The sequence below is a fragment of the Anomaloglossus baeobatrachus genome, chromosome 5 (assembly GCF_048569485.1).
Source record: "Anomaloglossus baeobatrachus isolate aAnoBae1 chromosome 5, aAnoBae1.hap1, whole genome shotgun sequence".
NCBI lineage: Eukaryota > Metazoa > Chordata > Amphibia > Anura > Aromobatidae > Anomaloglossus > Anomaloglossus baeobatrachus.
The window spans coordinates 549,081,125-549,369,482 of record NC_134357.1 but is presented as its reverse complement, the minus strand read 5'-3'; the positions used below and the strand labels follow the sequence as shown (position 1 = coordinate 549,369,482).

The 288,358-nt window shown below is 45.4% G+C and overlaps 5 protein-coding genes across 5 annotated transcripts in view; all 5 read left to right on the top strand.

The window, feature by feature from the left end:
• LOC142312966 (uncharacterized) overlaps positions 1–47,578 on the top strand; it is a 220,074-nt gene extending 172,496 nt beyond the window's left edge. The window contains exons 27-32 of the mRNA XM_075351955.1: positions 41,677–41,758; positions 41,888–42,067; positions 42,150–42,273; positions 42,357–42,454; positions 42,652–42,742; positions 46,340–47,578. Of these exons, the coding sequence (XP_075208070.1) occupies positions 41,677–41,758; positions 41,888–42,067; positions 42,150–42,273; positions 42,357–42,454; positions 42,652–42,742; positions 46,340–47,442 (1,678 nt within the window). The 3' untranslated portion in view covers positions 47,443–47,578. The remainder of the gene's footprint in view (positions 1–41,676; positions 41,759–41,887; positions 42,068–42,149; positions 42,274–42,356; positions 42,455–42,651; positions 42,743–46,339) is intronic.
• Positions 47,579–96,293: 48,715 nt separating this feature from the next.
• LOC142312252 (uncharacterized) lies at positions 96,294–128,468 on the top strand. The gene is made up of 7 exons (XM_075351181.1): positions 96,294–96,356; positions 106,421–106,567; positions 106,697–106,876; positions 106,958–107,081; positions 107,165–107,262; positions 107,752–107,842; positions 127,157–128,468. The coding sequence occupies exons 2-7, from the start codon at positions 106,490–106,492 to the stop codon at positions 128,257–128,259; spliced, it is 1,674 nt and encodes a 557-aa protein (XP_075207296.1). The 5' UTR covers positions 96,294–96,356; positions 106,421–106,489; the 3' UTR covers positions 128,260–128,468.
• On the top strand, positions 96,477–269,247 carry LOC142312279 (uncharacterized). Its single transcript, XM_075351213.1, has 9 exons — positions 96,477–96,538; positions 203,720–203,869; positions 203,999–204,178; positions 204,260–204,383; positions 204,467–204,564; positions 204,762–204,852; positions 209,502–210,347; positions 247,142–247,149; positions 268,265–269,247. The coding sequence occupies exons 2-9, from the start codon at positions 203,792–203,794 to the stop codon at positions 269,198–269,200; spliced, it is 2,361 nt and encodes a 786-aa protein (XP_075207328.1). The 5' UTR covers positions 96,477–96,538; positions 203,720–203,791; the 3' UTR covers positions 269,201–269,247.
• On the top strand, positions 169,630–183,722 carry LOC142312965 (uncharacterized). The gene is made up of 7 exons (XM_075351954.1): positions 169,630–169,672; positions 169,999–170,123; positions 170,338–170,517; positions 170,600–170,723; positions 170,807–170,904; positions 171,102–171,192; positions 182,577–183,722. The coding sequence occupies exons 1-7, from the start codon at positions 169,630–169,632 to the stop codon at positions 183,509–183,511; spliced, it is 1,596 nt and encodes a 531-aa protein (XP_075208069.1). The 3' UTR covers positions 183,512–183,722.
• Positions 249,833–254,941, top strand: LOC142312265 (oocyte zinc finger protein XlCOF7.1-like). The gene is made up of 7 exons (XM_075351197.1): positions 249,833–249,869; positions 253,218–253,296; positions 253,422–253,601; positions 253,684–253,807; positions 253,891–253,988; positions 254,186–254,276; positions 254,758–254,941. The coding sequence occupies exons 2-7, from the start codon at positions 253,219–253,221 to the stop codon at positions 254,829–254,831; spliced, it is 645 nt and encodes a 214-aa protein (XP_075207312.1). The 5' UTR covers positions 249,833–249,869; position 253,218; the 3' UTR covers positions 254,832–254,941.
• Positions 269,248–288,358: the final 19,111 nt, after the last annotated feature.

The following is a 288,358-nucleotide window of genomic DNA, read 5'->3' as shown; positions in this document are numbered from 1 at the left end:
ATGTACTATAGATTTGAGTACCTACAAATTATGTTCTCCTCCTTGGCTAAAAATATTTCTTTAAATTGCTAAGAGGACTATTGTTACTCCCTATGTAAAATATGTAGTGTGACCACTGTTTCATAGCCCGTCCTATGAAACACTGGTGGCACCAGCTTCATACCATCAGCGAAAAGCAACTTGTGTCCCTTTAAAAAAAAAAAAAAAAAAAAAAAAAAAGAAGGTTTTGCCCCATTTAACCTAATCAGGCGGTATGAGAAAAAAAAATTACAGGCAGTGGCTGATCGTCCCCTTACCCTGACTTTGGTCACAGTGGGGGTGCTCTTGGGAACAGTTGACCCAGTTCTCACTCTGGCAAACCACTACCCCTTGGTGCCTGTGTTGGTGCTACATATGAATCTTCCTATGTGTTGCTGTGCTGGCTATGCATGTCAACAGTCCAGGTCTGATCAGTGGACTCCTCATCGACCACCTCATCCTCCTTCCCACTTGAGATTGTAGGCTGACCTGATGGCAACTGTGTCTCATCATCATCAGTCTCCACCTCTGGAGAAAATAAGTCATGTTCATCAAACTGTTTTTTTTTTCTGGACGTAGCTTCTCAATTACTTGCGCATCAACACATGCCACCTCCTCACGTCCCTCTTCCATGCTGCACACTGAGAGGCCAGAGCCAACCAAAGGATACGTACAAAATAGATTCTTACAGTGGCCAAGCTTGAGGTCATATGTCTCCTGTGACTGCTGAAGGGGGGAGGAAGGAGGACCAGGTTGAGGATTGGATGGGCCAGCCTTCTGTGTATCCATAGTAGACTGTGTGGTCGTGGAAGATTGGTTGCTGTTTGAAAAATGCGAAGAGGCCTTGTATTCCATGCAAGACAGAATCTGCTCTGGCTCTTCTGGCTTCCACGCACTTTACGTTTCAAACCAGGAAATTTAGCAAAGAACATAGTGGATACATCAAGCTTCTTCTAACCTGACACGGACTCAGTGCCGTGTCGCCCACCACTGACAACACCACGCCCACATCCCTGTCCCTTAACAACTGCTTTTTTGTAATTTTGGGTTTTGCTGACATATTTGCAGATGTTGATAGCCCAAGCCAAGCAAACTTTGACCCCAAAAATATTGTGGAGAAAGTACAAGTGAGTACTTTGTACCAGGCAGCACGAAATGGCAAAGTTCTGCTTTGTATTTGCAAAGGCCACTAACAACGTATGAATGTGGCTGATGAGTCGACCATCAGGGTTTTCGATAGGGGGGTGCTCTGGTGCCGGGACTACGGATACTTTACTCACGATGGGGTTATCACAGGTGGTCGGTCCCGGCTTCGTGCTCTGGACGCTCACTCTGCGGCTGTGGAATGGGGTACAGGGATGATTTTGGGGATATATGTGACGCCACCTGTGGTGTCTGGTAAGCGGGATACACCAGCGCTGCCCGCGGCCGACCTCTGAGGCGATGGTGAAGGCAGCTTAAGATCTCTCAGCTCCCCACAGGTGGAGCTATTTTACCTCAGGGCGGCGGGTCGCTGACCAGGAGGGAGGCGACCGAGCGGTGATGGCTGCCTTCTTCTCTGACGTCGCAGGGTCGTGTCGAACGGCGGAGAGACGACACACCGAGTCCACATCAGCTTAAACAAGTCCTTTTTACTGGCATCTGGTTTGTTTTGCACAGTACACAGCAGAAACAGTTCGGTTACCAGAAGGCCAATGGTCACAGGTTTCGGAGGAGATTTAGTGACAGAGTCTCTGTCTGAGGTAACCTTTCTATGTCTCTTTCTCGGTCCCTGCTCTGAGGGCTCTGTGACTCCCTCTTTAACCCACTCGTTAGTCTCATCACTGCTTTTCCCAGGGGTCTGATGCTGCACGGTTTCTTTATCTATCCCGCAACAGCGTCGTGAACTCAGCTTGGGGTTAGTAGTCAGACTCTTGATGGGTACTGGGATTCCTCTTTAAGATCCCAGGTTAATGGTCAATGGTTTGGGGATAAACCTGACAAACCTCCTCGGTTCCGTTATACCGGTGTCGACCTGAACTCTTCAGCCGCCTCTCGCCAGACCTAAAGCATCCCCTTTCTGTCTGGGTTACCCCTTTTCCTGTGTCTTTCTTTTCTTTTGGGGTACCCTCGCTCAGGACGTCGGGCCTATGTTATTTCTAGCCCTTCTTTCAGTCATCAATTTACTCTCGTCTCTTCTCGTCACTCCTTACTGACTGACTGTTAACTGACTAACTTTCACTCAGTCGTCCTGTCAATCACGTCGCGTCTCACGCTCAGCTAGGCTCCACCCCCTTATGGACCTACTATATAAACAGTCCGAGGAATATGAAGGTAGGGGCTGCTGAGTCAATGTTACTCAATCTAATATAAGACTCTGCATTTCTTCTCTCTTTCACCTGTAACCAAAGAGCACTGCACCTTGCTGTTAAGGTGCTGTATTCCCCTGTAGTGCCTAACCACAGGGGCGCCACACAGACAGCACAAGTCAGGCTGTGAAACCCTAAATATTGTGGAAACAGGAATGGTGCGTTTACTGTATCAAGCAGCACAAAATGGTAGAGTCCTGCTTTGTAATTATTTGCAAAAGCCACTAGCAACGTATTAATGTGGGTGATCCGGATGCCACAAGGCAGGCTGTGAACCCCTAAATATTGTGGAAACAGGTCCCGATTCCCTACCTAATCCACAATCCCACCTCCCTGCTGTGACTTTTTTCAGTGCTATTAGCTCTTAAAAGAGCTATTGTATTCTGGTTTCTGGACGGTACAATGGAGGTAGTGACACACACTTCTTTAAACACTCTCCCTACTCGGAAATCTGTCCCTATGAATGCTACACTGACCTATGCTGCAGGCAGCTCTGAAAAGGGGCTTTTTGTGTTAAGAGGCCTACACTCTGCCTAGCAGCTGCTCGCTCTATTCCTATGCTGATACAAAGCAGGCTCCGGATGCAATATGCGCCAAATGACGGCGGAAGGTCATTTATAGACACTAGGGTGACCGCAAAAAATCGGTCGGAATTTTGTCCGTCTGGACCCCACAAAACGATTCCCCTTTCCAGATATTGAGATAGCCAAAATTTGAGCTCGATCAAACGACGATAACCCGTGCCGCTCGTCGCTCAAAGTTTGAAAAAAATCCAAATTTTTGGCCAAAAAGCTGACATTTGGAGCCATAACTCCAGAACGGTAAATAATAAAAACACGCTTAATATCTCAAAAGAAAGCTAATGTTGTTCTTCAAAATTTATATTTTATACATAATTGTTGTTATTTTAAGTCAAACTGAGTTACAACAGCTTTTAGCCCCAAGAACGTGACCTGGTACCACTAGGAGCATACTTCGTATATTTTGTTATTAAGTGATACATTTTGTTTTTTTTGGTATATTTTTGAGTTTAAAGTAGAAATATAACAAAAAAACAAGTAATACTGATAAGTCTAATGACATTTTTTATTTTAAAATATAAAAATGAGGTATATAATACATACAAAACAGACACAGAAAAGATACAGACGTAGTACCTACATGAGTTGATAATTTTACATAGTTATCTAATCTATTCTAGAGCTTTTGTTAAAGTAGTTTTTGAAACGTCAGAATATAATGCTCGGCAATTGCTTACAACTTGCAGGACATATTGCTTTTGTTCATCTTTTGTCAGAAGGTCGTTAAAGTCGGTTATTAATTTAACACCACGCTCAGCCATATCATTAACTACTTTTAATGTTTTGACAATTTTCTTTTTTTTTTTCCAATTTAAAATTTTATTGATTTTCAAAGGAATACAAAATTAAGACACTTATCCATGTTATATCAATGATGCAAATCAATAGTCAATACAACACCAAGCCTTCATGGGTTTGGGAATAATCCATGGATAGTAAAAATGGTACAAAGATAATCATTTAAGACCTTAAATAATGGTAAAACAACAAAAGGAGGTAAAGGCATAGGATCCAGAGAAGAAGGATTAGGTCAGAAAAGGAGAAGAAGAGACAAAAAGGAGAATGAGAGTAGGGTGAGGCGACCGGGACTGATACCATGCTTATAGAACTAAGATTTGTTGAAAGTGTGACATAAGCTGATCGACAAGTAAGAAACCAGAGTGTCCCCGATTCGGAGGTTAGATCAGGTCCAGAAATTTTTTACTAGATAGGAAAGTTTCCCACTGGAACCACTTGGTGGCTGTCTCAACTGTTTGCCCACGTGACTGGGCCATCACCCTTTCCATGCGGTGGATCACATTTACCTCAGTTACCCATTCGTCGAACGTCGGAGGGTTAGAGTCTTTCCAACGCCGAGGAATCACTGTCTTAGCGGCCTGAAGGAGGTGACCCAAGATAGATTTCTTAAAAACCTTTTCCGCTATATTACAAATATACAATAAAACTGCCTCCGGGCGGCTGGGGACTACGATCCCCGTGGCCTCTCGTATAGCTGCCAGTACTTTGTTCCAAAAGGCCGACAGGCCCGAGCAATGCCACCAGATGTGGGACATGGTGCCACCTTGGGCTCCACATCGCCAGCAAGTGTCAGGTATTTCGGGGCACCATGCATGGAGGGTCGCCGGCACCCTGTACCACCTGGAGAGTATTTTATAGCTGGTTTCTTGCATCCTGGTGGCAACCACGGACCTGTGGGTCAGGCGGAAACAACGCTTCCATTGACTCTCAGAGATCATTTGATTAAGCTCTGACTCCCATGCTTTACAAAAGCGAGGAGGTGACGCCTCTGCTGCATTCGTCATAATCCTATATACTTTTGAAATTGCATGGCGCGTAACAGAGGGGCCAATGCACAGGTCCTCAAAGGGCGTTTGGGGTAATGGATGAGCTACGACAGTATCTTGTGAGGTCAAGAAGTGTTTGAGTTGGGCATATTCGAAATGGAATCGCAGTTTGAAATTAAGGCTCTCTGTCAACTCTCGTAGTGGGAGGAGGGACCCCCTTGGGGCCACCCGATTTAGTCTCAAAGGATTCAGTTTCGTGCTGCCCAGAAAATTGTTTGATGATGCTCCCGGCAAAAACTCCGGGTTATCGGTCAGTGGCATAAGGGGCCCTCTAGGCCGGATCAGGAGACTGTGTAATGACACAGAGTGGACCGTTTTCAATGTTTGTTTAGTACTATATGACATCTCAATCTTATGCTTGGTGAGGGACGGCCAGGTCCATGGCAACGTCAGTAATGATAAGGGGCACAGACTCTGTGCCAGGCTAACCCAAAGCTTCGAACCGGAGTTATGCAAAAAGTCAAGGACCCTGGCGTGGGCGGCTGCCAGGTAGTACCTTCTGCAGTCGGGTAATCCTGTTCCCCCCGCTCCCTTAGTCCTAGTCAGGATGCCACCCCCTATACGGGCACGCTTTCCCGACCAGACAAAGCGACCGAGTAAGCGTTGCATCCTGGCCCAGTAGGTCGCCGGAACATAGACCGGGACCGTCTGTATCAAATATAACAGTCTTGGCAGAGCCGTCATTCTAAGTGCACTAATCCTGCCAAACCATGAGAGGGTGCCCCTATGCCACAGAGCGAAATCCCCCTCGAGCCGTGCCAGGAAACTTTGGTAGTTTAGTTGAAAGAGTTTAGACAAGTCAGAGGGGATTTTGATGCCTAAATATCCAATACTACCATGAGGTGGCCATCTGAAAGGAAAGTTTGGCTTTATAACATTCACAGTTGATTGGGGTAAGGATATATTTAGGGCCTCTGATTTATCAAAATTGATTTTAAAATTGGACCATTTGCTAAAACGGTCCAACACCTTCATTAAAGACGGGAGGGATGTAGTGGGGTTACACAGGTATAAGAGAAGATCGTCAGCGAAGGCAGCGCACTTATGCTCCCGGCCGGCGATCTTGATGCCCTGTATGTCCGGGTCCGCCCGGATGGCCGACAACAAATGCTCCATAACTAGAACATATAGTAGCGGTGACAGGGGACATCCCTGCCGTGTCCCGTTTCGAATGGAGAAGGGTCTCGACAGAGTGCCATTAATCTTAAGGTGGGCAGTCGGAGAATTATATAAAGACATAATTTTAGACGAAAAAACCGGTCCCAGGCCTATATGTTCTAGGGTCTGAGAAAGTGACTGCCAGGAGACTCTGTCGAAAGCCTTCTCAGCATCCAAAGACAGCAACATCAAGGGGAGTTTTTTAGTGTGTGCGTGATGAATTAAATCCAGAGTTTTTATGGTGTTGTCCCTTGCCTCTCTTCCAGGGACAAACCCGACCTGCTCCAGGTGGATCAGATCAGGGAGTAGGGGGCCGAGTCTATTTGCCAAAAGCTTGGCATAGATTTTTAAATCTACATTAAGGAGCGATATCGGTCTAAAGCTACTACACGCCATGGGGTCTTTACCGGCTTTACGGAGCAATGAAATATGAGCCGTGGTGGACTGGGGCGGAAAGGGGACAGATTCCGAGATTGAGTTAAAGGAAAGGAGCATTAAGGGCGCTAATTGTTCTGCAAAGGATTTATAGAATTTAGCAGGGAGCCCGTCAGGGCCAGGGCTTTTGTTGCCAGGAGTGTCACGAATCACCGCCAATAAATCCTCCAGTAGAAACGGGCTCTCCAAGTTATTGATCACAGAACTATCGAGACATCTAAAAGGTGAGGGCATTGAAGGACACCCATTCCCTGACTCAGAGGGTTCAGCAGGTATATTATATAACTTGGAATAATATTTGTGAAATGTGTTTGAGATGTCTGGGGTGGCGTAGAGAAGTTCGTCGCGTGAATTCTTAATGCAGGGGATGAGGGTATGTGCTCTCTCCTCCCTCAGCGCGTTTGCCAACAGTTTACCGGGTTTATCCCCAAACTCATAAAACCTCCCCCTTCCCACCTGCATTAGACGTTGATACGAGGAATCAAGCAATTTCTTAACCTCGAACCTGGCTTGTAAGAGGGCTTGTAAATTTGTGGCCGATAAGGCTCGCTTGTGGATGAGCTCTAGTTCAGAGACCCTATGTAGGGCTTTTACTATATCCTGGGCCTTCCCTTTCTTGATTCGGGACCCATGCTTAATAAAAATACCTCGTAGGACACATTTCAATGCTTCCCACTTATAAGTGGGGGCTGTGTCATCCGCCGAGTGGTCTTTCATGAACCCCACAATAGAGGTCTGGACATCAGAAACACAAAGCTCATCCAGTAGCAACGACTCATTCAGCCGCCATGACCCCCTAGGGGTCGAAAGAGAGGGGATCTCGATCGTGCAATAAACCGGTGCATGATCTGACCACAATATGTTATCCATTATTGTGTGTCGGACCCAGGGGAGCGCGTTGTGCTGTATTAGTATGTAATCAAGACGACTATAGGAATCCTGGATGTGGGAATAGAAACTATAGTCTCTATCCGATGGGTGCTGTATTCTCCAGGTGTCGAACAATTGAATGCGCAATAACGCTTTTTTAATACGCTTAATGGTAGTGTATGCAATGCTAGATTTCCCCTTTGAGTTATCTAAGGTAGGATCTAGGGTGACATTAAGGTCACCGCACAAAATCACCGTGCCCTGTATCAGGGGAATTGCGACGTCGATTAAACGGGAAATAAAAGTGTCCTGTCTTTGATTTGGGGCGTATGCATTAATTATTGTGAAGATATGGGTCCCCACCCTCAGCGAGAGGATTATGTATCTTCCCAGACTATCTGTCGTGCACTTTAGGATCTGATGTGGGAGGGATTTATGGATGGCTATCGCCACCCCTTTAGAGCGGGATTCAGGGTTGTCCGAGGACACCCACGTCCGGTAATATTTATTTTTAAGGGCAGGGGCATGCCCTTGTTTGAAGTGTGTCTCCTGGAGACACGCTATTCTCACCTTCCTTTTATGAAGATGATACAGTATCTGTGACCTTTTCTCCGGGACATTGAGGCCTCTGGTGTTGAAAGAAGCGATGGTTAGGTCTGCCATCTATATAAAAAAAATAAGATATTAGAAATATATAAGAAAGAGAGTCGCGCATGATCGTCCCAGCCGCAGAAGTTAGAGGGAAAAAAAGATTCAGGGGATACACAATGTAACAGGTAAGGAAGGAAGAGGACAAGAAGAACAACAGGCAAAAAAAGCCTATCACAACAGACTAAATCTGAACAACCGTTCCTAGGGAACATATCCGCCTCATCTAGGCAGGACAGGGGATCCCAACCTATTTGGGGATAAAGGATGTCAGACATAACCGAGCTAAGCTCCATATAAACTCAAATACATTAGAGATAACCATAAGCACCGGTAGAAGTGACAAATGCTTGTGTAATATGGGCTATGAATCGACTGGAATGTAACATGCGGAAGTCCAGTAACCAAAAATACTGTAAAAAGTAGGTCATATGGACGTATCCAGCTATTGGTTTCCAGCTATTAGTTTCCTCCACATTGGTTACCGCAAACGGCCACCCCTGCGGCCCCTTTCTCCTCTTGGAGGTAGCCCCCTGTTGGACTCGAAAGGGGGAGAAGGTCTGGAAGAGACCAATCGTTCCCTGGGCACCCAAGGCTGGAGTAGGGTGGTTGGCCATGCTGCAATAGAGATTGTAGGCAAATTCAGACTGTCAGTAAAAGCCGGGAGGTCTTCTGGGGAACGTAGGACCATCCATCGGGAGTCCTTCTGCACCGAGAGGGAAAATGGGAATCCCCACCGGAACGGTAGACCCCTCTCCTTCAGGACATCAAGAAGGGGTTTAAGAGTCGCACGTTGGGCTAGAGTGTGTCGTGAGAGGTCAGGCATTATGCGGATGGTATAGCCATTGTAGAACAGATTCTTCTTCCTCCTGGCTGCTTGTAGAATGGCCTCTTTGATAGCGAAAAAATGAACTCTGCATACAATGTCTCTCGGGCGGGAGTCATTTGGATCTGGTGGGCGTAAAGCCCTGTGGGCTCTATCAAGTTCAAGGGTAGCTCCCGGTGGTCTCTTCAGCAGGTCGTTAAAAATGACACGGAGAGCAGCGGGAATATCAGGGGCAGCAATAGATTCCGGGAGCCCTCTAACTCGCAAATTATTACGTCTATTTCTGTTTTCTAGGTCATCCACATGTTGTTGAAGGGTAAATAATTGCTTGGCTTGGTTTTCTACAGTCTCTTGAATAGATTGAATAGACATCTGAGAGTTTGATTGTTGCTCCTCCAGGGTGTCAACTCTGTTAGTAAGTGATGAGAGATCCTGCCGCAGCTGGATAAATTCCTGCTTACACTCCGCCACTACTTGATTGGCTAGTGCTGCGATGTCTTTCTTGGTGGGGATTGCTTGCAACAAAGCCCTCAGATCTGCCAGGGTTGCCGGGCGGTCCTCGTCTCTTGAGGTAGTAGCGTGAGGAATAGTGGGGTATGTATAAAAAGAATCTTGCAAGGCTGGATCATAAGTTAGCGTTTGTGGGTTTTGGGGATTCTTTATATTGTCCCAAACTTGTGGCAGAGATGTATGACAAATTGGTGGCGACCCCCGCACCCTGGGGCCCCCAGTCACGGGGAGCAAAGGGCCCCCATCCAGGTCCCTGCCTGCGGCAGGTGGGCTCTCTGCCCAGGAGGATCCGGTGGACCACCGATCCGGGGATGGAGGGGGTATTTCCCTCTGGGGTATCCCCCAGGACTCATTGGCAGCTACACACAGGTCATGGGTTCCTCCTCTATCTCCAGGTCCTCCTGGGGGACGTGTGGCTCCCAAGAAGAGGCTGTTGTCGCTGCCCCCCCCTCTGGCTCTGGCCCCACTTCCCAACTCTCCCTGGAGCCCCCGCACCTGGACCTTGCAGGACAACAGGTCACCAGCACCTGCTCCCATTCTCCTCTCACCTCCGATCGCTGTGTCTGTGTGTGGGAACGGGCCTGCTGGTGCCTGCGGTACAGTTTCTCCCTGCTGCGCCTGTGTCTTCTGTGCTAGGGCTCGCAGCGGTGACTCATCTTCTGAGCCTGAGGACACGTGCGCCTCGCACGCCGCTCTTCCTCCGGCTCCATCGGTGTCAGCCACAGGCAGGATGGCAGGGCTTCTTGGCTCCATCAGTAGCGTCTTGGCGGGCGAGGTAAGTGAAGCTGCGCTCGCGGTCGGCCCGGCCTCCAGCCCTGCTAGCGTCTCCTGGTCGCGGCCGCCATCTTGGCATGGCGCCGCCGGCGGCACCGCATCGGCCGTTGTGGGGGATCCACCCGCTCCCGCCGCCTTCATGATTCCCTTGGGGGGTCTTCCCGGGTCGTGGGTGGCCTCTGCCGTTTCCTTTCTCACCTGGTACTCCTGGCTCGTCGCCCCTCCGAGCACCGGGGTGGCGTTGCCTTCCAGTCCTGCAGGCCGCAGTTCCCTTCCCGGCTGTGACAGGGTCCCAGGCTCCGTAGCACGGGTGAGATAGGCCCCTATTTTGCCCTGGGATGCAGGGGGTTGCCCTGAGGTGTTGGGCTTTTTCTTCTTTGGGGCAGATTTGCCCATTATAGATAAAATACCGGTGGTATGGAGAATTGTTTTGAGGAGCTCCAGCAAAAAGCGTCCTCACTCGGCCATGTCTAGCTCCGCCCCCCGTTTTGACAATTTTCAATCCTTCTTGGAAGTCATTATTTTGAGGCCAGGTGTTTGGATTTTGTCTTAGGAAATCTGTTTTTATATTAAATTGGTCAAAGAATGTAAATGTTTCTTTGGTAAGTAAATTTACCAATCCTCCATCAACTACCTCTTTTAATTTTTCTTTCCTAACTTTTGGATTTACAACCCTAGTGTGCTCTGATGGTTCATCTGTGCTACTGAGCAATTTATTAGCCATTAACAACTTTTCATCGTCTGTAATGTTGGGATCAAAAAACGATAATCCCACCAACCCTGCATTCAAATACCACAAATGGTTCGAAAATTTGGTCAGGGCTTTTTCTGCAATGTCGTTGTCACATTCTTTATAGTCTAACAGACTATGCAAAATACCAAAATCTTGCTTTGGCGCAAGATGAGTTTTTGGAGCATTGAACCAAGCTTTACAATAAATTTTAACTAGGAAAACAGAAATGGCACGCACAGAACTTTCTTCTTCTTTAGACATCTTAAATTGACGACGAAAAATGAACATTTTTAAGCAGTAAATAGCTTTTGCCATCCACCTAGCGTGATGAATAGCTCCTGGAGTTCTAAAACCCACAACATTGCCGTCTAGTGATCCAACAAATACGAGAACCAACTGCAACAGCTCCTTGTAGTCATCTCTGGGGTGGCTCTCAGTTAATTTGGTCTTGAATTCAGCAGTAACATTTGCAATTACTTCTGGAGTTAGCTGCTTTTGTATTAGATTGTCACTGATACCTGTGTCGTATTTTCCTTTGTCTATCTTGGGCCACGCAGTGATTAATCTTTTGAAAATGTCTGGATGAGGTCCATTGGTTGATCCCATTTTTGTGTCGAATACGCCTCTTAACACAATTTCCAAGATATGGTGACGGCAAGCTAGGTGTAGCAATTCTCTTCCTAACATTTGCTCCAATAGGACGCATGTTCCTTTGAGTCTTCTTGTGTTCGATGCTGCAGTGTCGAAGCACATCGCCTTGACGGTGTTGGGAAGACCCCATTCCTGTAGGCATTCATATACGGCTACAGCTTGCTCCTCTCCAGAGCTGCTTGCTGTTACAGGAACTCCCAGCAGCTGTTCCTTTTCGCCATATGAAATAGCAATAGCTATTCGCTCACATTGCTCATGTTTTAAAACACCCGGTAAAAGTTTACCGTCCCAATGGACAACCACGGGCTCTTTTTCAGGAATGTTTACTTTATCTAAAAAATTTTTAGTATATTGTTCTCTGAAGATTTGCCTTCTAGAATGTAATAAAGTTTTTGAGACTTTGTACTCAAGAGGGTCAAGGTTTAGTGCTTCTAGAGTAGCTATTAAAATTCTCGTGGCATTTCTGTCGGATACCTTACATTGATCTAACACAATGGATAATTTCATGTTTAAAATCTCTTTAACGCCCCTTGCAAATGAAACTTTCATCCTCTTGCTCTCAGATGGTCCTGTATCTTCTGCAGCTTCTTCAGGGATGTCCATTTCCTCCAAGCTCTCAAGTTCCTGGTAGATGCTGTCCTCTTCAGTATCTTCTTCTTTTCCTTCTTCGAGCTTGTCTTCATCACCCGTCTCTAAGAAGCAACAAAAGAAAGAGAAAAAAAAAGACGATAAAAACTTGTCGTTTTAGCAGAATAGTAATAATACATAGGTACTAAATTACCTACTTGTAATTATCAATAGTTATTATGTTAAGAATATAAACTCAATCATAAAGATGCCAAATGATGCTCTTGTGTACAATTTTCTTTCAATTATAATGAAACTATTTACTTATTTCTTTATCTACTTTTTAGAATAATAATAATAAAATAAACTCACCAATATCAAAAGTTTCTTCTTGGATTTGTCGGTTCATTTTTGCAAGTTCCTTTTGCGCCTTGATTTCTTCAGCTCAAGACAACTTGAGATCCACTCCAGCCATGGAACCTGGGCGGCCCTTCTGCCTCTGTTTCACGAGAAACGCCTTATCTTCTTCCGATTTCATCAGAGCCAAGGCATCTTGTTGAGCAATATCAAAGAGATCATTCAACTTTTCATTGTTTAAATTTGTTCTTGGCCGTTTCTGATGTTTTCTTCCGGTCTTTTTGAAGACTTCTCCACTCGGCGTGAAGTTTTTCCAGCTTAGTTATTGCATCTTGCTCATGTTTAGTCGGGATTCGAGCTTTCCCCCAAAAAATGAACACTTCTCGTATGGTCAGTTTTGCTGATTCTCTTACAGTTAATTTCACAGTACGTAAATTATAAAATAAAGCACATAAGACTTGACGATTTGAGGGTAGTTTACAACCGGTGATCTGGTGAATGGGATAGCCCACAAGAAATATTTTATCCTTGTTCCGGCTTTGTACACCTGATGTGAATGCCATTTCAGAGTCCAATAGGTAAATAACAGTTAACTAGAAAAAACGAAACAAAATATATTACAAACTTTAAATTCAATAAAATATTTTCAAATATGTTTTAAAATAATACTATAATAGCTATAAAAACAAAAACACACACACTTGGAAAATTAAAAAAAAAAACGTTAAAATATCTTCACTGAATAATTGTTCGATCTAACGAGCTCAAAGGCACTTTAGAAACTAAACTGAATAAATAAAAGGTCGGTTGTACGCTGAAGTAAAATCACCATCCCTAAAATAGAAATTACATGCACCCTGTGTGTAACATATAAATTTTGAAGAACAACATTAGCTTTCTTTTGAGATATTAAGCGTGTTTTTATTATTTACCGTTCTGGAGTTATGGCTCCATATGTCAGCTTTTTGGCCAAAAATTTGGATTTTTTTCAAACTTTGAGCAACGAGCGGCATGGGTTAACGTCGTTTGATCGAGCTCAAATTTTGGCTATTTCAATATCTGGAAAGGGGAATCGTTTTGTGGGGTCCAGATGAACAAGATTCCGATATTTCCCCCCCCCCCTATGAGATCCGGTCACCCTAATAGACACTATAACGCTGAGCGTCCAACCAATCACAATAACGCCACAACTGAGCTGGCTGTGGCATTAGTGTGATTGGTTAAGAAGCCTTGCATGTTTATTGGCTGCAAATCAGGTGCCAAAACGGCTGGGATGGACATCCGGATATAGCGAGACGAATACACTATTACTCGCCCAAGTACCGTACTATTCTGCGAATAGTAACGAATACCCTCGCTGATCACTATTCAATACGCCCTCTGTACTATGCATGATGTGGCACCCATTTTTTTTTTAATCTATACACTGGAGATCAAAATTAGGGAACAATATAGTTGTGATAACTGTGTAATAGTTTAATTTCCTTAGGGATTTGTGTGTCTGTTTGTCTGTGATATTGTGAATTAAGAAAAAAAAAAAGTGTGTCTTGTGATTTAATTGTTACTAGTAGCCACACCTGTTTCTAGATTCTTCTGGAACTACATATCCCAGTAGGTAAGTGAGAGTTACTGAGCTTGCGGGCTTGCAGAGAAGTCCAGGTTTGCAGGTAAGTCCATAGTTTAAGCACAATATCATAGTTTGACACAAGATCATAGTTTGAAGTTGTCCTTACAAGTTTCCCATTGTTTTTTTTTTTTTGTTTTTTTTTTTTTACTTTTATCTGTACTCTTTATCTCCATTTAATAGGTGCTCCATGGACAATGCTACCAAGAGTGTGTCTTGTCAGATGTATGCATGCCTTGAATAGCCGTTTGAGGATGAATATGTCTGCACTCGACACAAGCATATTACATATTTGGAAGCCCAGGTAACTGTCTAAATATGCATGTTGGACACTCAGGAGCATTGCAAACCTGTAGAGGGAGTTTTGAGCTCACTGAGCATGCTCTGGCTGGAGCCAGTGCTATGGAAGAGGGTGGAGGTGGGGAAGGTCAGAACACAGATAGGTAGCTGGATAACAGTAGAAGAGGTAGGGGGAAAAGTGTCAGAGAGCCTAGTCCTGATCTGGCACAACCTAGTAAATATGCTATGACTGTTTGTCTGATATTAGGAATGCAGGCCCAGGACTAGGATCACTACAGCAGGACATTGCTCCTAGCAACCAGGAAAATGACTGCTGTAGGAAGGAGGGAAATAGAAGTACAGCAAAGGCCAGACAGATGTTGGTGGTAGGGGACTCTATAATTAGGCGGACAGTCATCTGTCGCCGAGACCGTGAATACCAAACAGTGTGTTGTCTGTCAAGTGCTCGGGTTCGGCATATTGCGGATCGGATAAACAGATTGCTGGATGGGGCTGGGGAAAACCCAGCGGTCATGGTACACATTGGTACTAATGACAAAGAGGCAGGTGGAAGGTCCTTAAAAATGATTACAGGGAACTAGGAGAGAAGCTGAAGTCCAGGACCTCCAAGGTGATGTTTTCAGAAATACTACAGGTGCCACGAGCGTCACGAGAAAGACAGAGGGAGCTTAGGGAGATAAATATGTGGCTTAGAAATTGTTGCAGGAGGAAGGGTTTGGGTTCATGGGGAACTGGGCTGACTTCTCAGTCGGCTACAGGTTCTACGGTAGGGACAGGCTGCACCTCAATGGGGAGGGTGCAGCTGTGCTAGGGGAGAAAATGGTCAGATGGATGGAAGAGCTCGTAAACTAGGACCTGGGGGGAGGGAGGGTAGTGGAGCAAATAATGGGATAGAGCAGATAGAGACAGTGAGACAATAGGGGTCAATGAAGGTTCAGGGGGGGCCGGGACATGCAAGGAACGTAGGGAGGCTAGGAGTAAGGAATGCATTAATAGTATTAAATGTCTGACAAATGCAAGAACTCCTGCAAACAAAATTAATGATTTGGAGAGACTTACGTCAACCATTAATTATGATGTGGTGGGCATTACGGAAACCTGGGTGGATGAAAGCCATGACTGGGGGACAAATTTAGAGGGTTATATTACATTCAGGAAGGACAGGAAAGACAAAAAAGTGGTGGGGTGTGTATATATATATCAAATCTAACCTACGACTTGTGTTCAATGGTGACATTAGGGGGAACTGCAACAATGTAGAGTCAGTATGGGTAAATGTACATGGGGAGTGGAAGAATGGAAAAATGCTAATTGGAGTTTGCTATAAGCCTCCTAACATACCTGAATAGGTAGAGGGTTAAATGCTGCAACAAATTGAAAAGGCAGCTAATAATAATAATAATAATAATCGGGTTCTTATTATGGGGGATTTTAACTATCCAGACATTCAGTGGGACATAGAATCTTCTGGTTGTGCTAAAAGCTGTAAGTTCTTATCCACAATTCAAGAAAATTTCCTCTCTCAGATGGTAGATGAACCGACCAGGGGAGATAATTTACTAGATCTGGTCCTGTCAAATAGACCGGATACAATTTCAGATCTACAAGTCTGGGAGCTCTTGGGCACCAGCGATCATAATATGGTAAGCTTCAAAGTAATATTCAATAGGACATTTGAAAGGGGAAATCCTAAATCCTGGAGTTTTAGGAAAGCTGATTTCAACAAATTAAGGGAAAATCTTAATTGTGTAGATTGGAACAAAGTCATGGTAACTGGGGATACTGAACATAAATGGGGTAAGTTTAAGGATATACTGCTAGAGTCCTGTAAAAAAAAACCTTATACCCTCTGGTAATAAAATGTCCAGGAATAAAAATAAACCATTGGGATAAATAAGAGTGTCAGGCGTCTCCCCGAGATACCTTCCATGATTAATCTGTAAATTACAGTAAATAAACACACACACCCGAAAAAATCCTTTATTAGAAATAAATAACACAAACATATACCCTGGTTCACCACTTTAATAAGCACGAAAAAGCCCTCCATGTCTGGCGTAATCCACGGACCTCCAGCGTCGCTTCCAGCTCTGCTGCATGAAGGTGACAGGAGCTGCTGAAGACACCGCCGCTCCTGTCAGCTCCACACAGCTAATGAAGGGAATAGCGCAATCAGCTGAGCTGTCACTGAGGTTACCCGCTGTCACTGGATACAGCGGTTGCCGCGGGTAACCTCAGTGACAGCTCAGCTGATCGCGCTACTCACCTCATTTGTTGCGTGGAGCTGACAGGAGTGGCGGTGTCTTCTGCAGATCCTGTCACCTTCATGCAGCAGAGCTGGATGCAACGCTGGAGGTCCGTGGATTACGCCAGACATGGAGGGCTTTTTCGTGCTTATTAAAGTGGTGAACCAGGGTATATGTTTGTGTTTTTTATTTCTAATAAAGGATTTTTTCGGGTGTGTGTGTTTATTTACTGTAATTTACAGATTAATCATGGAAGGTATCTCGGGGAGACGCCTGACATGATTAATCTAGGATTTAGTGGCAGCTATGGGCTGCCATTAACTCCTTATTACCCCGATTTGCCAACGCACCAGGGCAAATCGGGAAGAGCCGGGTACAGTCCCAGAACTGTCACATCTAATGTATGCGGCAATTCTGGGCGGCTGCTGGCTGATATTGTTAGGCTGGGGGGCTCCCCATAACGTGGAGCTCCCCATCCTGAGAATACCAGCCTTCAGCCATATGACTTTATCTAGCTGGTTTTAAAATTGGGGGGGACCGCACGCCGGTTTTTTTAATTATTTAATTATTTATTTCACTGCACAGTATAGACACGCCCACCGGCTGCTGTGATTGGGTGCAGTGAGACACCTGTCACTCAGCGTGGGGGCGTGTCTCACTGCAACCAATCATAGGCGCCGGTGGGCGGGGAAAGCAGGGAATACGAGATTGTTTAATGAGCGGCCGGCTTTTTCAAAATAGTAAAAGCCGCCGGAGCAGTGTGAATGCCGTACAGCGCCGCATCGGGGATCGGTAAGCATATGAGAGAGGGCTGCTCAATTCAGTTACTCAGGGGATTAGCGGTCACCGGTGAGTCCTTCACTGGTGACCGCTAATCAGGACGCGGCACAGACAGAGCCGCAGCATGACAATGAAGTCGGGTGAAGTTAACCCGAGTTCATTCTGATCGTGCGGCTCTTTCTGTGTCTGCTGTCATCTGCCATTCAGCTCTGCTACATGGCTGTCTGTGTCTGCTGTTAGCGGCCATGTAGCAGAGCTGAATGGCAGATGACATAGTAAAAACACATCCCTACACATTACACACGCTTGGCAAGTCAATAAATAAAAAAAAAAAAAAAAGGGTGCCCAATGCATACGTCACAGAACACATGATCTAAAGGATCGCACACAAAATTGATCAATTTAACATAGACTACTAACGCACGTGTGACAGCAAATGAACGACCTACGTGCAATCTCATTCAATCGCATATGCGACCTGGGCGTGTCACATCGCATACGAGATCGCACACCTAATTGTAAGGTGTAAAGCTGGCTTTATACTAAAGCTCCAGAAGCAAGGACTAGGGGAAACTATATGCAACTGGGTAAGAAATGGGCTAAAAGATAGGAAACAAAGAGTTATTATAAATGGTACATTCTCTAAATGGGCTATAGTCAGCAGTGGGGTGCCGCAGGGATCTTTGCTAGGACTGATTCTTTTTAATTTCTTTATTAATGACCTTGTGGATGGGATTGAAAGTAAAGTGTCAGTCTTTGCTGTTGACACCAAACTATCTAGGATATTAAAAACTGACCTTGATAGTACAATATCACAAAACAATCTGGATAAGATGTCACTTATGTCCCTTCACAACCCATGACGGATATACTGTACCCGTCATGGATCATGTGAGGTTAATCCCCGCCCCCTGTCATGGGCAGCCCGTGGTGATCCGCACACATATCAGCTGATTTCAACAGCTTACATGTATGCCTGCAAGTTACGAGTGGAATCACTTTCCACCCGAAACTTTTAACCCCTACATCTCACTGCCAAAATCTGGCAGCGAGGTGTATATACGCGCGGCCATTTATTTTACTTACTGCCGCCCCCACCGGAAGTCTTGTGCATGATCACGCGACTTCCAGTGGTTGCCATGGTAGCAGAGAGTCATGTGATGACGCCTGTGGCTAACATGAGTCACTTTCTCTCAATGCCGGCATAGTGCCAGCACTGAGAGTAAAGCAGCATATTTGCAGGTCTCGGCTCTGTAGCGGAGATCTACAGATATTGCAGAATGATCGGATTGTTGATCCATATAGCCCCCTAGGGGGACTAGTAAAATTAAAAAAAAAGTTTTAAAAAATAAAAAAAACCTAAAAGTTCAAATCACCCCCTTTTCGCCCCATTGAAAATTAAAGGGTTAAAAAAATAAAAAATATACATATTTGGCATCGCCGTGTTCAGAAATGCCCAATCTATCAAAATATAAAATCAATTAATCTGATTGTTAAACAGCGTAGCAGCAAAAAATTCCAAATGCCAAAATTATATTTTTTGGTCTCCGTAAGTGTTGCGCAAAATGCAATAACAGGCGATCAAAACGTAGCATCTGCGCAAAAATTGTATCATTAAAAACATCAGCTCGAGGCGCAAAAAATAAGCAGTCACTCATCCATAGGTCCCGAATAATAAGACCGCTACGGGTTTCGGAATATGGCACAAAACGTGCACCACTTTTTTTTGGACACATTTTTTTTACCCCTTAGATACAAGTAAACCTATACATGTTTGGTGTCTACAAACTCGCACCGACCTCAGGCATCACAACGGCACATCAGTTTTACCATATAGTGAACATGGTGAATAAAATATCCCAAAAACTATTGTGCGATCACACTTTTTTTGCAGTTTTTCCACACTTCGAATTCTTTTGCTGTTTTGCAGAACAGTACATGGTAAAACTTTTGGTTTCAATTAAAAGTACAACTCGTCCCGCAAAAGCCCTCACATGGCAAGATTGACAGAAAAATAAAGTTCCGGCTCTCGGAAGAAGGGGAGCAAAAAACAAAACAAAACGGAAAACGCCTTGGGGCTGAATGGGTTAAATGGAAGTAAATGCGGGACTACAGAACAGGAGAAGGACTTGGGTATTCTCATTACAAATAAGCTGAGCAGCAGCACTCAATGTCAAGCAGCAGCTGCAAAAGCAAACAAGATTTTAGGGTGTATAAAAAGAGAGATTATATCCTGTGATCCCAACGTATTGTTACCCCTCTATAAATCACTTGTAAGGCCACATCTGGAATACGGGATCCAGTTTTGGGCTCCACATTTTAAAAAGGACATTCAGAAGATAGTCAGTTGAAAGGTGGGCGACTAGACTATTACAAGGAATGGAAGGCCTCCCATATGATGACAGGTTGGAAAAGTTAGATATGTTTAGCTTAGAAAAAAGACGTCTCAGAGGAGATCTCATTTATATGTATAAATACATGTGTGGTCAATATAAAGGACTGGCACATGTCTTATTTCTTCCAAAGACAATACTAAGGACAAGGGGGCACTCGCTGCGAGTGGAAGGTAAAGCGATTCCTACAGCTAAATAGGAAAGGGTTCTTTACAGTTAGAGCAGTCAGACTGTGGAATGCCCTACCACAAGAGGTAGTAATGGCAGATACTATAACAGCTTTTAAAAAAGGGCTGGATTATTTCCTCAGTACACACAACATTGTTGGTTATAAATGACTTAATGACAAAATGTATAATTGGTGGAGGAAGGTTGAACTAGATGGACCAGGGGCTTTTTTCAACCTATGTAACTATGTGTGATCACCTGCTTTTTTTTTCAGAAATAATGTAATCTACATTGATGAACATTTGAAGGTTTTTTGTAAGGGGTGCACCATGCCACTAGAACAGTGTTTTACAAAAGATCCAAAGTTTATCGCCATAAACCCTTTATTTTGTCCAAAACGTGATGATCATAATTAGAGAACAGCAATGTCTGTAACACAGAGAAAGATAACTACATTTTCTGAAGGTCACAACAGTCACCAATCAGTAGGACGTGTACAGGTCTTTGGTTTGAATTACTTCAGCACATCTGCAGCCACAGACATCACTGGTCTCTCACACTGCTCTGGTGTGATTTTGGACCCCTCTTCTTCCACTCTTCTTCCTGTCTCTTCCACTGTTGTGGGTTTTTTGGCCATAACTTTGTCACCGAGGATTTTCCAGAGGTTTTCTGTTGGGTTTAGATCAGGACTCTGGGCAGCTATTTCATTGTTCCAATGTTTTCTGTTTCCAGGAACTGCTGTACCAGTTTTGTTGTGTGACAGGGGGCATTGTCCTGCATGAGAATTGCTGGCTGAGTAATGAACGCAAGTAACGAACCACATGTTGTTGAAGAAGGTTCTGATACACACTTGCATTCACTCTACCATGTAACTGCATGAGAGGTCCAGCTCCTGCTGCAAAAAAGATCCCCAAACCATGTTACGTTACTTACTTTTTAAACACACTTTGGGTTCAGTTTTTCCCCATTCTGTCGACAAAAATAATGTTTACCCGTCAGACCCAAATAAATTAAATTTGCCTTCATCAGTAAAATGAACTGTGGACCATTTCTCCTCTGTCCACACAACATGCTCCTCACCAAAGGTGAGTCTAACCTTTTGATTCTTTCTTCTAATGAGACGTTTGCTCACTGCAGAGTGGGCTTTCAGTCGAAATGCTGATAAACTGTATGACGATAAAAACAACAGGAACCATAGTATACGGCCAAAATCAATCAATTTATTAACAGACTTTTTTTTATTTATTCAATTGGTGGCCTTTGAATCTTTGAATAGATTGCCACCCCTCTGACCAAGGCATACCTGATCGATGGCAATGATGGAAAGTTTACTGGCATCACAATTGTGCCAGAGTTTAAAATGCCTAGCCAGGGTTTTCAATTGCTCACCAAATTTGGATTTCTTTGCTTTTTCAATATCGCGCACATGTTCCCTCACGCGAAACTTGAGCTCCCTTGTGGTCATACCAATATAAACCTTTTTACAGGGACAAGTCGCGTGGTATATAACACCTTTGGATGAGCAAGTTAGCTGATGAAGAATCTTATAGGTCCGAGTTTGATCGCCATTAAGGAATTCCTTACTTTTCTTTAGATTCAGACAAGCCCTGCATGTACCACAGGGAAAAAATCCCCTAATATCTTCAGACTGATCTATACTTCTAGACTGGTAATGGCTTCTCACTAGTAAATCCCTAAGATTAGCACTACGACGAGCGGTAATCTTAGGCTCTGATTGGAGAACATTTTTCAAAATCGGATCAGTAAACAACACTCCCCAATGTGTTTTAATGATTTCTTTCAAATGTGTCCATTGACTGTTGAATTTAGTGATAAGTCTTACCTCACTATTAGAGGACACCAGACTGGATGAAGGTTTGTAAAGAAGTTCATTGCGGGAAACTTGTGTTGCTCTCTTAAGGCCATTGCGTATATTCCGATGGCTATATCCTCTCTCACGGAAACGGCTGTAGAGATCCCTTGATTGTTTATGGAAATTGTCATCCGTGGAACAAATTCTTCTTGCTCTTAAAAATTGTCCAATAGGAATACCTCTGATGGTACCTTTAGGATGTGATGATTGTGCATGGAGAAATGCATTCGTAGAAGTAGATTTCCTGAAGATGTCAGTCTCAAGAAATCCATCCGTGGTAGTTTTGATGTCAACGTCCAAAAAGCTCAACCTAAGGCCATATTGGAAAGTAAGTTTAATGTTGAGCAAATTATCATTTAATCTCGACATCATATTCTCCAATTGCTTGGGAGACCCCTCCCATATAAACCATATATCATCAATATACCGTATCCAGTGATGGATACGGTCAACCTGGTCAATGGGATTGCTTAAAAAGATCTCCCTCTCCCACGCTCCAAGGAACAGATTTGCATATGAGGGCGCACAAGACGCCCCCATTGCAGTTCCCTGGAGCTGGAGATATATATAAGAATAAGGCTGCACATCAAACTTAGATAATGGTATAATGCCTCAAGCATATGGAAAAATATTGGAATATACAATGAAAAATGCTACTTGCTAATTTGAACATGTGAATAATGAATTGCATACCTGCTATGAATATTAGGAAAGGAGATATTTAGCAATCGCATTGATCAATGTAACTGAGCCCCAAAACCTCGTCAAGGTATATCTCTATATTGGGGTCCCTAGCTCTGTGACCCTAACTGTGTGTCATCTCATTGCAATTAAAAACTGCTATGGGTGGAGAGGGGTAATTCAGTTATATGTAGTTTTTTGTTTTTTTTCTGAATGTGAACACAGCTCCGCCCCTTTCGGCCATGTTTTTTCCATCTCCTATATAAGAAAGTCCTTAGTTACCCCTCTCCACCCATAGCAGTTTTTAATTGCAATGAGATGACACACAGTTAGGGTCACAGAGCTAGGGACCCCAATATAGAGATATACCTTGACGAGGTTTTGGGGCTCAGTTACATTGATCAATGCGATTGCTAAATATCTCCTTTCCTAATATTCATAGCAGGTATGCAATTCATTATTCACATGTTCAAATTAGCAAGTAGCATTTTTCATTGTATATTCCAATATTTTTCCATATGCTTGAGGCATTATACCATTATCTAAGTTTGATGTGCAGCCTTATTCTTATATATAGTATGTATTTTTGGCTTGCACTCATATATATATATTAGTGCTCACTTCAGTTATCCTATTCAGTTATATGTAGTTTTTTTTTTTTTTTTCTGAATGTGAACACAGCTCCGCCCCTTTCGGCCATGTTTTTTCCATCTCCTATATAAGAAAGTCCTTAGTTACCCCTCTCCACCCATAGCAGTTTTTAATTGCAATGAGATGACACACAGTTAGGGTCACAGAGCTAGGGACCCCAATATAGAGATATACCTTGACGAGGTTTTGGGGCTCAGTTACATTGATCAATGCGATTGCTAAATATCTCCTTTCCTAATATTCATAGCAGGTATGCAATTCATTATTCACATGTTCAAATTAGCAAGTAGCATTTTTCATTGTATATTCCAATATTTTTCCATATGCTTGAGGCATTATACCATTATCTAAGTTTGATGTGCAGCCTTATTCTTATATACAGTATGTATTTTTGGCTTGCACTCATATATATATATATTAGTGCTCACTTCAGTTATCCTATTCAGTTATATGTAGTTTGTTTTTTTTTCTGAATGTGAACACAGCTCCGCCCCTTTCGGCCATGTTTTTTCCATCTCCTATATAAGAAAGTCCTTAGTTACCCCTCTCCACCCATAGCAGTTTTTAATTGCAATGAGATGACACACAGTTAGGGTCACAGAGCTAGGGACCCCAATATAGAGATATACCTTGACGAGGTTTTGGGGCTCAGTTACATTGATCAATGCGATTGCTAAATATCTCCTTTCCTAATATTCATAGCAGGTATGCAATTCATTATTCACATGTTCAAATTAGCAAGTAGCATTTTTCATTGTATATTCCAATATTTTTCCATATGCTTGAGGCATTATACCATTATCTAAGTTTGATGTGCAGCCTTATTCTTATATATAGTATGTATTTTTGGCTTGCACTCATATATATATATTAGTGCTCACTTCAGTTATCCTATTCAGTTATATGTAGTTTTTTTTTTTTCTGAATGTGAACACAGCTCCGCCCCTTTCGGCCATGTTTTTTCCATCTCCTATATAAGAAAGTCCTTAGTTACCCCTCTCCACCCATAGCAGTTTTTAATTGCAATGAGATGACACACAGTTAGGGTCACAGAGCTAGGGACCCCAATATAGAGATATACCTTGACGAGGTTTTGGGGCTCAGTTACATTGATCAATGCGATTGCTAAATATCTCCTTTCCTAATATTCATAGCAGGTATGCAATTCATTATTCACATGTTCAAATTAGCAAGTAGCATTTTTCATTGTATATTCCAATATTTTTCCATATGCTTGAGGCATTATACCATTATCTAAGTTTGATGTGCAGCCTTATTCTTATATATAGTATGTATTTTTGGCTTGCACTCATATATATATATTAGTGCTCACTTCAGTTATCCTATTCAGTTATATGGAGCTGGAGATAGACCTGGTCTTTGAACAAGAAGCAATTATGCTTCAAAATGAAGTCCAATAGTACCAACAGCAGTTCAATTAACTGTGGTTGAATATTACTATTTTTCAAAAACCAGGATACTGCTTTTAGCCCGTCCTTATGCTTAATCGAAGTATAAAGACTTTCTACATCCGCCGTTACCATCACCATATTTTCTTGTAGCTGCAGATTGTCAAAATGACTTAATGCCGAGGTAGTATCCCTCACATATGATGGTAGGGTTTGAACTAATGGTTTTAAGTAGAAATCAATCACCTGACAAACCACTTCACAAAGGCCACCATTTCCAGAAACTATCGGTCTTCCAGGTGGGTTTATCTACAACTACAGTGTTCAATATTCTCTGTCCTCCCAATACCTGTTGGCATTCTATGTGTTAAATGTTATGTTAATAAATAAAAAAAAGTCTGTTAATAAATTGATTGATTTTGGCCGTATACTATGGTTCCTGTTGTTTATATCATACTAGTTTTTTGGCCGTTATTTATATAAAAAGGTACAGTGTGGTTATTAAACTGTATGACGAGACAGATTCTTAGGGGTGCTTTACACGCTGCGACATCGCTAGCGATCTCATAAGCGAGTTGACATGCCAGATCGCAGATAAGATTTGCTGAGATCGCACATAGGTCATTTTGGTAGCGCCGGTCACATGTGCGATCTCGGCAAATAGTATGTGCGATCTGGCATGTTACATCGCTAACGAGATCGCTAGCGATTTTGCAGCGTGTAAAGCACCCTTTACCCTGTTCGGTGCTGAACTGGCGAGCAATACCAGCTGCAGTGTTGAAACGATTACCCATGGAGAGTCTGCACATTATCCTGTCCTCTCTTGTATTTGTCTTTTGAGGGCAACCAGCCTTCTTGGGGCCTTGAAAGAGTTTGAAGTTGTAAAGATGCAATATTTTCGAAATCACAGACTTGGAACGGTCAACTTCTCTTGATAGGGTCACCCTTTTGGCCTTCATCTGGACAACCTGCTTCTGGAGGGTTTCAGTCGCTTTGGAATGGCACACCATTTTTGCAAAGTCAGTGTAAAGTGGAAAGTTAGGAGCCAGTTGCATAGTATTTGTCAGATAATTAAGGAAATTCGCAGCAGGTGCCAGAGTAACACCAATAACTTGCAGGTATCTGACAAGTGTTCTCTAATTTCGATCCGTGTTCTTTTACATTTATTTCATTTACGTTTTTATTATGTGATTTACAATAAATTCAATTTCTAAAATAAACTCAAAATACTGCAAATTTCCTCATGTTAGGATATAATCACATAGGACTACACAATGACCGCAACATTTAGGGAATTGTGTGTTGTTCTCTAATTTTAATCTCCAGTGTACATTACTAAATATCTATGAAATTCAATTTTCAGACCCATCCAGATGTGAGAATCCAGGTGGGGTCCGGCTGCTCCACACGTGTGGAAACTTCATAATTGTGAGCCAGAATTTACTGCACTCTTCCAGGGCAGATCCCTCTCTCATATTCGCCTTTTTCTGCATATCTTTTCTTATTTGTGTGTGTTTTTAAAATCCACAATGTCGGTTCCTTTTACAGCTACACCAATTTTTATGTGCAGATATTCCTCATAGAAATACATTAAAAACATGTAATTCCCACACGACTGTATCAGAAAAGTATTATTACATCCAAATACCAGTAAACAACAAAAGAAAGCAGATTATTCCCTTGTATGTTGGGAAACGAGTCTGTGACTTTTCTCTGTATTAATCTGTGACTTTTCATCATCAAATTACAAGGAGTAAATTCTGTCTGTTCCTAATGATCCGTGTCCTCAGTGTGATGTATGGAGAAGTGAGGAGTCACTGAAGGTGGAAGAGTGCGAGCTCCTGAGCCAAACCTGAGTGGGAGATGTGTAATGGGGGTTTGTAGTCACTATAGACAGAGTAGGTGTCTTGTAGTGGTTATCCCCGGGCACACCAGCTCCAGTGAGTGTGATAGTGACACACATTCCACACACTGCTCCACTGCACACACTCTGTACACACCCGACTCCGCTCCGCACACACTCCATAAACATACAGCTCCGTTCCGAACACACACGGCTACGCTCCACACACGTCGTACATATGCAGATCCGCTCCACACACTCTACTCACACAGCTCCGCTCTGCACACTCTGTCCATACACACGCGGCTCCACACTCTGTAAGCACACGGCTCCCCTCCGCACACGGCTCCCCTCCGCACACTCCCTACGCGCACGGCTCCCCTCCACACATGGCTCCCCTTCGCTTTCTCCGTACACGCACGGCTCCCCTCCGCACACTCCGTACGCGCACGGCTCCCCTCCGCACACTCTGTAAGCGCACGGCTCCCCTCCGCACACTCTGTAAGCGCACGGCTCCCCTCCGCACACTCCATCCGTATGCACACGACTGCTCACTATGTACACACACGGCTCTGCTCCTCACACTCCGTACGTACACGGCTCTGCTTTGCACATGGTTCCACTCCGCACACACACGGCTCTGCTCCACACACATCATACACAAGCGGCTCTGCTCTGTACACCTCGTACACACACGGCTCTGCTCCATCCACACTGTAAACCCCTCCTGACCCCACACATAACCTTCCCCTCATCCAGCACCATGACACCCAGCACAGCAGAGTCCTGCATACACTGAGGAGCTGATCATGTGACCCCTGACTCCTCCCCTCCATGTGACGTCATCACAGGTCCTGGAAGCACAGAGCAGCCATATATCTAGTGTGCGGCTCTGCAGGAGGAGGTGAGTGGAGATTCCCCATTACTGGGGCAGGGGGCATTAACCCCCTCAGTTCTGAGACTTTCTTGGTGTTTTTCTCGCTGATTTCTGTGAATCGTGAGGTTTTTGTTCCTTTTCCTCTGATAGTTACAGACGCCCCAATTACTGTGTTTCCCTGAAAATAAGACACTGTCTTATATTATTTTTTTTTGCTCGAAAAATGCTGTACGGCTTATTTACGGGGTGGGGTTTATTCTTGGGGAAACTGTTAAGGATACAAAAGCAGACCCCCCCTCTCACCCCACTTCCAAGGAGACTCATACTTACCAGACCCCTGGCGTCTGCGTCGCTCCCAGGTCCTCCTGCGATCTTCGGTGGGCACTTCTTGCAGGTATGCTCCTTGCGGTCCTTCTCTGCTTCTGTCCAACACTCACACACATCAGATCGCACACACTCACAACGTCTGGCGATACCGATTGCTTCCGTCCAGCAGGGGAATCCAGGACACAGTGCAGTATTGTGTGAGGACCTGGGGTGGATCATATCAGTATCATCAAATATGGTCAGTATGTGTGCGCGATCTGATGTATGCGAGTGTGTGTCTGGGTGTGCGTTCCACTGCATGTCCTCCCACTCGTCGTCTGGTATGATTAGGGATCTTCTGTCTTCTCTCTTCTGGGGGTGTCTGCTTTCTATAATGAAGTGTCCTGCAGTATTTAACTTTTTTATTTTTTTTCTAATTTAAAGTTTTATTGAATTTTCAAAAATAACATACATGAGAAGAACACAAAACCATGCTGCATCAAATAGTATTCATCGATAGTCTGAACGATAACAAACTATCATGGGCTTCATAATGGAATATGGATGATTACAAGAATACATGGATAATCATTTTTAAACCATAGAAAATAGTGAAACAAAGAAGAGAGCTTAAGAAAAGAGGCAGTCATGAAGAGTAGAGAGGAAAGAGCGGGTCAGAGAAAGAAGTGGAAGGGAAGGAAGTAGGGCACGGCGACCAGGACTGATACATTGTCTGTTGGACCAGAACTTGTCAAAAGGGTAGTATATTATCTGAAGAATAAGGGGGCCTGGGTACCTGTCCTCCGGAGGTTAGATTAGTTCCAGAAATTTTTTTACCCGACAGAAATGATTCCCACTAAAACCATTTGGTGGCTGTCTCTACCGTCTGCCCACGTGACTGGGCCATCACCATTTCCATTCGGTGAATCACATTCACCTCCATTACCCACTCATCCAGCATAGGGGGGGTAGGATCCTTCCAACGTCGTGGGATCACTGTCTTGGCAGCCTGGAGGAGGTGACCTAGGATAGATTTTTTATAGACCTTTTCGGATATGTTAAAGATGTACAACAAAACTGCTTCTGGGCGGCTGGGAACCACAATTCCGGTGACCTCTTGAATGGCCACCAATACTTTGTTCCAAAAGATCGACAAGCTCGGGCAGTACCACCAGATGTGTGACATGGTGCCCTCCTGCGCTCTACAGCGCCAGCACGTATCAGGAACTTCGGGACACCACGCATGGAGAGATGCTGGGACCCTGTACCACCTAGAAAGAATTTTATAGCTGGTTTCTTGCATCCTGGTGGCCACCACTGACCTGTGGGTCAGACGGAAACAACGCTCCCATTGTTTCCTAGGGAACGTCTGATTGAGCTCTGTTTCCCATGCCGCACAAAAGCGAGGGGGGGATGTCTCTGCCGTGCCCGTCATAAACTTGTACACCCTTGATATTGCATGGCGCGTATCAGAAGACCCACTACAAAGGTTTTCAAAAGGTGTTTGGGGCGGACAGTGGGCCATGACAGTATCTGGGGAGGTTATAAAGTGTTTGAGTTGGGCATATTCGAAATGGAACTGCAGTTTGAAGTTGCGATTCTCTACAATCTCCCGGAGCGGAAGGAGGGAACCCCCCGGGGCCACCTGTTTTAATCTCAGGGGGTTTAGTTTCGTGCTGCCCAGAAAATTGTTGGACGATGCTCCCGGAAGGAACTCTGGATTGTCAGTTAGTGGCATAAGGGGTCCTCTAGGCTGGATCATGAGGTTGCGTGATGACATAGAAAGTATCGTTTTCAATGTTTGTTTGGTGCTGTAGGACATTTCAATTTTATGTTTGGTGAGGAGAGGCCAGGTCCACGGCAGGGTCGGTATTGACAGAGGGCACAAATCCTGCGCCAGACCAACCCAGAGCTTAGATCCAGAGCAGTGCAGAAGGTCCAGAACCCTGGCGTAAGCGGCTGCCATGTAGTACCGCCTACAATCGGGCAGACCCGCTCCTCCTGCGTTCTTGGTCCTAGTTAAGACGCTACATCTCAAGCGAGCGCGCTTTTTGGACCAAACAAATTGATTAAATAGGCGTTGTGCCTTGGCCCAGTATGCTGCCGGGATGTAGACCGGGACCGTCTGTATTAAGTACAACAGTCGTGGCAAGGCCGTCATCCTGAGAGCACTAATCCTGCCAAACCACGATAGAGTACCTTTTTGCCATGAGGCCAAATCTCCCTCGAGCCTTGACAGAAAAGTTTGATAATCTAATTGAAAGAGCCTGGCTGGGTCAGCGGGGATCTTTATACTCAAGTATCCAATATTGCCGTGGGCCGGCCATCGAAAGGGAAAATTTGGTTTGAGCATTTGCCGTTGTTGGGGCAGAGAGACATTTAGGGCCTCTGATTTATTAAAATTGATTTTGAAGTTGGACCATTTGCTGAAGCGGTTTAGCTCCAGCAGTAGAGATGGGAGGGATGTGAGAGGGTTACATAGATAAATAAGGAGATCATCGGCAAACGCGGCACATTTATGCTCCCGGTTGGCGATCCGAATACCCTGTATATCCGGGTTATTCCTGATGGCCGATAACAGATGCTCCATTACTAGAACATAAAGTAAAGGTGACAAGGGACATCCCTGTCGGGTCCCGTTCCGGATGGGGAAGGGTCTCGACAGAGTGCCATTAATCTTAAGATATGCAGTCGGGGAATGATATAAGGCCATAATCTTGGATGAGAAAACAGGTCCCAGGCCTATATGCTCCAGTGTCTGTGAAAGTGACTGCCATGAGACTCTGTCGAAAGCCCTCTCGGCATCCAGAGATGTATTTAACTTTTTTAGCTGCATGGACACTTCATTATTGAACGATGACTAGAGCTTATTTTCGTGGTAGGGCTTATATTTAAGCCTTACATTGAAAATTCAGAAAATTTGTGGTAGGGTTTATTTTCAGGGGTAGGGATTATTTTCAGGGAAATATTGTATGGGAGGCAGGAAGAGGGAAAACCCGTCTGCCCTCGATCCTCAGCCCCTTTCTTGCCCCCACACAGTATAATGTTCTACAGCTGTGATAGGACACATCTGTTTTAGAATACAATTGTTCTGGCCCGGCTGTCATGGTGATACATATTTGGATTTGTTGATGGAGTACAGAGGTCTCCCCATCTCTGTGCCTCAGATACAATGGAAGAGGCTCGCTCCCCGTATATCTCTCTCTCTCTCTCTCTCACTCCCTGGTTCTCTCTTTCGCTCCCTGGTGTTCTCTCCATCTCTCTCTCCCTCATCCTCCCCCCTCTCTGACTTTCCCTCCTCTGTTTTGGTCAGGAGACCACAATAGATCTTGCAAAAATCCCATAAAAAATGTTAGAAGATCATATGCAAGAGTAGTTGGAAACTTAGCTGGCTGCAATCCACTCACTACACAACCACAACTAGAAGTAGCGGTGGAGCATTTCTAACAAACCTAGACGCCTCGTCACCGCCGGAGAGCTAACTACCCTCAAAGATGGAATGAGGAATCCTGACTTCCCTCAGAGCAGCCCCAAAGAAAAGTCAAAGCCCCCAACATATAAGGACGATGATGTAAGAAAAAACAAACACACAGATGGTAGATAGAGAATTAAGCAAAGTGAGGCCCTGCTAGCTAGATACAAAAGTATATGATATATTGCTGGTTGCAGCCAGTAAAAACCCTGAATAATACCAACACCTGGTAATCAAAAATTCCCTAAAAGATCACATGATCTTCCTCTCTCTATATCAGGAACTTTTGTGCAAATACATTTAAATTGAAAAATGCAAATATTATAGAAATGATCTTTACAAAAACATGAGATACAAAAATACAAAACTCCTTATTAAACATGGTGTAAAACTCCCTTTTTTTGCTGGGAATAAATAGTCCTCCAAAAATAGTGCAGGAAGAGCACTTATTGACTTGCAAGAAACAAAAAGGGAATATTCTCAAACACAGATTTAGAAAAAGACATAGGTTAAGCAGAAACACCCTTCAGTGCAAATTCAGCCTTTAACTAAGCCCAAACTAAGAAAACAAAATACTTATCAGGCATAGCTGCAGACTCAGGATGACATGGAAACAAAACCGATGCAAAGGAACGAAAAACCGCTGTGGAAATCATTCCTGGAATATCCAAAAAGGCGCAGAAAAAAGGCAAAACAAAACCTACAGGGAAAAGCAAAATCCTTAAGGCTAGAGGACAAATTGAAAATGCTTCCTGAAACAGCAATTATCTCCAACAGCTGTCTGAGCGACAGATGCAGAATCAGACTCACTACCAGCACTAGCCACCAGAGGAAGCCCAGAAACACTCTCGGAAACAGCACAATCTCTGATGATATTCACAAGACTAACCCCTCTCTTGCTCTCCCTCCCCCCTCTCTCGCTCTCCCCCTCTCTCCCCACCTTTTCTCCCACCCCCCTCTCTCGCTCGCCCCTCTCTCTCACTCGCTCCCCCTCTCTCTTTCACTCTCCCCCCCTCGCTCCCCCCTCTCTCACTCTCCCTCCGCCACTTTCTCTCTCCCTCTCGTTCCCCCCCCTCACTCCCATCCCCCTCGCTCCCCCCTCTACCACTCTCCTCCTCTTGCCCCCCCCCTCTCAGTCTCGCACTCCCCCCTCCACGCTTCCCCCTCTCTCCAGAGAGATTTCCTGAGTAAAAAAAAACAAACCATAAAACACTGGCGTTAAAAAAACAAAACAAAAAAAACACCTGTCTGCATTGTTCTTGCAAACAATCTTTTATAAATACATCAAACATCTGTGTGTGAATTCGACACCAGATCTAATATGATAAAATATTACATCCTGGGGTAGATGATAAACCTTCATATAGGCGACTGGTGGTGATGGAGTCAGTGACGGACTGCGGCCAAATATGTTTATAGATCCGTAGTAGAAAATGAAGACGTCGCTCTCATCATGGAGTCGTTATTTCTCCTGTCACGTGTAATGAATATCTCCTGCAGTTTTGCTGATGCCAATTCCAGTGTCGGTAAATGAGAGGAGAATTAGTGATATGGAAGATGAGTCTATGAGAAACGGATTCAGCTGCCGACTCCAAGGAGGAAACTGGTTGTTGTGTGTGTGGCCTGAATATATGATTTATTAGTAGATGTTGTGACGACGTGGGCCCCGAGCGTATGGGGGACCACACGTCAGATAGCAGGATTAACCCCTTCACGACCGGCCGATTTTTCGATTTCCGTTTTTTTCTGCCATTCTTCTTCTGAGAGACGTAACTTTTTTATTTTTCAGTCAGTATGGTCATGTGAGGGTTCATTTTTGGCGGAACGAGCTGTACTTTTAAATGAAACCATAAGTATTACCATATAGTGTACTGGAAAACAGCAAAAAAATTCCAAATGCAGACAAATTGCAAAAAAAGTGCGATAGCACTATTGTTTTTGAAATATCTTATTCACTGTGTTCACTATATGGTAAAACTGATTTGTCGGTGTGATGCCTCAGGTCAGTGCGAGTTCGTAGACACCAAACATGTATAGATTTACTTTTATATAAAGGGTTAAAAAAAATCGGAACTTTGTCCGACAAAAGTGGCGCACGTTTTACGCCATATTCCGTGACCAGTAGTGTTCTCATTTTTCGGAATCTATGGCTCAGTAAAGGCTTATTTTTTTGCGTCTCGAGCTGACATTTTTAACTGTACCATTTTTGCGCAGATGCTATGTTTTGAACGTCTGTTATTGCATTTTGCGCAAAAGTTGTGGTGACAAAGTCATTTTGGTGTTTGGAATTTTTTTTTTTAACCCTTTAATTTTCAATGAGGCGAAAGGGGGATCATTTGAACTTTTAGGTTTTTTTGAAAACTTTTTTTTTTATTTTACTAGTCCCCCTAGGGGGCTATATCAATCAGCAATCCGATCTCTCTGCCATATCTGCTGATCACAGCTACACAGCTGTAAACAGCAGATACGCTCACTTTCTGCTTCACTCGGCTTCAGGCAAAGTGAAACTGAAAGTAATTCATGTGTAGTACAGGAGTCATCACATAACCCTGTGCTACCATGACAACCACCGGAAGTCACGTGATCATGACTCGCCCACCCCAGGGCTATGGGACACCCGGTGCCGGGCTGGACTAGTCCGGTGGTAGTCAGTGGTGGCTGGGCCCGGCTCCGTGGCCCTGGTAGGTGTCAGTAGAATATGTGGATTGCTTGTTAATGGTTGTGTTTGTGACGCCACCTGTGGTCTGCGGCTATTGAGCCGCCGCTGCTGTGTAAGGCCTCCGGGGTGATGAAGTGGCAGCAATGGTGGTACTGCTCCCCACAGGTGGAGCGGTGCCCCGGGACACAGTTGGTGCTCGTGGAAGTCTATGGTGTTGTGTGACTAACACGGTGCAGGGCCGACAAGCAATGAAAGAAACAGGCACAAACGGTAGTCTCTTTACCTTCTCCTCTTTTACTCGGCAGAAGTTTAGTCCAGGGAGACCGTCACAGATGGTACAGATGATCCGGCCGGCCTGGAGGTGCCTGGGGTGATCTTTGGCCAGTTGAGTATGAGGCCTACTCCTTAATCTTTCTTTGTTGTTTTAGGACACTGCACTTTGGGTTTGCAATTGCCCTCCTGCTGCTGGGACTGGTGGTTCGTCCCTTTTTTCTGTGGGGTAGACTGCGCAGGCCCTCTCTGGTGCTTCTCTGCTGGAGTCCACACCGGGCCCTTGGGATGCAGCTGTACCCTCAGTTTACTTTCTGGGCCAGGGGGCTTGCAGCTCTCCTGCCCTCCGGATTCAGCTACCAGGGATGGATTTTATGCCCTGGCAACTACAGACTCCGATGTCCGAGTCTCTGCTGTGCCTCGCTGCTCCCCTTGCTTCACTGGGCCAAGCTATCCCAGCTCTAGGCCCCAGTTTCACAAGGCAGCACTACTCTGCGTCTGTCCTCTTTCACTCCTGTCCCCAGACTAACTACCACTTCCTCCCTTCAGCCAGACTTAAGGAATGCTCCCTGAAGTTCCAGGTTCAGAGCTCCCTCTGCTGGCCGGAGGGAGAACTGTGTTGGGTGTTAACTTACTGGCCAATAGATCTCCCAATTACCTCCAGGCTCAGCATTAACCCTTTGGGAGGGCAATGCTGTTGTGGCGACCAGGTCCTGGGGCGCCACACTCCCCCTTAGTTAAATTCAGTACTCCCGGACTGTAGAAACAAACATGACATGTTAGAACATTTCATCCCATTATGGGAGGCGCAAATACTTTAACGTTACAAACTTAAACATTACTATAAGAGTCCAGTGTGGCTCCCTGCCGGGTGTCCATTACACTGCTCCATGGGGGACCCGCCGCGATCAAACCCCCAACGTAGGCTCTGGGCGTGCGTCAGAGCATTGATGACCCCACTCTATGCACGCCGGACGGGTTTTTCTTCAGGGGTGTTGAGCACACTGGTGCTAACTATGAACAATTTAGGTGTTGGCCACCCATAGTCCAGTGGCCCAATTGTCCATTTTCGCAATTAAAGGAAAAGAAAAACATTTTGTACTCAACATTACAGACATTTTGCATAACTATGTACATTCTAATAAGTACTCCTTAGCTTGGCCAATATCTGGGTTACTGTCCCTTTATCTGTATCAGGCCAGGACTTCACTTCACGCTGGGCTGCGCCGGCTAGCTGTCCCATTAATATGCCCACCTTCTGGCTCTCAGTCAGAGGATACACCCGGAACAAGCTGTGCAGGCTTTCCCTGAAGTCACTCAAGGTATGGGACTCCCCGGAGTACTGCGGTAGCCATTCTGCTCCCGGGATGTACGGCATTGTGATCGGCATTACCGGCGCTGCAGCGGGGGCTGGGGCGACGGCGACTGGGATTGCTTCGGCTGGTGCTGCGGCGTCTCGGGCTATGGCAGCCACCTGCTCTCCCTCTGAGTCGGACATCTTCTTCCCCCTTAGTGAACCTTACCAGGCTCCGTTCACGTTTCAAATTTCCTTCTGGGTCGCGCGGGGTTAACAGCGCTCTGCTCTGATGGCGCGCTCCCTTCGCGCTCTTTGTCAGGCACGCCCCCCTTCTTCCTGCGCTCAGCGAGGCTAATGGCGGCCGCAGTTTTCAAACAATGAAACACGTAGTAACACAGTCCTTTAAGTGCAATTCTTCAGGCGCACAGTACCCGGTGGGACCGGGCACGAAATCCTGTTCGTGACGCCAAAGTTGACTCGCCCACCCCAGGGCTATGGGACACCCGGTGCCGGGCTGGACTAGTCCGGTGGTAGTCAGTGGTGGCTGGGCCCGGCTCCGTGGCCCTGGTGGGTGTCAGTAGAATATGTGGCTTGCTTGTTAATGGTTGTGTTTGTGACGCCACCTGTGGTCTGCGGCTATTGAGCCGCCGCTGCTGTGTAAGGCCTCCGGGGTGATGAAGTGGCAGCAATGGTGGTACTGCTCCCCACAGGTGGAGCGGTGCCCCGGGACACAGTTGGTGCTCGTGGAAGTCTATGGTGTTGTGTGACTAACACGGTGCAGGGCCGACAAGCAATGAAAGAAACAGGCACAAACGGTAGTCTCTTTACCTTCTCCTCTTTTACTCGGCAGAAGTTTAGTCCAGGGAGACCGTCACAGATGGTACAGATGATCCGGCCGGCCTGGAGGTGCCTGGGGTGATCTTTGGCCAGTTGAGTATGAGGCCTACTCCTTAATCTTTCTTTGTTGTTTTAGGACACTGCACTTTGGGTTTGCAATTGCCCTCCTGCTGCTGGGACTGGTGGTTCGTCCCTTTTTTCTGTGGGGTAGACTGCGCAGGCCCTCTCTGGTGCTTCTCTGCTGGAGTCCACACCGGGCCCTTGGGATGCAGCTGTACCCTCAGTTTACTTTCTGGGCCAGGGGGCTTGCAGCTCTCCTGCCCTCCGGATTCAGCTACCAGGGATGGATTTTATGCCCTGGCAACTACAGACTCCGATGTCCGAGTCTCTTCTGTGCCTCGCTGCTCCCCTTGCTTCACTGGGCCAAGCTATCCCAGCTCTAGGCCCCAGTTTCACAAGGCAGCACTACTCTGCGTCTGTCCTCTTTCACTCCTGTCCCCAGACTAACTACCACTTCCTCCCTTCAGCCAGACTTAAGGAATGCTCCCTGAAGTTCCAGGTTCAGAGCTCCCTCTGCTGGCCGGAGGGAGAACTGTGTTGGGTGTTAACTTACTGGCCAATAGATCTCCCAATTACCTCCAGGCTCAGCATTAACCCTTTGGGAGGGCAATGCTGTTGTGGCGACCAGGTCCTGGGGCGCCACAATCACGTCACGTGACTTCCAGTATGGGCAGGTAAGTAAACGTTTATCGCCGATTCCGTTATAATGTCGCTGTCACATATTGACAGCGCCATTTAAGGGGTTAAACGGCGCGAGCAGATAACGATTCTGCTCGTGCCTAGCAGGCACACATCTCAGCTGTGAAAATCAGCTGAGATGTGCAGCGATCACGGCATGCTGCCGGCGGCAGACCGCGGGCAGTAACACTATGACCGCTAGGACGTAATATTACTGCCCGCGGTCGTTAAGGGGTTAAAGCACGCCGGAGCAATTTGTCACTTTAACAGCCCATATGGTTTATTATTAGCTCCATAAACCATACTAGGTCACATAACACAAAGTCAAAACACTGTTGTAGTTCCCACACAGGTATCCCTGACCTTTGTCAGTATTCAGACACTGGTTTCTGTCCCGGGTTACCTTTCTGTGAAGGTGGCTAGTGTCCTTAAAGGGAACCTTGCAGCAGAAATTTTGCACTAAACATAAAAGATTCCCCCTCTGCAGCTCCTGGGCTGCATTCTAGCAATGTTCCTGTTGTTTATGTGCCCCCTTTCTGACCAAAATAAAGACTTTATAAAATGGTACCTTTTTGTATGCAGATACTGTAAATGGGACACGGGGGCGGGCTGCCGATCAGGATTAGACACAGGATTGTCCTGCTCCGCGCTCCTCCCATCTATTTCCTGCGTCAGGGCAAGATGGGAAAGAGGTAACGTTGGGTCAGCAGGCCCGCGCTTGCGCAGAACGAAGGAGGCAGAGGGGGAAAGCGCGGTCACGCGATTATGGGCGCTTCCTTGGTAATGAAAATCAAAGCGCCGCCCATAATCTAAAGTTTGCGCACACGTCATCAGCGGTGACACTGGGCACAGTGCTCATCCACGAGAGATAGGCACTGGGCATGCGCAGGGACCTCTGGAGCACTGGGCGGTGTCCACAGCTATGGAAATGAGCGATGGGGACGGCCTAAAGCGGCAGGAGGCAGAATAACGGACACCAGGCAGCCCGCCCCCGTGTCCCATTTACAGTATCTGCATACAAAAAGGTACCACTTTATAAAGTCTTTATTTTGGTCAGAAAGGGGGCACAAGAACAACAGGAACATTGCTAGAATGCAGCCCAGGAGCTGCAGAGGGGGGAATCTTTTATGTTTAGTGCAAAATTTCTGCTGACAGGTTCCCTTTAACAGGTCCCCCCTGGCTCCAGCCAGGCTTTACACATTGGCTTTCCAGCCCATAACTTCTCCAGAAGGTCTCCTTAGCAGAGCAAACACACTGCTTCTGCTCTCAGACTCTGCAGAACACACACTCTGCCCCTTACTCAGAAACACAGGATTGTTTTAACCCTTGGGGCCACACCCACAGGTGGTAAGGAGTATTTAAACGGAACCTGTCACCACTTTTTTTTGGCTATAAGCTGTGGCCACCACCACTGGGCTCTTATATACAGCATTCTAACATGCTGTATATAAGATTCCAGGCCGGGGTTATAACATAAAAAACACTTTATAATACTTACCTAACGGTCGTGTGGTGGGCCTTATGGGAGTCTCCGTTGTCCGGTGCCGGATCCTCCTCTTTTGGCCATCTTTGTGTTCCTTCTTCTCTAGCCGCGGTGCATGACGGGTCCGACGTCATTCATACTCGCCGGCATTCAGGTCCTGAGCAGGCACAATCAAAGTATTGTAGTGCGCCTGCGTAGGACCGGCGAGTGTGTATGATGTAGCCGCACCATGCACCCAGGCTTCAGAAAGAGGACAAAGATGGCCGAAAGAGGAGGCGCCGACCCTGGAGAACGGACACGCCCTTCGCGCGACCGTTAAGTAAGTATTAGGGCTGCTTCTCACTTGCGAGTTTCTCGCAGTAGAGCAATGCGAGAAAATCTCGCATTGGAATCGGACACATGTTAGTGAATGATTCAGCTCTCATCTGCGATTTTTTTCTCAGTCCAAATCGGACTGAGAAAAAAAATCGCAGCATGCTGCTTTTTTGCGAGTTTCTACTGCGAGTTTCTCCAATGCAAGTCTATGGGAGCGTGTAAAAAATCGGATGTCACGGAACGGCACTCACACCATCCTAGTGACATCCGATTTTCTAAATACATTTCTCGCATGTTTCCTAAAACACTGGAAACGAGCGATGTCTCCCAATGTCTGTCAATCACTATTCTCTGTCAGTCGGTCTCTCCCTCTCGGTCTCTATTCTCTCTCTGTCGGTCCGTCACTATCTCTGTCCCTCTTTCACAGTCTGTCGGTCATTTTCCCCTCCTCTCTCATACTCACCGTTCCCCGATCCGCGGCGCTGCACGGCTTTCTCACTGCTGCGGCGGCTTTTACTATTTTGAAAAAGCCGGCCGCTCATTAAACAATCTCGTATTCCCTGCTTTCCCCGCCCACAGGCGCCTATGATTGGTTGCAGTGAGACACGCCCCCACGCTGAGTGACAGGTGTCTTACTGCACCCAATCACAGCAGCCGGTGGGCGGGTCTATACTGTGCAGTGAACTAAATAAATAAATAATTAAAAAAAATGGCGTGCGGTCCCCCCCAATTTTAATACCAGCCAGATAAAGCCATACGGCTGAAGGCTGGTATTCTCAGGATGGGGAGCTCCACGTTATGGGGAGCCCCCCAGCCTAACAATATCAGTCAGCAGCCGCCCAGAATTGCCGCATACATTATATGCGACAGTTCTGGCACTGTACCCGGCTCTTCCCGATTTGCCCTGGTGCGTTGGCAAATCGGGGTAATAAGGAGTTATTGGCAGCCCATAGCTGCCAATAAGTCCTAGATTAATCATGTCAGGCGTCTATGAGACACCCTCCATGATTAATCTGTAAGTGACAGTAAATAAACACACACACACATGAAAAAATCCTTTATTAGAAATAAAAAACACAAACACATTCCCTCATTACCAATTTAATAAGCCCCAAAAAGCCCTCCATATCCGGCGTACTCCACGGACCTCCAGCGTCGCTTCCAGCATGAAGGTGACAGGAGCTGCAGAAGACACCGCCGCTCCGGTCACCTCCAAGCAGCAACTGAGGTGAGTAGCGCGATCGGCTGAGCTGTCACTGAGGTTACCCGCTGTCACTGTTGGAGGATCCAGCGGTGGCCGCGATTAACCTCAGTGACAGCTCAGCCGATCGCGCTACTCACCTCAGTTGCTGCTTGGAGGTGACCGGAGCGGCGGTGTCTTCTGCAGCTCCTGTCACCTTCATGCTGGAAGCGACGCTGGAGGTCCGTGGAGTACGCCGGATATGGAGGGCTTTTTGGGGCTTATTAAATTGGTAATGAGGGAATGTGTTTGTGTTTTTTATTTCTAATAAAGGATTTTTTCATGTGTGTGTGTGTTTATTTACTGTCACTTACAGATTAATAATGGAGGGTGTCTCATAGACGCCTGACATGATTAATCTAGGACTTATTGGCAGCTATGGGCTGCCAATAACTCCTTATTACCCCGATTTGCCAACGCACCAGGGCAAATCGGGAAGAGCCGGGTACAGTCCCAGAACTGTCGCATATAATGTATGCGGCAATTCTGGGCGGCTGCTGACTGATATTGTTAGGCTGGGGGCTCCCCATAACGTGGAGCTCCCCATCCTGAGAATACCAGCCTTCAGCCGTATGGCTTTATCTGGCTGGTATTAAAATTGGGGGGGACCGCACGCCGTTTTTTTTAATTATTTATTTATTTATTTCACTGCACAGTATAGACACGCCCACCGGCTGCTGTGATTGGGTGCAGTAAGACACCTGTCACTCAGCGTGGGGGCGTGTCTCACTGCAACCAATCATAGGCGCCTGTGGGCGGGGAAAGCAGGGAATACGAGATTGTTTAATGAGCGGCCGGCTTTTTCAAAATAGTAAAAGCCGCCGCAGCAGTGTGAACGCCGTGCAGCGCCGCGCCGGGGATCGGTGAGTATGAGAGAGGGCTGCTAACTTCAGTCACTCGGGGGATTAGTGGTCACCGGTGAACCCTTCACTGGTGACCGCTAATCAGGACGCGGCACAGACAGAGCCGCAGCATGACAATGAAGTCGGGTGAAGTTCACCCGAGTTCATTCTGATTGTGCGGCTCTGTCTGTGTCTGCTGTCATCTGCCATTCAGCTCTGCTGCATGGCTGTCTGTGTCTGCTGTCAGCGGCCATGTAGCAGCGCTGAATGGCAGATGACATAGTAAAAAATACGCATTACACACGCTAGTAAAATCATTAATTTATTCAGAAATAGCATCGCACTTGCGTTGCACTCGCACCTAACGTGAACTAAAATCAGCCGAGTTTTTTTCAGCCCAGTCGGACCGATTTTACTCGCATAGATGTGTTTCCAGCCTTATAAAGTGTTTTTTATGTTATACCCCCGGCCTGGGCTCTTATATACAGCATGTTAGAATGCTGTATATAAGAGCTCGGTGGTGGTGGCCGCAGCTTATAGGCGAAAAAAGTGGTGACAGGTTCCCTTTAATCAGCCTCCCACCCTTCCCAGCACACAACCAGGACTCTGCATGTAATGCAATCCGTGGAACCACAGGTCCCAGCCAACTTCACATTGCAGAGCACCAACACTTCTGCAAAACGTACCGGCCATTTACAATGCAGCCGGTTGATGCCTCACAATGTAGAGAAAAAAACCTGAATGTTGTAAAATAATACAAATAGTAACACATTAATGATTCTCCATTGTATTTCCTGGTCAGTTCCAACAGACTTATGGACCCTACAGCCAATCAGTTGCCAAAGCAGTGACCAACATAACGAGACAAGAGAGAATTAATCTCCTCCATTTATCTCCTGATTTGTTTCCCGTTATTATCTCCAGTACTTGTATTATTACACCGGATTCTTTATGATGTTACATCGTCATCTTCTCCCCATTCAGGTCCCTACAATATCGGATCCTCTCAGTGGAGATCTTCTATAGAAGAGAATTCTCCTGATTGCCCCGTGAATGATGAATATGGATAAAGACAAGATGGCGGAGAGGATATTACACCTCACCCTAGAGATCCTCTTCCGGCTTACTGGTGAGGTGAGAGATTCTGATGACGTCACATTACATCATTCTTATCTATGGGAATAACAGATGGACAGAACTGGAGAGGTGAGGACTCTGGAAATGTCTGGAGTGAGCTTTATTACTGTGTCTCTCCATAACCAGGATTACACAGTAGTGAAGAAGACCTCTAGTGAGCGCTGTCAGGACCCTGTGTCTGAGGGATGGGGAAGACCCCTGAGCCCAATCACGGGGCCTCCACCTCACCCCCCGATACATGAGGACATCAATGACCAGAAGATCCTAGAACTCACCTACAAGATGATTGAGCTGCTGACTGGAGAGGTGACACTGCTGGGAATGCTGGGACATTATACAGTAACGCTATGAAGGGATCGGGGGGTGACGGTATCATTGTATGTGTCAGGTTCCTATAAGGTGTCAGGATGTCACGGTCTATTTCTCCATGGAGGAGTGGGAGTATTTAGAAGGACACAAATATCTGTACAAGGACATCATGATGGAGGTTCCCCGGCCCCTCACATCACCAGGTAATAGACAGGACTAAATACACACGGCCTATAATTATCTGTATGTAAGGAATGAATTCAGTCCCTGTATGTGTCTCCTCCAGGTCTATCCAGTAAGAGGACAACACCAGAGAGATGTCCTCGTCCTCTTCTCCCACAGGACTGTAAACAAGAAGATCCCGATGTTCCTCAGGATCATCAGGTAGATGGAGAGAAGGTGCCATGAAATCTCCCTATGATGTGTAGACGGCTGTGAAGGTCTTGTGCTCAGTCTTGTTTTATCCTCCAGTATTATATGTTTTATACTTGTGTAATGAGAGCGGTGGAGATGGCAGGATTAGAGCTGATCATAGATGTGACTTCTCCATCTGTCTGTGACTTTTACAATATTTGTTTCAGGGTGAAGATCTGACCCATATTAATACTACAGAGACATATGTGAGGGGTGATGAGCGGAGTAAAGAGGAGATTCCTACCTATGGCTACCCAGGTGAGTAGTGACCACTAAATTTACAGAAGTGTCACACGGTGTCTGGCTCAAATCTCACAGAGTGTCAGGACAACTTTTGACACTGTTCACACAGAAGACTCAGACACTTAGATCCTTAAAAACAATGTTGGCTCCTTCTGACCGGTTAACAAATTTCCTCAAATAGGGTGATATGCGTACTGCTGGAATGTGTGTGTATGTATATGTGTGTGCATGTGTGTGTGTGTGTGTGTGTGTATATATATATATATATATATATATATGTGTATATATATAATGTCATAATGATGCTGGGTAAGCTATACTATGGAGAATATATTGGGAAATAATATGCACTTTGAGACCCATATTGAAATGAGATGTGGACTGCGGGTGCATTGTTTATTATGTTATTTGTGTGGTTTTTCTTATTGACTAAAGGTTTTTCCCCTTTCTGTGATATTTCTATGGGTGGAATTTATTTTATGTGTTGTATAATTTTGCTGTTAAATAAAAATGAACCTGATTTAAAAAAAAAAAACAATGTTGGCTGGCATATAGGTACAAGATTTCATACAAAAATCTTGTAACTACAGTGGGGGAAAATAAGTATTTGATACACTGCTGATTTTGCAAGTTTTCCCATCTACAAAGAATTGAGAGGTCTGTAATTGTAATCATAGATACACCTCAACTGTGACAGACAGTCTCAAAAAATCATTGTATGACTTTTAATTAATTTGCATTTTATTGCATGAAATTAATATTTGATCACCTATCAACCAGCAAGAATTCTGGCTTTCACAGACCTGTTTTTTTTTTTCTTTAATAGGCTCCTACTCTGCACTCATTACTTGAATTAATTGCACCTGTTTGAACTCATTACCTATATAAAACACAATTGTCCATACAATCAATCAAACTTCTACCTCTCCACCATGGCCAAGACCACCCAATGACAAAATTATAGACCTGCACATGGCTGGAATGGGTTACAGGACAATAGGCAAGCAGCTTGGTGAGAAGGCAACAACTGTTGGGGCAATTATTAGAGAATGGAAGAAACACAAGATGACTGTTAATCTTACTCGGTCTGGGCTCTATGCAAAATCTTGCCTCGTAAGGGTAAGGATGATTCTCACAAAGGTCAGGAATCTGCGCAGAGCTACACGGGAGAACATGGTCAATGACCCAAAGAGAGCTGGAACCTTAGTCTCAAAGATTACAGTTAGTAACACACTACACTGTCATGGATTAAAATCCTACAGGGCACACAAGGTCCCATGCTCACACCAGCACATGTCCAGGCCTGTTTGAAGTTCACCAATGACCATCTATCTGGGTGATCCAGAGGAGGCATGGGAGAAAGTCATGTGGTCAGATGAGATCAAAATAGAACTTTTTGATGTAAAATTCCTCTTACTGTGTTAGGAGGAACAAGAATGCATACAACACCAAGAATACTGTCCCAACCATGAAGCATGGTTGGGGGGGACAGGGTTTTCTTTCTGCAAAGGAGACAGGATGGCTGCACTTTATTGAAGGGAGGATGGATGGGGTCATGTATAGCGAGATTGTGGCTAACAACCTCCTTCCCTCAGTAAACGCATTGAAGATGGGTCATGGCTGGTTCTTCAAGCATGACAATTGCCCTAAACACACTGCCAGGGCAACTAAGGAGTGGCTCTGTAAGAAGCATTTCAAGGTCCTGAAGTGGCCTAGTCAGTCTCCAGACCTAAACCCAATAAAAAAATCTTTGGAGGGAGCTGAAACTCAATGTTGCCCAGCGACAGCCCTGAAACCTGAAAGATCTGAAGAAGAGCTGTATGGAGTAGTTGCCAAAATCACTTCTGCAGTGTGTGCAAACCTGGTCAAGAATTACCAGAATCGTCTGACCTCTGTAACTGCAAACAAAATGTATCTACCAAATATTACCATATTTTTTCGGACTATAAGACACACTTTTTTCCCCCAAATGTTGGGGGAAAGTGGGGGGTGCGTCTTATGGTCTGAATGTAGGGCTGCGGGGAATGAGAGTGCTGCGGTGGAGTGGGTCATCGGCGGCACGAGCAGGCTGTAGCAGTGCCTGCCGTGACCACGTGGACTCGCTCATTTAATATGCACCCCCATCATCCCGCCCATCATCTCTCAACGCTATGATAGGTGGGCAGGGTGATGGGCGGGGGATGCGCGCATATTAAACAGCCAGCCCGCATGATCACCCCTGGCAACTACAGCCTGCAGTGATCATGTGCAGCTGTATTCACTGCGCCTCGCGCATCATCAGCGCGGGGTGCAGTGAATCAGTACACTCACCGGCCACGATCCCTGCAGCACCGCGATGTCCTCCTGTCTGTGCCGGCGGCGGAAGAATGGAGACTAGTGGTGCACACATCGATGACGTCATCGCTGTGCGCACGTGTCCACACGCAGCCGCTGCCAGCACACAGGAGGACATCGCGATGCTGCAGGGATCATGGCCGGCTCCACACAGGTAAGCGGCGCTGCTGCCGGCACAGACGGCAGGAGGAGCGATGCTGCGTGGAGCGAGGAAAGATGAGTATGAACGTTTATTTTTTTTTTATGTGCCACAGGATGCGGGCCGTATACCAGGATGGGGGTATATAGCAGGATGGCGGTGTATAGCAGGATGGGGGTATATTATGAGCAGGATGGGGGTATATTATGAGCAGGATGGGGGTATATTATGAGCAAGATGGGGGTATATTATGAGCAGGATGGGGTTATATGAGCAGGATGGGAGTATATAGCAGGATGGGAGTATATGAGCAGGATGGGGGTATATGAGCAGGATGTGGGTATATAGCAGGATGGGAGTATATGAGCAGGATGGGGGTATATTATAAGCAGGATGGGGGTATATTATGAGCAGGATGGGGGTATATTATGAGCAGGATGGGAGTATATAGCAGGATGGGAGTATATAGCAGGATGGGGGTATATAGCAGGATGGGAGTATATGAGCAGGATGGGGGTATATTATGAGCAGGATGGGGGTATATTATGAGCAGGATGGGGGTATATTATGAGCAGGATGGGGGTATATGAGCAGGATGGGGGTATATAGCAGGATGGAGGTATGTAGCAGGATGGGGCCATATGCCAGGATGCGTTATATAGCAGGATGGGGCCATATGCCTGGATGGGGTATATAGCAGGGTGTGGCCATATGCCAGTATATAGCACGATGCGGCCATATGCCAGGATGACGGTATTTAGCAGGATGGGGGCTATACCAGGATGAGGGACATATACTGTATATACAAGGCAGGAGGATCATTACCAGGATGGGGTACCTTAGTAGAGAATTTGGGGACATTACCCCCATAACAGTGTCAGCAGCAGATCCTTGCCCCATAAAAGTGTGTCGTGACCACATTTTTTGCTTCAAATTTTATTTTCCTATTTTCCTCCTCTAAAACTAGGGTTCATTCTATGACATCTTCTATTAGACCGAACTGTCATTGTCTTAGGAAATATTTCTATTTTACCACATAATTGCTATTGCAATTTATATTTTAAGTAAAAATGTTCAAACATATAAATTTAAAGAATATTTTATTCAATAATAATAATAACGCATTTTATTCTTGGCAGATTACTGTACCAGGAAATCAGAAGGACAACTGATATCTTCAATTAATAAAACAGAGGAACTTGAATTCACAAAGGATACAATTGAAGTGAATGTCATTAATCCGGATATCCCATCATCTCTTCACCGCAAAGATATATCATCTAATCCTATGAAGCAGGTCCTGTCTTCTGAATCATTACAGACTGCTATGAAAAATGAAAGTCAGAAAATTGGCATTAAAATGCAACATGATCTTAAAGCAAAGGATCTATTTTCATATTTAGAATATGGAAATGGTTTTCCCCTCAAAACATCATTTGTTAAACATCAAAAAATTCTCACACAGGAAAAGAGATTTTCTTGTTCAGAGTGTGGGAAATATTTTATCCATAAATCAGATCTTCTTAGGCATGAGAAAATTCATACTGGGGAGAAGCCATATTCATGTCTAGAATGTGGGAAATGTTTTCTACAGAAATCAATACTTGTTAGACACCAGAGTAGTCACACAGGAGAGAAGCCTTTCCCATGTTCAGAATGTGGAAAATCATTTGTACGCAAATCAGTTCTTGTTACACACCAGAAAATTCACACAGGAAATAATCCATATTCATGTTCAGAATGTGGGAAATGTTTTCCAGAAAAATCACTTCTTATCGCTCATCACAGAATTCATACAGGGGAGAAGCCTTTTTCATGTTCAGAATGTGGAAAATGTTTTCACCGGAAACCGGATCTTAATAGACACCAGAGAAATCACACAGGAGAGAAGCCTTTTTCATGTTCAGAATGTGGGAAATGTTTTAAACGGAAATCACATCTTATTACACATCAGACAACTCACACAGGGGAGAAACCTTTTTCATGTTCAGAATGTGGGAAAGATTTTAACAAGAAATCAAGCTTCATTACACATCAGAGAACTCACACAGGGGAGAAAATATATTCATGTTCAGAATGTGGGAAAGATTTTAACCAGAAATCAAACCTAATTATACATCAGAGAACTCACACAGGGGAGAAGCCGTTTTTATGTTCAGAATGTGGGAAATGTTTTACGCAAAAATGTTCCCTTCTTAAACATCAACAATCCCACACAGAAAAAAGCCTTTGTCATACCTAGAATGTAAAAAATGACTAACACGGGGAGAAATTACATATTTTATTGTACAAAAATCAAATAGAGTTGTATAATTAAATGAGAAAGGGAAATTACTTTAGAACTTATTGTAATTTTTGGTCTATAAGACGCGCTTTTACACCCCCCAAAAATCTTGCTAATAAGTGAATGCCTCTTATAGTCAGGAGACAGCTTCCTGTTATTTTGCTCCTCCTACCCCACATGATCATTGTGATCAGCGCAGAGCAGGAGAGGAAGTTACTTGCACCTGCTCCGAGGCTGCACGTCCTGAGTGAGCTGCTGAATGACCTTCTACCTGACTAGCTGCAGGACCTTTCAGGTCATGTTATCAGTCATAGAGCCTTGAAGGAACTTCAAAATGGTGTAATGTGTACACAGTGTGTGTGTGTGTGTGTGTGTGTGTGTGTGTGTGTGTATATATATAATATATATGTAGCAGAACTTTATGTATGTGTAAATATGCTTATGTACCAAAGCTGAGATGCCTAGATAGTAGTTGCTGCACTGAGGTTCAGGATTTCTGTCTATTAGGGCTCATTCAGATATCTGTTCACATTGGTCCAATCTCAAATCACAATACACGGACTGGCTGCGTGTCTTCCACCTTGAGCCTGAATGCTTCATATATTTGTATGAGACTGTCACGCTCGGGTTCGGAAATTCTTGGTCAGTCCATGCATTGCGTTCCAAGATTGTACTGATGTGCATAGTTGTATATTCACAGGAATCTGTAAGTTGGAGAAACCAAACAGAAAAATGAATCACAGAAAAGAAATGTATTCCTAAAATACTTATTAAAGTACAAAATTAAAAGATAAACAAATGAAACAAAACCTCCAAATAGCAAACAATGGGGAGAGAACGCCCACTATCCAAAAAGGAGAGGGGTATGATGAAGAAACCAGCTGGTTGGAAGTGAACCAGTAGGTGATATACCTGTATAAGGATAATTATTTCACAATACTGGTTAACTTATGCTAATATCTCAATATCCAAGGTAAACACAAGTTACCACCACCAGATAATCACCCTCAAAGCTATTCAAACCAGTTGATATTACAATAATCGGACATGGACACTGTTGTCCCAGTTCTGTCAGGCGGTCAGTTCAGTCTATGATACATAGTCATCAATCCAATTGAGTCCAATATCTGAATTAAACATCCGAAAGAAATGGGGATCAAGAAAATAACCCAACCCGTTTCACCTCTCAAAAGAGGTTCATCAGGAGTATATATATATATATATATATATAATAAAATATATTCGTTCTCTCATAAAAACAACGGTTCTAGAATATGGGACCGCCGAAAAGGTAATCTGAAGGATCCAGAACTGCTGGATTAGGAAGCCTCTTTTATAGGAACAGTTGTAGACACAGACCACTTGAACCACTCACCACAGTGGAAGTCAGCCTGATTTAGTTCCTCCAGATAAGAATCATCGGTCCCAGCAAGGTTCACGGCAGCCAGCCATATATAGACAAGAAGCAAGCAGGGGATGGATCCAGCTCAAACACCAAGGATTTGAATAAAAGGCATTTCTTTATTTTAACTTTGTTAAAAAGAATATATCCAAACAGGTATAATGACACCGGCTGATAACACTGACAGATGGTAGATGATGAAAAAAACTACGCGTTTCGGCGGTACGCCTTCATCAGGTCATATTCACCATAGCACTAAAAAAGGATATATATAGCCATTTTCTCCTGGGCAAAAGGACCCTCCCAAATGTTCACAATTAATTAATCAACTAAGGGAATATACGTTGCTCAGAAAAAAATAACTTAATAAAAACACCTAAAAACATCATAGTATGACCATGAATAATCATCTAACCCAGTTTATCCAGATAGATAGAAATTACATGACACTAAAATAGCAATAAATACATCAGTATAAATATACAAATATATGCAAGAAATGTATTCCAAAAAAATACAAAAAAATTATACGTACAAAATACTGCACAGCTTACTCCATTGGAAATACATTAGACATATAAATGACCCAAGATTTATTAAAGAAACTGACTAGCCACATATTAATAGAGTTGTACATTGATGATTAAAAAAAAAATCCTAGTCATATCAGTAACACATAATCAAATCATGTCTACTACCATATTTTTCGGACTATAAGACGCACTCCCCCACCCCCCCCCAAAATATTGGGGGAAAGTGGGGGGTGCATCTTATAGCCTGAATGTGGCTGCGGGGAATGAGGGTGCTGCGGTGGAGCGGGTCATCTGTGGCATGAGCAGGCTGTAGCAGACTGCCGTGACCACGTGGGCCCGCTCATCTCATATGCACGGTCATCCTCCCGCCCATCATCCCTCAGCGCTGAAGCCGGCGCTGACAGGTGGGCGGGATGATGGGTGGGAGGTGCGCGCATAGTAAACAGCCGACCCGCGTGATCACCCCTGGCAACTACAGCCTGGAGTCATCATGTGCGGCTGTATTCACTGCTTCCCGTGCATCATCATCCTCGCGGGGGCAGTGAATAAGTATACTCTCTCGTCACCGTTCCCCTGCAGCATCGCAATTTCCTCCTGTCTGCCGGCCAGCTGATCTGTGTAGAAGCGGTGAGCACAGCAATGACGTCATCCCTGTGCGCACCGCTAGTCTCCACACAGGTCAGCTGACAGGCAGACAGGAGGACGAGCGATGCTGCAGGGGAACGGGGACGGCTCCACACTCCAGCGGTGCTGCTGCCAATACTGACAGGAGGAGGAGCGATGCTGCATGGAGCGAGGAAAGGTGAGTATAAACGTTTATTTTTTTATTTTTTTTTTGTGTGCCACATGTAGCGGATCATATAGCAGGATGAGGATATATAGCAGGATGGATGGGGGTATATAGCAGGATGGATGGGGGTATATAGCAGGATGGGAGTATATAGCAGGATGGGGGCATATAGCAGTATGGCAGTATATAGCAGGATGGGGGTATATAGCATGATGTGGGCTTATACCAGGATGTGGGTATATAGCAGGATGGCGGTATATAGCAGGATGGTAGTATATAGTAGGATAGCATTATATAGCAGGATAAGGGCATATACCAAAATGGCGCTATGTAGCAGGATGGGGGCTATACCATGATGGCGGTATATAGCAGGATGGGAATATATACCAGGATGAGGGACATATATACAAGGATGGGGATGATATACAAGGCAGGAGGATCATTAGCAGGCTGGGGTACCATAGTAGAGAATTTCGGGACATCACCCCTATAACAGTGTCAGCAGCAGATCCTCGCCCCATAAGTGTGTCATGACCACATTTTTTGCTTAAAATTCTATTCTATTTTCCTCCTCTAAAACCAGGGTGCGTCTTATAGTCCTAAAAATACGGTATTTAACCCTTTAGGGGGGGACGTGTATCCAGCATAAAAATCCATCTACTTTCGTGATTTAATAGTTTTCTCCTATAATCTCCTCCTCGTATTGGTCTAGAAACATTTTTAATACCAATAAATTTAAATGCAGTTTTAAATGCAGTCAAATCGCCCTTATGGACTGTTGAAAAATGCTTAGATACTGCAGAAATACCCACAGCATTGGTGTTTAATGAATCAGACATATGCTTCCGAATGCGTTTTTTTAGAGTACCAACTGTGCAACCTACATACTGAATGTGGCACTGTTCACATTCTATCAGATAAACTACATGATTTTTTTTTTTTTATTCATCAATGTACAACTCTGTTAATATGTGGGTAGTCAGTTTCTTTAATAAATCTTGGGTGATTTATATGTCTAATGTATTTCCAATGGAGTACCGTATTTTTCGGACTATAAGACGCACTTCTCCCCCCCAAATGTTGGGGTAAAGTGGGGGGGTGCGTCTTATAGTCTGACTGTAGGGCTGCGGGGAATGAGGGTGCTGCGGTGGAGCGGGTCATCGGCGGCATGCACAGGCTGTAGCAGCCTGCCGTGACCACGTGGACCCGCTTATTTAATATGCACGCCCATCATCCCGCCCATCATCCCTCAGCGCTGAAGCCGCTGCTGACAGGTGGGCGGGATGATGGGCGAGGGATAAACAGCCGGCCCACGTGATCACCCCTGGCAACTACAGCCTGGAGTGATCATGTGCGTCTGCATTCACTGTCCCCCGCGCATCATCATCAGCACAGGGCGCAGTGAATCAGTATACTCACTAGCCACGATCCCTGTAGCATCGCGATGTCCTCCTGTCTATGCCGGCAGCGGCTGTGTGGAGACGTGCGCACGGCGATGACGTCATCGCTGTGCGCACGTGTCCACACGCAGCCACCGCTGGCACAGACAGGAGGACATCGCGATGCTGCAGGGATCGTGGCCGGCTCCACTCAGCGGAGGAGGGAGTGAGGTAGGTGAGTATGAACGTTTATTTTTTTTTATGTGCCACAGGATGCGGGCCGTATACCAGGATGGGGGTATATAGCAGGATGGGGGTATATAGCAGAATGGGGGTGTATAACAGGATGGGGGTGTATAGCAGGATGAGGGCATATAGCAGGATGGGGGTATATTATGAGCAGGATGGGGGTATATAGCAGGATGGGGGTATATTATGAGCAGTATGGGGTATATGAGCAGGATGGGGGTATATAGCAGGATGGGAGTATATGAGCAGGATGGGGGTATATTATGAGCAGGATGGGGTATATAAGCAGGATGACGGTATATAGCAGGATGTGGGCTATACCAGGATCAGGGACATATACTATATATCCAAGGCAGGACGATTATTACCAGGATGGGGTACCTTTAGTAGAGAATTTGGGGACATTACCCCCATAACATAACCCCCATTTGGGAACATAACACCTATCTTTCCTCCATCTCACCTACACTCTCCACCTGATCTATCTATTACAATAAATAACACCATATTCTCGCCAGTACCCAAAGTTCGCTGCCTCAGAGTGACCTTTGACTCTGCCTTGTCCTTCATACCACACATCCAATCCCTCACCACCTCCTGCCATCTTCAACTCAAAAATATTTCCTTTCCTCAATTCACAATCTACAAAACTGCTAGTGCATGCCCTCATAATCTCCCGCCTCGATTACTGTAACATCCTCCTCTGTGGCCTCCCTGCTAACACGCTCACCCCTCTCCAGTCCATCCTTAACTCTCCTGCCCGACTGATCCACCTCTCTCCTCAATACCACCCTGCTTTTCCTCTCTGCAAGTCCCTCCACTGGCTCCCAATCTTCCACCGTATCCAATTCAAACTACTAACACTGACCTACAAAGCTGTTTATAATCTGTCTCCTCCGTATCTCTCTGAACTAATCTCCCGCTACACTCCAACACGCCACCTCCGGTCCTCCCAAGATCTCCTCTCCTCCTCTCTCATTCCCTCCTCATGTAACCGACTCCAAGACTTCTCCCGAGCATCCCCAGTCTCCTGGAACTCGCTGCCTCAACACGTCAGACTATCTGCTACCCTTGCAAGCTTGAAACGGAACCTGAAAACTCATTTTTTCAGAAATGCCTATAATCTACAATGACCTCACTGCTTCACCACCGTGCGGAGCTGCCGTCTGACCACCATGCGGAGCTGCCGTCCGACCACCGTGCGGAGCTGCCACCCGACCACCGTGAGGAGCTGCCGCCTGACCACCGCGCAGAGCTGCCGCCCGACCACCGTGCGGAGATACTGCCCAATCTACACCCTACCTACTGTCTCCTCCCCAAAATCCTATAGAATGTAAGCCCGCAAGGGTAGGGCCCTCTTCCCTCTGTACTAGTTTGTCTACTGTAACTTGTATATGTATTCTGTATGTAACCGCTTCTCATGTACAGCACCATGGAATTATGGTGCTCTAGAAATAAATAATAATAATAATAATAATAACAGTGCCAGCAGCAGATCCTCGCCCCATAACAGTGTGTCATGACCACATTTTTTGTTTAAAATTTTATTTTCCTATTTTCCTCCTCTAAAACCAGGGTGTGTCTTATGGTCCGGTGAGTCTTATAGTCCGAAAAATACGGTAAGCTGTGCAGTTTTTTGTACATATAATTTTTTTGTATTTTTTTGTATACATTTCTTTGCATATATTTGTATATTTACACTGATGTATTTATTGCTATTTTAGTGTTATGAAATTTCTATCTATCTATCTGGATGAGATTTTGTGAACTGGGTTAGATGATTATTCATGGTCATACTATGATGTTTTTAGGTGTTTTTATTAAGTTACTTTGTCCTGAGCAAAGTATATTCCCTTAGTTGATTAATTAATTGTGAACATTTGGGAGGGTCCTTTTGCCCAGGAGAAAATGGCTATATACAGTACAGACCAAAAGTTTGGACACACCTTCTCATTCAAAGAGTTTTCTTTATTTTCATGACTGAAAATTGTATATTCACATTGAAGGCATCAAAGCTATGAATCATCACATGTGGAATGAAATACTTAACAAAAAAAGTGTGAAACAACTGAAAATATGTCTTATATTCTAGGTTCTTCAAAGTAGCCACCTTTTGCTATGATTTCTGCTTTGCACACTCTTGGCATTCTCTTGATGAGCTTCAAGAGGTAGTCACCGGAAACGGTTTTCACTTCACAGGTGTGCCCTGTCATGTTTAATAAGTGGGATTAAATAAATAAATAAATAATTGGACCTTATAAATGGGGTTGGGACCATCAGTTGTGTTGTGCAGAAGTCTGGTGGATACACAGCTGATAGTCCTACTGAATAGACTAATAGAATTTTTGTATTATGGCAAGAAAAAAGCAGCTAAGTAAAGAAAAACAAGTGGCCATCATTACTTTAAGAGATGAAGGTCAGTCAGTCCGAAAAATTGGGAAAACTTTGAAAGTGTCCCTAAGTGCAGTGGCAAAACCCATCAAACGCTACAAAGAAACTGGCTCACATGAGGACCGCCCCAGGAAAGGAAGACCAAGAGTCACCTCTGCTGCGGAGGATAAGTTTATCGAATCACCAGCCTCAAAAATCGCAGGTTAACAGCAGCTCAGATTAGAGACCAGGTCAATGCCACACAGAGTTCTAGCAGCAGACACATTTCTAGAACAACTGTTAAGAGGAGACTTTGTGCAGCAGGCTTCATGGTAAAATAGCTCCTAGGAAACCACTGCTAAGGACAGGCAACAAGCAGAAGAGACTCGTTTGGGCTAAAGAACACAAGGAATCGACATTAGACCAGTGGAAATCTGTGCTTTGGTCTGATGAGTCCAAATTTGAGATTGTCTGATCCAACCACCGCGTCTTTCTGCAACGCAGAAATGTCAACGGATGGACTCTGCATGCCTGGTTCCCACCATGAAGCATGGAGGAGGAGGTGTAATCGTGTGGTAGTGCTTTGCTGGTGACACTGTTGGGCATTTATTTAAAATTGAAGGCATACTGAACCAGCATGGCTACCACAGCATCTTGCAGCGGTATGGTATTCCATCCAGTTTGTGTTTAGCTGGACCATCATTTATTTTTTCAACAGGACAATGACCCCAAACACACCTCCAGGCTGTGTAAGGGTTATATGACTAAGAAGGAGAGTGATGGGGTGCTACGCCAGATGACCTGGCCTCCACAGTCACCAGACCTGAACCCAATCAAGATGGTTTGGGGTGAGCTGGACTGTTGGAAGACCATTTCCGGTGACTACCTTTTGAAGCTCATCAAGAAAATGCTAAGAGTGTGCAAAAAATCTCACAAAAAACTGTTGAAAGGAAAGCTAAAACCGACTCACAGACCAAAAACTCCTTAATTTTATAAAAATTAGTTTTATTAACGGAAGCAATTACCGTATTTTTCGCTTTGTAAGACGCATCGGATTATAAGACGCACCCCAAACTTAGACATAAAAAAGGTAAAAAAAAGAAAAATGGGGTCCGTCTTATAATCCGGTGTTCTCTTACCGGAAGGGGGCAGCAGTGGTGGTGAAGCGGGGTCACAGGAGGCAGAGGTTGTGCTGGCAGGCATGGCAGGTCAGTGGCAGCGGGGTCCGTGGTGGCAGGTGCCGTCCGTGGTGGCAGGTGCTGTGGCGTCCGGGGTGGCAGGAGCCGGGGGGCCCGTGGTGGTGACAGCGGCAGCAGCAGCGTCGGCGGGTGAGTCATTCAGCAGGCCGGTGCAGTGAGTGTCCCAGTGTCCGCGGTCCCGGTTCAAATAATGGCGTCTGGAGCGCATGCGCAGATGGAGCTCTCATCCAAGAGCTCCATCTGCGCACGCGCCCGCTCCCGGCGCCATCATTTGAAACTTGGACCGCGGAGAAACTGGGTAATTTGCTGCACAGCCGCCCGCACAGAGTGGCAGCCAGCAGGCTGCCCGCCCACCCTGCGTGCAAGCGGCTGGATACCTGTGCTTGCGTGCGGGCGGCAGCCATCTGCCGCCCGCACACAGGCACACCGGCCGCCACTCGCCGCCCGCACACAGCACCCGGCCGCCGCTTGCCGCCCGCACACAGCACCCGGCCGCCGCTCGCCGCCCCGCACACAGCACCCGGCCGCCGCTCGCCGCCCGCACACAGCACCCGGCCGCCGCTCGTAGACAGCACCCGGCCGCCGCCCGCACACAGCACCCGGCCGCTGCTCGCCGCCCGCACACAGCACCCGGCCGCCGCTCGCTGCCCCGCACACAGCACCCAGCCGCCGCTCGCCGCCCACACACAGCACCCGGCCGCCGCTCGTAGACAGCACCTGGCCGCCGCCCGCACACAGCACCCAGCCGCCGCTCGCCGCCCGCACACAGCACCCGGCCGCCGCTCGCCGCCCGCACACAGCACCCGGCCGCCGCTCGCCGCCCGCACACAGCACCCGGCCGCCGCTCGTACACAGCACCTGGCCGCCGCCCGCACACAGCACCCGGCCGCCGCTCGCCGCCCGCACACAGCACCCGGCCGCCGCTCGTACACAGCACCCGGCCGCCGCACGCATGCAGCACCCGGCCGCCGCCCGCACGCAGCACCCGGCCGCCGTACGCACGCAGCACCCGGCCGCCCGATCACCGTAAGGACAGGACCCCCAGGTACCGCTATATTCGCTTTTTTAAGACGCACCCCCCATTTTCCTCCCAAATTTTTGGGAAGAAAAGTGTGTCTTATAAAGCGAAAAATACGGTAGATGCAAAATACTTCCACAATATATACCAAACAATCTACTTAGTGTCAACTAATCAATAGAAACATGTATCCCCCCTCCAATAATATCTCTATATATTCCCCCTATTTAGGAGCAAAAAGAATTCTTTTTCTCAATTCCCTTATAAGAAAGGGTTTATAATCCCAACAATCCCAGAATTATACCCAATGTGGAATCAAAAGTTAGGGTGAAGTGTTGCCTTTAGAGATCTTGACTGTAGGACTCTTAACTACTGGACTGTTCTGGGACATTTCTGTTATGCCTAATTGACATTTGAGTTTCACTAGGGTCCCCCAGGACTTATTATGCACTTACAGCAATGATTAGAAACCCTTTCTTACAAGGGAATTGAGAAAAAGAATTCTTTTTGCTCCTAAATAGGGGGAATATATAGAGATATTATTGGAGGGGGGATACATGTTTCTATTAATTAGTTGGCACTAAGTAGATTATTTGGTATATATTGTGGAAGTATTTTGTATCTAATTGCTTCTGTTAATAAAACTAATTTTTATAAAATGAAGGAGTTTTTGGTCTGTAAGAGTGTGTAAAGCAGTAATCAAAGTAAAAGGTGGCTATTTTGAAGAACCTAGAATATAAGACATATTTTCAGTTGTTTCACAATTTTTTGTTAAGTATTTCATTCCACATGTGTTAATTCATAGTTTTGATGCCTTCAATGTCAATCTACAATTTTCAGAGTCATGAAAATAAAGAAATACGTAATTACTTCCCGGTAATGTGTTTTTTCTGAACCCATGACGGCACCACAAGAGAGGGGATCCGCCCTTCAAGGACAGGAAACCTCCAGAAAAAAAAGGAGCGGCACCTCTCTCCGCATCAGTTGATTACTGAGCATGACAGGACCTCCAAAAAAGGGAACATCGTTAAGACATACCCCGCCACCGTAACTGCCCAGTGAAGAGGAGCGAAAAAGGAAGTAAAACTATCAACACCTAAGTGCAGGGAGGAAATGTAAGGGTGCCGTCATGGGTTCAGAAAAAAACACATTACCGGTAAGTAATTACGTATTTTTCCAGCACCCATGACGGCAATACGAGAGAATTACATAGATGAAGACCTAGGGAGGGACAATAGTCTGCAGAACCCGTCTCCCAAAGGTGATGTCGGTGAATGACAAATCAAGGCGATAGCGATTAAAAAAGGTGGGCGGAGAAGACCAGGTTGCCGCCTTACAGATCTGCTCGATGGAGACCTCTGATCTCTCCGCCCAGGAAGATGCCATCGCTCGCGTGGAGTGCGCCTTCAGACCAGGAGGCACATCTTCACCCCTGGCTGTGTAAGCAATGAAGATGGCATCCCTGATCCACCTGGCCAAGGTGGACTTAGAAGCCTTAAGCCCCTTCCTACAACCCTGGAAGACTACAAACAGAGACTTATCCCTCTTCCATTCTGAAGTGACCAACAGATACTGCTGAAGACATCGCCTAACATCCAGGCAGTCCCATCCTATCTCCTCCGGAGTAGAAGGGTTGTTATAAAAAGAGGGGAGCACTATCTCTTGTGACCTATGGAAGTGAGAATGTACCTTCGGTAATTCGGCGTGCTCAGTTCTTAAAACCACTTTGTCGTCAAAAAACTGGGTATACGGAGGAGAAATGGATAAGGCCTGAAGGTCACTAACCCTACTGGCTGAAGTGAGGGCGACCAGGAGAATTGTTTTGAGGGACATATGTTTGAGTGAGATGGAATCTAAGCGCTCAAATTGGGGCTGTGTTAAGGCTGAGAGGACTAAGTTAAGGTCCCAGGACGGCAGGGGCATGCTGCACCGAGGTCTAGACCTAGCACAGGCTCTAATGAAACTAGACACCCAGTGATCTCCGGCCAGGGCATGGTTATACAAGGCACTCAACGCTGAAACTTGCACTTTAAGGGTACTAACCGACAGACTCAATTCCAAACCCCTTTGGAGGAATTCTAAGATAACTGTCACAGGGGCCAGCTTAGTAGGATCTGCACCCGTGGAGGCTAAGAATTTGTTCCAAATGCGCCTATAGATACGTGTAGTGACAGGTTTCCGACACTGCATCAAGGTAGAGATTAGACCTGGAGAAAACCCCTTGCCACCTAACAGTGACCTCTCAAGTTACACGCCGTCAGATGTAACCTGGTGTGCTGTGGGTGGAAAGCTGGACACTGAGACAGGAGATCTGGTAGTTCCGGAAGAACCCATGGATCGGTTATGGACAGATTGGTCAGCCAATAAAACCAAGGTCTCTTTGGCCAAAAGGGGGCTATGAGAATCACTGCCACTTGATCCTCCCATATCTTCCTGAGCACCGCAGGGAGGAGGATGATCGGAGTGAAGGCACATGCGAGGTGGAAGTCCCATCTGAGCAATAGGGCATTTACTGAGTGGGGACGATCCCTCAGATCCAGGGAACAGAATTGGGGAACCTTCCTGTTGTGTCTGGTCGCAAATAGGTCTATCTCAGGTACCCCCCACCTCTCCGTTATCCTGTTGAAAACGGACTGATTTAAAGACCATTCTCCTTGGTGAAACTGGTTGCGACTGAGAAAGTCCGCCATAATGTTCTCCTTCCCTCTGATGTGTACTGCCGATAGGGATTCTAGGTGAGCCTCTGCCAGAGTCATGATCCTGCTTGCGATGGACATAAGATGCCTGGAGTGAGTACCCCCCTGGTGGTTGAGATATGCCACTGTCGCCTGGTTGTCTGATAGAACTTTGACATGGCGACCCGACAATGAAGGTAGGAAATACATGTACATGTGAAAAAACACATTACCGGTAAGTAATTACGTATTTTTCCCTCACCCTATGACGGCACCACGAGAGAATTACAGCGAAAAAAGAGAGTTAGGGAGGGACCACAGCCTGTAGAACACGCCTCCCAAAGGTGAGGTCGGAGAAAGAAAGATCCAACCTATAGTGCTTATAAAAGGTCGATAGAAAGGGCCTGAATGTCACTGATCCTACGGGCCAAGGTCAGAGCCACTAGCAGGATTGTCTTAAGGGAGAGACATTTAACAGAGATGGAGTCAATGGGTTCAAATGGAGGACCTGTCAGGGCCGCTAAGACCAGGTTAAGGTCCCATGGAGGAAGGGAGATGATAAGTTTGGACGCTGACGAGAACTGGCCCTGATAAATCTAGTCACCCAAGGGCTCCCCGCGACATCATAATTGTAGAGAGCCGCTAATGCGGAGACTTGGACCTTGAGTGTACTAACCGCCAACCCTTTGTCCAACCCACTCTGTAGAAATTCCAAGATGGGACCTATTGGAACCTCCCCTGTGACACTAGCCCCTGATGAAGACAAAAACTTTCTCCAAGTCCTACAGTAGATCTTGGTGGTCACAGGTTTTCTACAACACAACAGCGTGGAAACTAAATTGTGGGAAAACCCCTTACTGATCAGTAATGCCCTCTCAAATTCCATGCCGTCATGTGCAATTTGACAGTGGGAGGATGGGACACTGGTCCCTGGGACAGGAGATCCGGAATCTCCAGGAGGACCCACGGGTCGGTAAGGGACATCTGAATTAGCCAAAAAAAACATGGTCGCTTTGGCCAGAAAGGAGCAATCAGAATGACTCTCGCCTTGTTGTCTCTGATTTTTTTCAGGACAGAGGGGAGAAGAACCAGCGGGGGGAATTCATATGCCAGGGCAAAGTCCCACTTGGTCGACAGGGCGTTCACTGCGTACAGGTGCTCCTTGGGATTTAGAGAACAGAATTGAGGAACCTTCCTGTTCTGTTTGGTGGAAAAAAGGATGATGACCGGAGTCCCCCACCTGGCTATGATGAGGTCGAAGACTGACTGGTTGAGTGCCCACCCCCCCTGGTGCAGTCGAGTGCGGCTCAGGAAATCCGCCGTGCGGTTGTCTTTCCCCCTGATGTGGACGGCTGTCAGGGATAGAAGGTGAGTTTTGTTGGCTATAGTCATAAGGGACCTGGATCTTGTGCCCCCCTGATGGTTCAGATAAGCTACCGTCACCTGATTGTCTGACAACACCCGAGTATGGTGACTTGTCAGTGAAGGGAGAAAACCAGTCAGCGCCCGTTCCACCGCCAGCAGCACTCTGATATTGGAGGAGGAAGCTGCCTCCTGGGGTGACCAGAGACCCTGGATCGGATGGTCCAGTAGGTGAGCCCCCCATCCGGACACACTGGCATCCGTGGTCACAATTCAGGACACCGGGACAGACCATAGGACTCCCCTTGTGAGATTTGCGGGAACCAGCCACCAATGAAGGGAGGTGACAGTGCTTGAGCGCAGAGTTATCTGACTGTTCAGCCTCTCCCCCAGAATCGTCTGATTTTGTAAAATGTCCCACTGGAGGGCCCTGGTATGCCCCTGTTGCCATAGGACTGCGGGGAGAGTGGACGTCAGCAAGCCCAGTAGAGACATAGCCCTTCGCAGGGACATGCGCCGAACTGATACCGCATGTTGCACCAGAGTGCGAATCTTCTCCACTTTGGAAGGTGGGAGACGACACTCTTGTAGGAGAGAGTCCAAAGTAAGTCCCAAAAAAACCTGCACCGTGGCTGGATGCAACCTCGACTTCTCCGAGTTCAAAATCCAGCCTAGATGTTCCAGTTTGGAGCAAACAGTCTGAAGGACAGCAGTACAATGGCTGGCCGAGTTCCCTACCACGAGGAAGTTGTCGACATATGGAATAATGAGAATCTTGTCTTCTCGTAGGTGAGCTGTGATTTCCAGGACGAGCTTCGTGAAGACTCTGGGTGCAATCACCAGGCCGAATGGTAAAGCCCTGTACTGCAGATGTCACACCGACCCTTCTACAAGCCCCGCCACCCTGAGATATTTCTGGAAACGAGGAGCAATGGGGACGTGATAATACGCGTCCTTGAGATCCAGGACAGCCATATGACAACCCGGGAAGAGAGACTTTATCGTGGACTTCATTGATTCCATCTTGAAGGATAAGACCTGCAGGTGGCTGTTCAGTCCTTTTAGGTTTATGATGACACGAAAGGTGCCGTCCGGTTTCTGGACAAAAAAAGAGGGGAGTAAAAACTTTCTCCTATTTCTGCCACCGGGACTTCCGTCAGGACCGCCTTGTGCAACAGGGCCTTCACTTCCCGCTCCAAAGCTTGTTATTCGCTCGAAGAAGCACTCGGGGACGTCAGACGAAAACGCCTGGGTGGAAGACTATGGAATGGGAACGTGAGACCTGATTGGATGATGTTGAGAATCCACGGATTTGAGGAAATGCGTTCCCAGGCTGGAAGAAAGTAGGTCAATCTCTCCCCAACCTGGGGAAGGGAGTCATTGGGAAGACTTCTTGGATTGGGAAGGGCCCTTGAACATGAAACCTTTTATCTTCCTTTTTCCGATCTGACCAGGTATGCCTACTCCTGGGTGAAAACTTACGGGTGTATTGCTTTTTACGAAAGGACCATTTGAAGGAGGGAAAGGACGGGGCCGGAAAGTTCTTTCTTATGTCCCCAGCCTTCTCAAGAACATCATCCAGAACAGACCCTGACAGGGAATGGAACACAGCTTAGATTTAACCTGTAGATCCCCTGGGCAACATTCTAACCATAAGGTCTGACGTGCTGCATTAGAGAGGGCTGCTGTTTTGGCCGCTAGTCTAGTGGAATCCGCAGACGCATCCGAGATGAAAGCTGCAGCCCCTTGCAGCCTGGGCAGAGAAGAAATAATATGCTCACGTGGAACCTTGTTCCTCAGCTTATCTTCCAACTCAGACAACCATACCGCCAGAGACCTTGCAGTACATGTAGCTGCCATGGCAGGACGGAGAGCACCCGCTGAGGACTCCCATGCAGTTTTAAGGAAGAGATCTGCCATCCGATCCATAGGGTCCTTTAAAGATCCCATGTCCTTGAAGGGAATAGAAAACTTTTTAGCAAATAATATGTATAAATCCAGCGCAGTCTTGTATTCAGTAAAAAAGTATTTCTTCTTTATTAGAATAAATTGATATATATATATAAAATCCAGGGACATACAAAATCAATTCTAGCCCCAAGTCAGAGCGACGCGTTTCAACAAGTTGTCTTTATCATGGTCTGAACCATAACTGAACAGATCCTTCTTAAAGAAGGCAGTCCACCCACTACTAATTGCTCACCTGAAGGTTCTGCAATTGGTGGGTAACATACAAATGCATTTAAAAACATACATAACAAGGTATAAAACTCATGATAATATATTGTTACAAAAACATAGTTGATAAGATATAGAAATCATCATGGAATCAAGTTGGGTTATTTGCTATTATTATACGTATCATTATAAGCATAGTTTTTCATTTCTACTCATACAATAGTGAACTAGAACGATTTAGAAAGAATTTAGCGTATAATTATAAGATTGTACATGCATACATCTATTATTAATTATTTCAGTAGTATGAGAGAGTTTTTTTCTTTCTTTCTTACTAATGGTACTCCTTTAAATCCCCATTCAAATCCTATAATTATTCTATTATTGTTATATATCAGACTATTTTATCTTATACAGGGGCTTGCTATAATATTAATTTTTATTATTAGAGATATTAGATGATATAGGGTTAGATCCTGCCTATTATTTATTTTATTAAGAGCATTGAAAATGTAAAATCTTGTAAGGGGGCTTATTATAATATTTAATTTTATCAGAAGTATTGGATGATATGGGGTTAAATCCTGTCTGCTATTTATTTTATTAAGAGCATTTAGTAGTGCAAAATCAGATCTTGTCTGCTATTTTGTCCGTGGGGATATCTGCTTTCCAGGGTGAAGATCTAGAAGGTTTCTCGGTTGAGAAGTTTCCTCCTGTGGTCTCCACCCCGTAGCGGTTTTACAACCTTTTCAATCCCCATTACCTGAATACCATTCAAACTGCCTTTGTGAACATCACTGAAGTGTTTAGAAACAGCAGATGCCAATAATGCAGAAGGGTTCCCAGCATCCAGCAGGTGTCTCCGTATCCTGACCTTTAATGGGCCGGATGTACAGCCTATATACTGAACATCGCATATAGTACATGTTATTAGATAAATTACATATTCTGTGCTACAATTAATGTAACTTTTAATTTGATGTTCTTTATTATGACTAGATCTAAAAATCTTATCTATTTTAACATATTTACACGTCTTACAGCGGTTTGCACCACACTTATAAGAGCCGTTCACATTTAAACAGGTTGTTCTGTCTTTATTAACCCCTTCTCCGATATATAAACTAGGTGACACTAGGTTGGCTAGTGTAGGTGCCCTTTTAGCAATACAGCTTATACCCTTATTAATAATTGGTTTAAGTTTAGAGTCTTCATTCAATATGGGCAAATATTTCCTTATTATTTCAGCTATTTTATTAAATTGAGAACTATAATTAGTTGTGAAAGCAATACCATTTATTTTATTGTAGTCATTGTTCTCACTATTAATTTTACTTTTATTTTTATTATTATTAATTTTGTCCACATTGAATAAAAGTTGATGCAAAGCTCAAGCTCTCGCTCAAGCCCATAGGGGACATTGTGCCCAGTCTTACAATCCAATGTGTCTCTCGTTGGGCAAGTATCTTTTTAACATCCCCCCCACGAATCCCCATGTGGATGACATCGATTCCTATGAATTTCAGGGATCGTGGGTCGCAATTATGGAATCGCTTGAAATAAGCCGGCAAAGTTTTTAATTTGGTAATATCTTTTTCTACCTTAGACGCCTCAATATCTCTAATATGTTCCCATATCCGGGTGCGGAACTCCCGGGATGTCAGTCCAATATATATCTTGTTACAGGCACATGTTGCATGATAAATTACATTTTTTGTGCCACAAGATATATAGTGATCCACCGCAAATTCCTTTTCGTCTCTCGCACCCCTAAATACCCCTGACCTGCGTACATTAGAACATGCCATACAATGGCCGCAGGAGTAACATCCCTTAATGGGACGAGTAGCTTCAAAGGGATTTTTACAAACGGGAGCATAATGGCTCTGTATCAGGATGTCTTTAAGATTTCTTGATCTCCTCGGTGTCATAGCCGGTTCCCCCATGATGCACTTGCCAAGGACAGGTCAGAGCGCAAAATGGACCAATGTCTTCTCATTATTGACCTCATAATGTCCCATTGGTCATTAAATGTCCCGATAAACCGAATAATATTCGGATCCTCCCTTCTACTCTCCTTATTGTACAATAATTGTTGTCTTTCAACATTTTTAGCCCTATTATACCCGCGTCTCACACAACGACAGCTGTAACCTCTCTCGAGAAGCCTAGATTGTAACTCACTGGCTTGCTTCTCAAATGTCTCTGAAGTAGAGCAAATACGGCGCATCCGTAAGTATTGTCCTATCGGGACGGCCCTTATCGTGCTGTGATGGTGAGAAGAGGATGCATGTAGGAGCGCATTTACAGACGTGTCTTTCCTGAAGACGTCCGTCTGCAAATGCCGCTCCCTATCCACTACTAAAGAGATGTCCAAAAAGTCCATCTTCTCGGCATCACACTTAAAGGTGAGCCTGATATTAAGTGGATTGTGGTTAAGCGCATCCATAAAAGATTTGAGTTGGTCCACTGTACCTTGCCACAACATAAGGATATCATCGATGTACCTCATCCAGCACTGCACATGGGAGGCGGCCCCCGCGCCCTCGTCGCCAAACGGTGTAGATGGTGACGCGTCCCCTCCCACTCCCCACGTGATATCCTGGCCAGGTTGAGATGCAGAAGGACTCGTGCAGGCAGCAACTGCACATGTGCAAGCATTCACATTTTCATTGGCTGAAAGCATACTATGTGATTGTGTGGGTTGTACACAAAAGGTCCTGTTCTTGTATCATTGCTGCCACTCTTACCTCGCCTGGTTGATAAAGCTACCCGCAAAACGTGCGTTCCTTAGGCTTGGTGTGCATCTCCTCCACCTCTGGGTACTGGTATACATATGACTGTTACTTGATTTGTTATATATGTGCTGCTAAAACTCTTGTCTGATTCACTAGGATATGCATACATAGGACTGTGTGCAATGTTTATGTAATCCCCCTGTTTCTGTGGTAATAGTAATTGTATTGCACATGACACTTTATTCCCTGTATCCTTTGTGGACATGTAATTCCTTGTAGCAATAATGTGATTTAATTAACTATATACTGAATACCTGGATACCCTTTTTGACCCCTGCTCTCCATATGCAAATTATGAGTGTTATCTTATGGTATTTGCCAGCTAATAAAATATTTATTGTTATCCCTTAAACCACAATTCTCCGGGGTTTTTTTTGTTGGATACAGTCCTTGCAGAGCCTCTTGGACCAGGACTGAGCCAGTCCCCGGTTACAGAGGGTGCATTCCCTGTTATTCGACTTGGAAGCAGACTTCCTTGGCTTTTTCACCTAGGCAGGACAGGGACAGGGGGTAGACACAACACCAGGAGAATAATGAACCAACAGGTACACATGTCCAAACATCCCTCACCCACAAGAAGAAGAAGGGCCAGTACCGGTTCTGGGGAAGGAGCTTTCAAAGACTTCCCACTGGAGGCGACCTTGCCATCTGCCATATCTCGGGTTCTGCTTACTGGACCAGGCGCCACGCTTGCTGGACAGACTGGCATCCGAGCCAGAGTCGCTCCTGCAACACTGAGGCTGCTTTTCCACCTTTTTGCTGGCAGGGGGGTATGAGGACTCCCGCACTGAGCGTTGTTCCTCATCACGGTGCCCATCTTTGTCCATGTCTGCATGCATGCAGGGGAGGACAGGAGTACCGCCACCGTTCAGAGGTTCAGTCTTATCTGAGCGCGGCTCTCCTAGCTCCCCCCGCGCCTCCTGACCCACTTCCGGGTATGACATCACAGCCGACGTCAGTGCAGGTTACTGCGGGCACCGCGCATGCGCAACACCCACACGCCATGACACGCCCCAAACAAGATGGCGCCGGCGTACAGCACACGCGACCGCAAGTAGCTCCACCGCCATGGAAGGACCGGTAAGCTGCTGTCACTTACCTGCCGCTTGGTGCATCCTGCTCCTGCTCATGGTCGCAACCCCCGTGGGTCCGCCATGGTGCCTCCAGGAACCCGAGCAGAGCTAGGCAGGACCCGTGCCGCCACCAGAACCACCCGCCGGGACCGGGTAAGGAACTTGACAGAGGAAAATCCACATCCCTCCAGTGCCAAATCCTGAGGTACCCGTCAAGGACAGGAGACCAACTGAGGCGAAGAGAGGACCACCCTTTTTTATCCTGTAGGTTTCCTGTGCTTGATGGGCGGATCCTCTCTCGTGGTTCCGTCATAGGATGAGGGAAAAACGACCTAACGCCCTTTCCACTGCCAGCAACTCCCTTGTATTGGAGGAACTTTGAGCTTCTCCTCCAGACCATCGACCCTGAATGAAATGAGTGTCCAAATGTGCTCCCCAACCGTAGAAGCTGGCGTCGATGGTCACCACCACTGGCTCTGGTACCATCCTAAGCACCCCCCTTTCTAAATTGACTGGATCTAGTCACCAATAGAGGGACTGCAGCGTGTGAGGGCTGAGAACAATGAGACTGTTCAGGCGATCTCCTTGAGCGTTCTGATGCTGCAAGACATTCCACTGCAGGATCATGGTGTGTGACTGAGCCCATCGGACAGCCGGGATTGCCGAAGTCAGGGAGCCCAGAAGGGACATCGCACCCTTGAGAGATATGCGCTTGCTCCACAGATTCCGGTCTATCTGGATCTGGAGGGCTTCCACCTTGGAATGTGATAGATGACACATTTGAGAGTTTGAGTCCCAAGAGAGTCCCAGAAACAGCTGAGCCTTGGATGGGATTAATCTGGACTTCTCTTGGTTGATCAACCAGCCCAACTCCCACAGGGAAGCTTGTACCTGCTGTAGAAGGGCTGCACAATGGTGAGCTGAGGTGCCTACAATTAAGAAGTCGTCCAGATAAGGAATTAGAAGGACTTCCCTCTGTCGCAGATATGCAGTCACTTTCGCTATCAGCTTTGTAAAAATTCTCGGGGCTATTGCTAGACCGAAGGGGAGGGCTTTGTATTGAAAATGGCAGACCTGACTGCCCATGTGTAGGGCTACTCTGAGGAAGCGTTGGAAGAGAGAGTGGATCGGGACATGATAGTATGCATCGCGTAAGTCTATGACTGCCATGTGACATTGGGGATATAGATATTTCACTATGGACCTCATGGACTCTATCTTTTTTTTTTTTAATCCAATCAATTTTTATTGTAGGAAGTTACATTACAAAAAAAGGAGAAATTCAGGTATCATTGGCAATAATACACAAAGAAAACAACGCTGTAACATGTGGTAGTATCACCTTTGATTATGATTCACATTTCCTGTCACACCACCACCAATCATGTCTGATGCAAGTTGCAACTTTTTTAGGTTAATCAATACCCAATACGTATAGAGTCAACCTACCAATTTACTCTTTAATCCTCAAAATGAGGGATCCAAACAACCAGAACCAGAGAGTAAGAAAGGAAGATAAGAAAAGGGAGGGGAGAGAGAGGTGGGGGAGAGGGGGAGAACCATGGATGGTTGCAAGGAAGCAACCAGGGAGGGGGAGGGGGGAGGGAGGGAATTGGATGGCGTTTTGGGGTAGCCCGAGCAGTAACAACAACAGAGATTTAAACACCTTGACTATTGACATGTGGTATGGGTGAACTCCCTGCGTAACACACACTTTGAGCCTATTTGACCCGTTTTTAATTATCAACAGTTTGCCCTGGAAACAGATGCCTGACAGGGGATGCATATACAGAGTTTAACCACGTGTCCCAAATCTGAAGTATTTTGTTTTTGGCGCGGATGGAGTGAGCCAGACAGAACTCGTATTGGCATTGGAGATTAATTCGGTTATATAGTTCAACTAATGTAGGCGTCTTTGGGGATTTCCAGTGCAAACTTATGCAATATCTGGCAGCTACTAGAATGTGAACTAATAAACCCCTGGATTCCCAAGAGAACTCCTCTATACCCACGTTTAGCACTGCCAGAGCCGGATTCGGATTAATACGATTGCCTGTCAGCTCACCCATCAGGCCAAACACCTCCAACCAGAACGAGAAAACCTTGGGACAAGCCCACCAGCAGTGACCAAGAGTACCCCTTTGGAGGCAGCCCTTCCAACAATGTGGCGAATAATTTGGGAGGAACTGTGCTAAGTTGGCTGGGGACCGATACCATCGCAGGTGTACTTTTTTCAGTTGCTCCAGATGATTTATACACTTGGAATATTTTTGGATATTTGCTGATGCCGAGTGCCAGTTTGAAGGAGAGGTAGAGACACTCAACTCCACGTCCCATTTATTCATATAAGGAGATTTTTTCTCTTCGGGGGGGTTATTGAGCCATTTGTATGTCGAGGAGATACCTTTGGATTTAATTATCTTTTTAAATACCAAAGCTTTTGTTGTAGGTAACAGAGGCTTTGACTTTGGAGGAAATTTAGAGGCCAGAAAATGACTAATTTGGATGTGTTGATAGAAACAGCCCTTTAAAGAGGGGTGTTCCCGTACTATTTCATTAAAGGGGTTAACACCCAAATCAGAGTATAGATCCGCCAGCACTGTAATGCCCGATCCCTCCCACCTGGCCAGATTCAAAAAGGGGATTTGAGATTCCAACGACTTGAGGGAAATCTCTGAAAGAGGAATCTGAATCTTATGAATCAAGTCATTTCGCCAGACCTCCAGGGAGGCTGACATGGTGGGAACACACGGGGAGAACCGTGAACGGCTCAAATATTCTGCTTCCATCATTCTTCTGACCGAGCCCTGGCGGGACAGGAAATTTTCAATCTGAGCCCATCTATGTGAATTACCTGGACGCCACCATTCCTTTAGTGATTCAATTAGTAAGGCTTTATAATATGCCGTTATGTTTGGGGTGCCCAATCCCCCTAAGTCATATGGGGGGTATAACACTTTACCTGCGACCCTAGCCCTTTTATTACCCCAGACAAATTTGTTAGTCAACGATTGAAGTTTCATCAGGGTTTTGTGAGAAATTTTGATGGGAAGGCATCTGAGCACATACAATATTTTGGGTAAGAAAACCATTTTAAAGGACTGTATCCTGGCCATCCAGGACAATGATATTTTTTCATATCTTCCCAATTCCTTTTCTAAATTTTGGATCAGAGGTTCCAAATTTTCTTTAATTAACATCTGCGATGGTGTCAGCTTAATACCCAAATAAGGTATCCCCCTCTCGCACCATTTGAATTGAAAGGCCCCCTCCAGCGCACTCCTGGCCTCCGCCGGTACATTAAACGGCAGTATCAAAGACTTTGCCGCATTAAGCTTATAATACGACACTTTAGAAAAGTTTGATAATGTGTTCACCACTGCTGGAATTGACACTGCAAGGTTAGAACAGGAAATTATCACATCGTCTGCGTATAAACCAAGTTTATGTTCAAATTCCCCAACTCTTATACCAGAAATGGCTATGTTTTTTCGTATAGCTTCCGCCAGAGGTTCTACCACTAAAGCAAAAATAGCGGGAGACAATGGACACCCCTGGCGGGTGCCATTACTTATTTGAAATTTAGATGACAGAAACCCCGATGCCAACACTGACGCATTTGGGTAAGAGTAGAGGGCTAGAATGGATGACTTGATGTTCCCCAAGAACCCGAATTTTGTTAGAACTCTCTCCAGGTATCCCCAGTGCACCCTGTCAAAGGCTTTTTCAGCATCAAGAGACAGGAATGCACTGGGTTCACCCGATATCTCCACCAGTCCAATCAAGTCAAGCATCCGTCTGGTGCCATCCTTAGATTGCCTGCCTGTCACAAACCCAACTTGGTCTGGAGCCACTAAGGTCGGGATCACTTTATGAAGTCTATCTGCCACTAGTTTGGCATAAATTTTAACATCACAATTTAGGAGTGAAATGGGCCTAAAATTACCCGGGGTGTCTGCAGGTTTCCCTGGCTTTGGTAGCGTGATAATTATCGCTTCTAAGTTGTCTGGGGAAATTGACCCTTTATTTTGCCAAAAATTGAAGGTTTTTGACATAAAGGGGGACAGAGTGGATGTAAATTGTTTGTAATATTCGTATGGCAGCCCATCGGGGCCCGGGGCAGAGTTAGACTTAGTCATTTTAATGGCACCTAGGATTTCATGTGTAGTAAAGGGAAGATTAAGTTCCTCTAATTGCTCATCTGAGACCCGGGGAAGATCCAGGGTGTCTAGGAAACCCTGTATATCCACTTGAGTCGGCTGTGACGTATTGGAATCATATTTTAGATTATACAGGGCCTCATAGTATTTCGCAAATGCTTCTGCTATTTCAATGGGATGTCTAGTGATTGTTCCGTTCGGGTCCCTCAGGAATTCTATTTTAGATTGGATCTCACGTTTTTTCGTCCTTCTTGCCAATAAGGACCCCGCTCTATCCCCCATAGCATAAAATGTCGATCTATTTTTTTTAAGATTATGTTCGTATTTTTGCAGGAGTAGGGATCTTAGTTGGAATCTATGGGTTACAATTTCTTTAGTCAAGTTAGGGGATGCTTTGGCTTTATTCAGGGATTCAAGGTGATGAATACGGGTTAATATATATTTAATATCTGCGTCTTTTTTCCGTTTTTGGATGGAGGCTATTTTTATGAGCTGCCCTCTGACACCGGCTTTATGAGCAGCCCACAGGGTCTCGTCAGAAATTTCCCCATTATTATTAAGTTTAAAATATTCTGTTAACACTGACTCTACTTCATCATGTACCTTCTGCCTACCAAGCAAGCTGGTATTCAGTCTCCACCTAGGGGAATTTTGAACATTAAAGCTACCCTGAACAAACAAAGAGATCGGCGCATGATCTGTCCAAGTAATTAAACCAATATCAGCTGCCACACAATTACTTATAGATTTGCTGTCGACCAAAAAAAAATCAATTCTACTGTATGAGCGATGCCTGGAAGAGAAGAACGTATAGTCTCTTTCTGATGCGTGCAAATATCTCCAGATGTCATGAAAATGGAATTCATTGATGAGATGCTTAAGTTCCTTAGCATGTGGGATGCTGGTGTTGGAGCAATCCATGGAGCGTATTACAGGTATATTAAAGTCTCCACAGATGATTTCCGCCCCTGTGGCAGTATCTTTGAATGCTTGGAAAAATTTTCTAGCAAAGGTCAATTGTGATGAATTTGGGGAGTAGACCATTGCCAAGGTATAAGGGACGCTGTTGATATAACAAGACAAAATAATATATCTTCCATCCGCTCCATAACTGACATTTATCAATTTAAAGGCCACTGAGTTCTTTATTAAAATGGCCACTCCTCCTCTTTTTTTTGAGTCATTAGCAAAAAAGGTTCAAATTGTCTCTCCAGTAAAGGAGACAAACTCTAGCACAGCGCCACCTATTGGAAGTAGCGATCCTAAAAGTCACAAGTGGATTTTCAACAATCCTTTGAAATATGACTCAGGATATATAAGCCAGATCAGAATCCCAATTTGCAGACACGGTGTTTCGGGGTGCTTGCCCCTCGTCAGTGCAAAGTATGGGGGTGTCTGATCTGGCTCATGAGAAAGCTATGTGGGGACCACGGGGGAACACTATTCTCCTTAAGGAGACTTTGCAAGCCAGTCTGGCTGCCAGGTAAGGGGACTTATAGCTGCAATGCCCCTCTGGGAAATATTCAAATTGTCTCTCCAGTAAAGGAGACAAACTCTAGCACAGCGCCACCTATTGGAAGTAGCGATCCTAAAAGTCACAAGTGGATTTTCAACAATCCTTTGAAATATGACTCAGGATATATAAGCCAGATCAGAATCCCAATTTGCAGACACGGTGTTTCGGGGTGCTTGCCCCTCGTCAGTGCAAAGTATGGGGGTGTCTGATCTGGCTCATGAGAAAGCTATGTGGGGACCACGGGGGAACACTATTCTCCTTAAGGAGACTTTGCAAGCCAGTCTGGCTGCCAGGTAAGGGGACTTATAGCTGCAATGCCCCTCTGGGAAATATTCAAATTGTCTCTCCAGTAAAGGAGACAAACTCTAGCACAGCGCCACCTATTGGAAGTAGCGATCCTAAAAGTCACAAGTGGATTTTCAACAATCCTTTGAAATATGACTCAGGATATATAAGCCAGATCAGAATCCCAATTTGCAGACACGGTGTTTCGGGGTGCTTGCCCCTCGTCAGTGCAAAGTATGGGGGTGTCTGATCTGGCTCATGAGAAAGCTATGTGGGGACCACGGGGGAACACTATTCTCCTTAAGGAGACTTTGCAAGCCAGTCTGGCTGCCAGGTAAGGGGACTTATAGCTGCAATGCCCCTCTGGGAAATATTCAAATTGTCTCTCCAGTAAAGGAGACAAACTCTAGCACAGCGCCACCTATTGGAAGTAGCGATCCTAAAAGTCACAAGTGGATTTTCAACAATCCTTTGAAATATGACTCAGGATATATAAGCCAGATCAGAATCCCAATTTGCAGACACGGTGTTTCGGGGTGCTTGCCCCTCGTCAGTGCAAAGTATGGGGGTGTCTGATCTGGCTCATGAGAAAGCTATGTGGGGACCACGGGGGAACACTATTCTCCTTAAGGAGACTTTGCAAGCCAGTCTGGCTGCCAGGTAAGGGGACTTATAGCTGCAATGCCCCTCTGGGAAATATTCAAATTGTCTCTCCAGTAAAGGAGACAAACTCTAGCACAGCGCCACCTATTGGAAGTAGCGATCCTAAAAGTCACAAGTGGATTTTCAACAATCCTTTGAAATATGACTCAGGATATATAAGCCAGATCAGAATCCCAATTTGCAGACACGGTGTTTCGGGGTGCTTGCCCCTCGTCAGTGCAAAGTATGGGGGTGTCTGATCTGGCTCATGAGAAAGCTATGTGGGGACCACGGGGGAACACTATTCTCCTTAAGGAGACTTTGCAAGCCAGTCTGGCTGCCAGGTAAGGGGACTTATAGCTGCAATGCCCCTCTGGGAAATATTCAAATTGTCTCTCCAGTAAAGGAGACAAACTCTAGCACAGCGCCACCTATTGGAAGTAGCGATCCTAAAAGTCACAAGTGGATTTTCAACAATCCTTTGAAATATGACTCAGGATATATAAGCCAGATCAGAATCCCAATTTGCAGACACGGTGTTTCGGGGTGCTTGCCCCTCGTCAGTGCAAAGTATGGGGGTGTCTGATCTGGCTCATGAGAAAGCTATGTGGGGACCACGGGGGAACACTATTCTCCTTAAGGAGACTTTGCAAGCCAGTCTGGCTGCCAGGTAAGGGGACTTATAGCTGCAATGCCCCTCTGGGAAATATTCAAATTGTCTCTCCAGTAAAGGAGACAAACTCTAGCACAGCGCCACCTATTGGAAGTAGCGATCCTAAAAGTCACAAGTGGATTTTCAACAATCCTTTGAAATATGACTCAGGATATATAAGCCAGATCAGAATCCCAATTTGCAGACACGGTGTTTCGGGGTGCTTGCCCCTCGTCAGTGCAAAGTATGGGGGTGTCTGATCTGGCTCATGAGAAAGCTATGTGGGGACCACGGGGGAACACTATTCTCCTTAAGGAGACTTTGCAAGCCAGTCTGGCTGCCAGGTAAGGGGACTTATAGCTGCAATGCCCCTCTGGGAAATATTCAAATTGTCTCTCCAGTAAAGGAGACAAACTCTAGCACAGCGCCACCTATTGGAAGTAGCGATCCTAAAAGTCACAAGTGGATTTTCAACAATCCTTTGAAATATGACTCAGGATATATAAGCCAGATCAGAATCCCAATTTGCAGACACGGTGTTTCGGGGTGCTTGCCCCTCGTCAGTGCAAAGTATGGGGGTGTCTGATCTGGCTCATGAGAAAGCTATGTGGGGACCACGGGGGAACACTATTCTCCTTAAGGAGACTTTGCAAGCCAGTCTGGCTGCCAGGTAAGGGGACTTATAGCTGCAATGCCCCTCTGGGAAATATTCAAATTGTCTCTCCAGTAAAGGAGACAAACTCTAGCACAGCGCCACCTATTGGAAGTAGCGATCCTAAAAGTCACAAGTGGATTTTCAACAATCCTTTGAAATATGACTCAGGATATATAAGCCAGATCAGAATCCCAATTTGCAGACACGGTGTTTCGGGGTGCTTGCCCCTCGTCAGTGCAAAGTATGGGGGTGTCTGATCTGGCTCATGAGAAAGCTATGTGGGGACCACGGGGGAACACTATTCTCCTTAAGGAGACTTTGCAAGCCAGTCTGGCTGCCAGGTAAGGGGACTTATAGCTGCAATGCCCCTCTGGGAAATATTCAAATTGTCTCTCCAGTAAAGGAGACAAACTCTAGCACAGCGCCACCTATTGGAAGTAGCGATCCTAAAAGTCACAAGTGGATTTTCAACAATCCTTTGAAATATGACTCAGGATATATAAGCCAGATCAGAATCCCAATTTGCAGACACGGTGTTTCGGGGTGCTTGCCCCTCGTCAGTGCAAAGTATGGGGGTGTCTGATCTGGCTCATGAGAAAGCTATGTGGGGACCACGGGGGAACACTATTCTCCTTAAGGAGACTTTGCAAGCCAGTCTGGCTGCCAGGTAAGGGGACTTATAGCTGCAATGCCCCTCTGGGAAATATTCAAATTGTCTCTCCAGTAAAGGAGACAAACTCTAGCACAGCGCCACCTATTGGAAGTAGCGATCCTAAAAGTCACAAGTGGATTTTCAACAATCCTTTGAAATATGACTCAGGATATATAAGCCAGATCAGAATCCCAATTTGCAGACACGGTGTTTCGGGGTGCTTGCCCCTCGTCAGTGCAAAGTATGGGGGTGTCTGATCTGGCTCATGAGAAAGCTATGTGGGGACCACGGGGGAACACTATTCTCCTTAAGGAGACTTTGCAAAAAAGGTGTGTTGGAAGCTTGGATGAAGTAGCCGTTTATTATCTGTGGAAAGAAGGTGGGTCTCCTGAATGCACGCTATATCACAGTTAGATGCCTTCACCTCTCTCCACATCATTGACCTTTTTGCTGGGGAGTTGAGTCCGTTCACATTAATAGACAATATCTTAATTCTCATATTGGAGCCGCAGGGGGGGTTGAATTCCCAGGAACGCCATCAGGGATGAGAGGGGCTAGACCAGCAAGGAATTGAGAGAAATTTCCAGAAAAAATTAAGGAACATTTGTGAGAAGAGGAACAAAAACAAAAAAATTCCAACAACACCGGTTTGCCCCGAGTAGGGTGCCCGGTGTATAACCGCTCGCCATAGGCGAGAACATCAGGGGGGCTACGTGACATCCCGTGTCACAGGAGCAGGGACAGCAGGTGCCATAAGCAGGAAGGAGTCCCAGCTAAGCTACTGACCATTCAGGGTTAATCCTGTCTGGAGGGCCTCTATGATTCTCCTGCCCACCAGGGTTTGGTGGGTGTGCTATTCCCCAGTCATCCAGCAATTTGCCCAGCTGAGAAGGAGTATGACATATGTGAGTGCCTCCATCTTTGAAAATTATCATCTTCACCGGAAAACCCCACTTGTACTTGATGTCTTGATCTCTAAGGAGTTTAGAAAGGTGGGCAAATTCTCTTCTTTTATTAAGAGTTGCAGCAGAAAGATCTGGGAAGATTTTTAGTCCCATGAAAGTGTCTGGCAGGGCTGGATTTCCCCTCAGTGTGTGAAGCACAGCTTCTTTTGTTTTATAGAAATGAAGTCTAGCCAGGACATCTTTAGGCAGAGCTGGATCTATGCCTTTGGCTTTAGGGACTCTATGAATCCTGTCCACTATCAGGTCTCTGGTGTCCCATCCAGGGAGTATAAGCTGCAGAAACTTGTGGAAGTATTCCTGGAGGTCTTTATCTGCTACTGATGAGGGAATCCCTCTGATTTTTAGGTTATTTCTTCGGGATCTGTCCTCTATATCACTGATTTTAAGTTTTAGTGCCTCCACCTCCTTTTCCAAAGCTGTGTTAGCATCTATCAGATTGTTATGTGATGTTGCAAATTCAGCCATCTTAGTTTCTACATGCTCTGTGCCCTAGAGACCTGATCTCTTCCTTCAACTCTCTTACTATTTCTCTGAGATCAGCCTGCAAGGAAGACCTCAGCGTTTTCAGCAGAGCTTGCATTGTTTCCTCTGTCAGAGGAATGGCTGTGCAGCCTCTTAAACAGCCTGTTTCTCCCTGTGAGGAGTGGGAAGAAGCTGAGTGTGAAGCCATCTTGCTTGGTGAGGAGAGATCCCTATCCAGGGGGTAGAAGTCTGTCAGTTTGGCTGGAGTTCCAGTCTTTTTAGGTCTCCCCTTAGGCATAGCTGGGGGCTGGGGTTACTCACACCTCCTGTAGCTGGTAATCCTGTTATCTGTGAGCTGATAAGAGCCGGTTTATCCTGCTGTCAGCACAGAGCTCTCCTTCAAGCAGCCATCGCCATCAGCGTGCAGGCCACGCCCCCCCTCACGGACTCTATCTTGAAGCTGTCGATCTGAAGGAACTGGTTGAGGGCTTTCAGGTTTATTATGGTTCGATAGGAACCATCGGGCTTCCTCACCAGAAAGAGGGTGGAGTAGAATCTGTCCCCTTGTTCTTGTGCGGGAACCTCCATCAGGACCCCCTTGAAGAGGAGTTGTTGGATCTCTGCTTCCAAAGCCAGCTGTTCCGCAGGAGAACGTCGTAGAGGGGTAACCAGGAATTGGTGAGGAGGAGGGTGATGGAAGGGGAGCCGGAGGCCTGATCTTATTAGGCCCAGGATCCATGAACTTGACGAAAACCTTTCCCAAGCCGGAAGGAACTGAGAGAGCCTCCCTCCGACCTGCGAAAGTGAGTCACTTGGATGACTTATGCTCATCTTTTGAGGGTCCCTTGAACATGAACCCCTTTCCCCGTCTCTTTCTATCGGACCAGGTATTCCGATCCCTTGGCTGGGTGTTCCGGCAAACTGGCTTCTTCCGAAAGGACTGCCTTGAAGATGGAAAGGACGGAAAGGGAAAGCCACTTTTCTTGTCGCTAGCCTTTTCTAGGATGTCATCCAGGACCGGCCCAAACAGATATTCTCCTTGACAAGGGATATTACAAAGTTTAGATTTAGTTTGCATATCCCCGGCCAACATTTTAACCAAAGAGCTCTTCTAGCCGCATTAGAGAGGGATGCTGACTTTGCAGCCAACTTAGTGGAGTACGCTGAGGCGTCCGCAAGGAAGGCCGCCGCTCCCCGCAATTTGGAGAGGGATGAATCAATCTCCTCTTTAGGTGCCCTTGATCTAAACTGGTCTTATAATTCATCTATCCAAATAGTCAGAGATCTAGCCGTACACGTAGCAGCAATGGCGGGTCTCAGTCCTCCGGCAGAAGCCTCCCAGGTATTCTTCAGGAAGTGATCCGCTTTTTTATCTAACGGGTCTATCAATGAACCCATGTCCTCAAATGGCAAGGCAAACTTTCTAGATACCTTGGCGACCGCAACATCTGATTTTGGAGCCTTATCCCAGGTGGAGCAGGAGGCCTCCTCAAACGGATACTTCCTCTTAAAGGCACCTGGAAGGGAACACTTCTTATCAGGTTTCTTCCATTCCCTGGTAATTAAAGCTTGTACTCTATCCACCACCGAGAAGGAGCGCTGTTTTTTCTGCTCTATGCCCCCGAACATCCGATCCTGGATAGATTTTTCAGGTTTCTCATCTAGGATGCCCATAGTGGACCGTACAGCCTTAACTAATTTCCTCATATTTTCGATTGGGAAGCACTGGCGACCTCCTGAGTCGCTATCTGAAGAGGAGCGGGAAGTAGAGCCAGAGGAATCACATTCCCCATCAGACCTATCAGAGTCCTAAGGCGAAGGGTGTTTAGATGCCCCAGAGCTTTGAGCCCCAGACAGGGATCAGAGGGAGTCCCTGACCTCTTCCCTTATGATGGAACGGAGATCAGAGGTAAATCCCGACTGTTCCTCTGACAAAGTCTGCTGAATGCAGCCCCTGCACAGCCTCTTAGTCCAGGAACCAGATAGTTCCTTAATGCACAAGGCACATTCTTTATGTCTGGACTTGGATAAACATTTCTTAGGCCTACTCCGATCCTAGGAAAAACACAGACAAGACAACTGCCGTTTAGAAGCAGGAATCATGAGCCATCACTCACCCACAGATGCAAGAGGCTATACCGGGTCAGTAGGGACATCATCTGACTTCCCTCCTTTAGAGGGCCTTTTACTGTCAGGGGTGCCAGGGTCCTTCCGCTTGCAGGACCGGTCATCATTCGTTCCCCGCTTGGTTCCAGAGCCAGTCTGCTATCCTGGCTACCTCTCCGCTGCCGCTTCTGGGAAGCAGTATCCGGATGAGAGTGAGTCTTTGGGGAGGAAGGAGGCGAAGGAGACACAGCCGACCGCTTGTCAGCCATGTTCACTGAACACAAACACCACTGTGAAGATTGCCGCTCATTTTTTGAAAAAGCTGGCAACTCCTCCCATCTATTTCCGGGAGATGACGTCCCAACCGCGCGTCCAATAGGAAGGAATGCGCTGCGCATGCGCACTGCCCGGACACTCCCGCCTGCCACACACAGCATGCGCTCCGTTACCACCCGGAAGCGCCACAGTGTCTGCAGCTGCGAGGACGCCACCGCAACCAAGCGCAGCAGCAGCCACCTCCATCCCGGCCCCTGGCACCCAGTTCCACGTGGTAAGGAGGGGGAGGGAGGTTTGAGAGCCCACGCGCAGACGGGACCCCCGTGGGTCTGCTGCGGCCCTTACCTGGTCCTCGCAGGCTCCACACCACGTCCCCGCGCCTGGAATCCGTACATGGCGTCACCGGAGGAGGGTGTGCCCGGCGTTATCATGGCTGGGAATGAAAATTGGGGGGGACCACACGTCATTATTTTTTTTAATTATTTAAATTTAAAAAAAAAAAAAAAAAAAAACAACGCATGCGGTTTATCTTAGGCAGCAGTCACAGCGTGGGACTCCCACAAGTGTGACATCGCAGCACAGATTTGACAGAAACGTGCATGTGTTTCTAGGTACATGCACGCTCATGTTCACACAGTGGCAGGCGGTGCCGTGGATGTCAGACCTGCACGAGTCTGACATTGCATCACCCGCACATGTCTGAGGGCTCTTGTACACTTGCGTACCGCTTCCGATGCGACAGCATCGGAAGCGATATGCAAATGACCCTCTGCTGCGGGTGTCAGCCGAGGGTCATGCGACTGTGATGCGATCTTGCAATCGCATCACAGGAGCGGAGAAGATAGAGAAATCACTTTCTCCCCATCTCCTCCACTGTCTCCGCGTGCATCGGTGCGATCCCATCGCATGACACACGGCTCACGCTGGCAGTACAGCAGAGCCGAGTGTCATGCGAGTGTCCGTCCCTGCCACTGAAATCAGTGAGCGCGGACCTCTGTTGCGGCCGGCACTGAGGAGGGGAGGGGCTGGAGCTGCGGAGGAGACAATGTCACAGCCCAGCCTGTCACAGCCGCTCAGTCAGTGTCTACACTCAGAGCGGGCAGCCGTACTTTACGCCGGATGTGTCGCCGTGGGATGTGTGGATTACGCCGGAGGGTGTTGGGGTAATAAAATGGTGAACGAGCCTGCGTTTGTACTTTATTATAAATAAAGGATTTCTCTGTGTGTTTATTTACATTCATTTGCAGGTTTGTGATGCGGGTGTCTCATAGACGCCTGTGCGATCACAAACCTATTACCCTGACTGGCACCGCATCACGCTGCCTGGAAGAGCCGGTAATGTACCGGTATAGCCGCATGTAATACATGTGGCTATACTGGGCGGCTCCGGGCTGAAATACCAGCCCCCGGCCGGCATTACCATGGCTGGGGATGAAAATTAGGGGGGACTGCACGTCAGGTTTTTTAATTATTTATTTAATTATCATTAAAAAAAAAAAAAAAAGCCGGAGTCACACTTGCGACGGACACACTGCTTTCCCCGCCCACTGGCCATCCTGCCGCCTGTGATTGGTTGCAGTTAGCTGCCACGCAGCCACTCAGGGTGGGGGCGTGTCTAGCTGCAACCAACACGCGCCGGTGGGCGGGGAAAACAATAAATATTGAATTGTCGGCTCCGGAAGGTAACAGCGTGACCCCGAAGGAGTGTGCTGCCATGACAGCGCCTCGGTGAGTATGCCGCGCTCGCTCCTAGCCCCCTAGCCCCTCCACAAAAGCTTTTACCCTCCGGATTCCGATCCCCATTGACTTATATGGGCACCGGATTCCGGAGCGGATCGGATTCTTTTTTAAATCTGTTAGTGATCCGCCAGCCCCGGATTATTGGCCGTTCGATCAGCTCTAATTATCTCCATTAAGTAGAGTTCAAAATATCATAAATCCATGGTAGCAGCCAAACGGTGGTCTTTTATTTCCCATAGGGCTTGTGACCTGAAAAGACAAATGATATTTATGGATCTCCCAAAGGAGTAATAGATAAAGTGAACATGTAGGGATATCCGGAGGTTTACTCACATATAAATGTATTCAATGGAAGCTGACAGCACAGCTAACAATGTGTGTACATCATAAGTCCTGTAAAAAAGAAACCAATGTGGTCCAATTACATTTCCAGACTTCTTGGCCAAAGATAGATGGAAATCCAACCACCATTTAAGATCTTATAGAGATCAGCCAGACCTGGTGAACCACAGATCCCATACCGTGCGAGATGAATAGTAATAAAATAAAAAAGACACAGTATGTGAGAAAAAAAAATAAAAAAAAATTAAATTTATATATATATATATATATATATATATCTCAATATCTGCTGTATATCAGATCGGATAACAAAAGTATACAGATTACAGATGTTCTACATGTCCAGTGAGACTCAGCTGTAAATAAAAACCTCCATCAGAACAGGATAATCCTCCTAGCTCCAAACAGTAACATATAAGAAGCACATACCATGAACTGCTGTACCTGTGACGCCCTGGCAAAACCAGGTAGTCATAGAAGTAGTCCACCCTCCTTGATACCACCAAAAACCCACACCCAGGTACAACACACAGCCGGTAAAGCCTAGCCACCCCCTCATGAAAATAAGGACACACCAGTTGGCGGGATCAGGCGGATGAGAATGCCCACCTAGGGGTCCTGAGGTGTCAGGAGAGGGAACGAGTCAGTTGAGTTGAGTTGAGTTGGAGTTGGAGTTGAGTCGAGTGGAGTTGACAGTTAACTGTGGAGGAGTGAGGTAGTGCAGTGAAGTCAGGAGTAGGGGCCCCTGGACGACCTGTTTAGGTGGCAGACAGTGAACAGGGCCACAGGCGACGGAGATCCGATCGCGGGAGACCTTAAGTGGACTGGGGCAGGGTTGTAGCCCGCCGGTGCCGACAGTGGGAATCTGGTCCGAAGGTCGTGCACAGATGGGGTGCCTGGACCCTAGGACGAGGAAGGTTGCATGCCGCTTGTTAATCAACCAGCAGCGGACAAGGTTTCAGGCAGCGGCAGGATGTCTCAGCGGTCCGGCAACCAGCGTGTGGAGGGCCCCATTACCGGGACCGCCGACTGGATTGAGGAGCAGACAGAGAAATTGTGTTGAAAAATCCAGGCCCAAGTCCACTTCATCTTGACAAGGTGGACGACCAAGATGAAGGGCCTGGCTGCAGCTGTCCGGGCGCGCGAGATGGAGATGGCCTTGGAGGAGCGGGTAAGCAGTGACACTCGCCCCTATGTTCCCCAGGAATCAGCCATCCCGGCTGAGGGGTCCGGCCTGCCCCCGTCCGCCACGTCGCCTCCCTTGGAGGAGGACCCAACAGCAGGGACCTCGGGCCTCACTTGTACCACCGATCCGGCATCCGTCCTGCCCCCGAGACAGGCCGCAACCCAGATGACGTCTTCCCTGGCCCCGAGTCTGGCCGCAACGGTGATGACGACGGCTCCGGCAGTCCGCCTGTCCGCAACGGTGATGACGACGGCTCCGGCAGTCCGCCCGGCTGCAACGGTGATGATGTCGGCTCCGGCAGTCCGCCTGGCCGCAATGGAACTGACCTGGAGTCTACCCCAGCTGCGATGCCAGACGCTCCCCAGTACCCCGTCCCGGCTGTGGAGCAGCCAGGGTGTACCTGCAGAGAGGAGGAGCAGGCCACTGGTCGATGGGGCCCATGGCATAGTGAGAGGCCGGTCGTCGCCGGCGCCGAGGGCATCCGAGTGGGCCTGGCTCCCGAGCAGGAGGCGGAGCACGGAACCCGTGCCCCGTACTGGGAGTGGCAGCAACAGCAGCTGCGCAGGGAAATCGCTGCCAGAGGAAAGTGTAAAGCGGATGTGCTTGCCCGCACTTATAAAGAGAAAGATAACCTGCGGCAGGCTACCTTCCGGGTGACATATAGAGGACAAGTCCAATATTTTGACCCCCCCAGAAAGGATGGGGCTTTTTTTTACGAGCCGGTATTGGAGTCTGAAATTTTTGTATCCCGGAGGGATGTGGCCCCTCACTTGCCAACCGGCCACCCAGGCCGTAATCTGGAACCCGGGGATATGGTGAGCTATACCCGGCATTGTGGAGAGCGAGGGTGGTTTGCCCTGGACATCAAAAAGTGGGTCGTGGTTGACGAAAAGCCATGCCTCGCCTCCCACCGTCACTTATGTGATAAAGAAAAGGAGTAGGTAGCGGATCCCGGCTACCCTTCTTAGTTTACCTGTTTCCCCGTTTGAAGTTAAAAATGGACCATGGCTTTAGGACTGGCGAAGCCACCCCAAAAACTTTCTTGAGCCCTGTAAATAACCCCCATCTACCTTCTTGTTACCCCACCACCAGGACTGCAATACCTCTAGAGAGGTTGGTTGGAGGAAGGGCCTGCGGTAGAGTCGGCCGAGGCCCCTGTCACTAGCAAAACCGGTGGCTAACCTCCAGGCCAAGGGTTCCGACCATGGAACTCTTGGGGTGGACTTTTACCCAGACATTCTGGACACCCACAGGAATTCGGGACTGTGTGACACCTGTGACTAACGGTGGCACTGAGGGTGGGTTCAAGTGTTTTGGGTGGCGGTTGAAAGGGAAGAAGGAGGTGATCTTCATCTGTTTATTGTAACGTTTAAGTGATGTTCCTCCCTGTAAGGGAAGAAATGTTTTACTGTTTATGTATTTTACCGTTTTTACCGTTTATAGTTGCAGAAAAATAAACGTCAGTGGCCGGACAGCCCGAGGACAGGCTGTATTCAACCAAGGGAAGTGTGACCAAAAACCCACACCCAGGTACAACACACAGCCGGTAAAGCCTTTTCACCCCCTCATGATAATAAGGACACACCAGTGGTCGGGATCAGGTGGATGAGAACACCCACCTAGGGGGCCTGAGGTGTCAGGGGAGGGAACAAGTCAGTTGAGTTGAGTTGAGTTGGAGTTGAGTCGAGTGGAGTTGGCAGTTAACTGTGGAGGAGTGAGGTAGTGAACTGAAGTCAGGCATAGGGGCCCCTGGATGACCTGGTTAGGTGGCAGACAGTGAACAGGGCCACAGGCGACGAAGATCCGGTCGCGGGAGACTTTAAGAGGACCGGACAGGGTTGTAGCCCGCCGGTGCCGACAGCGGGAATCCAGTCCGGAGGCCGTGCACAAACGGGGTGCCTGGACCCTAGGATGAGGAAGGTTGCATGCCCCTTGTTAATCAACCAGCAGAGGACAAGGTTTCGGGCCTTGTTCTCTAGAAGCCCAGAGCGAAATGGAAGCCCAGCGCGGGGGATAGGGTGTCTGTCAGAACCCACTGATATCCCAAGGGTCAGATTTCGTGGCCCACAGCTCCCAACACACACACAGTACTGGGAGTGGACTTCTCCATTCCATACAGTGTCGTCCCGGAGAAGACAAACACAGAGTGCAGGAGGAAGGGACCCCTGTTCACTACACCGGGTGTGGGACTTGAATACACCCGCCAAGGGTGACCGGTCACAGGCAACTTGGTTACTACTGGACTTGTGTGAGATTCTTGAACCGTGAGTACACCATCGATCCCCGGTCCGACCCCGCGCGCCACCTCCAGCAGCCATTATTCCCATGTACCAAAAAGGGCCCCGAGACTACACCTCCCCTACCCGTGGCGTCACCGACACATCCATTCCCTGTAACTATCCCCTTCCGACAGTTGTGAGAACGGACGGCCGTGTGAGCCCAGGTCCGGTCACCACTCGAGCCGCAGCAGCGTACCCGCATCTGAGCGGGCCTCTTTCTTTTTTTTTTTTCTTTTTTTTTTGTACATTTGAACAGGTAGATGATTCCACTGATCTTACAGTCCATAAGGGTATGACCCCTCTGAGGGGTCGCCCTATAGTATCAGAGATCAATTCTCTAACACAAAACTGCAGTGTATATCTCGATAAAATCCTGAGAAAATTTGTTACAGCATTACCTTTGTATCTAAAGGATACGATGGATCTTCTATGCAAACTGGATGGGATTGTTCTAGAAGATGGTGTCTGCCTGGCCTCTATTGATGTAGAAGCCTTGTACAGCAGCATTCCCCATTCTTCAGGCTTGGAGGCAGTCGGCTATTATCTGGTCAGTAGAGACATCCATTGTCAAAACACAATGAATTTATAATTCAATTATTAAAATTCATATTAACACATAACTATTTTTCATTTAACGGAAAGTTCTACCATCAGCTCAGGGGCACAGCAATGGAGAGTGCGGTGGCCCCAACTTATGCTAATTTGCTCCTGTGGGAGGACACAGTTATTTTCAGCACGGAGGAGGATGAGTCATGGTGGAGCCCCCACATTATTTTTTGGAGGCGATACATAGACGACATCCTCCTCCTATGGTCAGGTGATCAGAACCTCTTTGATCAGTTCATGAATGATATCAACCATAATAACCTAGGCCTAAAATTCACCTCAGAATTCCAAAAATCCGAGATCAATTTTCTGGATGTCCCTGTCAAGAGAAATAGTGGAGGGCAACTGACCACAACCACTTATTGCAAGCCAAATGCCACAAACAGTCTCCTACATTGGAGAAGCCTCCATCCCACCAGTTCAAAAACTGGCATCCCTAAGGGACAATATCTTAGGGTAAGGCGTAACTGTTCTACGGACGCGACATTCTTTCAGCAAGCAGGGAACTTAAGGAGTCGCTTTTTGAATAGGGGTTACTCTCCAAAAGCTCTGAGCGATGCATTTAACAATGCTATTGGGACCCCCAGAAATAGCCTTCTCACTCCAAGAAATAAAGAAGGGTCTTCGGAAGTCCGTATAATTGGGAGATATGACAGCCATGCATTTGCAGTACGTGAGATCTTGAACAGACACTGGAGGATACTCAGAGCTGATCCAGATTTGAGGGACCTTATGCCAGTGTCACCTAAAATTACCTATCGGAGAGGTAGAAACATAAGGGACCAATTGGTACATAGTGAATATCGGGCCCCCAAACCAATGGGTACCTGGCTGGATAAGAGGAGCAATGGAACTTTTCGTTGCGGTAATTGTAATTTCGGCAAATATGTGCAGATCTCCAAAACTTTTTTCAGTGAGGTCACACATAAAATGTATACTATGCAGCACTTTAAGTTCAGCTAAGTACCCAGCTCAAAAATTACGCCTAAAAATTAACTTTTAATAAATATTATTTAAAATATCACCAAACAACATAAACAAACCATGCGCAGCACGTGCCACATGTAATGTGGTGTAATACCATTTGGTTACCTTATAAATATTGTAAGGCAACAGCACACCAGTATTAGAAAGGCAGCAATAATAGTATAGATCAATATCCTCTGTCAAAACAAAAATGAACCATCTCACTAGTCTTCTGTAGACATAATATCATGTCCCTTTTTATCGCTGTCAGACAGAACCTAACATTTACCAGATCTCCCGGTCCTCCCAGGTATTGCGTAAGGATCTGATATATCTGTCAGCTGAAAACATCATGTCTGGGCCCCACTCTCGACGCGTTTCCTCATCTTCAGGAGAGCGATAAACGATGTGTCTGAACAGACTTTTACTGTCCCAAACAGGACCGACACATGCCGCTGTAGATTGTAAAAAGCATTTTTTACCAACAATGTCTAAAGAAGTTAGCCGTGGTCAGTATCACTATAGGCAGTTTACTCACTATGATCCCGACATCAGGCCCGCATGATGCTGCACAGCCGTGCCACCATTATTCACTGCTTTTTAATGCTTCTCTTTGGTGATATTTTAAATAATTTTTATTAAAAGTTAATTTTTAGGCATAATTTTTAAACTGGGTAAATAGCTAAACTTATATTTGACCTGTATACCAGATTCAGTAGCTGTTTTCTTTGCTATATACTGGGATATGCCTGGCTTTTTAGCAACAGAAATTGACACTAGCGTATGGGCATCATGTTGGGGGAGACCTCCGGGTCTCTCTCAGGGTCACGGAGTTGGTTTTCAAATCAGAACTGCACAGATGTATATGAATCAGGAAAATGACCACACAGAGAAACTTGTCTCTATTTGGGAGAAGTGGAGGTCTTCTGCCCGTGTAAAAATATAACATTTTATACAGCTTTTTGGACAGTCCTGTAAAACAGCATTTCTTTAAGTCATTCAGGTGTGTCTGGGAACAGATGAGATTCTACTCAAGAACATTGCTTATTCATTCATATTAGTCTAACCGATTTTCAAAGAACCTGTTCTATTGAAGAATGTCAGTTTACTTATTTATGAGACTACAAACTCATTACTTATCCCTAAGCATAGTTTGTTTACATATACAATCCTTGCAACATTTCAGTCAGGTATATGTAGAAAGCAATACATAAAACATTCAAAATACAGATTAATCTTATTATAATATAATATCATACTGGAGAAACGATTCATAGCCTAGGCCTTCACAATCAGAGGCAAAGGAGGTCTTCTCTGAGGGCAATTTCGTACAGAAAAAATACACACCATCAATTAATGGTGCATTTAGAGAACTAACAATCTATAAAAACAGAATCACCTCGTGGTGGGAAATCCAATCTTTGGAGTGTTATTTGATAGAAGAGATTGTGCCTAGAAATTTGAGGATCTCTTTATCTACAAATTTCCGGTACAAAAATCCTGACTTAATTTCTAATTGGCAACAAGAAGTGACAGAATGTTCCCTTAAATTAATGGTATTATTATTGGAAGAAGAAAAAAAAGAATCTAGCAAATCTTGATATCCTACTAAAAGAACAAACGGAAATTACAAAAAAATTCTCAGGTGAGACAGAATTTGCATCAAAAGAGACAGCATTGCAAAATATAATTGAAAAACACCAGTACCACTTAAAGGAGAAAAAACATAAATTTTATGTAAGGGATGTACAGGACTTTAGGGAGAATAAAGCCTATGTTATTTCCGGTGAACAGATTCAATAAACCAAGCGACACAGAGGGTACATCCACAGATACTGAGTTCTCAGACACAGAGGGGGTTGAAAAGAATCGTAAAAACAAACAGAAGGGTAGGGGAAGATTCCAAAACAGAGGTGCCCAAAATTCTGGACATTTTTTAGAACCGGGTCATTTCCTATGGAGCAAAAAGAATCCAGTAGGTGGAAACTCTCAAACAGATCTACCCAGATCATAAACCTATCTAAACAAGTTCTAACAGCCCCTGAAATGGCGGTACTCAGTAAAGGTCTTACATTCGTACCCACATCAGATTTTAATTTGTTTGAAGCAATAAAAGACTTGAATCTGTTCACCAGAAAACAAGTGGAAAAAATATTTTTGTAATGAGAATAAAAAAATTTGTAAGGAACAAGGGATACCGGAGGATATGCTAGAAGACGTGAGACTTCTATTTAACCTGGGGGATCAGAACTCTAATGATAAAGGAAAATGTCCCTTTATAGAATTGAAGCTAAAAAGCCAAAAAATGCCACCCAATACTAACGAGGTAACATCAATTGACATTTTCTGTAACCTAGTTACTAGGGACCTAGAGTCATTAAAAGATAAACACAGAAAGAAATTTAACCTGACCAAATCTGAGATGGATTGCCTGGTTAATTTGGAAAAAAATAATGAGATCGTAATCAAGCAATCCAACAAAGGGGAAAACGTCGTACTAATGGATACTAATAAATACAAGGAAATGTGTCTTAAAATCCTGAATGATGTAGATAGCTATGAAAGATTAAAAGGTAACCCCATTGTTTGTAGACTATCGTTCGAGACTCAATGACATCCTATTAGATTCACGGAAAAGGAACCTCATTGACAGGACAGAGTTTGACTTGTTGTTTCCAGCATTTCCCATTGTCCCTACGTTCTACTGCCTCTCTAACATACATAAGGGGTGGAACTGCTACTTGGAAGACCAATAGTATCTGGGATTGGCAGCCTCACCCAGAATACAGGGTTATATATTGATAAGATCTTGAGACCTTTTGTATTGGCTTTGGATTCATACCTTAGGGACACCACTGACTTGTTGAAAAAACTGAAGGGAGTGACAATTGAAAATGATACCTTACTTGTTAGCATAGATCTCTTTATTCATCAATTGAACATGATGTTGGTTTAAAAGCAGTCGAATACTATCTGAAAAGAGGAAGACAGTTTAACTGCCATAACCGGTTCATTCTGGAACGTCTTGATTTTGGCTTGAAATGTAACACATTTATGTTTAACGGACACTTCTTCCACCAGCTCAGGGGAACCGCGATGGGGAGTCCTAGTGCCCCATCATATGCAAATTTGACCCTGGGTTGGTAGGAGGAGACTGTTGTCTTTGGTGAGGAGTCACTTGTCCCGACAGAGAAAATGATCTTGTGGTGTCGTTACATCGATGATGTATTTATGCTGTGGAGAGGCTCGGAGATGGAGCTTTCAGAGATGGTGGCAGTCCTGAATGCTAATTTACTAGGTCTAAAATTTCCGTATGAGGTCAATGAGACGAGGCTGCCTTTGCTGGATGTACTTATTGAAAAAAATGAGGCGGGTGAGATTATTACCAGCACATATCGAAAGCCCACTGCTACTAATTCATTATTGAGGTGGGAGAGTGGCCACCCGACCAGACTGAAGAAGGGGATGCCCAAGGGACAATTCCTTAGATTAAAAAGGAATTGTTCAAAGGATGGACTCTTCTTGAGACAAGCTGAGGATCTGAACGGTCGTCTAAAGCATAGGGGTTACCCAGAGGGGGTGATCAATCAGGCTATTGTAGGGGTTAAATAAAAAAACAGGACGACGCTTCTAAATGCTCCTTTACAGGCGGCAAAAAAAGAGGAGACTGTACGATTTATCACTACATTTAATAATGGTGCAGAGGAGGTTCACAGGATACTAGGGAGACACTGGTCCATTCTAAGAAAGGACGAGGATATTGCCCCATCATTATCAGAACTATCTGCCATCACCTACAAGAAGGCACGTTCCCTAAAAGAAAGACTGGTGCACATTCACTTCACGTCCTCTAACAAAACATGGCTTTCCAGTGATGTTAGAGGTTGTTTTAGGTGTAGTGGATGCATAGCCTGTGGATCCATCAAAATAGGAAAACACTTCACCTCTAATGTCACAAATAAACACTACGAGATAAAGGCGTTTGTTAATTGTAGAACAAAAGGGGTCATCTATAAAGCCACATGTGCGTGCCAAAAGGAGTATGTTGGAAAATCAAAAAGAGAATTCAGGAGAAGAGTGGGAGAACACCTTTGGGACTTCAGATTAAAAATAGATACTCCACTAGCACGACACATTAATAAGAGACATGGACGGGACCCGAATGCAATCTTTTTCCAGGGTATTGATGTAGTATCACCACCCGTGAGAGGAGGAGACTGGGATAGGAGTATATTGAGAAAGGAAACAAGATGGATATTTTGGCTTAAAACTGTAAACCCTTGGGCCTAAATGAAACACTCTCTTTTGCACCCTTTGTGTAGGCTGGAGTTAGATTTGGATATGAGGGATATCCGACGGCCGAGTGGGGGCACCATACACCGTTCTTATAGGGTGCCGACCCCCACATGATAGGTAGGGTTAGTTTTGAGTGATAGTTGTTAGGATATAAGATAGTGATGGTTTTTCTATTTTAGGCTCCCTGTATGTATCCATGTTGTTTCCTGTAAGAAAAAAAGAGAAAAAGAATTTTTTTTTTTTTCTAAAAGTATCTAGTCAATCTAATATAAAATTGTGATTGCTGTTCTGTGTTTTTCATTGATTCTGTCGGGATTTGTTTTTTTTGGGGGAACCCCCCTTCGTTCTACGTATGCCTATTACATTTGAATGGTTCCTGTTCTAAGAAATGTACCTACATAATCCCATCTGAATTATTGCTTATGTTTGCAGATTTCTGCACATTTGCAATATTTTTATGGGGTGAGATATGGGGAGTTCTCTCCTGGATCATGTTCATCATGTAGTATTACCACTCTTCCATTTTTTTTTACCTGTACGTTGTGGTCCTGATGTATATGGGAACGCTGTTATGACTCTGCATTTGCGCAGAGTGGTGCATTCCACAGTGCCCCTGTATGACATGTGCGCCTCATCGTTGGGCGTTCCTGGAAGAGGGGCGTGATACCGATGGGCGGACATGACGTCACATGCCATCGCGGCGCTTTCAAACATTAAAAAGCAGTGAATAATGGTGGCACGGCTGTGCAGCATCATGCGCGCCTGATGTTGGGATCATAGTGAGTAAACTGCCTATAGTGATACTGATCGCGGCTAACTTCTTTAGACATTGTTGGTAAAAAATGCTTTTTAATATCTACAGCGGCATGTGTCGGTCCTGTTTGGGACAGTAAAGGTCTGTTCAGACACATCGTTTATCGCTCTCCTGAAGATGAGGAAACGCGTCGAGAGTGGGGCCCAGACGTGATTTTTTCAGCCGACAGATGTATCAGATCCTTAAGCAATACCTGGGAGGACCGGGGGATCTGGTAAATGTTAGGTTCTGTCTGACAGCAATAAAAATGGACACAATATCATGTCTACAGAAGACTGGTGAGACGGTTCCTTTTTGTTTTGACATAGAGGATATTGATCTATACTATTATTGCTGCCTTTCTAATAGTGGTGTGCTGTTACCTTACAATATTTATAAGGTAACCACATGGTATTACACCACATTACATGTGGCACGTGCTTCGCATGGTTTGTTTATGTTGTTTGGTGATATTTTAAATAATATTTATTAAAAGTTAATTTTTAGGCGTAATTTTTGAGCTGGGTACTTAGCTAAACTTATATTTGACCTGTATACCAGATCCAGTAGCTGTTTTCTATACAATGCGGCACTTTGCAAACTGTAAGACCAGTGGAATCATCTACCTGTTCAAATGTAGATGTAAACTCGAGTACATAGGGAAATCAAAAAGGGAGTTTAAAAGGCAAATTGGGGACTATGGAGGGGATATTCACAATGAAAGAGACACTCCCATTGCTCAACACGTCAAAATGATACACGGGGGTAGCAAGGATACACTTGCATTCACTCTGTCATGTATGAGAGGTCCAACTCCTGCTGCTGAAAACATTCCCCAAACCATGACACTTCACCAACTTGAACACCGTCCACTCACAGCTCTGCAGTATTCAAAGCACTGCTCAGGATGTCTTCAATGTTCTGCTCCTAGCTCCTTCTTCTCAGGCAACCATTCACTTGGTTGCTCAGGGTCCCGGATGCTTGGCCTAGTCAGTGTCCGCTCTCTCCAGCATCAATCACCAACCTCAAGCTCACAGTTCCTCACAAACTTGCAGGAAGTCCAGTTCTGCCTTTTCCCGCTCTTCTCTCTTTTTCTCAGCACAGATACTGTACTGTACTCCCTCACCAGCAGGCCCCCATCTTTGTTAGGGGGAGTTCTCTAGATCTTTCTCCTCTCAAAGTCCTCTCCACACACAATGAATCACACACAGGAATGTCAGCGTATTCAGCACTTTGCAGCCTGTTACAGCTTTGTGACAGGGGGCATTGTCTTGCATGAAAAATGCTGGCTGAGTGACAAATGCAAGTAAGGAACCACGTGTTGTTGAAGAAGGTTCTGATCCACATCTACTCTGCCATGTAGTTGTATGAGAGGTCCAATTCCTGCTGCAGAAAACATTCTCCAAACGATGACACTGCCTCCACTACCTTTCACTGACGTCTTAACACACTTTGGGTTCAGTCTTTCCCCAGTTCGTTGACAAACATAATGTTTCTTATCAGACCCAAACAAATTAAATTTGCTTTCATCACTAAAATGAACAGTGAACCACTTCTCCTCTGTCCACACAACATGCTCCTCACTAAAGGTGATTCTAGCCTTTTGATTCTTTCTGCTAATGAGAGGTTTGCTCACTACAGAGTGGGCTTTCAGTCCAAATGCTCTTAAACGTTGGGACACTGTATGACGAGACAGATTCTTACCCTGTGCAGTGCTGAATCGGAGAGCAATTCCAGCTGCAGTGTTGAAATCATTACCCATTGAGATTCTCTGCTTCATCCTGTCCTCTCTTGTATTTGTCTTTTGAGGGTAACCAGCCTTCTTGGGGGACTTGAAAGAGTTTGTGATGTTGTAAAGACGTAATATACGAAATCACAGAAATAGAAGAACCAACCTCTCTTGCTATGGCTGATAGGGTCACCCCTTTGGCCTTCATCTGGACAACCTGCTGACGGAGGGTTTCAGTCACTTTGGAACAGCACACCATTTTTGCAAAGTCTGTGCAAACTGCAAAGTTATGCCCGCTTTACCCCCTACAATATATCTTACGATGTGTCGGCGGGGTCGTAAGGTACATTGTAGTATGTGACAGGTACGTGCGATTGCGATTGAACGTTAAAACGTTCATCGCACGCACGTCGTTCAATTCCTAAAAATTGAACGTCAGATTGTTCATCGTACACGGGGTAGCACACATCGCAGTGTGTGACACCCCGGGAATGATGAACAGATATTACCTGCATCCTGCGGCCCAACGGCCAGCACTGCGGAAGGAAGGAGGTGGGCGGGATGTTTACGTCCCGCTCATCTCTGCCCCTCTGCTTCTATTGGCCGGCTGCCGCGTGACGTCGATGTGACGCCGAACATCCCTCCCACTCCAGTACGTGTGACTGGGGTTAATCGTTCGTGCGGCACATTCAACAAATTGAACATGCCGCACATACGATGGGGGCGGTTACGATCGCATACGATATCGTATGCGAAATCGTAACATGTAAAGCTGGCTTTATGCTGCCAGTTAAATACCGTAGTATTTGTCAGATAATTAAGGAAATTAGCACCAGGTGCCAGATTAACACCAATAACTTGCAGGTATCAGAAACTGTTCTCTAATATTGATCCTTGTTCTTTTCCATTTATCTAATTTACATTTTTATTATGTGCTAATAAATTCAATTTATGAAATAAACTCAAAATACTGCTAGTTTCCTCATGTTAGGATATAATCACATAGGACTACACAATGACCGCAACATTTAGGAAATTGTGTGTTGTTCTCTAATTTTAATCTCCAGTGTACATGACATAAGGCCCATTTACACACAGCGACATCGCCAACGATGTCGCTGCCGATCGCACCCGCCCCCGTCGTTTGTGCGTCACAGGCAAATCGCTGCCCGTGGCGCACAAGATCGTTAGTCCCCATCACACATACTTACCTGCTTAGTGACGTCGCACTGTGGCCGGCGAACTGCCTCTTGTCTAAGGGGGCGGTTCGTGCGGCGTCACAGCGACGTCACACGGCAGGCGGCCAATAAAAGTGGAGGGGCGGATAGCAGCTGAAGGAAAGACACGCCCACCTCGTTGCCGGAGGACGCAGGTACGGTGTTGTTCGTCGTTCCTGGGGTGTCACACGTAGCGATGTGTGCTGCCTCAGGAACAACGAACAACCTGTGTCCTGCAACAGCAACGATATTTGGGATTAGAACGATGTGTCAACGATCAAGTGAGTAATTTTGAACGTTAGCGGTCGTTCGTACGTTTCACACGCAACGACGTCGCTAACGAGGCCGGATGTGCTCCACGAATTCCGTAACCTCCAACAACATCTCGTTAGCGATGTCGTTGCATGTAAATGGGCATTTAGTCTCGATGAAATCCAATTTTAAGACCAATCTAGATGTGAGAATCCAGGTGGGATCCGGCTGCTCCACACGTGTGGAAACTTCATAATTGTGAGCCAGCACTCTTCTCCAACAGGGCAGATCCCTCTCTCATATTCGCCTTTTTCTGCATATCTTCTCTTATTTGTGTGCAGTTTTAAAATCCACAATGTCGGTTCCTTTTACAGCTACACCAATTTTTATATGCAGATTTTCCTCATAGAAATACATTAATAACATGTGTAATCCGCACACGACTGTATCAGAAAAGTATTATTAAATCCAAATACCAGTAAACAACAAAAAGAAAGCAGATTATTCTCTTGTATGTTGGGAAACGAGTCTGTAACTTTTCATCATCAAATTACAATGAGTAAATTCTGTCTGTTGTTAATGATCCGTGTCCTCAGTGTGATGTATGGAGAAGTGAGGAGTCACTGAAGGTGGAAGAGTGCGAGCTCCTGAGCCAAACCTGAGTGGGAGATGTGTAATGGGGGTTTGTAGTCACTATAGACAGAGTAGGTGTCTTGTAGTGGTTATCCCCGGGCACACCAGCTCCAGTGAGGGTGATAGTGACACACATTCCACATGCGGATCCGCTCCGCACATGTCATACACACACGGCTCCGCTCCGCACACCTCGTATACACACACGGCTCCGCTCCGTACACCTCGTACACACACGGCTCCGCTCCGCACACCTCGTATACACACACGGCTCCGCTCCGCACACCTAGTATACACACACGGCTCCGCTCCGTACACCTCGTACACACACGGCTCCGCTCCGTACACCTCGTACACACACGGCTCCGCTCCGTACACCTCGAACACACACGGCTCCGCTCCGTACACGTCGTACACTCACGGCTCCGCTCCATACACGTCGTACACATGCGGATCTACTCTACCCACTTTGTACACACAGCTCTGCACACACATCATGTACACACACATCTTCGATCCCTACACGTTGTACACACACGGCTCTGCTCCACACATTCCAGACGTACAAGGCTCCGATCCGCACACTACGTACACACACGGCTGCGCTCCGTACACATGCTACACACACGGCTCCGCTCCGTACACATGCTACACACACGGCTCCGCTCCGTACACATGCTACACACACGGCTCCGCTCCGTACACCTCGTACACACACGGCTCTGCTCCGTACACCTCGTACACACACGGCTCCGCTCCGTACACCTCGTACACACACAACTCCGCTCCGTACACATCGTACACACACGGCTCCGCTCCGTACACATCGTACACACACGGCTCCGCTCCGTACACATCGTACACACACGGCTCCGCTCCGTACACCTCGTACACACACGGCTCCGCTCCGTACACCTCGTACACACACGGCTCCGCTCCGTACACCTCGTACACACACGGCTCCGCTCCGTACACCTCGTACACACTCGGCTCCGCTTCCTACACCTCGTACACACACGGCTCCGCTCCGTACACCTCGTACACACACGGCTCCGCTCCGTACACCTCGTACACACACGGCTCCGCTCCGTACACCTCATACACACACGGCTCCGCTCCGTACACCTCGTACACACACGGCTTCGCTCCGTACACCTCGTACACACACGGCTCCGCTCCGTACACCTCGTACACACTCGGCTCCGCTCCGTACACCTCGTACACACAGGGCTCTGCCCCATCCACACTGTAAACCCCTCCTGACCCCACACATAACCTTCCCCTCATCCAGCACCATGACACCCAGCACAGCAGAGTCCTGCATACACTGAGGAGCTGACCATGTGACCCCTGACTCCTCCCCTCCATGTGACATCATCACAGGTCCTGGAAGCACAGAGCAGCCATATATCTGCTGTGCGGCTCTGCAGGAGGAGGTATGTGGAGATTCCCCATTACTGGGGCAGGGGGCATTAACCCCTTCAGCTCTGACACTTTCTTGGGGTTTTTCTCTCTCTGATTTCTATGAATCGTGAGGTTTTTGTTCCTTTCCCTCTGATAGATACAGACGACCAAATTACCTTGTCCTCCTGTGATCTTCAGCTGGCGTTCCCAGCAGGTATGCTCCATGTGGTCCTCCCCGGCTTCTGGCTGTCACAATCACACATTAGATCACACACACTCACCACATTTGGCGATACCGATTGTTTCCGTTCGGCAGAGGAATCTGGGACACAGTGCAGTGGAGAGAGAGAACCTGGGGTGGAACATATCTGTATCACCAAATGTGGTGAGTATGTGTGTGCAATCTGATGTATGTGTGTGTGTTTTTGTGTGTGCGCGTGATCTGATGTTACATAGTTACTTAGGTTGAAAAAAAGACCTAGGTCCATCTAGTTCAACCTTCTAGTTCCACCAGTTCTACACCTGGTCACTAAGTCATTTATAGCCAACAATGTTGTGTACTGAGGAATCATCCAGCCCTTTTTTAAAAGCTGTTATAGTATCTGCCATTACTACCTCTTGTGGTAGGGTATTCCACAGTCTGACTGCTCTAACTGTAAAGAACCCTTTCCTATTTAGCTGTCGGAATCGCTTTTCTTCCATTCGCAGTTTATCCCCCCTGGTCCTTAGTATTGCCTTTGGAAGGAATAAGTCATGTGCCAGTCCTTTATATTGACCACACATGTATTTATACATATAAATGAGATCTCCTCTGAGACGTCTTTTTTCTAAGCTAAACATAGCTAACTTTTTCAACCTGTCATCATATGTGAGGCCTCCATTCCTTGTAGTAGTCTAGTTACCCACCTTTGAACGGACTCTAACTTCTAAATGTTGTTTTTTTTTTTTTTAAAATGTGGAGCCCAAAACTGGATCCCATATTCTAGATGTGTGTGTGCGTGCGCAATCTGGTGTGTGTGTGTGTGTGTGTGTGTGTGTGTGCGCACGTGCACAAGAGAGATCTGATGTGTGTGAGATCTGATGTGTGTGTGCGTGAGATCTGATGTGTGCGCCTGTGCGAGATCTGATGTATGTGTGCAATCTGATGTGCACAATCTGATGTAGAACAAGAAGAGGAAAGACACTGCACATGGAAACAAACAAATTACATACAAAACACACCCAAAAGCGAACCATTCCCCAAATGGTTACATTAAATGCGCATATATATACAGTGTATATGTGTATGTGTGTGTAATATATATATATATATATATATATATATATATATATATATATATATATATATATATATACCACATGCATGTAAGGAAATTGTACAGTATCAGGCATATAATATAATAGTGCAAAGAGCGCCAGTAATGATGAAAATAACCAGGATCAACCGCACAAGAGGTAAACAAATACTACCCAACACTGTAATGGTGTGGACAGTATACGGTATATGCTGGAAGGCATTGACCATAAAAAGAACAGGAGGTACCAGCCTATAAATTCTCAATGGAACATATCACGTACCTATCATGTTATCATGTAGTACGATTCAGAACAAGGATCACAAATGATCGAATGAATACATATGCACATGTAATCAACATCAGCATATAATCAGAATGACCCACAGGGAGAGGATTATGGATATCTATCAGGTGAGTGAATATCTGTAGTACAAAAAACTGCAAAAGTGACATGAATGATGTGCAGATGGAGTCAGGATGTAAATACACCAATATCTATATTTCTACCAGGTTGAATATATGATATAGAAACCACAATGACCCACAAGACAACAAGTGGTTCCCTGCACTTATGATGGTATCATGCCAAAAGAGCATGTAGCGCAGGTAACAGTTATTAGATAAGTCTCACGTCATACAGAGCTATTAAGCACCAACATGTACCTAAATTAGTCAACAGGAAAAGAATAGACATACTGTATATCAGGTGAATATATGTTCATAATACATGAGGCTACAGGAGTTAGGGCTCGTGCGCACGTTGCGTTTTTTTTGCGTTTCTGCAGCGTTTTGAGCAGCAGCATCACATTGTCAAAATTGATGCGTTCTGCTTCCCCAGCAAAGTCTGACAATCATGCAAAATCTGTGCGCACAATGCTTTTTTTAAACGCAGCATTTTGATTGTCAAAAATTTGACAAAATCTCTGCGTTTTAAAAAGCAGCATGTCAATTCTTTTGTCAGTTTTGGCAGCGTTCTACAACCATTGAAATCAATGAGTTGTTGAAAAACGCTACCAAAATGCTAAGCAGTGCATTTGCACTGCATTGTTGCGATCCGCATGTTTTTTTGACATAACAAAGGCAGTTCTTTCATCTTTCTTTCTCTGTCGCTCTCTCTCTCTCTCTCTCTCTCTCTCTCTCTGTGTGTCGATCTCTCCCTCCCATCCCCTCTCTCATACTCACCGATCACCGACGCGGCGCTGCACAGCTGTCACACTGCTCTGGCGGCTTCTCTTTTGAAAATGCCAGCCACCCATTATTCCATCTCGTATTCCCTGCTTCACCCGCCCACCTGCACCTATGATTTGTTGCAGTCAGACACGCCCCCACGCTGAGTGACAGCTTTCTCACTGCAACCAATCACAGCCGCCGGTGGGCGGTCTATATCGAGCAGTAAAATAAATAATTAAAAAAAAAACGTAAGGTCCCCCCCTAGTTTTGATACCTGCCAGGGTAAAGCCACACGGCTGAAGGCTGGTATTCTCAGGATGGGGAGCCCCACGTTATGGGGAGCCCCCCAGCCTAACAATATCAGCCAGCAGCTGCCTGGAATTGCTGCATCCATTAGATGCGACACTCCCGGGACTCTACCCGGCTCATCCCGAATTGCCCTGGTGCAGTGGCAATCGGGGTAATAAGGAGTTAATGGCAGCAGCCCATAGCTGCCACTAAGTCCTAGGTTAATCATTGCAGGCGTCTCCGCGAGATACCTTACCTGTAAGTTAAAGAAAATAAACACACACTTACAAAAAATCCTTTATTTGGAATAAAAGACAAAAAAACCCCTCTTTTACCATTTTATTAATCCCCAAAATACACCTCCAGGTCCGACATAATCCACATGAGGTCCCACGACGCTTTCAGCTCTGCTACATGAAGCTGACAGGAGCGGCTGTAGAACACCGCTGCTCACTGTCAGCTCCACGCAGCAACTGAAGTGAGCCGCGCGATCAGCGATGACATCACTCAGGTGATCCGCGGCCACAGCTCTCAGGTGGAAGACTCCAGCTTGCCGCGGGTCACCTGAGGGACGGCACCGCTGATTGCGCGGCTCACTTCAGTCGCTCATGGGATTTGCAGTCACAGGTGAGTTCTTTACGTGTGACGGCAAATCAGGCTGCGTACGAGCCCCCCACTGAGCTGCTTCTCCTTCACATGCCCAGGCTGCGCCGATGCTGTTTTCTTAGGAGCCCCCGCCGCTGCTTCTCTCCATATGGGCCCCCGCCGCTGCAGCTTCTTCTCCTGCCGGGCGGGAAGTTTTCAAATGACAGGCACGCGCTGTACTAACGATATCGGGGCGCGCGTGTGTCACAGAGAAAAGTGTCGGGCAAGGAACAGAGGAGAGATTCCTGCGTTTCGCTGACTGCAGTGACTGTGCGGAGCTGCAGGATCTGTCCTCTGTTCCCTGTTCGGCACGCAGCGTGTGATGAGGGCAATCTGACCACGCGCCTCCCGGAGCCTGGAGCTCCGGACAACAGGTCAGATTGCCCTCATCAGTGACCGGCCAGCAAGGACGCCCTGAACCAAGCGGGCCGGTCACAGAGAGTAGGCGGGCTGGATGTGGCCCGCGGGCCGCCCCTTGCCCAGGTCTGCTGTAGACAGACTATAGTGGGAAAATGATCCCTGACAAAATCCATAACCGCCGCCCTCTTTGTGGGATCACCCAAACCACAGACATTCCACGTTAACATGTTAATCTTCCCCGCCATACCAGACAAGAAAAAACATTTTGCAGTTCCAACAATCCCCCAATGACATCATATGCTCTTGGTCCTCCACCTGTAGGACCTTAGAGGACGTTGGTGCCAATTTTATTTTGTAACATTTTCACACTTCTCATATTTTTCTGTAATATAGAGTAGGCGAAGGTGGAAATGACAGAAATTAATAATATCCAGAGGGAAAAAAAACCAAACCATACAACACTGGCATTAAAAAAAAAAATCAAATAAATGCATCAAAACTTGTGTAGAGATGAGCGAACTGGTCCCGGTTCGGCTCGAGGCGGTTCGCCGAACGGAGGTCCCGTTCGAGTTCAGTTCGTCGAACGTTCGACGAACCGAACTCGAACGTATAGGCTATAATGGGAGGCAATAACAAACACATAAAAATGCATGATAAATGTACACAAACAGTTAATAAACATTGCCATAACACTTACCGGTCCCCGCGATCCCTTCTGCACTCTGTCTCCTGCCGCTATTCCATCCGATGATCGCTGAATCCTCCCGGCGACCGGCACTGCCAGCAGAGATGCAGGACCTATCGTGACGTCAAAATAGCCATGTGACCAGTCACGTGGCTATTATCTCATTGGCTACAGACTGGTCACATGACTATGACACGTCATGTAGGACCTGCGAGTGCATCTCTCCGGTACACGGTGCACATATGTGTATCGCCGTGTACCGGCGACATGCTCTACCACACGGTCGACTCCCCGTTCCGTTAGGGACCGGCTGACACAGCCGGTCATTAACGGAGATCACCGTTGCCATAGCAACGCAGTTAGCGGTGACGTCACCGCTAACCGCGGCTCCGAGAGCACCATTGCTATGGTAACGCGTCTGTCAGCGGTACCGCTGTTACCGCTGACAGCCAGCACTGTTCACTCACGGAGTGAAGGCTGCACGATTGTAGTGAGCATTGTAGTGAGGATGAGGTTCCCCAGCCCCAAGTGATGAGCTGGTGAACCTCATCCTTCCTCACTACAATCGTCACTACTACTACACTAGAAAGAAGACAGAAGAGCAGGATCGTGGAGGGCTGACAGGGGGTAATAAAGATGGCGTCTCTAAGTGTGTCTGTGTATTTATTTCTATTAAAGTATTTTTTCTCTGTGTGGTGTTTTTTTTTAACCCTTTATTGGAGATTCTTAATGGCCGGGTCAAACGTGCCTGACATTAAGAATCTCTGGCTTAATACTGGCTAGTAAAACAAAGCCAGTATTAACTCATGATTACCCAACAAGCCACCCGGCTCCAGGGCTGTTGGAAGAGTTGGATACAGCGCCAGATGATGGCGCTTCTATGAGAGCGCCATTTTCTGGGACGGCTGCGGACTGAAATCCGCAGCAGAGGCGCCCAGAAACCTCGGGTTAGCCTGTGCTGCGGATTCCAATCCCCAGCTGCCTAGTTGTACCCGGCTGGACACAAAAATGGGGCGAAGCCCACGTCATTTGTTTTTTAATTATTTCATGAAATAAGTGAAATAATTAAAAATAAACGGGTTTCCCTATATTTTTGGTTCCCAGCCGGGTACAAATAGGCAACTGGGGGTTGGAGGCAGCCCGTGGCTGCCTGCTGTACCTGGCTAGCATACAAAAATATGGCGAAGCCCACGTCATTTTTTTGGTGGGCAAAAAAATTCTGCATACAGTCCTGGATGGAGTATGCTGAGCCTTGTAGTTCTGCAGCTGCTGTCTGCTCTTCTCCAGACAGACAGCAGCTGCAGAACTACAAGGCTCAGCGTACTCCATCCAGGACTGTATGCAGAAGTTTTTTGCCCCCTGAAAAAATTATGTGGGCTTCGCCATATTTTTGTATGCTAGCCAGGTACAGCAGGCAGGTACGGCTGCCCCCAACCCCCAGTTGCCTATTTGTACCCGGCTGAGAACCAAAAATAAAGGGAAGCCCTTTTTTTATTATTTCATGAATTTCACAACTAGGCAGCTGGGGATTGGAATCCGCAGCACAGGTTGGCCTGAGCTTTCTGGGCCCCACTGCTGCGAATTGCAGTCTGCAGCCGCCTCAGAAAATGGCATTTTCATAGAAGCGCCATCTTCTGGCACTGTATCCAACTCTTCCAGCACCTGCCTGCTATACCTGGCTAGCATACAAAAATATGGCGAAGCTCACGTCCTTTTTTTGTAGTTTTTTGGCAAAAAAAATAAAAAATGCTTCCCTGGATTTTCCATTGCCATTGAAGGTAACATCAAGCAGTGGGGGTTAGCAGCCAGTAGCTGCTTGGATTACCCTTAGCTAGCAATACAAAAAATGCAGCAGGAGCCCATATATATTTTTTTTAATTATTTATTTAAATAACTAAAAACAAAATGGGCTTCCCTGTATTTTGATTGCTGGACATCACAGTGCTGTAAAAATAAATCTTTAAAAAAATGACGTAGCGCTCCGCGGTATTTTTGATTCTCAGCGCAGATAAAGCAGACAGCTATGGGTTGCCACCCCCATCTGCCTGCCGTTACCTTGGTTGGCAATCATAATACAGGGAAGCCCATTAATTTTTTCTATTTAAAAAATAGTTAAAAAAAAAAAATGACGTTGGGTCCCCCCATTTTTGATAGCCAGCTAGGGTAAAGCAGACGGCTGTAGCCTGAAAACCACAGCTGGCAGCTTTACCGTGGTTGGGGATCCAATGTGGAGGTCCCCTCAGGCTCTTTTTTTATAATTATTTTATAAATATTAATAATTACACAATAAAAGTAGGGTCCCCCCCAAATTGGATCACCAGCCAAGGTAAAGCGGACAGCTGTGGTCTGGTATTCTCAGGGTGGGAAGGTCCATAGTTATTGGGCCTTCACAGCCTAAAAATAGCAGGCCGCAGGCACCCCAGACGTGGCGCATCCACTAGATGCGCCAATCCTGGCGCTTCACCCCAGCTCATCCCGTGCCCTGGTGCAGTGGCAAACGGGGTAATAAATCAGGTTGATACTAGCTGTAAAGTCACCTGAGATCAAGCCCAGCAGTTTGTGATGTCATGGCGTCTATTAGATACCCAACATCATAAACTGTCAGTACTAACAAAAAAAAAAAAAAATCGACAAAAGAAATTTATTTGAAAAAACAGTCCCCAAAACATTTCCTCTTTCACCAATTTATTGTAAGAAAAAAAATAAAGGGGTCCCACGACGACTCTGGACCGTCTAGAATATGGGGGGGAGACACTCAGGGAACGTATCCCCCATTTTCTAGGAGTGCGGACCCTTCATGTGAGGAGTGTGGGTGCAATGAATCTGCACTCACTCTTCTCGGGTCCACAGCAGCAGAGTCCATGTCGTAATGGTTGCTACCAAAGCTGCAATGCCCTGCTCATGAGGTAAGGGCATGCCTAATCAGGAGAACTACTGTAGAGGAAGCTCTGCTCACTGGTATATAGGTGCTCAGAGGAAATAATAGATAAAATTAGTGATTAACCTCGGCACTCTAAATCTCCCAGACTAAGTCAGTAAGTCACAACGGATAGTAATGCAAAATCACTCTTTATTGGTCGGTATTAAGAAAAAAAAATTTTCATAAGCATATATGTTTTTGTCCAAAACAAGTTACAAATGACGTTTCGGCCTGAGCCTTCGTCAGATTGGACTTATCTGCATGTAATCATGAAAAATGACAATAATCAGTATCACATAAGAGTGAGAGAACAATAACATAAACTCGAACAATGTAGAGGTACAATTGGGATGCAGCAAAAAAATTGCAACACAGCAAGGAATGAAACACATGATACAAATGTCATAATACAGTACAAGGACAATATAGTAATGACAAATATGGGGTCAGAGTAGGCTTAGACAGCTCTGGTACGAAAGAGATGTCAATCATAAAGTAACATGTGCAGTAGGTGTAGAGCTACAGTATGCATGGCAGAGCTAATGGGTAGACCGACCATAGAAAAAGTAGAGAAAAAGTGGAGAAAAAATGTAGAAAAAGTGGAGAAAAAATGTAGAAAAAGTGGAAAAAAATGTAGAAAAAGTGGAGAAAAAGTGGAGAAAAAGTGGAGCATCCTTTGGTGCCTTTCATGTGACACTAAGGGGTGCTTAGCTTTGTATTTAGCCAAAAAAAAAATGAAAAAAAAAATGACGTAGGATTCCCCCTAGTTTTGTAGCCAGCTAGGGTAAAGCAGACGGCTGCAGCCTGCAGACCACAGCTGGCAACCTCACCTTGGCTGGTAATCCAAAACTGAGGGCACCCCACGCTGTTATTTTAAATTAAATAAATAATTTAAAAAAAAAAACACGTAGGGGTCCCCCCAAAATTGGATCACCAGCCAAGGTAAAGCAGACAGCTGGGGCCTGATATTCTCAGACTAGGGAGGTCCATGGTTATTGGACTCTCCCCAGCCTAAAAATAGCAGGCCGCAGCCGCCCCAGAAGTGGCGCATCCATTAGATGCGCCAATCCTGGTGCTTCGCCCCAGCTCATCCCGCGCCCTGGTGCGGTGGCAAACGGGGTAATATATGGGGTTAATACCAGATGTGTAAGTCACCTGGCATCAAGCCCTGGAGTTGGTGAGGTCAGGCGTCTATCAGATACCCGACATCACCAACCCAGTCAGTAATAAAAAAAAAATAGACGACAAACACATTTTTATTTGAAAAAACACTCCCCAAAACATTCCCTCTTTAACCAATTTATTAGAAAAAAAAACAAATCCAGGTCTGGTGTAATCCAAGGGGTTGCCATGACGATCCACACTGTCCCAGTCAATGAAGAGCAGGATGTTCCCCATTGGCTGGGAGAGCAGTGCAGTGACCTGAGCTAACATCAATGGGTCAGCCCAGGTCACTGCAGGGGATGACAAGTGCTGCTGTCAGGAGCGAGGTACATTACCTGCGCTGATCTCCAGCACACTGACATCCCCTGTCACTGAGTTCAATGACCGGAGCCTTCACACCAAGTCTCGCGAGAGGCCCGTGACGTCACCGCTAGTCAGTCTCGGGTCGGAAGCGAGAGGTGGTGTGACAAGCGGCGGCCATGGAGGACAGTGACAGCGCTGAGGTCGGGATGGCGGGACTTCATCACCGCAGGTAAGCCGAGCGGGACCATGTGTGCAGAGTGTGTGTGTGTGTGTGTGTGTGTGTGTATGTGTGTATGTATGTGTACAATACATGCCGCAGGCAGGAGGGGGAGGAGTGAGCTGAGCGGGGAAGTGTGGGCTTCCTGCACGTAACTAGGATAAACATCGGGTTACTAACCAAAGCGCTTTGCTTGGATACCCGATGTTTATCTTGGTTACCAGCTTGTGGCAGGCTGCCAGCGATGGCTCCTGCACACTGTAGCTGTAAAAAGCCCTGCTTTTTGCTGCTAGAACCGTTCTCGAACGTTTCTAGAACTATCGAGCTTTTGCAAAAATGCTCGAGTTCTAGTTCGATCTAGAACACCCCCAAAAATCACTCGAGCCTCGAACTGGAGAACCACGAACCGCGAACCGCGCTCAACTCTAAACTTGTGCGTGTGAATCCGACACATGATAAAATATTACAGCCTGGGGAAGACTGGAGACATTCATATAGGTGGCTGGTGCTGATGGCGTCAATGACCGAATCCAGCCAAAAATGTTTATAGAGACGTAGTAGAAATTGAAGATTTCGTCCTCATGATGAAGTCGTTATTTTTCCTCTCACCTGTTAATGAATATCTCCTGCAGTTTTTGCTGATGCCGATTCCAGTGTCGGTAAATGAGACGAGAATTAGTGATATGGAAGATGAGTCTATGAGAAACGTATTCAGCTGCCGACTCCGAGGAGGAAACTGCTTGTTGTGTGTGGCCTAAGTATATAGGATTTATTAGTAGATATAAAGAGAAAAACTGGATGTTGTAAAATAATAAAAATAGTAGAACATTAAAGATTGTTCAAAGTATTTCCTGGTTAGTTCCAACAGACTTGTCGTCCCTACAGCCAATCTGTTGCCAAAGCAGTGACCAACATAACAAGACAAGAGAGAATTCATCTCCTCCATGTTCTATCTACTGATATGTTTCTCCTTATTGTCTCCAATAATTGTATTATTACAGCGGATTCTTTATGATGCTACATATACAAATCTTCTCCCCATTCAGGTCCCTACAATATCGGATCCTCTTAGTGGAGATCTATAGAAGAGAATTCTCCTGATTGCCCTGTGAAGGATGGATATGGACAGGGACAAGATGGCGGAGAGGATATTACACCTCACCCTAGAGATCCTCTTCCGGCTTACTGGAGAGGTGAGAGATTCTGATGACGTCACATTACATCATTCTTATCTATGGGAATAACAGATGGACAGAACTGGAGAGGTGAGGACTTTGGAAATGTCTGGAGTGAGATTTATTAATGTGTCTCTCCATAACCAGGATTACACAGTAGTGAAGAAGACCTCTAGTGAGCGCTGTCAGGCCCCTGTGTCTGAGGGATGGGGAAGACCCCTGAGCCCAATCACGGGGCCTCCACCTCACCCCCTGATACGTAAGGACATCAATGACCAGAAGATTCTAGAACTCGCCTACAAGATGATTGAGCTGCTGACTGGAGAGGTGACACTGCTGGGAATGCTGGGACATTATACAGTAACACTATGAAGGGATCGGGGGTGACGGTATCATTGTATGTGTCAGGTTCCTATAAGGTGTCAGGATGTCACCGTCTATTTCTCCATGGAGGAGTGGGAGTATTTAGAAGGACACAAAGATCTGTATGAGGACGGCATGATGGAGGTTCCCCAGCCCCTCACATCACCAGGTAATAGACAGGACTAAATACACACGGCCTATAATTATCTGTATGTAAGGAATGAATTCAGTCCCTGTATGTGTCTCCTCCAGTTCTATCCAGTAAGAGGACAACACCAGAGAGATGTCCCTGTCCTCTTCTCCCACAGGACTGTAAACAAGAAGAGCCCGATGTTCCTCAGGATCCTCAGGTAGATGGAGAGAAGGTGCCATGAAATCTCCCCATGATGTGTAGACGGCTGTGAAGGTCTTGTGCTCTGAAATCTGAGTGCTCTGAGTCTGAAAGATTGGCGTACTTGCGTTCAAAAAATGCACCAATAACGCATGCGTTTTTACCGCGTTTTTGATGCATTTTTTTTGCAGGTACCTGCAGAAAAAAAGTGACATGCTCATTCTTTTTCTCAAGAAATTCTGCAGAAAGAATGTTCTTGAGAAAAATCGCAGTGTGCGCACAGCTATTTTTTTTGCCATAGATTTTGCTGGGGAATGTCTCTGCAGAAAGGTTACAACCATTTTCTCAAGAAATGTCTGCAGCAAAAACGCAAAAAAGGCGGGTAAAAACACAGTATGCACACGGGGCCTTATACTTGTGTAATGAGAGTGGTGGGGATGGCAGGATTAGAGCTGATCATAGATGGGACTTCTCCATCTGTCTGTGACTTTTACAATATTTGTTTTAGGGTGAAGATCTGACCCATATTAATACTACAGAGACATATGTGAGGAGTGATGAGCGGAGTAAAGAGGAGATTCCTGCATATGACTATGCAGGTGAGTAGTAACCACTAAATTTAGTGTCACACGGTGTCTGGCTCAAATCTCACTAGCAGATTCAGAAACTTAGATCCTTAAAAACAAGGTTGGCACATAAGTACAAGATTTGATACATAAATCTTGTAACTACAGTGGGAGAAAATAAGTATTTGATACGCTGCTGATTTTGCAAGTTTTCCCATATACAAAGAATGTAATTGTAATCGTAGGTACACTTCAACTGTGACAGTCAGAAACTCAACTACCATCAAGCCAAAATCTTGGCTCTCACAGACCTGTTTTTTTTTTCTTTAATAGGCTCCTACTCTGCACTCATTACTTGCATTAATTGCAACAGTTTGAACTCATTACCTATATAAAACTCAACTGTCCACATAATCACACTCCAACATCTCCACCATGGCCAAGACCACCCAATGACAAAATTGTAGACCTGCACATGGCTGGGATGGGTTACAGCACAATAGGTGAGCAGGGAACAACTGTTGGGGCAATTATTAGAAAATGGAAGAAACACATGACTGTCAATCTTACTTGGTCTGGGCTCCATGCAAGATCTCGCCTCATGGGGTAACGATGATTCTGACAAAGGTCAGGAATCAGCCCAGAGCTACACAGGAGGACATGGTCAATGACCCAAAGAGAGCTGGGACCACAATCTCAAAGATTACAGCTAGTAACACACCACGCTGTCATGGATTAAAATTCTGCAGGGCACGCATTTGCATTTTATTGCATGAAATAAGTATTTGATCACCTACCAACCAGCAAGAATTCTGGCTCTCACAGACTTGTTATTTTCTTCTTTTAAGAAGCCCCCCTACTCTGCACGCCTTACTTCCATTAATTGCACCTGTTTGAACTCTGTATAAAAGACACCTGTCCAGACACTCAATCAATCACACTCCAACCTCTCCACTTGCCAAGACGAAAAAGCTGCCTACGGACCCCAGTGACAAAATTGTAAACCTGCACATGGCTGGGATAGGTTGCAGGACAATAGGCAAGCAGCTTGGTGAGAAGGCATCAACTGTTGGGGCAATTATTAGAAAATGGAAGAAACACAACATGACTGTCAATGTTACTTGGTCTAGGGCTCCATGCAAGATGTCTCCTCGTGGGGTAAGGATGATTCTGAGAAAAGTCAGAAATCAGCCCAGAGTTAGACGTTGCCAATGTCCTGAAGAGAACTGCAACCACAGTCTCAATGATTATAGTTAGTAACACACTATTCTCTCATGGATTAAAACTCTGCTGGGCATACAAGGTCCCCCTGCTCACGCCAGCACATTTCCAGGCATGTTTGAACTTCACCAATGACCATCTGGATGATCCAGAGGAGGCATGGGAGAAGGTCATGTGGTCAGATGAGACCAAAATGGAACTTTTGGTGTCAATTCCACTCGCTGTATTAGGAGGAAGAAGTAAAACCCTAAAAATACTGTCCCAACCATGAAGCAAGGGGGGTGGAAACCTCATACTTTGCGGTTTCCTTTCTGCAAAGGAGACATGATGGCTGCACTTTATTGAAGGGTTGATTAATGGGGTCATGTATAGTGAGATTTTGGCTAACAACCTCCTTCCCTCAGTAAGAGCATTGAAGATGGGTCATGGCTGGTTCTTCCATCATGACAATGACCCAAAGCACACGGCCAGGGCAAGTAAGGAATGGCTCCGTAAGAAGCATTTCAAGGTCCTGGAGTGGCCTAGCCAGTCTCCAGACCTGAACCCAATAAAAATTCTTTGGAGGGAGCTGAAACTCAATGTTGCCCAGTGACAGACACAAACCATGAAAGATCTGTATGGTGGAGTGGGCCAAAATTCCCTGCTGCAGTGTGTGCAAACTTGGTCATCAACTACAGGAATCGTCTGAGCTCTGTAATGCTAAACAAAGGTTTCTACCAAATATTAAGTTCTGGGTTTTTTCTACAATATCAAATAGTTACTTCATGCAATAAACGTAGATAGCCCCCCCCCGCTGCTATCTACTGTTCTCCATTTAGGGGGTATTTGGAAGGTTATTGCTAATTTTCATGCAATAAAAGACAAATTATTTAAAAATCATACAATGTGACTTTCTGGATTTTTTTTTTATTCTGTCTGTCACGGTTGAAGTGTACTTACGATAAAAATTACAGACCTCTCCATTCTTTGTAGGTGGCAAAATTGCAAAATCAGCATACAAGTTTGTTTTTTTTGTTTTTTTTTTTACCAGAATATTTTTATTAAAGATTTTCCATGAAACATCTAGCAAACAAAAGTTGGGCTAACATAAACCCAAAACCCAATTTCCCTCTCCCCCAAGAATCTCACATTAGATTGTTCACCACACATAGTGATTTAGATGTCGCAGCTCTTAGAAGTTACAATATCCAGGAACAGTCAAAGGTGCAGTAATCAGCGAGAGTCTTGTCCTAGGTGGTAAAGTTCATGCCAGTTTTTGGTCGGAGATAAATTATACATCCAGGGGGATAAGTTACAATTCCTAAATCAGTACAGCATTTCAATTATTTATACCGTGGACTAAAACAGGCCAATTCTGAATCTACACAAATCCCTAGATGCCAGACCGGAGTCGTCTAACCACGGGGCCCAGATCTTTTTGAATTTGACCATACAGTTCCTTTTCAAGTATATTCCCTTTTCCAAATTTACCAACCAATTAATCTTCTTGACAAACTCTGAGACAGTTGGAACCTGGTCTGAGATGCAGTATTGTGCTATTAATTTTCTGGCCATGAATAGCATACTGGCAACTGCCAGCTTTCCCTCCTCTTCCACCTTCAGATCTTCAATATATCCCAGTACAAAGGGGGTGAGGCTCAGATCTATGGTATACACTCTATTAATGTTTGCAGCTACACCTCTCCTAAACACCTCCAGGTTGGGGCAGTACCAAAACATGTGAAGCATGGATGCGGAGTCTGCCCCACATCATGGACAAGTGAAGTCTTTTCTGGCACCTATGTCAAGTAGAAATTTGGGGGTACGGTAAACTCAATGAATCACATACAGCTGAGACAGTCTGTGTGCTTCCCCCAGAGACAGGTCAAGTACTCTTTCCAATATTTCCGACCATTGATTATCCTCAATTGGGGCTAGCTCCTGTTCCCATTTCCCTTTTAGAGTTCGGTAAATGATGCACTAATAATCCATCTAATACTTCATTATACAGTACAGATATTAAACCAGAGGAACCACTCGAGAGAGCTATTCTCTATATTATTCTGTTGTGTTGAATTGCCTGGCCGACAATGTTGCCTTCTGCTAAATATGAATGTCTTAATTGTAGGTATTTGTAGAATTCGCCATTCAAAAGACCAAACTCCGATTTGTAATTTAGAGAATTCTTTAAAGCTATCTCCGTCAAGCAACTGTACGAGTGGTTAGCCCTCTCCCTCTCCAGCCTCCAAACCCCTCCAATTTATTTAGGCTGGGTAACCATGGGGTCTCCCAGATAGAGGTAAACTGGAAGGGCCCATGAATAGCCTGCATGTCTTTAATCTATTCCCATAACTTATGTATCAATAAAAGGGTGGGTGCAGTTTCCGGTGACGAGTGAAATCTGCGTGATTCTAGGACCTCATAGAGACTAGATGATTTAAAATGTTGCTGTAATAAAACCCTTTGTAGGTGTCCTCCCCGGGTCATCCCATCCTCTGATATGTTGCATTTGGGCGGCTGCAAAATATGCCCATGGATTCAGCACCGAGAGTCCCCCATTCCGTTTGTTTCTTTGTAATGTTTCTGATTTAATTCTTGGACTGCACCATCCCCAGATCAGTTCCCTGAAAAGTGAAGTGACCTTATAAAAGTATATTGGAGTATCCAATGTGGAGAGTTATGTAGGACATATAGCAGCTGTGCATCCAGATCGTTATGACCAGATTCGTCCGTCCCACTACCGACAAAGGCAACCGGGTCCATATATCAATTTTATCTTTACATTTTTTAAGAATCGGGGTCAGGTTAAGTTTTTTATAATCATTCACTCTAGTGGTGACATTGATTCCCAAATATTTAAATTGTGAGGAACTGAAGAGGGATATTATCCATGTTATCTACAGGGAGTAAGACAGACTTCCCCCAGTTTATCATCAATCCGGAGTATCTCCCAAAATCCTGAATAGTTTCCATAGCCAAGGGTAGTGAGGTGGACGCGTCCGCCAGAAAAAGTAGGATATCATCTGCGTATAGGGCCACCTTTTCCTCCTGATCCCCTCTTTTGAAACCTATAATTGGTTGTTGACGCAGGACCTCTGCCATGGGCCCTATAGCCATTGCAAATAGTAGAGGTGAGTGCCCCTAACCAGACTAAATGTTGTAGTAAGCCACCCGTTAATCCTAATCCTGGCTATGGGCCTACCGTATAGTAATTTTACCCACGAGATAAAATTTGGGCTCAACCCAAATTTGCGAAGAACTGCCCATAGAAAGTTCCATTCGAATGAGTCGAACGCTTTAGCTGTGACTAGGGAACAGATAACCTTATCTCCCGAATTATCCACTGGAAGCTGCAAATTAAGGTGAAGGCGTTTAATATTTACTGCCTTAGATCTAGAGGGCATAAAGCCGGACTGGTCAGAATGAATCAGAGAGGAAATCCCATTGTTCAATCTAGTCGCCAATACTTTAGCTATGATTTTGATATCTGTGGTGAGGAGAGCAATTGGTCTATATGAATCTGGGAGTAGGGGATCTTTACCTGGTTTAGGTATGACCACAACAATTGTCTCCTGCATTGATGAAGGGAGGCAGCCCGCCTCAGCCGCCCCTCGGAACGTATCCAGAAGCTGCGGCAGTAGGATGTCCCCAAATTGTTTGTATATTTCTATGGGCAAACCATCTGATCCCAGGGACTTGCCATTAGACATGAAATTCACCAACTGCAGTTCCTCCAGTTGCACTGGGCCGTTCAGATAGGACCGGTCCATTTGTGAGAGCCTGGGAAGGGGTATATCTGCAAGATAAGAGTCAATCCTCATTGAAACTTAACTTGGATCTATATAACTGTTGATAGAAGTCAGCAAAAACCTGTAAGATCCACTCCATTGCCCACCGAGCCCGTACTATCCCTTATAGCTCCCACAAAGGAATTTCCACGCTGCGCCCTGGCTAATAAATGCCCTACTTTCTCACCCTCCTCAAAAAATGTGTGTTGTGAAAACATCCATCTATTCCTAGCCTTTTCCGTAAGGTGTATATCGTACGACTTCTGAGCTTCTTTCCATTCCAGCAGGTTCTAAGTATTAGCAGATTATATGTACATTCGCTCCGTGGTCTGGACCCTATCCCGGAGAAATATCCCAAATTGATGCTACTTAGTCTTGGACCTACTGACCCCCTGTGTCAGTGCCCCTCGTAAGCAGGCTTTCATGGCATCCCATATAATATTTTGCGAAACACATTCTTTGTTGTTTTCTCTAAAGTAGTGATTTAGGGTGGAAATAATGGGTTCAGCCTCAATAATTTGCAACCAGAAAGGGTTTAGGTACCATGTAACAAGAGCAGGGTCAGGCCCGGGAAGGAGTCGGAGACAGGTCAACATGGGAGAATGATAAAAAAAAAAAAAAAGGTAACTCCAGCACACTACCTCAAAATTGAGAAGAAGAGGCAAAGTCCTTGCAGTCACAAAACGTTTTTATTGATATATAAACAAAAAAGAAGAAGTTAGTCCATCACAAGTCATGACGTTTCGACCTATTCGGCCTTCATCTGACCGGACTATCTGTGTTGTTTGTGAATTAAACGGGAATGGCAAGTCACTCGCCGGAGGTGCAATATAGCGGGCTCCAACGAAAATAACACCCAGATGGATGGTTCCAAATCCGGGCACAAAATGGTATCAGGATTTCTCACGGCACCATACGTATAGGACGTATATAGTCGAAGAGTCCTATATGCTTCTGCACGTGAATTATCAAATTAATGGGTAGGGCTATGGACTATGAGCTAACTATGTATTGAAATATTGGGCCTCTACCCCATTAATTTGATGACGCACATGCAGAAACATATAGGACTCTTCGTGTTTCCTGTCGACAGATCATGGCAGGGAAATAATCCCTGACAATCCATAACCTCTTTGTAGTATCAACCAGGCCACGAACATTCCACGTTAGTATGTTAATTTTTCCTGCCATAGCGGCAGAATAGATATAATTTGCACATAATAATATAAGACCTGCTCTTACACTCCTGGCAACCCCAGAGTGGTATTACAGGTCTCTGCACCCAGACCTGTAGGATCTCAAAAGGCAAAATCAGATATAGATCTACGACATCATTTGCATCACACATTCTTAACTCCCCATGAAACAAGGCCGAAAAAACACCTGCAAAAACAAATAAGCTGAACAGAGGACACCAATTCATCCTAAATTCTCGCGTGAAACGTACCAAGTTCCTGACGAGAGGAAAAGAGAAAAGACCGTTCTCAGAAGAAGAAGAAGAAAAAAAAAGTTGTTAGAAAAAGTCTAAATGAATAAGGGTTAGTGTAAGAGTAGATAAGACATTTAAGTATTAAGAGAGAAAGTAAAGAAAGAGAAAGGTAGGCAAGGGGAATGGAGAAGAGGAGAAAAGAGGAGGAGAAAGATTGAAAAAAAATTGGACTAAAAGAAGGGAATGATGAGAAGGGATCATTCCTGAGGGTGCTGCCTCCTCAAGATAGTCAGAGCAGGATTCTTTGACCAATGGGTCTAAGTGGTTCTTGAAAAGAATAAAGAGTGATCATGGAAGTAGAACAGTCTACCGATTATGCATCGGTGGCACTTGACTTTCAGAAGAGAAAAATCATTGTTGCAGGGATTGTTTGATTCGTTGCTCATTCATATCCAGCCACCGGAGGTCACCCTTCAGGTTCTCGAAGCAAAAGGTCTCGTTTAATGCTGCCACTCTAAGCTTCGCTGGTTATAGCATGTAGTAGGAGACTTGCAGAACCCTGAAGTGTAGTTTTACATCGATGAAGTATGCCCTCCGTTTCGATATTTCCGCGGAAAAGTCAGGAAATATTGAGACTCTGTGATTATTGACTGTGACATCTCCTTTTTTGCGGGCTTTTCGAAGGATGGCGTCCCTATCCCTGTAGCAGTTTAATCAGCACTGGTCTTGGAGGCGCACCCGGTGGCAGTGGTCTCGTGGGGACTCTGTGTGCCCTTTCGACTGCATTATAAATTTGAACAGAATACACATCTCAGTCATTTTTTTTATCTAAATCTAAAAAGGCCACTCCATAATAGCATAAAAACCAGAGAGCACAGGAGTTTTCTTCATCATTCCTTATGGGAGACCCAGACCATGGGTGTATAGCTTCTGCCTCCGGAGGACACACAAAGTACTACACTAAAAAGTGTAGCTCCTCCCTCCGAGCATATACACCCCCTGGATGACCAAATCTAGCCAGTTCAATGCTTTGTGTTCAGGAGGTCACACATCCACACATGCATTCATTTTTGATTTTTGATTTTAAAGAGATGGAAGAAAAGCGGGTCCAAGCTGGACTCCCGGCATGTCCCTTCTCACCCCACTGTGTCAGCGGTGCTGTTAAGGTTGATTTTACAAGGCTGGAGCCTTACATGCCGCGCTCCTTCACCATCCCTCGGGCTCTGGCTTGAAGTGGGAGCCAGCACGGTTCTCACTGCTTTGCAGGAGACCGGTCTCCATCCGCAGCCCTTTCAGGACCCTGCTGGACGGAGCGCTCATCCCTCAGGGACCTGGCCCTGCGTCTCATAAGCTAAGTATTGAGACGTTATTGAAGGGTCCCTTGTACATTTATTGTGGGGAGAGTGTGTTTATATAACTTTGCTGTGATTTCCGGCCGGTTCTCTGTTTTTTCCTGAGAACCGCGCCGAGGGTGCCTGCTCGTCGGCCGCATGGAAGAATTTAGGCCCCGGCTTCGGCTGCGGCCTACTTTCGTTTTCACTGCCCCTGCATGTCAGTCATGCAGAGGGACAGTGCGGCGCCGCCCACCGGCCGTTCAGCAGAGGGGAGGACACTCCTCTCTGAGGAGATGTTTCCCTCCCCTGTATATCCCCTTGGCCCTCCGGTTCCCGCTCTTGGACTAGGCCCCGCCCCCCCCTCCTCACTCCGGCGCCATTTTATCAGCGTTCACACACTGATCGGCGCTGGCTGCTGCAGCTCTGCAATCTGTCTGGGGGTCCAAGCTGTGGAATCCGGAGGGCACATAAAACGGTCTGGTAAGCCACAACCTCTGGTTGTGGACTTTCTTATACACTCTCTGGGGGTCATTCTGAAGGAGTGTGTTCTTTACTGCAGAGCCTCCACCTCAGCAGCATGTCTCTCACTAGGAGCAAGGCTGCAAGGCTTTACTCTATTCACGAGCTGAATCGCAGGGCGAGGAGGATGCCTTTACTGTGGGCTCGGACGCTACCTCTATGTACCCCATTGATCTAACCGAAGGTGATGCAGACGTTAGTGATTTGATTGCGTCCATTAATTCCGTACTGGACCTCAATCCACCAGTGTCAGAGGAACAAGCCTCTCTGGTAGAAAAACACCAGTTTACCTCACCTAAGAGAGCAAGGAGTATGTTTTTTAACCACTCCAGTTTTCAGGCCACTGTGACCAAGCCCAGGGCCTGTCCTGACAAATGCTTCCCAAAGCGTAGTTCTGATGACCGTTTTCCCTTTCCACCAGAGGTGGTCAAGGAGTGGGCTCATTCACCAAAGGTAGATCCTCCGGTGTCTAGAATCTCAGCCCGGACAGTTGTATCTGTGGCGGATGGCACCTCACTTAAGGATTCCACTGACCGCCAGGTTGACCTTCTGGCCAAATCTGTATATGAAGCGGCAGGGGCCTCGTTCTCCCCGTCTTTTGCAGCAGTGTGGGCTCTTAAGGCCGTCTCTGCTTCTCTGGCGGAGAATTCCCTCACCAGGGACTCTATGCCCGAAATGGTTGCCTTAACTTCCCAGGCTTCGGCTTTTTCATCCTATGCCATGTCTGCCATTCTGGAGGCTTCTCACCGCACGGCGGTGGCTTCCGCTAATTCCCTCGCGATCCGCAGGATCTTGTGGCTTCGAGAGTGGAAAGCAGATGCTTCTTCCAAGAAGTACCTTGCTGGGCTCCCTTTTGCTGGATCCCGGCTGTTCGGTAAACAACTGGATGAAATTATTAAGGAAGCTACTGGCGGGAAGACTACTTCCTTGCCACAAACTAAAACCAGGAAACCTGTCCAGGGCAGGAACCAGTCGAGGTTTCGTTCCTTTCGTTCCTCTAACTGGTCATCCTCTAAGCCCTCAGCCTCGTCCACTAACTCGGCCAAGGATCGAAAACCCACCTGGCGCACGAAGCCGCGTCCTCAGAAGAACGGAGGAGCCGCTGCCACTAAGGCAGCCTCCTCTTGACTATCTGGCCGCGCCAGCAACGTCCTTAGTCGGTGGCAGGCTCTCCCACTTTGGCGACGTGTGGTTTCAACACGTCTCCGATCAGTGGGTGCGGGATATCATCTCCCACGGCTACAGGATAGAATTCTCTTCCAGCCCACCAAACAGATTTTTTCTGTCCACTCCCCCCTGCTCCAAAGCCGCCGCCTTCTCTCAGGCCGTGGCATCTTTGCAGGCCAACAGAGTAATTGTACCGGTTCCCGCCCGTGAACGGTTCAATGGTTTCTACTCAAATCTCTTCCTAGTCCCCAAAAAGGACGGTTCCTTCCGGCCCATCCTGGATCTCAAGCTTCTCAACAAGCATGTTCAGGTGCGGCACTTTCGCATGGAATCTCTGCGATCAGTCATTGCCTCAATGACCCAAGGAGATTTTCTAGCATCCATCGACATCAGAGATGCCTATTTGCATGTGCCAATTGCAGTTTCACACCAGCGTTGGCTACGTTTTGCAATCGGAGAGGAACATTTCCAGTTCGTGGCTCTCCCCTTCGGGTTAGTCACGGCCCCTCGAGTATTCACCAAGGTCATGGCAGCAGTGGTTAAGGTTCTGCACCTCCAGGGGTTGGCAGTGATTCCTTACCTGGACGACCTTCTAGTCAAGGCTTCATCCAGTGCAGACTGTCAGCGGAGTGTCTCGCTCACTCTCGCCACACTTGTTCAATTCGGGTGGCTTGTCAATCTGCCCAAGTCCACTCTGATCCCGACCCAGAAACTTACGTACCTAGGGATGCAATTCGAGACTCTGCCGGCATTTGTGAAGCTGCCCTTGGTCAAACAACAGTCCCTTCATCTGGCGGTGCGCTCTCTGTTGAGGCCCCGCCGTCATTCCATCAGGCACCTCATGCAGGTGCTGGGTCAGATGGTGGCGTCAATGGAAGCGGTTCCCTTTGCCCAGTTCCATCTGCGTCCCCTGCAGCTGGACATTCTCCGCTGTTGGGATAAGCGGACCTCTTCCTTGCACAGGCTAGTGGCTCTGTCGCCACAGACCAGGAGCTCTCTTCAATGGTGGCTTCGGCCTCTCTCTCTATCCCAGGGACGCTCCTTTCTGATCCCGTCCTGGGTGATTCTCACCACGGATGCCAGTCTATCCGGCTGGGGAGCAGTGTTTCTCCACCACCGAGCACAGGGCACTTGGACTCCGTCCGATCAGCCCTCTCAATCAATGTGCTGGAAATCAGAGCTGTGCTCCTAGCTCTCGTAGCCTTTCACCACCTGTTGGCGGGCAAGCACATCCGAGTCCAGTCAGACAACGCGACAGCAGTTGCCTACATCAATCACCAGGGCGGGACTCGCAGCCGCCTAGCAATGTTGGAGGTTCAACGTATCCTTCAGTGGACGGAGGACTCCAAGTCCACCATATCCGCAGTCCACATCCCAGGCGTAGAAAACTGGGAGGCAGATTATCTCAGCCGTCAAACCATGGACAGCGGCGAGTGGGCCCTGCATCCGGCAGTGTTCCGGTCAATCTGCCGCAAGTGGGGCATGCCGGAAGTGGATCTCATGGCATCCCGGCACAACAACAAGGTCCCGGTTTACGTGGCTCGCTCCCACGATCCTCAGGCCTTGGCAGCGGACGCTCTGGTTCAGGATTGGTCCCAGTTCCGTCTGGCCTACGTGTTTCCCCCTCTAGCTCTCTTGCCCAGAGTCCTGCGCAAGATCAGAATGGAGGACCGTCGGGTCATAATCATTGCTCCAGACTGGCCCAGGCGAGCTTGGTACCCAGACCTGCTCCGTCTGTCCGTAGAGGCGCCGTGGCATCTCCCGGACCGCCCAGACCTTCTCTCACAAGGTCCGTTTTTCCGCCAGAATTCTGCGGCCCTCAGATTGACGGCGTGGCTCTTGAGTCCTGGATCCTGACGGCTTCAGGCATTCCTTCCGAGGTCATCTCCACTATGACTCAGGCTCGGAAGTCTTCCTCGGCCAGGATTTACCACAGGACTTGGAGAATTTTCCTGTCCTGGTGTCGCTCTTCCGGCCATGCTCCTTGGCCTTTTTCCTTGCCGACCATCCTGTCCTTTCTACAGTCCGGTCTGCAGCTAGGACTATCCCTCAAGGGACAGGTCTCGGCTCTGTCAGTGTTGTTCCAGCGGCGTTTCGCCCGACTGGCCCAGGTGCGCACCTTCATGCAGGGCGCATCTCACATCATTCCTTTTTATCGGCGGCCTTTGGATCCCTGGGACCTTAATCTGGTCCTCATGGCCTTACAGAAACCCCCCTTTGAGCCTCTTAGGGAGGTTTCTTTGTTTCGGCTTTCACAGAAAGTGGTCTTTCTGGTGGCCATAACTTCTCTCAGGAGAGTCTCTGATTTGGCTGCGCTCTCTTCGGAGTCACCCTTTTTGGTTTTTCACCAAGACAAGGTGGTTCTCCGTCCGACTCCGGACTTTCTCCCTAAGGTGGTGTCTCCTTTCCACCTTAACCAGGACATTTCATTGCCTTCCCTTTGTCCGGCTCCTGTTCATCGCTTTGAGAAAGCGTTGCATACGTTAGATTTGGTGCGGGCGCTCCGGATCTATGTGTCACGCACCGCTGCTCTTAGACGGTGCACCTCTCTTTTTGTGCTTACCACAGGTCAGCGCAAGGGTCTCTCGGCTTCTAAACCGACCCTAGCTCGTTGGATTAGGTCGGCCATATCCGATGCCTACCAATGTACTCAGGTGCCTCCCCCGCCGGGGATTAAGGCGCACTCGACCAGAGCTGTCGGTGCCTCTTGGGCTTTCAGGCACCAGGCTACGGCTCAGCAGGTCTGTCAGGCTGCCACTTGGTCTAGTCTGCACACCTTTTCGAAGCACTACCAAGTGCATGCTCATGCTTCGGCAGATGCGAGCTTGGGCAGACGCATCCTTCAGGCGGCTGTCGCCCATTTGTGAAGTTAGGTTTTGCCTACTTCTCAGTTTTCTGTTTATTTCCCACCCATGGACTGCTTTGAGACGTCCCATGGTCTGGGTCTCCCATAAGGAACGATGAAGAAAAAGAGAATTTTGTTTACTTACCGTAAATTCTTTTTCTTATAGTTCCGACATGGGAGACCCAGCACCCTCCCTGTTGCCTGTTGGCAGTTCTTGTTCCGTGTGTTTTCACCGGCTGTTGTTGTAGACAGAGGTTCCGGTTGTTCTGGGTTTTACTCTATCTCTACTTGTGGGTGGATGTCCTCCTTCAGCTTTTGCACTAAACTGGCTAGATTTGGTCATCCAGGGGGTGTATATGCTCGGAGGGAGGAGCTACACTTTTTAGTGTAGTACTTTGTGTGTCCTCCGGAGGCAAAAGCTATACACCCATGGTCTGGGTCTCCCATGTCGGAACTATAAGAAAAAGAATTTACGGTAAGTAAACAAAATTCTCTTTTTTGCAAGGCAAAACAAAGAATTTTATTGATACAAAAATCACAAGTAAACACATATAGAAAAACATATAAGGTTAAAAAAGTGCTATAAGGGGGAAACACCCAGGGACGTGTGGGACAAAAAAGCACGCTCATATAAATGTCAAAAACATGGGTATATAAATCCGGCTTAAATAAGTTATAAAGTGCAATCATATAACAAGTCTTACTTCAATTGCTTACCCATTGTTAAAAGAGTGTCGCTAATGCGTCGCTAAAACGTCCCACAAGTCAGAGAAACCCATCCAACGCTCGTTTCGCGTCGCACATGTCAGCTTCCTCAGGGCGGGTTGACTCCTAGTCCCAAAACCGGATCTTATATAGGATACAAAGTGATACTATTGGCTAGAACGTAATTGCGACGCATGCGCATCGCACATGAGATGACCACTTCCGACCCAGACGCAAGTGCGTCACCAACCTCATCGCACATGCGCCGGCCGGGTCAGAGGGAACTATTGGACAGAACGCAATTGGGGCGCGTGCGCATCGCATGTGAGATGACCACTTCCTCTCCGTCCGGCAGTACACTGAGAGGAGGCATCGGAAATCCAGGTAGTTAAGGACGCAAGTGCGTCACCAACCTCATCGCACATGTGCCGGGTGGGTCAGAAGGACATGTCAGAGATGCGAAAAACACGCGCACAGCGTAGTATCCAAACAGAGATATATACCTCAAATAAACGTCCAGAAAATTATAGAAACAAAAGACGTTAGTGCGTCACCATTCACCCGGCACATTTATATAGTGAAACAAGGATTGACATAATAAATGGAGTCAAAATCCACATAATGAAAAAATCAAAATTAGTGACAGCACAAACATCATAGCAGGGGAGTCAAACCACTGATATTAAAGGGTACATTTATCCCAAATACGTATCACAAGATGTAGTACAGTGAATCAACGCATAGTTATTATCTCCCATGATGAAAGTGTCTTTTGTTCTCCTCCAGATATTCAGACATTATTCATGGATGATAGTTATATATATCTCTTTTGTTCCCCATGACTTTTATCACTTTTCCATGGCTGAACCATATTACGGATCCTAGGAGTTGGGATCAAGAGTACAGGTTTTAGACTAAAAAGCTGGTATAGCGCCAAATAAAAACATTCTAAAAACTGGCAAACATGAATCTATAAGTACGATGACAAACAAAGACTTCGTAGTAAATAGTTCAAAAGTAGAAGGACCCCTATGAGGACTTTATAGAAAAGGCGCAAAATTTGCCGCTTCATTAAGGCCCATAGGGGCAACTGTATTCAACATGATAATCCATCTCATTTCTTTCTGCGCCAAAAGTTTTTTAACATTGCCACCTCTTATCCCAAGATGAATCACATCTATCCCTCTAGCCATAAATGTCTTAGGATTACAAGAATGAAATTGCTTAAAATGGCGAAGGATAGTTTTAAATTCGGTCGTGTCGGTCGCTGTCCCTGCCGCCAAAATGTCCCTCACATGCTCTCGGATTCTGACTCTCAATTCTCTAGATGTAAGGCCGACATAGATCTTGTTACAGCCACATGTGGCATAGTAGATCACATTACTCGTATCACATGAAATATATTCCCTAATAGAGAAGGTCTTCGTACCATCACTAGTCATAAAATACGAGCATCGAGAGACATTAGGGCAGGAGAGACAGCGACCGCACAGGAAGCAGCCCTTAAACGGACCACGTGAATCGAACATATGATCTTGCTGTGGGGTAACATAGTGACTTTTGACTAAAAAGTCCTTCAAGTTTCTGCAGCATCTTGCGGTCATCAAGGGCACTGCTGGTAGGAAAGATCTAATAGAGGGATCTGACTGAAGGACATGCCAGTATTTATTAAAAATTCGCCTCATGTCATACCATTTCTCATTGAATGTAGAAATAAACCGTACATTCTTTGATTCATTCTGCAGTGCCCTTTTTGTATGTCCACCTCTTTCACTCAACAACTCACTCCGGGGGGATTAATTGGCCCTCTGATAAGCCCTCTTCACGCACCGACCACTATATCCCCGCACTCTAAATCTCATCCTCAAATCATCTGCCTGATCATGAAAAGAGTCATCCTGAGAGCAGATCCGCCTGATTCTTAGGTATTGTCCAATTGGGATAGCTGAAATGGGGGAATTAGTATGTGCTTAAGTGGCATGGAGCAATGAGTTCAGACGTCTACCTTCTAAAGACATCCGTCTGCAAAGCCATAGCCCCGTCCACAAAAATCTTAATGTCTAAAAAATCAATTTCATTAACACTGTAACTAAAAGTCAATTTAATATTGAGCGTATTGTCATTGAGTTGGTCCGTGAACTCCCCGAGCTGAGATGATGAGCCATGCCATATGATGAACAAGTAATCAATGTACCTCACCCACAACTGTGCCATGGGAGCAGCCCATGCGCCTCTGCCCTCAAACAAACCCCTCTCCCAGTACCAGAGAAAGAGGTTTGCATACGAAGGCGCACAGGCCGTGCCCATAGCAGTCCCCCGCCTCTGCAGATAAAACCTATCCTTAAAGACGAAGAGGTTGTGGGTGAGTACATATTCAAGGAGTTCAAGGACCAACTCGCAGACACAGCTATCCCAATTGCTGATACCCAAGAAAAAGCGGACGGCCCTCAGGCCATCATCATGCTGGATGCAGGTGTATAGTGACTCAATATCGGCTACCACCAAGAGGGTTTTGGAGTCCACATGGATCCCGTCAATTCTCTTCAACACCTCAGTGGTGTCGCGTACATAGGATGGAAGGGTCTCGACTAGAGGTCTTAAATAGTGCTTCATAAATTGGCAAATCGGACTGCATAACCCTTCCATCCCAGACACAATAGGTCTTCCAGGTGGATTGACGGGATCCTTGTGGACTTTAGGCAGTAGATAAAATGTAGGGATCTTAGGATATTTAGTAAATAATCCATCGAAACCCTCTTGGTAATAACGCCTTGATCATAGGCATCATTGAGGATGAGATAGAGTTCGGCTGAAAATGAGACCAAAGGAGAGGAGTCCAGTTTCATATATGTTAACTTGTCACGCAGCTGTCTGTGGGCCTCCCTTCCGTACATATCAATGGGCCATATCACAACATTACCCCCCTTGTCTGCTGTCTTAAATACAACATCTTTCATGCCCTGTAGCTCATTCAGAACCTTCCGCTGAACCACCGTAAGGTTGTCATGCAAGCGGCGTGTGGAGATCCTACGCAGCTCATCAGTGACAAGGTTAGTGAATACCTCCACAGCCGGACACAGTGACAGGGGGGGGAACATTGTAGATTTAGGCTATGTGTCCACGGTAGAATGTACCTGCGGATTTTTCTGCCTGAAAATCCGCGACATTCGCGGCAAATCCGCACCCGCGGATTTGCCGCGGATTTTGATGCGGATTTTTTTTTTTTTTTTTTTTCCCCATTCAAAACCAAAAATCCGCACCAAATCTGCACCAAACAATTGACATGCTGCAGATTTTTCCGGATCAAAATCCGCGGCAAATCCGCAGCGGAAAAATCCGCAGCATGGACACAGCATTTCCAAAATGCCATTGAAATGGCTTGGAAGTGCCGCTGCTGCAGATTTTCGGGAAATCCGCGGCAAATCCGCGGCAAAATCCGCGCAAAATCCGCAGCGTGGGCACATAGCCTTAGGCATTATACTAGGAGGGAACCCACCTGGCAGCTGAGTAGATTGTTCTTCTAAGAGATCTTCAAGATCCTGGAGCACCCTCTGATCGGTCTCATCATCAGCCGAGGAGACAGATGTTCTGGCGTGCAGTTTCTTAAGAATGAGCTTGCGCGAAAAGAGGTGGACATCCTTCAACGCTGCAAAAAAGTTGAAAGCATTACTAGGGGAGAAGGTCAAGCCTTTGCTCAAAACCTCAATCTGGGCAGTGGAGAGCTCATGTTTAGAAAGGTTAATTACCTGTAGCTCCCCGCCAGTTTTATTTTTAGATGTATTTTGATTTTATTTTTTTTAGATGGTCGTAATCTATTGTTCCAGTTAGTTCTCCCAGATTCTTGATGACCCCTCATGGACCTAGAACCACTTCCACTAGCTTGGGTATCCTCCCCGGATGTGCATGACGTCATAGACCCCGACCTTGAGCGATTGAATCCAGGTCTGCGATAAGGATGTGGTCTCTCCTTATTATTCCTCCACCTATAAATTTTATTTCCTTGTTTGTCATCCAAATCTCTTTGTAACTTTTGAATTTTTCTCCCCTGTATTTCTTTACCATAGGTTTCAATCTCGGCATCTAGATCCTCATTACATTTTTTTAAGGGCAGCCGCAGTTAAACTTTTCTCCATACTATCCTAGAGCTCAGTGATTTCAACCTCCAGATTTTTTAGGGATTTTTTATCAAGATAAATCAAGAGCTCAAGGAATTGTTTAGAACAATTGGTCGCAGCACTTTCCCATTTATTCTTAAATGTCTCATTGTCAATAGGAAATGAGGGGAAAACCTGAACTCTGAGTCCTCGAGGGATAAGCCCCATTTCAATATAGCGTTCTATAAAGGTGCAGTTCCACCAGGTTCTCGTCCTTTTCCTTAGTAGAATCCTTCATTTTTATTAAAATACTCTTTAGTACCTGTGCCAGTATTGTCTAAAACCAAAGTGGGGTCCCCTTTAAGCACATCATTAATTTGACAGAGCCACGCCTCCTCGCGGGCTTTGAAATTCATAGTATTGCGAGAATGTGCTGTGGCTAACACAAAATGCAGCAAGAGTATTATAAATTTGAACAGAATACACACCTCAGTCATTTTTTTTATCTAAATCTAAAAAGGCCACTCCATAATAGCATAAAAACCGGAGTGGACAGGAGTTTTTGCAAGGCAAAATAAAGAATTTTATTGATACAAAAATCACAAGTGAACACATGTAGAAAAACACATAAGGTTAAAATAGTGCTATAAGAGGGAAACACGCAGGGACGTGTGGGACAGAAAATCACGCTCATGGGTATATAAATCCGGCTTAAATAAGTTATAAAGTGCAATCATATAGCAAGTCTTACTTCAATTGCTTACCCATTGTTAAAAGAGTGTCGCTAAGGCCCCTTTCACATGTCAGTGATTCTGGTACGTTTGTGCTTTTTTTTAAACGTACCAGAATCACTGACATACGCAGACCCATTATAATGAATGGGTCTGCTCACACATCAGTGATTTTTCACTGCACGTGTCTCCGTGCGGCGTACCCGCGTGTGCGTGTTTGCCGCACGGAGACATGTCCATTTTTTTCTGGCATCACTGATGTTCCACGGACCACGCAGTGGTGTGGTCCGTGAAACACGTGCCAGAAAAAAACGTTCTTTTAAAATAAAAAACATTTTAACTCACCCGGCGTCCAGCGATGTTCTCTGCAGCCCGTTCTGCCGGCTGCTTCTGAGCCGGCTCATTATTGTCGCGCATATTCATTATGCGCGACACAGCCGACCCGGAAGCAGCTGCTGCGGGGATCACCGCCGGCCGGATGCTGCACCGCGGGAGCGATCAGCACCATGGACAGCGGGAGCGCGCACAGGTGAGTTGTTTTCTAAGTGCAATCACGGGCCACGGAGAACGGAGCCCGGATTGCACTTGGACAACCCACGTGTGCCGTGAATCACGGCACACGCAGGGACATGTGCGTGTTTTACACGCCAGTGAAAAACGTCACTGTTTTTCACTGACGTGTAAAACGGGCCTAATGCATCGCTAAAACGTCCCACAAGTCAGAGAAACCCATCCAACGCGCGTTTCGCATCACACATCTCAGCTTCCTCAGGGCGGGTTGACTCATAGTCCCAAAACCGGATCTTATATAGGATACAAAGTGATACTATTGGATAGAACGTAATTGCGACGCATGCGCATCGCACATGAGATGACCACTTCCGACCCAGACGCAAGTGCGTCACCAACCTCATCGCACATGCGCCGGCCGGGTCAGAGGGAACTATTGGAAAGAACGCAATTGTGGACTCTGTGATTATTGACTGTGACATCTCCTTTTTTTGCGGGCTGCTCGAAGGATGGCGTCCCTATCGCTGTAGTGGAGCAGTTTAATCAGCACTGGTCTTGGAGGCGCACCCGGTGGCAGTGGTCTCGTGGGGACTCTGTGTGCCCTTTCGACTGCGTAGAATTGTGATAGGACCTCGTCCCCAAATATCTTGTGCAGCCATTTCTCAAAAAATTCAGATGGATTTAACCTTTAACCCCTATACATTGGTCTTTACTTACCCAGGCACCCGTAGGCTGGAACCACAGAGCTAGCTGCTGTTCGATGGTTTATTGGTATCATATTTGCCTTCCTAACATTTTTGGTGGCTTTTTATTCTAATACTTAGGAGGCAGAATGGACAAACATTTGAGCTACACATTTTACTGTTTCATGCTATGAGGTCTTCTATTAAACTGAACTGTCATGGTCTTAGTGAATAATTCTATTTTACTACATAGTTTGCTATTTCAACTTATATATAAAAATGTTTAAAAATATAAATTTAAAGGATATTTTATTCAAAAATAACTGGTTATATTTTTGGCAGATTACTGTACCAGGAAATCAGAAGGACAACTGATATCTTCAATTAATAAATCAGAGGAACTTGATATCACACAGGATACAATTGAAGTTAATGCCATTACTCCAGATATCCCATCATCTCTCCACAGCAAAGATCTATCATCTGTTCCTATGAAACAGGTCCTGTCTTCTGAATCATTACAGACTGTTATTAAAAATAAAAGTCAGAAAATAGGCATTAAAATACAACATGATCTTAAAGCAAAGGAACCATTTTCATGTTTAGAATGTGGAAATGGTTTTCCCCTCAAAACATCATTTGTTAAACATCAAAAAATTCTCACACAGGAAAAGAGATTTTCTTGTTCCAATTGTGGGAAATATTTTAAACAGAAATCAGATCTTGTAAGGCATGAGAGAATTCATACTGGGGAGAAGCCATATTCATGTGCAGAATGTGGGAAATGTTTTCTACAGAAATCAGTACTTGTTAGACACCAGAGTAGTCACACAGGAGAAAGGCCTTTTTCATGTTCAGAATGTGGAAAATCTTTTGTACAGAAATCAGTTCTTGTTACACACCAGAAAATTCACACAGGAGATTATTCATATTCATGTTCAGAATGTGGGAAATGTTTTTCAGGAAAATCACATCTTATCGCTCATCACAGAACTCACACAGGGGAGAAGCCTTTCTTATGTTCAGAATGTGGAAAATGTTTTCACCGGAAACCGCATCTTAATAGACACCAGAGAACTCACACAGGGGAGAAGCCTTTTTCATGTTCAGAATGTGGGAAATGTTTTAACCGGAAATCACATCTTATTACACATCAGACAACTCACACAGGGGAGAAACTATATTCATGTACAGAATGTGGGAAAGATTTTAACCAGAAATCAAGCTTCATTACACATTACAGAATTCACACAGGGGAGAAAATATATTCATGTTCAGAATGTGGAAAAGGTTTTAACCAGAAATCAAGCCTTATTACACATCAAAGAACTCACACAGGGGAGAAGCCTTTTTCATGTTCAGAATGTGGGAAATGTTTTACGCAAAAATGTTCTCTTCTTAAACATCAAAAATCACACACAGGAAAAAGCCTATTTCATACCTAGAATGTGAAAAATGACTTACTGGAAAATCCTATTTTGTTGACCATTTTTTAGAAAAATAACTAACACTGGGAGAAATTACATATTTTGACAAATTTTCCAAAAATCAAACAGTTGTATAATTAAATTACAAAGGTAAATTACTTTAGAACTTACTGTATTTTTGGCTTAGAAGATGCACTTTTACCCCCTCCCCGAAATAAAAAAAATAAAAAAAGGAACCTTGCTAATAAGTGATTGCCTTTTATAGTCGGTTATTTCTCTCTTCCTACCCCACATGATCATTGTGATCGGTGCAGAGCAGGAGAGGAAGTTATCAGCACCTGCTCAGATGCTCAGAGGCTGCACTTCCTGAGTGACCAGCTGAATGACCTTCCACCCAACTAGCTCCAGGAGCTTTCAGGTCATGTGATCAATCACAGAGTCTTGAAGGAACTTCAAAATGGTTAATGTGTACAAAGTTTGTGTGTGTGTAGCAGAGCTTTACATATGTGTAAATGTGCTTATGTACCAAAGCTGAGATGCCTAGATTGTTGCTTCACTGAGGTTCACGATTTCTGTTTATTAGGCCTCATTCATTCACATTGGTCCAATACACGGACTGGCTGCATGTCTTTCTCCTTGAGCACGAATGCTTCATTTCTTTCTATGAGACTGTCATGTTCGGGTTCGGAAAGCCTTGGCCAGTCCCTGCATTGCGTTCCGAGATTGTACCAATGTGCATAGATGTCTGAATAAGCCCTTATACAGATTATATGAAGGCTCCCATACACACAAGGTTAAAGTCAGCAGGATCAGACAACAATCTGTGTATGGGGGCTTCCTATCTCTACCTCGAGACTGGATGTCAAGGGAGGGGAGGACCTAGCTTGTTGGAATTCCAATTATTGATTCTTTTGTTCTCTCTTAAGATAAGCCACCACCAGAAGAGGCGGACATCTGCTCTCTAATAGAGAACACAAGAACATTTAGCCAAGCATTCTTCTATGTGCTAGTTAAGAGAGAGCTGTCGGCCAAACGACTGTAGCGATTGGTTGTTTATGGGCCTTAACTTGTTTTCACTACACAAACCCTTTATCACCTATCCCTGGGCACTGATTGGGAAAACGAGGAATTTTTATGCCAGTTATAGAATTTAGCAACAAGTTGGTTGTTCAACTACTGTTCTGTTCCTTCTCGATGTGGCTGCCAGAAAAAAACAGAACATCACTTGGCAGCCGCATAGGACAAGAATAGAGCTTAGATGGCGCATGTGCAATACATAGTAGCTGAAGCTCAGACTGAGCATGTGCACCGCTGCTCAATTCCAAAACAGATAAGTGTCGCAGTCTGTTAGATAGAAAAGGTGATAATGGGGTTGTTGTAGGTATCCATAATACTATCTATGTATTATAGACTTGAATTCCTGTAAATTATGTTCAATCTTGATTTTTCTGACCTGATGGAGACCTGATCCTTGAAACACGACTTCATAAACTATGCATTTTTAAATCAAGAGCCTGTCCAATGGAACAGTGTTGGCACCAGCTTCATACCCTCAGCGAAAAGAAACTTGGGTTATTTTAAAACTAAATCTGTAAATAAAAATGTTTCTCCCCATCTGACCTAATCAGGCGGTATGAGCCACATGGAGCTGAGCTTAATAGCCACTGAAGCACACGGCTGGGACCAAATACATTGGCTGCATAAACGAGGATCTTGTTTGTTTGTTAAGGGTGCTGCTGAAAGACAGAAAATAATTTGTCAGTGAGATCTGAACAATTTAGAGGGGGTCTACATGCAAGGATTTTGAATTGTTGGAGAAACGACCTACAGCAATGTGTGAACGCAGGCCGATACAGATTCAACCGACAGTATCTGTCACACTAATATCACACCAAGCTCCATAACAATATAAATCAAAATTCATCCCATACTTCTAAGGCTGCTTTCACACATCCGGCTGTAGCAGTGCGGCACAATCCGGCGCTCTGCTGAAAAATCGAAACCGTTTTTTTTTTGCTGCCGGTTTCGTTTTTTCCAGCATTGACTTGCATTAGCGCCGCATTGTGCCGCATGGGCTTGCGTTCCGTCCGTTTTTTGCCTCATGCAGCAGATTTAGCCGATGCGGTGGCCGGATGGAACGTTCCCTGGCACGTTTTTTGCTCCGGCAAAAAAAACCGCATCGCGCCGCATCCGGCCGATGCGGCTCATTTTTCAATCCATCCTATGGACGCCGGATGCGGCAAAAACCGCATCCGGCCGTCGCATGCGGTTTTGTCTACTGCGCATGCTCAGTAGCATGCCGCAAGCGGCAAAAACCGGACGGGCCGCATGTAAAAAACTTATGCAAAGGACGCAGTGTTTTCACCGCATCCGTTGCATAGGTTTCACAGCCGGATTGAGCCGCACTGCTCAAACCGGATGTGTGAAAGCAGCCTAGAACAGTTTTATTAAAATAAGTAGATCAATAATTTTAACAAAAAGGAGAGAGAAATATTTTTATACATTTTTATTATTTATAGCGAACAATTGATTCCATGTTAATGTACATGGGAATGGGTTACACACAAAATACAGAAATTACAGTGAATAAACTAACAATGACAGACTGGTACAGAGGGGAGAAGACCCTGCACTAAGGGGCTTACAGTCTACACGTTAATAGGAAGGAGACAGGTTGGGGATACAAATTATTATTATAGCGCCACTTATTACATGACATGTTACATGTGAAAAGGGGTACACATAATACACATCATGTATTGTTGATTTTTCTTATTTTTTTGGTCCTGAAGAAGGGGTCTTGAACCCTGAAACATGTTGACCTATGGGATAAAACATTTTAATATCAGATCCACAATTATTTCCTCCTTCTTGGGGACAGTGTGGCATTAACTCCCACTTCTCTCCAGTACTGAAGTTTCATGCACGTGGGGCTGCGGCAGCCGCCATTGTCTTTTATGCTTCTATGGTGGTTGTGACCTTCACAACCCTATAAGTTGAGTGTGTACTGTTACACACCGCTCTTTTATTATCTGGTAAGACCCTACAGTATTTTCGCTCTTTGACCTCAGCTTTTAAGTTTCAGAAATAGAGCAGAGAAAAATGTGGGATTCTGGTTAGTAAGGTGATGATATCGGGTCCATATAAGTAGATCTGTGTATCATCAGTGCAGAGATGATACTGAAACCCGTGGGACTCTATGAGCTGCCCCAGGCTGAAGGTGCAGGTGGAGAAGAGTAGGGGGCTAAGAACGGAACCCCCGATAAATAGTGGGCAAGATAAGGAAGTGGTGTGAGAGTGGAAGATGCAGAAAGTTCTTTTGGTTAGACAATAAGAGATCCCAGTTAGGGCAAAGTCTGTGATGCCCAGAGATCAGAGAATCTGTAATAGAAGTAGAAAACCAACGCCTCCACCATGCTTGTTACTGAGGTGGCGGATGTGAGAAAGATGCACACCACCCTAAGCAAGTGCATAACAGGCTGTGTCAGCAGGGGCGAGACAGGTTTCAGTGATGCCCAGGAAGGAAAGATCACGGATGTATGAAAGTTTATTGCAGACAAACTTTACAAATCAATACATAGCATTATGCCATGTGGGACATTGGCGACAATGAAAGAAAAATCTTTTGTACCAGAGTCCCCTGTGCTTTAGGTGTAAAAAATTGTATTTCTACATTTACCATAAAAATAGTCACTCGTTTTATACATTGGCGATATAAGTGCGCGGGTATTTGCCGTTCAGCTAAATATAGTGGGCCTAAGATATACCAAGTTCATGGAGATCGTGTCCAGATGAGCCATCCAGATCTCTCTGAAGAAGAGATGTCCCCATACCTGAGGGGTGTGCAATTGATTTTCCAGAGGGCCGCATGAGAGACAGTGACTGTTGTGCACTGGCCGAACCAATAGGCTGAAATTAATTCTGCTCAATTTTAATATTAATTATAAATTATTTTCTATTAATTATATTACTTATTAAGCAGAATTAAATATGCTAACATCACCCTGCATACAGTAAGAGCTCACACACAGCCCCCCTATATACAGTATAAGCCCCACATTTGTCCCTAAATACAGAATAAGCCCTCACTTATCTCCCAATTTTAAGAAGGAGCCATCACACAGACCCCTATATTAATTATGAGGTCCACATAGCCCCTCTATATACAGTGTGAGCCTTCACAAAGACCCTCTATACACAGTGAGCCCCTGCACAGCCTCCTATATACAGCATGTGCTCCCACACAGCCTCCTATATACTCAGTATGAGCCCCCACATAGCCCTATATATAATGCAAACTCTTACACAGCCTCCTATATACAGTTTGAGCCCCACATAGCCTTCTATATACCGCATGTTCCCTTACACAGCCTCCTAAATACAGGAGGAGCCTCCACATAGCCCTGTATATACAGTATGAGCCCCACATAGACTAAATAAACACAAACATCCAATACACATTAAAAAAAAAAAACAATAATCACAACATACTCGCCTCACTCCCGTTCCCCTGCCTCCTTGCTATGGTACACTTAATCTCCGCCCAGCACAAGCAATGATGTTACGACATCGTGTCTGCTATCACACACACTGATTTTTGGAAGACTCAGCCAACGGCACCCATCGTCCATCAATGTATCACTGCTAGCTGGATCCTGAGGATGCAGATAGTGCTGATATCAGGACTCGTGCGGTGGACGGGCAGTGAGGGAGGGCATGGAGCGGCCCGCAGTCCACTTTTTTAGCCCTGTTTTTTTTTTACTGTCTCGGTCCACAGGCTGGACACGAATAGCCAGCAGGACGGATGTGGCCAGCGGACCGCACTTTGTCCAGCCTCACCCTTAAGTCCAACTTGGAGAATCACTTAGCTCCCACAATCTGGTTGAATAAATCTGATAATAGTAAAAATACTACAGATATATTCCTTGTAGAAACAGGGAAGCCAATAATCAGCAAAAATAGGGGTCTAATTTACTCATTTGCTTGTAAAGTGAATACCCCTATTTTTGCTGATTATTGAATAAATCTGGAATCAGAGGGAGGGGATAAGGGTCTTGGACGGTAATCTGATTCAGTTCCCGAAAACCTAAACAAGGGTGGAGACACCATTCTTTCTTCTTAACGAAGTAGAACCCTGCTGCCATGGGCGAAGAGGGGGACTGATATGTTCCTTCTCCAGACCCTCAGCAATGTAATCTTTCATGGCCTGTCTCTCTGGGTCAGAAATATTATACAGTCCGGACTTTGCAAGTTTTGCTCCAGGCAGCAGATTAATAAGATAGGCATATACATAATGGGGAGGCAAATCCTGAGACTCCCTCTCCTAAAATATGTCCTCAAACCCAGACAAAAATGCAGTTAAGGACTACGTAGAGACAGTAGAGAGAGGTGTTCAAACAATTATCAATACAGTAATTTCCCCACTCCACAATTTCCCTGGTTTGCCAATCCACTACAGGATTATGTTTCACCAACCAGGGTAGACCCAGTACAATGGGAGTGGGAAGGACTTCCAGGACATAGCAAGAAATTATTTCATAATGCAGCGGTCCTACCCTCAGTTTTATACCGTGCACTATCTGTGTCAGGCATCCCTGAGCAAGTGGTGCTGAGTCAATAGCATAGATAAAGATGGGATTAGTTAACATACTGCAGGTAAGCCCATGAGCTCTTACAAACAGATCATCCACCATGCTGACTCCTGCTACACTGTCCTCAAACAGAAATTTTTCTCAGTCCTCCTCTCTAGCACCACCTCTGCTACCAGGACAAAGCAAGAATTACATGTGGAAGACAAACACAAAACTGATTGTCCATCCCACCACCAGCAATGGTAAGCAGAATTCCAGATGATCTTGTTTGCTTAGGAATTGAGGGACAGACTCCAATAAAATGACCCTCTTTACCACAAAAAAAATCCCCCCTTTTTGCAGATTTTAGAAGGAACATGCAAAATAGTGGCTCCACCTAGCTGCATGGGCTCCTCCAGACTCATGAGTAGTGGCTCACCCCCAGATTGCCGCCCCCCCCCTGACATGAGGTACTGTCCGAAAGAGGGTCTCCAGGGTAATTGGTCTAACCAGTGTATCTCGGAGGCGTCTGTCCACATGTATAGCCAAGAGCATGGCAGCCTCCCAGGACTCAGGAGTTTTGTAAATGATCAAGGCACCTTTAAATTTCTCTGAAAGACTTTGACAAAATTGGTTCTGAGAGCCGGGTCATTCCATTTTTCTGTCGGTTGCCTATCTACAAAATTCCGAACAATAAAGGCCCCGTTACACGCAACAACATCTCTAACGAGATGTCGTTCGGGTCACGGAATTCGTGACGCACATCCGGCCTCGTTAGCGACGTCGTTGCGTGTGACACGTACGAGTTACCACTAACGATGCAAAATACTCACCAAATCGTTGATTGTTGACACATCCATTTCTCAAATGTCGTTGCTCGTTTAGGACGCAGGTTGTTCGTCGTTCCTGAGGCAACACACATCGCTACGTGTGACACCCCAGGAAGGACGAACAACACTGCACCTGCGTTCTCCGGCAACGAGGTGGGCGTAACTTTCATGCGGCTGCTGCCCGCCCCTCCGCTTCTATTGGACGCCTGCCGTGTGATGTCGCTGTGACGGTGCACGAACCGCCCCCTTAGAAAAGAGGCTGTTCGCCGCCCACAGCGACGTCGCTAGGAAGGTAAGTATGTGTGACGTGTACTAACGATTTTGCCTGCCACGGGCAGCGATTTGCCCGTGACGCACAAACGACGGGGGAGGGTGCTTTCACGAGCGACATTGCTAGCAATGCCGCTGCGTGTAAAGCCCCCTTTAGTCTTCACTGACTGATCTCCCTACTGGAGGCTACGCAGCCTGGACTCAGCCAAGGAGACTGTCAGGGTCATCCTAAATGAGACCCAAGCCCTAAAAAATACATCAACTGACCGGAGACATGTGGCAAAGAGAAAGCCCAGGATTGAGGATCCCCTGTAACAGCGAGATCACAATTTCCACTCGATGTTCCTCATCTCCAGAGGAGTAGGGCTAAAAGTACAGTTTACAAACTTCATTAAAGGGAACCTGTCACCAGATTTTTTACCTATAAGGCTATGTGCGCACGTGTGCGCTCTGCACCGCACCTAAAAGGTGCGCTTCAGAGCGCAGCTGAAAAGCTACGCTCTGAAGCGCATGGTGCCGGCAGAGAACGTGCGCTCTGCATGCTGCCTCTCCCTATAGACAGCATGCAAACCGCACAGAAGAAGTGACGTCACTTTTTAGAATGCAGCGATTCGGGCAGCAGCTGAATCGCTGCGTTCTAATATGCCACGTGCGCACGGCCCCTGCACAATCTCCATAGACTGTGCAGGGGACGCAGGACGCATGCAGTTACGCTGCGCTGCAGATCGCAGCGTAACTGCATGTAATACGCACACGTGCGCACATAGCCTTACACTAAAAGAATCCCGTTCTGCAGCTCCTGGGCTGCATTCTATGAAGGTGCACCTTGTCCCTGACTCCCCTTCCAGACTCCAAAATAACTTTATAAAACTTGGCCATTAGGTATGCTAATTACCTTGGTTGGCCAGATGAGCGGGCTCATTTTCTGGTCCTTTATCCCCCTCCTGCTGCTGATCGCCATCCTCCTTCCTTGAGGAAGATGACGGAGGGCGTCATCCCGTCAATCATACCTAATGGCCAAGCTTTATAACGTTATTTTTATGGGGTATAATGAATGGTGTCATTCATAAGTGCAACTCGTCCCGCAAAAATAAGATTTCACACGACTATGTGGACAGAATAAAAAACATTATGGCTCTTGGAAGAAAGGGAGAAAAAAACAAAAAAGGAAAATCGCACTGAGGTAAAAGGGTTAACAGAAACATCAACGGGACCTGGAAAAAATATTCAGTGGTAGAATCCAGTAAAAAGATTACTGGTTAAGGAAACGGGGCAGGGATGTGATCGGTGCAGTGTATTGTGCACACCGAAATCAGAGGTAACACGACGGTGTATAAACAACACCTAAAAATGAAGATCGGTAATCAGGCTCCATATCTAGTCCTGTGCGAAAAATAACATGACAGGAATTATATACACAATGCTTATATAGAGAGAGCTGGATCCCAGTGCAAAAAAGAAGGACCCGGCTTCTGCCCACTGGGAAACAGCCGGCTCTGTATAGAGAAGGCTGAATACTGGTCCTTCTATCCACTGGAATTCAGGCACAACCGAGTCCAGACGGAGCTCACTACAGCCTGCTCCCTGGTAAGGCTGCTGTCACACATCCGGTTTTTGCAGTGCGTCACAATCCGGCTCAAAAACCTATGCAACGGATGCGGCGAAAAAAACTGATCAGTTGCATACTTTTTTCCATGCGGCCCGACCGTTTTTTGACGGATGCGGCTTGATACTTGAGCATGCTCAGTTCAAAAAAACGCATCCGGCGTCCATAAGCTTGCACTGTAAATCGCACCGCATACGGCGCAATGCGTTTTTTCCGCCGCAGATAAAAACGTTCACTTGAACGTTTCATCCGGCCTCCGCATCAGCTAAATATGCCGCATCCGGATGCAACGCAAGGCCATGCGGCACAATCCGGCGCTAATAAAAGTATGTGGAAAAACCGCACCCGGCGGCAAAAAAAACGGATGCGGTTTTCCCGCAAAGCACCGTATTGTGCCGCTCAGCAAAAAAACGGATGTGTGAAAGCAGCCTAACAGATCTGCACTGTACTGAGGCCACGCCCCTTGCAGTGACATCATCACCTCAGGAAACCATATATCTAGTGTTCAGGTGCAGGAGCTGATCATGTGACCCCTGACTCCTCCCCTCCATGTGACATCATCACAGGTCCTGGAAGCACAGAGCAGCCATATATCTAGTGTGCGGCTCTGCAGGTGGAGGTGAGTGGAGATTCCCCATTACTGGGGCAGGGGCATTAACCCCTTCAGCTCTGAGACTTTCTTGGTGTTTTTCTCTCGCTGATTTCTATGAATCGTGAGGTTTTTGTTCCTTTTCCTCTGATAGATACAGACGCCCCAACTACCGTATTTCCCTGAAAATAACACACTGTCTAATGTTATAAGACATGAAAAATGCTCTACGGCTTATTTTTGAAGTAGGGCTTATTCTTGAGGAAACTGTTAAAGGGAACTTATCAGCAGACGCATGTGTGCCCTAATTACACCTCCCTACCCATCCTTGTGTTGTAAAATTGTGTAATTTGAAAGTAATAAAAAAAGTTTTATTACCTTCATATTTCCTATGTAAATAGCAGGGTATTTGGTCACATGGGCGGCGCCTTGCCCCTGCATACTTTCCTTGGTATCAAGCCCCTGTGGGCGTGATATCATGGAGTCACATGAGCGACGTCACCGTCGCTCATTCTATCCTGCGGACATTGTGGCAGGCTTCTTTTCCGGGTGTTCGCGCGCTGGCTTCAGACGCGCAGTGCACGTCTTAGGCTATGTGCGCACTAGAAATGTGAAGTTTCTCAAGAAAATTTCTTGAGAAACTTCTGCCAGTGAAAGATTTCCGGACCTGCGGAAAAAATCCGCACCAAATCCGCATGCGTTTTTGCCGCGGATTTGCCGCGGATTTACAGCGGATTTACAGCGGATTTACCGCAGGTTTGTCCCTGCAATAAATAATAAAGATAATCGATAGACAGATAATGGATAGAGGGAAAGATGGATAGATGAATAGATAGATAGATAGATAGAGGGATAGATAGATGAATAGATAGATAGATAGAGGGATAGATAGATAGATGAATAGATAGATAGAGGGATAGATGGATAGATAGATAGATAGAGGGATAGATGGATAGATAGATAGATAGAGGGATAGATGGATAGATAGATAGATAGAGGGATAGATGGATAGATAGATAGATAGATAGAGGGATAGATGGATAGATAGATGGATAGAGGGATAGATGGATAGATAGATAGAGGGATAGAGGGATAGATGGATAGATAGATAGATAGATAGAGGGATAGATAGATAGATAGATAGATAGATAGATAGAGGGATAGATAGATAGATAGAGGGATAGATAGATAGATAGATAGATAGATAGATGAGAAAAACCTATATAATGTTCCACCTCCCTGCATTTTCTAAGCTGGCACCCTTTAGTGACTTTCATGTGGCACTTAGGCTACTTTCACACCTCCGGTTTTTGCTATGCGGCACAATCCGGCACTTTGCATGAAAATCGCAACCGGTTTTTTTTTGCTGCCGGTTGCGATTTTCCTGCATAGACTTTAATTAGTGCCGCATTGTGCCGCATGGCCTTGCGTTCCGTCCGTTTTTTGCCGCATGCGGCAGATGTAGCCGATGCGGCGGCCGGATGGAACGTTGCCTGGCACGTTTTTTCGTGCGGCAAAAAAAACCGCATCTCGCCGCATTCGGCCGATGCGGCACATTTTTCAATACATGCCTATGGCGGCCGGATGCGGCGCGATGCGGCAATAACCGCATCCGGCCGCCGCATGCGGTTTTTGCCACTGCGCATGCTCAGTAGCATGCCGCAAGCGGCAAAAACCGGACTGGCCGCAAAGGAAAAACCTATGCAAAGGATGCGGTGTTTTCACCGCATCCGTTGCATAGCTTGCACAGCCGGATTGAGCCGCAGAGCTCAAGCCGGATGTGTGAAAGTAGCCTAAAGGGTGCTTAGCCTTGTATTTAGCCATAAAATAAATAAATAATTAAAAAAAAATGACGTGAGGTCCCCCCATTTTTTGTAGCCAGCTAGGGTAAAGCAGACGGCTGCAGCCTGCAGACCACCGCTGGCAGCTTCACCTTGGCTGATAATCCAAAACAGTGGGCACCCCACGCTGTTATTTTAAATTATATAAATAATTTAAAACAAAAAACGTGGGGTCCCCCCCATATTGGATCACCAGCCAAGGTAAAGCGGACAGCTGGGGTCTGATATTCTCAGACTAGGGAGGTCCACTGTTATTGGACACTCCCCAGCCTAAAAATAGCAGGCCGCAGCCGCCCCAGAAGTGGCGCATCCATTAGACGTGCCAATCCTGGCGCTTTGCCCCAGCTCATCCCGCGCCCTGGTGCATTGGCAAACGGGGTAATATATGGGGTTGATGCCAGATGTGTAATGTCACCTGGCATCAAGCCCTGGGGTTGGTGAGGTCAGGCGTCTATCAGATACCCGACATCACCAACCCAGTCAGTAATAATTAAAAAATAGACAACAAAAAAAGTTTTATTTGAAAAAACACTCCCCAAAACATTCCCTCTTTAACCAATTTATTGAAAAGAGCACAATCAATTCCACGTCCGGCGTAATCCAATAAGGGGGGGGGGCACGGCGATCCATACCATAGTCGCTGTCCCAGTCAATGAAAAACAGAATGTTCCCCATTGGCTGGGAGAGCAATGCAGTGACCTGAGCTAACATCAATAGGTCAGCTCAGGTCACTGCAGGGGATGACGAGCGCTGCCATCAGGAGCATAGATGAGATCATTACCTTCTGTGATCATCTCCTGTACTGCTGACGTCAGCGCTGTCACTGACTTATCGCGAGAGCCCGTGACGTCACCGCTAGTGACAGTCTCGGGCCGCTCGCGAGTCGGCCCTAGACAGCAGTGACAGCGCTGACGTCAGGAGGCAGGAGATCGTCACAGCAGGTAATGATCTCACCTCCTGACAGCAGCGATCGTCATCCCCGCGGCTCCCAGCACTGCAGGATGTCCGTGTCTGCCTGCGCTGCAGCGTGACAGGCTGCTGACACTGCGGGCAGACACTGACACCCTGCAGTGCAGGCAGCCGCGAGGCCGGAGCAGGACACACACTGCACGGGCACCTGGAGGTCGCACGGAAGTGCTTCTGTGCGGCGTCCAGGGAGTGTGACGTGTGTTTCCTCTGCTCCTCTTCCTGGCATAATGACATCGCTTCCTGCAAAACCGCAGGCAGCGATGGGCATTACCGCAGGTAAATCGCGGCTATTCCGGTGGTATACCGCACATCATTGCTACCTGCGGAATACCCCCGGAATACCGCAGGTACCTGCGGAAATTAATGGACATGCACATTTTCTCAAGAAAGTTTCTCGAGAAAATTTTCTCAAGAAATTTTCTTGAGAAAAATCCGCACAGTGCGCACAGCTATTTTTTTTTCTCATTGAATTTCATGGGAAATGTCTGCACAAAGATTGCAGACATTTCTCAAGAAATTTCCGGGGCAAATCCGCGGGTAAATCCGCGGGAAAAACGGTCTAGTGCGCACATAGCCTTAAACTGACAAGGAGAACCCGGAAGAGAAGCCTGCCACAATAGTAAGTGTAAACGTGCGCAGGATAGAATGAGCGACGGTGACATCACTCATGTGACTCCATGGTATCACGCCCACAGGGCAAGGCGCCGCCCCTGTGACCAAATACCTTCCTATTTACGTAGGAAATATGAAGGTAATAAAATGCTTTTTATTACTTTCATATTATACAATTTTATAACAGGGATGTGTAGAGAGGTGTAATTAGGGCACACATGCATCTGCTGATAGGTCAGAACGCATATTCTAGGTGACAGGTTCCCTTTAAGGATAAAAAAGCAGACCCTTTTTTCCCTTCCCAGGAGACTCATACATACCAGACCCAGACGTCTGCGTTGCTCCCAGGTCCTCCTGCGATCTTCAGCGGGTGCTTCCAGCAGGTATGCTCCTCGCGGTCCTCCCCTGCTTCCGACCGACGCTCACATACATCAGATCGCACACACAATCATACATTATATCACACACACTCACCACATCCAACGATACCGATTGCTTCTGTCTGGCAGGGGAATCTGGGACACAGTGCAGTGGAAAGCGAGGACCTGTGGTGGAATGTATCGGTATCACCGAATGTGGTCCGTATGTGTGTGCGACGTGTGTGTGTTTGTATGTGCGCAATATGATGTTGCATAATAATCAGGCTCTCATAGCATTTCTCCAGCTACATATTTCTGCAAGTCCTCTCATAGTCAATCTCAGGATCATTTTGCCCAGACAAAGGCTCTGAATATAAGAATATAGGAGCCGAACCGTTGGCAAACTGACGGTGTGACCTTTTGCAGAAATCACCTAATAAACTATTATTTTCTCACATTCTTACGTGTACCAGAAATTTATATATTATATTGGCTTGATTTTTCTAAGCACCGATGATAGATGGTCGCAGTGGAGCCTTATCCATTTATTATTTTCGAGGTAAGGCTTATATTTAAGGCTTACATTGAAAATGCTAAAAATTTCTGCTAGGGCTTATTTTCAGGGACACACCCAATGAGAGGCAGGAAGAGTTGAAAACCCATCTGCTCTCAGCCCTTTTCTTGCCCACACACAGTATAATGTTCTACAGAAATGATAGGACACATCTATTCTAGAATACAATTGTTCTGCCTCGGCTGTCATGGTGATATATACAGTATTGAGATTTGATGATGGAGTACAGAAATCTCCCATCTCTGTGCCTCAGATAGAATGGAAGAGGCTCACTCCCTGTGTGTGTATATGTATGTGTAAAATAGATATATATATATATATATATATATATATATATATATATATATATATATATATATATATATATATATATCTATCTCTATATATATATATATATATCTATCATAGTCATATGAAAAAGTTTGGGCACCCCTATTGATGTTAACCTTTTTTCTTTATAACAATTTGGGTTTTTGCAACAGCTATTTCAGGTTTTTTTTTTTTTTTTTTTTTTTATATCTGAATGTTTTATTAAGTTTTTAGAACTGATACAGAAAAAGTACATGGATGCATAGATATGTCTCACAAGCTTGTTAGCAATAACTGTAAACCAGAAATCAGTATACACATTATCCACTAATACACTGAAAACAGGGAATATGACAAGACGAACAATACAATACTAGACAGGGAAACATAAGGGAGGGGGGATGGATTGGGGAGGGTGAGCATATCAGGCTTCCATCAAGGCCGTACTTCACTGTTATTCTTTGTTGGCCCAATAAGTGTCCCAAAGTGACCAAACACTCTCAAAAAGATCTACTGTGTTATTTGACAGGGCAGATAAATACTCCATCCTTCTCACATCTTGGATCCGAGATTGGAGATCGGTAAGTGAGGGTGGATGGGCCAACCTCCAGTTACGGGCAATTAGACATCTAGCTGCTGTGGTCATGTGTAATAGTAACCGCTTCACTCTTTTCCCCAGCTGAGCAAGTGGTATATTTAATAAATAGAATTTAGGATCCAGGGGAACCCGAAGGTTAGTTACTTTATAAATAAGAGATTGCACCAACCTCCAGAAACACTGGATATTGGGGCATACCCAGAATATGTGCGGTATGTCTCCTCCTGTGGCTCCACACCTCCAACAATTGTCAGGTATAGCTGGGTTTAGTTTATGTAGTAGTGATGGGGTGTGATACCAATACATAAGTAATTTATACTGATTTTCCTTATAGACATAGCATGAAGATGTCTTAGAGGCCGTATCCCAGATCCGCTTCCACATACCCAAGGGAATGGACTCACCAAGGAAATCTTCCCATTTCCTCATATATGTATGATTTGGCTTGTCTTCTGGGCAGGGGGCCATTAAAATACGATATATATCGGAGATGAGGCCTTTAGTAGAGGCCCCAGCTCTGCATAATCTCTCAAAAAGTGTAGGGATAGAGACCTCCAAGGAGGTAAAAAGGGAGTGCATCAGGTGTCTAACTTGTAAATACCGATATTGGGAATTGCCTGGGAGATTAAATTTATCAGCTATGGTGGCGTAGGGGAGAAGGACTCTAGAGTGTGCGTCTACTATGTCAGCAAAGCAAAAGAGTTTCCTGTCAAACCATGTCTTAGTCGCTGTACCCTGCATACCGTCTGGCATTCTGGGATTAAAAAGAAAAGAAGTCAATGGAGAGTGTTCAGATTTAAGTGGAAACTTTTTGACACAACAGTCCCATATCCTCTTCGTGAAGGCTATAGGGCCCAGGGTATGTGGGTCAGGCTTATTAGATGAGGTGCCCCAAAGGTAGGAGTTAGGGTATATTGGGGCGAGCCATAACTTCTCTATTTCCATCCATCTAGAGAAGGCACTGCGATTAGACCATGCAGGGATGTGACGTAAGTGTGCTGCCCAATAGTACCTAGTAATATCAGGGACTCCCAGGCCTCCTCTCAGTTTACTGTCAAATAATGTTGTTTTCTTGATTCTATGTCTCTTATGGGCCCAAACAAATTGAAGTATACTAGACTGAATGTTGCGCAATTCTTTGTATGGCACACACACCGGAAGGGTCTCAAACAGGTAAAGGAGCTTTGGCAGAACAGACATTTTGACTGCAGAGATTCTTCCAAACAGAGACAATGGGAGCTTGTTCCAATTGAGCAGGAGCCTTTTTATCTCAGTAAATAAACTAGGATAGTTCTGCTGGTACAAGAGCTTATACTTAGATGTTAATTGTATCCCAAGGTATGTCAAGGATATATTTTTCCATTTATAGTTGTAGTTTTCCTGTAAGGAGGAGACCCGCACCTGTGGAATATTAAGAGGCAAAGCTTCCGTTTTGTTCTGATTGACCTTATACCCTGACAACCTTCCAAATTGTAGTAACAAGGAATGCAAATTCGGGAGGGTGATATGTGGTTGGGACAAGATCAATAGGACATCATCCGCATATAGAGATAGCTTAAACTCCTTATCTCCTACCATTACTCCACTTATATTAAGGTCCAGTCACACTAAGCAACTTACCAGCGATCCCAACAACGATAGGGATCGCTGGTAAGTTGCTAGGAGGTTGCTGGTGAGATGTCACACTGCAACGCTCCAGCGATCCCACCAGCAACATGACCTGGCAGGGATCGCTGGAGCGTGGCTACACAAGTTGCTGGTGAGCTCACCAGCAACCAGTGACCAGCCCCCAGCGCCGCGTGGAAGATGCTGCGCTTGGTAACTAAGGTAAATATCGGGTAACCAACCCGATATTTACCTTGGTTACCACCGCACGGAGCTACAAGTGCAGAGAGCAGGGAGCAGCGAACACTGAGCGCTGGCTCCCTGCTCTCCTAGTTACAGCACACATGGGGTTAATTAACCCGATGTGTGCTGCAGCTAAATGTGCACAGAGCAGGGAGCAGCGCACACTGCTTAGCGCTGGCTCCCTGCTCTCCTAGTTACAGCACACATGGGGTTAATTTCCCGATGTGTGCTGTAGCTACATGTGCACAGAGCAGGGAGCAGCGCACACTGCTTAGCGCTGGCTCCTTGCTCTCCTAGTTACAGCACACATGGGGTTAATTAACCCGATGTGTGCTGCAGCTAAATGTGCACAGAGCAGGGAGCAGCGCACACTGCTTAGCGCTGGCTCCCTGCTCTCCTAGTTACAGCACACATGGGGTTAATTTCCCGATGTGTGCTGTAGCTACATGTGCACACAGCAGGAGCCGGCACTGACAGTGAGAGCGGCGGAGGCTGGTAACAAAGGTAAATATCGGGTAACCAAGGACAGGGCTTCTTGGTTACCCGATGTTTACATTGGTTACCAGCCTCCGCAGAAGCCGGCTCCTGCTGCCTGCACATTTAGTTGTTGCTGTTTCGCTGTCACACACAGCGATCTGTGCTTCACAGCGGGACAGCAACAACTAAAAAATGGCCCAGGACATTCAGCAACAACCAACGACCTCACAGCAGGGGCCAGGTTGTTGCTGGATGTCACACACAGCAACATCGCTAGCAACGTCACAAAAGTTGTTCGTTAGCAGCGATGTTGCTAGCGATGTTGCTTAGTGTGACGGGGCCTTTAGGGTCATTGCGAATAGCAGCAGCCAATGGCTGAATGCACATAACAAAGAGCAGGGGGGACAAAGGGCATCCCTGACGAGTGCCATTGTGTATTTGAAAGGGTTGAGATGTGGCATAAGGAAGCTTGACCGAAGCTGAGGGGCATGAATATAGACTTTTCAGGGCAGTAATAAATGGACCCGACATTCCAAATTGATGCAATGTTTCGAACATGAATGGCCACCCCAGACGGTCAAACGCCTTCTCCGCATCCAAACTAAGAAGGAGTGCTTCACTCTCTGTCTTATTAACAACCTCTACTAAGTCAATGATCTTCCTGGTGTTGTCCCCCCCTTGCCTACATGGGACAAAACCCACCTGGTCTTTGTGTATTAGGTGAGGAAGTAGAACTGAAAGGCGTAGAGCTAGTAGTTTAGTAAAGATTTTCAAATCAGCATTAAGGAGTGCTATGGGCCTATAATTGGCAGCTATTTCAGTTTGATATATCTAATAACTGATGGACTCCGTAATATCTCTGGATTGAAATGAGGTTTATTGTACTAACAAAAAATTTGCAATCCGCATTTAAACAAAATTTGGCACCCTTATCAATTTCTTCATTTGAACACTCCTAACTACTTTTTACTGACTTACTAAAGCACTAAATTGGTTTTGTAACCTCATTGAGCTTTGAACTTCATAGGCAGGTGTATCCAATCATGAGAAAAGGTATTTAAGGTGGCCACTTGCAAGTTGTTCTCCTATTTGAATCTCCTATGAAGAGTGGCATCATGGGCTCCTCAAAACAACTCTCAAATGATCTGAAAACAAAGATTATTCAACCAAGTTGTTCAGGGGAAGGATACAAAAAGTTATCTCAGAGATTTAAACTGTCAGTTTCCACTGTGAGGAACATAGTAAGGAAATGGAAGAACACAGGTACAGTTCTTGTTAAGCCCAGAAGTGGCAGGCCAAGAAAAATATCAGAAAGGCTGAGAAGAAGAATGGTGAGAACAGTCAAGGACAATCCACAGACCACCTCCAAAGAACCTGAGCATCATCTTGCTGCAGATGGTGTCAATGTGCATCGGTCAACAATACAGCGCACTTTGCACAAGGAGAAGCTGTATGGGAGAGTGATGCTAAAGAAGCCGTTTCTGCAAGCAAGCCACAAACAGAGTCGCCTGAGGTACGCAAAAGCACATTTGGACAAGCCAGTTACATTTTGGAAGAAGGTCCTGTGGACTGATGAAACAAAGATTGAGTTGTTTGGTTATACAAAAAGGCGTTATGCATGGAGGCAAAAAAACACGGCATTCCAAGAAAAGCACTTGCTACCCACAGTAAAATTTGGAGGAGGTTCCATCATGCTTTGGGGCTGTGTGGCTAATGCCGGCACCGGGAATCTTGTTGAAGTTGAGGGTCGCATGGATTCAACTCAGTATCAGCAGATTCTTGACAATAATGTGCAAGAATCAGTGACGAAGTTGAAGTTACGCAGGGGATGGATATTTCAGCAAGACAATGATCCAACACACCGCTCCAAATCTACTCAGGCATTCATGAAGAGGAACAATTACAATGCTCTGGAATGGCCATCCCAGTCCCCAGACCTGAATATCATTGAAAATCTGTGGGATGATTTGAAGCGTGCTGTCCATGCTCGGTGACCATCAAACTTAACTGAATTGGAATTATTTTGTAAACAGGAATGGTAAAATATACCTTCATCCAGGATCCAGGAACTCATTAAAAGCTACAGGAAGCGACTAGAGGCTGTTATTTTTGCAAAAGGAGGATCTACAAAATATTAATGTCACTTTTATGTTGAGGTGCCCATACTTTTGCACCGGTCAAATTTTGTTTAAATGCGGATTGCACATTTTCTGTTACTACAATAAACCTCATTTCAATCCAGAAATATTACTCAGTCCATCAGTTATTAGATATATGAAACTGAAATAGCTGTTGCAAAAACCCAAATTGTTATAAAGAAAAAAGGTTAACATTAATAGGGGTGCCCAAACTTTTTCATATGCCTGTATATATCTCTCTCTCGTTCTCTCTCGCTCTCATTCTCTCTCTCTCGTTCTCTCTCGTTCTCTGTCTCTCTCTCGTTCTCTGTCTCTCTCTCGTTCTCTGTCTCTCTCTCGTTCTCTGTCTCTCTCTCGTTCTCTGTCTCTCTCTCGTTCTCTGTCTCTCTCTCGTTCTCTGTCTCTCTCTCGTTCTCTGTCTCTCTCTCGTTCTCTGTCTCTCTCTCTCTCTCGTTCTCTGTCTCTCTCTCTCTCTCGTTCTCTGTCTCTCTCTCTCTCGTTCTCTGTCTCTCTCTCTCTCGTTCTCTGTCTCTCTCTCTCTCGTTCTCTGTCTCTCTCTCTCGTTCTCTGTCTCTCTCTCTCGTTCTCTGTCTCTCTCTCTCTCGTTCTCTGTCTCTCTCTCTCTCGTTCTCTGTCTCTCTCTCTCTCGTTCTCTGTCTCTCTCTCTCTCGTTCTCTGTCTCTCTCTCTCTCGTTCTCTGTCTCTCTCTCGTTCTCTGTCTCTCTCTCTCTCTCGTTCTCTGTCTCTCTCTCTTTCTCTCTCTCTCGTTCTCGCTCTCTCTCTCGTTCTCGCTCTCTCTCTCTCGTTCTCGCTCTCTCTCTCGTTCTCGCTCTCTCTCTCGTTCTCGCTCTCTCTCTCGTTCTCGCTCTCTCGTTCTCGCTCTCTCTCTCTCGTTCTCTCTTTCTCTCGTTCTCTCTCGTTCTCTCTCTCTCGTTCTCTCTTTCTCTCGTTCTCTCGCTCTCTCTCGCTCTCTCTCGTTCTCGCTCTCTCTCGTTCTCGCTCTCTCTCGTTCTCGCTCTCTCTCGTTCTCGCTCTCTCTCGTTCTCGCTCTCTCTCTCGTTCTCGCTCTCTCTCTCGTTCTCGCTCTCTCTCTCGTTCTCGCTCTCTCGTTCTCGCTCTCTCTCTCTCGTTCTCTCTTTCTCTCGTTCTCTCTCGTTCTCTCTCTCTCGTTCTCTCTTTCTCTCGTTCTCTCGCTCTCTCTCGTTCTCGCTCTCTCTCGTTCTCGCTCTCTCTCGTTCTCGCTCTCTCGTTCTCGCTCTCTCTCGTTCTCGCTCTCTGTCGTTCTCGCTCTCTGTCGTTCTCGCTCTCTGTCGTTCTCGCTCTCTCTCGTTCTCGCTCTCTCTCGTTCTCGCTCTCTCTCGTTCTCGCTCTCTCTCGTTCTCGCTCTCTCTCGTTCTCGCTCTCTCTCGTTCTCGCTCTCTCTCGTTCTCGCTCTCTCTCGTTCTCGCTCTCTCTCGTTCTCGCTCTCTCTCGTTCTCGCTCTCTCTCGTTCTCGCTCTCTCTCGTTCTCGCTCTCTCTCGTTCTCTCTCTCGTTCTCTCTCTCTCTCGTTCTCTCTCTCTCTCGTTCTCTCTCTCTCTCGTTCTCTCTCTCTCTCGTTCTCTCTCTCTCTCGTTCTCTCTCTCTCGTTCTTTCTCTCTCTCTCGTTCTTTCTCTCTCTCGTTCTTTCTCTCTCTCTCGTTCTCTCTCTCTCTCTCGTTCTCTCTCTCTCGTTCTTTCTCTCTCTCTCGTTCTTTCTCTCTCTCTCGTTCTTTCTCTCTCTCTCGTTCTTTCTCTCTCTCTCGTTCTTTCTCTCTCTCTCGTTCTTTCTCTCTCTCTCGTTCTTTCTCTCTCTCTCGTTCTTTCTCTCTCTCTCGTTCTTTCTCTCTCTCTCGTTCTTTCTCTCTCTCTCGTTCTTTCTCTCTCTCTCGTTCTCTCTCTCTCTCTCGTTCTCTCTCTCTCTCGTTCTCTCTCTCTCTCTCTCGTTCTCGCTCTCTCTCTCGTTCTCGCTCTCTCTCGTTCTCGCTCTCTCTCGTTCTCGCTCTCTCTCGTTCTCGCTCGCTCTCGTTCTCGCTCTCTCTCGTTCTCGCTCTCTCTCGTTCTCGCTCTCTCTCGTTCTCGCTCTCTCTCGTTCTCGCTCTCTCTCGTTCTCGCTCTCTCTCGTTCTCGCTCTCTCTCGTTCTCTCTCTCTCTCGTTCTCTCTCTCTCTCGTTCTCTCTCTCTCGTTCTCTCTCTCTCTCGTTCTCTCTCTCTCTCTCGTTCTTTCTCTCTCTCTCGTTCTTTCTCTCTCTCTCGTTCTTTCTCTCTCTCTCGTTCTTTCTCTCTCTCTCGTTCTCTCTCTCTCTCGTTCTCTCTCTCTCTCTTTCTCTCTCTCTCGTTCTTTCTCTCTCTCTCGTTCTTTCTCTCTCTCTCGTTCTTTCTCTCTCTCTCGTTCTTTCTCTCTCTCTCGTTCTTTCTCTCTCTCTCGTTCTTTCTCTCTCTCTCGTTCTTTCTCTCTCTCTCGTTCTTTCTCTCTCTCTCGTTCTTTCTCTCTCTCGTTCTTTCTCTCTCTCTCGTTCTTTCTCTCTCTCTCGTTCTTTCTCTCTCTCTCGTTCTCTCTCTCTCTCTCGTTCTCGCTCTCTCTCTCGTTCTCGCTCTCTCTCGTTCTCGTTCTCGCTCTCTCTCGTTCTCTCTTTCTCTCGTTCTCTCTCGTTCTCTCTTTCTCTCGTTCTCTCTCTCGTTCTCTCTCTCGTTCTCTCTCGTTCTCTCGTTCTCGCTCTCTCTCGTTCTCGCTCTCTCTCGTTCTCGCTCTCTCTCGTTCTCGCTCTCTCTCGTTCTCTCTCTCTCTCGTTCTCTCTTTCTCTCGTTCTCTCTCTCTCTCGTTCTCTCTCTCTCTCGTTCTCTCTCTCTCTCGTTCTCTCTCTCTCTCGTTCTCTCTCTCTCTCTCGTTCTCTCTCTCTCTCTCGTTCTCTCTCTCTCTCTCGTTCTCTCTCTCTCTCTCGTTCTCTCTCTCTCTCTCGTTCTCTCTCTCTCTCTCGTTCTCTCTCTCTCTCGTTCTCTCTTTCTCTCTCTCTCTCGTTCTCTCAAATTCAAATTCAAATTCAAATTCAAATATGCTTTATTGGCAGGACCAAAATACAATTAGTGTTGCCAAAGCAAGAGAAATACAGTAAGTGTGGTGGGAGGGGATCAGGGTTATGGGGAGTTGGGGGGCACAATTTGGGCTCTGACAGTCCATTTAGGGGTCTTAGGTTCCCCTCAGCTTATGACATGTGGTGACATATTGGGCGGCGATCTCCACCATTGATTCCTCTTCCCCCAGTAGGAAGCGGAGTTTCATGTCCTCATCCATGGATGGAAAGCCCGGGCTATGGGTGGTAAATTTCTGGAAGTGGGAGCCCCTCACTGCTGAGTATTTGTCACAGTGCAGTAGGAAATGCGTCTCGTCCTCCAGAGCCCCCTGCTGGCAGTGCTGGCACAGTCTGTTCTCTCGCGGCTTGTATGTCTGTCGGTGCCGCCCTGTTTCCACCTCTAGGCTGTGGGCACTCAGTCTGTACAGGCTCAGGGTCTGCCTGTCTTTGGGGTGGCGTAGCCTTTCCAGATATGGGGCCAGAGTGTAGTCCCTCCCAGTGACCGGTAGATGGTGAGTTTCTGGGAGTTCTCTCTCTCTCGTTCTCTCTCTCTCGTTCTCTCTCTCTCGTTCTCTCTCTCTCTCGCTCACTCTCGCTCTCGTTCTCTCTCTCTCTCTCTCGTTCTCTCTCTCTCTCTCTCGTTCTCTCTCTCGTTCTCTCTCTCTCTCGTTCTCTCTCATTCTCGCTCTCTCTCGTTCTCGCTGTTTGTTGCTGATCTATGCCTCTCTATACATATGAATATAAATGTACATGTAAATATATTTGTATGCTGAGTCGGGAAGGGGAATTTATTGGGGTGAGGGAGGGATGGGGATTGTTTTGCATACTTGCAGGTATGCGTAATTTGAAGCAAAACAATTTAATAAAAAATTATCTGATTTAAAAAAAACCCCAAAAAACAGCTTATTAAAGCATTTCCCAACACTCCTCATTAGTGATCACACAACATCCGGCCTGTGATTGCGCCGGTGACGTCCTCACTGCTGTAGTGCAGAGTATTCTCCTCCTGTCAGTGTAATTGTAGCACCCCTGAGACTGGTCTCTACAGGGTATATCATTATATCCTTCCCGAGCAGAAAGCGGTTAACCCGGTAAGTTCACACACACCTCACACTCTAATTAGAACAAGGGCGGTTGCCATAGCAACTGAAAATCCCCAGACCGAAGAGTCATCTAGAGGGAGGGGGGAACAGAGTGAGTATTTACAGAGCAGACAGGAAGTCAAGGCAGTAGTGATGGGCAGCCTGGCTCTTTTTGGTGATCCGGTTCCTATGGCTCCGCTCACCAAAAAGAGCCAGATCTTTCAGATCGTTCTTGGCTCCTTATAAAATATATGTTCAGCCCAGGTAAACACATATTTAAGATTATAGTAATGTTGCAAAAACTACGCCCACCCGCGACCTGCGGCTAAACCCCGCCCACTTATAAGTGACCAATTAGATTGTTGAGTAGGCGGAGTTTAGCCCCGGGTGGGCGGGGGTTCAGCGGCGAAAAGAGCTGTTTAGAGATTTTAGTGGCTCTCTTTGGTCATCCGGCTCCTGTCAGTCACAGCAGGGAGCCGGATCTTAGTGTTGGATCGTTCGCGACCGACACATCACTACAAGGCAGAGTTCCAGTCAGACAGAGACACAGCAGACATCCTGTAGAGCAGCTCCTTGGGGGTTGCTGCCAGGCACTCCTCAGGGAGGCAGAACAGAACTCTCTGTGATGTAACACCTCACCGACCTCTGTAGGAGTCTCCTGCAGAGGGGAGTCAGCCAGACCGGGGCTAGTAACACCTGGAGGGATAAGACCCGGTATCAGTAATCGTGGGACGAAAGGAGTACGGTCGCCAGGGAGAGTACGGAGTGAGTACTTAGGGGACTGAGCAGAGGTGGGGTGCATAGCCCTAAAGCAGGAGGACACTCACATGATAAATCTGCCCGGTGAGGGGACCATCAAGGACCTCACCGACCTTAGTGTCCGGGGCACAGCAGCAAAGAGGGAACCTGGCAACTGGAACAGAGGTCCAACCCACGGAGGGGGGAACGGGGACACATGTCTAGCTCAATAGAGGTTCAAACTGCCTGCCATACGGGCCAAGACAGAGAGAGAGCAGGAGGGGATCCCAAGACGCTTCAGGCCACAAGGACCCACCAAGTACAAAGTTGTGCACGGAGGAGAAAGCCCACTGATTACCAGACCGGACCTCTGACCTGCCCGGGATCGACCAGAGTCTCCGACAGCAAGGACCAGCACCGGGGTGCGATACCATCTTAATCAGAGAATAAAAGCTTCTGGAATCCACATCCAGTGACTCTGTGAGTAAATACTGCCACTCTCCCGTTGACTGCTGCCCCGTTCTCACCAACCTCCCGGGGTCCCGCTCCGACTGTGGGGAGCGATACCATCCTGGCTGCACCCAACACCTGCCCCGAAGAGGAGACTCTGCAGCGATGGCTTATTTCTGGCCACACACCACAGGTGGCACTGCGAAACATCCCCATTCAGTACTGCTCCTGGGGAAGGAAAAGTCGCAGAAAGGGTCTGCGGAGAAGGAGGCCGAGACCCCAGTCACCGCTGCAACCGGCGACACACTTCCCAGGCACCCGTCGCCCTCCTTCCATCCCCATTTACACCGGACATCTGTTTGTCTTTTTCATGTAGCTGACGGGGCCATGGAGCCATGTCAGACCAGTCACAGCAACCCCAAGAAACCACTGGCTCGGTGACAAGTACCCTAGGGCCCCGTGGGGCGCAACATAATAGTAACGGCCCTGTACACAGGAGATAACTGTCCTCTGAACCATCATTGCGCTAACTGCTTCTTTCCCGACTCCCCCATACACCAACACTCCAGCGTTCCTGTCTGTCTCACACCTCTATGGTGTTTTGCAATCGTTGTTGGTGCCAATTTGATTTTGTAACATTTTCACACTTCTCCTGTTTTTATGTAATATAGAGTAGGCGAAGGCGGTGATAAGGTGACCATGGGTCACAACTGTTGCCAGCGATGACCAAATGCGGAGAGGGTCCCGGTACCCCCCTCGGTTTCCCTTAACCTCAATGAGATACAGACAGAGACAGGTATCTACACATAAGGCAAGAGAGTGTGCGCTCTGAACTACAAGTTTATTTTCACTTACAGGGTTTATCAAGCTAATTTGGGCGTAGCTATGTCGTATGCATAATCATTAGTTTCGATTCTCGTCATAAGCGTGGATTTCACTTCTCAGCAAAAAGCATAACTCTCATTGTCCTTGGCTAGGCGCAAGTCTTATCTCTGTCCTTGGGAAGACATAACTTTCTCAGCGTCTACAGTCTGTTTGTGCTCTTTTGCAAGCAGCATGAATTTCTGTGAATTTTTATCCAATTAGAGTTAACTGTTTCCTCACAATCTCCCCTTTGGTGTGCGTGATTGGACTGGGTCCTATCGAGAAGCTGGAATAGCAGGCTGGTCACCAGATGCTGTCCAAGCCACGGGTTGCCTGGGGATGTGAAGTCTTCAAATCCACATCCGTCCTCCGGGTACTGAGCCTGCATACCTCCCGACAAGAGTCACATCCTAATACGCCAAAGTGATTCTATGGGAAAGAGCTGTTAGAAATTTCATATTGGTGCTGAATAATCACTGTATTTGCATTTCTTCATGCAGCAGGAAAATAAGGCCATTAACAATTTAAACACTACATAGGAAACTACTAGAGCAGCACTTGGAATACTGATTGCAGTATCCCCATTAACCATCCTCCTATTCCCTTAAACCAGTTTGCGGGGTTGAACATTGAGAAGGTATTGCTCCACCAAGCATCTGAGCTCCTGAGTACCTCCTCATCATGTCTTTTCCTCAGCTTTTGTATCTCAGTTAGACTGGCTTGCGCTTTTAGGCTATGTGCCCACGGGGAAAGTGTCCTGCGGATATATCCGCACGACATTCCGCAGGTGCTCCCAGGAAACAGCACCACAACTTTTGTCTGTTTCCATGCTGCGGAATGTCGTGCGGATATGGTGCGGGCTTTCTGCATTGAGGATACAGTACCATGGCTTCGGCACTGCATCCTCAATGCAGAACAAGTGCTGCCATGATCGGGGAAGTTTATACTTACCTCCATCATGCAGCACCTCGCTTTCCGGCGGCCGGGTCACTGTCAGGCACTGTCTGGTTTCACTGTGCTGGAGGTGGGCGAGCCTGAACTAGCTCCGGCTGTCACATGACCGGAGCTCGTGCAGGCTCCGCCCACCTCTTCCTTCCTGTACCTGGCTGGATCCACCGCGCTGCTGCCGCTGCCGCTACACCGGACGGAGAAAGTGACTCGGGTCTCTATCAAGGCAGGTAAGTATATGGGACCCTGCGGAGAAATCCGCTACAATAATTGACATGCTGCAGATTTTTCCGCATGGAAATGTGCACGATTTCCGCTGCGGAAAAATCCGCAGCGTGGGCACAGCATTTCCCAAATGCCAAAGAAATGGCTGGGGAGTAGCTGTGCTGCAGATTTTCGGAAAATCCGCGGCTTTTCTGCGAGAAATCCGCGGCAAAATCCGCGCATTTTCCGCAGCGTGGGCACATAGCCTTAGGGTTCCTTTTGGATCTATGTAGTTACAACAGCTGGGACCTATTATCTGGCACATCCCTGCTTGGGCCACTGTGAGGTAATCCAGTACCAAAGTATGTTGGTTGGGTACAATGATTAATTGTCTCTGTATGGCAATGGTACTGTTTGTTGCTTGGAGAACCTCAAAAATTTGATCATTAAGATAGTCTGTGCTTTCTACCAACTTATCATACATCTGCATCACCATAGGGTAGAGAAAAAGGGTACTGAAGAATTTGTTGATGTGGCTCATTTGAACTACATGGGGTCGGCCGCTAGGCCTGTCTTTGTTATCTGCCACTCTTTTTACCAGTAAGTGGAGAGGCTTTTTTCCTGCCGGTATATCAGTAGTATTAATAATGAAAGTGGCAGGCGTCAAACGGGCTAGAGTGCAAGTGCCATTTACTCCCACTGGTAGCCATTTGTAGGCGTTGTAGCCACAAATCCAGTAGGTTTGTGGCGGGAGATCCCAGATGGCAGAATGTTGTAGTATAATTCTATGTACTATATCTATAAAGGCTGATACATTTTTCAGCATACACCATCCGGGAAGTTGGCCTAGGGGACTACAATACCCTGCGGACTGTTCACCACAGGTTTCTCGGCCAGGCACATACGGGTTTGAATCATTGCACCATAAATTTCCGGGTTTGGAATAACGAGTATCATTTGTGCCTTCTGGAAACAATGAATTATATGCCCACCTGTGGTCATGCAGATGTCTCTCTAACAGCAAGGGTTTAAATGCATCTGTACTGTCAGAGGTTCGCCCAAAACTTATTTTAATTCCTTCCATTGGAATATTACCCACAATAGGTGTTTTTGTAAAATTACGGGGTACCCAGCGATTGCCTTTAAGGGATAAATATTGTTGGGTTCCGGGAAGGCCGGTAGTAAGGTTGCCGTGCCACCAGGGGAAATCTACCCATCCTACTATTGGTATGGGTACACTAGTGTTCCACAATTTTTGATACTTTGTTTCATTAACTGATAGTCTATTGTAACAGCCTCCCCATTGGAACACCTCATTTATTGGGACTGGTATAGCTAAGTAAGGCATGGAGAAGGCTGTCCCAGGCGCGTGTGTACATATCCAGCAGTCTGTGATCTCAAGTTTTTCAGCTAACACTTCGTGGTGGGTCTCAAATGAATTCTGCCGTGGTGTAGAAGGCCCCAGAAAGGAAATACACATGGAAATACTTATCAGCAGTATTAGGCCTTCTTGCAGTGACTGGCATGGACCCATGTCGATCTTCCCTCTAGTTTGACGGCGGTTGGTGTGGTCAGCTGGACAGTCAAAGGTCCTTCGAATCGGGGCTCGAGGGTCTTTCTCACGTGCTTCTTCAGGTAGACCCGATCACCAGGCTTTAGGGAGTGGGTTCCTGGAACGGCATCGGGGTCGGGTAGAGAAGAATAGACCCTTTGGTGGGTTTCAGTTAGTCTCTGCTGCAGGGAGACAACATAAGATGTTAGGCTATCACATTGCAGTTGTAATTCCTGCGGGAAATAGCATCCTAATCTGGGTGCGCTTCCAAAAAGTATTTCGAATGGTGAGAGCCTATGCTTTCCCTGCGGGGTGGTCCTTATAGAGTAAAGAGCTATGGCGAGACATTTTGTCCAAGGTCTACCAGTCTCCTCCACTGCCTTGGCTAGTTTGAGCTTTAGAGTTCCATTTAACCTTTCCACTTTCCCTGATGACTGTGGGTGGTAAGCTGTGTGTGTAAGGCTGACTGAATGCCTAAGAGGGAACAGGTATTCTGGAAAATGTGTCCAGTAAAATGGGTACCTCGGTCTGACTCTATGACTTCGGGGAGTCCAAACCGGGGTACCAGCTCACAGGCCAATTTCTTTGCTGTGATTTTGGCCATGGCTGAGCTGACAGGGTAGGCCTCTGGCCATCTTGAGAAGAGGTCTACACAGACAAGTACAAATTCGTAGATGCCATGTCTTGGCAGTTGGATATAGTCTATTTGTACTCTTTGGAATGGGGCAAACGTCTTTGGCATGTGTCTTTGCGGGGTTTTTGTTAGTTGGCCTGGATTATGCTATTGACAGATGTGACAAGCTTTTATTCTCTGGGAGGCGTATTGTCTGAACCTGGGGCTACCCAATGAGGCTGCATCTGGTTCATGATTGAATTTGTGCTACCATGCGTAGGGTAGTGGAGTATTTGGAAAATGGCAGGGAACCAACTGCGTGGCAGGACGGAAAGTCCATTTAGGCGCCAAATCCCCTCCACTTTTTGTGACCCCTTGGCCCGCCATCCGACCTTTTCTTCCTCGGAGGCGTTTTCCTATGTCTCAGAGAGGTTCTGCGTGTCTTCCTCCGTCGTTGACACTGTTTCCGTCTCCTTCAAAGGGAGTAAGGCTGCTTGCTTTGCTGTTTGGTCGGCCAAGTGATTTCCCCTAGCCTCGGGTGTTTGGGCCTTGGTGTGGACAGCAACGTTTATGATTGCCAACTGCTTTGGTTTCAAGGCTACTTCCATTAGTTTTTTCACAGGCTCCATGCCTGATGGGATTTCCTGCCGCTGTGAGGAATCCTCTAGTTTGCCAGAGAGTGCCAAAATCGTGCACAATGCCGTGTGCATAGGCTGAGTCCGTGTAGATGTTTGCTGTTCGTTCTTGCAGAAACTCAATTGCCCAAATAAGGGCGAGAAGTTCTGCTTCTTGGGCAGATATGTGCGGAGGTAGTGGTTGCCTGGTTATGACTTCATGTAAGGTCACTACCGCAAATCCGGTATGAAATTTGCCTGTTTCGTCGGCATATCTACTACCATCCACAAAAAGTTCAAAGTCTGGATTTGTAAGTGGTGTTGTTTGAATATTGTGCAAGGGCTTCGCCTCATGCTGGATGAGTTCTTGACAACCGTGGCCAAATGGTGCGCTGGTACGTTTGTTACTCTCTTCCTCTGTCCCCCCTTCTAAACTTGTGAAGATCAGAAGATCAGCAAGGTTTAGACTTGTAACGCGAGCGAATGAGATGTTTGGGGGTAGCAATAGCGCACATAGAAGTCTGACTTGTCTTGCCATGGAGAGGTGTTTCAGCTGCACTTGGTTGAGAACAGCATAGATATGGCTGGTAAGGATGGTGGTCGGGAAATCGAGTGAGATTTCGGATGCTTTCTGCAGTATGTTTGAAACTGCTGTGACAGCACGAACACAGGTTGGTGCTGCTTTGGTGACGTTGTCGCGTTGAGAAGAGTAGTACCCAATTATATGATGTTTTTCTGTCTTCTGGGTGAGTACTCCTACTGCAAATTTTTGAAGCTCTGCTACGAACAGGTAGAAGTTGAGATCGTAATTTGGCAGTGCCAAAGCCGGAGCATCAATCATTAGTTCCTTGAGGCGCTGGAAGCTTTGTCGAGCTTCTTCTGTAAGGAAGAATGGAACATTCTTAGTGCAATCATATAGTGGTTGCATAAGTAGTGACGCATTGGGAATCCATTGTCTTGCCACTGAGGTTGGCACCCTAAACCTAAGCGCTGTGGCGCCCCCACTCAACGAAGACTCACCCTGCTTTCCCTTCGCTGGTCTATTGTGCAGCTAATCTGGGAAGGTTATTTATTCCTGAGTCGAGACAGCTATAGCTCGTCAATGATTTTTTCACGAGCATCTGTTTATCTGTGATATAATTTTCATGGATTTCAATATGGGTCAATTTAATTGTTGATCCTAAATATATTTATTGGTACCAAAAATTACATATTATCCTCAAACCAGTGTAACCATAATTTTTATGTGGTCTTTCATACTAATTTTAATGGTGAGGTTATAATTATTACACACAGCATGGGTATTGTTATGCCATCAGGTCCGTTTTTGCGATTCCTCAAGCCCTTTTAAAAATATTAAATATCGCATCTTCCTGAGAGATTATAGGAGTCCCTTTAGGAAATATGATTGAGCTTTATCCCTGGGGATGATTTGTCCTGATGTACGTCATATATGGACGGAACGTGCTGTCGGCACTATGTTTTCCTCGGGGAGGCTTATTGTGGTCTAGCTCAGTACTTCCCTTATTCAGTATGAGTGATTCCATCTGTGGAACGCATGATGCGTTCCACGGCACGCTGAATATAAGCAGCGGTCCGGGATGAAGTCCGCTGACATCACTTCCTGTGACGCTGGAATACACCAGCGTCACTTTCGGGGATTTCCCATATTGTTAGCGCTCCATATCTGGACCTGTTGAACCCACGTCATCTCCTATGACGACTATAGTATAACCTCACTTCCGGCTTTCCGGAGCTGTGGGCGGCGTTTAGCGCCATTTTTAAACACAGGCGCTGTCTGTGCAGCGCGGGACGCCGGTGACCAAGCTCTACACGTGGCGGATTGCAGCCAGTGTTTCCTACCCTAATAGGGAGCCCCTGATGAACCCCGATGTGACTTACGATCGGGGGGAAACGCGTTGGGCAATGCTTTGTGGTGTCAATCTGGACCCTGATGTACTTACATCCGTCATAGGACTTCTATAAATAAGCTAAGTACTATGCTTACATTTGGAAATTTCTATTATGGTTATGTGGACCTTATTAACTGTTTCATAATCCACTGCATGTATCATCTTCTGTGAAGTTTATTCTGCCTTCTGTGAAAGTGTAAGAAAAACCTGCTGTTGCCTTCTGTGAAGTGTGCACCCTATACTTAATAATGCTTACGGACTGATGGTTCCCAAAATCTTGTGAGGGAGTTCTGGTACGTGACTATTGGGTCACTAGGAGATTCTATTTAGGGCAATATTGGCCTGAGTTTTTTTGTCAAGAAAAACCACGATTATCTCCTTACTGTCTGTATTTAGAGGGTGCTCATTGAGTATTTTCACGGATTCTAAGAGGTATATTTAAGGTATCTATGCACTTTGCACACTTATTGGTTTATTAATATTCCCTTGGGCATGTGCAGAGACACATGAGTGGAATGAGTAAGCACTTTAATAACTACTTATGTGCCTATTTTTTGAAGAGTAACAACACTGTTAGTATGGTCCATTTTTTAACACTATAAATTACTGAATCTATACTGCTCTATTATTATGATTGTATGAGATCCCCTTTGAGTATTTTCTATAAGTGCAACCGCCCCTCACTTCCTCCTTCCCAGATTAGCTGCACAATAGACCAGCGAAGGGAAAGCAGGGTGAGTCTTCGTTGAGTGGGGGCGCCACAGCGCTTAGGTTTAGGGTGCCAACCTCCGCGGCAAGGCAGGGCCTCTACAGGGTTCGTTTGGCCATACCCTGGTTGCACTTTCTAACATTGGATCAGGTATCCATACACATTGATTGATTTTTTCAATAGGCAGTATTAACTGTTTTTTGAAAGGGACGTATATTTTCCCCCCCCTTGTTGTCGCCAGTGTGACCTCTTCACTCCTAGAGGGGTCTCCTAGTTTCTTGGGATTGGGTGTCCCATATTTATGTGTTTTGTTTGTTTGTTTGGGGTATGTTTTAACTGCAGTAATAATAAAAATTGAAAAAGTTTAAGGGGTTTTGTTTCTTTGGTCTATACACTTGAATTCCCCCTACAATAAAGTTTCTATGGTCTTGTTGAATCCATTGTCTGCAGAATGATATGAGTCCTAAAAATCCTCTGAGTTGTTTGAGGTTCCCAGTGACGCCTGCTTTCTTGATCACTTCTTGCCTGTCCGGGCTGAGATGCTTTTGTCCTGCAGAGAGACAATGACCCAGGAAAGTGACCCTTGTCTTGCAGAATTGTAACTTGTCCTTACTAGCCTTGCATCCTGATTTTGCTAGGAAGGTTAGAAGACTTAGGCTATGTGCGCACTAGGCGTTTTTGCCGCGTTTTTGTGCTGAAAACGCAGTGACATTGCTTCCCCAGCAATGTCAATGGGTTTTCAGAAGTGCTGTCCTCACACAGCGTTTTTTTTTAGCTGCGTTTTTGTGGTGACCACAAAAACGCAGCATGTCAATTATTTCTGCGTTTTCCACTGCGTTTTTCACTCATTGAATTCAATGAGATGTTAAAAACGCAATGAATAACGCATATAGCCGCGTTTCTATGACTAAAAACGCAGCTATAAACGCAAGGGGTGGGTACTACAGTGACGTGTACAGGAAGAGGATTCCTTCTGTTGGTAAACACAGAAGCATGAATCCTCCCGGTACCGTCACCGCTGCCTCCACCTCCCGTCCTGTGCATGTCAGCTCCGTGCGGCGCCATGTCTGGGCGGGAGGTGGAGGCAGCGGCGAAAACCAAAGTGAACAGTAGAAAAAAAAAAATGTCATATACTCACCTGTCCGCAGGGTCCCGGTGCCATGCCCGCTCCCATCTCCTCCCGGTCCCGCCGCTCTGGCGGTGTGCAGTCTCCCCGGGGCAGGACCTTGCTTGCAGGACCTGGCGCTGATCACCTGATGCAGTCACCTGACGCATCAGCTGATCGCGGTGTCGCCGGCTTTTTCGCGCCCGGCCGGCTATCAGCTGATCCTGCCGTCAGGGGACTTCATCAGCTGATTACCGGCAGCTCCGGCAGCGATCGTATAGGATCAGACTCCTGTCCAATCGATCGCTGCAGGAGCTGCCGGTAATCACCATAGCACATAAGTGAGTATTATTTTTTTTTTTTTTTCTACTGATGCATCTGCTGATTGTATAATCGGCTTTTATACAATCAGCTGATGTGTGATGGGATTCAGGCACTTGATCCTGACACATCATCTGATCGCTCTGCCTTCCAGCAAACCGATCAGATGATATTGGATCCGGATTGGACGGCGCGGGACCCTGACCCAGGATTACTGCGGAGGGGGGTTTATTTCAATAAAGATGGAGTCACTAATTGTGTTGTGTTTTATTTCTAATAAAAATATTTTTCTCTGTGTTGTGTTTTTTTTTTATCATTACTAGAAATTCATGGTGGCCATGTCTAATATTGGCGTGACACCATGAATTTCGGGCTTAGGGCCAGCTATACAGCTAGCCCTAACCCCATTATTACCTAGCTAGCCACCCGGCTTCAGGGCAGCTGGAAGAGTTGGATACAGCGCCAGAAGATGGCGCTTCTATGAAAGCGCCATTTTCTGGGGTGGCTGCGGACTGCAATTCGCAGTGGGGGTGCCCAGAAAGCATGGGCACCCTGCACTGTGGATTCCAATCCCCAGCTGCCTAGTTGTACCCGGCTGGACTCAAAAATTAGGCGAAGCCCACGTCATTTTTTTTTTTTAATTATTTCATGAAATAATTAAAAAAAAAGGGCTTCTCTATATTTTTGGTTCCCAGCCGGGTACAAATAGGCAGCTGGGGGTTGGGGGCAGCCCGTACCTGCCTGCTGTACCCGGCTAGCATACAAAAATATGGCGAAGCCCACGTCATTTTTTTTTTCTTTTTGGGCAAAAAACTGCATACAGTCCTGGATGGAGGATGCTGAGACTTGTAGTTCTGCAGCTGCTGTCTGCTCTCCTGCATACACTAGTGAATGGAGGATGCTGAGACTTGTAGTTCTGCAGCTGCTGTCTGCTCTCCTGCATACACTAGTGAATGGAGGATGCTGAGACTTGTAGTTCTGCAGCTGCTGTCTGCTCTCCTGCATACACTAGTGAATGGAGGATGCTGAGACTTGTAGTTCTGCAGCTGCTGTCTGCTCTCCTGCATACACTAGTGAATGGAGGATGCTGAGACTTGTAGTTCTGCAGCTGCTGTCTGCTCTCCTGCATACACTAGTGAATGGAGGATGCTGAGACTTGTAGTTCTGCAGCTGCTGTCTGCTCTCCTGCATACACTAGTGAATGGAGGATGCTGAGACTTGTAGTTCTGCAGCTGCTGTCTGCTCTCCTGCATACACTAGTTCTGCAGCTGTCTGCTCTCCTGCATACAATGAACATTTTGAAGAAGGAAATGACATCAGACCTTTTTTTTTTTTTTTTTTTTCATCAACAATCTTTAATGGCATTGTGCACTGATTAAAAACGCAGTGAGCAAAAACGCAGCAAAAAACGCACCAAATTGCGGCAAAAACGCATGCGTTTTTGCCGCGTTTTTTTAGCCGCGGGTGCGTTTTTTAGACAAAAACGCACATAAAAACGCAGCGTGAAAAAAACGCCTAGTGCGCACATAGCCTTATTGAAGCCTTTTTACATTCTTCTTCGCTAGTAGTAGTAGGTCATCCACGTACTGGAGAAGAACACAGTGGTCAGGGGGCTTCCAGCCTTGAAGGACACTACTCATAGCCTGAGTATATAGAGTAGGGGAATGCTGCATCCTTTGTAGCAGTCTTGTCCACGTGTATTGGTTTTGTTTATGCGTGAATGCAAAGAGGTCATGACATGCTGGATCCAAGGGTACTATGAAAAAAGCATTGGCAAGATCGATGACCATGTAATGGGTAGATGTAGCCCGTACCTGTGTGAGCAGCGTATGTGGATTGGGAACAACGGGAGTGAGGGGCTCCAGTATTGAGTTCACTGCCCTCAAATTGTTTACCATGCGGTACGTGATTGAGTCACCTTTCTTCATTGTTTCTTCTTGACTGGAAATAGCGGAGTATTGTATGGAGACTTATTAGTTCTGAGAGCTTCTGACTTCACTAGTTCTTTTATTTGGTGATCCAGGGCAGCTTCCTGTTGAGCGTTAAAAGGATATTGTCTTAGCTGTGGTGGTGTAATTCCAGGTTTGACTGAAACTTTTACGAGGGGCACAGGTAGTGTGCCGAGGTCAGTTTTCGATGTGGACCAGAGTTTTGCGGGAACTTGGAGAAGTACAGGGTCCGTGTTTGCTTCCTGTGTGGCATCAAATTCTGGTCGATCTTCGATCATCTGAATGGTGCTCAGGACTTCTTCAGGAATATCTTCCGGTATTCGTAAGACAGCGGAACCATCTTCATTATAGACAATCTGAGCCTGTAATCTTGATTGTACATCTGCTCCCATTAGGGCATCTCCACCCAGGAAGGACACTAAGAATTTGGACACGAATATGTGTGGTCCCAGTTTCTCCTTTAATGGATGCGTTATTGGGATTATCTTGGCTTGTCCATCAAAACCGGATACTATAGTAGACTCGGGCGAGATGGAGTCTTCTGGTACCAGGTCCCTTGGGAGCACGGAGCGTGAGGCTCCCGAGTCCACCAGAGCCCTTATTTCCCTATTTCCAATTTGAAGGGGGACGTGTATAAATGGACCTCTGGCATCCCTATCCCGTGCTGCCGCAAGTCAGGCAGTCTTTTCCTCCTGAATCTTGGGTTGGTTTTGAGTTTCCCTCTTTTTCTTTCTACAGTCTCTGATCACGTGTCCTTTTATCCCACAATAGTAGCAGATCGGTCTCTTTCTTCTTGTGACTTCTGGCTGACCGTCTACTGCCGCTATGACGACTTTCTTGGTCCTTTTATCCTTTTTGCGTCGGTTTCTAAACCATTTGCTTTGTTGACTAGAAGATCTATGTCTTCCATGTTCCTCCATTCGGGACAGCACGCTTTCAACCTATCTGCCAGAGGTGCATGTATTCCATCCATGAAGGATCTTACCATGAGGCAACGTATCACACCCGCTTGTAAGTCCAGCCCTTCATATGCGAATGACTGCATCAATCTATAGTAAAAGGAACTGACATTCTCCACAGGACCTTGGTGTACTGGTTCCATTGTGCCCTTAGTTCTTTGTTCCTGGGCGCAGAAAAGATTGAGTGCTATCATAAAGGCTTGGCTGGATGCCACAGTCCGGGTATCGTCCGGAACATTCCCTGCCAGATGGGCAGTGAGTTTGGCATACATTTTGACTCTACATAAACCCTCCATGTCCAACCAAGTGCTTCGGTAAGAGACCTGTATTTAGGCCACGTAACGTGAAGAACTAACGGGGTTTCGAGTCGGGTCAAGGGCATTTTCCAGGAAAGCCATCTGATCGGCAGGAGTCCAAGGTACATATACATCATATGCATGAGGAAGTGGATCTCTGGCAGCATCTGGATGTGCTGGGTCGACAGGTGGTGTTATGTAGACTCTTCTTTCCACTACGAGATATAGATGTGCTGGTGCTGTGGCTTGTTTATGATGTGGGGTTCCACAAGCCAGACAAGTTTCTCCCCAATCCGGGTTTTGTTGGCCACAATTGGTGCAGGTCCATCCCTGGGGTCCTGCTATTTGTGGGGTCGTTACAGGAGTAGTTGACGGGTACGGGGGAGGCTCAATATCCTTATTAGCCTTTTTCTCAGTTTCTTCCCAGGTTTCTGATTCTTCATGGTATATCCAACCTTGATCATGGGCTGTCTTTGCCATGTCAGAAAGAGTTCTGACTACTTCAGTCCATGATTTATCTGCTATTACTCCTCCTCTGGTAGTTATTATCTTGTTCCATTTGTTGGGGTCCAGTTGATCCTTCCCCTTCAATCCAAATGTCATAAAAACTTCCTTGGACTGACTAGCTATACTTTTCCCATGGTAGCACGTAATGAGATGCGGCAGGGTGCATCCAGTTCTATTCCTTTGATATTCCTTGACCCATTCTCCGTCTATTTTTTTCAGCTTTTAGACCCTTGAACGTCCCTTGGACTAACCTCGCCTATTCTGGAAGTACCTGGAGGCTGACTCCTTTTTCTGTATCCCTACTTAAGGTGGGGTCCTAACTTTGTTCAGAGGTGGCTGAGTATGGAGAATGGTAGTGGGTTACCATTCTTATAGTGGAGATATATTCTTTATCCGATAAAAATGGCAACTAGGGCTCCCCCACTCAACACCAGGGCGGTGAATAACACTTCCATTAAACAGGACAGACACAGGGGCGTGTCCAGGATGTTGAGCTGAGTGGACGTGGGGAAGAGGAGCTCCCATTGACCCACAGCTAAATCAGCACTTATCATAAGCACAAACCTACTCACCGGCTCTCAGGATGGGACCACGGAGGGTTAAACCGTCGCAGCAGGTATCGGTGGCCCCCCAGCTGCACACCATGGCTCTGGATGCTTTCTTGGGCCTGGAACAGGGTCCAGGGAAGGCCCGGACGCCATCTTTCCAGGAGCGTGGAGGGAAAATGGAGGCACCGGCCCGGTCTGCTAAGCAGCAAGAGGAGGAGGGGAGGGTGAGCGGGGACGTTGGGGGAAGTGGAGGAGACCCTGCAGCGGTTCCAGCAGGGAATGCCTTGGCTCAGCGGCCCTGCACTGCATTGGATCCTCAGGCACATCAGCAGCAGGCCCAGGAGCACATAATGGCGGCGGGAGATAAGGTGGAGGTCGGGGGACAGCCCTCCCCCCTGCCAGGAGAAGAAGGAACTGCAGCTACAGCTCGTAATCTCATGGAACAGAGCAACTTGCTTCCGCCCTCTGGGCCTCAGTGTGGAGATCACCCTCCCCAGCTTCCCCAGTACCAGACTAAAGCTCCAGTGTCTTATTACTGCAGGTGCTCACCTTAAAGGGCCAGACACCTCCAATAAGGACATGCACGATTTCATAAGTAAACTTCCTTCTAAAGAGGACTTTCAATGCCTCATACGTGAGGTCAAAGCAACTTGCAGGTCAGAAATAGCTGAAGTGAGGAGAGATTTGCAGCAATTGTCTGGCAGAATTGAATCCCTGGAGGAAGAGCATGACATCACCAGATCCCACGTATCAGAATTACACAAACTGGCAACATCTCAACAAAAAATTATGGAGGATATGCAGTCTCACATAGAGGATCTTGACAATAGAGGGCGCCGTTGCAATGTTCGTGTGAGGGGGGGTCCCAGAGTCAGATGGACCCGAGGACACAAGCTCCATACTACAATCCATCTTTAATGAAGTGTTGGATGCTCTCCCTTCTAACATCATCAAGCTGGACAGGCCACACAGGGCTTTACAGCCGAAGAATTTATCCACCCAACCACGGGACATCATTTGTTGCGTTCACGACTTCTGCACCAAAGAACTGATCATAGCTAAGGCTAGAATGAGGCGCAAGGCACCTGTGTTCAACGGCAAGGAAATCCAGCTTTTCCCGGATCTTTCTCGCATCACACTCCAGAAAAGGCGGCACCTCAAACCCCTCCTCACTAGCCTGAAGGAGCACCAGGTTCCATACCGCTGAGGCTACCCGTTTGCACTAACAGCGCGCAGAGGGAGGGGCCGCCCCCCCCTCCCCGTGTGGTCCAAGGTGGAGGGCGTGGGGCTTCGGGGGGGGAGAGGAGGTAGGGGTCACGGGTTGCTCCCCTTCCCCGGGTCATCGTTGATGACACTCCTTAACCTGGTGGGTACCTGTTTCTTATACCCTCTGAGTTCCACTGGCTGAGCATGCTTTGTGACATTTTGACTCTCTCTACAGCAAGCCTCTGACTGTCCATCTTGTCATCTGCGGCCTTCTGGGTCTGTTGGGCTGTGTCGGGGGGGAGGGCTGTAGCCACAATGATGCCACGGGAGGTAGGGGGGTTGGCGGGAGTCCGGTCCCCTTATTTGGAGTTAGTGGTTGAGGGTTTTTTTCTCCTTTTTTTCCTTTTGGCACGGGCCCGTGCCCACTGGACTGACCCCCGTGGGAGGGCTACTGGGGAGTGAGGTAGGTGACTCTCTTGGCCGAGAGCTGAGAACTCTTTTGAGCAAGTGGTTGCCCCTGCCTCTCTCGTGGATGGGGCGCATTGCGGAGGTTAAAATGAGCTTGCTCTCAAAATTATTATATTTCTTTGAAACCCTCCCAGTTAAGGTACCAATAAAGGAGCTGAAGTCCCTTCAGGCGGCTATCCTTAGATTTAATTGGTGTAACAAACGTCATAGGGTGGCCAGGGAGGTGTTGATGGCTCGAAGAAACAGGGGGGGAGGGGGGGTCTTTCTGTCCCGGACATCCTAAAATACTATTAGGTGGCCCATCTTAGGAGGATCCCCTGTTGGGTGTCCCTTTGGACATACAACAGGTGGACTGATATTGAAAAACTTTGGCTGGCGCCTATACACCCAAACGCGCTCCTGTGGCTTCCGGCCTGGTGCGATTCGCCCCCCCCCTCTTCTTGGACCGATGCAGTTCACTAAGGACCTCTGGGCATTTTGCATTAGAAGATTTCCTTTGGCGTCCCCCTGCTCCCCTCTGGTGTCCTTCATATACCAACTCCCAAGTAGTCTGGAGTCGGACATGGTGCACCCCTGGCTCAAGGCAGGTCTAATCAGATTTGCAGACATTATAGATGGAAGTATAATGCAGATCCATTCCTTTGAGTACCTTAGAGATAAATTCTCTCTCTTTAATCGAGAGTTTTTCCAATATCTGCAGATCAGAGTCTTGGCTGACTCCTTGTTTGGCAGGGCGGGGGCCTCGATTCCCACAGATTTTGAGAAAATTTGCAGAAGGGGCACTGACACTAGGGGACTGATTTCGGAAATTTACATATTGCTTTCTGAGTCACGGGAGGGGCCTGAGGGGTCTTTTCCATACATGCGGAAATGGGAGTCTCTATTGGGAAAGCGGATACTTCCTAAGGAATGGGCAGCAATTTGGGGCAACGCCGCCAAGACGTCAATATGCACACTATAGAAGGAAAATATCTATAAAATTTTGCTATTTTGGTACCACACTCCAGATTTCCTTCATGTCATAGACCCCTCCATACCGGCTTGTTGCTGGAGATGCTGGGGGGGGGGGGGGGGGCAGGGGCACCATTCTGCACATATCCTGGTCCTGTCCAGGGATAGTCCCCTTCTGGGAGCAGGTTAGAGGGTTGATCCACAAAGTACTATATATAGAGGTTGATCTTGATCGCCTGATCTATGTTCTGGGTCTTGGGAATGGGGGACTGGGAAAAAGGTCTCTAGGCTTTTGTCCCACATCCTTACGGCGGCCAGATGCTTAATTGCAAAGAATTGGAGGCAGCCAGGGACACCCTCATTCCAGAGCCTCAAGTATAGATTACTGGACGTTAGACGCATGGAACATCTCATGGCACTATTGAATGACACAGTTGACCGTTTCCAGGCCGTATGAGCACCATGGGATTACTTTGCGGGACAGGAGGATCTGGGAGACTGGAGTCTATGGGCCCTATGGAAGGAGTGTGGACTCTTGAAACCCTTCCCCTCTACTTCTCCTCTCCCCTCCTAACCCTCCTCACCTGTCCTGTCATTGTTTGTCTAGGTTCGATAAGAATTGTGAATTTTATTTTCTATTTTATGTATGAAAATTGAAAATCTCAATAAAAATTCAAAGTTTAAAAAAAAACAGGACAGACACACTATTCCCTTAGCAACACTCACTGTCTATGACAGTCGAGAAGGACAAAAGCACAGAAAAGCACAGAAAAAGCATCTACTGGCAAGAGTTCTTTTTTTCAGAGTTCAGTAGTGACCCGCCAATTACCCAGTTTTTACTCACAGTGTCCCTCTTGCAGCGGCGAGGAAAGAGGAGGACAGAGATGGGGAGCAAAAGAGCAGAAAAAACTTTCAACTCTTACCTGGCCAGGTGTTTTTGGTCCCCTCGTCCTCAGGATGGCAAGACAGTCCACTGGGTCCTGGGGGGTATGCGGGTCCCTGTTCGGGTGCCAGAAATGATAAAGTGACCATGGTTCACAACTGTTGCCAGCGATGACCAAATGCGGAGAGGGTCCCGGTCACCCCCTCGGCTTCCCTTAACCTTAATGAGATACAGACAGAGACAGGTATCTGCACATAAGGCAAGAGAGTGTGCGCTCTGAACTACACGTTTATTTTCACATACAGGGTTTATCAAGCTAATTTGGGCGTAGCTATGTCGTATGCATAATCATTAGTTTCGATTCTCGTCATAAGCGTGGATTTCACTTCTCAGCAAAAAGCATAACTCTCATTGTCCTTTGCTAGGTGCAAGTCTTATCTCTGTCCTTGGGAAGACATAACTTTCTCAGTGTCTACGGTCTGTTTGTGCTCTTTTGCAAGCAGCGTGAATTTCTGTGAATTTCTATTCAATTAGAGTTAACTCTTTCCTCACAGCGGAAATGACAGAAATAAATAATATCCAGAGTGAAAAAAAACAAACCATACAACACTGGCATTAAAAAAAAAAAATCTAATAAATGCATCAGACTTGTGTGTGTGAATCCGACGCATGATAAAATATTACAGCCTGGGGAAGACAGGAAACCTTCATATAGGTGACTGGTGGTGATGGAGTCAGTGACGAACTCCAGCCAAATATGTTTATAGATCCGTAGTACAAAATTGAATGTCGTCTTCAGCATGAAGTTGTTATTTCTCCTCTCACGTGTAATGAATATCTCCTGCAGTTTTGCTGATGCCGATTCCAGTGTGGGTAAATGAGACGAGAATTAGTGATATGGAAGATGAGTCTATGAGAAACGTATTCAGCTGCCGACTCTGAGGAGGAAACTGCTTGTTGTGTGTGTGGCCTAAATATATAGGATTTATTAGTAGATGTAAAGAAAAAACTGGATGTTGTAAAATAATAAAAATAGTAACACATTAAAGATTGTTCAAAGTATTTCCTGGTTAGTTCCAACAGACTTGTCGTCCCTACAGCCAATCTGTTGCCAAAGCAGTGACCAACATAACAAGACAAGAGAGAATTCTTCTCCTCCATATTCTATGTACTGATATGTTTCTCCTTATTGTCTCCAGTAATTGTATTATTACAGTGGATTCTTTATGATGCTACATATACAAATCTTCTCCCCATTCAGGTCCCTACACTATCGGATCCTCTTATTGGAGATCTATATAAGAGAATTCTTCTGATTTGCCCCGTGAAGTATGGATATGGACAGGGACAAGATGGCGGAGAGGATATTACACCTCACCCTAGAGATCCTCTTCCGGCTTACTGGAGAGGTGAGAGATTCTGATGACGTCACATTACATCATTCTTATCTATGGGAATAACAGATGGACAGAACTGGAGAGGTGAGGACTCTGGAAATGTCTGTAGTGAGATTTATTGCTGTGTCTCTCCATAACCAGGATTACACAGTAGTGAAGAAGACCTCCAGTGAGCGCTGTCAGGCCCCTGTGTCTGAGGGATGGGGAAGACCCCTGAGCCCAATCCCAAGGCCTCCACCTCACCCCCTGATACATGAGGACATCAATGACCAGAAGATCCTAGAACTTACCTACAAGATGATTGAGCTGCTGACTGGAGAGGTGACACTGCTGGGAATGCTGGGACATTATACAGTAATGCTATGAAGGGATCGGGGGATGACCGTATCATTGTATGTGTCAGGTTCCTATAAGATGTCAGGACGTTGCCGTCTATTTCTCCATGGCGGAGTGGGAGTATTTAGAAGGTCACAAAGATCTGTACAAGGACGTCATGATGGAGGTTCCCCAGCCCCTCACATCACCAGGTAATAGACAGGACTAAATACACACGGGCAATAATTATCTGTATGTAAGGAATGAATTCAGTCCCTGTTTGTGTTTCCTCCAGTTCTATCCAGTAAGAGGACAACCCCAGAGAGATGTCCCCGTCCTCTTCTCCCACAGGACTGTAAACAAGAAGATCCCGATGTTCCTCAGGATAATCAGGTAGATGGAGAGAAGGTGTCATGAAATCTCCCTCTGATGTGTAGACGGCTGTGAAGGTCTTGTGCTCAGACTTGTTTTATCCATGGGTATTATATGTGTTATACTTGTGTAATGAGAGTGGTGGAGATGGCAGGATTAGAGCTGATCATAGATGTGACTTCTCCATCTGTCTGTGACTTTTACAATATTTGTTTCAGGGTGAAGATCTGACCCATATTAATACTACAGAGACATATGTGAGGGGTGATGAGCGGAGTAAAGAGGAGATTCCTGCATATGACTATCCAGGTGAGAAGTAACCACTAAATTTACAGAAGTGTCACATGGTGTCTGGCTCAAATCTCACCAGCAGATTCAGACACTTAGATCCTTAAAAACAAGGTTGGCACATAAGTACAAGATTTGATGCAAAAATCTTGTAACTACAGTGGGGTGAAATAAGTATTCGATACGCTGCTGATTTTGCAAGTTTTCCCATTTACAAAGAATGTAATTGTAATCGTAGGTACACTTCAACTGTGACAGACAGTCAGAAACTCAACTACCAAAAAGACAAAATCCTGGCTCTCACAGACCTGTTCTTTTTTTTTTCTTTAAGAAGCCCTCCTACTCTGCACTCATTACTTGCATTAATTGCACCTGTTTGAACTCATTACCTATATAAAACACAACTGTCCACATAATCACACGCCAACATCTCCACCATTGCCAAGACCACCCAGTAACAAAATTGTAGACCTGCACATGGCTGGGATGGGTTACAGGACAATAGGCAAGCAGCTTGGTGAGCAGGCAACAACTGTTGGGGCAATTATTAGAAAATGGAAGAAACACAACATGACTGTCAATCTTACTTGGTCTGGGCTCCGTGCAAGATCTCGCCTCATGGTGTAAGGATGATTCTGACAAAGGTAAGGAATCAGCCCAGAGCTACACAGGAGGACATGGTCAGTGACCCGAACAGATCTGGGACCACAGTCTCAAAGAATACAGCTAGTAACACACCACGCTGTCATGGATTAAAATTCTGCAGGGCACACATTTGCATTTTATTGCATGAAATAAGTATTTGATCACCTACCAACCAGCAAGAATTCTGGCTCTCACAGACTTGTTATTATTTCTTTAAGAAGCCCCCCTACTCTGCACGCCTTACTTGCATTAATTGTACCTGCTTGAACTCTTTATAAAAGACACCTGTCCAGACACTCAATCAATCACACTCCAACCTCTCCACTATTGCCAAGACGAAAAAGCTGCCTAAGGACCACAGTGACAAAATTGTAAACCTGCACATGGCTGACATATGTTACAGGACAATAGGCAAGCAACTTGATGAGACGGCATCAACAGTTGGGGCAGTTATTAGGAAATGGAAGAAACACAACATGACTGTTAATGTTACTTGGTCTGGGGCTCTATGTAAGATGTCGCTTTGTGGGGTAAGTATGATTCTGAGAAAATGCAGGAATCAGCCCAGAGATAGATGTTGTCAATGTCCTGAAGAGAGCTGGAACCACAGTTTCAAAGATTATAGTTAGTAAAACACTATGCTCTCATTCTCATGGATTATAACTCTGCAGGGCATGCAAGGTCCCCCTGCTCACGCCAGCACATTTCCAGGCATGTTTGAACTTCACCAATGACCATCTGGATGATCCAGAGGAGGCATGGGAGAAGGTCATGTGGTCAGATGAGACCAAAATGGAACTTTTGGTGTCAATTCCACTCGCCGTATTAGGAGGAAGACGTACAACTCCAAAAATGCTGACCCAACCATGAAGCAAGAGAGATGGAAACCTCATACTTTAGGACAGGGTTCCCCAACTCCAGTCCTCGAGGGCCGCCAACAGTGCATGTTTTCAGGATTTCCTTAGCATTGCATGGGTGTTGGAATCATCAACTGTGCAGGTGATTAAATTATCACATGTGCAATACTAAGGAAATCCTGAAAACATGCACTGTTGGCGGCCCTTGAGGACTGGAATTGGGGACCCATACTTTAGGATTTCCTTTCTGCAAAGGAGACATGATGGCTGCACTTTATTGAAGAGAGGATGGATGGGGTCATGTATAGTGAGATTTTGGCTAACAATCTCCTTCCCTCAGTAAGAGCATTGAAGATGGGTCATGGCTAGTTCTTCCAGCATGACAATGACCCAAAGCACACAGCCAGGGCAACTAAGGAGTGGCTCCGTAAGAAGCATTTTAAGGTCCTGGAGTGGCCTAGCCAGTCTCCAGACCTGAACCCAATAGAATTTCTTTGGAGGGAGCTGAAACTCTATGTTGCCCAGCGACAGCCCCGAACCCTGAAAGATCTGTATGGAGGAGTGGGCCAAAATCCCTGCTGCAGTGTGTGTTAACCTGGTCAACAACTACAGGAATAGTCTGACCTCTGTAATAACAAACAAACAGGTTTCTACCAAATATTAACTTTTTTTTTCTACAATATCAAATACTTACTTCATGCAATAAAAGACAAATTATTTAAAAATCATACAATGTGACTTTCTGGATTTTTTTTTATTCTATCTGTCACTGTTGAAGTGTACCTACGATAAAAATTACAGACCTCTCCATTCTTTGTAGGTGGCAAAATTGCAAAATCAGCATACAAGTTGTTTTTTTTTAACCAGAATATTTTTATTAAAGATTTTCCATAAAACATACAGCAAACAAAAGTGGGGTTAACATAACATAATCTCACATTAGATTGTTCACCACGCATAGTGATTTAGATGTCGCAGCTCTTAGAAGTTACAATATCCAGGAACAGTCAAGGGTGCAGTAATCAGCGAGAGTCTCGTCCTAGGTGGTAAAGTTCATGCCAGTTTTTGGTCGGAGATAAATTATACATCCAGGGGGATAAGTTACAATTCCTAAATCAGTAAAGCATTTCAATTATTTCTACCGTGAACTAAAACAGGCCCATTCTGAACCTAAACAAATCCCTAGATGCCAGACCGGAGTAGTCTATCCACGGGGCCCAGATCTTTTTGAATTTGACCATACAGTTCCTTTTCAAGCATATTCCCTTTTCCAGATTTACCAGCCAATTAATCTTGTTGACAAACTTTGAGATAGTTAGAACCTGGTCTGAGATCCAGTATTGTGCCATTAATTTTCTGGCCATGAATAGCATACTGGCAACTGCCATTTTTCCCTCCTCTTCCACCTTCAGATCTTCAATATATCCCAGTACAAAGGGGGTGAGGCTCAGATCTATGGTATACATACTATTAATGATTGCGGCTTCACTTCTCCTAAACACCTCCAGGTTGGGGCAGTACCACAACATGTGAAGCATGGATGCGGAGTCTGCCCCACATTGTGGACAAGTGGAGTCCGGTCTGGCACCTATGTCAAATAGAAATGTGGGGGTACGGTAAACTCGATGAATCACATACAGCTGAGACAGTCTGTGTGCTTCCCCCAGAGACAGGTCAGGTACTCTATCCAATATTTACGACCATTGATTATCCTCAGTAGGGCTTAGCTCCTGTTCCAATTTCCCTTTAGAGTTCGGGAAATGGTTCACTAATAATCCATCTAATACTTCATTTATACAGTACAGATATTAAACCAGAGGAACCACTCGAGAGAGCTATTCTCTGTATTATTCTGTTGTGTTGAATCGCCTGGCCGACAATGTTGCCTTCTGCTAAATATTCATGTCTTAATTTTAGGTATTTGTAGAATTCGCCATTCAAAAAACCAAACTCCGATTGTAATTTAGAGAATTCTTTAAAGCTATGTCTGTCTACCAATTGTATGAGTCTGGTTAGCCCTCTCCTTCTCCAGACTCCAAACCCCTCCAATCTATTTAGGTTGGGCAACTATGGGGTCTCCCAGATAGAGGTAAACTGGAAGGTCCCATGAATATCCTGCATGTATTTAATCTTTTCCCATAACTAATGTATCAATAAAAGGGTGGGTGCGGTTTCCGGTGATGAGTGAAATCTGTGTGATTCTAGGATCTCATAGAGACTAGGTGATTTAAAATGTTGCTGTTATAAAACTCTTTGTGGGTGTCACCCCCCCACCCCTCGCCAGGTCATCCCATCCTCTGATATGTTGCATTTAGGCGGCTGCAAAATATGCCCATGGACTCAGCACCGAGAGTCCCCCATTCCGTTTGATTCTTTGTAATGTTTCTAATTTAATTCTTGGACTGCGCCGTCCCCAGATCAGTTCCCTGAAAAGTGAAGTGACCTTATAAAAGTATATTGGGGTATCCAATGTGGAGAGTTATGTAGGACATATAGCAGCTGGTGCATCCAGATCATTTTGACCAGATTTGTCCGTCCTACTACCGACAGAGGCAACAGGGTCCATATATCAATTTTATCTTTACATTTTTTAAGAATCGGGGTCAGGTTAAGTTTCTTGTAATCATTCACTCTAGTGGTGACATTGATTCCCAAATATTTAAATTGCGAGGAACTGAAGAGGTATAACTAGGGATATTATCCATGTTATCTGCAGGGAGTAAGATTGACTTCTTCCAGTTTATCATCAGTCCGGAGTATCTCCCAAAATCCTGAATAGTTTCCGTAGTCAAGGATAGTGAGGTGGACGCGTCCGCCAGAAAAAGTAGGGTATCATCTGCATATAGGGCCACTTTTTCCTTCCAATCCCCTCTTTTGAAACCTATAATATTTGGGTGTCAACGCAGGACCTCTGCCATGGGCTCTATAGCCATTGCAAATAGTATAGATGAAAGAGGGCAAACCCTGTCTAGTGCCTCTACCAGACTAAATGTTGGAATAAGCCGCCCGTTAATCCTAATCCTGGCTGTGGGCCTGCTGTATACTGATTTTACCCATGAGATAAAATTCGTGCCCAACCCAAATTTGCAAAGAACTGCCTATAGAAAGTTCCATTCGATAGAGTCAAATGCTTTAGCTGCGTCTAGGGAACAGATAACTCTATCTCCCAGATTATCCACTGGAAGCTGCAAATTAAGGTGCAGGCGTCTAATATTTACCACCGTAGACCTAGAGGGCATAAAGCTGGACTGGTCAGAATGAATCAGAGAGGAAATCATATTGTTCAATCTAGTTGCCAATACTTTGGCTATGATTTTGATATCTGTGGTGAGGAGAGAAATTGGTCTATATGAATCTGGGAGTAGGGAATCTTTACCTGGCTTAGGTATAAGTGTCAAGGGAGAAATTTGGGTAAGACTGCTAATGGAGTCTTTGTTCAGGGCAATCCAAAGGACGGGTCCAAATTAGCTATCTTTACAGATATTATGAGACTCAATAATCAATGAACACAGGACATGTTCTCTGAATGAGCCCAGGCTTGCGTCTGAACTCGTATATTGAATTGCTCAAGCATTAACACATCATTTCAGCCTTGAAACATATTTACAAAACTTCTCCATTTGCTCACACATACTGATAAAGAATAATTAGGGGGGAGTGCGTATAGGCAGCATTGGGGGAATGCATGAGATCATACATAATCCCAGATGGTACATTCCTTTCTCACACTTTGAAGACGGTAAGCGAAAATGAGATTCTGTAGGAGTGATGCATGGGAGTATGGGATCACCTGCCTCATCCTACAAATATTACATTCCTTCTACTGTGAATTTTACTGATAAGGCTCCCAATTAACTTAATGAATATCTCCCTTGTTCATAGTTCGTTCATTTGTACCTTGGCTAACCCTTTCTTGAACATACAGCTTAGAATCATATTATGGCGTCTGTGCAATTGTCATATAGACACACAGATAATTATGCAATGACATCTATATTTTGATTATATACATACACAGATAATCTTATTACATTTGAACAAACAATCTATAGCCCAGGCTACCCTCACATAACCACAACAATTGTCTTTTGCATTGATGGAGGGAGGAAGCCCATCTCAGCCGCCCCTCAGAACATATCCAGAAGCTGCGGCAGTAGGATTTCCCAAAATATTTTGCATATTTCTATGAGCAGACCATCTAATCCCAGGGACTTGCCATTAGACATGGAAGTCACCGCCAATTGCAGTTCCTCTAGTTGCAGTGGGCTGTTCAGATAGGCCCGGTCCATCTCTGAGAGCCTGGGAAGGGGTATATCTGCAAGATAAGAGTCAATCTGATCCTCATTGAAACTTAACTTGGATCTATATAACTGTTGATAGAAGTCAGCAAAAACCTGTAAGATCCACTCCGATTCATTGACCACCGTGCCTGTACTATCCCTTAAAGCTCCCACAAAGGAATTTCCATGCTGCTCCCTGGTTATAACCGCTAATAAATGTCCTGTTTCTCATCCTCCTCAAAAATTTTGTGTTGTGAAAATATCTGTCTGTTCTTAGCCTTTTCCCTAAGGTGTATATCGTACGACTTCTGAGCTTCTTTCCATTCCAGCAGATTCTGAGTAGTAGAAGATTCTATGTACATTCGCTCTGTGGTCTGGACCTTATCCCGGAGAAATATCCCAAATTGACGCGAATTAGGCGGGCTTTACACGTTGCGACATCGCTACCGATATATCGTCGGGGTCACGTCGTTAGTGCCGCACATTTGGCACCGGTAGCGACATCGCAATGTGTAACTCCTAGGTGCGACAATGAATGAGCGCAAAAGCGTAAAAAATCGCTGATCTGTGTCACGTCGTTCATTTCCATTATGTTGTTACTGCTGCAGATACGATGTTGTTTGTCGTTCCTGCGGCTTCACACACATCTCCTTACCTGCGTCCACCGGCAAAGCGGAAGGAGGAAGGTGGGCGGGATGTTATGTCCCGCTCATCTCCGCCCCTCCGCTTCTATTGGCCGGCCACTTAGTGACGTCGCGGTGAAGTCGGTGTGAAGCCGAACGCACCTCCCCCTTGAAGGAGGGATTGTTCGGCGGTCACAGCGATGTCGCCGACAAGGTATGTGCGTGTGAAGCTGGCGTAGCGATAATGTTCGCTACGGCAGCAAGCACCAGATATCGCATCTACGACGGGGGCGGGTGCTATCACGCTCGACATCGCTAGCAATTGCTAGCGATGTCGCAACGTGTAAAGCCCGCCTTTAGTCTTGGACCTACTGACCCCCTGTATCAGTGCCCCTCGTAAGCAGGCTTTCATGGCATCCCATATAATATTTTGAGAAATACATTCTTTGTTGTTGTTGTTTTCTCTAAAGTAGTGATTTAGGGTGGAAATAATGGGTTCAGCTTCAATAATTTGTAACCAGAAAGGGTTTAGGTACCATTTAACAAGAGCAGGGTCAGGCCAGGGAAGGAGTTGGAGGCAGGTCAACATGGAAGAATGGTATGAGATGGCTCTAGGCAGGTATGCCACCGATTCCACCAGCAGCAGTGTGCCCGCAGACTCCAGTGTCATGTCAATTCTAGATAGTTTCATGTGACTTTGAGTAGCAGGAAAATTTGCGATCTCCTGGGTGTCTAACCCTAAAAAGTCCATCAGTGCCAGATCTTTTATCTCGCCAAACCCTGAAATAGGCAGTATCGCCGTGGATGGGTCATTATTAAACTTGTCCCAGTATGGGTGTATAGTGTTATTGAAATCCCCCATACATATCACCAGGACATCTGGATACCCTGGATAGCTTCTGCCACCATTTTCATGACGCTATTATTATAAGGTGGAGGGATATACACCCTTATTAGTAGCAGTTCTTTATTCAGAATTTTGCAGTGAATACACGGGAACCTCCCCTCCTTATCTACTTTAGATGAAACCGGTTCAAACGAGATAGCTTTATGTACCAATAGGCTGAATTCCCTGGAGTAAGATGAAAAAGTGGAGTGATAGATGAGGAGAAAATAACATATTTAAATTGCTCATGGATCAGCCATAGCTAAGTGTGTTTCCTGTCGACAGATAATGGCAGGGAAATAATCCCTGACATAATCCATAACTGCCGCCCTCTTTGTACGATCACCCAGGCCACGAACATTCCACGTTAGGATGTTAATTTGCCCTGCCATAGTGGTAGAATAGATATAATTTGCAAATAATAATATAAGACCTGCTCTTACCCTCCTGGCAACTCCTGAGTGGTATTACATGTCTCAGCACCCAGACCTGTAGGATCCCAAAAAGCAAAATTATATATAGATCTACGACATCCTTAGCATCATACAGTCTTAACTCCCCATGAAACAAGGACGAAAAAACACCTGCATAAACAACAAAGCTGAACAGCGGACACCAGTTCATCCTGTAACCTAGCGTGAAACGTACCAAGTTCCTGACGAGAGGAAAAGAAAAGACAGTTCTTCTCGGAAGAAGAAAACAAAAAAAAAAAGGGGGGGAGAGTTGTGGGAAAAAGTCTGAATGAATAGGGGTTAGCGTAAGCGTAGATAAGAAATTTAAGTATTAAGAGAAAAAGTACACAAAAAGAAAAAGGTAGGCACGGGGAATGGAGAAGAGGAGAAAAGAGATGAATGATTGAAAAAAATTGGACTAAAAGAAGGGAGTGATTAGAACGGATCACTCCCGAGGGTGCTGCCTCCTCAGGATAGTCAGATCAGGATTCTTTGACCAATGGGGCTAAGTGGTTCTTGAAAAGAATAAAGAGTAATCATGGAAGTAGAACAGTCTACCGATTATACATCGGTGGCACTTGACTTTCAGAAGAGAAAATTCATTGTTGCAGGGATTGTTTGATTCAGTGCTCATTCATATCCAGCCACTGGAGGGCATCCTTCAGGTTCTCGAAGCAAAAGGTCTTGTTTAATGCTGCAACTCAACCCAAGCTTCGCTGGGTATTTCATTGAGCAGGAGACTTGCAGAGCCCTTAAGTGTCATTTTACTTCGATGAATTACGCCCTCCGTTTCAATATTGCCACGGAAAAGTTCGGAAAGAATGAGACTCTATGACCATTGACTGTGACATCTCCTTTGTTGCGGACTGCTCGAAGGATGGCGTCCCTATCCCTGTAGTGGAGCAGTTTAATTAGCACTGGTCTTGGAGGGGCACCCGGTGTCAGTGGTCTCATGGGGACTCTGTGTGCCCTTTCGACTGCGTAGAATTGTGAGAGGACCCGTCCCTGAATATCTTGTGCAGCCATTTCTCAAATTCAGATGGATTTGTTCCTTCCGTCATTTCCGGGATTCCGATCACTCTCACGTAATTCCTCCTCAGCCTGTTCTCCAGGTCATCCGTTTTATTCATCAGGGCTGCTAGTTGTTGTTCATGACCACCAACCCTCCTGGACACTTGCGGCAGCTTGTCTTCAACATCACTTATTCTTCCTTCTGCTGCTGCTATGCGGTCGGATACTCAGCAAAAAAAGTTTAGCAACAAGTGTTTATATGTTCAATTAAATCTACAACACCTATTTTTGGGGTAACAAATAACTTTTAATATTACTTTGAGGAGCCTAGGTATTAGAAAATTGCACTGTTCATAGTATCAAAAGCCACATTCAGGTATTTACATAAAGCGGAATGCCTTTTATTTATAGATATATATATATATATATATATATATATATATATATATATATATATATATATAATTTTCAATATTTTGTTTTAACCCCAAATTCTTTATTTTTCACTCAATGGTAACAAATGGATTTATTGTCCAATTTTTTTCTGAATCTGACAATACCCGATATTTGGTTGTACAGAACTTTCTGGGCACATGGCCAAGATCCGAAAGGAAGTAGCGCCATTTAGCTATTGGAGAGCAGATTTTGCAGTCAAAAGCTACTTTACAGGGAAAAAGTATCATGGGTATTGTTTGTGACCTGACAGCTCCAAAAAATGGCAACCATGAACAGATTTGGCACTAACTACTCCACTTTACAGATCACAGGGATTGCTTCACCCTTTAACCCCTATACATTGGTCTTGACTTACCCAGGGACCTGTAGGCTGGAACCACAGAGCTAGCTGCTGTTCGATGGTTTATTGGTATCATATTCGTCTTCCTAACATTTTTGGTGGCTTTTTATTCTAATACTTAGTAGGCAGAATGAACAAACATTTGAACAACACATTTTACTGGTTCATGCTATGAGGTCTTCTATTACACTGTGTGCAGAATTATTAGGCAAATGAGTATTTTGATCATATGATACTTTTTATACATGATGTACTACTCCAAGCTGTATAGGCTTGAGAGCCAACTACCAATTAAGTAAATCAGGTGATGTGCATCTCTGTAATGAGGAGGGGTGTGGTGTAATGACATCAACACCCTGTATAAGGTGTGCTTAATTATTAGGCAACTTCCATTCCTTTGGCAAAATGGGTCAGAAGAGAGATTTGGCGGGCTCTGAAAAGTCTAAACTTGTGAGATGTCTTGAAATTGCCAAACTTTTGAAGCGTGATCACTGAACAATCAAGCGTTTCATGGCAAATAGCCAACAGGGTCGCAAGAAGTAGTGTGTTGGTCAAAAAAGGCGCAAAATAACTGCCCATGAATTGAGGAAAATCAAGCGTGAAGCTGCCAAGATGCCATTTGCCACCAGTTTGGCCATATTTCAGAGCTGCAACGTTACTAGAGTATCAAAAAGCACAAGGTGTGCCATACTCAGGGACTTAGCCAAGGTAAGGAAGGCTGAAAAATGACCACCTTTGAACAAGAAACATAAGATAAAACGTCAAGATTGGGCCAAGAAATATCTTAAGACTGATTTTTCAAAGGTTTTATGGACTGATGAAATGAGAGTGACTCTTGATGGGCCAGATGGATGGGCCAGAGGCTTGATCAGTAAAGGGCAGAGAGCTCCACTCCAACTCGGACACCAGCAAGGTGGAGGTGGGGTACTAGTATGGGCTGGTTTAATCATAGATGAACTTGTGGAGCTTTTTCGGGTTGAGGATGGAGTGAAGTTCAACTCCCAGACCTACTGCTAGTTCCTGGAAGACAACTTCTTCAAGCAGTGGTATAGGAAGAAGTCAGTATCGTTCAAGAAAAACATGATTTTCATGCAGGACAATGCTCCACATTGCATCCAACTACTCCACAGCGTGGCTAGCCAGTAAAGGTCTAAAAGATGAAAAAATAATGACATGGGCCCCCTTGTTCACGTGATCTAAACCCCACAGAGAACCTGTGGTCCCTCATAAAATGTGAGATCTACAGGGGGGGAACAGTACACCTCCCAGAAGAGGTTGTAGTGGCTGCTGCACACAATGTTGATCGTAAACAGATCAAGCAACTGACAGAATCTATGGATGGTAGGCTGTTGAGTGTCATCATAAAGAAAGGTGGCTATATTGGTCACTAATTTTTTGGGTTTTGTTTTTGCATGTCAGAAATGTTTTTCTAAATTTTGTGCAGTTATATTGGTTTACCTGGTGACAATAAACAAGTGAGATGGGAATATATTTGGTTTTTATTAAGTTGCTTAATAATACTGCACAGTAATAGTTACCTGCACAAACAGATACCCCCCTAAGATAGCCAAATCTAAAAAAAAAACACTTCAACTTCCAAAAATATTAAGGGTTGATATTTGAGTCTTTTGGGTTGATTGAGGACATAGTTGTTGATCAAGAATAAAAAAATTCCTCTAAATTACAACTTGCCTAATAATTCTGCACACGGTGAAGACTGAACTGTCATTGTTTTAGTGAATAATTCTATTTTACTACATAGCTTGCTATTTCAACTTATATTTTAAATAAAAATGTTCAAAAATATAAATTTAAAGGATATTTTATTCAAAAATAACTGGTTTTATTTTGGCAGATTACTGTACAAGGAAAGCAGGAGGACAACTGATATTTTCAATTAATAAATCAGAGGAACTTGATATCACACATGATACAATTGAAGTGACTGCCATTACTCTAGATATCCCATCTTCTCTCCCCAGCAAAGATCTATCATCTGATCCTATGAAACAGGTCCTGTCTTCTGAATCATTACACACTGTTATGAAAAATAAAAGTCAGAAAATAGGCATTAAAATACAACATGATCTTAAAACAAAGGAGCCATTTTCATGTTTAGACTATACAAATGGTTTTCCCCTCAAAACATCATTTGTTAAACATCAAAAAATTCTCACACAGGAAAAGAGATTTTCTTGTTCCATTTGTGGGAAATATTTTAATCAAAAATCACATCTTGTAAGGCATGAGAGAATTCATACTGGGGAGAAGCCATATTCATGTTCAGAATGTGGGAAATGTTTTCTACAGAAATCAGTACTTGTTAGACACCAGAGTAGTCACACAGGAGAGAAGCCTTTTTCATGTTCAGAATGTGGAAAATGTTTTGTACAGAAATCAGTTCTTGTTACACACCAGAAAATTCACACAGGAGATAATCCATATTCATGTTCAGAATGTGGGAAATGTTTTCCAGGAAAATCACATCTTATCGCTCATCACAGAACTCACACAGGGGAGAAGCCTTTCTCATGTTCAGAATGTGGGAAATGTTTTCAACGGAAACAGCATCTTATTACACATCAGAGAACTCACACAGGGGAGAAGCCTTTTTCATGTTCAGAATGTGGGAAATGTTTTAACCGGAAATCACATCTTATTACACATCAGAGAACTCACACACAGGAGAAGCCTTTCTTATGTTCAGAATGTGGGAAATGTTTTATGCAAAAATGTTCTCTTCTTAAACATCAAAAATCCCACACAGGAAAAAGCCTATGTCATACCTAGAATGTGAAAAATAACTTACTGGAAAATCCTATTTTGTTGACCATTTTTTAGAAAAATAACTAACACTGGGAGAAATTACATATTTTGACAAATTGTACAAAAATCAAACAGTTGTAAAATTAAATTAGAAAGGTAAATTACTTTAGAACTTACTGTATTTTTGGTTTATGAGACGCACTTTCTCCCCCCCCCAAAAAAAAATAAAAAAATCTTGCGAATAAGTGATTGCCTCTTATAGTCGGTTATTTCTCTCTTCCTACCCCACATGATCATTGTGATCAGTGCAGAGCAGGAGAGGAAGCTACAAGCACCTGCACAGAGGCTGCACTTCCTGAGTGACCAGCTGACTGACCTTCCACCCAACTAGCTCCAGGAGCTTTCAGGTCATGGGATCAATCACAGCGCCTTGAAGGAACTTCAAAATGGGTAATGTGTACACTGTGTGAGTGTGTGTGTGTGTGTGTGTGTGTGTCAGAACTTTATGTATGTGTAAATGTGCTTATGTACCAAAGCTGAGATGCCTAGATAGTTGCTTCAATGAGGTTCACGATTTCTGTCTATTAAGGCTCATTCATTCACATTGGTCCAATCTCAGATCACAATACACGGACTGGCTGCGTGTCTTTCTCCTTGAGCATGAATCCTTCATTTCTTTCTATGAGACTGTCATGCTCGGGTTCGGAAAGGCTTGGCCAGTCCCTGCATTGCGTTTCGAGATTGTACCAATGTGCATAGATGTCTGAATAAGCCCTTATATAGATTACATGAAGGCTCCCATACACACAAGGTTAAAGTCAGCATGATCAGACAGCAATCTGTGTATGGGGGCTTCCTATTTCTACCTTGAGAATGGATGTCAAGGGAGGGAAGGATCCAGCTTGTTGGAATTCCAATTGTTGATTCTTTTGGTCTCTCTTAAGATAAGCCACCACCAGAAGAGGCAGACATCTGCTCTCTAATAGAGAACACAAGAACATTTAGCCAAGCATTCTTTTATGGGCTAGTCGAGAGAGCTGTCGGCCAAACGACTGTAGGGATTGGTTGTTTATGGGCCTAACTTGTTTTCAATACACAAACCCTTTATCACCTATCCTTGGGCACTGATTGGGAAAACGGGGAATTTTTATGCCAGTTACAGAATTTAGCAACAAGTTGGTTGTCCAACTACTGCTCTGTTCCTTCTCGATGTGGCTGCCAGAAAAAAACCAGTACATCACTTGGCAGCCGCATAGGACAAGAATAGAGCTTAGACGGAGCATGTGCAATACATAGTAGCTAGAGTTCAGACTGAGCATGTGCACCGCTGCTCAATTCCAAAACAGATAAGTGTCGCAGTCTGTTAGATAGAAAAGGTGGTAATGGGGTTGTTGTAGGTATCCATAATACTATCTATGTATTATTGACTTGAGTTCCTGTAAATTATGTTCAATCTTGATTTTTCTGACCTGATGGAGACCTGATCCCTGAAACACGTTGATTGAATAAACAATGCATTTTTAAATCAAGAGCCTGTCCCATGGAACAGTGGTGGAACAAGCTTCATACCCTCAGCGAAAAGAAACTTGGGTTATTTTAAAACTAAATCTGTAAATAAAAATGTTTCTCCCCATCTGATCTAATCAGACGGTATGAGCCACATGGAGCTAAGTCGCCACGGAAGGTGGAAAACACCAACGCACACGGCTGGGACCAAATACATTGGCTGCATAAACGAGGATCGTGTTTGTTTGTTAAGGGTGCTGCTGAAGACAGAAAATAATTTGTCAGTGAGATCTGAACAATTTAGAGGGGGTCTACATGTGAGGATTTTGAATGGTTGGAGAAACTACCTGCAGCAATGTGTGAAGAAAGCCTGATACAGATCCAACCGACAGTGACTGTTCACTAATATTACAAGAAGCTCTATAACAATATAAATGAAAATTCAACCCATACTTCTAAAACAGTTTTATTAAAATAAGTATATCAATAATTCTAACAAAAAGGAGAATTATACATTTTTATTATTTATAGAGAACAATTGATTCCATGTTGATGTACATGGGAATGGGTTACAAACAAAATACAGAAATTACAGTGAATAAACTAATAATGACAGACGGGTACAGAGGGGAGAAGATCCTGCCATAAGGGGCTTACAGTTTACACTGTAATGGGAAGGAGACAGGTTGGGGATACAAATTATTATTATAGCGCCACTTATTACATGACGCGTTACATGTGAAAAGGGGTACACATAATACACATCATGTATTGTTGATTTTTCTTATTTTCTTGGTCCTGAAGAAAGGGTCTTGAACCCTGAAACGTGTTGACCTATGGAATAAAACATTTTAATAAATCAAATTTTTTTTCCAAATTCTTGGGGACAGTGCGGAATTAATACCCACTTCTCCTTTCCAGTACTGAAGTTTTATCCACGTGGGGCTGCGGCAGCCGCCATTGTCTTTTATGCTTTTGTGGTGGTTGTGACCTTCACAACCCTATAAGTTGAGTATGTACTGTTACACACCGCTCTTTTATTATCTGGTAAGACCCTGTTTTCGCTCTTTGTCCTCAGCTTTTAAGTTTCAGAAATCGAGCAGAGAAAAATGTGGGATTCTGGTTAGTAAGAAGGTGATATCCGGTCCAGAGAGATAGATCTGTGCATCATCAGTGCAGAGATGATACTGAAACCCGTGGGACTCTATGAGCTGCCCCAGGCTGAAGGTGCAGGTGGAGAAGAGTAGGGGGCTAAGAACGGAACCCCCGATAAATAGTGGGCAAGATGAGGAAGTGGTGTGAGAGTGGAAGATGCAGAAAGTTCTTTTGGTTAGACAATAAGAGATCCCAGTTAGGGCCAAGTCTGTGATGCCCAGAGATCAGAGAATCTGTAATAGAAGTAGAAAACCAACGCATCCACCATGCTTGTTACTGAGGTGGCGGATGTGTGAGAGATGGAAACCACCATAAGAAAGTGCAGAACAGGCTGTGTCAGCAGGGGTGAGCCAGGTTTCCGTGATGCCCAGGAAGGAAAGTTTGTTACTGATGAAAAGATCATAAATGTATGAATGTTTATTGTAGACAAATGTGTAAGAGCAAACTTTACAAATCAATACATAGAATTAAGCCATGTGGGACATTGGCGACAATGAAAGAAAAATCTTTTTGTACCAGACTCCCCTGTGCTTTAGGTGTAAAAAATTGTATTTCTACATTTACCATAAAAATAGTCACTCGTTTTATACATTGGCGATATAAGTGCGCGGGTATTTGCCGTTCAACTAGATATAGTGGGCTTAAGATATACCAGATTCATGGAGATCATGTCCAGATGAGCCATCCAGATCTCTCTGAAGAAGAGATGTCCCCATACCTGAGGGGTGTGCAATTAATTTTCCAGAGGGGCTTTTATATTAATTATATTACTTAAGGTGGCTTTACACGCTACGATGTATCTGACGATATGTCGTCGGGGTCACGGTTTTCGTGACGCACTTCCGTCATTGTTAGCGACGTCGTTGCTTGTGACCCCTACGAGTGACTCCCAACGATCTTAAAACTAGCGAAAATCGTTTATCGTTGACACGTCGTTCATTTTCAAAATATTGTTCGTCGTTTGGAACGCAGCAGACCTATTGCTACGTTTGACACCCTGCCAACGACGAACAACATCGTTAGTGCGTCCGTCATCAGTGATGCAGGCGTGTCTTTACAAGCAATGCTCCACGCCTCCTCCGCTCTGATTGGTGGTAACAAGTGTGTTCTGATTTGGCAGGCATGGTTGATAAGGCGGACACAATTATACGCCTCTATCGTTGCTGGAATCGTTGGGAGGAATGCTGTGTGACGGTGTCCACAGGACCGCCTTGGTCAAATAATATATCGCTGAACGATGTTCTGTCATTTGTGAGATAGTTACGTGTGACCGCTACAAAATGACTTATGAGCGATCTCGGCAAATCGTTGCAACGATCTGGGTGTATCACATTGTTAACGAGATCGCTAGCGATGTCACTGCGTGTAAAGCCCCCTTTAATATCAAGCAGAATTAAGTATGCTAACATCACCCTGCATACAGTGAGAGCCCACACACAGCCCCCCTATATACAGTATAAGCCCCACATTTGTCCCTAAATACAGAATAAGCCCTCACATATCTCCCTATTTTAAGAAGGAGCAATTACACAGACCCCTATATTAATTATGAGGTCCACATAGCCTCTCTATATACAGTGTGAGATTTCACAAAGACCCTCTATATACAGTATAAGCCCCTACACAGCCTCCTATATACAGCATGTGCTCCCACACAGCTTCCTATATACTCAGTATGAGCCTCCACATAGCCCCTATATATAATGCAAACTCTTACACAGCCTCCTATATACAATATGAGCTCAAAGTCTCCTATATACAGGATGAGCCCAAACATAGCCTCCTATAAACAGTATCAGCCCCACATAGCCTTCTATATACCGCATGTTCCCTCATACAGTCTCCTAAATACAGGATGAGCCTCCACATAGCCCTGTATATACAATATGAGCCCCACATATACTAAATAAACACAAACATCCCATACACATTTAAAAAAAAAAAAATCGCAACATACTCTCCTCACTCCCGTTCCCCCACCTTTTTGCTATGATACACTTAACCTCCGCCCAGCACAAGCAATGATGTGACAACATCGTGTCTGCTATCACACACCCTGCTTCTTGGAAGACTGAGCCAACGGCACCCATCGTCGATCAATGTATTCACTGCTAGCTGGATCCTGAGGATGCAGATAGTGCTGATATCAGGACTTGTGCGGTGGACAGTCCACTTTTTTAGCCCTGTTTTTTTTGGCTGTCTCGGTCCACAGGATGGACTTGAACAGCAAGCAGGACGGATGTGGCTAGCGGACCGCACTTTGTCCAGCCTCACCCTTAAGTCCAACTTGAAGAATCACTTAGCTCCCATAATCTGGTTGAATAAATCTGATAATAGCAAAAATACCACAGATATACCCCTCGTGGAAACAGGGAAGTCAATAATCAGCAAAAATTGGGGTCTAATTTACTTATTTGCTTGTATAGTGAATACCTCTATTTTTGCTGATTATTGAATAAATCTGGAATCAGAGGGAGGGGATAAGGGTCTTGGACGGTAATCTGATTTGGCTCCCGAAAACCTAAACAAGGGTGGAGACACCATTCTTTCTTCTTAACGAAGAAGAACCCTGCTGCCATGGGCGAAGAGGGGGGCTGATATGTTCCTTCTCCAGACTCTCAGCAATGTAATATTTCATGGCCTGTATCTCTGGGCCAGAAATAGTATACAGTCCGGACTTCGCGAGTTTTGCGCCAGGCAGCAGATTAATAGGGTAGGTATATACAATACAGACCAAAAGTTTGGACACACCTTCTCATCTCTAGAACAACTATTAAGAGGAGACTTTGTGCAGCAGGCCTTCATGGTAAAATAGCTGCTAGGAAACCACTGCTAAGGACAGGCAACAAGCAGAAGAGACTTATTTGGGCTAAAGAACACAAGGGATGGACATTAGACCAGTGGAAATCTGTGCTTTGGTCTGAGGAGTCCAAATTTGAGATTTTTGGATCCAGCCACCGTGTCTTTGTAAAAAAGGTGAACGGATGGACTCTACATGCCTGGTTCCCACCGTGAAGCATGGAGGAGGAGGTATGATGGTGTGGGGGTGCTTTGCTGGTGACACTGTTGGGGATTTATTCAAAATTGAAGGCATACTAAACCAGCATGGCTACCACAGCATCTTGCAGCGGCATGCTATTCCATCCGGTTTGCGTTTAGTTGGACCATCATTTATTTTTCAACAGGACAATGACCCCAAACACACCTCCAGGCTGTGTAAGGGCTATTTGACTAAGAAGGAGAGTGATGGGATGCAACGCCAGATGACCTGGCCTTCACAGTCACCAGACCTGAACCCAATCGAGATGGTTTGGAGTGAGCTGGACCGCAGAGTGAAGGCAAAAGGGCCAACAAGTGCTAAGCATTTCTGAAAACTCCTTCAAGACTGTTGAAAAACCATTTCCGGTGACTATCTCTTGAAGCTCATCAAGAGAATGCCAAGAGTGTGCAAAGCAGTAATGAAAGCAAAAGGTGGCTACTTTGAAGAACCTAGAATATAAGACATATTTTTAGTTGTTTCACACTTTAAGTATTTCATTCCACATGTTTTTATTCATAGTTTTGATGTCTTCAATGTGAATCTACAATTTTTAGAGTCATGAAAATAAAGAAAACTCTTTGAATGAGAAGGTGTGTCCAAACCTTTGGTCTGTACTGTACGTGATGGGAAGGCAAATCCTGACACTCCCTCTCCTAAAATATGTCTTCAAACCCAGACAAAAATGCAGGTAAGGACTACGTAGAGACAGTAGAGAGAGATGTTCAAACAATTATCAATACAGTAATTTCCCTGGTTTGCCAATCCGCTACAGGATTATGTTTCACCAACCAGGGTAGACCCAGTACAATGGGAGTGGGAAGGACTTCCAGGACATAGAAAGACATTATTTCATAATGCAGGGGTCCTACCCTCAGTTTTATACAATGCACTGTGTCAGGCACCCCTGAGCAAGTGGTGATGAGTCAATAGCGTAGATAAAGATGGGATTAGTAAACATACTGCAGGTGAGCCCATAAGTTCTTACAAACAGGGCATCCACCTGCTGACTCCTGCTACACTGTCCACAAACACAGAAATTCTTCTCAGTCCTGTTCTCTAGCACCACCTCTGCTGCCAGGACAAAGCAAGAATTACATGTGGAAGACAAACACAAACCTGATTGTCCATCCCACCACCACCAATGGTAAGTAGAGTTCCAGATGATCCTGTTTGCTTAGGAATTGAGGGACAGACTCCAATAAAATGACCATCTTTACCACAAAAAAATCCCCCCTTTTTGCCGATTTTAGTAGGAACATGCAAAATAGTGGCTCCCTCTAGCTGCATGGGCTTCTCCAGACCCATGAGTAATGGCTCACCCCCAGATCGCCACCCCCTCGACATGAGGTACATGATGTTCTTTTGCCTCTTTGTCCTGATGAAGGGAGCCGAGTCTCTGAAACGCGTTGACCTGAGCATGAAAATAAAGCAACATTTATCTTATATTACCTTTGTCTTTTGGTCAGTGGCGCGGTTTTGAAAAACCCATCTCTATTACTCTCTGCTATCAGCTAATTCGGGGACTGCAGTCTTCACCTTGAGTTACATGCATATATAGGAATTGTGACTGTCAAAACTTCCTTAGGTGAGTTCAACCATGTATTTGACCCCTTTTCCTATTGGGGTAAGACCCTATTGCGCTTTTTTTCCACAGTCTTCTATTTCCATGAGGTACCGTCCGAAAGAGGGTCTCCAGGGAAAATGGTCTAACCAGTGTATCTCGGAGGCGTCTGTCCACACGTATAGCCAAGGACATGGCAGCCTCCCAGGACTCAGGAGTTTTGTAAATCATCAAGGCATCTTTAAATTTCTCTGAAAGACTTTGACAAAATTGGTTCTGAGAGCCGGGTGATTCCATTTACTGTCGGTTGCCCATCTACCAAATTCCAAACAATAAAGCGGGTCTTACACGCTGCGAACCCACTAGCGAGATCGCAAGCGATGGTACCCGCCCACGTCGGTTGAGCGACACAGGCATATAGCTGCCCGTCGTGCACAACCTCGTTTACCCCCGTCACACGGACTTACCTGCCCTGCCACGTCGCTCTGGCCGGCGACCCGCCTCCTTCCTAGGGGGGCGAGTCATGCAGCTTCACAGCGACGTCACACGGCAGGTGGCCAATAGTAGCGGAGGGGCGGAGATGAGCGGGACGTAAACATCCTGCCCACCTCCTTCTTTCCGCATAGCCAGTGGAGACAGGTAAGGAGATGTTCCTCGCCCCTGCGGTGTCACACACAGCGATGTGTGCTGCCGCAGGAACGAGGAGCAACATCGCTAATGAGAGGTAAACGATTTTTTGTTTTAGGACGACCTCTCCGCGGCAAACGATTTTTGCTGCTTTTGCGATCGTTTTAGGTCGCACATAACTGTTACACGCTACAATATTGTTAATGACGCCGGATGTGCGTCACAAACAACGTGACCCCCGATGATAAAACATTAACGATATCGTAGCATGTAAAGCCCGCTTAAGTCTTTGCTGACTGATCTCCCTACTGGAGGCTACACAGCCTGGACTCAGTCAAGGAGACTCTGTCAGGATCATCATAGATGAGACCCAAGCCCTGAAAAATTCATCAACTGACCGGAGACATGTGGCAAAGAGAAAGTCCAGAATTGTGGATCCCCCTGTAACAGCGAGATCACAATCCCCACTCATTGTTCCTCATCTCCAGAGGAGTAAGGCCAAAGCCTAAAGTACAGTTTACAAACTTCATTAAACACAAAAAAATCTGTCTCTACCCCCTGCAAACCTGTCTGGGAGAGCAATTTTAGGCTCCGGCTGAACCTGTATTTATGTTCAGAATGTGGGAGATGTTTTAACCAGAGACCGCATCTTGTTGCACATCAAAGAACTCATATGGGGGAGAAGCCATTTTCGTGTTCAGATTGTGAGAAATGTTTTGGACAGAAATCACAGCTTGTTAGACACCAGAGAACCCACACAGGGGAGAAGCCTTTTTCATGTCCAGAATGTGGTAAATGTTTTACCCGAAAATGTTACCTTTTTAAACATCAAGGATCCCACACAGGATAGTAGTCTTTTTCATGTTCATAATGTGGGAAATATTTCAACCACAAATCAAATATTGTTACGTATCAGAAAAGTCACACAGGTGAGAAGTGATTATCATTCCTAGAATTTATAAAATGAATTACTGGAAAACCATATTTTTTGCCAAATTGTACAACAATCATAATTACATGATAAAAAGATATTACTTTAGAACTTTCCATATTTTTGGGAGTATAAGACGCACTTTTAACAAAAAAAAATCTTACTAATTGGTGAGTGCCTCTTATAGTCCGAAGGCAACTTCCTGTGATGGAGTAGAATGCTGAGATGGTGTCCTTCCCGATTACTGAGAGAATTTCTGTTTCCTAATGCCCCACACTGATCTATGTGATCGGTGCAGAGCAGGAGAGGAAGCTGCACAGAGGCTGCATGTCCTGAGTGAACAGCTGAAGAACCTTCCACCTGACTAGTTCCAGGGTCTTTAAGGTCATGTGATTAATCATATAAGCTGTAAGGAACTGCAAAATGGGGTAATGTGTATACAGTGTGTGTCTATATATGTAGCAGAGCTGTATGTGTATGTAAATGTGCTTATGTAGCAAAGCTGATTGTGTGTGTATACTGTCTATGCAGCAGTGTTGTGTTTATATATGTGTGCTGCAGAGTGTTCACTAATGTTCTAATATTTGATAGCACATACAAAATGGTGATAAAATGAACCACAGTGCCCAGATTCTCTCATTTTTGGCTCCAATGTTTCTTGTAGAATAAATCACTTTCTCCAACAGTCCTGTAGTAATGCCTTTATTCATCACATTTTGTAGGCGGGTTCGTCTGAATGCTCTAAATGTTATCAATTTATGTGCAAGAAACAATAGCATTTATAATCCGGCAGAATATGTATAACATCAGCAGGTGCCGCTAAGCGCTTCGGATTTTTGGCCGACCTTGTGGATGATTTATAGTTTTCACAGTCTACAACTTTTTCATAGCACCCATTTAAATGTCTGTTTTTCTTTTACGAGTTCTATCCTAGGCCTTTCTTGTATAGAACTCGCACCTATTATATTCACACGTCTGTGTATTTTTGCAGACCAAGTGGTTCACACAAAATCACTGAGAAATGTCCTATATTGAGTCAATTCTCGGACCAAATTCACCAATACATATATGTGGGTCCATAAAAAAATAGGACATTACTTGGCTGCAATCCATGTGCTGCCTCTTTTTCCAGAGACTTTATTATTAGAAGTTGAGAAACCTCCATCAGTTAATTTTTTCATTCTGGAAAACAATGAAACACTGAATAAACTTTGATGGTAAAATCTGACACTGACTGAAGCTCAGATGAAACTCTGCAGTGATGCCACACAGTGACTACCAGGGCTCCGACAGATAGAAAGGAAACTTCCAGTGAGTGCCGCAACACACAATGTATACATAAGATACAATGGTGGGCCCTGGCGCTAGGGAAAGGGGATCAGGGTCACCATCACTCACCTGAACCTGTTCTCTGCACTCTGTAAATGAGTCACCTCCCTCATCGCCAGTTATTTGCGTAGACAGTAGCTTGCCCTGAGCTTACCCTGGCTAATGAGAATGTCGGCAAGAGCACTAGTCTCACCACTACAATACTATAACACAAGGGAAGGGAGACAGGGGAAAAATAGACACAATAAGGAAAACACTCCAAACGCGTACAATCCAGCGAGGCATCATGGCTGTAATTGTCACAACACCTCACCTTGATCCAGAGACTGGCTTCTTCCAAAGTGGACAGGTTAGAAATGATTCTAATACTGGCATCAAATGGTAAGACATGTGACCTTTCATAGAGAAGGGGAGTGATCACAAAAAGGTGCACCTGAGAACAAGGCTACAAAGAATCTATAGACAAGAAAGAGTCCTTAACCCCTACAGCACCAAAAGAAACCAATTACATTTAAACACAAGCTGCAGACCTGTGCATTTTAGGGTGTTTTGACCTTCTGGTTCCAGACTCGTCAGAGGGCTCACCCGAGTGGGCAGACACATGACAGGTTATTTTTCATAAGTGGAAGAAGTAGTAATTGTGGTTATATTCATTTTAAACAGACAGACTAAGCGGTCTTGTAGTGGTCACAGCAGCTCCAATGACGGTGGTCATGACACACATGGCTCTGCTCTGTAAACAAAAGCTCAACTGTGTATATATATATATATATATATATATATATATATATCCCCATTACGACAACCTTATGGAAATAAACATACCCTCCGATTGGTTAACCTATGGATCATCCCACTGAGAAATGGACATAACCGAACATGCCTACGCCCCTAGCCTCTCTCTCTCTTTCATACTTCTCTCTTTTTCTCTCTCTTTCATACTTCTCTCTCTCTTTTTCTCTTCCATACTTTCTCTCTCTCTCTCTTTCTCTGTCTCTCTCTGATCAAGGGGAGATTTCACATCTGACTCTTTGTCTGGTGTTATTCTTTCGTACATGCACTTGATCCACTCTAATTAGGTCAGGGGCAGGCAACTAGTGAACATTTCTAAGAGTTCACCCTAATACTATCTAACCCCAAAAAAAAAGTTTAACAAATTGCGATGTTGTAAAGTAGACATGTGGGAAATGTTATTTATTAACTATTTTATGTGACAGAACTCTCTGTTTTATGGGCATAATAAATAAAAGTTTGAAAATTGCGAAATTTTCGGCAAATGTCTGATTTTTTTCACTAATTAAAATAAAAAAAAATCCTAAATTTACCACTTTCATGAAGTACAATATTTCACAAAATATCTCAGAATTATCGGGATCCGATGAAGCTCCAGAGTCATAACCTGTCGAAGTGACACTGGTCAGAATCAGGGCTGTGGAGTCGGAGTCATGGAGTCGGTGTTCATTTTGGTGGAGTCGGAGTCGATATAAAATGGACCGACTCCGAAAATATATAATAAATTGGGGACAGTAGTTCAATGCAGAATATGCTGAATATTTTTTCATAGGAATTTGGGAAAGTTATGAAATGTCCTATAAATGGCTGTTCTATTCATGATCCAAGGCTACATGCGCACGCTGCATCTTTTTGTGTTCACAAACTGCAGCCAGAACTGCAGCCAAAACTGCACCTTGTCAAAGAGAGCCTGAAAATGTCACAAAAAATGCCTGTAATTGTAGGTGCCTTTTTGCTGCGTTTTCAGTGCCTTTTCGGTGCGTTTTTCAGAACATGCGTTTTTGTGACAAATGTTGAATGAACATGCTGCATTTTTTTTGTCACAAACTTTTGACAAATAAAACGCTGACAAATAAACTGCAATGTGCGCATAGCAAATCTGACTTCTCATAGACTTTGCTGGGAAGTCAAATGTCAGAAAGTTCTGACAACAAAAACACAGCAAAAACGCAGAAATAAAACGCAGTGTGCGCATCTACATTCACACACAGCGTTTTTGCTGCGTTTTTTGAGGATATGTTTTCAGCTGCAAAAGCAGATAAGCTTTTAAAAAAACTCACCTGAAAGGTTTTTGAGCTAATAGATAATGTTTTCAAATATATAGCAAACCCTCAGGTAACCCTAAATGAATGTCAATGGACACAGGTGGCTGAATTGAAGGAATTGCTTAATCACCCATTTACCGTAAATAAAAAAATACAAGCTGAGGATTTAACTCCTGGCATTTTCATAAGGGAGTGGAAGAACTTGCTATTTCGCCTGTCCCAAAGAGGAGGTTTAATCGCAGATGGCATTTCTGCTTCAATGAAATGGAGAGAGACACAGCTATTGGAAAATAAAATTCTTCTGGCAGCTGTTTATGTGGACCCAAGTTATCGTATACTGCTTGATAATCAACAGCTTACTAAAGGAAAAGAAGCTCTGACTGAGGTAGCAGTTAGGATGAGTGGATACAGGACTGTCAGGAGGAAGAGGACTTGGGTCCTGACAATGCTACTGCTGCCATATGTTCACCCTCATCAGATGAGGAGTTTAACTTTGACAAGTATTTGGATGACATGGAGCAGCAAAGTGTTGCCGCAAGGAAAAAGATTTCACTCCGTCTCCTATAGCAGCAGATTGATCAGATTTCAGCAACATTTTTCACTTGCTCTTAAAGAAATAGAAAAATTCAACTGTTCATCAAAACTGACTGTGCAATTCCATTATACCCAGAAATTGTTAGAGATGTTGCCCATGTGGTTACGGCTTTGCGTCCAACCCAAGTTACTGTAGAGAGGTTGTTCTCTAGCCTTAAGGAGTACTTTGGACGCTGTGACATCGTTAGCCGATGGTAGCGATGCCGAGCGCGATAGTACCCGCCCCCGTCGCACATGCGATATCTTGTGATAGCTGCCGTAGCGAACATTATTGCTACGGCAGCTTTACTCACCTGCCCTGCGACGTCGCTCTGGCTGGTGACCCGCCTCCTTCCTAAGGGGGCGGGTCGTGTGGCGTCACAGCGACGTCACACGGCAGGCAGCCAATAGAAGCGGAGGGACGGAGATGAGCGGGACGTAAACATCCCGCCCACCTCCTTCTGCATAGCCGGTGGAGGCAGGTAAGGAGAAGTTCCTCTCTCCTGCGGCTTCATACACAGCGATGTGTGCTGCCACAGGAACGACGAACAACATCGTACCTGTCGCTGCAGCGAAATTATGAAAATTACCGACACTACACAGATCACCGATTTACGACGCTTTTGCGATCGTTTATCGGTGCATCTAGGCTTTACACGTTGCGACGTCGTTACTGGCGCCGGATGTACGTCACTTTTGATTTGACCCCGACGATATCGCAGCAGCGATGTCGCAACATGCAAAGTACCCCTAAAATTATTAGGTCAGATTTGAGGTCACCTATGAAGTAGGACCTGATGGAGGCAAATCTATTTCTTAGAACAAAGTCAAAGACTGCCCAAATGTTATTAGTATGTTTCTGTCGAAAACTGTTTTTTTGCCACTTATATAGTTTATTACATAGTGTTTATATATATATATATATATATATATATAAAAACACTAACACTATGTAAGTGGCAAACAAGAGTTTATAACAAAAACGTACTAAATAATATTTAGTATATTGCTTATATTTAAGTGAAAAATTTATACAACTTTAGAACACAAAAAACTGTAATAAATTGTAAATATGTAATACAATATGGAATATACAGTATATATATATATATATATATATATGCACACACACAAGATATAATATATATATATATATATATATATATATATATATAAAATCTATATTACATAGTGTATTACATATTTACAATTTATTACAGTTTTTTGTGTTCAAAAGTTGTATTCCAATAAATATATTGATTATTGTATCATAAAAATGATTATATGTCTGATGTTCACATTGTACTACAATAAATTTTCATCTAAATATAAGTAATATACAGGGGTGGGACAAAATAATGGAAACACAATGTTTTGGCATCATAATCTTCGAACATGTTATAAACATGCAAACCGTGACATGTTAATGTTTTGTAGTTGATTTTTTGTGTTATGTGATATGTGTATGTAAATTAACTGTTTGTTTTGCAGAATTGTAAGAACATTGATGAGAACCTGATACCAATGGCAGACCTCTCGGATTTTCAAAGAGATCAAATTGTTGGTGCTTGTATGGCAGGCGGTAGTGTAACAGAAAGTGCCCAAATGCTTGGCATGTCAAGAGGTACTGTCTCCAAAGTAATGACTGCGTTTGAAAGAGAAGGAAAAACGTCCGCAGCAAAGCACAGGTCCGGTCGAAAGTCGAAGTCGACTGAGAGATACCGTCTGACTCTAAATAGTGTTGAGCGGACCCGGATCCGCAAAATCCGGATCCGCACGGTTTCAGAGCCCGATCCAAGTTTGACCAGTACCCGGGATTCGTGGTGCACGATCCGGATCCGTTTTTTTGTCTCTCTCTCTTTCTCTCGTCCCGACTCCCCATTGATTTACATAGACGCGGATTCCGGATCAGATCCGGACTTATGCGGCAACCCGATCCGGATCCGCCGGACTTGGATTATAACCAATCCGCTCAACTCTAAGGGCGGCTTTGCACGTTGCGACATTGCACGTGCGATGTCGATGGGGTCAAATCGAAAGTGACGCACATCAGGCGTCGCAGTCGATATCGCAACGTGCAAATCCTTTTTGATACGATGAACGAGCGCAAAAGCGTCGTTATCGTATCATCGCTGCAGCCTCCGACATTTCCATAATGCCGGTGCAGCGACAGGTGCGATTTTGTTCCTCGCTCCTGCGGCAGCAGACATCGCTGTGTGTAAAGCCGCAGGAGCGAGGAACATCTCCTTACCTGCCGCCGGCTGCAATGAGAAGGACGGAGGTGGGCGGGATGTTTACATCCTGCTCATCTCCGCCCCTCCACTTCAATTGGCCGCCTGCCGTGTGACGTCGCTGTGACGCCGCACGACCCGCCCCCTTAGGAAGAAGGCGGGTCGCCGGCCAGAGGGACGTCGCACGGCAGGTATGTGCGTGTGAAACTGCCGTAGCGATAATAATCGCTACGGCAGCTTTCACTAGATATTGCACGTGCGACGGGGGCGGGACTATCGCTGCAGCATCGGTAACACATTGTTACCGATGTTGCAGCGTGCAAAGCCCGCCTAACTCTAAACCGATTTGTGAGAGCATCGCAAGACCACCGCTCCGAAAATCACTGCTGAGCTCAATGAACACCTACAGAACCCGGTTTCCATGAAAACTGTTCATTGGGAGCTGCACAAATCTGGATTCCTCGGAAGAGCTACAATTAGAAACCGCTGCTCTCAATGACAAATGTGTCCAAGCATTTTGAGTGGTGTAGAAACCTCCAGAATTGGTCCCTCGAGCAGTGGAAACATGTGATATTCTCAGACGAATCATCGTTTACCCTTTTTCCGACCTCCGGCCAAGTGTACGTTTGGAGACCGCCGAAAGAAGCATTCCATCCAGACTGCCTTCTCCCAACCATAAAACATGACGGAGATTCTGTGATCCTCTGGGGTGCTATTCCGTGGAGATCTGCCTGGCCAATGATATCCCTTCATGGAAGAATTAACAGCCGAGATTATTTATGCATTTTGGGCGACCAAGTGCATCCCATGGTTCAAGCAATGTTCCCGGAGGGGAACCCTATCTTTCAGGATGATAATGCACCAATTCATACAGCTAGAATCGTCAAAGCATGGCACGAGGAATATTCTAATGATGTTGAGCATCTCATCTGGCCCCACAATCCCCAGACCTCAACATTATTGAGCATTTATGGTCGATTTTAGAGATTCAAGTTAGACGTCGATTTCCGCCACCATCGTCGCTCAAAGAACTGGAGGGTGTTTTAACTGCAGAATGGGCTAAAATTCCTTTGGAAACAATTCACACCTTGTATGAATCCATACCTCGCAGAATTGAGGCTGTAATCACCGCAAAAGGTCAACCTACACCATATTAAACTAACTTTTATTGATGTTCCCAGGTGTTTCCATTATTTTGTCCAACCCCTGTATGTGGGAGTCGGAGTCGGTGCAAGGGAAATTGAGGAGTCGGAGTCGCAGGTTTGGCTTTCCGACTCCACAGCCCTGGTCAGAATTGCAAAAAATGGCCCGGTCATTAAGTACAAAACTGGCTTCGTCCCTAGGGAGATATAGTACACAATGGGTCCTCTTCATACAGAATCCTATCCATATGGCTCCGCTCCGTACACCTCGTACACACACGGCTCCGCTCCGTACACCTCGTACACACACGGCTCCGCTCCGTACACCTCGTACACACACGGCTCCGCTCCGTACACCTCGTACACACACGGCTCCGCTCCGTACACCTCGTACACACACTGCTCCGCTCCGTACACCTCGTACACACACTGCTCCGCTCCGTACACCTCGTACACACACTGCTCCGCTCCGTACACCTCGTACACACACGGCTCTGCTCCGTACACCTCGTACACACACGGCTCCGCTCCGTACACCTCTTACACACACGGCTCCGCTCCGTACACCTCGTACACACACGGCTCCGCTCCGTACACCTCGTACACACACTGCTCCGCTTCGTACACACACGGCTCCGCTCCGTACACCTCGTACACACACGGCTCCGCTCCGTACACCTCGTACACACACGGCTCCGCTCCGTACACCTCGTACACACACGGCTCCGCTCCGTACACCTCGTACACACACGGCTCCGCTCCGTACACCTCGTACACACACTGCTCCGCTCCGTACACCTCGTACACACACGGCTCCGCTCCGTACACCTCGTACACACACGGCTCCGCTCCGTACACCTCGTACACACACGGCTCCGCTCCGTACACCTCGTACACACACGGCTCCGCTCCGTACGCCTCGTACACACACGGCTCTGCTCCGTACGCCTCGTACACACACGGCTCCGCTCCGTACGCCTCGTACACACACGGCTCTGCTCCGTACACCTCGTACACACACGGCTCCGCTTCGTACACCTCGTACACACTCGGCTCTGCTCCATCCACACTGTAAACCCCTCCTGCATACACTCACTGAGGAGCTGATCATGTGACCCCTGACTCCTCCCCTCCATGTGACATCATCACAGGTCCTGGAAGCACAGAGCAGCCATATATCTAGTGTGCGGCTCTGCAGGAGGAGGTATGTGGGGATTCCCCATTACTGGGGCAGGGGCATTAACCCCTTCAGCTCTGACACTTTCTTGGTGTTTTTGTTTTGCTGATTTCTATGCATTGTGATGATTTGTTCCTCTCCTCTGATAGATACAGACGCCCCAACTATAAAAGAAGTGAAATACGTATAGGTTACATGGTACGGTGCCTCTTTCTTGCTCCCAACAATTGTGATCCCCCCACACACAGTATAATGTTCCACAGTACCCCCATTCCCCTAGACACAGTATAATGTTACCACAGTATCGCCATCTTCCCACACACAGTATAATGTTCCCACAGTACCGCTATCCCCCCACACACAGTATAATGTTCCCACAGTACCCCCATTCCCCTAGACACAGTATAATGTTACCACAGTATCGCCATCTTCCCACACACAGTATAATGTTCCCACAGTACCGCTATCCCCCCACACACAGTATAATGTTCTCACAGTATCTCCATCCCCCACACACACAGTATAATGTTCTCACAGTATCTCCATCCCCCCACACAGTATAATTTTCCCACAGTACCGCCATCCCACACACAGTATAATGTTCCCACAGTACCGCCATACCCCTACACACAGTATAATGTCCCCACAGTACCGCCATCCGCTCCACACACAGTATAATGTTCCACAGTACCCCCATCCTCCCACACAGTATAATATTCCCACAGTACCGCCATCCCACCAGACAGTATAATGTTCCCACAGTACCGCCATCCCCTCACACACAGTATAATATTTCCAGAGTACCTCCATCCCCCCACACAGTATAATGTTCCCACAGTACCGCCATCCCCTCCACACACAGTATAATGTTCCCACAGTACCGCCATCCCTTCCACACACAGCATAATGTTCCCACACTACCGCCATCCCCCACACACAGTATAATGTTCCCACAGTACCCCCATCCTCCCACACAGTATAATGTTCCAACAGTACCTCCATCCCCCCCCACAGTATAATGTTCTCACAGTATCTCCATCCCCCCACACAGTATAATGTTCCCACCGTACCGCCATCCTTCCACACGGTATAATGTTCCCACAGGACCTCCATCCCCCCACACAGTATAATGTTCCCACAGTACCGCCATCCCCTCCACACACAGCATAATGTTCCCACACTACCGCCATCCCCCACACACAGTATAATGTTCCCACAGTACCGCCATACCCCCACACACAGTATAATGTTCCCATAGAACCGCCATCCCCTCCACACACAGTATAATGTTCCCACAGTACCGCCATCCCCTCCACACACAGTATAATGTTTCCACAGTACTGCCATCCCCGCCACACACAGTATAATGTTTGCAAAGTGCCGCCATCCCCCCACACAGTAAAATGTGATGTATCCGTCCTCCCTCTAAAGGCTGCTTTACACGCAGCGACATCGGTAGCGATTTTGCTCGTGAAAGCACCCGACCCAGTCGTTTGTGCGTCACGGGCAAGTCGCTGCCCGTGGCGCGCACTATCGCTACGTCCCGTCACACGGACTTACCTTCCTAGCGACGTTGCTGTGGCCGGCGGACAGCCTCTTTTCTAAGGGGGCGTCACAGCGACATCACACGGCAGGCATCCAATAGAAGCGGAGGGTGCAGTGGATCTAAAACTCCTTGCCCTGCTGTAGTTTTATCTTAATTTAAAGGAAATCTGTCACCCCTTTGAGTTTCATTACTTAGTAATAAAGGCATACAAGTGAAATTAGCAATACCTGTATGCCTCCTGCATGATGGGTCGTTTTGGAATAATCACTTTTTATATCTTCTATCTTTCGGGCTATGGGTCATGCACTGCCTGGAATATGAGCCTGCCTCCAGTCTTCATTTTACGGGATTCCTCTTCCCCTTCTTTTCCTTGATGTCCCTGTGACATCAGGTGTGTGGTCGGAAATCCTGCACTTACACATTTTGCCTGCCGTCTCTCCCCCGCACTGTTCTCCCCTCCCGTGGGCACTATCTTCAATTTTGCTGTTCGAAAGTGTCAGAGAGTCACTGCTGCTTCACGGTGCAGGGGAGAGACGGTAGGCAGAATGCACAGGCGCTGGATTCCATCCTCGCATATGACTTCACAGGGACTCTGAAGAGAAGAGCAAGAATCCTGTATAATGAAGACCGTGGGCAATGTTATCTTCCGTGCAGCAGACGCCCCATAGCCCCGAAGATAGAGAAGATGGTTTTTCAAAAACAACCCATTATCCAGGAGGAATACAGGTATGGCTAAATTCAACTATATGTTAACTATATGCCCATATTAATAACAAAAAAAAAAACAGATTCTCTTTAAGACCATGATTGTGCAATGCAATAATTGAATTCAGTAAAAGTATAACTGGGTGCCCTGACTGATGGCGTCCCTAAAAACATCGAGGATGCGTCAAGATGGTGTTTGTTTCACACTGGGAGTATCGCTGAAGAGACAAGAGACACAATATGGGGGTTTTCTCCTTGTGGGATAGAAGAATGACAAGCAAGGAATTGCTCACCTTGATGGGCTGTGATGAGTCACTGTGACGGGGTGTACAGCAGAGCAAGGAGAGACAACAGGCCGAGGAACGATCCAACAGGTTTAGCATAATTGGTTTAGAAATCCTCAGCTGCAGCAATCCCCATGGAATACATATAGCGTGAATGGAGAAATGAAGGGGTTAACACCACGCTGCCAGTTTGGGCAGATTGTATCTGCTGACAGGTTCCTTTAACTTATGCTCCAGTCTGTACGAGACGAGAGAATACATCATCTACACGTTCTGTCTCCTGATATGTTTCCCCTTATTATCTCCAGTAATTATATTATTACAGCGGATTCTTTATGATGTTACATCATCATCTTCTCCCCATTCAGGTCCCTACAATATCGGATCCTCTCAGTGGAGATCTTCTATAGAAGAGAATTCTCCTGATTGCCCCGTGAAGGATGGATATGGACAGGGACAAGATGGCGGAGAGGATATTACACCTCACCCTAGAGATCCTCTTCCGACTTACTGGAGAGGTGAGAGATTCTTATGACGTCACATTACACCATTCCTATCTATGGGAATTACAGATGGACAGAACTGGAGAGGTGAGGACTCTGGAAATGTCTGGAGTGAGATTTCTTACTGTGTCTCTCCATAACCAGGATTACACAGTAGTGAAGAAGACCTCTAGTGAGCGCTGTCAGGACCCTGTGTCTGAGGGATGGGGAAAACCTCACTGCCCAATCACGGGGCCTCCACCTCACCCTCCGATACATGAGGACAGCAATAACCAGAAGATCCTAGAACTCACCTACAAGATGATTGAGCTGCTGACTGGAGAGGTGACACTGCTGGGAATGCTGGGACATTATACAGTAACGCTATGAAGGGATCGGGGGTGACAGTATCATTGTATGTGTCAGGTTCCTATAAGGTGTCAGGACGTCACCATCTATTTCTCCATGGAGGAGTGGGAGTATTTAGAAGGACACAAAGATCTGTACAAGGACGTCATGATGGAGGTTCCCCAGCCCCTCACATCACCAGGTAATAGACAGGAGTAAATACACACGGCCTATAATTATCTGTATGTAAGGAATAAATTCAGTCCCTGTATGTGTCTCCTCCAGTTCTATCCAGTAAGAAGACAACACCAGAGAGATGTCCCCGTCCTCTTCTCCCACAGGACTGTAAACAAGAAGATCCCAATGTTCCTCAGGATCATCAGGTAGATGGAGAGAAGGTGCCATGAAATCTCCCTATGATGTGTATACGGCTGTGAAGGTCTTGTGCTCAGTCTTGTTTTATCCACCAGTATTATATGTTTTATACTTGTGTAATGAGAGCGGTGGAGATGGCAGGATTAGAGCTGATCATAGATGTGACTTCTCCATCTGTCTGTGACTTTTACAGTATTTGTTTTAGGGTGAAGATCTGACCCATATTAATACTACAGAGACATATGTGAGGGGTGATGAGCGGTGTAAAGAGGAGATTCCTACAGATAACCGCCCAGGTGAGTAGTGACCACTAAATGCAGAGAAGTCACAGATTCTTCTCAGTCACCGGCTGTGGCTGCTTTATCGGTGGTATAATTCGGCCATATCACAATCAACTGGTCCCCATTCTGCCTCTAACCCATTGCGTTGGAACTGTCCCCATTACTTTGGGCATTGGAGGTCCTTCTGTTGGGGTTAGACGTTCCGTACTCACAGCTGCCCAGATCTGTAAACTACAAACCCAAATGACAGTGTACGTAGAATGTGAGGACAAGTTAGAAAACCATTTGAAAAAAATATTATGTTTGGCCTCTAAGAGAAAGTGGAGGGTGATGATGCTGTTTCCTTCCTAGAATCCTGGCATCATATAAGATGAATCTACCTTCTCTTTATTTTGTGCTGCTGAATGTGATAATTTGGTCCTTACAAGATCAGGTCCAGTCTTTATGATCAAACTTTGCTTTTGTGATCAACAACATTAAATGTCTAGTGAGAGCCGAGTGTCCATTTCTGTACAATAGTTTCCCTTTATTTTGACTTATTTTAAAACCAACTAACTTCAACAGAATTACAATAACTTGCAAAAAAAAAACCACATTCCACGTCTGCCGTGATCTATCCCTGAGCTGTGCGTGGTTGATGGCTGTAATATACAGATAAGAGCTACCGAGCCACATCCTCTAATTAGCCGGAGATTTTTCACCACTAGTCACTCATTAGTTTTTTTTGGGGTTTTTTTTGTTTGTTTTTTTTACTGATGAAGACTGTTGAGCTTGATCTTTTCAGTAGATTTGTTATTGTCTATATTCACAGATTTTTACTACAGTAGTTAGTGCCCAAAATACTCTGATTTAACCACTTTCTGCAGTTGTTTTTTCTGTTCCTTAGGCCTTCTTCAGACGTCAGTGATTCTGATACGTGTGTTACTGGTTTTTCACGGACTTACGCATACCCATTAAAATCAATGGGTCTGCACACACATCAGTGATTTCTCACTGACTGTGTCTCCGTGCGGCGTACATGCCTGTCAGTGATTTCCGCACAGAAGCAAGTCTGGTTTTTTTTGCATCACTGATGTCTCAAAGACCACACTATGGTGTGATCCGTGTAAAATGTACCAGAAAAACATGTACATTTAAAATAAAATGCTTTCTAATCTCACCTTCTCCATCACTGCTGTCTCTGGCCGCTGCTGCCTGTTGCTTCCAGGCCGGCTAATTATGCTCATGCGTATGCAATTATGCACTGGACTGCCGACCCGATAGTAGCAGCAGCAGTGAGAGACAGAGCGGCCGGACACATGAGAGCAGGAGAGTTCAGCACCACGGACAGCAGGAGTATGATCTGTGTGTATTATCACAGATAGCACACGGAGATCACACAGGTATCAAAATCACGGCACACAGAGGGACATATGCACCTTCATCACGTCAGAGAAAAACGTCTGTGTTTTTCACTGACGTGTGAAAGAGGCCTTACAAAGAGGTGATAGCTTTCGACGCTTCTTCTGATTCCAAGAATTCTGACATATTTGTTCTATGACACATTGTACTTATTTTCTGTTAACACTTACCGTATTCATACTTTAGGTCGGCAGAATTTTTTGAACATTCCCTTTCATTTTTCCAACATACTTTTATTTTTTGGGGTATGTTAGAAGGCATAAGAGTTTAGAAGTAAATGATTATGCATTCAATTAAATCTAGAAAACTTATTTTTTTTGGGTAACATCACTTTTAAAATTACTTTAAGGGGCCTAGATTTTAGAAAATGATACACTTCATAGTATCAAAACCACATTCAGGAATAATCATTATTAAGTAGAATGCAAAAAATACATATTTTTTCAATATAAATTTGATTTAACTACTCTTTTTCATTTTCACAAAGGGTAATCTAGCAGTATCTGATATTCAGCTGCACACTACTGTTTTGGCACCTGGCAGAGCTCAGGGTGGAAGGAAGGAGCACCATTTAGCTATGTGAACACAGATTTTGCAGGCACAAACTAGTTTACAGGCAGAAAGTAATGAGGGTACTATGTGGGGTGACTTGGCAACTCAAAAAAATGACAATTACGAACAGATTTGGCCCTATCTACTCTGCTTTCCAGATCCCAGAGACTGCTTGCCCTTCACCCTTTAACCCCTTTACACAGGTGTAGACTTACACAGGGACCCCTAAGCTGGGGCCACAGAGTTAGCTGCTGCTCGGTGGTGCGAGATGTTAAGACAAATAGTCAAGTAGCCGGGTCAGAACCAGGAGGGAAGGGAAAATAGAAAATCAGAAGACGCAAGAGTAGTCAGTAGACAGGTTGGAGTCTCAACAGGCAACAAATACACAATCTGGGAGCTGAGCACAGAAGACTGAACCAGAGGAGAACAAGGCTATATCTGGCAGCATCTAGCAATATGCTTTGAGCTTTAGTAGGGTGCGGTGCTTTCCCGTTGGCTGAAGGAAAGAGCTGATTACTCCAGCTGGACTGCACACACCCATACTGCCAAACTGAATGGTACTACAGGTTCCAGCCACCTTAAATCTTAGTGACTGGAAAGAGCCTGTTCCACCCACAGCTTCTGATTCCAATGTCTCCTTTATAATCAACTCCACTGGCAGAATGAATATGGTGGCGTCTTGTGACAGAAGCAGACGTCACAGGAGCAGATCCCAGAGGATATGTCACACAATTTGTAGAAGCCCTAATGTGACAAAATGGCAGAAAATCAGAGCAGTAGAAAGTCCCATAAAGGGACTCCATTTTGGACATTTTAACCATCAGTGAATTTCTCCATAGTTTTACTTGGTTGTAGCAGACAACTGATTACTCCAGCTGGACAGTACACACACTTGTACTGCTAGACTGAATGTTAGCCATGGCATCCAATGCGAGTGTATCGGATACTAATGACCCTCTGCTTCCATTGTGCTGAAAACACGAGCCGAGTGTCATGCAACTGTGATTGGATATTGGATCACAGCTGCAGAGGAGAGGGAGGGATTAATCTCCTTATCTCCCCCATTGTCAGCCTGTGGGTATATCGCACTGCACTTGAATATCATCTGAGTGCAGTCCGATGTTTCACTTAAGCTGGGTTTACACACTGCAACATCGCAAAGGACATCGCTGTAACGTCACCGGTTTTGTGCTGTAACAGCGACCTCCCTAAGTCTCTGCTAAGTCGCTGGTGAGCTGTCAAACAGGCAAACCTGGCCAACAACTCAACAGCGATCCGGACCTGCAGAGCGACCTAGCTGGTTGTTGGGGACGTTGATAAACAGTCTTTTGAAAGGGAAGTTGCTAACAAAGTCTCTGCAAAGTCTTTCACACACTGAAACTTTCCAGCGATGCATGCTGCACAGTGGGAAACAAAGGACCTAGGAATGGTCCTGAACGATTTGTAACGATTACAACTTCACAGCAGGGGCCGGGTCGCTGATAGGTTTCACACACTGCAACATCGCAAACATCGCTATTGCGTCACAAAACCGGTGACGTTACAGCGATGTCGTTTGAGATGTTGCAGTGTGTAAACCCAGCTTTACACACATAGACTTGTATGGGTGTGAGTGACATGTCTCTCGCTGGCAATTGCAGCATGCTGCGACTTTTCACTCATCCAGATTCTGTATGAGAAAAAAAGCTGATCGTCTGCTCTCCCTCATTGACTAACATTGGTCTGACTGTAATGCGAGATTTTCTCGCATTACACTCGTCTGAGTCATACACTCGTGTGAGCGTACCCTTACTATGGGTTCCAGCCACCTTAATCTTGGTGACTGGCCATAGGCTACGCCGCCCAGAGGTTCTGTTTCTGACATCTCAATCACCAGCTCACTGGCAGAATGAATAAAGCCTTGCCTAGTGACAGAAGCAGATATCGCTGGAGAAGATTTCAGAGAAGATGTGACACACCATTTCCTGAATCCCTAATGTGACAGAATGGCAGAAAATAAGAACAGTAAAGGCCATAAAATGACTCCATTTTGGAAATTATATATCTGTGAATTTCTCCAGAGTTGTTCTGACTATTTTGACTTCACAGGCAATTTACAGGAATTAGCATGCAGTGGATGTTGGAGAGTGAAAATTGCAAATATCCGATTTTATTACCTAACTCAGTTCCCAGATGGTGCTCCAGGAGAGACACACCGCAAATTCAGTGGGCTCTTTTTAGTGCAGCAATGCAAACTACATGGATGCTAAATGTAATTTGGGCACACAGGAAAGCGAAATGGAGATTTGACTTTGAAAAAAATGTAGTTTTTCTGGACTGGTTTATGGAAGCCATGTCATTTTTCAAGAGCCTTAGATTCACTAATAATGTGGAAACCCTCTGTTTTTCCATTGACAAAAGATGGAACTGAGTGGAGGCTTCTTTTTGTGGGATGGGTAGTAGTTTTTATTGGCATCATATTTGTCTAACTAACATTTGTTGGTGACTTTTTATTCCAATATTGGGGAGTCATAAGAAATAAACAGTTGAATACCATGCTCAACTGGTTCATGCCATGAGGTCTTCTATAAGCCTGTGAGCAGTCATTGTCTTAGTGAATAATTCTATTTTACTACATAACTTACAGTTTCTATGCACATTTTAAGTAGAAATGTTCAAAAATATGAATTTTGAGGATATTTTATTAAAAAAATAACTGGTTTTATTTTTAGCAGATGACTGTATTACGAGAGCAGAAGGACAACTGACATCTTCAATTTATAAATCAGAAGAACTTGATATCACACAAGATACAATTGAAGTGAAAGTCATTACTGCAGATATCCCATCATCCCTACACAGAAAAGATCTATCATTTGATCCTATAAAATATTTTGTCTCTTCTGAATCATTACATACTACTAAGACAAATAAATGTCACAAAGAAGGCATTGAAAAACAAACTTCTTTTAATTTAAAGAAGCCAATTTCATGTTCAGAAAGTGGAAATAGATTTCTCCTCGAAACATCATTGGTTAAACATCAAAAAATTCACACAGAGAAGAGATTTTCTTGTTTCAAGTGTGGAAAATGTTTTAATCTTAAATCAGTTCTTGTTAAACATGAGAGAATGCATACTAGGGAAAAGTCATATTCATGTTTAGAATGTGGGAAATGTTTTCTACAGAAAGCATATCTTGTTATTCACCAGAGAACTCACACGGGGGAGAAGCCATTTTCATGTGCAGAATGTGGCAAATGTTTTGGATATAAATCGGTTCTTGTTAGTCACCAAAGAACTCACACAGGAGAAAAGCCTTTTTCATGTTCTGAATGTGGGAAATATTTTAACCAGAAGCCACATCTTGTTACACACCAAAGAACTCACACAGGGGAGAAGCCTTTTTCATGTTCAGAATGTGGGAAATATTTTAACCGGAAATCGCATCTTGATTCACACCAAAGAACTCACACAGGTGAAAAGCCTTTTTCATGTTCAAAATGTGGAAAATGTTTTACACGGAAGTCAACTCTTATTACACATCTGAGATCTCACACAGGGGAGAAACCTTTTTCAAGTTCAGAATCTGGGAAATATTTCAAGCACAAATGTTACCTTCTTAAACATGAAAAATCCCACACAGAGAACAGCCATTTTCATGTTCAGAATGTGGAAAATATACCTTGGTAGACACCAGAAAAAAAATCACAAAGGGGAAAAGCCGTATTCATGTTTAGCATGTGGGAAATGTTTTGTAAGGAAATCAGCTCTTTTTAGTCACCAGAGCAGTCATACAAGGGAGAAGCCCTTTTCCTGTTCAAAATGTGGAAAATGTTTTATCCAGAAATCACATCTTGTTACATACTAAAGAACTCCTAGTTCTGGGGAGAAACCTTTTTCATGTTCTGAATGAGTGAAATGTTTTAAATGAAAATGGTACCTTCTGATACATCACAAATCCCCAACAGGATGAAGTCATTATCATACCTAGAATGTGAAAAGTGAATTACTGGGAAATCATATTTTCTTGACTTTTAAAAATAACTCACACTCATTCAAATTATACATTTAATTGACAAACTGTGTAAAAATAACACAACAGATAGTTGTATGAATAAATAAGGGAAAATACTTTAGAACTTACCATATTTTTGGATTATAAAACACACTTTTAACAAAGAAAGATGTTGCTAAAACATGAATGCCTCTTAGGTTGTGTATACAAAGTGCATTTTTATAAAACTGCAAGCAACTCTTTATGCCAGCAGTCAATGAGATGCATGAAGCATGTCAGTTCTTTTAGCGTTTTTGCCTGTGTTTTCCTTCCAAGAGATGCAGAAATTGTGTTAAACTATCTGCAAACAAATACTCACTTGTGCACATAGCCTTTTAATCCAGAGGAAGCTTCCTGTGATTGAGAACGCTGAGACAGTGTCCTTCCCAATCACTGAGAGAACTTCTTTCTCCTTGTTCTTCTACTGATCTATGTGATCGGGCAGAGCAGGAGAGGAAGTTATTGGCACCTGCACAGAGGCTGCACGTCCTGAGGGAGCAGCTGAAGAACCTCTCACCTGACTATCTCCAGGGTCTTAAGACACACGAACAAGGGCAGATACAGGGACCATAATAAAGAATTGCCAAAAAACTACTCCCAAGAATTCCAAAGATACCAACCACAGAGGAAAAGAGGATATGTAGTGAAGGCCATTGTAAAAAAAAAAAAAAAATACACAGAGACAACCTCTTTGCAAAAGTAGAAATATTTTTTATTACATACAATTTTTATATAGCAAGAGGAATAAATAAATACAAAAACTACCAGAGATAATATAATAGAACAAAGAACTAGGTGAACAGGAAGACCTAAAAAAAAAAATCACCAATCAGTGAACCCCGTGGTAAAGGATACAGCCCAAATTAAACATCATACTACAAGCCATGAATATAAATCCAAAAGGTTCCAGCAAGTATGAGACTTTCAATAGCATCCAGGGCCACTAATTGGCACACAAGGTTTCTGGAGAAGTGCTCTAGGTATTTTACAAATATCTTCAGCTGAGGCAGGCGTTCACTGCAGATTTTACAAGGAAGAATCCAGTTATTGTCCGGGTGAATATGGTTGTTCAGTCACTAGGTAACTCAACCGACTCATCAGGGGTATATCTCAATTGTATTAGATCCCTGTTAACTCTGGTTCTGAAACTTAACTATCAGTACAATAAAGGAAAAGTGGAAAGCTGGTTCCATAGAGGAGAGACAGTGGGTGAACATTTTGGAAAGAGTCCTTGTACTGTCACTCAGAGAAGCACTCAGACTTTCCCAATTATAATTGATACATAACATGTATAGGACACTAGAATTTTTAAGATTGGGGCAAGGGGGGGGATGCAAAATATCCTAGATGTGGCCTGGAAATTGCTAACTTATTTGATATGATGTGGTCCTGTACGAAACTGGAAAGATATTGGGGTAAAGTAACTGACCTGATTAACAGAATGTTTATGGTGGTCATTAAGAAGACCCCCCCTTGGTCTGTGTATTGGGATGTGCCAACTAACGAAGTGGGTACAGTGGCTGTTGCGCAAATGCTATACCTGGCATGGAAGCTGATAGCAAAACACTATTTAGACGTAAGGGGACCGACTACAATGGAATATGTCAATAAGGTTCATTGGTTCTTAAATGTAGAAAAAAAAGCATATATAAAAAAGAGGGGACTGTTAATAAAGTTTAACAATTGTGGGCAGCATGCATTAGCGAATCTGAGTTGGCGTCCAGAGAGTTGGTTAGGTTTTGATCTAATAGGAAAATGAGAGTATGAGGTATTTTTAGTTTGGGAATATTTCACCAGTGCTTAGTGGAACTCCAGATGGGGAGTAGGTCTAGGACAGAAAGGCCTTGCTATAAAGATAAAATGATTATGCTATTTGATTGGTATTGGATGGAACGCAATTTAAAAAAAAAAAAAAAGGTTATTTGACTGTTTTCCTCCTATTTAGTTAATGTATAAGTTGATGTTGTGAAATTTTGTTTGATGTTTTATGTTTGTATATGTATGTTATCGACTCTTGTAAAAACCTCAATAAAAAACTTTAATAAAAAAAAAGAAAAGATATATTTTCTATTGGGTTAAGGTCTGGAAACTGGCTAGGCCACTCCAGAATCCTGAAATGCTTCTTACATAGCAACTTGTTAGTTGCCCTGGCTGTGTGTTTTGGGTCATTGGTCATTGTAGGTCTTCTAGCATGACAATCTTCAATGCTCTTGCTGAGGGAAGGAAGAAGCTTGTTACGAAAATCTCACGATACATGACCCCAAATGTTATGGACATGGTTATCAATGGTTATGAGTATTAAGAATTATATGAATATATCCAAAAACAGGACTCAAGATGGCGTTTGAACTGTACTCACATATGGGACTATCTGGTAATAAGTGAATCATGCTGATTTAGCTTAATATAAAATGAGGAAACACATACATATATATATCTCAGAATAAGCTCTTTTTGCAATTTACCCAATAGGAAACGTGTTACGTATTTTTGGCGCTTACCCAACTGATCTCTTTAAATGTGTCTTAACTTCTGCAATTAAACCAGTCATATTTCTACCTAGTTCCGTGTACACATCACTGGTCCAGTGTGGATGAATCCAATAGCATGCATGCTGACAAAATGACTCATATGATTTGGAATGCAGACGGGTTTAAGATATGATGCACAACTTGGATTGCATGACCTTAAATTATGCCCCCCTTAACAGATGGCGCCCAACGTAAGCTAGGAAGTAATGTCTGGACGACAGACAGCCATGCTGTCATCTTTTCCGAAAGTCAAATACATGAGAGAGGAGATTGTGCAACTCCACAAAAAGGTAAGAACATTATCTTATCCTACCTCACTCAATGCGTGTGTTTGCATCTTGGGGGGAAGGGGGCTTGTCAGCTGCTCCAGTCCAGACACCTAACGACTGATCTCTGTGAGATAAAGTCCTAGGCGAATCCAGTCATAATATCTCTTAAAACGTCTGCATAATGTAATAACGTAATGTGTGTCCTTGTCTGTTTGTCTGGAAATAGTCGCTGCTCTGAAAAGAGGAAGTTTTCACATTACAGTAGCAGCTGTTTTTCTTGTGACAGTCGCTCTGAAAAGAGGAACTTGTACTTCGAGAAGTTAACGGTTTATGGGGCAGTAAGGAGACTGCAATATACATCTATGTGTGACGTGTCCAATCATTTGATGATTGATAAGGTCTCGGAACCTGGTCTTCGAGGAGAGAAGATTTCAAAGGGGGGGTTTTCTAGGTCCAGGTGCAGTGTTATGGCAAGAGGGTGAGAAAGCCCTGACTGTATCCTGGTACCTGGTTTTCCTGCTAAGCAGTGAGCTGAACGTTTGTACACTGGCTCACTGGTCATTTAGTGGATATTAATGTGTTCTTCATGAGCCTAGGTAGAAGAATACATTAGGGAGAATCCTTAACCTTGGCCTTAATCAAGTTACTGAGTTTTGGATGGACCCTCCTTATGGGGTGTATGTAGTGTAATCAGATTTTGGTACTTGTAATATCGATATACAGCTGGCGTATAGTTTTGGTGAGTGTAATTTCTTGTCACCCACGTGATACTGGTTTTGGCACACACTGATTCTTTCCGGAAGCAAAAGTTTTCAGACTAGACAGACTAGTGTTGTTGTTAACTAAGATAGAATCAAGACATTTGTATAATTCTGTGAATGTACGCAGTTTCTGGTGCAGATTTGCAAGGGCACTGGTAGGGGTATCGCTGTCGACACTGCCCTCTGCTTCTTGATCGACAGTGGAGAGCAGAGGTGAGATCTAGCAGCAGAGCCTCTTCTCAGGTGAATTTGCTGCAGCTTGTCTGTGCTAGCCTATACTATCTCAAGCCTCCTCTACTCTCCGTAGACTTATTAAGAGCAAATGATCAGTCCCACAAGGGGAAAAAAAAGATTTCTCTAAAATTTCAGAGATTACAAAGTTTCTTTATCTTTGCTTCATTCATTTATGAAAAGAAACAGAAAAAAAACCTCCATAGTGGATGGGATTTATAGAAATCTCCGGCCCACGGTGATTTTTTTTAAGCTTCATAAACTTGTCAGTTTCTTTTGCGGCTACGGTGATTTAAGTGCACATTTTTCCCATTGTAGTACATTAAAACACATGGACTCTCCATATGACTATCAAAAAAGCTTTGTTAAAGCCAAATACAAGGAAGCATCAAAAACAAAGAAGATAATTTTAAAAAAATTACAATTAAAAAGAAATGAAAATCGAAGCCTCAAAAACAAGATAAATATAAAAATTAAAAAAACGCACCTAAAAACCAAAAAAAACATGTAAGTAACCTGAATTATCCAATACGTGCATAAAATCTACAGGGTCAAAAACTCATCGTAGGATTGGGGCCTTAGGGTTCACAGTGTTTTGAATGCAACTTATTTTTGCTTTGTCCAAAATGCTGCGTTTTACAGTACAAGCATATTGGCTGGTATTTAAAGAATTCCCATGTCCTTTGTGCTTCTTTTCGGAGAAGAGAGTCCGCAGCTACCCGAATTCTGATTGTTGACATGGGCAGCTGTGGTGTACTGCGGAGAGCACTCACAGCCTTGCAGGAGAGGACACATTACGTCCAGAACGCAGCGTGTCCTGATTGTGTGCACCCACCCTTACAGTGTGGACGGTCTGGGGCAGTGGCGTAGCTGAGGTTTCAGCTCGGGGGGGGGGGCAAAACATCTGAGTGGGCCCCTTACCAGGTAACCATGATAACTACGGTGGCGCAGACTAACCGTGGGTATAGTGGAACCTCGGCAGATGACACTGATATTACCGCTATATGGTGACTATATAGTGGTAGATATCGGTGCTGCAGCACATACAAGAGATCATAGTACAGTTATAGATGGTGACTTACTGCTGACGTTCTTTCAGATGGAGTTGTTCACCTTTTCTGTGTTTTCCATCTGGCCCAGACCGACATGACAACTTCTTCCAGCCACAAGTCATCTACAGAAATTACAACAAAGACATATTTGACTCCTCACACTTCCAGCACCGACCCCATCTAATCCCAACCCACACAAACCCCTCATCCTGCCCCAATACTGAGCCGCTGCTGCCGTGTGTGTCCCTATTACTGCACCTGCTGTGTGGCACAAAAAACGACTCCTCTTACTGCCCCACATAGTAATGCCACCACTGTGCCTCCACATAATAATGCCACCACTGTGCTTTGGCATGATAATGCCACCACTGTGCCTCCCACATAGTAATGCCACCACTGTGCCTCCACATGCCACCACTGTGCCCCCACATAATACTGCCCCCACTGTGCCCCCACATAATAATGTCCCCACTGTGTCCCCACATGGTAATAATGCCACCACTGTGCCCCCACATAATAATACCCCCACTGTGCCCCCACATAATAATGCCCCCACTGTGTCCCCACATGGTAATAATGCCACCACTGTGCCTCCCACATAATAATGCTACCACTATGCCTCCCACATAATAATGCCACCACTGTGCCCTCACATAGTAATGCCACCACTGTGCCCCCACATAATGCCACCATTGTGCCTCCCACATAATAATGCAACCACTGTGCCTCCACATAATAATGCCACCACTGTGCCTCCCCATAATGCCACCATTGTGCCCCCCACATAGTAATGCCACCACTGTGCCCCCACATAATAATGCCCCCACTGAGTCCCCACATGGTAATAATGCCACCACTGTGCCCCCACATAATAATGCCACCACTGTGCCTCCACATAATAATGCCACCACTGTGCCTCCCACATAATGCCACCACTGTGCCTCCCACATAATAATGCCACCACTGTGCCTCCACATAATAATGCCACCACTGTGCCTCCCACATAATAATGCCCCCACTGTGTCCCCACATGGTAATAATGCCACCACTGTGCCTCCCACATAATAATGCTACCACTATGCCTCCCACATAATAATGCCACCACTGTGCCCTCACATAGTAATGCCACCACTGTGCCCCCACATAATGCCACCATTGTGCCTCCCACATAATAATGCAACCACTGTGCCTGCACATAATAATGCCACCACTGTGCCTCCACATAATGCCACCACTGTGCCCCCCACATAGTAATGCCACCACTGTGCCCCCACATAATAATGCCCCCACTGTGACCCCAAATAAAGCCACCACTGTGTCCCCACATGGTAATAATGCCACCACTGTGCCCCCACAAAATAATGCCACCACTGTGCCTCCACATAATAATGCCACCACTGTGCCTCCCACATAATGCCACCACTGTGCCTCCCACATAATAATGCCACCACTGTGCCTCCACATAATAATGCCACCACTGTGCCTCCCACATAATAATGCCACCACTGTGCCTCCCACATAATAATGCCACCACTGTGCCTCCCACATAATAATGCCACCACTGTGCCTTCCACATAATAATGCCACCACTGTGCCTCCCACATAATAATGCCACCTCTGTGCCTCCACATAATTCCACCACTGTGCCTCCACATAATAATGCCACCACTGTGCCCTCACATAATAATGTCACCACTGTGCCTCCCACATAATAATGCTACCACTGTGCCTCCACATAATGCCCCCACTGTGTCCCCACATGGTAATAATGCCTCCACTGTGTCCCCACATGGTAATAATGCCACCATTGTGCTTCCCACATAATAATTCCACCACTGTGCCTCCACATAATAATGCCACCACTGTGCCCTCACATAGTAATGCCACCACTGTGCCCCCACATAATAATTCCACCACTGTGCCTCCCACATAATAATTCCACCACTGTGCCTCCACATAATAATGCCACCACTGTGCCCTCACATAGTAATGCCACCACTGTGCCCCCACATAATAATGCCACCACTGTGCCTCCCACATAATAATGCCACCACTGTGCCTCCACATAATAATGCCACCACTGTGCCTCCACATAATGCCACCACTGTGCCCCCCACATAGTAATGCCACCACTGTGTCCCCACATGGTAATAATGCCACCACTGTGCCTCCCACATAATGCCACCACTGTGCCTCCACATAATGCCACCACTGTGCCTCCACATAATGCCACCATTGTGCCCCCCACATAGTAATGCCACCACTGTGCCCCCACATAATAATGACCCCACTGTGACCCCACATAATGCCACCACTGTGTCCCCACATGGAAATAATGCCACCACTGTGCCCCCACATAATATTGCCACCACTGTGCCTCCACATAATATTGCCACCACTGTGCCTCCACATAATGCCACCACTGTGCCTTCCACATAATAATGCCACCACTGTGCCTCCCACATAATAATGCCACCACTGTGCCTCCACATAATAATGCCACCACTGTGCCCTCACATAGTAATGCCACCACTGTGCCCCCACATAATAATGCTACCACTGTGCCTCCCACATAATAATGCCACCACTGTGCCTCCACATAATAATGCCACCACTGTGCCTCCACATAATGCCACCATTGTGCCCCCACATAATAATGCCACCACTGTGCCTCCCACATAATAATGCCACCACTGTGCCTCCACATAGTAATGCCATCACTGTGCCCCCCACATAGTAATGCCACCACTGTGTCCCCACATGGTAATAATGCCACTACTGTGCCTCCCACATAATAATGCCACCACTGTGCCTCCACATAATAATGCCACCACTGTGCCTCCCACATAATAATGCCACCACTGTGCCTCCCACATAATAATGCCACCACTGTGCCCTCACATAATAATGTCACCACTATGCCTCCCACATAATAATGCCACCATTGTGCCCCCACATAATAATGCCACCACTGTGCCCCCACATAATGCCACCACTGTGCCCCCACATAATAATGCCACCACTGTGCCTCCCACATAATAATGCTACCACTGTGCCTCCACATAATGCCCCCACTGTGTCCCCACATGGTAATAATGCCACCACTGTGTCCCCACATGGTAATAATGCCACCACTGTGCCTCCCACATAATGCCACCACTGTGCCTCCACATAATGCCACCACTGTGCCTCCACATAATGCCACCATTGTGCCCCCCACATAGTAATGCCACCACTGTGCCCCCACATAATAATGACCCCACTGTGACCCCACATAATGCCACCACTGTGTCCCCACATGGAAATAATGCCACCACTGTGCCCCCACATAATATTGCCACCACTGTGCCTCCACATAATGCCACCACTGTGCCTTCCACATAATAATGCCACCACTGTGCCTCCCACATAATAATGCCACCACTGTGCCTCCACATAATAATGCCACCACTGTGCCCTCACATAATAATGCCCCCACTGTGTCCCCACATGGTAATAATGCCACCACTGTGCCTCCCACATAATAATTCCACCACTGTGCCTCCACATAATAATGCCACCACTGTGCCCTCACATAGTAATGCCACCACTGTGCCCCCACATAATAATGCCACCACTGTGCCTCCCACATAATAATGCCACCACTGTGCCTCCACATAATGCCACCACTGTGCCCCCCCCCCCACATAGTAATGCCACCACTGTGTCCCCACATGGTAATAATGCCACTACTGTGCCTCCCACATAATAATGCCACCACTGTGCCTCCACATAATAATGCCACCACTGTGCCTCCCACATAATAATGCCACCACTGTGCCTCCCACATAATACTGCCACCACTGTGCCCTCACATAATAATATCACCACTGTGCCTCCCACATAATAATGCCACCACTGTGCCTCCACATAATAATGCCACCACTGTGCCTCCCACATAATAATGCCACCACTGTGCCTCCCACATAATGTCACCACTGTGCCTCCCACATAATAATGCCACCACTGTGCCTCCCACATAATAATGCCACCACTGTGCCTCCACATAATAATGCCACCACTGTGCCTCCCACATAATGCCACCACTGTGCCTCCCACATAATGCCACCACTGTGCCTCCCACATAATAATGCCACCACTGTGCCCTCACATAATAATGTCACCACTGTGCCTCCCGCATAATGCCACCACTGTGCCTCCCACATAATAATGTCACCACTGTGCCTCCCACATAATAATGCCACCACTGTGCCCCCACATGGTAATAATGCCACCACTGTGCCCCCACATGGTAATAATGCCACCACTGTGCCTCCACATAATAATGCCACCACTGTGCCTCCCACATAATAATGCCACCACTGTGCCCCCACATGGTAATAATGCCACCACTGTGCCTCCACATAATAATGCCACCACTGTGCCCTCACATAATAATGCCACCACTGTGCCTCCCACATAATGCCACCACTGTGCCTCCCACATAATAATGCCACCACTGTGCCCTCACATAATAATGTCACCACTGTGCCTCCCACATAATGCCACCACTGTGCCTCCCACATAATAATGCCACCACTGTGCCCTCACATAATAATGTCACCACTGTGCCTCCCACATAATGCCACCACTGTGCCTCCCACATAATAATGAAACCACTGTGCCTCCCACATAATAATGTCACCACTGTGCCTCCCACATAATAATGCCACCACTGTGCCCCCATATGGTAATAATGCCACCACTGTGCCTCCACATAATAATGCCACCACTGTGCCCTCACATAATAATGCCCCCACTGTGTCCCCACATGGTAATAATGCCACCACTGTGCCTCCCACATAATAATTCCACCACTGTGCCTCCACATAATAATGCCACCACTGTGCCCTCACATAGTAATGCCACCACTGTGCCCCCACATAATAATGCCACCACTGTGCCTCCCACATAATAATGCCACCACTGTGCCTCCACATAATAATGCCACCACTGTGCCTCCACATAATGCCACCACTGTGCCTCCCACATAATAATGCCACCACTGTGCCTCCACATAGTAATGCCATCACTGTGCCCCCCACATAGTAATGCCACCACTGTGTCCCCACATGGTAATAATGCCACTACTGTGCCTCCCACATAATAATGCCACCACTGTGCCTCCACATAATAATGCCACCACTGTGCCTCCCACATAATAATGCCACCACTGTGCCTCCCACATAATAATGCCACCACTGTGCCCTCACATAATAATGTCACCACTATGCCTCCCACATAATAATGCCACCATTGTGCCCCCACATAATAATGCCACCACTGTGCCCCCACATAATGCCACCACTGTGCCCCCACATAATAATGCCACCACTGTGCCTCCCACATAATAATGCTACCACTGTGCCTCCACATAATGCCCCCACTGTGTCCCCACATGGTAATAATGCCTCCACTGTGTCCCCACATGGTAATAATACCACCACTGTGCTTCCCACATAATAATTTCACCACTGTGCCTCCACATAATAATGCCACCAATGTGCCCTCACATAGTAATGCCACCACTGTGCCCCCACATAATAATGCCACCACTGTGCCTCCCACATAATAATGCCACCACTGTGCCTCCACATAATAATGCCACCACTGTGCCTCCACATAATGCCACCACTGTGCCCCCCACATAGTAATGCCACCACTGTGTCCCCACATGGTAATAATGCCACCACTGTGCCTCCCACATAATGCCACCACTGTGCCTCCACATAATGCCACCACTGTGCCTCCACATAATGCCACCATTGTGCCCCCCACATAGTAATGCCACCACTGTGCCCCCACATAATAATGACCCCACTGTGACCCCACATAATGCCACCACTGTGTCCCCACATGGAAATAATGCCACCACTGTGCCCCCACATAATATTGCCACCACTGTGCCTCCACATAATGCCACCACTGTGCCTTCCACATAATAATGCCACCACTGTGCCTCCCACATAATAATGCCACCACTGTGCCTCCACATAATAATGCCACCACTGTGCCCTCACATAATAATGCCCCCACTGTGTCCCCACATGGTAATAATGCCACCACTGTGCCTCCCACATAATAATTCCACCACTGTGCCTCCACATAATAATGCCACCACTGTGCCCTCACATAGTAATGCCACCACTGTGCCCCCACATAATAATGCCACCACTGTGCCTCCCACATAATAATGCCACCACTGTGCCTCCACATAATGCCACCACTGTGCCCCCCCCCACATAGTAATGCCACCACTGTGTCCCCACATGGTAATAATGCCACTACTGTGCCTCCCACATAATAATGCCACCACTGTGCCTCCACATAATAATGCCACCACTGTGCCTCCCACATAATAATGCCACCACTGTGCCTCCCACATAATACTGCCACCACTGTGCCCTCACATAATAATATCACCACTGTGCCTCCCACATAATAATGCCACCACTGTGCCTCCACATAATAATGCCACCACTGTGCCTCCCACATAATAATGCCACCACTGTGCCTCCCACATAATGTCACCACTGTGCCTCCCACATAATAATGCCACCACTGTGCCTCCCACATAATAATGCCACCACTGTGCCTCCACATAATAATGCCACCACTGTGCCTCCCACATAATGCCACCACTGTGCCTCCCACATAATGCCACCACTGTGCCTCCCACATAATAATGCCACCACTGTGCCCTCACATAATAATGTCACCACTGTGCCTCCCGCATAATGCCACCACTGTGCCTCCCACATAATAATGTCACCACTGTGCCTCCCACATAATAATGCCACCACTGTGCCCCCACATGGTAATAATGCCACCACTGTGCCCCCACATGGTAATAATGCCACCACTGTGCCTCCACATAATAATGCCACCACTGTGCCTCCCACATAATAATGCCACCACTGTGCCCCCACATGGTAATAATGCCACCACTGTGCCTCCACATAATAATGCCACCACTGTGCCCTCACATAATAATGCCACCACTGTGCCTCCCACATAATGCCACCACTGTGCCTCCCACATAATAATGCCACCACTGTGCCCTCACATAATAATGTCACCACTGTGCCTCCCACATAATGCCACCACTGTGCCTCCCACATAATAATGCCACCACTGTGCCCTCACATAATAATGTCACCACTGTGCCTCCCACATAATGCCACCACTGTGCCTCCCACATAATAATGACACCACTGTGCCTCCCACATAATAATGTCACCACTGTGCCTCCCACATAATAATGCCACCACTGTGCCCCCACATGGTAATAATGCCACCACTGTGCCTCCACATAATAATGCCACCACTGTGCCCTCACATAATAATGCCCCCACTGTGTCCCCACATGGTAATAATGCCACCACTGTGCCTCCCACATAATAATTCCACCACTGTGCCTCCACATAATAATGCCACCACTGTGCCCTCACATAGTAATGCCACCACTGTGCCCCCACATAATAATGCCACCACTGTGCCTCCCACATAATAATGCCACCACTGTGCCTCCACATAATAATGCCACCACTGTGCCTCCACATAATGCCACCACTGTGCCCCCCACATAGTAATGCCACCACTGTGCCCCCCACATAGTAATGCCACCACTGTGCCCCCCACATAGTAATGCCACCACTGTGTCCCCACATGGTAATAATGCCACTACTGTGCCTCCCACATAATAATGCCACCACTGTGCCTCCACATAATAATGCCACCACTGTGCCTCCCACATAATAATGCCACCACTGTGCCTCCACATAATGCCACCACTGTGCCCCCCCCCCCACATAGTAATGCCACCACTGTGTCCCCACATGGTAATAATGCCACTACTGTGCCTCCCACATAATAATGCCACCACTGTGCCTCCACATAATAATGCCACCACTGTGCCTCCCACATAATAATGCCACCACTGTGCCTCCCACATAATACTGCCACCACTGTGCCCTCACATAATAATGTCACCACTGTGCCTCCCACATAATAATGCCACCACTGTGCCTCCACATAATAATGCCACCACTGTGCCTCCCACATAATAATGCCACCACTGTGCCTCCCACATAATGTCACCACTGTGCCTCCCACATAATAATGCCACCACTGTGCCTCCCACATAATAATGCCACCACTGTGCCTCCACATAATAATGCCACCACTGTGCCTCCCACATAATGCCACCACTGTGCCTCCCACATAATGCCACCACTGTGCCTCCCACATAATAATGCCACCACTGTGCCCTCACATAATAATGTCACCACTGTGCCTCCCGCATAATGCCACCACTGTGCCTCCCACATAATAATGTCACCACTGTGCCTCCCACATAATAATGCCACCACTGTGCCCCCACATGGTAATAATGCCACCACTGTGCCCCCACATGGTAATAATGCCACCACTGTGCCTCCACATAATAATGCCACCACTGTGCCTCCCACATAATAATGCCACCACTGTGCCCCCACATGGTAATAATGCCACCACTGTGCCTCCACATAATAATGCCACCACTGTGCCCTCACATAATAATGCCACCACTGTGCCTCCCACATAATGCCACCACTGTGCCTCCCACATAATAATGCCACCACTGTGCCCTCACATAATAATGTCACCACTGTGCCTCCCACATAATGCCACCACTGTGCCTCCCACATAATAATGCCACCACTGTGCCCTCACATAATAATGTCACCACTGTGCCTCCCACATAATGCCACCACTGTGCCTCCCACATAATAATGACACCACTGTGCCTCCCACATAATAATGTCACCACTGTGCCTCCCACATAATAATGCCACCACTGTGCCCCCACATGGTAATAATGCCACCACTGTGCCTCCACATAATAATGCCACCACTGTGCCCTCACATAATAATGCCCCCACTGTGTCCCCACATGGTAATAATGCCACCACTGTGCCTCCCACATAATAATTCCACCACTGTGCCTCCACATAATAATGCCACCACTGTGCCCTCACATAGTAATGCCACCACTGTGCCCCCACATAATAATGCCACCACTGTGCCTCCCACATAATAATGCCACCACTGTGCCTCCACATAATAATGCCACCACTGTGCCTCCACATAATGCCACCACTGTGCCCCCCACATAGTAATGCCACCACTGTGCCCCCCACATAGTAATGCCACCACTGTGTCCCCACATGGTAATAATGCCACTACTGTGCCTCCCACATAATAATGCCACCACTGTGCCTCCACATAATAATGCGACCACTGTGCCTCCCACATAATAATGCTACCACTGTGCCTCCACATAATAATACCACCACTGTGCCTCCACATAATAATGCCACCATTGTGCCCCCACATAATAATGCCACCACTGTGCCCCCACATAATGCCACCACTGTGCCCCCACATAATAATGCCACCACTTTGCCTCCACATAATAATGCCACCACTGTGCCTCCCACATAATAATGCCACCACTGTGCCTCCCACATAATAATTCCACCACTGTGCCTCCACATAATAATGCCACCACTGTGCCCTCACATAGTAATGCCACCACTGTGCCCCCACATAATAATGCCACCACTGTGCCTCCCACATAATAATGCCACCACTGTGCCTCCACATAATAATGCCACCACTGTGCCTCCACATAATGCCACCACTGTGCCCCCCACATAGTAATGCCACCACTGTGCCCCCCACATAGTAATGCCACCACTGTGTCCCCACATGGTAATAATGCCACTACTGTGCCTCCCACATAATGCCACCACTGTGCCTCCACATAATAATGCCACCACTGTGCCTCCCACATAATAATGCTACCACTGTGCCTCCACATAATAATACCACCACTGTGCCTCCACATAATAATGCCACCATTGTGCCCCCACATAATAATGCCACCACTGTGCCCCCACATAATGCCACCACTGTGCCCCCACATAATAATGCCACCACTTTGCCTCCACATAATAATGCCACCACTGTGCCTCCCACATAATAATGCCACCACTGTGCCTCCCACATAATGTAACCACTGTGCCTCCCACATAATAATGCCACCACTGTGCCTCCACATAATAATGCCACCACTGTGCCTCCACATAATAATGCCACCACTGTGCCTCCCACATAATGCCACCACTGTGCCTCCCACATAATGCCACCACTGTGCCTCCCACATAATAATGCCACCACTGTGCCCTCACATAATAATGTCACCACTGTGCCTCCCACATAATGCCACCACTGTGCCTCCCACATAATAATGTCACCACTGTGCCTCCCACAAAATAATGCCACCACTGTGCCTCCCACATAATAATGACACCACTGTGCCTCCCACATAATAATGTCACCACTGTGCCTCCCACATAATAATGCCACCACTGTGCCCCCACATGGTAATAATGCCACCACTGTGCCTCCACATAATAATGCCACCACTGTGCCCCCCACATATTAATGCCACCACTGTGCCCCCACATAATAATGCCCCCACTGTGACCCCACATAATGCCACCACTATGTCCCCACATGGTAATAATGCCACCACTGTGCCCCCCACATATTAATGCCACCACTGTGCCCTTTACATGGTAAAATGCCTCATTTGTGCCCTCTAAATTGTAACATTTCCCCCTAGAAAATATTAATGACCTGTGTAAGTGCCCTAGAAAAGTGCCCACATATTGTTCCTAGAAAGTAATAGAGCCCCCAATGTGCCTTTGACGGTCACAATACCGTGAGTACCCCTATAACAGTAATGGTTCCTAAGTGTCCTCTTAATATTTAATAATGTCCCTCCCATGTACAGTTCGTCTATACACAGTATGAAGCCCTTATACCTCCCCTATACACAGTATGATGTTCCCGTGGCTCCCCTATACACAATATGATACCTCTACACCTCCCCTATACACAGTATGATGGGCCTATAGCTCCATACAGACCCCTGCGTACAGCCGTATACACATACACACCCCTGCGTACAGCCGTATACACATACACACCCCTGCGTACAGCCGTATACACATACACACCCCTGCGTACAGCCGTATACACATACACACCCCTGCGTACAGCCGTATACACCGACACCTGCGTACAGCCGTATATTCATACCGACACCTGCGTACAGCCGTATATACATACAGACACCTGGGTACAGCCGTATATACACACACCCCTGCGTACAGCCGTATACAGACACTTGCGTACAGCTGTATACACAGACACCTGCGTACAGCCGTATACACATACAGACACCTGCGTACAGCCGTATACACAGACACCTGCGTACAGCCGTATATACATACACACCCCTGCGTACAGCCGTATACACATACACACCCCTGCGTACAGCCGTATACACATACACACCACTGCGTACAGCCTTATACACATACACACCCCTGCGTACAGCCGTATACACACACACCCCTGCGTACAGCCGTACACACACACCCCCCAGCGTACAGCCGTTTACACAGACACCTGCGTACAGCCGTATACACATACAGACACCTGCGTACAGCCGTATACACAGACACCTGCGTATAGCCGTATATACATACACACCCCTGCGTACAGCTGTATACAGACACCTGCGTACAGCCGTATACACATACAGACACCTGCGTACAGCCGTATACACATACAGACACCTGCGTACAGCCGTATACACATACAGACACCTGCGTACAGCCGTATACACATACACACCCCTGTGTACAGCCGTATACACACACACACATATATATATACAGACGCATATACAGATATAGTCACATAGAAGCGTATACATATTTGAAAACATTCACATACTCATACACATAATCATACATATATAGAGACACAATCCTATACACACACTCACATACTGGGGGCTTTTACTTTTGATGATTGGGGACACTTTTCTCCCGTGCAGCCACAGACTTGTTTCATGGTAAATCCCTCTAGGCTAAAGGACCTGTGGTGACGCCACGGCGTGTCACGTCCATGTGATCAGAAGGGGCGGGGCATCAGCAACGCAGCTGATAACAGAAACTCCAGGTGTCCTGGAGTTGTTTTTAACCCCTTAACGACCGCGGGCAGTAAAATTACGCCCTAAATGTCATAATGTTACTGCCCGCGGTCCTCCGGTGGCAGCATGCCGCGATCGGCGCACATCTCAGCTGATTTTCACAGCTGAGATGTATGCCTGCTAGGCACGAGCAGAATCGTTATCTGCTCGTGCCGATTAACCCCTTAAATGGCGCTGTCAATACGTGACAGCGCCATTATAAGCGCGATCGCGGTAAACATTTACTTACCGCCCGATACCGGAAGTCACATGACGCGATCACGTGAATTCCGATAGTTGTCATGGTAGCACAGGGTCATGTGATGACTCCTGTACTACACATGACTTGCTTTCACTTTCACTATGCCCGCTGCACAGCAAAAGAGAAAGAGAGCGTATCTGCTGTTTACAGCTGTGTAGCTGTGATAAGCAGATACTGCAGAGCGATCGGATTGCTGATCGCAATAGCCCCCTAGGGGGACTAGTAAAATTTAAAAAAAAAAAGTTAAAAAAACGTTTTAAAAAATTAAAAAAAAAAAAAAAGTTAAAAAAAACCTAAAAGTTCAAATCACCCCCCATTCGCCCCATTGAAAATTAAAGGGTTAAAAAAATTAAAAAATATACACACTTTTGGTATCGCGGCGTTCAGAAACGCCCGATCTATCAAAATATAAAATCAATTAATCTGGTCAGTATACGGCGTAGCGGCAAAAAAATTCCAAACGCCAAAACAACGTTTTTTTGTCGCCACAACTTTTGCGCAAAATGCAATAAGAGGCGATCAAAACGTAGCATCTGCGCAAAAATGGTACCGTTAAAAACGTCAGCTCGAGACGCAAAGAATAAGCCATCACTGAGCTATAGATCCCGAAAAATGAGAACGCTACGGGTCACGGAATATGGCGTAAAACGTGCGCCACTTTTTTCAGACAAACTTCCGAATTTTTTTTAACCCCTTATATAAAAGTAAACCTATACATGTTTGGGTCTACGAACTCGCACTGACCTGAGGCATCACACCCACACATCAGTTTTACCATACAGTGAACACAGTGAATAAAATATCTCAAAAAAAATAGTGCTATCACACTTTTTTTGCAATTTTTCTGCATTTGGAATTTGTTTGCCATTTTCCAGTACACTATATGGTAAAACCTATGGTTTCATTGAAAAGTACAGCTCGTTCCACAAAAAATGAGCCCTCACATGACCATATTGACTGAAAAATAAAAAACGTTACGTCTCTCAGAAAAAGAATGGCGAAAAAAAAAAGGAAAGCGAAAAATCGGCCGGTCGTGAAGGGGTTAATTGTGCTTTTTGGAATCCATGGTCTGTATTTAACAAGCTTCCTTACATCCACACTTCGTTCTCAATACTCTCTTAGGCCCGTTTCACACGTCAGTGAAAAACACAGACGTTTTTCACTGGCGTGTAAAACACGCACATGTCCCTGCGTGTGCCGAAAATCACGGCACACATGGGTTGTCTAAGTGCAATCCGAGCTCCGTTCTCCGTGGCCCGTGATTGCACTTAGAGATTCACTCACCTGCGCCCGCTCCCGCTGTCCATGGTGCTGATCGCTCCCGCAACGCAGCATCCGGCCGGCGGTGACCCCTGCAGGAGCTGCTTCCGGGTCGGCTGTGTCGCGCATAATGAATATGCGCGACAGTAATCAGCCGGCTTAGAAGCAGCAGGGAGGACGGGCTGCAGAGGACATCGCTGGACGCCGGGTGAGTTAAAATGTTTTTTATTTTAAAAGTACGTTTTTTTCTGGCACGTGTTTCATGGACCACACCACTGCGTGGTCCGTGGAACATCAGTGATGCCAGAAAAAATGGACATGTCTCCGTGCAGCAATCACGCACACGCGGGTACGCTGCACGGAGACACGTGCAGTGACAAATCACTGACGTGTGAGCAAACCCATTCATTATAATGGGTCTGCGTATGTCCGTGATTCTGGTACGTTTAAAAAAAAGCACAAACGTACCAGAATCACTGACGTGTGAAAGGGGCCTTAATCTGCTGACCCTCACTGAAACCTGGATTTAGGATTCTGACACTGCTTCCCCTGTTGCCATTTCTCATAGTGGCTTACACTTTTCCCATTCACCGAGACCCGAGAATAGACATGGTGGTGGAGTCGGCTTACTCCTGTCAACACAATGTACCTTCCGGGTCATCCCCCAGCTCTATCACTGGCATTCCCTTCTTTTGAGGTCCACACAATCAGGCTCTACCATCCCCTCTTCCTAAAAGTAAACCTATACATGTTTGGTGTCTACGAACTCGCACTGACCTGAGGCATCACACACACACATCAGTTTTACCATATAGTGAACACAGTGAATAAAATATCTCAAAAACCATAGTGCTATTGCACTTTTTTTGCATTTGGAATTTTTTTGCCGTTTTCCAGTACACTATATGGTAAAACTGATGGTTTCATTTAAAAGTACAGCTCGTTCCGTAAAAAATGAGCCCTCACGTGACCATATTGACTGAAAAATAAAAAAGTTACGTCTCTCAGAAAAAGAATGGCGAAAAAAAAAAAACGGAAAGCGAAAAATCGGCCGGTCGTGAAGGGGTTAATAGAAGAGGGGGTCTGAGGTAAGACCTCCAGATGGGGGGTGCAGGGGGGCGCAGGTGGAGAGGGAGGAAACATGGCCACGCCCACTAACAAAGCCGGTCACACCCACTGCCCAGGCAGCTCCTAGCCACTGGGATGTAGACGCAACCCTTGTCAGATGCTCCTCGGCTGGATGGAGGCAGCGCGCGCTGCATGACGTCATTATAACACACATGGCCGCGCACTGTGCACTCACTGCGAGCGGCCGTGTCTCCTGTACCATGCGGCCGTATGTGTTATAATGATATTATGCAGCAGGTGGCCGGCCCTCTACAATAGCAGCCCCTGCCCGGCGCTGAGCGATGACATCACCACGCTGGGACTCTGTGTCCTGCGTGAGCGCTATTATCAGCAGCAGTGCAGGGAGATCATGTCTCCTCCGCACTGCTGCAGAGGTTAACTATATCGGCGCGCGCTGTGCACGCTGATATAGTTAATGGTATCGCAGCTCCAGGTGGGCCCCCTCTGAGCACTGGGCCCGGGGCGGCCGCACCCTCTGTCCCCCCGCTAGCTACGCTACTGGTCTGGGGGGATTAATACAGAGTTGGAGATTTACTAACTGGGGGTTGTATTCACTTTAGACAGATGAGGTGGCTTATACTGGTGACTGCAGCTCCAGAGAGGGAGGTCATGACACAAGTCACACACACACGGCTTCACTCTGCATACATAATACACAGCACGCCACTCCATACACATCACACTCACGGCTCCGCTCTGCATACATAATACACATGGCTCCGCTCTGCACAAATAATACACACGGCTCCGCTCCATACACATCACACACACGGCTCCGCTCTGCACAAATAATACACACGGCTCCGCTCCATACACATCACACACACGGCTCCGCTCTGCATACATAATACACATGGCTCCGCTCCATACACATCACATACACGGCTCTGCTCTGCATACATAATACACAAGACGCTGCTCCATACACATCACACACACTGCTCCGCACTGCACACATAATACACAGGACGCCGCTCCATACACATCACACACACTGCTCCGCTCTGCATACATAATACACAGGACGCTGCTCCATACACATCACACACACTGATCCGCTCTGTACACATAATACACATGGCTCCGCTCCATACACATTGCTCCGCTCTGTACACATAATGCACATGGCTCCGCTCCATACACATCACACACACTGCTCCGCTCTGCATACATAATACACATGGCTCCGCTCCATACACATCACACACATTGCTCCGCTCTGTACACATAATGCACATGGCTCCGCTCCATACACATCACACACACTGCTCCGCTCTGCATACATAATACACACGGCTCTGCTCCATACACATCACACACACGGCTCCGCTCTGCATACATAATACACATGGCTCCGCTCCATACACATCACACACACTGCTCCGCTCTGCATACATAATACACACGGCTCTGCTCCATACACATCACACACACGGCTCCGCTCTGCATACATAATACACACGGCTCTGCTCCATACACATCACACACACGGCTCCGCTCTGCATACATAATACACAGGACGCCGCTCCATACACATCACACACACGGCTCCGCTCTGCATACATAATACACAGCGTGCGAGGTACTAAAGCAAAGTGCGGGGATTGAAGATAAGTGCGGCATAGTTTAAACACAATTTCATAGTTTGACACAAGAACATAGTTTGAATTTATCCTTATAGGTTTTCCATTGTTTTTTTTTCTTTTTTTTCTTGTTTTTCTACTTTAACGTTTATTCCCATTTAATAGGTGCTACCAGGTGTGTATCTTGTCAGATGAATGCATGCCTTGAGCAGCCGTTCGAGGGTGAATATGTCTGCACTCGATGCAAGCATGTTGCGTATTTGGAAGACAAGGTAACTGATCTAAATAAGCAGCTTGCAACACTCAGGGGCATTGCAAACCTGGAGAGGAGTTTAGAGCTCACTGAGCTTTCTCTGGCTGGGGCCAGTGCTATGAAGGAGGGTGGAAGTGGGGAACATCAGGACCCAGAGGTAGGTAGCTGGGTCATAGTTAGAAGAAGAGGTAGGGGGAAAAGTGTCAGGGAGCCTAGTCCTGACCTGGCACAACCTAGTAAATATGCCTGTTTGGCTGATATTAGGAATGAAGGGCCAGGACTAGGGTCACTACAGCAGGACGTTGCTCCTAGCAACTAGAAAAACAACTGCTGTAGGAAGGAAAGAAATAGGAGTGCAGCAAAGCCCAGACAGATGTTGGTGGTAGGGGACTCTATAATTAGGCGGACAGACAGGGTCATCTGTCGCCGAGACCGTGAATGCCGAACAGTGTGTTTTCTGCCGGGTGCTCGGGTTCGGCATATTGCGGATCGGATAGACAGATTGCTGGGTGGGGCTGGGGAAAACCCAGCAGTTATGGTGCACATTGGTACTAATGACAAAGTTAGGGAACTAGGAGAGAAGCTGAAGTCCAGGACCTCCAAGGTGGTGTTTTCAGAAATACTACCGGTGGTGCCACAAGCGTCACTAGAAAGACAGCAGGAGCTTAGGGAGATAAATACGTGGCTTAGAAATTGGTGCAGGAAGGAAGGGTTCAGGTTCATGGAGAACTGGGCCGACTTCTCAGTCGGCTACAGGCTCTACGGTAGGGACGGGTGCACCTCAATGGGGAAGATGCAGCTGTGCTGGGGGAGAAAATGGTCAGACGGATGGAGGAGCTTTTAAACTAGCATCTGGGGGGAGGGAGGGAAGTGGAGCAAAAAAGGGGATAGAGCAGATAGAGACAGGGAGACGGTAGGGGTCAATGAAGGATTAGAGGGGGATGGGACATCCGGATGATATTGGGGGGAACTGCAACAATGTAGAGTCAGTATGGGTAAATGTACATGGGGAGGGGAATAATGGAAAAATGCTAATTGGAGTTTGCTATAAGCCTCCTAACATACCTGAACAAATAGAGGGTGAAATGCTGGAACAAATTGAAAAGGCAGCTAATAATAATAATCGGGTTCTTATTATGGGGGATTTCAACTATCCAGACATTCAGTGGGACATAGAATCTTCTGGTTGTGCTAAAAGCTGTAAATTCTTATCTACTATTCAAGACAATTGCCTCTCTCAGATGGTAGATGAACCAACAAGGGGAGATAATTAGCTAGATCTGGTCCTGTCAAATAGACCGGAGACAATTTCAGATCTACAGATCCGGGAGCACTTGGGCACCAGCGATCATAATATAGTAAGCTTCAACGTAATATTCAATAGAACATTTCAAAGGGGAAATGCTAAAACCTGGAATTTTAGGAAAGCTGATTTCAACAAATTAAAGGAAGAGCTTAAGGCTATGTGCGCACTTACCGGATTTTTCGCGGATTTTGCCGCGGATTTGCTGCATGTTTCGCTGCAGAAAATGTTCATAACATCTCTGCAGTGAATCACCAGCAAATCCTATGGAGAAAAAAAATCCTGTGCGCACTGGGCGGAATTTGACAGCTGCGTGTTTTGCTGCGGGAATCCCGCAGCAAAAACAAGTGCATGTCACTTCTTTTCCGCACGTCGCTGCGGGATTTCTCTCCATTGACTCAATGTTAATCAAGAAATCCCGCAGGGAATAACGCAGGAAGCAAATTCTGTGCGGTTCACTGCGTTTTCCTGCGTTATTCCCTGCGGTATTTTGCGGTTTACCTCCGGTAATGTGCATCACTTGCTTGCGGTTTTGCAGGGAAGTGATGTCATTACAGGAAGAGGAAGCCGTGCACAGTAAACACACACACAGATCACAGACACAGACATCACAGACACATAGATCACATAGACACAGAACACATAGAACACACATAGAAAGAAAACGGAAATATAGGAAAAAAAGAACGTGGGCTCCGCTGCATATTTACCTTCCAGCCGAGGTAAGCACACAGCGGCGGCCCGGTATTCTCAGGCTGGGGAGGGAGAGGGGCAGGGGTAATGTCCCCCGCCTCACTCCCCCTCCGGCAGCCGAGAATATCAGCCGCAGCTGCCCCGGCACTGTCGCATGCAATATGCGACAATACCGGCGTGTCCTCGGCTCTTCTTGCCACCGTGTAGCAGTGGTGGCAAGGTAATACAAGGGGTTAATGATGGTGGGGGACCACCGCCATTAACCCCAGGCTTGATCATGGCAGCGTGTATGTGACAGCTGACATGATCAACCCGTAAGTAAAGTGAAGAAAACACAGACACCGAAAAATCCTTTATTTTAAATAAAACAAACAAGCCTCGTTCACCATTTTATTAACCCCTCCCGCACCAAAGCTCCGGCGTAATCCAGGTCCGACGTCCAGCGCTGCTTCCATCCAGCCGCGACTGTCACAGAGACAGGCTGAATGAAAGCAGCAGAGGTAATTATCGGTCATTTCCCACGGCCGGTAATGTGAACTCACTGCCGACCGTGGGAAATGCAGCGATCTGTCATCTATCTCTCTATCTATCTATCCCTCTATCTATCTATCTATCTATCCCTCTGTCTGTCTATCTATCTATCCCTCTATCTATTCTTCTGTCTATCTACTCTCAGAATTAAATGACTTTTTTTTTTTTTTTTTTTCTTCAATGTGCTTTATTGCATTGAAAGCAATAAAGCACATCCCAACCCGCACGCGGCAAAACCGCGGCAATACCGCGAATAATACCGCGGTAAAACCGCAGCAAACCGCGGCAAACCGCATGCGGTTTTCGGGTGCGGTTTCCCGCGGTTTTTTACCGCGGGTGCGGTAATCTTTGAGGGCATGCGGAATTTTCTCAAGAAAATTCCACTTCCCAGTGCGCACAGAGCCTAAATGTGTAGATTGGGACAAAGTCATGGTAACTGGGGATACCGAACATAAATGGGGTAAGTTTAAGGATATACTGCTAGAGTCCTGTAAAAAACTTATAGCCTCTGGTAATAAAATGTCCCGGAATAAAAAGAAACCACTATGGATAAATAAGACTGTACAAAGTATAATAAAACAAAAACAAAGGGCGTTTAAAATCTTGAAGGCTGAGAATACAGAAATAGCATTGCAGGAGTATAAAGATATCAATAGGAAATGTAAAAAAGAAATCAAACAAGCAAAACTAGCTACTGAAACAAAAATCGCCAATGACATTAAAATAAATCCCAAAATCTTTAATAAATACATTAATGCCAAAAGGAAAACAAAGAATAGTATTGGCCCCTTAAAATATAATTACGGACTTCCGGGTCCTGCGCTGGCATGGAAGGCAGCTTGTGAAGAGAGCTCCTGCTTCTTTATCAAGACCCCTGCAGTCCTAGCACACAAACCAGCTGATAAGAGGAGATAAGATAGTGTGCATGCCCCTCAGAATAATGGAGAGGTATGTGCACAAGAACGGGACTGCAGGACAGGAATGTTCCCCAGCCCAGAGGAAGGCTATGTGCCCACGCTGCGGATTTACCGCGGATTTTGCCGCGGATTTGCCGCGGATTTGCTGAGGATTTCCCGAAAATCTGCAGCAGCGGCACTTCCAAGCCATTTCAATGGCATTTTGGAAATGCTGTGTCCATGCTGCGGATTTTTCCGCTGCGGATTTGCCGCGGATTTTGATCCGGAAAAATCTGCAGCATGTCAATTGTTTGGTGCAGATTTGGTGCAGATTTTTGGTTTTGAATGGGGAAAAAAAAAAAAAATCCGAAAGTCGCGGATTTTCAGGAAGAAAAATCCGCAGGTACATTCTACCGTGGACACATAGCCGAATAGCCGTGCTAATGCTAAAATGGCTCCGGAGGTGACCAAGCCCAGGAAAAGCAATAAACCTGGTAATCAGCTTACCCAGCAGGAGGGAGGGGGTGCATAGGAGATAAGCACTGCAGGTCTCAGCATTTCTTACAAGTCCCTAGCAGATGAGGTGGTAAAGATGTTAACCCCCAAGCTTCAGGAAATGCTGGAGCAGACAGTGTCTGATGCCCTGAAGCAAATGCAGGAAGCCATCTCACAGCAATCAGAAAGACTGGCTACAGTGGAGAATAGACTCAGCACTGCAGAGGATGAGCTGGGAGAGGTGCAGGCTGAGCTGCAAAAAGTCACCAGGCTGAACCAGCAACTTGCAGATAAAATTGATGATCTCGAGAATCGCTCAAGACGAAACAACTTAAGAATCATTGGGCTCCCAGAAACTATCACCCCTCACCAACTAATGGTGATATGCATGGAGGACATACCTCACGCTCTGAGGATTGCTGATACACCTGAAAGGGCACACAGAGTGGGACCCCCAGCCCAGCACACAAGTGCAAACACACCTCCAAGACCCAGGCCAGTGATTGTCAGATATTTGAACCTTGTGGATAAAACTAACATCTTACAAGCATTTCGGAAGAAGACATCCCCCACGGTGGTAAGAGGACATAAGATTCTGATATTCAGTGACTATTCAGCGGAGGTCACAAAGAAAAGAAGAGCCTTCAGCGATGTCTGCACAGAGCTTTTCAGAAAGAAGATAAAATTTGCTTTGCAATTCCCGGCCATCCTTAAAATCTTTGCCCCAGGAGGGAGGTACAGCGACATTCACGGCCCCTGATCAGGCAAGATGTTATGTGGACAAGACTTTTGCAAAAGCGTCACCCCTGGCAAAGAGTGGGGATGCTACTCCCCAGAGGGGGTGAGGACATAAAATAGCCCATACAGGGGCAAAATTGCTAATGTTCAATGTGGAGTGTTGATGCTGTTTGTAAAGGAGCAATGGGGGAGGGGGATTTGTAAGGGGGTCTGGAGTTCATGATGTGGGCCTGAAAGCGTTAACTCTACCATAACCCAGACACCCCCAGTCCCTCTCCATACCCCCGCTTCTCCCTTTTTTTTTTTTCTTCTTCTTTCTTCCTCTTTCCTTCTTTCCCTGTCTTGCCCAACCCCTTTATTATCCCATCACCCAAACACCCCCCCCTCCCACACATAACTGCCTCCCTCTACCCCCATACCCACACTCCCCTCCCACTCCCTCCAACTACACTACCCCAGCAACAAACTACTTTCCACCACCCTTTGCCACCCACAAACAAACCCTCTCCTGCCCCCCCCCCCGACTACACACTTTCTCCCACCCACAAACTACCTCCCACCCAATCCGTCCCAATCATCTTCCCCATCCCATTCACACCTCCCCCATTCACAACCCTTCTCCTTCCCATAACCATCCTGTGGACCCCTCCTCCATTCTTCCCTCCTTTCTTCCTCTTGTTTCTTTTTTCTTTTCTTTTCCTTCATCTCTCCCGGGAATGAGCCTCTCTATACTGGGTCGAGGTTCAACCTACTTTCGGCCCTTGGGGCTTGGTGATACTTGTATATATTTCTGAAGCTATGTTTAGCATGCCTTTAAGTGAAGTGTGGAAGCTCAAGAAAGCGAAAATATTTTGAGGAGCGAAAGAGGGATCAGTAGGAGTCCCTACATACATGCGGGGAAAAAGTGAAGTCCGCAACTGTGTTTTCCTACAAAGGATATAGGATAGCGGTGTTATTTTGTTGGTTTAATTGACTTTTTTTTTTTTTTTTTGCACCACCAGAGAGAGACGCGGTGGACAGGTTTTAAGAAGGTTTTAGTTAAGATAGGATAAGAAGTAAGATTTCAAGTAATATATAAGGATGCGAATTGTGTCATGGAACGTTAAAGGCCTGCAGTCGCCACACAAAAGACGAATGATATTGAGGCACTTAAAGAAGCTTAAAGTAGACATTGCCCTACTTCAGGAGACCCATTTGAAAAATCAGGATTTCACCAGAATGTGCAAAATGTGGGTGGGAGAAGTGATGGGATCCTCAGCCCAAAATAATAAAGCAGGTGTGTTAATACTACTCCGTAAGCAGGCAAATTGTAAGGTAATAACACAGGAAAATGATGGAGATGGGAGAATACAAAAAGTTTTGCTTGATACCCCATGTGGACGACTCAAAATATATAATGTGTATGCACTAAATGAGAGTAATAAGATTTTGTTCCAGGAGTTGGAGAGGCAGGTTTTGGAGGACCCTGAGAGGAACATAATAATAGGAGGGGATCTTAATACGGTAATGAACATCAAAGAAGATAGGTTGGGCACAGGACACAAACGCATGGTAGCCAGGACACATGACAGGGTGCTGAATCTATTCACAGAACATACTAGCGTAATAGATGCTTGGCGAAACTCACACCCGGCAGACCGAGAGTACACTCATTTCTCCCACGTCCATAGCACATGGTCCAGAATAGATTATTTTCTACTAACACAGGGTCTACGCAACAAAATGAGGAGGATCGACATACAACATTTGGTGATATCAGATCACGCCCCATTACTCCTAGACCTAGAAGAAACCTACCCCAAGGGAACAGACATACTGCGGAGATTCCCTTCACACTTAGCCCAGGACGAGAACTTCCAAAACCTGGTGAAAATGTGGTGGCAGGAATATACATGGGATAATAAGGAGCATGAGGAAAACTCCCATTTATACTGGGACTCAGCTAAGGCAGTACAAAGGGGAAGAATAATGGGATATGTGAAAGCGAAACAAAACAACTAAAGCATACACTGAAGCCAGCAGAAGGACCAGAGAAGCATACACAAACTACATTAATAATCCATCTATTGGTAATAGGAACAAGTGGATAAAAGAGATAGCAGAATTTGACTTGTGGGTGGACAGGTCAGAGAGGATGAGGGGCCAGAGAATTGCATCACATTATTTTAGATTCGGGAACAAGGCAGGTTCGCTTCTGGCACGAATGGCAAAGGGAATAACTCCTTTAACATCTATAACTCATTTGAGGGACTCATCTGGGGCTAGCCACAATGACCCGAAGAAAGTCAATGACATATTTGGAGAATTCTACAAAAAATTGTATGAACAAGGGCCAGCAAATGACACAGAAGGAGGCAAGTTCCTAAACAATCTATCATTACCCACAATTACGGAATCGGACAGGGAAATGTTAAATGCCCCAATAAACGAGGAGGAAGTGAGAACAGTTGTGAAAAACCTTAAAAATAACAAGGCCCCAGGCCCCGATGGAATGACGGGGGAATTTTATAAAATACTACAGGAAGATGTTATGCCCACTTTAGTAAAAGTTTTCAACTACACTCTCCAAAATAAAATTCTACTACAGTCTGGCCATATGGCGTATATAAAGGTAATACACAAACAAGGAAAAGACCCCTCGGACCCTTCATCATACAGGCCCATATCGCTGATAAATCAAGACATTAAAATAATCTCTAAAATCTTGGCAGACCGGCTAGCATTGATCCTCCCATCAATAGTAGGACCACATCAAGTGGGGTTCGTTAGAAATAGGTCAGCAGTATTCAACATTCGCACAGTGTTGGCGGTACTAGATGGAACAAAAAGACCGGGCCTGATAAAGGGGAACCTTGCGTTATTGGCCTTAGACGCGGAAAAGGCCTTTGACAATGTAAGTTGGCATTGGTTAGGGCTAGTATTAGATAAATTTGGCATAATGGGTACTTTTCGGAAGTATATGGAGGCACTTTACGTTACGCCTGAAGCTAGAATTTCCACAATGGGCTTTCTGTCAAAATCTTTTCAGCTACCGAAGGGGACTAGGCAGGGGTGCCCCCTCTTCCTCTTCTGTTTGACCTGGCCCTTGAACCACTAGCGGAATACTTAATAAAATCAGAAGACTTCTCAGGAATCAAGGTGGGGAATAGTGAGATAAAACTAACCTGCTTTGCAGACGATATGCTTTTATTTATGTGAAAAAAAATAAAATATATATATATATATATATGTACCACATAATAGCCTTATACTAAAGCTCCAGAAGCAAGGACTAGGGGAAACTATATGTAACTGGGTAAGGAATTGGCTAAAAGATAGGAAACAAAGAGTAGTCATAAATGGTACATTCTCTAAATGGGCTAAAGTCAGCAGTGGGGTGCCACAGGGATCTGTGCTAGGACCAGTGGCGTAGCTAGGGTTTCAGCTCAGGGGGGGCAAAACATCTGAGTGGGCCCCTTACCAGGTAACCATGATAACTATGGTGGCGCAGACTAATCGTGGGTATAGTGGACCTCGGCAGATGACACTGATGTTACCGCTATATGGTGACTATATAGTGGTAGATATCGGTGCTGCAGCACATACAAGAGGTCACAGTGCAGTTATAGATGGTGACTTACAGATGACGTTCTTTCGGATGGAGTTGTTCACCTTTTCCGTCTTTTCCATCTGGCCCAGACCGACATGACAACTTCTTCCAGCCACAACTCAACTACAGAAATTACAACAAAGACATATTTGACTCCTCACACTTCCGGCACCGAACCCCATCTAATCCCAACCTGCACAAACTCCTCATCCTACCGTCACCCCAATACTGAGCCACTGCTGCCGTGTGTGTCCCTATTACTGCACCTGCTGTGTGCACAAAAACCATGCTCCTCTTACTGCCACACATAATAATGCCACCACTGTGCCCCCACATAATAATGCCACCACTGTGCCCCCCACATATTAATGCCACCACTGTGCCCCCCACATAGTAATGCCACCACTGTGCCCTCACATAATAATGCCACCACTGTGCCCCCAAATAATAATGCCACCACCGTGCCTCCACATAATGCCACCACTGTGCCTCCACATAATAATGCCACCACTGTGCCCCCCACATATTAATTCCACCACTGTGCCCCCCACATAATAATGCCACCGCTGTGCCCCCACATAATAATGCCACCACTGTGCCTCCACATAATAATGCCACCACTGTGCCTCCACATAGTAATGCCACCACTGTGCCTCCACATAGTAATGCCACCACTGTGCCCCCCACATATTAATTCCACCACTGTCCCCCCCACATATTAATGCCATCACTGTGCTCTTTACATGGTAAAATGCCTCATTTGTGCCCTCTAAATGGTAACATTTCCCCCTAGAAAATATTAATGACCTGTGTAAGTGCCCTAGAAAGGTGCCAACATATTGTTCCTAGAAAGTAATAGAGCCCCCAGTGTGCCTTTCACGGTCACAATACCCTGACTGTCCCTATAACAATAATGGTTCCTAAGTGTCCACTTAACATTTAATAATGTCCCTCCCATGTACAGCTCCCCTATACACAGTATGAAGCCCTTATACCTCCCCTATACACAGTATGATGTTCCCATGGCTCCCCTATACACAGTAAGATGCCTCTACCCCTTCCCTATACATAATATACCTCTACACCTCCCCTATACACAGTATGATGGGCCTACAGCTCCTTACAGACACCCGCGTACAGCCGTATACACATACACACACCTGCGTACAGCCGTATACACATGGACACACCTGCGTACAGCCGTATACACATGGACACCCCTGCGTACAGCCGTATACACATACAGATACCTGCGTACAGCCATATACACAGATACCTGCGTACAGCCGTACACACATAGACACCCCTGCGTACAGCCGTATACACATACAGACACCCCTGCGTACAGCCGTATACACATACACACCTGCGTACAGCCGTATACACATATAGACACCTGCGTACAGCCGTATACACATACAGATATCTGCGTACAGCCGTATACACATACAGACACCTGCGTACAGCCGTATACACATACAGACATCTGCGTACAGCCATATACACATATAGACACCTGCGTACAGCCGTATACACATACAGACACCTGCGTACAGCCATATACACATATAGACACCTGCGTACAGCCGTATACACATACAGACATCTGCGTACAGCCGTATACACATACAGACACCTGCGTACAGCCGTATACACATACAGACATCTGCGTACAGCTGTACACACATAGACACCCCTGCGTACAGCCGTATACACATACACACCCCTGCGTACAGCCGTATACACAGACACCTGCGTACAGCCGTCTACACATACACACCCCTGCGTACAGCCGTATACACAGACACCTGCGTACAGCCGTCTACACATACACACCCCTGCGTACAGCCGTATACACATACAGACATCTGCGTCCAGCCGTATACACATACAGACATCTGCGTACAGCCGTATACACATACAGACATCTGCGTACAGCCGTATACACATACAGTCATCTGCGTACAGCCGTATACACATACAGACACCTGCGTACAGCCGTATACACATACAGACACCTGCGTACAGCCGTATACACATACAGATATCTGCGTACAGCCATATACACATACAGACACCTGCGTACAGCCGTATACACATACAGACATCTGCGTACAGCTGTACACACATAGACACACCTGCGTACAGCCGTATACACATACACACCCCTGCGTACAGCCGTATACACATACACACCCCTGCGTACAGCCGTATACACAGACACCTGCGTACAGCCGTCTACACATACACACCCCTGCGTACAGCCGTATACACATACAGACATCTGCGTACAGCCGTATACACATACAGACATCTGCGTACAGCCGTATACACATACAGACATCTGCGTACAGCCGTATACACATACAGTAATCTGCGTACAGCCGTATACACATACAGACACCTGCGTACAGCCGTATACACATACAGACACCTGCGTACAGCCGTATACACATACAGATATCTGCGTACAGCCGTATACACATACAGACACCTGCGTACAGCCGTATACACATACAGACATCTGCGTACAGCTGTACACACATACAGACACCTGCGTACAGCTGTACACACATACACACACCTGCATACAGCCATATACACATACAGACACCTGCGTACAGCCGTACACACATACACACACCTGCGTACAGCCATATACACACACATATATACAGACACCTGCGTACAGCCATACACACATACAGACACCTGCGTACAGCCATATACACACACATATATACAGACACCTGCGTACAGCCATATACACACACATATATACAGACACATACACAGATATAGTCACATAGAAGTGTATACAGATTTGAAAACATTCACATACAAATAATCATACACAAAAGACAGACACAATCCTATACACAGACACATACTGGAGGTGCTTTTTACTTTTGATGATTGGGGGACACTTCTCTCTCGTGCAGCCACAGACTTGTTTCATGCCATGGTAAATCCCTCTAAACTAAAGGACCTGTGGTGACGTCACGCCCATGTGATCAGAAGGGGCGGGACCTCAGCAACGCAGGTGATGACAGAAAGAAACTCCAGGTGTCCTGGAGTTCTTTATGATAGAAGCGGGGACCGAGGTAAGACCTCCAGATGGAGGGTGCAGGGGGGCGCAGGGGGAGAGGGGGGGCTGAAGCCTACATGATTATAGTGGACGGGAGGAAACATAGCCATGCCCACTAACAAAGCCAGTCACGCCCACTACCCTGTCAGCTTCTAATCACTGGGATGCAGCCACAACACTGGATGGAGGCAGCACGCGCTGCATGACGTCATTATAACGCACGTGGCCGCGCACTGTGCATGCCAGCGGCCGGGTCTCCTGTACTATGTGGCGGTCAGCACTGTCTGCGCCTGTCAGTGTGGCCGGCCACATCTTAGTACAAGAGACACGGCCGCGCGCAATTCACTCTGCGCGGCCATGTGTGTTATAATGACATTATGCAGCAGGCGGCCCGCGGCCGGCCCTCAACAAATAGCTGGGAGAGCAGCCTGGGGGGCAATTGCCTCCCCCCCCGCCCGGCGCTGAGCGATGACGTCACCACGCCGGGACTTTGTGTCCTGCGTGTGCGCTGTCATCACTGATAACAGGGAGATCATGTCTCCTCCGCACTGCCGCATAGGTTACTATATCGGCGCGCTGTGCACGCCGATATAGTTAATGGTATTGCAGCTCCGGGTGGGCCCCCTCTGAGCACAGGGCCCGGGGCGGCGGCACCCTCTGCCCCCCCGCTAGCTACGCTACTGGCTAGGACCGATTCTTTTTAATCTCTTTATTAATGACCTTGTGGATGGGATTGATAGTAAAGTGTCAGTCTTTGCTGATGACATAAAACTATGTAGGATATTAAAAACTGACCTGGATAGTACAATATTACAAAAAGATCTGGATAAGATGTCACAATGGGCAGATACTTGGCAAATGAGATTTAATGTTGATAAATGTAAAGTAATGCACCTAGGACGGAGTAATCCTATAGCTGCGTATACATTAAATGGAAGTAAGCTCGGGACTACAGAACAGGAGAAGGACTTGGGTATTCTCATTACAAATAAGCTGAGCAGCAGCACTCAATGTCAAGCAGCAGCTGCTAAAGCAAACAAGATTTTAGGGTGTATAAAAAGAGAGATTAGATCCCGCAATCCCAATGTATTGTTACTCCTCTATAAATCACTTGTAAGGCCACATCTGGAATCTGGGATTGAGTTTTGGGCTCCACATTTTAAAAAGGACATTCAGAAGTTATAGTCAGTTCAATGGCGGCAACTAGACTACTACAAGGAATGGAAGGCCTCCCATATGATGAGAGGTTGAAAAAGTTAGATATGTTTAGCTTAGAAAAAAGACGTCTCAGAGGAGATCTCATTTATATGTATAAATACATGTGTGGTTAATATAAAGGACTGGCACATGACTTATTTCTTCCAAAGGCAATACTAAGGACCAGGGGCACGCACTGAGAGTGGAAGAAAAGCGATTCCGACAGCTAAATAGGAAAGGGTTCTTTACAGTTAGAGCAGTCAGACTGTGGAATGCCCTACCACAAGAGGTAGTAATGGCAGATTCTATTACAGCTTTCAAAAAAGGGCTGGATGATTTCCTCAGTACACACAACATTGTTGGTTATAAATGACTTAGTGACCAAATGTAGAACTGGTGGAGGAAGGTTGAACTAGATGGACCTAGGTCTTTTTTCAACCTTAGTAACTATGTAACAGGACGCTGCTCCATATACATCACACACACGGGTCCGCTCTGCATACATAATACACACGGGTCCGCTCTGCATACATAATACACACGGGTCCGCTCTGCATACATAATACACACGGCTCCGCTCTGCATACACATCACACTCAGCACCTCCCCTCCGGTTCTACTATTTATATTTGTTTTCACTTTTGTACTTTACAGCACTTTATTATAATAAATATTTAATATATTTCTAAATCTTGCTTGTGTCGGTACTCATTTTATGTAGGAAATTTAAAGACTCTATCTGCTGCTAATTTCTATTTAAAGTAAAAGTAGCACAACAGGGACCTTTTAAACAACTGACTCTGATTTTGCTCCTGCTTAGGTGGGTGGCAGTTCCTCCTTTGCCAGCCCAGGGAATCAGGCAGCCCCGAGGCATCAAATAGAATGAAGCAGGGGTTTCCAAACTTTTTTATTTTTTTATCTTTTGCCAATTAAATTTCATGACCCATGTGGGGGGAAATATCATAGTTTGGATTTAATTCCGCAACCTACTGTGCTTTGGTCTGTTTTCCTCTTCACTTAACCATGGTAAGGTTTTGTCGTTGTCCTGATTCTGAACAGTGTGTACATTGCCTTTCTGCCAACAAGTATTTCCAATGCTGTAATTTACTCTGTCCTATCACCGGCAGGTGTACCTATTTAAAGGTTCACTGGGCTTCTGACGTGGTGCACAAGCAACCGGGATAACCGGAGCCTTGATAGGCTTAAGTAAAAGTCCATTCAAACATTTTGGGGAGATTCACAAGGAGTGGCCTGCTGCTGGAGTCAGTGCTTTAAGAGCCACCACACACAGATGTATCCAGAACATGGGCTACAACTGTCGTATTCCTTGTGTCAAGTCACTGATGACCAATAGACAACACCAGAAGCGTCTTACCTGGGCTAAAGAGAAAAAGAACTGGACTGTTGCTCAGTGGTCCAAGGTTTTGTTTTTAGATTAAAGTAAATTTTGCATTTAATTTGTAAATCAAGGTCCCAGAGTCTAAAGGAAGAGTGGAGAGACACAATCCAAGCTGCTTGACGTGTAGTGTGAAGTTTCCACAATCTGATGGTTTTGGAAGCCATGTCATCTGCTGGTGTAGGTCCACTGTGCTTTATCAAGACCAAAGTCAACGCAGCCATCTACCAGGAAATTTTACAGCACTTCATGCTTCCTTCCAGAACCATCTTTCTACAATAGGTCTGGCGACCAGTGATTCACGGAAAAGAAAGACCATCACACCGATAGCTTTTTTCCTGGCCTAGCATCAAGGAAAGTGTGATGGCATACTGACCATTGGTCTACAGAAACGTGGGCAATGGAAGGGGTGGTTCATGCCAAAAATGGTTGCTACAGACAGAATCCAAGTGGATTTTCCATCTCAGTAGCACCACAGGGATTAAATGAAGAACTCCAATTCACAGGCTTTTTTAGCTAAATGTTTCTCTTACCTATCTAGTCATCATATACAAGTGCATCTCAATAAATTGAATATCCTCAAAATTAATTTATTTTAGTAATTCAATACAAAATAGTAAACGCATATATTATATAGTCATTACACACAGAGAGATCTATTCCTATATATTATATAGTCATTACACACAGTACTTGGTCGAGGCTCCTTTTGCATGAATTGCAACATCAATGCGGCGTGGCATGGAGGTGATCAGCCTGTGGCACTGCTGCAGTGTTATGGAAGCCCAGGTTGCTTTGATGGCAGCCTTCAGCTTATCTGCATTGTTGGGTATGGTGTCTCTCATGTCTTTTGACAATACCCCATAGATTCTCTAGAGGTTTAGGTAAGGCAAGTTTTCTGGCCAGTCAAGCACAGTGATACTGTGGTTAGTAAACCAGGTATTGGTACTGTTGGCAGTGTGGACAGGTGTCAAGTCCTGCTGAAAAATTAAATTTCCATCTCCAAAAAGTTTATCGGCAGAGGGAAGCATGAAGTGCTCTAAAATTTCCTGGTAGACAGCTGCGCTGACTTTGGTCTTGACAAAACACAGTGGACCTACATTAGCAGAAGACATGGCTCCCCAAACCATCACTGATTGTGGAAACTTCACACTAGACCTCAGCACCTTGGATTGTGCGCCTCTCCACTCTTCCTCCAGACTCTGGGACATCGATTTACAAATGAAATGCAAAGTTTACTTCCATCTGAAACCTGGACCACTGAGCAACCGTCTAGTTCTTTCTCTTTGGCCCAGGTAAGACGCTTCTGGTGTTGTCTATTGGTCATGAGTGGCTTGACACAAGGAATGCGATACTTGTAGCCTATATCCTGGATACATCTGTGTGTGGTGGCTCTTGAAGCACTGACTGCAGCAGCAGTCCACTCCTTGTGAATCTCCTCCAAATTTTTTAATGTCTATTTCATAACAATCCTATCAAGGCTGCGGTTATCCCGGTTGCTCGTGCACCTTTATCTACCTCACTTTTTCCTTCCACTCAACTTTCCATTAATATGCTTGGATACAGCAGTCTGAACAGCAAGCTTCTTTAGTAGTGTTGAGCGAGTATGCTTGTCACTACTTGGTACTTGCACGAGTATCACTGTACTCGGGCTACTCGGCGGGGACCGAGTAATTTCGCGATACTCGTGCTGTACTCGCGGTCTTCATGTTGGCGCTCTTTTTAGAGCCAGCCCTTATGCAGGGATTGGCTGGCAGACCACTGCAATGCCACAGCCCTGTTACTTGTGGAATTGCAGTGATTGGCTGGCCCTCACAGCATGACCGTGCCTTTAGCCCGACACTTCCCCGCTCGGCTACGGCCCCTCCCGCACTCCACTCCGCGTGTATATATATATGCACGCTTACACACACACGCACGTTTTTTTTTTTTAATTTACAGTTTTATGGTTTCTACATGCTGTCGGGGGTCATTTCAGAATAATACTCGGGTCTCCCATAGGATAACATTGGGCTCGGTGCTCGGGCCGAGTACACGAGTATTTTGGGATGCTCGGCCCGAGCCTCGAGCACCCGAGCATTTTAGTACTCGCTCATCACTATTCTTTAGCAATGACCTTTTGTGGCTTACCCTCCTTGTGGAGTGTGTCAATGACTGTCCTCTGGACATTTGTCAAGTCAGCAGTCTACCCCATGATTGTGTAGGTTACTAAACCAGATTAAGGGACCATTTTAAACAATTAGGAAGCCTTTGCAGGTGTTTTGTGGTAAATATTCTAATTTTCTGAGATAATGACTTGTGGGTTTTCATTGTCTGTAATCCATAATCATCAACATTATCAGAAATGAACACTTAAAATAGATCACTTTGTGTGTAATGACTCTATATAATGCGTTTCCCTTTTTGTATTGAATTACTGAAATAAATTAACTTTTTGATGATATTCTAATTTGAGATGAACTTGTATATATCGTACACAATGGCTCCTCTTCATATACAACCCTGCACACACGGCTCCGCTCCATACACCTCGTACTAGTGATGGGTAGTTCGTGAGTAGTTCAAAATGAACTAATCTTCAGAGTGAACTAGTTCATCTATCACCATCCTGACAGAGATTGTGAACTAAACAGCAGTGTGAGGAGACAGAGAGTGATTCCTCTACAGCTCCAAGAGGCTCCTGCTCTCACACTGGCTCTTTATAGCTCCTGATGCTGGAAAAGGAGGTAGTAACACTCTACCACACATCAAATACAAATATAATAGTAATAATATCAATAAAACTGATATTGCACAGCAGACAGACACAGCTCATGTGTGTGTATGAGAGAGTGTTTCTGTGTGTGGTTCATGCCCCTCACCTGTCTGTGTGATAGGATCACCCTCTTGTAGAGGATCAGCCTCCTGTAGAGGATCACCCTCCTGTAGAGGATCAGCCTCCTGTAGAGGATCACCCTCCTGTAGAGGATCAGCCTCCTGTAGAGGATCAGCCTCCTGTAGAGGATCAGCCTCCTGTAGAGGATCGGCCTCCTGTAGAGGATTAGCCTCCTGTAGAGGATCAGCCTCCTGGAGCCTAGATCAGTCTTGCTAAAATCTTTACCACTGGCTCCTGTTCTGTTCTCAAAATGGTGGCTGCTGAACTGCTCCTCAGCTCCCTCATACACATTCATTATGAGTCAGTACTCTACACTACCACATGGGGCGCTGCTGGGCTCAGTGAGATGCATCAGATTGAACTAGGCTGTCCTGATTCATTCTCAATAGAACATTTACCGTAGTTCAGCAGCTCATATAGTTCATTTAGTTCACAGGTCACATGATGCATTTCCTGTCAGCTCATAGGACAGGGTGGAGAGAAATACTGAACTAAATGAACTCATCTTTTGAGCTAATCTTTTCAGTGAACTAATCACCAAAATGAACTAGATTTCCCATCACTACCTCGTACACTCGGCTCTGCTACATCCACACTGTAAACCCCTCCTGACCCCACACATAACCTTCCCCTCACCCAGCACCATGACACCCAGCACAGCAGAGTCCTGCATACACTGAGGAGCTGACCATGTGACCCTGACTCCTCCCCTCCATGTGACATCATCACAGGTCCTGGAAGCACAGAGCAGCCATATATCTAGTGTGGGGCTCTGCAGGAGGAGGTATGTGGAGATTCCCCATTACTGGGGCAGGGGGCATTAACCCCTTCAGCTCTGAGACGTTCTTGGTGTTTTTCTCTCGCTGATTTCTATGAATCGTGAGGTTTTTGTTCCTTTTCCTCTGATAGATACAGACGCCCCAACTATGAGAGGCCGGAAGTGAGGAAACCCGTCTGCCCTCGCTCCTCGGCCCCTTTCTGCCCTCGCTCCTCGGCCCCTTTCCTGCCCTCGCTCCTCAGCCCCTTCCTGTCCCCACACGGTATAATGTTCGCACAGTATCGCCATCCCCCCCCACACAGTATAATGTTCCCATAGTACTGCCATCTACCCCCCACACAGTATAATGTTCCCACAGTACCACCATCCCCCCACACACAGTATAATGTTACCACAGTACCGCCATGCACCCACACACAGTATAATGTTCCCACAGTACCACCATCCCCTCCACACACAGTATAATGTTCCCACAGTACCACCATCCCCTCCACACACAGTATAATGTTCCCACAGTACCACCATCCCCCCCCACACACAGTATAATGTTCCCACAGTACCACCATCCCCTCCACACACAGTATAATGTTACCACAGTACCACCATCCCCCCCACACACAGTATAATGTTCCCACAGTACCTCCATCCCCCACACACAGTATAATGTTACCACAGTACCGCCATCTCCCCCAGACACAGTATAATGTTCCCATAGTACTGCCATCCTCCCCACACAGTATAATGTTCCCACAGTACCACCATCCCCTCCACACACAGTAGAATGTTCCCACAGTACCACCATCTCCCCTCACACAGTATAATGTTCCCACAGTACCGCCATCCCCCCCCACACAGTATAATGTTCCTACTGTACCACCATCCCCCCACACACAGTATAATGTTCCCACAGTACCGCCATCCCCTCACACACAGTATAATGTTCCCACAGTACCGCCATTCTCCCACACAGTATAATGTTCCCACAGTACCGCCATCCCCCAACACACAGTATAATGTTCCCACTGTAACGCCATCCCCCACACACAGTATAATGTTCCCACTGTAACGCCATCCCCCACACACAGTATAATGTTCCCACTGTACCGCCATCCCACACACATACAGTATAATGTTCCCACAGTACCACCATTGCCCCACATACTTTTATGAATCTAGAAAATGCCCTCCACACTATGGTACCAACCACCCCAGTGGCTAATGAATAAATCCTCCCTTATCCCCATTCTTGATGCAGATACAGATTAACCCGACACTTATCACTGACCTTCTGTTGGTAGATGCTATGGATGTATGAGGAGCTCTCTATCTATCTCTATCGCTCTCTCTTTTTTTCTTTCTGCAAATAAAATAACAGATAATCTTTTTCAGTTACCTCAAATAAATACAAGTTGTCTCCTCTCTCTCTTTATCAAGAATAAAGAGTGTTCTCTTTCTCCCTTGCTAAATCTGTGATATTTAATTTTCACTGACATTTTTTAGACTTTTTTTCTTTTTTAACAAATCCTCATTAGTATGATTATACAACATACAAGGCTATTAATCCTCAGGTGATACACTGCACTACTATATTGCAGAGTATTATCCCTAATACACATGAGATAACTGTTGGTTGAACGATCATTCATCTGACAGCTGTCTCACCTTACTGCCCTTTCTCACAACCTTCTACTCAGCCACGATTTCCTGTGGTTTCTGTGAGACAGAAGTTGGCAAATTCCTCTAGCTGAGGCTTATCTCTAGATAAAACAAACGATTCCGCTTCTGATTTTATCATTCCAGATCCTTCTCTCATCTGACAATCTATCTTGAGGGCCTCTCATATATTATACAGTGTGTCCACCCATATCCTGTCCACCGCTATTAACTTGAGAATGGCGGCAGCTATAGGCATAGAAGGGGTGTTTAGGTATAGTAAAGTAGCCATGCGCTACGCAATGAAACCACCTATTGCGAGAAAACGGAAAAAAAAAATGGGAATTACAAAGTTGTATGGTATCATCAATTCAATACGAATTGACACTTTGCATACAGAAATGCTATGATTAGACAGTGTAAAACTCACAAGGCTGCGGACGTGAAGCGATACCTCATGAAGATCTTCCTACAAGTCATTGGGTATGGTGGCTGCGTGGAGTGACCTCCATGCTCACCTGACCCGAACCCATTGGACTTCTTTCTGTGAGGTCACATCAAACAGCAGGTGTATGCAACCCCTCCACCAAAACTGCAGGACCTGCGACGACGTATCACAGATGCTTGTGCAAACGTGTCACCTACCATATTGCACAATGTGCAGCAAGATACAGTATGCTGTCCTGAGTCCAGATGTGCATTTCAGCTGATGGTGGCCACTTTGAGCATCAAAGTTAAATGAGCGCCATATGCGTGACCAGCATTCAAATTTTTTTTGGGGGGGGGGTCATGGGTTTCATATCATAGCATTTCTGTATGCAAGGTGTTGATTCGTAATGAATCGATGATGCCCTACAATTTTTTAATTCACTTTTTTTTTCTACCTCGTTCCGTTTTCGAGATAAAAATGCTAACTCAGTTGTTTTCCACCGGGTGGCGCAATAGGTGGTTTAATTGCGTAGCGCATGGCTACTTTACTATACCTAGACACCACTTTTATGCCTATAGCTGCCGCCGTTCTCAAGTTAATGGCGGTGGCCAGAATATGGGTGGACACACTGTATACTTGTATACCAATTCCCTATGAAATGAGGTTTCAGCAAACTTTAGTCTGTGTATGGGAGCCTTAAAAGTAACAAACAGATTGTAGTAAGATAATAAAAACACCACTTCTGCTCGGGTCCCCGCCAGTCTCTGTATTTCCTGGTCTATTCCAAAGAACGTTTGGTCCCTACAACCCATCAGTTTCTGGAGCAGTGGCCAACATAGCTAGTGATTGGGAGCATGGAGGAGATGTCTTAGCCAGCAACTCAACTTATGTTCCACTCTGTGTGAGACATAAGAATACATCATCTACAACCTTAAATCCATATCTCCTTATATCCTTCCCCCTATTATCTCCAGTAATTGTATTATTACACCAGATTTTTTATGATTTTCCATCAGTTTATCTTCTTCCAATTCAGGTCCCAACAATGTCAGCTCCTCAAAGTGGAGCTCTCCTATATTATTATTATAGCGCCATTTATTCCATGGCACTTTACATGTGAAAAGGGGTCTACATAATAGGCACAAGTACAATAATCATAAACAATACAAGGCACTGACTGGTACAAGTGGATAGAGGACCCTGCTGACGAGGGCTCACAGTCTACAAGTTAGAAGATACAGTATATAGATATTTTTTATTTATTTTTCAAGGATGAATATAGACAAAGACAAGATGGTGGAGAGGATATTACACCTCACCCTAGAGATCCTCTTCCGGCTTACTGGAGAGGTGAGAGATTCTGATGACGTCACATTACATCATTTTTATCTATGGGAATAACGGACAGAAATGGAGAGGTGAGGACTCTGGAAATGTCTGTAGTGAGATTTATTAATGTGTCTCTCCATAACCAGGACTACACAGTAGTGAAGAAGACCTCTAGTGATCGCTGTCAGGCACCTGTGTCTGAGGGATGGGGAAGACCCCTGAGCCCAATCACGGGGTCTCTACCTCACCCCCCGATACATGAGAACATCAATGACCAGAAGATCCTAGAACTCACCTACAAAATGATTGAGCTTCTGACTGGAGAGGTGACACTGCTGGGAATGCTGGGACATTATACAGTAACGCTATGAAGGGATCGGGGGATGACGGTATCATTGTATGTGTCAGGTTCCTATTAGGTGTCAGGACGTCACCGTCTATTTCTCCATGGAGGAGTGGGAGTATTTAGAAGAGCACAAAGATTTGTACAAGGACGTCATGATGGAAATTCCCCAGACCCTCACATCACCAGGTAATAGACAGGACTAAATACACTCTACCTATAATTATCTGTATGTAAGGAGTGAGTTCAGTCCCTGTATGTGTCTCCTTCAGCTCTATCCAGTAAGAGGACAACCCCAGAGAGATGTCCCCATCCTCTTCTCCCACAGGACTGTAAACAAGAAGATCCCAATGTTCCTCAGGATCATCAGGTAGATGGAAAGAAGGTGCCATGAAATCTCCCTATGATGTGTAGACGGCTGTGAAGATCTTGTGCTCAGTCTTGTTTTATCCTCCAGTATTATATGTTTTATACTTGTGTAATGAGAACGGTGGAGATGGCAGGATTAGAGCTGATCATAGATGGGACTTCTCCATCTGTCTGTGACTTTTACAATATTTGTTTCAGGGGGAAGATCTGACCCATATTAATACTACAAAGACATATGTTAGGGGTGATGAGCGGAGTAAAGACGAGATTCCCACAGATAACCGCCCAGGTGAGTAGTGACCAGTTACTTCTGTGAAGTAACAGATTCTTCTCAGTCACCGGCGGTGGCTGCTTTATCGGCAGCCATATCACAATTGTCTGGTCCCCATTTTGCCCCTAGACCACAACATTCTCTTTCACCCAGAATAGTTCAAATTACTTTGGGCACTGAATGCCCTTCTTCTATAGAGCTTAAACCTGGAGGATCCACCATCCTTCTGGAATTAGAAGATGTTGACCCTTAGCTGCACAGATCTGTAAACTTCAAAGCCAAATGACAGCGTACATGCAATATGCTGACAAATTAGAAAATTAATTGAACAAAAATATTATGATTGGCTCCTAAGAGAAATTGTAGGGTAATGATGCCGTTTTCCTTCTAGAATCCTGATATCTTATTGGATGAATCTACCTTCTCTCTATTTTGTGCTGCTGAACATACGTTCTTTGGGATGTAAACAATTTTTATTCTATGTCTTCTTTTGTTACAGGTTCATTCTGTATGATATGTTTGATTGTGGTGGGATTATCCTGCCTCACTTATGTGAGTGCAATTCTCTGGTAGACGTTAATTAAAAGGTCTCCATTGTCTCTGCCAAATGCCCGAGATCTAACTTTAAGACTCCTCATGACTGTACAAGTTGAAAAAGATTTTTTAAAATGTCTAATATTTCTTCAGGAAATTCATCTGACAGAAAATATTACCCCTAAGATAGTTTAGTTCACCAAGAACCACCGAGCCACCTCTTCGAATTACCCAGAGATGTTTCAACACTAGTTAGTATTTTTTTTTACTGATGAAGACTGTTGAGTTTGATCATTTCAGTAGATTTGTTATTGTCTATAGTCACAGATTTTGACTACAATAGTTAGTGGCAAAATTCCTCTGATTTAATCACTTCCCGCAGCCAGTTTTCTGTTCCTAATCAGGATCTATTTCCATATCTGAGACATGTCACGTTATGTGGTGATACATTTGGAGGCTTGTACTGATTCCAGTAATTCTGAGATTTTTTTAGAGATACATTACAATTCTGGTGATTTCAGGCTGATATTTTGCATTTAATTTTGAAAATACCAGAAAACTGACAAATAATTTAGTCAGATTTGTCAGTTTCAATCTTTCCATTTGTATGCTATTGGATCAGATAGTGATACCACACGAAATAGTTAATAAATAAGTTACTGTATTTCTTGTTTAGGGCGGCTGCATTTTTTCCAATATTATCCTTTTATTTTTAGAACAACCATTTATTTTTTTTAGGGGGATAGAAGGTTTACAATTTTAGCAACAAGTCTTTATATGTTCAACTAAAATATATAAAACCTATTTTTCGGTAACAAATCAGTTTTTAAATCACTCTAAGGGGCCGAGATATTAGAAAATTGTACTCTTCATTATATTAAAAAAACACGTTCAGGAATTATAACAAAGTCAAATACAACAATTATTATTTAGCATTTTACTACAAAAGTGATGTAACCCCAATTTTGCCTTGCCCTTCACCATATAACCCCTAAACATGGGTCTGAACTTACACAAGGACTCCTAGGCTGGGGCCATAGAGTTAGTTGCTCTTCAATGGTGTGAGATGACAAGAAGAATAGTCAGGTAGCTGGGTCAGAACCATTAGGACAGAGAAAATACAAAATCAGAAGACTCAAGAGTAGTAAACAGGTCGGCGTTACAACAGGATAGAAATATACAAGCCAGGAGCTGAGCACAGACTAAAGCAGAGGAAAACAAGGCTATATATGGCAGCATCTACCAGTATGCTTTGCGCCTAAGTAGGATTGTTAGGATGAACTCCTAACTAGGGTTCACTTGGTGCCTGCCGCATGACCTAATTAATGAGAATTAAGTGCATGCTTGAAAAATGACATCAGACACACACAGATCTTTCCTCGATCAGAGGTTGGCCCAAAAACAGACTGATTTATTCCAAGTACATGGACTTATATAAGCTGGGAAAAGAGGCATGGTTGGCTCTATAGTGGGCATGCCCGGAAGTGTTCATTGGTAAGTGGGTTGAACAATGCGTTGGTTCATAGGCTGATTGGTGGGTGTCATCGTAAGTGGGTCTATGGCTTCATCGGGACAGCTCTGCTGTGATGCTGATGGGTGGGTCTATGATGTCATCGGGCGGATCCATGGTGACACTGATGAGCGGGTCTATGACATCATCAGGTGGATCCATGGTGACACTAATGGGCGGGTGTATGATGTCATCGGGGGTCATCTTGGATATCTCTGAAGACTGGCTTATGTATAGAAAATCAATTTCATTGAACACACTTCCCACAGTCCTCTATGTCGAGGTTAATTAAGTATTTGATCTAATGGCTCTCCTCAACAGTCCCCCCTAAATACTTTATTAATCTTCTGACCCTGCTGTGGTCCCCTGACACATCGGCCTAAATGCGTATCTCCCACTTTTTTTAAGCTAAATTCTAGGCGCTTACCCTCTTCTGTGACCAATTCTGGGTATATCAGGAGGTATATAGAAGCAGCGCGCTACCTGCGTCCTCGGGACTTCGCCACAGTTCCCGCCACAGTTCCCTACCTGAATACACATAATTATAATTATATCACGACACTAATGGATCTCTTCTTGGTTCCGTATTTCATGACCAGGAGTTCTTTGACAAGATTTTCCCTTACATAGGGATTCGATTACTTTAGTAACACAGAGTAGCACTTTTACGGCTTCATATACCAACAAATAAGACAACCAGTCACATACAGGTGTATGTTATCCTTAAAAGTCACTTAAACCCTGAAACTAATTGATTGGTTCAAGTCAGATAATGTTTTTCCCACCATGAGTCCTTATTTATGTAATGTTCCTTTACCCATTGTTCCCTTATCTTGGTTATTTCCCGTGTATTATCCCCAAACTAGAAATTCTCCATAAGGTCCTATGTGAGATAATCCAGCACTATGTGTATTGTGACCGTCATTTGGTTGGTACGATGACTCTTTACAGTGGCTGTTGTCTCCAGATGGGTTTTCCCTCAAGCTTCAAGGAAGTTGCTGTGGTCAGGAGAAGCTGGATCGGTCCATCTGATTTTGACTCATGGCTCTTTCTCACTTGTCTTTTTAAGATCACCTAGTCTCCTGGCTTGAGACCATGTGCTACTGGCATTGATTTAGGATCTAGAATTGGAGAATACACATGTCTATTACACTGTATAGGCAGTTGTATAAGGCTTGTACATCACTGGTCAGGATATCGCACTGTAAAGGAATCCAGCTCACCCACGTCTGACCTCACCGTGCCTCAGACTCGGATCCGGCCCTACTGCATTGAACTGCACTGAATAAATCACCTGATCACTCAGCTGGATCGTCTTCTTCAATTATATCGCACTGTATCTGAAGTATCTGTGAGAAATATATTCATGTTTTAGGTGCTAAACCAAAAATATCTTATATGGAGACTTATTTATTAAGAAAAAGGAAAACAAACATTTGTTACATGATTTGCCAGCATCCACCATTATCTTGTGGATTGTTACATTTTGATGTTCATTCAGCCTTTCCACATTCCCACAGTTTTGTGGAGGATGAGGCGTGTGGAAAGCTGCTAATCCCCAGATACTGGAAGATCTCTTTAATGATTTCTGCTATAGAATGTGTACTTTTTGCCACTTCAGGAACTCCATTTTTACATACCACCAGCATCATGAGTTTAACGTTTTCCGTACTGGATATATTTCAGAGCAAGCCTGAAAAGAAATTCACACAACACACACAAACTCAGACAAACCACGTGTAGGTTTATATGACTAATCTGCAATCTCTGGAGCAGTAGAGCGGATGAGGGGTATGTTTGTATGAGGTATTTACAGTTTTCTACCTTATACTAGGCACACGTCTTACAAAACTGGATGTGTCTGGCCACCTGAGTACTGAGCACTGGTGCCACCCATGTTATTTGGGCCATCACTTAGTAGGGAGCTCATGGCAGAGAAAGCTTAACACCCTTTACCCATAGACCTTCCTCAGTCAGCTGGCTCCCTGCATCTCACACTCCATTCCTTGTTGAATTGCTTGTTCCTGTAGGGATTTAAGAACACAAAGAGTGACAAATATCACGGACGAAACAGGTGCCACCGAGGTGCAGGTCTGCATTGGTAAAATACTCTCAATTCTAGCCCCATTCACTACTTCTTTGTCACCTGCATCTGTGCGAACATCTTTTCTGGCTCTATAGTCAGCTCTGATGTAAGCTTTATCTCCACTGTACCAGGCTCATTTGATAACAGGAGAACCTTCACCTGGGCTCATATGCACTCTACAGTCTTTTATAGGTTTATCATGTCACACTAGAAAAGATCTGCTGCCTATATCCACATTTGACTATCTTACCCCGCTCCGCTCAACGAACCACAGAGATCGCAAATCTTAATCTCTTTCTCCTATTCCAATGGGAGAGGAGCAAGTGGTTCCATTTTTTTTATTACCTCATGTTGCGTAACCTCAGCATATCCAGTTTAGAATCAACCAGCATGTTGGTATCTGGATCCATCTACAGAAAAACTCAAAATTTGCATTAAAGGGAACCAATCATCAGGATTTTCGAGTATAAGCTGCAGCCAGTGCAGTACTGGCACTATCATGCACAGTGTGTACATACCATTGGGGTGCAGCTCGGGTGTTTAGGCAGCGAAATCCAACTTTATAAAGTTTGAAATTTCGTGCACTTTTTGATTGACGTGTGCACCTCTGTGTTAATATCCGGGCGTGTTATGCAGGAGTTCCCCGCCCCCCCACCAGCCTGTTCCTCCCTCTCTCATGATGTCCGGGCGGGTTATGCACGTGTTCCCCGCCCCCCCGCGCTGCCTGTTCCTCCCTCCCTCCGGCTGAATGTAAAATGCTAATCTTCAGAAACATGGCGCCGGAGTGGGCCTCAGCGCATAGCGCTTATCTCCGGCGCCATGTTTCTGAAGCCCGCATTACACAGCTTGGTGTCTGCAGACTGCAGAACAGCTGATCGGAGGACGCGATCAGCTGTAGCTATGATGACGTGCCGCCTCAGGACACCGGGCCAGGACAGGAGCCTGCCAGCGACATCGGGGGTCAGGTGAGGTAAGTTCACAATGGACTCACATGACCCCGTGACGGCAGTGCTGCGAGACCCGGTCACAGTAGTGATATCGGGTAGCACTGTCTTCACGGGGTCAGGTGAATGAAATTACTAGCACCTGTGATGTCATTGCCCCAGCAGGCACGCACACATTATACACACACATACACACACTATATATATATATATATATATATATATATATATATATATATATACACACACATATACACACACACACTGCTGTGTGTGCGCCCCTGCGTTGACCTGGGCTCACCTTCTCAGTTCCAGGTCACTGCAGGAAAGCACTCACAGCTGTGTGTGTGTATAATGTGTGTATGCGCGTGTGTATAATGTGTGTGTGCGTGCGTGCGCGCGCGTGTATAATGTGTGCGTGCGCGCGTGTATAATGTGTGTGCGCGCACGCGTGTATAATGTGTGTGCGCGCACGCGTGTATAATGTGTGTGCGCGCACGCGTGTATAATGTGTGTGCGCGCACGCGTGTATAATGTGTGTGCGCGCACGCGTGTATAATGTGTGTGCGCGCACGCGTGTGTGTGTATAGTGTGTGTATAGTGTGTGGTGTATAGTGTGTGTGTGTGTGTGTGTGTGGTGTATAGTGTATAGTGTGTGTGTGTGTGGTGTATAGTGTATAGTGTGTGTGTGTAGTGTATAGTGTGTGTGTGTAGTGTATAGTGTGTGTATAGTGTGTGTGTGTGTATATAGTGTGTGTATATAGTGTGTGTGTGTGTGTATATAGTGTGTGTGTATGGTGTGTGTGCGCGCGTGTGTGTATGGTGTGTGTGCGCGCGTGTGTGTATGGTGTGTGTGCGCGCGTGTGTATAATGTGTGTGCGCGCGTATAATATGTGTGTGTGTGCGCGCGTATAATATGTGTGTGTGTGTGTGTGTGTGCGCGCGCGCGCCACTCTGCTGGGGCAATGACGTCACAGGTGGAAGTGAGGGGCTGCTCTCACAATCAATGGGGGACTTTTAGTTCTGCATTAAAGGGGTGGTTCACCCATTTTTTTTTTTTCCCCAATGATCAGATGATATTGGATCCGGATTGGACGGCGCGGGACCCTAACCCAGGATTACTGCGGAGGGGTGTTTATTTCAATAAAGATGGAGTCACTAATTGTGTTGTGTTTTATTTCTAATAAAAATATTTTTCTGTGTGTTGTGTATTTTTTTTTTTATCTATCATTACTAGAAATTCATGGTGGCCATGTCTAATATTGGCGTGACACCATGAATTTCGGGCTTAGGGCTAGCTGATAATATACAGCTAGCCCTAACTCCATTATTACCCGGCTAGCCACCCGGCATCAGGGCAGCTGGAAGAGTTGGATACAGCGCCAGAAGATGGCGCTTCTATGAAAGCGCCATTTTCTGGGGTGGCTGCGGACTGCAATTCGCAGTGGGGGTGCCCAGAAAGCATGGGCACCCTTCACTGTGGATTCCAATCCCCAGCTGCCTAGTTGTACCCGGCTGGACACCAAAATTAGGCGAAGCTCACGTCATTTTTTTTTTAAATTATTTCATGAAATTCATGAAATAAAATAAAAAAAAAAGGGCTTCTCTATATTTTTGGTTCCCAGCCGGGTACAAATAGGCAGCTGGGGGTTGGGGGCAGCCCGTACCTGCCTGCTGTACCCGGCTAGCATACAAAAATATGGCGAAGCCCATGTCATTTTTTTTTCTTTTTGGGTAAAAAACTGCATACAGTCCTGGATGGAGGATGCTGAGCCTTGTAGTCCCATGCATGACAAGTAACAGTGTGGATTTTGGCTAAGTTCACACACTGCGTCGTTTTATTTAAGCGGTGTTTTTGTGCGTTTTTTTGCGTCAAAAAACCCCAAAAAACCATACGTGGCAAACAACAGACGCGTTTTTACCGGGTTTTGGTGCGTTTTTTGCTCTGTGTTTTTATGCTTTTTTTTATCAGAGAAAGATTGTTGAAAGAAAAAAAAAAATAAAAAAGGTCTGAAGTAATTTCCTTCTTCAATATGTTCTTCATTCTCCACTAGTGTATGCAGGAGAGCATACAGCTGCAGAACTACAGGGCTCAGCATGCTCTATCCAGGACTGTATGCTGGAGGGAGAGGCAGGGGGAGCAGAACTACAAGGCTCAGCATCCTCCATTCACTAGTGTATGCATGAGAGCAGACAGCAGCTGCAGAACTACAAGGCTCAGCATCCTCCATTCACTAGTGTATACAGGAGAGCAGACAGCAGCTGCAGAACTACAAGCCTCAGTATCCTCCATTCACTAGTGTAAGCAGGAGAGAAGACAGCAGCTGCAGAACTACAAGGCTCAGCATACTCCATCCCGGACTGTATGCAGTTTTTTGCCAAAAAAGAAAAAAAAAAATGACGTGGGCTTCGCCATATTTTTGTATGTTAGCCAGGTACAGCAGGCAGGTACGGGCTGCCCCCAACCCCCAGCTGCCTATTTGGACCCAGCTGGGAACCAAAAATATAGAGAAGCCCTTTTTTTTTTTTTTTAATTATTTCATGAATTTCATGAAATAATAAATAAAAAAATGACGTGAGCTTCGCCTAATTTTGGTGTCCAGCCGGGTACAACTAGGCAGCTGGGGATTGGAATCCACAGTGCAGGGTGCCCATGCTTTCTGGGCACCCCCACTGCGAATTGCAGTCCGCAGCCACCCCAGAAAATGGCGCTTTCATAGAAGCGCCATCTTCTGGCGCTGTATCCAACTCTTCCAGCTGCCCTGATGCCGGGTGGCTAGCCAGGTAATAATGGAGTTAGGGCTAGCTGTATATTATCAGCTAGCCCTAAGCCCGAAATTCATGGTGTCACGCCAATATTAGACATGGCCACCATGATTTTCTAGTAATGATAAAAAAAAAAAATAATACACAACACACAGAAAAATATTTTTATTAGAAATAAAACACAACACAATTAGTGACTCCATCTTTATTGAAATAAACCCCCCTCCGCAGTAATCCTGGGTTAGGGTCCCGCGCCGTCCAATCCGGATCCAATATCATCTGATCATTGGGGGGAAAAAAAAAATGGGTGAACCACCCCTTTAATGCAGAACTAAAAGTCCCCCATTGATTGTGAGAGCAGCCCCTCACTTCCACCTGTGACGTCATTGCCCCAGCAGAGAGGCGCGCGCGCACACACACACATATTATACGCGCACACACACATTATACACACGCGCGCGCACACACATTATACACACACGCGCGCACACACACTATACACACACACACACTATACACACACACACACTATACACACACACACACTATACACACACACACTCACACACTATACACACACACACTATACACACACACACTATACACACTATACACACACTATACACACACACACACACACTATACACTATACACTACACACACACTATACACACACACACACTATACACATACTATACACACACACTACACATACACGCGTGCGCGCACACACATTATACACGCGTGCGCGCACACACATTATACACGCGCGCGCACACACATTATACACGCGCGCGCACACACATTATACACGCGCGCGCACACACATTATACACACGCGCGCGCGCACACACATTATACACGCGCGCGCGCACACACATTATACACGCGCGCGCGCACACACATTATACACGCGCGCGCGCACACACATTATACACGCGCGCGCGCACACACATTATACACGCGCGCGCACACACATTATACACGCGCGCGCGCGCACACACATTATACACGCGCGCGCGCGCACACACATTATACACACGCGCATACACACATTATACACACACACAGCTGTGAGTGCTTTCCTGCAGTGACCTGGAACTCAGAAGGTGAGCCCAGGTCAACGCAGGGGCGCACACACAGCAGTGTGGGTGTGTGTATATATATGTAGTGTGTGTATGTGTGTGTGTATAATGTGTGCGTGCCTGCTGGGGCAATGACATCACAGGTGCTAGTAATTTCATTCACCTGACCCCGTGAAGACAGTGCTACCCGATATCACTACCGTGACCGGGTCTCGCAGCACTGCCGTCACGGGGTCATGTGAGTCCATTGTGAACTTACCTCACCTGACCCCCGATGTCGCTGGCAGGCTCCTGTCCTGGCCCGGTGTCCTGAGGCGGCACGTCATCATAGCTACAGCTGATCGCGTCCTCCGATCAGCTGTTCTGCAGTCTGCAGACACCAAGCTGTGTAATGCGGGCTTCAGAAACATGGCGCCGGAGATAAGCGCTATGCGCTGAGGCCCACTCCGGCGCCATGTTTCTGAAGATTAGCATTTTACATTCAGCCGGAGGGAGGGAGGAACAGGCAGCGCGGGGGGGGCGGGGAACACGTGCATAACCCGCCCGGACATCATGAGAGAGGGAGGAACAGGCTGGTGGGGGGGCGGGGAACTCCTGCATAACACGCCCGGATATTAACACAGAGGTGCACACGTCAATCAAAAAGTGCACGAAATTTCAAACTTTATAAAGTTGGATTTCGCTGCCTAAACACCCGAGCTGCACCCCAATGGTATGTACACACTGTGCCTGATAGTGCCAGTACTGCACTGGCTGCAGCTTATACTCGAAAATCCTGATGATTGGTTCCCTTTAACAATGGGCTCATCTGAGACATGTTCGGAACCTGACAATTCTTGTTACATCAGAACAATCATGAGATACATGTATGTCTGCTGTATCCTCCATTAGAGATAAAAATATAAAGACAACTTAAAAGAAAAACTCAATTGGTGAACAAATTAAAAACTTAAAAATAGGTGTGACTTTCCACATCATTACACCCCCCCCCCTTTTTAATCCATTATCCAAAGCATAACTGGATTCAAAAAGTGTGTGGAACTGGAGTTTTACATTTGGGACATAAAGTCACATTGTCTTGATTGGACATAACCTGCTACAGACACCTTCAGCTCAGCTTCAACACAGCTACTCAATATTCAATCTTTTTGTACTATAAACGTTTACTAATACTTCATGTGTTATTCAGTGGGTGCAGTTTTGTCAGCTTCACTGAGGGCTATAGAAAGATTGCCCCCGCAGCACATGATTTACTAACAAAATGGCCATTGCCAGAATAGCACATGGTTTCTTTGTCTAAGGATGGTTGAAGCATGTGAGGGGAAACTGATTTTACTTCTGCTCAAAATCTTTCTCCACTATTTTCGGTAGTCTGTACTTTATACATACACACACATACATATACACACAGGTCCACGATATTAGTCTAATTATAGATAAAAACACTTATATTTCTGTCTAAATATGTAGTAGTCCACCCAGTCTGTTGTTCAAACATTCACACAGCACATGGTCTTCTTCACACATCCTCCCATTCACTTCCTGTCTTTGTCTTAACCATGCTTCGGCCACCATATTTAAATCTAAAAATAACATATGCTCTGTCAGCCATTTTAAGAATAAAAACATACCATGTGTTTTCAGCCACCATTCTAAATTTCAAAGCACCATTTTACTTTCTCTGGCAATTTCTTCACATTATCTGACAAAAATATGGGGGAGATGCCTCCCAACTGACACTAAAGAAACTTTGAGTTTGCAGCACACACTTTCAAATCCGTCCCTGTTCTGCCATATGGTCACTGTCTAATTTTGCATTCCATAATTTACACTTCAAATGAGTCACATTTACATCCTAATATATATTATTAAAAAAGGATTTACATCCTAAAAATCAGCAGACTTACCGCGTTCTCATTAAGAGTTGATCAAGCTCCGTGTATGCTGCCATCATGCCGTTCCAATCGCCCCACGTTGGGCAACAATTGTTAGGGTGAACTCTTAACCAGTGTTCACTTATTGCCTGGTGCGTGACCTAATTAATGAGGATCAAGTGCATGCTTGAAAAATGACATCAGACACACAGTCAGATGTTCATCTTTCCTCGATCAAAGGTTGGCCCAAAAACAGACTGATTTATTCCAAGTACATGGATATAAACTAGGAAAAGGGGCATGGTCAGCTCTATAGTGGGCATGTCCGGATATATTCATTGATCAGTGGGTTGAACAATGCATTAGTTCATAGGCTGATTGATGGGTGTTATCGTAGGTGGGTCTATGGCGGCATTGGGGTGGGTCTAAGATGTCATCGGGCAGATCCATGGTGACACTGATGGGTGGGTCTATGACCTCATTAGGCGGAACTATGGTGACGCTGATGGGTCTATGATGTCATCGGGGGCTGTCAGGAAAAGGGGGAGGAAGTGGAAGTTACACCCCCCTTTTCCACCTCACAGAGCACGTGACTCGCTCTCTAGCGCCCCTCTTATACTTAGGCCAATTATGGAATTGCCCGACAATAAGCAAGGAGGCCGCTATTTTAGTATGCCGATGATTGAAGGGTTCCTGGTGAGAGTAAGGTATATATTCCCCCGACTCCTGCGGTGGAATATATCTAATCCGCCCCTGATCTTACGGGTCACCCCACAATGATCCTTGGCATAAACTCGCTGCCACCAATCGATTACGATAACTATTACGCCGAGCACACAGACGTGGAATTCAGGATCGAGATAACAGAACAGCCCAAGATTAAATTATATATTTTAATCACCTTAATGGCACACTAGATACTACAATATATACAATATGGAATTTACAGAATATATATAATATATAATATATATATATATATATATATATATATATATATATATATATATATATATATAATGTCAGAATACATTTACAAATAAGATGTGGTCACAAACAGGCATGCAGATGTATCAATTACCTTAGGGTTGAGGGTTTGGCCCATGCAGGGGGGGGTACTGTGTGGGGCCAGGGACGTTTCGTTTTGAATGAAGCACGTGAGCCCCAGAAAAAATACCAAGCTCAGACCTCTGCACTTAACTTTTATCTGTTCTGTCCTGGGCTCACACGGACCCCCCCCTCGTGATATCATCCTGGCTGGAAATTCCCTCCCCCTGCTGCTGGCTGAGAATAACCTAACGTTATATTTCCCAGCCATAACTCTGCCCCTGAGCTTCTCACACGGAAGATATGACCCTCGTTTTTATTGTTGTGAATTGATCTCCATTTTGATAGGAAATATGAGAGTCATGCAGGCTTCCTGTGGCCAGTTATTAATTATTGAGGGCTACGCACATCATACAGGTTTGCAGAAATATGTGTTACGTGCGTCTGGCCCTCAGGAGTATGAAAATGTGCCTGTCTTGTCTGTGGGGGTGAGGTACCCCTCAATATCAGAACTCTGATGGTTCCGAATCGTCTGGAGGAGACATTTGAAGTTAGGTTATAAACCTGGACCTCCCCTCCTGTGTAGGGCAATTCACTCCGCAGGGGGTGTGCTGGTTCAAGAGCTGTCCTAATTGGATTTTGACACCTTGAATTTTACATTTGCTGGGTCTCCAAGCAGCAGGAAGGCAGGGGGGGTGACATCACGGAGTAGCTGACTGACTTGAATAACTGTCATAATTCTCATCGTCATCTAGCATAATCCTCACAGGGGCCATCTTGAATATCTCTGAAGGCTGGCTTATGTATAGAGAATCTATTTCATTGAACAAACTTCCCACAGTCCTCTATGTCTAGAGGTTAAGTATTTGATCCAATGGCTCTCCTCAAAAGGATGTGGTCCTTTCTAATTGGCTGAAGAATGGAGCATATTACTCCAGCTGTACTACACACACTCCTATACTGACAGACTGAATGACATTACTTTGTAAAGTGCTATGGAATTAATAGCGCTATATAAATGAATAAAATTATTATTATTATTATTATTATCCCAGTCACCCTAATGTTTGTGGCTGGACAGAGCCTAACAGAGATACTGTTTCCGACATTTCCTCCCAACACTAGCGCCACATGCAGAATGTAAAAGGCCGCTCCTGGTGACAGTAGCAGATGCCACAGGAGATGGGACACACCATTTGAATAATGTGACAGAATGACAGCAAACCAAAGCAGAAGAAAAACCCATAAAGTGACTCAATTTTTGCAAATTATAACACTTGATGAATTAATCTATAGTTGTAGTGACTTTAGCCACATGCACTTTCCAGAAATTAACATGCGGTAGGTGTTGCAGAGTGAAAATTATAAGTATGCCATTTTATTACCGACCATAGTGCCCAGATTGTGGTCCAGGAAAAATGCACAACTTAAGTACAGTGGGTTATTCTCACTACAGCAATGCTAAATATATGGATGCTTTATGCGGTGTGGGCAAACTGCAAGGCTCAGAAACTAAAGGGAAATTTGAATTTGGGAGAGTGTATATTGCTGGATTGGTTTATGGAAGCCATGTTGCTTTTCAAGATCCTAATGAGGAAACCCCTCTAATTTTCCATTGATAGATGATGGACCTGAGTGGGGCTTGTTTTTGCAAGATAATTATAAGTTTTTATTGGTATCATTTTCGCCTGCATAATTTAATTTTGCTACATAACATCCATTTCTATGGAAATTTTAAGTAGAAATGTTAAAAAATATACATTTCAATGATATTTTGTTCATAAATAATAATTGGTTTTATTCTCGGTAGATGATGGTGACAGAAGATCAGAGGTACAACTGACATCTTCAATTTTTAAATTAGATGATTTTGATATCACACAGGATACAACTGAAGTGAATGCCATTTCTCCAGACATCCCATCATCCCTTCACAGCAAAGACTTATCAAGTGATCCTGTGAAACAGGTCCTCTCATCAGATTCATTACAAACTACTAAAAAAAATAGAAGTCACAAAGGACGCATTAAAAAACGAACTGCTCTTAAAGCAAAGAAGTCAATTTTACATTCAGAATATGGAAATAGTTCCCCTGTCAAAACATCTTTTGTTAAACATCAAAAAATTCACATGGAGGAGAAGAGATTTTCTTGCATTAAGTGTGGGAAATGCTTTAGCCAGAAATCAGCTCTTGTTAGACATGAGAGAATTCATACTGGAGAGAAGCCATATTCATGTTCAGAATGTGGGAAATGTTTTGCACAAAAATCAGATCTTATTATACACAAGAGAAGTCACACAGGGGAGAAGCCATATTCATGTTCAGAATGTGGGAAATATTTTGCACAGAAATCAGTTCTTGCTAGACATGAGAGAACTCATACTGGAGAGAAGTCGTATTCATGTTCAGAATGTGGGAAATGCTTTAGCCAGAAATCAGTTCTTGTTAGACATGAGAAAAATCATACTGGAGTGAAGCCGTATTCATGTTTAGAATGTGGGAAATGTTTTGCACACAAATCAGTTCTTGTTTTACACCAGAGAAGTCACACAGGGGAGAAGCCATATTCATGCTCAGCATGTGGGAAATGTTTTGCATATAAATCATATCTTGTCATACACAAGAGAAGTCACACAGGTGAGAAGCCATATTCATGTTCAGAATGTGGGAAATGTTTTGCACAGAAATCAAGTCTTGTTACACACAAGATAAGTCACACAGGTGAGAAGCCATATTCATGTTCAGAATGTGGGAAATCTTTTGTACAGAAATCAGTTTTTCTTACACACCAGATTGTTCACACAGGGATGAAGCCTTTTTCATGTTCAGAATGTGGGAAGCATTTTAACAACAAATGGTATTTTGTCATTCATCAGAGAACTCACACAGGGGTGAAACCTTTTTCATGCTCCGAATGTGGGAAATGCTTTGTACAAAAATCAAATCTTGTGAAACATCAGTCAACGCACAGAGTGGAGAAGCCTTTTTCATGTTCACATTGTGGGAAATGTTTTATCCAGAAATCGGATCTTACTATACACCAGAGAATTCACACAGGGGTGAAGCCATACTCCTACCTAGATTTTGAAATCTGAATTATTTGAAAATCATATTGTATACCATTAAAAATAACTTACATGGGGACCGTTGTATAATTGAATATGAAAGGGAAATTACTTCATGTTTAATCTGATTTTTATTATTTTTTAACTTAGCATAACAATACAACAAAGATAGTAGAAACATCATAAGATTTTGAATATTGAATGTGTTTGTCCCAACATCTTCAAACAATACAAAAATCATGCAGTATTGACAAGAAACAACAACCTGTCAGTTATATACTAAAAGGGAATAGGAATGTGTAGACCCCACATCAAGCAACATTGCAAACCTTAAATTGTATGATCATGCCAGTACCACAGTTGACGAGGACAGGGGCCAAGGTGGTAGCGAAAGATCGCTAGAAAAGGAGTAAAGGTAAGAGGATGGGAAAAATGAACAAGGAAAGAAAAGAGAGAGAAGAGATAAAACTGGGGGAGATCACAGGGGGTCCTTAGGGTATAGGAAAGAGATAGCAGGGAGGGGAGCCTCCTTTCATATGTCACCAAATAACTCCTGCAATCGTGGAGAGTCCAAGAAGAAGAATCAAGACCTCCGAACTTGAATAAACTTGTCAGTCCAGCCATTAACCTCTATGCTGAGGTCCTCCATTCTGTGTAGACAAGCCTTATCACCCATCCAATCGCTCAGACGCACGGAGGGTCGACTTTCAGAAACTAGGGATAACAGTACGTGCAGCTTTTAGGCAGAATCCCAGTAAGTCTTTTTCTCAAATTTTATGGTACCAGGAAGTATGAACAAAATCGCTATTCGGGGGGATTTTTCTACGCTGTTTCCACCAATAGACTGGTAAGTGGAAAACGCCAAGTCCCAAAACGGTTGTATTTCCCTGCAACTTCACCAGATATGCAGCATGAATCCTTTCTTGCTGCCGCAGCCCCAACATCTGATACTAAGGGGAACACGGTATGCAAATTAGCCAGGCAAAAGTACCAGTGGTAGAGTATATTGCAGTTCTTTTCCTGGGCTGCACAGGCCATAGATAGCTTGTGAGAAAGCGAAAACGCTTTCCCCCAATCAGCCTCCGAAATGTCCTCTGCCAATTCTTCACTCCACTGCTCTGTAAATCTAGTTTTATTTGCTTCGATCTTCTGATAAAGAACATAAATGAGAGAAATACAGTGGGTGGCTGGTGAGTCCATAAAGAATGACTTTTCCAATTGAGTAGAGGAGCATAAAATACATTCTCACTACCCTGAGAAGAGAGGCAGGATCGTAGCTGGGAGTATTCCAGCCAAGATGGCTCTCCACTTGGTTGTGGTAACGAGTCAAGGGATGGCATCTCCCTACCCTTCAGGATGTGATAGAAACGGGGCTCATCCCTCTGTTTTCATACAAGGAAATTTTTAGCATTAAAACCCCAGTGGGAATTCTGAGTTAGAGAAGAGGGGTGTAAGGGGTCATAGACAAGAGAGAGTTCCTCCTAACCTCCACATTCCATATTTTAAGGGTTGTTTTCAGTAAGTCCACCTCCCAACCCAATTGTCCCCTTTTTTGAGTGCTAATTCATGGTAGATTGCGGAGGGGTATGTCTGAGCTGAGTTGCTCTACATTACTCAATTGTTTAGACTCCTGATGAAACTGCCAGTCTACTAGTCTCGTTAGTATCGCCGTTTTGTGGTATAATTTAAAGTTGGGACGTTCCACCCCTACCCAGTACTTTTACTTCGTTGTTGGATGTTAATACATATCCTGTGTCTACCATTACCCCACACAAACCTCGAGAGCGCTGACTAAACTTTAGAAAAATAAACTGAGGGGAGAGATATGGGGACTCTCTTGAATAGGAATTTAAATCTAGGAAGAATGTCTATTTTAATAGCGTTAATGCGTACTAAACATGATAGGTGTCTCATCATATTTGTTAAGGTCTTTTATTGTTTTATCTAACAGGGGTAGGAAATTGAGAGGAAGGATGTTAGCAGGGTCCTTAGGAACCACTACCCCCAAGTATTTTAGAGCACAGTCTGCCATTTAACCCCTTAATGACGAAGCCAGTTTTGTCCTTAATGCCCAGGCCATTTTTTGCAATTCTGACCAGTGTCACTTTACGAGGTTATAACTCTGGAACGCTTCAACGGATCCCGGTGATAAATTGGAAATTTGATGAAAATTTTGCAATTTTCAAACTTTTAATTTTTTTGCCCTTAACCCAGAGAGTTATGTCACACAAAACAGTTAATAAATAACATTTCCCACATGTCTACTTTACATTAGCGCAATTTCTGAAACAAAATGTTTTGGGGTTAGGAAGTTAGAAGGGGTCAAAGTTCATCTGCAATTTCCCATTTTTTCAACAAAATTCACAAAACCATTTTTTTAGGGACCACATTACATTTGAAGTGACTTTGAGAGGCCTAAGTGACAGAAAATACCTAAAAGTGACACCATTCTCAAAACAGCACCCCTCAAAGTACTCAAAACCACATCCAAGAAGTTTATTAACCCTTCAGGTGCTTCACAGGAACTAAAGCAAAGTGGAATGAAAAAAAGCAAAAAATAAAATTTTACCTAAAATGTTGCTCTACCCCAAATGTATTCACTTTTAGAAGAAATAACACAACAAAATGAACCCCAAAACTTGTTACCCACTTTCTTATGAACGCGCCAACACCCCACATGTGGTCAGAAACCTTTGTTTGGACAAATGGGAGGGCTCGGAACAGGAGCAGCAATATTTGAATTTTGGAAAGCAAATTTGGCTGAAATAGATTGCGGGCACCATGTTGCACTTACAGGTCCACTAAGGTACCTAAACAGCAGAAACTCCTCACAAGTGACGCCATTTTGGAAAGTGGACCTCTCAAGGCTTCTATCTAGGGGTATAGTGAGCATTTTGGATCCACAGGTACTTCACAGATTTTGATAACGTTACATTGTCACATTGAAAATTTTCATTTTTTTCTCAAAAATGTTGCTTTAGCATCAATTTTTTCACTTTTTCAAGAGGTAATTCCAAAAATTTCACCCCAATGTTTGTTACCCACTTTTTTATGAGCGCGGTGATACCTCACTTGTGGTCTGAAACCTTTTTTTGGAGAATTGGGAGGGCTTGGAACGGAAGGAGCAATATTTTAATTTTGGAAAGGAAATTTGGCTGAAAAAGATTGCGGGCACCATGTCGCATTTGGAGGACCCCTAAGGTATGTAAACAGCAAAAAAACACCACAAGTGACCCCATATTGGAAACTAGGCCCCTCAAGGAATTTATCTAGATGTTTGGTGAGTAGCCTGAACCTCCAGGTTCTTTACAGAAGTTTATAATGTTGAGCCATGAAAATAAAAAAATAAAATTTTACCACAAAATTGTTACTTCAACCAGGTAGCTTTTTTTTCACAAGGTTAACAGGAAAAAAATCACCATGAAATTTATTGCGCAATTTCTCCTGAGTTTGGTGATATCTTGTACGTGGTGGAAATCAACTGTTTGGGCACACTGCAGGGCTCAGAAGAGAAGGAGTGCAACTTGACTGCAAAATTGGCTGGAATCAATAGCGGACGCCATGTTGCATTAGGAGAGCCCCTGAGGTGCCTAAGCAGTGGAGGTCCCCCACAAGTGACCCCATTCTGGAAAATAGACCCCACAAGGAATTTATCTAGATGTTTGGCGCGTACACTGAACCCCCAGGTGCTTCACAAAAGTTTATAATGTTGAGCTGTGAAAATAAAAAAAATATATTTTTACCACAAAATTGTTACTTCAACCAGATAGCTTTTTTTTAACAAGAGTACACGGAAAAATATAAGCATAAAATTTATTGTGCAATTTCTCCTGAGTATGCTGATACCTTATGTGTGGTGGAAATCAACTGTTTGGGTGCACAGCAGGGCTCGGAAGGGAAAAAGTGCCATTTGACTGAACAATTGGCTGGAATAATTAGCGGACGCTATGTCACATTTGGAAAGCCCCTGAGGTGCCTAAACAGTGGAGGTCCCCCACAAGTGACCCCATTCTGGAAACAAGACACCTCAAGGCTTTTATCGAGGTGTATATTGAGCATTTTGAATCCACGAATACTTCACAGAATTTGATAAGCTTAGGTTGCCATATTGAAATTTTCATTTTTTTCACAAAAATGTTGATTTAGCGACACATTTCACACTTTTTCAAGAGGCAACAACAAAACGTGTACCGCACAGGTTATCTAATTTCTTGTGAGCGCAGGGATACCCCACATGTGGCCAAAAACCTTTGTTTGGATAAATGGGAGGGCTTGGAATGGAAGGAGGACCATTTGAATTTTGGAAAAGTTGAAGTAAATTGCGCGCAACATGTCACATTAGCAGGGCCCCTTGGGTACCTATACATCAGAAACCCCCCACAAGTGACCTCATTTTGGAAACTGGACCGCTCAAGGATTTTATTCAGGAGTATAGTAAGCATTTTAAATCCACAGGTACTTCACAAAAATGTTGCTAGTACACAGTGTCAGCCTTCCTGCAGAGATGTGAGTGTTGTCCACGGGAGAACGCAGCTGCCCATGCCCACGATTTGGGTTCAGGCTGCTGTGGACTTTAGCTCTATTCTACCTGCAGAAAACACTCATCTCCGCAGCATAAATTGACATGCTGAGGCTCGGGAAGCTGCGCCACAGGTCGGTTTATGCTGCAGAGAAAAGAAACACAGTGGGCACGGGATTTCTAAAAATCCTCCCACTGTGCTTCTACTGCACAACGCAGCGTTATGGACGCAGGGAAAACACTCTGCGCCCAAAACGCTGCAAACCCTGATTGTGGGCACACAGCGTAAAATGCTACAATGGATGAATGGATAGATGTCAAACATGTATATAATGTCCACCCCCCTCTGCAGATTCTAAGCTGGCACCCTTTAGTGCCTTTCATGTGACACTAAAGGGTGCCTAGCCATGTATTTAGCCCAAAAGAAAAAAAAAGAATTAAAATAAATGACGTGGGGTCCCCCCTATTTTTGATAGCCAGCTAGGGTAAAGCAGACAGCTGTAGCCTGCAAACCACATCTGACAGCTTCATCTTGTCTGGTGATCAATTTGGAGGGCTCCCCAAGCTGGTTTTTTTTTTAATTATTTATAAATAAATAATTAAAAAAAACAAAACAAACGTGGGGTCCCCCCAAATTAGATCACCAGTCAAGGTGAAGCTGACAGCTGGGGTCTGGTATTCTCAGGATGGAAAGAGCCATGGTTATTGGACTCTTCCCAGCCTAAAAATAGCAGGCCGCAGCCGCCCCAGAAATGGCGCATCCATTAGATGCGCCAATTCTGGCGCTTCGCCCCAGCTCATCCCGCGCCCTGGTGCGTTGGCAAACGGGGTAATAAATGGGGTTGATACCAGATGTGTAATGTCACCTGGCATCAAGCCCAGCAATTAGTTATGTCACGGCGTCTATCAGATACCCGACATAACTAATTGACAGTAATAAAAAAAAAATTGACAACAAAAAAAAATTTATTTGAAAAAACACTCCCCAAAACATTCCCTGATTAACCAATTTATTGAAAAGAAAAAAAAAATCCGCTGTAATCCATTTGGACATCCCACGTCGACTCTGGACCTTCTAGAATATGGGGGACACGTTCAGGGAACGTATCCCCCATCTTCTAGGTGTGCAGACCCTCCATTTGAGGAGAGTGGGTGCAAAGAATCTGCACCCACCCTCCCTGGGTCACAGCTGCAGTGTGCCGAGCAGCAGCCAGCGTCTCTGAACACAGGAAGCTGACAGCCGCGCTCTGCACATGTGACCGGCGTCTGCTGTGAAGGAGCCGGAGGAGGGGGCCGCGGGGGATCAGCGCTCCAACAGGTATGTAGGACACCGGGGAACACCGGGGTGGGAATAGGGGGTGACTTGGCAGGGCCTGGGGAGCAGGTTTCTGTCGCATGTGTTATGGCACATACGACAGAAAGCATAAGAAAAGTGTGAATGCGGCCGGCGCGCTGCTGTGCTCGCCGGTGCGCGCGGCCATCTTGGATTTTCGGGAGGGGGTTGAGGGTCGGGGGGGCACTTTGGGGGGACCGGAGGGAACCGAGAAAGAGATTTATCTCCCATCTGACATGTTTGATCATGCCAGATGGGAGATAAATCATTTTTTACCGGCGCGGTCATTTACTATAACTTGATGATCGGTATACGGTGTATATCGGTCATCACGTGACTGGGGACCGGAAAAACCAGCCCGAATCATGATCTCCAGGGTCTCAGCTACCCCCGGTAGCTGAAACCCCGGAGATTTTCTGACGCTGGGGGGCGCTATACACTTATTTCTGCCCGCCGTTTTAAAACGGCAGAAAGGAATAAGTACCCTTTTTTTGTGCCGTTTTAAAACGTAACGCGGTCGTAATGGGGTTAAAAGGAAAGCTATTTTTTTTATGAAAGCTACCTCATCATGTAGAGTCATGTTGAGGGGCTTCAGATTTGGAAAAGTTAACCTTACATTGCTGAGGTGTTATGGAAACCCAGGTTGGTTTGAGAGCAGCCTTCAATGCATCTCCATTTTTGAGTCTGGTGTTTCTCATCTTCCTCTTGACAATACCCCATAGATTCTAAGTGGTTTAGGTCAATCAAGCACAGTGATACTGCGGTTATTAAACCAGATACTGGTACGTTTAAGCTAATTTAGAGAATTAATGTGAAGAAACATCCAAGGAGGGACATAATTATAGCCTTCATCCCCGAGCCTAGATTTCACCTTCCTGACCAGGCCATTTGTTTCAATTCTGACCAGTGTCACTTTGACAGGTTATAACTCTGGAATGCTTCAATGGATCTCGGTAATTCTGAGAGTGTTTGTTTGTTTTTTCGTGACATATTGTACTTCATGATAGTAGTAAATTCAGGATGATATTTTTGCATTTATTTGTGAAAATATTGTAAATTTGGCGAAAAGTTTGCATTTCCAAACTTGAATTTTTAAACCCTTAAACCAGAGAGTTATGTCACACAGAATAGTTAATTAATAGCATTTCCCACATGTCTACTTTACACTAACACAATTTTGAAAATATAAATAAAATCAGGAAGTTAGAAGAGTTAAGAATTTATAAGTAATTTCTCTTTTTTTTTCAACAAAATTTACTTTTTTTTTTTTAGAGACCACATCACATTTGAAGTGACTTGGAGCGGCCTAGGTGACAGAAAATATGTAAAAATTATTCCAATCTAAAAACAGCACACCAAACCACATCCATCAAGCTTATTAACGCTTTAGGTACTTCATAGGAACTAAAGCAATGTTGAAGGAAAAAATGAAAATTTTACTTTTTCCCACAAAAATATTACTTTAGCCCCAAATTTTGCATTTTCACAAGGGTGATGAGAAAAAGCACCAAACAATTCGTTGTACAATTTCTCCTAAGTACGCTGATACTTCATAAGTGGTGTAAAGGTACTGTTTGGGTGCACGGCAGGGCTTGGAAGGGAAGGAGCGTTATTTGACTTTTTGAACTCACAATTGGCTGTAATCCTTAGCGCACACCACGTCGCGTTTGCAGACCCCTGATGTGCCTAAACAGTGGAAAGCACCCAGATATGACCTCATTTGGGAAACTAGTACTCCCTGTAAATAAGCAGATTTCTCACTACAACAATGCCAAACATATGGATGTTAACTGTGGTTTAGGCAACGAATATTTTTTGATCGCTTTCTATTCTGCTTTTTGTGAGGCAGAATCCAGAAGAAACAGCAATTCAGGAATTGATTTTTTTTTCTGTGAGTGATGAATCAGTGTTATCTGTCTTTTTATAGAAATCTCTGGCCCACTGTGATTTTTTTTTTACACTGCATAAACTGATCTGTCAAAAAAACGAGCAGGAGCGTGAGTTGGTACACCTGGACGTTATAAGCGCATGTTCACACTGGCCACAAGACAAAGAATACCCAAAATGAAAATAATATGGCTGTATACCCTGCTGTAACTAAATATAAGTGTAGTGCATATGAACAAACATAGGGGACTTAGTAAACACTGTTTTTAGTTACAAATAGGGTGTAGACCCCTTTTCCACTGAGCTTGGCATTTCATCCATTGCTTCCCATGGCTGTGTGTCCATAGTCGGGACCCAGCATATCGTAGCAAAACTGCAGCATAAAAGATGATAAAAATGCAAAAAACAAAACATGTCAGTCACCTAATTTTACCTCATAATCTACATCAAAAACTCCCCAAATCCTTATTGTAGGGGAATCATCCAGCCCCATGAACACCCAGCACAGCAGAGTCCTGCATACACTGAGGAGCTGATCATGTGACCCCTGACTCCTCCCCTCCATGTGACATCATCACAGGTCCTGGAAGCACAGAGCAGCCATATATCTAGTGTGCGGCTCTGCAGGAGGAGGTATGTGGAGATTCCCCATTACTGGGGCAGTGCTGCTGTTTTGACTGTGCCTGATGCGCCCATTTGAGTCTCTGCCGGGTGCAGACACCGTGCTGAGCCGCCCGTGAGCAGTACAACCACCAATGGCTACCACCCGCCTGCCTGCCTCCAGAGGCACAACAGAGCAGGGAGGAGCCTCTAGGACACTGCAGTGTACACGACGCGCCGGCGCTGAGCTGCAAACGCTGACAGTCTGACACTCAGCCTGGCTGGGAATCAGGGGCTGGCTGGCGAATTTTTTCCTGGGGGTCAAGCACAAAGCAGTGGCCCGTGATAAGTGGCCTATACTTATTGGCTCTGATTCATTAAAGAGGTGGTCCAAAACTAAATTTTACTTTACTTCTAAATCTGTTATAATCCAATCTTTTTTCCAAAATACGTTAATGAAAAATTCCCTCACTACTCTGCTTTATTGTTTTACTACTTCCTCTATGATGACACTTTGTTTGAAAATCCACATTGCACCCTGGGATACTCAAACATCATTAAGGGGCAGAGACTCTGGTCAATCTGCAGCCTCTGCCCTCTTGCTGAAAGAAAACATCATCAGTGACCTCCATTTCAGGGGCCAGGCTAATCCGTGTTTTATTTTGTATGCACCAGCTGTCAATTCCAACAGATGCTCAGTAGAATCTTACCACTGTACACTATTCTTCTTAGTGCACAATGACAGTGCACTCCTTCGCCAGTTCTGTTCAGAAGTGACGTCACTTGTGGGAATGGCTCTGGTCTCTGTTTGCTCGTTCTTTACTTAGCATGTGCACTGACCGTGCGGTCTGCTGCCAGCTTGTCACTTGTAATCAGAGCCGGCGAGGGAGTGCACTGCCATTGTGCACTCAGAAGAATTCTACACAGTTACAAGATTCCACTGACTATCCGTGGTAATTGACAGCCGGCATATAATGAATAGAGCAGGGACGAGCCCAACCTATGAAATGGACGTCACTGATGACAATTCATTTCAGAGAGGGGGCAAAGGCTGCAACAGTGACCACAGCCTCTGCCCCCTGATCATGACTCGCTTGAGCCTCCTAGCATGCACTGGGATTTTCAAACGAAGCCACATCATAGAGGAAATATAAAAAATAAAGCAGTCAGAGAAGTGAGGGAAGGATAGGGAATTTCTAATTACAGTACTGTATATTAGAAAAATATTAAATTGCGAATTTAAATAGACAGATTTAGGAGTAAAATTAAATTTCATTTCAGAGTAGTCCACTGCACAGCATCAAGTGCATGTTCCAACCTTTACAGTTTCAGGTCTTATCCGTAGGACAGGCCATTATCACATCTGGAGATCCATCTATCGGTCGACTATATAGCAGTATTACAGCATTGTACCATTGATGTGAATAGAACAACCCTGGAATACCTTCAAGAACCTCTTAGAAAAGTACAAACCAGCAGCAGCCAAATTAACAGTGCCCAACGCTTTCTGAGCACCGCACCGCCTGACGCTCACTGAGCACCTCAGGGCCTGACCCTTGCTCAACACCGCAGGGCCCAACGCTCGCTCAGCACCGCAGGGCCCGACGCTCGCTCAGCACCGCAGGGCCCGACGCTCGCTCAGCACCGCACTGCCTGATGCTCCCTCAGCACCGCACTGCCCGAAGCTCCCTCAGCACCGCACTGCCCGAAGCTCCCTCAGCACCGCACTGCCCGACGCTCCCTCAGCACCGCACTGCCCGACGCTCCCTCAGCACCACACTGCCCGACGCTCGCTCAGCACCGCACTGCCCGACGCTCGCTCTTGCCCTAGGAGGTACCATTAAGTGGTCCTCCTTGGTGATATATTTATTATGGCTAAATTGTTGTATCTAAGATGCTGTGGTAGCCATGCTGGTTCAGTATGCCTTCAATTTTGAATAAATCCCAAACAGTGTCACCAGCAAAACACCCCCACACCATCACACCTCCTCCTCCATGCTTCACAGTGGGAAACAGGCATGTAGAGTTCATCGGTTCACCTTTTCTGCATCGCACAAAGACACGGTGGTTGGATCCAAAGATCTCAAATTTGTATTCATTAGACCAAAACACAGATTTCCACTGGTCTAATGTCCACTCCTTGTGTTCTTTAGCCCAAACAAGTCTCTTCTGCTTGTTGCCTGTCCTTAGCAGTGGTTTCCTAGCAGCTATTTTACCATGAAAGCCTGCTGTACAAAGTCTCCTCTTAACAGTTGTTCTAGAGATGTGTCTGCTGCTAGAACTCTGTGTGGCATTGACCTGGTCTCTTATCTGAGTTGCTGTTAACCTGCGATTTCTGAGGCTGGTGACTCGGATAAACTTATCCTCCGCAGCAGAGGTGACTCTTGGTCTTCCTTTCCTGGGGCGGCCCTCATTTGAGCCAGTTTCTTTGTAGCGTATGATGGTTTTTGCCACTGCACTTGGGGACACTTTCAAAGTTTTCCCAATTTTTAGGACTGAATGACCTTCTTAAAGTAGTGATGGCCACACGTTTTTCTTTACTTAGAATTTGTATTATGGCAAGAAAAAAAGCAGCTAACAGTCTATTCAGTAGGACTATCAGCCGTGTATCCACCAGACTTCTGCACAACACAACTGATGGGTCCCAACTCCATTTTTAAGACAGGAAATCCCACTTATTAAACCTGACACGAGTGAAGTGAAAACCATTTACGGTGACTACCTCTTGAAGCTGATCAAGAGAATGCCAAGAGTGTGCAAAGCAGTAATCAAAGCAAAAGGTGGCTACTTTGAAGAACCTAGAATATAAGACATATTTTCAGTTGTTTCACACTTTTTTGTTAATTATTTCATTCCACATGTGTTAATTCATAGTTTTGATGCCTTCAATGTGACTCTACAATTTTCAGAGTCATGAAAATAAAGAATAATAATCTTTATTTTTATATTGCGCTAACATATTCCACAACGCTTTACATACAGTATATCAGCAACCAGGGCTGTGGAGTCGGAGTCGGAGTCGTGGAGTCGGAGTCGGAGTCGGAGCTCATTTTGGTGGAGTCGGAGTCGGAGTCGGAGTCGGTATAAAATGCACCGACTCCGACTCCTAAAATATATAATAAATTGGGGACAGGAGTGCAATGCAGAATGTGCTGAATATTTTACTAAATAACAACATTTAGTATAATGCTTATATTTAAGTGAAAAATTTATTGTAGTACAATGTGAACATCAGACATTTAATTGTTTTTATGATACAATAATCAAGATATTTGGATAGAACATAAAATATTTATTGGAATACAACTTTAGAACACAAAAAAACTAATAAATTGTAAATATGTAATATATATAATATATATATATATATATATATATACAGTGTATATACACACACACAAGATATATATGTAATCTACTGTATATTACATAGTGTATTACATATTTACAATTTATTACAGTTTTTTGTGTTCTAAAGTTGTATTCCAATAAATATATTTTATGTTCTATCCAAATATCTTGATTATTGTATCATAAAAATTATTAAATGTCTGATGTTCACATACACATATTCATGTACTACAATAAATTTTTCACCTAACTATAAGCAATATATGTAGGAGTCGGAGCCGGAGTCGGAGCCGGAGTCGGAGTCGGAGCCGGAGTCGGAGTCGGTGCAAGAGAATTTGAGGAGTCGGAGTCGAAGGTTTGGCTTACCGACTCCACAGCCCTGTCAGCAACACTGTCCCCATTGGGGCTCACAATCTAAATTCCCTTTCTGTATGTCTTTGGAGTGTGGGAGGAAACCGGAGTACCCGGAGGAAACCCACGCAAACACGGGAAGAACATACAAACTCCTTGCAGATGTTGTCCTTGGTGGGATTTGAACCCAGGACTCCAGCTCTGCAAGGCTGCAGTGCTAACCACTGAGCCACCGTGCCGCCCGGAATAAAACTCTTTGAATGAGAAGGTGTGTCCAAACTTTTGGTTGTACTATATATAGATACAGATATATCTATCTATATATATATATATATATATATATATATATATATATATATATATATATATATATATATATATATAGAGAGAGAGAGGCAGCTTGTGTGTGGGATAGTATACAAAGGGGCAGTGTAATTGAGAGATATTATACAGAGGAGCAGTGTGTGGGGGGATATTATACAGTATGGCAGTGTGTGTGGTGGATATTATACAGCGGGGTAGTGTGTATGTGTGATATTATACAGAGGGGCAGTGTGTGGGAATATTATATAGAGGGTCATTGTGTGTGTCGGGATATTATACAGAGGGGCAGTGTGTGTGGGGGGTTTTTACACACGTGGTCAAATTCTTTGGTACCCCTCGTTTAATGAAAGAAAAACCCACAATGGTCACAGAAATAACTTGACTTTGAGAAAAGTAATGATAAATTAAAAAAATCTATGAAAATGAACAAATGAAAGTCTAACATTGCTTTTATGCTTCCACAGAATTAAAAAAAAAAATAGACAGATATGATGGCATCCTTCCTTCCTTCCTTAACTATATATCTTGTTGCATAACCTTTTGAGGCAATCACACGATTCATGTAACTCTCAACGTGACTTCTGCACCTCTCGACAGGTATTTTGGCCCACTCTTCAAGAGCAAACTGCTCCAGTTGTCTGGTGTGTGAAGGTTGCCTTTTCCAGACGGCATGTTTCATATCTTTCCAAACATGGTCAATAGGATTTATGTCAGGGCTCATAGAAGCCACTTCAGAATAGTCCAATGTTTTCTTCTTAGCCCTTCTTGGGTGTTTTTAGCTGTGTGTTTTGGGTCATTATCCTATTGCAAGACCCATGACCTGCTACTGAGCCCAAGCTTTCTAACACTGGGCAGCACATTTCTCTCTAGAATACCTTGATAGTCTTGAGATTTCATTGTACCCTGCACAGATTCAAGACACCCTGTGCGAGATGCAGCAAAGCAGCCCCAGAGCATTACTGAGCCTCCTCCATGTTTCACAGTAGAGACAGTGTTCTTTTCTTGATATGCTTCATTGTTTTGTCTGTGAACATAGGGCTGATGTGCCTTGCCAAAAAGTTCCATTTGTGTCTCATCTGTCCATAGGACATTCCCCCCAGAAGCTTTGTGGCTTGTCAACATGTAGTTTGGCAAATTCAGGTCTGTCTTATTATGATTTTTTTTTTTCAACAATGGTGTCCTCCTTGGTCGTCTCCTATGAAGTCCACTTTGGCTCAATGACGGATGGTGCGATCTGACACTGATGTTCCTTGAGCTTGAAGTTCACTGTATAATCTCTTTAGAAATGTATTTGGGCTCTTTTGTTGCCATTCGTATTATCCGTCTTTTTGATTTGTCATCAATTTTCCTTCCGCAGCCACGTCCAGGGAGGTTGGCTACAGTCCCATGGATCTTAAATTTCTGAATAATATGTGCAACTGTAGTCACAGGATCATCAAACTGCTTTCAGATGGTCTTTTAACCTTTACCTTTTAACATGCTCGTCTATAATTTTCTTTCAATCTCCTGAGTCAACTCTTTCCTTTGCTTCCTCTGGTCCATATTGAGTGTAGTACACACCATTTCACCATACAGCACAGTCAGTATCTGTAGCCCTGTATACAGGCCCACTGACTGATTACAAGATTGTAGACACCTGTGATGCTAATTAGTGGAGACACCTTGATTTAACACGTCCCGTTTGTCACATTATTTTCAGGGGTACCATCAGGGGCGTACATAGAAATCATGGGGCCCCATAGCAAAAGTCTGATTGGGCCCCCCCCCCATTCAAAAAATACAATAAAATATGGGCGGCATGGTGGCTCAGTGTTAAGCACTGCAGTCTTGCAGCACTGGGGTCCTGGAATCAAATCCCACCAAGGACACTATCTGCAAGGAGTTTGTATGTTCTCCCCGTGTTTGCGTGGGTTTCCTCCGGGTTCTCCGGTTTCCTCCCACACTCCAAAGACATACAGATAGGGACCCTAGATTGTGAGCCCCAATGGGGACAGTGTTGTCAATGTATGTGAAGCGCTGTGGAATTAATAGCGCTATATAAATGAATACAATTATTATTATTAATTATTATTATTAACATAATAAACAGCATATACATTGCTGGGGGGGGGGACATACAAGTTACTAGGGGCCAGTGAGGGGCATACAAGTTATTGGGGGGCATACAGTGCTGGCCAAAAGTATTGGCACCCCTGCAATTCCGTCAGATACTACTCAGTTTCATCCTTAAAATGATGGCAATCACAAATTCTTTGTTATTATTATCTTCATTTAATTTGTCTTCAATGAAAAAAAATTGTCATAAATCCAAATTGAATATAATTCCACACCAAACATAAAAAAGGGGGTGGACAAAAGTATTGGCACGGTTTGAAAAATCAAGTGATGCTTCTCTAATTTGTGTAATTAACAGCACCTGTAACTTACCTGTGGCACCTAACAGGTGTTGGCAATAACTAAATCACACTTGCAGCCAGTTGATATGGATTAAAGTTGACTCAACCTCTGTCCTGTGTTCTTGTGTGTACCACATTGAGCATGGAGAAAAGAAAGAACTGTCTGAGGACTTGAGACTCCAAATTGCGGGGAAGCATGAGCAATCTCAAAGCTACAAGTCCATCTCCAAAGTCCTGAAAGTTCCTGTGTCTACGGTGCACAGTGTCATCAAGAAGTTTAAAGCCCATGGCACTGTGGCTAACCTCCCTAGATGTGGAAGGAAAAGAAAAATTGACGAGAGATTTCAACGCAAGATTGTGAGGATGGTGGATAAAGAACCTCGACTAACATCCAAACAAGTTCAAGCTGCCCTGCAGTCCGAGGGTACAACAGTGTCAACCTGTACTATCCGTCGGCGTCTGAATGAAAAGGGACTGTATGGTAGGATACCCAGGAAGCAGGGCTGTGGAGTCGGAGTCGGAGTCGTGGAGTCGGAGTCGGAGCTCATTTTGGTGGAGTCGGAGTCGGAGTCGGAGTCGGTATAAAATGCACCGACTCCGACTCCTAAAATATATAATAAATTGGGGACAGGAGTGCAATGCAGAATGTGCTGAATATTTTACTAAATAATAACATTTAGTATAATGCTTATATTTAAGTGAAAAATGTATTGTAGTACAATGTGAACATCAGACATTTAATTGTTTTTATGATACAATAATCAAGATATTTGGATAGAACATAAAATATATTTATTGGAATACAACTTTAGAACACAAAAAACTGTAATAAATTGTAAATATGTAATACACTATGTAATATACAGTAGATTACATATATATCTTGTGTGTGTATATACACTGTATATACATATATATATATACACAGTGTATATACACACACAAGATATATATGTAATCTACTGTATATTACATAGTGTATTACATATTTACAATTTATTACAGTTTTTTGTGTTCTAAAGTTGTATTCCAATAAATATATTTTATGTTCTATCCAAATATCTTGATTATTGTATCATAAAAATTATTAAATGTCTGATGTTCACATACACATATTCATGTACTACAATAAATTTTTCACCTAACTATAAGCAATATATGTAGGAGTCGGAGTCGGAGCCGGAGTCGGAGTCGGAGCCGGAGTCGGAGTCGGTGCAAGAGAATTTGAGGAGTCGGAGTCGGAGTCGGAGTCGAAGGTTTGGCTTACCGACTCCACAGCCCTGCCAGGAAGACCCCACTTCTTACCCCGAGACATAAAAAAGCCGTGCTGGAGTTTGCCAAAACTTACCTAAGAAAGCCTAAAACGGTTTTCAGTGGAGTTTTAGAGAGTGAAGTGGTAGGAGAGGAGACTGACCGTGTCCGGGTGTGTGGCCCGGGCACCCAGCAAGGTTGGCAGACGGTGGTGACCGTCTGCAGGAGAGGCTGATTTGAGTGAATCGTATGGACCGGGGACGGGCAGTGGCCCGCCGGTACCGGATTGGGGAGTGAAAAGAAGCCAGCACCATTCGGCAGGGCCTACGGACCCCGACCAGGCTAGGAGTCGCCGTAAAACCGGTCAAATCCGTTAGCAAAGGGAACCTCCGGGGTTTCCCAGCAGCCAACTTCACCACAACCGTGGGTGGCGTCACGGACAATATCTCCCCAAACCACACACCAACCCCCCTTTCACTCACGGGCGAGGAACGCCGCTCGGGTCCCCGGGATCCGGCCCACCGCTCGAGCCACCACCGAGCAGCAGCAACAGCAGCCGGACCCGAGCAGTGGGTGAGCGCAGCGTCCCCTCCTCCGCCCGCGATACCATCAGCATAGAGTTTACAGGGAAAAAAAAGAGGCATTCAAAGAAAAGAACACGGTCCCTACAGTCAAACATGGTGGAGGTTCCCTGATGTTTTGGGGTTGCTTTGCTGCCTCTGGCACTGGACTGCTTGACCGTGTGCATGGCATTATGAAGTCTGAAGACTACCAACAAATTTTGCAGCATAATGTAGGGCCCAGTGTGAGAAAGCTGGGTCTTGCTCAGAGGTCATGGGTCTTCCAGCAGGACAATGACCCAAAACACACTTCAAAAAGCACTAGAAAATGGTTTGAAAGAAAGCATTGGAGACAACTAAAGTGGCCAGCAATGAGTCCAGACCTGAATCCCATAGAACACCTGTGGAGAAATCTCAAAATGGCAGTTTGGAGAAGGCACCCTTCAAATCTCAGGAACCTGGAGCAGTTTGCCAAAGAAGAATGGTCTAAAATTCCAGCAGAGCATTGTAAGAAACTCATTGATGGTTACCGGAAGCGGTTGTTCGCAGTTATTTTGGCTAAAGGTTATGCAACCAAGTATTAGGCTAAGGGTGCCAATACTTTTGTCTGGCCCATTTTTGGAGTTTTGTGTGAAATGATCAATGATTTGATTTTTGTTTCATTCTCTTTTGTGTTTTTTCATTGCAAGCAAAATAAAAGAAGATAATACCAAAGAATTTGTGATTGCAATTATTTTCAAGAAAAAACTGAGTATTATCTGACAGAATTGCAGGGGTGCCAATACTTTTGGCCAGCACTGTATATACACATTATGAATTAATCTTTATTCTAGCCAGGCTCTACATCTACCAGTCCAGTAAGGAGACTATTACCGGGCGCGGCTCCGTCTGCAGCGCATCAGTCTAGTCAGTGCTGTGTGCCTGTGCTTCTGTTTTGTGACTGTGTTGCTCATAGAGCACCGCAGCGCCTGACATTTGCAGAGCACCGCAGGGCCCGACACTCGCAGAGCACCGCAGCGCCTGACACTCGAAGAGCACCGCAGGGCCTGACACTCGAAGAGCACCGCAAGGCCCGACACTTGCAGAGCACCGCACCACAGGGCCTGACGCACGCTGAGCACCGCAGGGCCGGAAGCTCGCTGAGCACCGCAGGGCCTGCAAACAGTGGAATCAGCCGCTGCCAACAAACCACAGATCTCCATGGTAAACAGTACTGAAAAAATAGTTCTACCAAAGTGTCTCACAGTAGTTAATGATACATTTACTGCCAGCGGAAAAATAATTAAATAATACGAATCTATAAATATCTATATCTCTTTTTGCATCAACAAACGTGTCATACAATTAAAAAAATATCAGATACTATATAGTGATACTGAACAACACCCACCATACCAAAACCAATAATACTACTATATACATTGCAAAATAATGCCGACACACCATGACTAAATATTATCACCACATTGAGTCTGAATATAACCACCATCCAACGGCTGACAGCGGAAGTTTCTCCATCGTTGCGATGGTTACCGGATACACATCCTATACCGGCGAATTACAAGATCCAGGAGGCCGGCGATGGAATGGAAGGTAAGGTGAGCATAATATGCGTGTGTGTGTTTGTGGGGACTGCAAGAGCGGGTCAGAGCGCGGTTAAAAGTACGGAAACGGAAGTGTGTGCAGTGAGTATTTGCTCGTATAGCAAAGCTTGCTCGCAAACTGCGTTACAAATTTACAGCAAGCTTTGCTCGTATAGCGAGAAACTCGCACACCAAGTTACTCGTACACCGAGGTTCCACTGTATATACAAAAAAATGGGGTGCACACCCAGACAAAATCAATAAAACCGCTGAATGATCACAATATGACCAAAACAGAAGAATAAAAAAGCTGACACATAATAGATGCCCACACCAAAAAATGGAAATGCTAGATATAAATATAACAATCTTTAATAACTCCAAAAGGACAGTAAAAACACATAATAAAAGTATTTAAAGGGAATCTGTCACTAGATTTTGGTCCTGTAAGCTGCAGCCACCACCAGTAGGCTCTTATATACAGCATTCTAACATCCTGTATATAAGAGCCCAGGCCGCTGTGTAGAACATAAAAATCACTCTATAATACTCACCTAACGGTCGGTGCAGCGCAGACGGGTGGGACGGGTGTCTCTGTTCTCCGGTACCGGCGCCTCTTCTTTTGGCCATCTTTGTCCTCCTTCTTCTGAAGCCTAGGTGCATGACATGTCCTACAGTACATCATCCACACTAGCTGGCACTGAGGCCCTGCGCAGGCGCACTGATCTGCCCTGAGTAGGGCAGATCAAAGTATTGTAGTGCGCCTGTGCAAGACCGGCTATTGTGGATGACATAGGATGCGTCATGCACCCGGGCTTCAGAAGAAGGAGGGCAAAGATGGCCAAAGAGGAGGCGCCGGTACCAGAGAACAGAGACACCCGTCTGACCAGTCTGCACCGCATCGACCCCTTAGGTGAGTATTATAAAGTCATTTTTATGTTCTACACAGCGGCCTGGACTCTTATATACAGGATGTTAGACTACTGTATATAAGAGCCCACTGGTCGTGGCTGCAGCTTATAGTCACCAAATC

What these genes read in the sequence shown, in the direction of transcription:
- LOC142312265 (XM_075351197.1), top strand. Translation starts at nt 253,219, where the DNA reads ATGAATATAGACAAAGACAAGATGGTGGAGAGGATATTACACCTCACC. An exon ending in TTGAGCTTCTGACTGGAGAG is followed by an intron (nt 253,602 to 253,683) that starts GTGACACTGCTG and finishes TGTATGTGTCAG; the next exon opens with GTTCCTATTAGGTGTCAGGA. An exon ending in ATGTTCCTCAGGATCATCAG is followed by an intron (nt 253,989 to 254,185) that starts GTAGATGGAAAG and finishes TATTTGTTTCAG; the next exon opens with GGGGAAGATCTGACCCATAT.
- LOC142312965 (XM_075351954.1), top strand. Translation starts at nt 169,630, where the DNA reads ATGAATATCTCCTGCAGTTTTGCTGATGCCGATTCCAGTGTGG. An exon ending in TGATGCCGATTCCAGTGTGG is followed by an intron (nt 169,673 to 169,998) that starts GTAAATGAGACG and finishes TATTGTCTCCAG; the next exon opens with TAATTGTATTATTACAGTGG. An exon ending in ATGTTCCTCAGGATAATCAG is followed by an intron (nt 170,905 to 171,101) that starts GTAGATGGAGAG and finishes TATTTGTTTCAG; the next exon opens with GGTGAAGATCTGACCCATAT.
- LOC142312252 (XM_075351181.1), top strand. Translation starts at nt 106,490, where the DNA reads ATGGATATGGACAGGGACAAGATGGCGGAGAGGATATTACACCTCACC. An exon ending in TTGAGCTGCTGACTGGAGAG is followed by an intron (nt 106,877 to 106,957) that starts GTGACACTGCTG and finishes TGTATGTGTCAG; the next exon opens with GTTCCTATAAGGTGTCAGGA. An exon ending in CCAGCCCCTCACATCACCAG is followed by an intron (nt 107,082 to 107,164) that starts GTAATAGACAGG and finishes TGTCTCCTCCAG; the next exon opens with TTCTATCCAGTAAGAGGACA.
- LOC142312279 (XM_075351213.1), top strand. Translation starts at nt 203,792, where the DNA reads ATGGATATGGACAGGGACAAGATGGCGGAGAGGATATTACACCTCACC. An exon ending in ATGTTCCTCAGGATCATCAG is followed by an intron (nt 204,565 to 204,761) that starts GTAGATGGAGAG and finishes TATTTGTTTTAG; the next exon opens with GGTGAAGATCTGACCCATAT. An exon ending in TCCTACAGATAACCGCCCAG is followed by an intron (nt 204,853 to 209,501) that starts GTGAGTAGTGAC and finishes TTTTATTTTTAG; the next exon opens with CAGATGACTGTATTACGAGA.